The sequence below is a fragment of the Rhinolophus sinicus genome, linkage group LG13 (assembly GCF_036562045.2).
Source record: "Rhinolophus sinicus isolate RSC01 linkage group LG13, ASM3656204v1, whole genome shotgun sequence".
NCBI classification, from domain to species: domain Eukaryota; kingdom Metazoa; phylum Chordata; class Mammalia; order Chiroptera; family Rhinolophidae; genus Rhinolophus; species Rhinolophus sinicus.
The window spans coordinates 38277153-38531572 of record NC_133762.1 but is presented as its reverse complement, the minus strand read 5'-3'; the positions used below and the strand labels follow the sequence as shown (position 1 = coordinate 38531572).

The 254420-nt window shown below is 49.1% G+C and overlaps 2 protein-coding genes and 1 long non-coding RNA gene across 9 annotated transcripts; 2 read left to right on the top strand and 1 right to left on the bottom strand.

Annotated features, from left to right (window-relative positions):
* The first annotated feature begins 17235 nt into the window (after positions 1 to 17235).
* ASXL1 (ASXL transcriptional regulator 1) lies at positions 17236 to 79992 on the top strand. 2 transcript variants are annotated; one of them, XM_074318244.1, is made up of 12 exons: positions 17236 to 17561; positions 24019 to 24101; positions 26511 to 26619; positions 70086 to 70206; positions 70282 to 70379; positions 70962 to 71055; positions 71517 to 71669; positions 72918 to 73081; positions 73178 to 73274; positions 74536 to 74641; positions 74939 to 75572; positions 76080 to 79992. In XM_074318244.1, the coding sequence occupies exons 1-12, from the start codon at positions 17505 to 17507 to the stop codon at positions 78963 to 78965; spliced, it is 4602 nt and encodes a 1533-aa protein (XP_074174345.1). In that variant the 5' UTR covers positions 17236 to 17504; the 3' UTR covers positions 78966 to 79992. The 2 variants fall into 2 exon arrangements, with proteins under 2 accessions (XP_074174345.1, XP_074174344.1); XM_074318243.1 differs by lacking the exon at positions 71517 to 71669 and having other exon boundaries at positions 17257 to 17561.
* A 4191-nt stretch (positions 79993 to 84183) lies between these two features.
* On the bottom strand, positions 84184 to 207634 carry NOL4L (nucleolar protein 4 like). Of its 6 annotated transcripts, none has more exons than XM_019748480.2 (11): positions 207117 to 207634; positions 158904 to 159059; positions 152777 to 152888; positions 143719 to 143828; positions 112708 to 112849; positions 96565 to 96842; positions 94142 to 94327; positions 93873 to 94064; positions 93527 to 93649; positions 92925 to 93033; positions 84184 to 88759 (listed from the first exon to the last, which is right to left on the bottom strand). In XM_019748480.2, the coding sequence occupies exons 1-11, from the start codon at positions 207435 to 207437 to the stop codon at positions 88539 to 88541; spliced, it is 1950 nt and encodes a 649-aa protein (XP_019604039.1). In that variant the 5' UTR covers positions 207438 to 207634; the 3' UTR covers positions 84184 to 88538. The 6 variants fall into 6 exon arrangements, with proteins under 6 accessions (XP_019604039.1, XP_019604038.1, XP_019604042.1 ...); XM_019748479.2 differs by having other exon boundaries at positions 92925 to 93126; positions 207117 to 207615; XM_019748483.2 differs by lacking the exon at positions 207117 to 207634 and adding an exon at positions 166668 to 166687 and having other exon boundaries at positions 92925 to 93126.
* Positions 207635 to 218759: 11125 nt separating this feature from the next.
* Positions 218760 to 220721, top strand: LOC141568221 (uncharacterized). Its single transcript, XR_012491275.1, has 3 exons — positions 218760 to 218923; positions 219280 to 219349; positions 219514 to 220721. It is a non-coding gene; the product is annotated as an uncharacterized LOC141568221 (long non-coding RNA).
* Positions 220722 to 254420: the final 33699 nt, after the last annotated feature.

The following is a 254420-nucleotide window of genomic DNA, read 5'->3' as shown; positions in this document are numbered from 1 at the left end:
GGGAAAACACACTGTTACCCAATATTCCCCAATTTAAAAAAAATGGATCAAATAAGTTTAAAATATATATATATAGAGAGAAAGAGTGATATAGAGATAGATAGCAACAAGGTAAAGGAACATAAAGTGAAGAAAGACAGACAAATAAGTGCTTCTCATGTTTTCCTTTTTTTTTTTTTTAAATGATTGGTAGTAGGGTCTTTTATTATTATTATTTTTAAGAGTTTTTTTATTGGGGAAGGGGAACAGGACTTTACTGGGGAACAATGTGTACTTTCAGGACTTTTTTCCAAGTCAAGTTGTTGTCCTTTCAATCTTAGTTGTGGAGGGTGCAGCTCAGCTCCAGGTCCAGTTGCTGTTTTCTAGTTGCAGGGGGTGCAGCCCACCATCCCTTGCGGGACTCGAGGAGTTGAACCAGCGACCTTATGGTTAAGAGCCCACTGGCCCATGTGGGAATCAAACTCTGGCAGCCTTCGGAGTTAGGAGCACAGAGCTCCAACTGCTGGAGCCACTGGGCCGGCCCCTCTCATGTTTTTCCATGGAGGTTCCTGAGACAGACTTAGGCAACAGGCATGCAATGTCTATTAAATTTTGTGTTTTGTGTTTTAAATTTCTTTAAATTTAGTATATTACACTTTAAAATGTCTTTATTTTTTTTAAACACAAAAATATGTTATTTACCATCAGGGAAAACAAATACCAAAAATGGGCCATATGTTGGTCTTGTGGTTTCTGATATGCTCAAGCCTGCTGAAGTGTACCCCTGGGGTGTGTCCTGGTTGAGAAGTAGGGACTGAGTAGAAAGAGCATTGACCCTGGCCTCTGAGCTGGGTCTGAATTCTGGCTGTGCCTCTGCTTACTAATTGTGTGACTATGAGGAATTTAATTACCTCTCTGAATCTTGGGGTCCTTATCTGTAAAATGGGGTGATAATCCCCACCTTGCAGGGCCATTGTGAGGATTAGCAATGATGTAAAGCAACAAGCACACACTGTGGACTAGAACAGACATTTAAAAATGTGGTTATTGCTATGATGGGGCCCTGTGTTGAGAAGACACCCTGAACAATTTGTATCCCAAGATACTAGAAGCTAGTACCAGGCATACCATGTTTAGAAAATCTTAGGCCTCCGTAGAAAAGCTGCTAACTATTTAACAAATATATGTTGAATACCTACTATATGTTGTGCTGTTCTGGGCACTGGCTATATAGATGTGAGCAACACTGACATATGGTCCCTGCCCTCATGGAGCTTGTACTTTAATGGGGAAGGAGGCAGGGTACCTGTTAACCAAATACACACACGTGTGTAATGACAAATTATGACAAATTCCATGAAGTGATACTATAGGATATTAGAAGAGAATAATAAGGGCCTAATTTGGACTGGGTGGGTAAGTAAGGGAAGGGCTTTTTGAAGAAATGGCATTTACACTGAGATCTAGAGAACAAGGAGTTAGCTGGGCAAGAGAGGAGGGAAAGGAATTTGTGAAAGAGGGAACAGCATTTGTGAAGGAAGGCCTTGTAGAACACAGAAGTAGACTTTCACAAGAAGGTATCTGCAATCCTTTTTTTACCCTCACTAGAGGGAAACATGGAGAACTATGGTAGAAAAGATTATAGAACAGGACTTTGAAAAATAACAAGAAGATATTTAGGGGTGGCTGGATGGCTCAGTTGGTTCGAGCATGAGCTCCGAGCAACAGGGTTGCCGGTTCGATTCCCACATGGGCCAGTGAGCTGCGCCCTCCACAAATAGAATGAAGTCAATGACTTGGAGCTGATGGGCCCTGGAGAAACACACTGTTCCCCAATATTCCCCAATAAAAATTTAGGGAAAAAAAAGATACTTAAAGAGCACAGACGACAGTGGTCTATGTGACTTAGGCAAATGATTCTTAATTATGTTTCTTCATAAGATGCCCTCAAACTATGTGTAATGTCCCTCTACCCCCCTTTTCTTTCAAAAATAGTTTAAAACCATAGCATGGCTTTGCCTAAATAATTAATTATTAGAATAGTTCAAAATTCATTCGCCAGAAGGCAAGAGTTCAAAGTGTGATCTGAAGAATTATGAGTGTTCTTCAAAGTGACAGAATTCTGGGTTGGGCCAGGGGTAAATTCACAGGAGAGGAACAGGGCAGAGCAGCTGGGCAACTTGGAAATTCCTTCTGACTCACCAAGTTGTCTTCTCAGCTTCTGGATTGTTTGAAAAAAATAAAAGTAAATAAAAAAATCAAGAGACTAAAACCTTGTGTGATTCCATAAGAAATAAATATTTTGTTTTCGTTCCTGAAGAGCTTCTACAACCCTTGGAATTTCCTGAGTGATAGGAGTATCTTCTGGTATTCCTAACAAGTCCCTGTCAACCATATCTGAGTTTATGCTAATAAAGTGACTCTAGGTGGGCCCCTAGATAGCTTCAGGATGGAGGCTGCTTGCCAGAGGAAGCTGTCATGTGATCTGAGGGTTGGAACTTTCAGCCCCACCCCCTGACCTCCAAGAAGGGGAGACAGACTGGAGATTGAGTTTATCACCAATAGCCAATGATTTAATCAGTCCTGCCTACAGTAATGGAACCTCCACAAAAGCCCCTAAACAATGGGGGTTCAGAGAGCTTCCAGGTTGGTAAACAGGTTGAGGTGCTGGGAGGATGGCATGGCCAAAGAGGACAGGGAGGTCCCCCACACACCCCCTCAATACCTTCTAATACGCATTTCTTCCATTCGGCTGTTCCTGAGTTGCATCCTTTATAATACGGTAATAGTAACTAAAACCCTTTCTTGAGTACTGTGTGCCATTCTAGCAGTTACTGAATCTGAGGAGAGAGTTGTGGGAATCCCAATTTATAATTGGTCAGAAGCACAAGAGGCAACCTGGGACTTCGAAGTGGCATCTGAAGTGGGGGCAGCCTTGTGGGACTGAGCCCTTAACCTGTGGGTCTGCGCTAACGCCAGGTAGCATCAGAATTGCAGGATATCCAGTTGGTGTCAAGAGAATCAGAGGACTGGGTTGTTGGGTGGAGGGAAGAATCCATACACTGGGTTGTCAGAAGTGTTGTGAATAAAAACAGTTGACCTTGGAAACTGTACTTTGAACTCCACACTGATAGTTTAGTTTGCGGGCACACAATGGTAGTAGGCCCTCTTGTATTAGACTTGCCATCTGATTGAAGTTTACCCTGAGAATGGTCTCCGAGGACCATGTGGTGGTCACATCTGCCAGTGGCATTTGTCAAGGATATAACTGTAGCTCTCACAGCTGCTCCTGTTTCATCCTCTGTTGTTTCCATTAGCAGTCTTGTGGTTAACCGTCCCTCGCTGCTTCAGTTAGGTGAGCCAACTGGGCACTTGCTTTAGGTGTGGGCGAAATGGGCAGAGCGAGAGATCGCTCAGCTGCGTCTCTGGGGACAGTGTAACCCACAGGAACTTGTTGAATGCCTGTTGTGCACCAGGTGTCTTGTCCTGTACTGGGGACAGAGAGGAGTAAAATGTACTCCAGCCCTTCTGAGGAGAGGGGAGACAGAAACACCCACTGATGGTAATGCAGAGTGATGAGGACCCATGAGAGGGCCTGCCTCCTCTCAGCACACCTCTCTCCCTACCTCCTGAGGCTGGAACCACACAGAACTCCTTTGGGTTATGCCAACAGCTTTCACACCTTGGCACCTTCACATATGCTGTGCCCTCGTTCTGGAAACGTCTCACTCTTTATTTGGCTAACTCCTACTCATCCATCAGGTGCCAGTTTAACGTCACCTCTTCCAAGAAGCCTTCCCCAACCATCCATTCTGGTTATCCCCCATCTTCACCTGACTGTATGGTGTCTCTTACCTTAATTTGTTTCCTTCTTAGCCCTTTTCCCAGCTTGCAGTTAGGTATTTCTTTGCTTTGGTCTCCCCCACCAGACCATAACTTCCCTGAGGGCATGTCCTGTTGTCCTCTCCAAGTTTGACACTTACTTGATTTGGATGGTAGGATAGGTGCTGACACCTACAGCTCAGCACAGTGTTTTCTGTGACAAGGAGTGATATGCCAGGAGAGGTGGAGAAAGGCTTTGTGAAGGATGTAGCATTTGAGCTGTGCTCTGTAAGAATGGGTAGGGTTTCACCCCCTTGGGAAGGAGGGAAGAGCAAGCCAGACAAAGGGGACAATGTGAATGAGCACATGGGGACTTCCTGGTGATGGGAGTGGAGAATGAGAACTGGGCTGGGAAGGGTCTGGACTCCAGGGCACATCCTGTAGATAGAGGGAGAGCCCTTGAAGGCTTTTTTTATTTGTGGGAGTGAAGCACGATCCCATTTACACTCAAGCAGTTTCTCCTTGAGCCAGCCTCACATGCTATTATTTCTCTTTGAGATAACAGAAAGCAATTTCACTAAGTGCAGCTTTAAGTTTGCCTGCTGTTCACACAGGTTTTCTGGGCTTAGTTGGCAAATTGTGTTCTGCAAGGAGCTTTCCCCAGGCACTACCTAAAGATTCCACTACCTAAAGAATTCCACGGAGCCCTTGTACTCGACTTCAAGATCCTGGTTCCCTAGGAATGGGGCCAACGGATTCTTCAGGGCAGTGGTCTGCAAGGTGGTCCCATTGCCACGTTGGGTAACAGAGAAATTAAACTGTGATTGGTTTTGAAATTTGTCTTCCTCGTCCAGTCAATAGAAGGTTTGCGTACGCTGTTCAAGACTCTGTGCTAGGTGTTGTGGGCTGCAGCTCAGGACGCTGCCCTTTCAGAGCTCCCAGGCTGGTAGGGAATTACCGCCATCCATAAATAAGTACAATGAAAGGTGATCAGTGGCACAGATATGGCGCTGACAGGGTGCAGGGGGGAGGGTCACAGATTTCAGTAAGGTGTGTGTTGAATTCAGTGATCAGTTTCTTTGCTAGATTTTCCCAGGGGCAGCAAGAGGAGCCAGGGCTTTGGCAACAGATTCATTTATTCTATCTTTTTTTGAGTAGTATCTAGAATGTTCTGGGCATTGTTCTAGTCCTTGGGATTGAATGAAGCCCCTGTGCACATTCTAGTGGTGGAGACAGATGGTAAACAGAGAAGTATGTGCTGTGTCTGAAGGGAAACCAGGCAAGTCGGGTTAGAGAGCGAAGCGCTGGGGAGGTGGTGACTGCATTCGAATGGGAGGGCAGGGAAAGCTCCATAATGATGACATGTTGTTACGTTTGAGCAGGGCCCTGAGTGAAATGAGAAAGCAAACACGTGGGTATCTGGGACGTGGAGGAAGAGGATTCCGGGGCAAAGGACCTACAGTGCAGAGACCTGGAGGTATGTTGGGGGAGGCACGGAGGCCAGTGTGGCTAGTGGGCAATAAGGTTGGAAACGTGGCCAGGGGCCAACTCTGAAGTATCAGTGAATTGTATTTTTAGACTTTTGGAGGCTTTTAAGCAAAAGAGGGAAATCTGACAGGAATGTTTTAAAAGGACCCCTCTGGCAGCTTTGTGTAGAACAGAGCAGAGGGAGCAGGCAAAGACACTGCTTAGAAGGGTTGCGGTAGTTTAGAGAGGTGGTGAGCTGGACCCGGCAGTGGGACAAGAGAGAAGTGGTAACGTGCCTTAGGAAATGTGTATTGCTCATAATTGGATTGTTGGTGAGAGAAAAAGAAGAGACAACGCGCCCCAAGATTTTTGATCTGAAGCCTATGGAAATGTCACCTCTGCTGCTTCCTTTCATGTGCCCTCCCCTTTTTAAAAGAAAAGGTTTTATTAATATATAATTCATCTACCGTATAATTCACCCATTCAAAGTGTATATTTATTGGTTTTTAGTACATTCACAGAGTTGTGCAACCATGACCACCATCAATCTGAAAACATTTTCATCACCCCAAAAAGTACCCATTAACAGCCACTCCCACTTTCCTCCTAACTGCACAGCCCTAGGCAACCACTAATCTTCTTTCTGTGTCTTCTGTGTCTACATTTGGCCCTTTTAGGGTCTCAAAATCCCAGTTGCCTCATCTGTCGCTTCACAAGGTGAAGGTGAGGTTTAAAAGAGAACATGATCACATGAGAGCATGCGTAATGGGCCACGCCGACTGGCCTTGGCCATAGTAAGTGCTCCGGAAATGCCAGCCCTTCCTCCCTGTTACTGAGGCAGCATGGGCAGTGGTGATGAGCGTGGGCACTGAACCCAGGCTGCTGGGTGTGAATTTTGAACTCGCCATTTCCTAGCTTTGTGATTATGGCAAAGTTTCTTAACCTCCATGGGGCTTCATCCTTAACAGTCAAAAAGGGACCATAGCAAGTACTTCTGACGTTGCTGTGACTCCAAGCTAGTGGAGTGCTGGGAACAGTGCCTGGTATGTAGCAAGTGCTCAGTGAGTGGTAATTGTTTCAGGGCCGTTAGAATTATTAGTCAGTTAAGGAGTCCCGTAGGCAGGTGGTGGCTCCCAGCTTCAAGGCCAGGAATGGACGTTTCTGAATCCAGGTGGTTGCAGGGGTAATCGAGAAAGAGACCACACATTTATTTTTACTGTTGTCCTCTTGTTGGATCTATGCCTTTGCAAAAGTCACTTGTTCCCTCTAAGCCTCAAGTTGCTCACCTGTAAAGTGGGAGTAAAAGTCAGCCTTATTTCATGGGGCTCTGTGGCGGACTCGGTGACCTATTGAGCACCTGTTGTCAGGCAGTTTTGAACACAACAGGAAAACAAGCCTTGCCCTCCTAGAGCTTAGGTGGAACTGGTAGAGACACAGAAAGTAAATAATAATCATAAGGATCATAATAAATAAAAAATACATAAATAAGAGAGAATATGTGTAAAGCACTTGGTGTCTAGCATGTGGTGAGCACTCCACAAATGGTAGCTGTGATGATTATTATGTGAAAGCACTTTGTTACGCTGGACAACACAGCACAGAAGTACTGATAGGTGTCTAGGTCACTGATGGTGCAAACATGTTGCCTTCATTTAAGCTTTACCTCATTCCTGCTCAATTACATTTCACTCAGCCTCCAAGGCCCCTTTCGCGTTGCCTGGTGGAAATCTGTGTATCTTACGGTATAGAGCTTTCTTCAGCTGGCATTTACTGAAGGTCACTTTGGGCCAGGCGTTCTGCTGGATACTGCGGCTATTAAGCTAAAAAACCCAGGAGGGGTGTGGTTAGGAGCGTGAATGGAGGGAGCCCTGGGCACTCCGGGAACCTCCAGGCCAGGCCGATGTGAAGGAACCTGGCACGTTGGTTTTATTCTGCCAGGGAAGACCCTGGGGGATTTTGACGTGGGTGATAAAGTTAGCAGGAAAACTTACGACTTCACAACATTCTTGTTTAAATACTGCATGGTTAAAGCAAACATTTGCATTATGGTCAAATGCGTAGTCTATATTTAAGCACTACAATCAAATCAGAGAGCTACAAGATGGAGATGTAAGAACTTGTAGAGGAGCAAAGACTTCAGGGCAAATAATGTCTCAAGGTGAAGACAGTATGCCACTAGATCAGCAGGAAATGTGGTAGAATGGAGGAGGGACTTTTAGTGCTGGATGAACCTAGGTTAGTTTTTATTACCTCCAGCAAGCTGTTAGATTTTGGTGGGAGAGTTAATACTGACCCTGATGCTTTCAGAGTGCGGAAGGGGTTAAAGAAAACACCCATCAAGTGCCTGGCACTTAATAGGCACTCAATAGAAGGTATATGTTAAATATTAATAGCAATATTAATTATTAGTAACAGTGCAGCATTATGGAAAGAGATCTTTGTGTCAGCCAGACCTGTGTTCGAATCCTGATATATCGAGTGCAAGCTGCTTAACCTTTCTGAGCCTTGGATTGCCTCCGTTCCTGTAAAACGAAAGAATGAAAAATACCTTCCTTGTGGGGCTGAGGTTGGGAATAAATGTGATAATAAAGTTTCTAGGCTATATAATACGTGTTCAGTGAAGTACTACTTTTAAATCAAAGGACAGTTAGCTTTACTGAATATTCTGATTATAAAAATTATATAGTGTGATGGTAAAACATTCAAACAATATGGAAACATTGAAAGAAGTAATTAAAACCACTGGAAATTTCATTACCCATAGCTGATGACCAATCTTTTTGATATCTCTTGATGCAAACTTTTTAGTTTGACCTTCATAATATACATGGGTTCATAGTACACATCTGTCCTGTTTTCACTCAACAGTATGTTGTGAGCATAAGTCTAGTTAATAAATATAGACTTATATTATTATTTTTAATGGCTTCCTAGCAATCTTTTGTATGGAATACCAGAATTTAGCATTACGGATGGCCATTGAAGTCATTTCCAGATTTTTACTATTTTATACAATGCAACCTGTACATAGATCATCACTCATTTGTTTCATTTCCTCCCTGGAATAAATCACTGTAAATGAATTACTAAAGGTTTTTTCCACGATAATTTTGTTACATATTACTAAACTGTCTCTCAAAAGTTTTACTCCCACCAACAGTGTGTAGGTTGTACCTGTTTGTCTATATTCCTGTGAACATGGGGTTCTGCCAATCTTTTTAAACTTTGCCAGCCTGATCTATCGACAAACGGCATCTCGGTTTTGCTTTTATCTATAGTTCTAGGATGACCCATGAGGTCAAAAATCTTTTCAAGTATTTATTTCCGTTTGTGTTTTTTCTTTTGCTAATTGCCTGTTCAGGCATATTATTTGTTCATTTTTGTAATGAGGAGTTTCCCATTGACGTTTAAGAACTCTGTTGATTAGGAATCTGAATTCTTCTTTGTATAGGTGACAAATATTTCTGCCACTTCATTGTTTGTTTTTAACCTTGTGCGCCTGTTGTTGCCACATACTAATTGTTTATTTTATGTAGTCAGATCTATTGATTTTACTTGAATGGATTTTTTTTCTTCAACTGCTACAACATGCTTAGAAAGACTTTCCAGTTCTAGGATTATAAGTGTATATATATATATATATTTTTTTTTTTTTAATTTTTTTTTCCCTTCCAATACTTTCTTTTATCAAATGTAAATCTTTGATCTAGGTGGTCTTTAGATTTAAGGAGGGAGGTGGAGCTCCAACTTAATTTTTCTCCTAGTGGTCTAGCTACCCAGTGGTCCCATTCTGTTTACTGACTTCCATCTTTTCTCTACCAATTTGAAATGGTACCTTCACCATGCACTACAATTCCTTATGTGCTTGGCTCTATTTTTGTACTCTGTTCAGTTTAACATGTCTGTTCCTTTGTCAAAATAGCATCATTTTAGTTGGTGTAGCTACCTAATGCATTTTAATATCTATTAGGTTGGTGCAAAAGTAATTGCGGTTTTTGCACTCATTTTTAACCTTTTAAACCGCAATTACTTTTGCACCAACCTAATAGCAGAACGAGTCCCAACTCGTTAATCTTCAAACTTTTCTCTGCAGTCAGGAGGAGTGAATAACTTCACAGAGCTTGGGTTCATTCAGCCAGTTTGAGCTTTAATCCCAGGTCAGCCACTCGCTAGCTGTGTAATCTTGGGCAAGTTATTTTTTTCTCTCTGAATCTCTGCTTCCTTGTTTGCATAATGTTAATAATAACAGTTATCTACCTTATGGTGTTTTTGTGAAGATGGGATGAAATGATGCATAGCAAGGCCTTGGGACAAGGTCTGGCACATGGTAAGTGGTCAGTAAATGTTAAGTTATTTTGTTATAAAAATGATCTGTTTTTCCAGTTGAATTTTAGGATCATTTTGACAATAAAATCTCAACCTCCTTGGATCTTGATTGGGATGACATTTACTTGATAGACTGATTTGGGGATAATTAATATCCACCTGCTACTGGATCTTCCAGTCTAAGACAAGCTATGATATTTATTGGTCTAAGACTTCATGCTTGTTGGTAGAGTTTATAGTTTTCTTAATATAAGATGTGCACGTTTTAACTTTATTTCCAGATAGTATAAATTTGTTGTTGTTGTTGTTGTTATTATTATTCTTGTGAATGGGATCCTTTATCCCCTATTATTTTCAAATGGGATTACTAATAGTACATAAGAAAGTTATTCACTTTTTAAAATATATTTGACATATATTAGTTTCAGGTGTACAACATGATTCGGTATTTGTATATATTGCAAAATGACCAGCACACACAGTAAGTCTAATTAACACCACACAGAATTTTTTTCTTGAGATGAGAACTTTTAAGATCCATTCTCTTAGCAACTTTCAAATATGCAATACAGTATTATTAACTAGACTCACCATGCTGGACATTACATCGCCAGGACTTATTTTATAACTGGAAATTTGTACCTTTTAACCACCTTTACCCATTTTGCCCACCCCTCCATCCCCTGCCTCTGGCAACCACCAATCTATTCTCTATATCTAGTTACTAATTTTTTAATGTTTATTTTACAACCAAAGTGGCTATAATTATTGAGTTGGGAAAGAATTTCTCCCCTCCTTGTGTCGGCTTTGAGACATCCCCTTCTGTCAGCTCCAAGAGCACCCCAGACTTCTGTCATTCGGGCACCTCCCACAATGGCTTACCAGCACTTGAAATCCGTGTGTGTAATGCAGAAACTATCTAATTGGGCTGTTAGTCCCCAGGGCTCAGCACAGGGCTTGCATCCCAGTAGGAGTTTATCAATGCCCATGAAAATAGGTACCTGATGCTGTATTACTGTTTTCTGGGATAGAGAAGGCTCTCCTCAAGGACAGCGGGCAGGATAATAAATAGGCCTGCAGTTCCTGACCTCATCTGGCCGACAGTCTAATTTGGGAGCAGACATTGAAGAAGTAAGTCATCATCACCGCCAAGAGTGAATTATATTTTTCCTCATTACATTTTGAAGGAAGCATTGGGTGCTATGGGAGTGTAAATGACTTAATGAAGATAGGTCGCAGGGGAAAAGCCTTGCTGGGGAAATACTCAAGGAGGCATTGAGGATAACTCTGCATCCCTGGCTGCTTCTCCTCTACTGCAGACTAGTCAGCACATGAAGAGCACATGCTCTGTGTCAGGTCCCATGCTGCTGGGCCTGGGGCTGCAAGGTTGGATAAGAGCCAGTGTCTGAGCTCAAATCAGAGCTCTGTGGAGTCCTGGTTGTTACCGGAGGCAATCAAACCTCCTTAGTACGAGATCTGCCTCCTGTCCCTCCCTCCCTGCCCCCCGCCCCAGCCCCCAGTCCACCTTTCTGACCTTGTCTCTTGTTCCTGCCCCACTGGATGCTGGCCCCTCCCCAACTGAACACACTTGCACTTTCACACACATATGGAGGCTCCCACCCCTCCACCCCCGGTCCCACCTCCTCCCCCCTCATACTCACTGTCACTTCCACCGGGAATTCCCCTTAGCCACTCCTCTTTCCTCTGGGCCTTCAAGGCCCAGCTAAAGTATCACCACTTCTGTAAAGTCTGCCCTCCCCATTTATTACTGTTTCCTTGTCCCAAATCAATCATAGATCTTAATAATGTACAGAACTTGTTTGCATGTCTCTGATCCCATTAGGCCAGAGAGCCATCAGCGTCAGTGACCTTGTCTTTGTCTCTTAGGTGGGACTTAACACACAATTGATCACTTAGGAATTGCAGTTAAAATGGGGTCAGAGAAATGCAACTTATGTTATTAAAGGGGCAGGGTGCAGAAGGAAGATGGAGGAGTGCAGATTTTTAAACTTAGAATGGTGGTTTGGAACCCAGGGCTCCAAGGAGGCAGAACAGCAAGGTTGCAAAGAGTGAGGCATGTGCAAAGTTAGGTTACTGGGTTTGAATCCTGGCTCTGGCATATATTGTCAGTTCTATGAGCTGGGACAAGTGGTTTTATGTCTCTGATCCTCCAAGAAAAAGGGGAATACTACTGTAGTTACTACTCTTCCTACAAATTAGTTTCGGAGGGCCTGGGCACACCCTGAAACATTACAAAGAATTTTGTATAAATAGGTATAAGTAAAGTTTTTCTGGAAAGAGGGTCTCTTGTTTTTTTTAGCAGATCTCACAAAATGCACCATCCAGAAGGGAGGCACTACCTCTTTCTTAGGTATCCATTTGCTGTGTAACAAATTACCTCAAAACTTAGTGACTTAAAACAAAAAACAGCATCTCACACCGTTTCTGTGGGTCAGGCATCCAGGATCACCGTATTTTGGTGATTCTGGTTCCGGGTCTTTCATGAGATTGCAGTCAAGATGTCGGCAGGGGCTGAAGTCATTTGAAAGCTTGTTTGGGGCCACTGCCATGTGGACCTCTCCACGGGACTGCTTGAGTGTCCTCGTGGCATGGTGACTGGCTTCCCCCAGAGCACGTGATCCGCAGAACAAGGCAGAAGCAGCAATATCTTTTATGACTTAGCCCTAGAAGCCACACATGGTCATTTCCACAGTTGAATACTATTTAAAGTGGGAGGGGACTAGGAAGGATGTGAATGACTGAGCCCATTTTGGAGGCTGGCTCCCACAGTGCTGTAGAATTTGGAATGAGTTTTGGGTTTAAATCTTGATGCCAGCTACCACTAATCGTGTGATCTTGGACAAGTTCCTTCGCTTTACGGGTCCTGTCAGTTTTCTCACTCCCCTCACACGGTGGTTGGGATATTCAAAAATGAAGGCCTGTGAAAGCCCTCAACTTCACATTCAGACATTAGCAATCATTAAAAGAAGAGGAGGAAGAAAAGCCAATTTGGGGTGGGGGTGTAAGTTTCTAGTTTCATAAAACATTGAAAATGAAGAAATAACCCATCTACCCATCTCATCACATTAGCACCACCACTTTAAGAATTTTGTTAAAATGCACTTTAGTTTCCTTTCCATCTTCACAGAGAAAGGATGGAGGAAATGGCTTAATCTGAGGCCAGTTAGATTTATGGTAGATATGAGTACACCTCTATTTCTGGCATTGAGAGATTAAACATTGGGATAAGCTCCTTAGTAAGGTTCTGAAATCTCCACCTGGAAACCTTAAAGAATCAGATGGAGACTGTTATTTTCCACAATTTTGGCAAAAACTAGCTCAGGTCATCCTTTGAAACCATTTGTGTGTGTGTGTGTGTGTGTGTGTGTGTGTGTCGGGGTCCCCACAAATCTTTTTAAGTAAAATGAAAAGAAGAATTTATTATTAAAGATGTTGTCACACTGTTGAGCATTAAAATTTTTTCATCATACTCATTCTAGACGATCTGGAAAATAAAGACAAGTGTAAAGAAGTGAAAAACATTACATCTGCCACCTTAATCTAAATGCTGTTTTGTGGGTGAACTGAAAAAGAATTTTTTTGAGGGTAATTTGACCTCTCTGAATCTCAACCTCATTTGAAAATGAGGATGAAGTTATTGAGAGAGAACATTCATCAGAGTAGCAAACTGTTTCAGGGCTTGGTTCACTGAAGTAGAGAAATGAGGCACACTAAATCTTCTTGGAAGCAAAGAGAGCTGGCATTTATTGAGGCAACTGTATGCAAAATGCTTTACAAAGATCCTATTTAGGGCGGATGGGTGACACAGTTGGTTAAAGCGCGAGCTCTGGGCAACAGAGCTGCTGGTTCGATTCCCACATGGGCCAGTGAGCTGCGCCCTCTGTAACTAGAATGAAGTCAGTGAGCTGCCGCTCAGCTCCCGGGTGGCCAGATGGCTCAGTTGGTTGGAGTGCGGGCTCTCAACCGCAAAGTTGCTGATTGGATTCCTCGACTCCCGTAAGGGAAGGTGGGTTGCGCCCCCTGCAACTGACAACTGGCAACTGGACCTGGAGCTGAGCTGCGCCCTCCACAATTAAGAATGAATGGATAAAGACTTGGAAAAAGTCCGGGAAGTACACACTGTTCCCCAATAAAGTCCTGTTTCCCTTCCCCAATAAAATCTTAAAAAAAAAACCCAAACATCCTATTTAACCCCAATTCTACCCTTTGAGTTTGTTATTATGCACCCCGTTGTTGAAATGATGACACTGAGTCAATGAGAGGTTTCATCACGCTGCCAAGGCCACACAGCTGGAGAACAAGTACAAGAAGATTCAAAGCCAGTGGCAATACACTATCTCCTAGTGAGGTTCGGCGACGGTGAGTGTATGTGTCCTTTTGGGAATCCTTGGTGTCTGCTTGTGGTGCCTGTACTAAGCATGTGAATTTTAGAGCAATTCTCTAGTTACTCCTTGGAGGTCAGAGGTGGGTGAAGCTACTCAAGAACATTTATTATTCAGATTCCTGAATGTGTCCCTTGCTCATAACTGTAGTTTGAAAAGTGACTCATCCCCAAATGGGGCAGGGTTGAATATCAGTCCTGTTTGTTTTATACTGCCCTGTGACACCTGTGTTGACTTTAAAGATACTCTGGAATAAAAGCACTGGGATTAAAAACAGAAACACACACACCAAAAAATGTATAGGGCAGGTTTTTGGTGCTTCTCACAAGAGAAGAAACTCATTGACTTTAAAAAAATCCCAGCTACTTAAGGCTTAATGAGTAAAGCCAATTTTCCAACACATACCGTCTACAGTCCTCTGAACACATTTCATTCTTTTTACTCTTAACTATGATGTTATCGTTAGTTTCTGTTTGATTCTACAAGGGTAGAGGCCTTGAAATACTCACATCTGGATTCCCCCATGGCTGGACCCAACTGTGAGAACTAGGCAGTGTTGGCTGCAAGATAAATAAAGGCGTTTTTCACAGTGCCTAGATTAGCTTTTTTGTGCTACTATAAATGTTACCCTGATACAGTGGCTTAAAACAACATCCATTTGTATTTCACACTTTCTGTGGATCAGAAGTTGACCACAGTGTGGCTCAGTTGGTTCTCTGCTTTGAATCTAACAAGGCTAAAATCCAGTTGTTGGCAGGACTGTTTTCTGCAGACTCGAGGGTGGAGGAGAACCTGCTTCCTGTTCATTCATGTTGTCAAAATTCAGTTCCAAGAGGTTGTAGGATTGAGGTCCTGTTACTTGTTGGCAGAGCTTGTTCTCAGCTTCTGAGGCTCCCTACATTCCCTGGCTCATGGCTCCCTTCAAAGTCAGCAACAGTGGGTTGAGTTCCTCTCAAGCCTGGAATCTGATTCTTCTCCAGCTTCATTTATCCAAGGCATCTCTTCTGTATTCTGCTTTTAACGGTCCATATGCTTACCTTGGGCCCACCAGATAATCTCGGATAATCTCCCTATTTTAAGGTCCTTAATTCCATCTGCAAAGTCCCTTTGCCAGGAAATATAACGTATTCACAGGTTCCAAGGATGAGTTCATAGTTTTGGGTAGGTTGGGGTCATTATTCTGCCTCCCACAGTGCCTGTACTAAGCATGTAAATTTTAGAGCAATTCTTCTCTAGTTACTCTTTGGAAGTTGGGGGGTGGGGTGAAGCTACTCAAGAACATCTGAAACAAGCCAAATGAGTTGTCAAAGGTTATTGTGTCAGGTATAAATTAAAAACAAAAAATCAGTTGAAACTAGTTTTTGGTGGTGGTGATAGTGGGTGTTGTTCTTCCTTTCCCCCCTCTTGGGGTGAAGTTGGAAGGGGAGAGATTTAAAAACATGCTTTCACCATTTAGAGTCTATTCACTTAGCAGGAGTTGTTTTAGTGGGCGTGGACGTCTGTGACCAGCATTAAAAGCAGGAGCACTGAACTGGTGTTGGACAGCATAGTATCAGTGTTCTCTCAGCTCCGGCTCGACCTTGTGCTAACACCAAGGAATGGAGGGGATGTTTCCTCACCCAGGGAAACTTTTGAAATGTGGCCAATCACCCAGCCTCCCTAATTTTTAAGAGCTGGCCATTAATCCAGTTTAGGACTGATTCTAGGAATGTTTCTGGATATTGATTCAATAGATATCTGTTGATTCAATAGGCTGCTGAGTGCAGCTTCTGCAAATACAGCTTCTGCAAACACATAGGGCACGAAAGCACAGGAGGAAATGAAGAAATGTCTGGGTCCATCAACTTGTTGACTCAGATATCTGTTGATAGGAACACACAGGAACAGAAAACCTATGTGTTGGGTACTCTGAACCTCATTTCATGCTCTGCAACCAAGGCTCGAAGAGGCTAAGTACTATTGCCCATTATCTCTCTGCTTGCACTAATTATTAAACACTTGCTCCACGCCAGGAGTCAAATTATATGGACCTAATATCAAGGTCCCTCTTCACACGCTCCTCCAATCTGCCAGGTGTTTTATGTTAATTTTAATCCCAACAATGCTGTGAGGTATTAAGACTCATGTTGTAGATTAGAAAATTGAGGCTCAGAGAGGTGAGCCCCTAGTTTTAGGCTGAGAGCCAGGGAGTGATTTAGCCAGGATTCCAGTCTAGGTCTGTTTGACTCCACCGCCAGTGTTCTCCCCGGAATACTGCCTCGAAAAAGGCCTCAGGTGCATTCTATTCAGTATGGCCTCCAAATCCAAGTTCTTTGCACTACCCGTCAACATATCACCAAATTCACCAAGTGGTAAGAACGCTCTAGGCTGCTGAGTGCAGCTTCTGCAAATACTGCTTCTGCAAACACACAGGGCATGAAAGCACAGGAGGAAATGGGGAACTGTCTAGGTCCATCAATTGTGGAATAACCGTTTTACTGGTATGAGTGGTTGTCTCATTATTATGCGGCAGTGAGTCATTCAGGGGAGGACCAAAAGGGAAAGTCCTGCCTCTTGTCACCTAAAAGAAGTGTCGGTGAGAACGGCTTAGGTGGAGAGAGGCACAAAGTGGGCTCTGGGAGTGGAACGATCAATTTTCGATCCCCACCCTCACCCATCAAGCAGCAAAAAGCGCCGAAGAGGTTAAACGTGGCTGGGGAGTGGTGGGGATTAAACGTAGCTCGGAGAGCCCAGCCACCGCCCCTTCCCAGCATCGCCTCCCAGAATGCCTCAGGCCCCCAGCAAGTTCCCGCACCTCGCGAGACTCCGCCCAGTCCCTTCCCCGAACGACTGCCAGTTCCTCTTCCTTACCGAGCTCTGCGTGAGGCTAACGGAGGCAGGGGAGGGCGGAAAAACAGGCCGCGGGGCACCCCGGGAGGTGTGGTCCAAGCGTTTCACGCAGCCATATTCTTCCGGAGCGGGGGAGGCCAGAGAGGCAGGCGGGACTACGATTCCCAGCAGTCCTTTCGGTTTGTTTTTGTTCAAAAAAAAAACCCCACACTCCCCCTCCTCACTCTTCACACACACTCACACACACCCACAGCAGACACTCACACACCCGGGCGCCGAAAGGAAAGCCGCGTCTCGCCTTCCCGCTCCGCCTCCAGTCCTGTCTCGGCCCCTCAGCAGAGCGGGAAAGCAAAGGCCGAAGCCGTGACCTCTGACCCCATGGTTATGCGGAGCCGCCGCATTCCTTAGCGATCGTGGGGCTGCCGCCGCCGCTGCCGCCGTGGGCGACTGACGCAGCGCGGGCGCGTGGAGCCGCCGCTACCCCTCCCCCATCACCGCCCTCGCGCCAGCCGGTCCCCGCGCGCCCGCCCCCACTCCCCGGCCGCACCCGAGTCCTCGCGCGCCGCCGCCGCCACGCGCCCCCCGCCGCCCCGCACCGTCGTCGCCCCAGCCCGCCCCGCCCGGAGGTCCCGCGTGGATTCACCGCTGCCGCCGCCGCCGCCGGGGAGGAGGAGGAGGATGAAGGACAAACAGAAGAGGAAGAAGGAGCGCACGTGGGCGGAGGCCGCGCGCCTGGTGAGGCGGGCCGCCAAAGGGGGGCTCAGTGGGGGCGTGGGGGTGGGATCGCCGCGCATCCCCCACCGGGAGGGGGAGGGGCGAAGCCCTGCCCACCGCTGGAGGGGCGGGGCCACCCTTCCTCCTGGAACGGGACAACCCCCCAAGGCGTTGGGTGGGGAGAGGTCCCCCGCCAGGTTGGATGTGGCGCCCTTTTCTGCACGCCACCCCCACTAAATTCCTGCGGAGGGGCGAGCTGGTAGGCCAGCTCCTCCCACTCCGGGCGGCGGGGCCCCAGCCTCCCCTCCCCCACTATTTGGCAGCGTCTGGGGGTCTGGGGAAGATTGGTTTATGCACTCGGGGGGAGTTAGGTTTCCGGGAAGGGTCGGAAGCTCCTCCCTCGCTTCCTGGTGGGCTGTGGGGTGATGGGTTTGACTCCAGGGGTGGGGAAGCGCCCCCAATTTCAAGGACACGAGTGGCATTTTGAGCTTTCCCAATATAAACCAGGTGTGTGGAGGGAAGCAAGTGCTTCCTCCCAGCTTGACCCCTGAGCAGTGGTTCTCAAACTTTAGTGTTCAGTGGGGACACCTGGGGAGGTTGTTAGGAATGCTGCTTCTGGGGCCCTTCTTAAGAGCTACTGAGCTAGATTCTGGAGTTCCGCCTCAGTATCTCATTTTAACCGGATGCCCAGGTTGATTTTAATGCAGGTGCCATGGACCACACTTTGAGAAACAGTGACTGGAGTGTTTTATTTCATAAGCTAGACTGGAGATAGGCACGCTACAGAGAACTGACCACACTTTGCAAAGAATGTATGTGTGTTCTTTATTCCTTAGTGTCCTGGCCTATGTATATATACATGGAGTGTTGCACAAATACCAAGTGTCTGAAGGTACTGCTCACTAAGGTTTTAGCAAGGGAGAGAGTAATTTGAGTGTTTGAAGCTGCCTGGTCAGGGAGGTTGTGAATTTTGTTTTCAGTGTCAGAGGACTTGTAGGTGAGATACGTTCCTTTTGGATTTGCACCCACAAAACTAAGACACTTTGAGACATGTTCTTATAAAATCTTGCTGATGACAGTAGTAACAGGTTGTGTTTCTCCCAGAGATGTCATTTCCTCAGAACTGTCACACAGCAGGGTTATAGTGCAGAGACCATTACTTGTCTCTTCACTCCCTGTAGTTTATATATAATTGCTATAATTCACTTTTAATGATGAATGGAATTCAACCTTCTAATCTTTTATTTTATTGGGAAATGAGATTCCTGCCTTAAAGGGGTGCAAGAAAAGATGAATATATGTTTAGGGTTGTTACAAATCTATGATACATCTTTTTCTTTTTTGGAGTCTCTAAAACTCAGTTACTGACTTGGAAGAACTATAAAGTTGTTTGGTCTATAGAGTTTTCACTGGTGTTCCAGATTGTCTTACCTGGGCTTTTTTTGCCCAAGGAATAGAAATAACAATTGTGCGCTGAAGTTTTTGTGCTTCAGTTAAATTGTTTTGGTTTGGCATGTGAAATTTGAAGATTTTTGAGATTCCTAAGTATTTTTTCTGATTCAATCAAAATTGGAAGCTTTGGCTAGCTTTCAGGATCTCTTGGAAATTTCAGGATTTCTTCAGTGTGGCTTCACCTAGAAACAAATTTAGCCTTGAAGGAGAGTAAGGGAGAGCCAAAAGGATGTGCACTCTCTTTCCTTGAGGTCGAGTTTTGTGTGTTCATTGAAATTCTCCTCTGAGTTCCTGTTATGCAGGTGTTTATGGCTCTGGGCACCAAAAAGAAATTTGCTTGCCAGAGTTTTACTTGTTAGAGGTAGGTGAAAGTACCTTTAAATCCTGTTATTTATGTCCTGACAGAATTTTAAGTCTTATTTGTCTCAAAGCTCTGTTGGCTCTTACTAGTTGAAAGACTTGAGGAATTTGGGGTCGACTATTCTGTTCAGCCTCTTTAGGTTCTTGAGTTTACTGTGATCTGACCTTCAGTGTCCAGGTTGCTTGTTTCTGTTTTGTCATTAGCCCAACTTCATGCCAGATGATGTGAGTTTTCTCTTTTTCTTCTATGGTTCTTAATTAAAAAATAGTCATACAAATAGAAATTACTTTGTGGTGCACTTAAAAATGTGAAAGACAACTCCTGGGAACATGGTCTGTAGCTTTGCATATCTTTTATTGTTTTTTGTTTTAGAATTTTCTTTGGGTGAGGGGGAGCTTTGAGAATCCTCTCATTTAAAAAAAGTTGCTGTAACTGAGTGCTGGAGAGTTTGTGCGAGTTTACACCGGACAGAGTGGCGTTTGAACATGAAGTTTGTGGAGTATCAGTTTGGCAGTATCAGGTAGAGAGACAGGCAGAGACCAGATTTTGAGGGCCTTGTATGCCAACTGAGCTGACATGGAAGGGCAGTAGATTTAACTGCTCTTTGGGCAGGGGAATTAGAAGTGCTTTACCGTGGCATTCAGATGCACTTGCTTGCGGGCATTTCATATTGCTTCTGACCTTGCTCAAAGTGGTGGCTAGAGTGATACAGGGAACCCTTTCAAGTGTTTTGGTAGGAGAGACAAGACTTCTGGAGAATTTCAGCAGTGTAGTATGCTCTAGGAGATTGATTTTTGCTGATGTTAAATATGTTAAGAAATAGATATTCTCTCAAACATTTTGTACGGTTGTCTTTTCTAGATGTAAGAGGTAGACTTCAGGGGTTTGGATGGGTATAAATACTCCTGGTTGTTAAGAATAATTTATTTGGGAGAAATAGCCAAGGGGATTTCCCTTTAAATTGAATGCCCTTAAATGGATTCTCCCTGGCTTTGAGAAACTCTTCATTGCACAGCTTTATCTTTCACTTTGATTCATGACTGACCATTCTTACATCAAACATTTTTTCCCCTTTGAAGTAGGAGAAGAGATACTTTTCTCCCCCTTTCTTTAAAGTGTGCTCTAGAAGCACAGAGACTAGGAATAGAACACTGCTGAATTGTTCTTATACTAAAAGCTGGAGGCATATACAGGTTTAAGAAAAGTAAATACTTTTATCTTTTAATGTAACTTCCTTTAGAGATTTTGTTTCCTCTGTCTTAGATTCTCAGCCTCTGATTCTCAGTTTTCCTGATTGTTGTTTAAATAATTGGTAACTAATTTTTTCACTCGTGCTTAAAAAAAAGTCCTACAAAAATTCACTAGCTCAGCTCACAATTAGTATCAAAGAAATTATATCTGTAGCAGTGAACATTAGTAGCTTGTCCCAGGGTTTGTTGTGGGTTTGTAGAAGTCGACACTGCCTACTTAGGTTCTTGGAGTACAAAGGTGGATAAGGTTTACCCTTGAGAGACTTACGGTCTTCTGGGGATGGGGAAGGTCCAGACACAGGAATAGAATTTTCCTAGCGGCATGGTAAGTGCCATCATAGATGTATAAATGGTAGAGTGACTTCTTGGTTCCTGTTTATTGTCCTGCTTATTGTAATTATGAACAGTCCCTCTTTTCACTCTCAAGTGTTCTGCTTCGGAAGGTAAATTATATGTGTTGTGGAACTATGGGGACACTGAAAAGACAATTCACTTCTGCCTGGCAGAGATCAGAGGTGGCTTCCTGGAGGAAGGTGCTTTCCGAACTGAATCTTGAGGGGTGAGTAGGAGTTAGGCCCATCACAGAGGATGTAAGCAGGAGCTGGTGACAAGAAATAGCAGAGGGAAGAGAGAAAGAGAAGGAATTTGTAAGGTGGAGATTGGGGGAATTGGGTAGAACTACGCATAGTTATTGGAACATGAAGTTTGTGGAGTATCAGTTTGGCAGTGTCAGGTAGAGACCAGATTGTGAGGGCCTTGTGTGCCAAGCCAGTGAGCACCTACTTTGTTCTGGGCACTGGACACACTTACATTATCTCTAATCTGTAAAACAACTCTGAGAGGAAGACATCAATATCCTTCCTTCACAAGTGAGAGAACCTGGGCTCAGATTGGGTAGGTTACTTGCCCAAGTTTAGAAGGCCAGAATTTGACTCCAAGTCTGTCTGGTTCTAAAACCCGTGTTTTTCTGGTGGGCCAATGGATTGTCTGGAAGTTTCAGCTTTTGCTGTGTGTGGTTAGGTTGCTGTTGAAGGATTGTAAAGCAGGAAAGTGATGAGGGCATGTTTATTTTGTTGGGTTGACCTCAGGCTATAGCAGGTAAGTTCTGCAAGAGCAGAGATTTGTCTTGTTTATTGATGAATTCCTAGAATTGTTCCTGGCACAAAGTATTCGTGTATTTGTTGAATGAAGGATGACAGCAGGGTAAGAATGGACTTGAGGAAAGCAGAGCTTGGTTGCACGGATATTAGTGAAGAGGCTGCTGTGTTGGGTCAGGTAAGAAACTGGTTGTAGGAGGTAGGGCAGGTGAGAGTGGAGGACGACACCTGGGTTTCTGAACTAGGTGATTAGATAGGCTGCCAACCAAAGTAGGGAATACTGGAAGAAGAGGGGAGATGAATTAGGGTGGATGGTCAAGGGGCAGGCCCGGTGCAGAGCTGAATATTTGAGTCTGAAGTTTGGGGAGAAATCAGGGCTAGAGGTAGAGATTTGGGATTTAATCAGAATGTAGGTAGTACTTGAAACTTTGGGACATGCTAATGCTATCCAAGGAGAATGTAAAAACTGCAAAGAGACAAGCTAAGAATGGGTTCATAGTAAATAGGGGTTTTATTTCAGCACCTATTTCTCCAAAACTTGACTTCCTTTTGTGTTGAGGGCTCATGTTCTTCCGTAGTGAGAACCGTCAGCAGCAGTCCTGTCAGACTTCTTGCTTTACATTTTACTTGTGACAGAGCAGTACTTAGTTGTTACCGTTGTTAAGTGACTAAGATGTAGTGGGGGCAGCCCCTGCACAGGTGGAGACAGTAGAAAGGTGCTGACAGCCTGTCTTTTTTCCTCCTTGAGAAGGATAACATTTCTAAAACAACTCAACCTCTTAAAGTCAGAGAGCTGCAGTTGCTCGCAAGAAACTACCGCCATGTCTTAGTTACAGATGATGCCGACATAAATGGGACATTCTGTTTCTCATTGTTTTGCTTGCACCCATCATGTAGAGTCATAGCATCGTGTTGCCAAATGGCAAAATGGGCCGTGGCAATTAACACCAAAATTTTACAACAGTAGCAGAAACCATCATTTAAAAATATGGGTACTGGGGTGGACGGGGTGGCTCAATGGTTAGAGCGTGAGCTCTGGGCAACGGGGCTACCGGTTCGATTCCCACATGGGCCAGCAAGCTGCGCCCTCTGCAACTAGAATGAAGTCAGTGAGCTGCCGCTCAGCTCCTGGGTGGACAGATGGCTCAGTTGGTTGGAGGGCGTCCTCTTAACCACAAAGTTGCCGGTTCCACTCCCACAAGGGATAGTGGGCTGCACCCCCTGCAGCTAACAATGGCAACTGAACCTGGAGCTGAGCTGTGCCCTCCACAGCTAAGATTGAAAGGACAACTTGACTTAGAAAAAGTCCCGAAAGTACACACTGTTCCCCAATAAAGTCCTGTTCCCCTTCCCCAATAAAATCTAAAAAAAAATAAGATAAAAAAATTAAAATATGGATACTAATCAAACTTCCTTGGGAAAGAAAATCTGAATGCATTTCTTATAAATTACTGTGTAGCACTATGTATTTTGTGGTTTAGTCATACAAACAGTATCAAGTGAAACAGTAAACAGGGATGCTAAGGTCCCACATACTGTAATATACGAGGTGGGACTTAAGTTCGTGAACTCATCCTAGAAAAAGTGCTATATACCGCATTGCTGAATATCACTATGGTCACCTTCAAAGTACTCCCCTTGGGAAGCTATGCACCAACGCCAGCGCCTAGTCCACCCTTCAAAGCAATTTTGGAACTCTTTTTCTGGAATGGCCATCAGGGCTGTCGTCGTATTACCCTTGATGTCCTGAAGGTCATCAAAATGTCTTCAATATTTCCTTTATCTTTGGGTAAAGAAAGAAGTCATTGGGGGCCAGATCAGGTGAGTAGGGAGGGTGTTCCAATACAGTTATTTGTTCACTGGCCAAAAACTCCCTCACAGACAGTGCCGTGTGAGCTGGTGCATTGTCGTGATGCAAGAGCCATGAATTGGTGAAAAGTTCAGGTCGTCTGACTTTTTCATGCAGCCTTTTCAGCACTTCCAAATAGTAAACTTGGTTAACTGTCCAGTTGGTACAAATTCATAATGAATAATCTCTCTGATATCAAAAAAGGTTAGCAACATTGTTGCAACAAGTTTGCAAACTTAATTGTCAGACCTATATGCTAGGAAGATGTGTTTTTAGAGTTGAGAATTAGAATATTTTAGCTAATTGCAGTCACAGCAACTATGTGTAACTTGGTTTCTAAAGTAATTTTAACTGTGGAAAAAACTGAATTGTCAGCAGTGATACTGCATAACAGAACTGTAGCCCATTATATGTTGATAGATATAAATGGAAATTGCACACTGAAATCATAACATTTATATTTCTTCAGGTACTAGAAAACTACTCGGATGCTCCAATGACACCGAAACAGATTCTGCAGGTTATAGAAGCGGAAGGACTAAAGGAAATGAGGTTTGTATTGCTTTTGTTGCTTAACATGAGGGTTTCATAGGACGTGTCTTTCTGTGGTTCTGTAGTGATGTAAGTCCACATAAGCATATATATCTGCTCATATGTCTGATAGTGGTGTGGAACTACTGTGTTTCCCCAAAAATAAAACCTACCCTGAAAATAAGCCCCAGTTAAGATCATCAGCCAAATGGACACATTTAGTACGCTATGATGATGTTCCAGAAGAAGGTGACATGACTGTATTTGAATAAATGTAGATTATTGTACGTGAAAAAATAAGACATCCCCGAAAATATGCCCTAATGCGTCTTTTGGAGCAAAAATTAATATAAAACCCAGTCTTATTTTCGGGGAAATACGGTATCTCCCAGATTGTGTCCTCTTGAGTGGAGGGTGGGAGTGGGTGAACATTAATTTGTTTTCATCAGAGGTCCAGTGGCTTTCCCCATCCTTGATCTCCCTTAAATCTTGACTTGTAGCTTGCTTTTGTTTAAGGAGTTGGCACATTTTCTCTTGTACTGTGTTTTGTAAGTTTCAGTGATAGAGTGGGGTGGATTCTGACAGGCTCTATCGAGTCTAAAACTACCCTCTCTCTCTGCTGTATCTCTGAAGTCCTTTGTGTAGAATCAAAGAGGGGTGGTCTCATCATAAAATCCACTGGCTTTTTTTTCTCTTACTGATTCTAGCCATTCATGATATGAATATAGTAAATTTTGGGGTAACCTTGATTTTTGTTGTGCTGTGATGTAGGTTTCCCTGAGAAGCAGCAAGTCAGCAACAAAAAAGGGATTGCAGGTCCCCAAACCAGTGACTGCCCTTAATCCTTTTCTCTCCTCACCTGAACTTTTTTTTTTTTTTCAAATGCAAGAGGAGAGCTCAACACAGTCTTTTCTTGGGACAGAACAAACAGCGTATGTTTTTGCTGGTTAAGCTCTATCTGCTTGGCATTGACCTTTTAGGGTCAAAACATACTTTCCTGTTGTCAGTTCATACATTCTCGAGTTGACATTTTCTGGGGAAGGAAGCTCAGGATTGCCTAGATCACATTCATTTAAATAGTACCTGTGCACTGTGTAGTGTTATAATTGTGCTTTATTTTTGTTTTTACGGGCTATTTCCCATCATGCTGCTGTCTGCACTGCTGTTGGACCACTATGCCTATAGAAGGTAAATTAGTCCCTTTGGGACAGATGGAATTAAGAACTTGAATTTGTTTCTGCTTCTTGCTCTTGTAGGAATTCTGTAGCAGTCATGGTGGCTCGTGATGAGTGAGCAGCTCTGTAATTTGTAGACAGAGGTATAGTGTGTAGGAGCCACACTGTTTGCAGAAGGAGTCTACCAGCATGCTGTTCCCCTTGTAGCAGAGATGTTAGCACACCCACTTGATACTCCAGATTCTGCACAAGATTTCTTTTAGAGATTGGTTCTTCATGAAAGTGTTTTTAGCATCCAGTGTGTTCCAAAGCTGTCTAAGTAATAGGTTTTTTTAATGGCTTTTTTTAAACTCAGAAATTATTTTTAACACTGCATAAATCAGGGCCTCTGGTTCTGAAAAGTGCTAAGAGACTTTCAGATATTCGTATATTTTTTTAACATGCTGGGGAGAGGGAAGAGAAGGTGCACAGGTGAATGCGACCGCCAAGCTCGTGCTAGTGCCAAACTTGGTCCCGGTAACGGCAGGGGTCTGTGTTTTTGACAGCTTTTCTATTTTAAGATTTAGGAACTAGCCTCTCATTCACTGAGTTGTCATTTATTTTGGGAACTAGTGTTGTAGCAGGGACCATGAAATAACTTAACATGCCATCTTTTTTTTGGTTTAACGTTATTGGGTACTAAATCTGTTGTACTTTTTTTTTTATATTCAAATTGAAACGATTGCTCTTGTGTAGATGTAGAATAAAACCTATCCTTCCCCCTTCCCAACAGAGAAAAAGCAAATGGAATACTGTTCTTTTGTGTGCTGATTAGAAAATATTTAACTGGGAACAAAAAAGCTGTGCTTGTTCTTGGGACGGCACCATTGATTTCTGTGGTCTTTGTGTTGATAATGTTATGTGGCGGTTTCCAAGCATTACATGCATGAGTGAACTTGAAAAATAATTGTATAGTTTTTCTAAATTTCTTGAGAATTTGGTTCATATTGTCAAAATGCACTAAAGAAGTGCCAGGTATGGCTCGGGGTTATCAGAAAACATGTCTTGTCCCAGAGTACTGTGGATGTAATTTATGGGAATTTCACATGTTACTCTTTTGCTACTTTCAAAGTGGAATGTTGTCATGGGAGCTTTTCTTCTATAGTTCTTGCTCTGCTTTTTATTGATTTAGGAATGAGTTGGAGAGTATTAGATCTTTGAGTAAGTAGGCATATGGACTTGTATGACCCTCACCCATCCTTGTGTGTTTTTACAGTGGGACATCCCCTCTCGCGTGTCTCAATGCCATGCTGCATTCCAATTCAAGAGGAGGAGAGGGGCTGTTTTATAAACTGCCTGGCCGAATCAGCCTTTTCACACTCAAGGTAAGTAATATAAACTCGGTTTTGGTGCAGTGGTTCTTAAGCTTTTACTGGGCATACGAATCACCTGATAGCTCTGGAATGAGGCCGTGAATTTGCATTTCTAATAAGCAGGCCGGTGAGGTTGATGCTGTTTGGTCCTAAATGGCAGTTGACTGAGATGTTGTAGTGTGAACAGGGTATTAGGAATTATTTAGTCATATCGGCTGTTGTGTCTGTATTTGGCCTTTCCTGACTATAGCTTTGCAGATTGTATGCAGCACAGGGATAAGTATGTGTGGGGGTAATTACAAACGTGCCTTGATTAGGGTTTTGTGTGTGTTAATATTGTGAAGGATAAATTACTGGGCAGCTAAAGTAAGACCTGGTCTGGGAAATACCTGATTGTGAACATTCTAGTGGAAATTCAAAAACTCATTAGCATTTACTAAGTGACACTAATTATAAAGGAAGATAACTTAAGTCAGATAAAGCTTTAGTAGAACGGAAATGAAGAAGCTAATTTTTTCTCTACCATTTGTGATACGTGTGGCTATCATTTAAACCAGCGTTGGCAAACTTATTCTGTAAAGGCCAGACAATATTTTAGGTTTTGTGGAGCATACTATCTGTATCATAACTGTTTAGTTTTGCCATTGTAGTGGGAAAGCAGCCATAGACAATGCGCAAACGAAGGGACCTGTCTGGCTGTGTTCCAATAAAACTTTATTTGCCAGAACAGGCAGTGGGCCAGATTTGACTTAGGGCTCCTGATTTCCTGACTCCTGATTTAGACATAAGATGACCTGTTGATGGTGAGGAAACTGAAATTTTGATGCTGACCCTTATGCTCTTCCAATATGTAATTATAAGTTGCGGTAGTCCACATACAAACATTTCCCTTTTAGTTTTGTTCTCTTGATAGGCTTGTTTTCTGTAATTAATTCAAAATTAAACACTTGAACAAATACAGTCACAAATGCAGTCAGAAAACTTGATGTTATATGTACATATCAAATGTATCATGTTCACGTCTGTGTCATTTTCTATATTATTTTTATTTCTATTATTTTGGACTTTTTTGTTAAGAGAAAGTATAATGTAATGTCAGGAACTGAGCCTTGGGAGAGACAAAGCCCTGAGTTAAACACCCAGCTTTGGAACCTGGGACAGTTTTAACTCCGCTTCATGGTGGCGTATGCATCCCTGGCACAAAGTCAGTTCTTAATAAATGGTAGCTTTTGTGGTATTCCTTTAGGTTCTTCATCCTTAATTGCTTGTTAATGGCATTTTTCTACTGTATATTGTTATATATAATGTAATTATACTATGTAATTATGTATAATTATAATTACGTGTATTGTATGTGTTACAAATATGCTTGTTAATGGCATATTTCTATTTTAAGAGGGAGGTGTTCTATAAACACCTTGAGGGTAGGAACTGAGTTTTATTTGTCTTTGTAATTTGTCTCTGGACAGAATTCTTGGCATAGTCCATGCCTAATATTTGAACTGAATTAAATTTCTTAATTTTAATATATTTGAGTAAACTCTATTGTATGAATCTGCTCTAAGCTTGGGGACATTCTGTTAGTCTGCAGCTCTGTCTGATGATGCATTGATTGAAGATGTATGTGCTCAGTGTGTCTTCTCACCTGCCTTTGGCTTTATGTTGCTTGGGCTGCATAGCATGTTGCTTGTTGGTGTTGTACATCACCGCTCTGATTCTTTGTGCTTTTTGGGGGTTAGTGGCTTGTTTGTCTGGTTCCCTCAGTGAGATTAAACTCCTTGAGGGTAGAGACTAGGTTTATTTATTTCAGTATCCACTAGGGTACTGTGCAGAGTAGCCATCAATAAATGCATGTTTAATGAATGATTAATGCATGATGGCTACATTTTGGTACTTAATTTTTATCCTAATCTTGATGAAACTATTCCTAGATCTGCCTCTGGCATGTAGCTCATATCTCAGCTAAAATAGGTGTTTACTGTTGTGGCTTTAGTAGAAGTATAGTTTGATTAATTATGTGTGTGTCACTTAATTTTAACCTGTTATAAAAGCAATACGTGCAAATACAACAGAAAGCAAAATACAACAGAAAAAGTGAAAGTAACCCATAAATTCTACCTATAACCTACATAAAAAGTTATATTAATTTGAAAAAAATTGGCTCATACGTTTCTTAATGGCTTTGCTGTTTACTTTAGTTAATATATTTGCCATGATACTAGTACGTATAGACATACCTTATTATTTTTAAAGACTGTTGTGGGATTCTAGATTCCAGGTTAGGAATATGTGGTAATTATTAGTCTCTTGTTAAATGTCTCGTTATCACTACACTATCTCCCAGAAATTGTGCAGGCGTTTACTTTATTGTTACTTAGGAATGGATAAGAACAGATACCAAAAATCTGAACCAGCTTGATTACCCTCCTGGTGATCTGAGAACCCACGTCTGTCCAGTAAACACTCAAGTTCAAGGTGGTGTTGACACATATTTTTAATCCATTTTTGTATTTTGAAAAAATTTCAAAACTGCAGAAAAATTGGAGTACAATAGTGAACATCCCCTACCATCTGGCTTTCTTATTAATTGTTACAAGTTTGCCACGCTTGCTTTAGTCCTCTCCACATAGGTATGTTTGTTTGTTTTTTGTTGATGTTTTTTCAGAACCATTTGAAAGTGTTAACTAGTGCTGGTACTTCACACCTAAATATTTTAGAATATATGTCATTTATTTTACATTTTTTTATTTTTCAATTACAGTTGACATACAATATTGTATTAGTTTCAGGTGTACCACATAGTGATGAGACATTTATATATCTTGCGAAGTGATCACCCTGATAAATCTAGTATTCATCTGACACCAAACATAGTTATTACTAGAATATATATCTTAAGAGCAAGGACATTGTCCTAAATAACGGTAATTTCACTATCACATTCAAGAAACTTAATATTGATACAGTAGTATATAACACATTGTCCATATTCAAATTTTCTCTAGTTCCAAAAACATTCTTTGTAGCTTATTTTTTAACTCCCGCATCGTCAAGAATCATACATTACATTTGGTTTTCATATCTCTTTAATCTCCTTTAATGTAGAACAGTCCCCTGGTCTTGTGTCTTTCATAGCATTGATATTTTTGAACAGTCCAGGTCAGTTGTCTTACAGAATTAAATACATTTTTAAAGGACTAATAAAAGTGTGGATATCTTGGTTATTTCCAGACTCCTTTACGATGGTACTGCTAGATAATGTCTACTGTTCCAGGGTGGAGCCCAGAGCCACTCAGCAGTGACAGATCGAAGTGATGGGATGTTTTGTATATTGGTCAGGATCTTGCCTGTAATAAAGGACAGGAAGACACAGATTATTTAAATCACATTTCTCATTTTTCCCTTTAAAGGTGGTGGTGACACCTCTGAAATCCTGTGGCATTTTGTTTTCCTAAGTTTTCTCTCCTGTGTTAAGGAGAAAAGCATGTGCAGAATGGCTTGGTAGTTTTTCTCCCCCTTGCTTGGAAATCTCTTCTAGTGGGCCATCAAGGTCAAAGTTATACTTACCTATTTGGTTTTGTTACTTAGTTGAAAATAGAGGAGTTTTTTCACTTTTGGATACATTGTGTGGCGTTGTCCATGATTACCAAAGCTTTACTGATAAGCTGGAGTCTTTTGGGGCATGCCACAGGGTTTCTTCTCTGATAAAAGTTGTTCCGGGTAATGTGATGGTACATTTGACACTTTATATATAGATGCTTGCATCAGTCCGCAGCTAGTCCTCAGGGATACATGGGATAGATGAAATCTGCCCATGCTTTGAATTCTTGATTTGAATTGCTTTCCTTAAGCTGTTCCTGGAGTCAGCTGCTAGTGTCCATCATTGCCTGGTTAGAGGTAGAATTTATATTATTTTTTACACCGGGGATTTTCCATCCTGTAAAACCACTCTGAGCTGCTTTGTAGTGTTCTACATTTTTAGGACGTTCATGGTGAACTACTCTGCATTTGTGAATCTGATTGTGTCACTGGTGAGTTTAACCTGCATTGATGAGTGGTCATTTCAGCCCTCACTGTCAGGTATCACTGCAGTCATCTGAACATGGCTCAGTGTTACTGTGGAATGATGCTCGAAGTGAGATGTCACTTAGGTCACTTATGGCTATTTGGACTCCTTCAGGGCCTTTAATTCAATTAACATGCCTGGTTGACTCTTTTAAATATATAAAAAGTATAAAAGATGTCTTCTCGTTAAAAGAAATAGATGACTACACTTGAAGTATCCATCCATTAAAATCCACAGTTTGCAAATAAAGGAAAAAGCAATTGGAGAAAGAGAAGGTAATTATTGTAGTCTCACAATGTTACTTATAGAACTGCAATTAAAATATTTATGTGCAACTCCACACTTAGAGCAATTTCAAAACTATATTACCATTAAACAAATGGAATAAGCCTAGACTTACTGCAATAAAATCATAGAGTCTGTCATTTGAAAGGCAGTGTCAGAATCCATTTTGATTTTTGATAGGTACACAGAAAGCAGAGTGAGTGGTCTTTTAAAAATGCGAATCACATCGTATCACTATCCTGCTTGGCCCTTGCCTACCACTCTGATCTGCTCTCCCGGCACTTCCCCTTGGTCATTATGCTTTAGCCACCCTTCGCTGTGTTTCTTAAGTACCCCAAACTTGTGTCTGCTTCAGAGCCCTTTCACTAGCCCCTCTGTGTAGCTTCTCGTCATTTGGTTCTTCGTCCAAAAGTATCTTCTCTGTGAAGCTTTCTCTAACTACTAATCTAATTCCACAACATTATCGGGGTTTTTATCTGTTTCATAGCCCCATCAGTATCGGAAATTACCTTGTTTGTTTGGTTACTGGGTTATCCTTAGCGTCCCCGCACTAGAATGGAAGTGCAGGGACTTTGTTTTCACTGCGTCTCCTGTGTCTGGCATGTAACGATTGGCTGACTGTAACGTAGAAGATGGCATCATCGAAATCTTCAGCCAGCTAGTTCCTGTAATTCACCTTCCTTTTATATCAGTTTTACTATAGAATATGCATATTTTTTCTTCTGCTCAGCAAGTTGACTTCTAAGAATTTTTTTTTTCCTTGCCCTCTTTAGAGCAGTTCTACATAAATCTGTGAAAGAATCTGCTGACAGTAGAAATAAATCTTTCCCAGGCTATGGCTATAAACTGGTTTCTCTTAATTGCTGAAGCCAGAAACTGAGCCATTTAGAAACAATTTAAACATTTTAGGTATGTTTTAGATATCATGTTATTATTCCTTTTAGAGTTTTAAATTTTGATCATCTTGCTTGTTAGATACAGGAATTTTTCTACTCATTGAAAATGATAGTGACATTTTTAGACAATGTCTTATGGTCTGTGTTAGCCTTATCAAATATATGATCTTTTTAATGCTTAGAATCCTAGAATGTTAGTGTGGGAGGGTCTCTCAAATCATCTTAATTTTGCAGATTGAAAACAGAATTTCTAACAGATTAAATGATTTGAAATGATTTGTCTGTGACCATACTTCTGTGTGACAAATGCATGTGGCCGTGTTGGGACTAGAACCCAGGGCCACACCTTTTCAGTTTGATTTCTTTTCTTTTTTCCACCTCCCGCCACCGGTTTAAGCCATTGTTTCTCCGTCTAATTGGCCCAAGCTGGTATTATGAGCCTTGTGCTCCCCCTGCTGAGGCAGTCGGTTGGCCGCTCACAGCAGCTCTTGGCCCTCTTGCCCGCTGCTGGCCGCTCACGATGGCTGCCGGCCACTCACGCCGCACGCCGACCACCGGCTGCACACAGCAGCCCAGCTCCAGGGAGAGCCCTTGTTCACAATCTTAGCTGTAGAGGTCACAGCTAGCTGGCCCATGTGGGAATCGAACCAGTGACTCGGCATTAGGAGCATGGTGCTCCAACCACCTGAGCCACAGGGCCAGCTCTTGATTTCTTTTCATTATGCCATTTTAGAATAAATAATTTTTCTTCAGGTTTTGTGACCTTTGGTCACTCCATCTTTTTGAAGCACCTTATGAGTTTCTTGATAGTTCTCAAAATGTCAGTTTTACTCTCTTTAATGAAAATTTTTATAATTGTTAAGCAAAAGTAGCTTTTCATATCCTTAGATGTGACGTCTTTAGTTATGGTTAATTGGTTTGCATTTCTGCCCTCTGCATTAATTCTGTTGGGGCAGTTCTGATCATAGGCGTTCTTTTCTATGCCAGAATGAGTAACTTCTGGTGGTGGTAAGAGCACTGGACTCGGAGTCAAAGTCTGGGTTCCAGCGGAGCACCTCATGTCTTAATGTCTTCATTTGTACATGTTTTTCCGAACACTGAGGGGTTGAAATAGATTAGTTGTTTAAATACATCATGTGTAAAACCATTTTTTCTCATGAAATTGAGCTTCAGTAATAAGTATATGACTGTGAAACTGCTCTGTTTGAAACAAGCATGAGGGCCCAGCTTCTCCATCTCTGTGGATTTGCCATCCTCACCCCACTCCCTAAGCACCCCAGACGTTTTTCCCAGGCCCTGCAGCTCTGTTGAAAACATCCTGGAGTAAAAATCCAATAAAGATCCTTCCTGTGCTCACATTCTAACATCTAGACTGTTTTGTGTGAAAAGTAAGGCAGCCCTGGATATTTTCCTTTCCTGTTCTTTTGTGAGGCGTTTGCTATTTACTGGAGGCTCTGTTTCATTGCAACCCCTGTTCCACTCTGCTATCAGAGGTCGGCACAGAAGGCCCAGTTAGTAGATCAGTGGTACCATTTGCTTTGGGTAATGATAGCAGTTTAGTTTTGATGAAGGCTTTGACCCTTCAATTGGTAAAAGGTTCCTTATTTGTTTGAATGATTCTCAAGGGATGTCTGAATCTGCCTTTGAAAAAAGGGATATTCCGTTGTCTGACAGGATTTCCAGACAGCTCAGGGAAAAGAGAGAACTTGATTGTTTGGGGAGCCCTGGTGGGACTCTGGTTTTATGCCTAACAGATGAGTTGCCTTTTGTCCTTCTACCTCCTGAAGTTCAAAGACCTGTAAGAATGAAGCGGTAAAGGTCAGGTAACAGGTTTGGAAAGCATTACCACCAGGAGGATTTTGTGGTAGCTCGGGGTGGGGGCAGGGGCAGGATGATAATTTCAGGGTTGTTAAAGTGACATACATTTTTAAAACAGTTATAAACTTTTTTTAAGTAAGTGTGTGTGTGGTTCTTTTTCTTTCTTTTTTTTTGTTTTAGAGCACCACGGTTCTAGGGAAATGAGATTGTGTATGTTCCAGGTTTCCTTGGGACTGTGTTTGAAAAAATATTTAGCGCTTTTCTTTTGGTCAGCCAATGTGAAAACTCTGCATTTGATCTCTTTTCTCAGTCCTTCAGATCAGACTTTTTGGGAGAGTTATTTGAGGAACTTGTTTAGTCTAAGCATAGCTAAATCTGAAAGAAAAGATGGAAACTGGTGTTTGAGTGCTAACTGTATTCTAGCCAGGCATCATGCTTCTCACATTGGTCTTTTTTAAAACATAAATGTGTTTCCTATTCCTTGGCTAATGGGGAAACAGCCTGAGAGAGTTTAATGGTACAAAGTCACATTTTTGGGTATTTGAGAGGTTTGTATTTAACACGTGGGGGACAATTTAGGAGGTTTTAAGTTTTGACTAAATGAGTTGGTTCCCAAAAGTTTGAGAAGCATAGTCAAGGTTCTGAAAGAATACTTTCAAATTCTTTGTGCATCTTGGGGTGGGAGAGGAATAGGGAGCGAAAAAGGTGGCTATTTTTTTCTCTTCTGGAAGATTCTGTCTTTTTCAATTCATTTGTACTAGATGGGCTTTGAAATGTGTCCCTTCAAGGGTCAGCTAATTTTTTTGTTTTAGTCTTTTCTTTGACTCTTTTATGCTAGTTTTCCTTTGGTAAATTAACTCCCGACAATTCCCCTTTTAAAACGTTTTTGGGCTCTCCATTTCCATTACCACCACCTTAGTGGAAGTTATCCTTGTATGTGGGGTACTGAAATGGTTCCTGCTTGGTCTCCTTGCTTTCATATTTGCCTTTTTAGACTGCAGTTTGCTCCTTTATAATTCTCCCAGTGCCAGAGGGATTTTTTAAAAACATAATTTGATCATGACACATTTCTGTTTGATACCTGTCAATGGTTTTCTATGGCATATATAAAAAAAATCCAAACCTTGCTCAGCCACACCACCCTTTCAGTTTTTTGAATTCCTTAAGCTCTTTCCAGTTTTGGGATCTCCCATTTGGAACTCTCTTCCCTCTGCTTTTGCCTGTCTCAAATGTCAGTTCCTCAGAGGAGCCTTATGTGTAAATTGGATATTTTTCTTGTGCCCTGAACTTCTTATCATATAATTTTATATAATTATTTGGGTGATTGTTTGATGCGTCTCTCCCGACTAGGCCTTAGGGGCAGATAATCTATGTTATTTTGTTCTTGGCTATATCCTCAGCATCTGTCATAGTAGGTGCTCAAATGTTTTCTGGACAAATGCAGTGGAAAGGTACATGGAGGGAAATACTTTGATTGGTAGCAGTTCTCTATGCTAAACAGGTGAATTGGTTCAGGATAGTGAATTTTAGTAACAAAATTGAACTAGTAGGGAATGTTCACCAGGATCTCTTTTCCATGGAATGGAGTATTTGGAAACCTTCAAAGTGTAAGCTTTATTTTCTCGAAAGAAGAAACAAATGTCCAGTGTTGGTTTTGAAATCTAGTGTCATATTGATTGCTGATCTTCTGTATGTGCCTCCCCCTTCTTTCTCTTGCCTTTCCCTGAAAGCTTTTAGGATCTTTTCTGTGGTTATATACTTTCGTGTGGGTGTTTTTTCACCCTGTGTACCTTACGCAAATGTCTAATGATCCTTGGTTGAGGGCCTGTTCCTGAGAGTCAGGCTCTTAACGCAAATACTAGTGGGAAATTCAGTGTGTCGTGGTTTTGTGGCTTCACTTGTCTCCTGTAGCAGTGGGTAGTGGTTGTCACTTAGATGCATGGTGCTGGAGTAGGGGTGTCTGTCTCTTGCTAATGCAGACTTGCAACGATCCTCATGTTCTCACCCCCCACCTCATTCTTGTCTGCCGTGGTACCTGGTTTTAAGTTCTGAGCCTGTCTGAAATTTACGGGATAAATCTGCTTGGTTCTTTTTAGTATCTTCTGCTGTAATGCTTAGGTTTCATCTTCCTTTGTTTTGCTAACTTGTCTCTTGCTTCTCGGTTTCTCTGTCACCGACAGCTTTCAAAGTGTATAATACCCACCCTGGGTATTCCTTCTTGAACATCAGACTTGTATATATTCAATTGACTATTCAGTATCGCTATTCGGATACTAATGGCATCTCAAAATTCACGTACAAAACCGATCTGATGATTTTCCCACCCCAAATCCGCTTCACCATTGTCTTGACTATATAATTAGTGGGAATTCCATCCTTTAAGTTGCATAGGGTAGAAACCTTGGCGCTATCTTGGAGCCCTTTCTTTTCCTCTCATGCCACATGTAATCATCCATAAAGCCAGTTGGCTAAACTTGCAGAAGACATGCTCCCCCGACCACCATCCTGGTTTAAGCTACTATCATCTCCTAGATTATTGTAGCTTCCTAACTGGTCTTGCTGCCACGCTTGCCACCCTCCTCACCACTGGAGCCAGGAAGATTTTTTGAAAACGTCAGTCACATCATGTTCTTCTTCTGCTCAAAACCCGCCAGTGTTCACCTCCTTTCACCTTCACTCAGGGTAAAAGCCAAACCCCTGCCCTTACGCGGTCTGCCTTGCACCCTCACTACCATCCCTTTCCTCTTATTCTCTCCTGGGTCACTCTGCTCAGTAAACACAGTGGCCTCCCTGGTGACCCTTAAGCTGCCTGTGTTTCTCCCAGGGCTTCTGCCCTTGCTGTTCCAGCCGTCTGAAATGCTTTCCCCCCAGATAATACCTGCATGCTTGCGTCAGGTCCTTGCTCACAGTGCACCCTGACCGCTCCACACCCCATGGCGTTCCTAATCCCGTTTTCCTGCCTTATGTTTTTCTTCTTGGTATTTACCATTGTCTGATACACTATATTATGTATTTTTTTTTATTGCTGTCTGTCTCCTTTGACTAGAACATAACTCCACTAGGGGAGGGGTTTTTAATTTTAATTTTAGTTACTGTTGTCTCTCCAATTCCTAGGAAAAATGTAGGCACTCAAATATTTGTGTGAGTTAATGAATAATAGTTTATTTCTTTTAATTTGGTAACATAGTGAATTATATTAATAGGTATTTTTCCATTGCTCAAGCACCCTTGTATTCCTAGAATAAATGTCACTTTGACATGGTTTTCTTTTTAAATACACACTGCTGGATTTAGAGTATGAATATTTAGGATTTTTACATCTATATTCATAAGTGACATATCTATCATATTCTGATTTTAAACCTTGTCCTGTGTTAATATCAAAACAAGCTATGCTGACAAATGAACACACAAACTGATAGACACAGACAACAGAGTAGGGTGGTTACCAGAAAGGAAAGGGGTTAGGGGAAGGATAAAGGAGATCAAACATATGGTGATGTAGGGAGACTAGATTTTGGGTAGCAAGCACACAATGCAATATACGGATAATGTACGTATTATAGAATTGTATACTTGAAACTTACATAGTGTTATTAACCAATGGCACGCCAGTAAATTATAACAAAACAAAAAACAAGCTGTGCTGTTTTCCCTCTCTTAATTACCTGCATTAGTCTCTTTAAGACTGAGATGATTCTTTTTAGTAGAACATGTGTATAAAACCTACTGGGCATAGTATGTTTTATTTATTATATGTATATATATTAACTTTTTAAATTGTGAAATATGTAATTTATACAAAATAAAGTATATACAAAGTTTGTGTCGTTCAAAGAACAATAGCTTAAAAATGAATGCACACTCGTGTATCCATCAGCCAGCTCAAGGACAGAACACCCTTTGTATTCTACTCTGTGAAACCTATGAGCATATCCCTTTCTCTCACTGCTGAAGATAACCACTCTTCTGATTTTTGTATCAATCATCCCTTGCTTTTATTTCTAGGCTTACTCCCATGTATATATTGCTGAACGTGCCTTTTAAAATTATCTGGATGTGAATGGAATTATACTGTGTGTATTTTTCTCTGACTTGCTGCTTCTGCTTATCGTTTCCGAGCTTGATCTGTATTGGTGCATTTAATTGAAATACATCGTATTTTCTGCTGTCTTATGTATGAATATACCATGATTTATTTGTCCATTCTGTGCTTGATGTGTTTTTGGGTTGTTTCTGGTTCTCATAATAGACAAGGGTGCATTGAATACCCTTCCTTGTACATGTCTCCTGGGTACACGTGTGCGGTAGCTTCTCTAGGGTGTGTACATTGCTGGGAATGCAACTGACTGATAGGTTTTCCTCTGATCATCGTTACTAGGTGTGGTGCAACTGTTTTTCAAAGTGATCATATGAATTTACACTCCTTCCATAGTATATGAGAATTCTTGTTGCTCACAGCCTGAGTATTGATATGAAATAGTATTTTGTGTTTTTCCCCTGTTTTTAAATTATGGCATAATTTATACACAGTTCCCATTTTGATGTGTTAGTGTACAGTTCTATAAGGTTTCTTAAAAATACATTTGATTTTTTAGTTTACATTCGTTTTGACATTTTATTTGGCATTTCAACAATGCTATTTAAAGGTATATCCTACGTGGCTTGAATTCAGTTCCTTCAATAAATGTTGGTGCTAACAGGCTTCTCCCTCCCCTAAAAATTTAGTTTTACATACAGTAAAATTTACCCTTTTTAGGTTATATATAGTCCTTTGAGTTTTGACAACCATATACAGATGTGTAATTATCACCATAATTAAGATACAGCACAGTTCCAGCACCCCAGGAACTACCCCTATGCCCTTTTGTAATCACCTCCCCACCACAGCTCCTGGCAGTCAGTCATGGATTTGTTTTCCATCTTTGCAGTTCTGCCTTTTGTGGATGTCCTATTAATGGAATCATACATTATGTAGCCCTCTGAGTCTGGCTTCTTTTACTTAGTGTGAGGTATTTGAGATTCAGCCATCTCGTAATATTCGTTCCTTTTTTTGTTGAGTAAGATCTACCACATTTTGCTTATCCATTCCTCAGTTGATGGATATTTGGATTGTTTCCTCCTTTTGACTATTAAAAGTAATGCTGTGACTGTTTGCATACAAGTCTTTGTGTGGACTTACATTTTCATTTCTCTTTTTTTTTTTTTTTTTTTTTTTTAAAGATTTTATTGGGGAAGGGGAACAGGACTTTATTGGGGAACAGTGTGTACTTCCAGGCCTTTTTTCCAAGTCAAGTTGTTGTCCTTTCAATCTTAGTTTTGGAGGGCGCAGCTCAGCTCCAGGTCCCGTTGCTGTTGCTAGTTGCAGGGGGCGCTGCCCACCATCCCTTGCGGGAATCAAGGAATCGAACTGGCAACCTTGTGGTTGAGAGGATGCGCTCCAACCAACTGAGCCATCCGGGAGCTCAGCGGCAGCTCAGCTCAAGGTGCCGTGTTCAATCTTAGTTGCAGGGGGCAGAGCCCACCGTCCCTTGCGGGACTCGAGGAATTGAACTGGCAACCTTGTGGTTGAGAGCCCACTGGCCCATGTGGGAATCGAACCGGCAGCCTTCGGAGTTAGGAGCATGGAGCTCTAACTGCCTGAGCCACTGGGCCGGGCCGGCCCCCATTTTCATTTCTCTTGTGTAGATATACCTAGGGGTGGAATTGCTGAGTTGTATCATAATTTGTTTAACTTTTCTATGAAACAGCCAAGCTATTTTCCAAAGTGGTCATATCATCTTACGAGATGTGATCAGAAAATACGGTGAATGTTTAAATAAAAAATTGATTACAGTAAAAGACACATTACATTAATCCCCCTCAAAATACTCCTCCTCACTTTGAATACACTTATCCCATCGTTCTTGCCACTTTCTGAAGCAGTTTTGAAAGTGCTCTTTCATGTCTTTAGTTGCGTTGTGGCTGCCTCGATGTCCCAAATCATTTTGACTTTGGGGAAGAGCCAGAAGTTGCACGGTGCCAGATTCGGTGAATAAGATGGATGAGAACACACCATAATGTTTTTATTTGACAGAAATTGCTGTACCAGAAATGATATGTGACACGGAGCGTTGTCATGATGGAGGATGATTTACGGCACACTTTAAAACATACTTTCCCTCAACCGTAGCTCACACCCAACTGACTGCACTGAACAAGTTGAAACTTGTCACACACTGTTACTAAGGTTCGCCTTGCTGCTTCCTGTATTGAAGATCCCTGCCTTTCCGTTGGATGGCATTCAGCAGTAGCATTCACCGTATTTTTTGATCACACCTCATATATTCAAGTCTTTTGTTCTTTAGGAAAATTTTTCCTTTTTTCTGGCAATATCTTTTTATTCCTGAAATCTACTTTGATATTAATATAGCTGATCCAGCTGTCTTAGAATTAGTTTTTGCACGGTATGTTTTTTCCCATCCTTTTGTTTTTAATCTATCTGTGTCTTGATATTTAAGGTTATTTATATTTCTAGTTGGGTCTTTAGTTTTTTTAATCTAGTCTAATAATTTCTGCCTTTTAATTGGGATGATTGGACAATATACTTTTAATGTGATTATTGATATGGTTGGATTAAGTCTGCCATCCAGCTCTTTGTTTTCTATTTGTCCTGTTTTCTTTTTCCTTCTTTTGGATTGAATGTTTTTGAGTATTCCCATTTATCACCACTACTAGCTTACTAAACTATATATATGTCTTTAATTTTTTTCCAGAGATTGCTTTATCTTTTATACAATGCACCTTTAACTTGTCACAGACTACCTTTAAATAGTATCATGCCATTTCATCTAAAATGTAAAATCCTTGTACTGTTCTTCCATTTACTCTCTCCTCGCCTTTGTGATATTTTACTTCTACATAGGCTATACACTTCACAAAACATTATTACTACTTTTGCTTTAAACAATTCTTTTAGAGAAATTTAAAAATAGTGGGGGGGTATTTTTACCTACATACTTACTATTTGTGGTATTCTTCATTCTTCTGTGGAGGTCCAAGTTTCCATTTGTTATCATTTCCTTCCTCCTGAAGAACTTCCTTTACCACTTCCTATAGTGCAGGTCTGCTGTGACAAATTCTCCACTTTTCTTTGTATGAAAAAAGTATTTTGCTTTGAAGAATATTTTTGCTAGCTACCGAATTCTAGGTTGAAAGTTCTTTTTTTTCTTTCACCTTTTAAAAGATACCAGTCCTTTGTCTTCTGAGTTGCATAGTTTCTGATGAGAAGTTTGTGTTCTTACATGTGTTCCTCTTTTTTCTAGTGCAGGTTTTAAGATTTTTTTCCCAGCATCATAGATTTTGACAATTAGATTACGATGTGGTGAACTTATATCTGTGGTTCAAATTTGAAATATTTTCAGCCATTATTTGAATTTTTTTTTCTGTTGTCCTGTCTTCTGGGTTGACATGTATGTTTGACCACTGTTTATTGTCCCATAGGTCACTGAGGCTCTATTAACTTTATCCAGTCTTTTCTTTGTGTTGCACTTTGGATGCTTTCTGTTGTTACTGACCTTTTCTTCTGCAGTTTCTGATTTGCTGTTAATCTCATCCAGTGAATTTTTCATTACAGATACTGTATTTTTTTTTTATCATTAGAGAGTCTGTTTTTTTATTTTATATCTTTTATTTTTCTTATGTTCATTCTTGCCTTTAATGCTTGATCGTGTCACATGCACTAATAGTAGCTGTTTTAAATCTTTGCCCATTGATTCCATCTCTTCTCATTTCTGGGTCTGTTGCTGTTAATTGATTGTTCTGCTTATGAGTCACACTTTTCTGCTTCTTGGAGTATCTAATAGTTTTTGTGTGGATGTTGAACAATGTGAATTTTATGTTGTTGGGTGTTACAATTACAAGTGTTGGGCTTTTATTTTGGCAGATCCTTAGGTTACATGTGGATTAGTTTACTGCCTTTGAGTCTTGTTTTTAAGCTTTGTTAGGGCAGGTGTAGAGTAGCCTTTACTCTGAGGATAGTTTAACTCTGCAACTAAGGTATTTCCCTTCTAGGGTCTCCACTAAATGCCTCAGATGTTTAACAATGTCCCCTCCACTCTCGCCGGTTGTAATTCTATGTCTCCTGGTCTTGAGCTCTGGGAATTGGCTCTGTGAATTATTCAGCCATTCATTCATTGCCCAGCCTTGTGGAATTTCACTCTATGCATATGCAGAGACCTCATGCAGAGTTCGGGAGGTCTTTTTCTGCATAGCATCCTCCTCTGTGGAATTCTGCTGTGGAACTTCCAGCCTTCTCAGCCTCCCAAAACTTTGTTCTCTGTCTCCACTCAGGAGAACTGTGCTCTGCTTGGGATCCCTCCCCCCTTTTCTGTAGTTTGGATTGTACCTCCAGGCAGAAAGTGGGGACAATAATAGGACTCAGTTTATTTATTTTTCTTTTCAGGACCACAGTCTTGGGCTGCCTGTTTTCATAACGTTGAAAACAGTTGTTTCATGTAGTTTGTCCAGTTTCTTAACTGTTTATAGTGGGAGGGTAAATTTGGCAACTGTTAGTCTATCATGATCTAACAGAAAAGATAGTGTACATACATACATACCTCTGTATAGAGAGAGTCCCCGACTTAGAATTTTGCGACGTTATGATGTTGCAAAAGACACAGTTTAGAAACCAACAGTTCGAATTTTGATCTTTTCCTGGGCTATTAATATGTGATGCTGGGCAGTGGCAGCAGGATGGTTTTGCCCAACTGTAGGCTAATGTAAGTGTTCTGAGCATGTTTGACATAGGCGAGGCTGAGCTATGGTATTTAGTAGGTTAGATATTAAATGCATTTTTGACTTAAACGATATTTTCACCCTACAGTGGGCTTGTCGGGACATAACCCCATCATAATTTGAGGAGCATCTGTATATATATTTCTGTAAGATAAACTATTTCAGGTGTTCTTACTGATAATCCCAATTCAAATTCAAGGCTAGGTTTTTTTGTTTGAACTTTTTCAACAGCCTCAAAATAAAAATACCAGCACTGCCGCCAACAATGTGATTATTCTCAATGGTGGTGGTGGATGATGTCCTTCGGGTATATCTCAGTAGGGATTTTACACGTTACTGCAATTAATTTAAAGTCACTTGAAATAATTCATTTGTATGTGGTTATGCTATCAATTTTATACAGTTTGGTTCATTAGTTTTACCTTTTTTTTTTAAGGATTGCTTTTATAAATTTTAATTTCGTTTTATAATGATGTGAAATATTTGTTTATGGTTAAATATATAGCAGTGTTTATTTGCTGAAGTCTAGCTCATATCCAATCCCCTCAACTTTTTCCGTCTTTTTCCTGCAGGTAAGCGTTTTATTTTTTATTATTTTCCTTTTTAGAAATACAAACAAATAACATATTTGTATTTGTATCTTCCTCCTTTCTTAGAATGGCATCATTACACACTTTACCTTACTTCACTATCTTTACTTAACATTTTGTATGCGGGCATTTTCCCGCCAAATCGCATCGTAACGCGGGGCTTTTTTGACATTTTCTCGCCAAAATTAGACTTTCCGTAAAATATTCATATCTTTCGATCTATTTGATATTTTTCTATGAAACTTTCAGTGTTTTAGTTTAAAAAGAGGTCTCTATTTATTTACTTTGCAAAATTTTTGCCGGTTCCAACTAGAGGCTATATGATGAGTTTACTCGTTTCCCACAAACAATGTTTAACAGTAAATCCAGATCTTTCCATAGCTGTATATAGAGATAGTCTTCATTCCTCTTTACAGCAGTATAGTCCTGTATTTTGTGGATTTACCATTGTCAGTGTTAATCAAAGTGAGATCCACAGACCAGTGTCAGTTGGTGAACTGTCGTTCCAGTTGATGATGATCTAAGTATAGAAATTGGGAGTGTTTAGAAACTTTCATTGCAGTCTGGCGTTGCCATAGTGTCTAAGCGCGATAGGTGGACTTCTGCCCGCTCTAACACAGCACGTAGCTCAGCTTGGATGTTTGCACAGTGAGTCACATGTGGCACAAACTCTACTAGTCCAATACAGTAGGACCACATATTGGTCTTTGATGAGTTGGGGGCAAAAACCCAAACTGGTCCTTTACCCCAGATAGATTGAGAAGGAAGGAGTGTATTTACCCTGAATACCTTGTTGATGGACATGACCCCACAAGTTTTGACATGCATGCTTTTATATTTCTTAAGTTCTAAATATTTTGAGATTTCCTTTATGGAATCTTATTTAATTCATGAATTAAAGTGTTGGGTTTTATTTATTTATTTAGTTAGTTTTTGAGTACATATTGTGTTCCCTTTCCCCCATTTTACATGTTTTATTAAATCAGTGTCAAAGCTGTATGTGTGTTTTGGATTCTGTTGAGACTTCATTTCTAGCTTAATATGTGGTCAGGTTTTTAAGTACTTAAGGCGTGTTTTAACAGTATTTGTATTTTCTCTTTGTCTTTATCACAGTATTCTGTATATGTATTATCAGTCAAGTTTTTAAATTAAATTTTAAGATCGCTCTTTAATTTTTTAATCAGCTTTATGTATCAACTTGAGCAAGGTCTTTTTATTGTGGATTTGTCAATTTCTCCTTGATGTCAGACAGTTCTTCCTTTATATTTTGAGGCTATATTTATTTATAAGCTCAATTATTTATGTTTTTAGTATGGTGTAGTAAACCACACCAAATGTTAGTATCTTAAAACAATAACCATTTTATCATGTCTCATGAATCTGTGGATTGCCTGGGCTCACTAGGGTGGATCTTCAACTTCACATGATGTCAGGCTGGGGTTACAGACATGTGGTGCTTGTGTTAGACTGAAATGTACAAAGCAGTTCACACATTTGACAACCAGGGATGGCTGGAAGGCAGGGCTTAGTTTGGATGCTGAGGGAGCTTGGCTTTCTTTCTGTGGGGTCTCTTTCTATGATGTTAACGTTTAGCACAACAGTCCTTCCTATGCTGTTTTTCCAGCAGGGGTATTCAACTTTCTTATATGGCAGTTCATGGCTCTCTAAAGTGCAAAAGCACGAGTTGCCAGGCATTCTTAATTAAGGGTCAGGCCCAGAACTGGCACAAGGCCACTTTTACCATATTCTGTTGCATAAAGAAAAGGGCGAGATCAGCCCAGATTCAGTGGGAGGGGGATTGTACAAGGACAGAAATACTAAGCAGCTTCATTAATTGGGGTCATTTTTGGAGACTAGCTACTACTGTGTTTCCCCGAAAATAAGACCTAGCGGGACCATCAGCTCTAATGCGTCTTTTGGAGCAAAAATATAAGACCCTGTCTTATATTATAGTAAAATAAGACCGAGTCTTATATTAATTTTTGCTCCAAAAGACGCATTTGAGCTGATGGTCTGGCTGGGTCTTATTTTCGGGGAAACATGGTACATCGTGCATTCAGGTTTTTGATGACAGCTTTTTGGATTGCTTCTTTTATTGCCAAAAAAAATGTCCCTCTATATTAATGGTTTTTGCTTTAAATTCTTTTGTCTTTTGGGTGGGATGGGGTATGGTTGCCTTATCCTCTTCAAGTCTTTCGACCCTTTAACCTTTCTGTTACTGTTTTTGCTGTTGCTTATGAATAGCTTATAGCTGGTTAAAAATATATTTAGTCTGGATTTTCTCTGTTTTAATAAGTGAATTAAACCATTTGCATTTGTGATTAGTGTATTTTTGTCTTCTGTCCTTTTTAATACTTACTATGTGTTATCTTGTGTTGCTCCTTTTTCTGGCTTTTGTTGGTCTCGTTTCTTAAAATTATTGCCTTTTTTAAACTGTGGTAAAATGTAAATACCATAAAATTTACTGTTTTAACCATATTTAAGTGCACAGTATTGTAGCATTAATATGTACATTCATGTTGTGCAACCATCACCACCCATCCATCTCCAGAACCTTCCCCAATGGAAACTTTGTACCCATTCAATACTAACTCCCTAGTCTCTCCTCTCCCAAACCCTAGTAGTCACCATTCTTACTTTCTGCCGTCTAACTATGACTAAAACGTCTTTTGACTATCTAATGAATTTAACTACTCTAGGTACCTCGTATAAGTGCGATCATATAATATTTGACCTTTTGTGACTTATTTGACTTAGCATAATGTCTATAAGTTTCATCCTTGTAGCACGGACTCATTTTTAAAATTCCCACTTTTTACCCTCTGCTGTCTTGGAAGTTATTTGTATCCTACTGGTTACCTTTTATACTTTTCAGCATTAATATTTACAGTCTGAAGTGAGTATCTCGACATGAATGATACGTGCATTTTAAAATGTTTTAATTCTGAATGTTTTCACTTTTTATCTTACGTGCTCTTGTCTACTACTTTTGAAGTTCCATCTCACTTTTAAATCTCTTAAAGCTAGGCATTAATACAAAATTTTCAAAGTTAATATTTATGTTGAGATATTACAGATTTCTTAGTTTAGCATTGCTGCTGCTGCTTCTTCCCTTTTTTTTTTAATTTTTAAATTTTTTTGGTGGAAAGGAAAGCAGGTTTATTCAAAATGCCGGCATTCTGTGAGGATGTGGACTCCTGTCCAAACGCCAGCCCCTACCATTGCTTCTTGCATCCCACTCTTCCATTCTGTGTTTAATTTGTTTTTGTATTAATATACATCATTTATCAAGTTCTTTCAGTAAGGATCTTAAGCAATAAACTATATTTGTATTATCTTAAGGCCTCTATTTCGCCCGTACTCTTAGATGACATTTTAGCTGCGTAGTGATTTATAGTTGACTTCCCTCCTGGGAAGATGTCATTGCCTATTTGTTTTCTGGCATCTGTTGTTGCATTTGAGAAATCTGGTATTTGTTGCTTTATTGTTGTTCTTCTTGGTTGCTTTTACTGTTTCTTGTTTGTCTTTATTCTGCAGTTTTGCTATAGTGTATATTTGAGTAAATTACTCTGGCAATCTGAAGACTCATGTCTTCAATTTTGGCCAATATATCTTTGAATACCTTTCCTGTCTCCTCTTCTAACTCTTTATCTTTTTGTGCTACTTTCTGTGAGATAATTTCTGATCAATAATATAGTTCACTAATTTTTCAGTTTTGACTAATATTCAGCTTTTTATCACATTTTTATTTCTAGATTTTTCTGTTTGTTTTTGAAATTTGCTTATTCATTTCTCATTCTATCTTATTCTTGTCTTGTGGTTTTTATTTCTTCTTTTATTTCTGTACATTTTAAAGCCTTTTTATTCTATTCTACCTAGATCTTGAGATCTAAATCTGTTTTGTCTGCTGAAAACCCTCCCCTGCTTTGCTGGTTCATTTCTTGATACAGTTTTAAATTTTGACTTAATGCTTATCATCTGTGGGATTTCTTTTTTATGTGAGTCAGGTGGTAGAGGTGTCCTTCTAGGGATGTTTGAGTTTCTGCTGAACTGACAGGTTTCCTTAGTGTCATATCTGTTCTTAGGCTAATATCTTGGGTTGGGGTTCCTGGACCACTTGGATGGTATGATTTTGGAACCCATATCTGTGACATGGAGTTTCAGTTTCTCAGAGGTGACTTTTTCATCTTCGACTTCTGGCAAGTGGTAAACTTCCTTTTCATGGCCTGGAAATTGGAGTTTTATTTGTGGCTTTTGGTATTTTATGCATCTAATTCATTTTCAATTTCTTGTCTCTTAGTCTTTTGCAGGCATTAAAAACCTGCTTTAAGCCCTAAGACCTGTATCTGGTTTCAGTAACCCTGTGAGTAATTTGGCGCTGAGTAGCTTCATTGTTCCCTAGCAACAGGGAATTTTTCTTTCTTGCTTTTGGGCTTGCCTATGTGTATGTGTTACGTTTTGCACAGCTTTTCTATGTATTTAGATTGGGAGATGAGTGCTTTTGTGTCAGGCCTATTGGTCATATTCACTGGAATATCTGTAACAAATTGCTCACTTGTATAATAGTTACATCCTGTAAAACAGGTGTAACTCACTAAAACATACACGTTTCTGAGTTCTGTCAGAACTCGTGCTACTGGTGATGCAGCAGTGGTATTGCTAAGATTGTTTGACCTTGTGCGTAAGCATTGCGTCAGGCTGAGGGGATATGTCAGTTGACATCACTAATGGGCCCTTTGCAACTTGATTCATCAGAGTACCTTTGATCGCCATGCGCCGTAGCACAGTTCCTTCTCATCAGTTTTTGAGAGTCATTGCAGTGGCCCACTGCTGGTTTCTGAGTTTAGATGTATCTTTTTGCCTTAGCCATAACTTTATGTTGTTTTAGTGGTTGCTTTAGTGTTTATTGTATAGATGTTTAACTTACCACAAGTAACATTCAGGTAACATTGTACCACTTGACTGTATTGTAAGAACCGTACAGTAGTACACTTGCTGCTCAGTCTTTGTGTTGTCATACACTCCACCTCCACATATGTAATAAACCCCGCAATACATTGTTAATGTTTTCATTTAAATAGTCAATTGTCTTTTCAAGAGATGTAAGAAATAAGAAAAAGTCTTATTTGTCCCTACATATTTCTCATTTATGGTGCTCTTCATTGCCTCCGTGTAGATCCAGACTCCCATCTGGTATCATTTTCATTCTGCCAGGACTTCCTTTCATGTAGGCTTGTCTGCTGGGGATGGTGTTTTGAAGTGTTTATGTGTCTGAAAAATTATTTCCTTTTCTATTTTAAAAGATATTTTCATTTGATACAGAATTCTAGGTTAAGTTTCTTTCTATACTTTAAAGATATTTTCCACATTATGTCTCTGGCGCATACTATTTCTGATGAGATGCCTGCTGTTGTTTTAATCTTTGTTCCTCAGTGAATAATGTATCTTTTCTTCCTCCTTTGGGTTAATTTTAATATTTTCTTTTTATCACTGCTTTCTAGCAGTTTGACTATAATGTTGGGCGTTGGTGTGGTTTGCTTTATGTTTCTTGTGCCTGGGTTTTGTTAAGCTTCTTGGGTCAAACTTGGTAAATATTCAGCCATTCTTTCTTCAAATATTTTTCTCCTCCACATCCCCTTTCTCTTTGGGGACTGTAATTACATATGTACCATGTTTCCCCGAAAATAAGCCTCAGTTACTATCGTCAGCCAGACGGACGCATTTCGTACGTTATGACGATGTTCCAGAAGAAGATGACATGGCTGTATTTGAATAAATGTAGGTTGTTGTACATGAAAAAAATAAGACATCCCCTGAAAATACGCCCTAATGTGTCTTTTGGAGCAAAAAGTAATATAAGACCTGGTCTTATTTTTGGGGAAATACCGTATAAGACCCGGTCTTATTTTCGGGGAAACACGGTATTTGGCTACTTGAGGCTGTCCTGCAGCTTACTAATGAGTTGTTCATATTTTTTCAGTCTTTTTACTCGTCTCTGTCTTGGGCAGTTTCTTCTTCATGTTTACTAATCTGCAGTGTTAAACCTGCTGTTTAATCCAGACATTTAATTTTTTATTCCTAGAAGTTCTGTTTGGGTGTTTTTAATTTCTTACATGTCTTTGCTTAACATGCTGAATGTTCAACACATAAAATATTGTTATAATAAACACTAATTTGGAAAGCTACATGCACCCCTGTGTTCATTACAGCATTGTTTACAATAGCAAGATATGGAAGCAACCTAAGTGCCCATCAGTAAACAATTAAAGAAGATATGGTACATATGTACAATGGAATATTATTCGGCCATAAAAACAAATAAAATCTTACAATTTGTGAGAAGATGGATTGACCTAGAGGGTATTACACTAAGTGAGATAAGTCAGATAAAGACAAATACCATATGATCTTACTTATATGTGGAATCTAAAAAAACAAAAATGAAAAAAATAAAGAAATGATAACTTCAGTTTTTTTTCATTCCACCACCTGTCATTTTTGAGTCTGTTTAAATTTTTTTGTCATTATGGGTCAAAATTTTCTGGTTCTATGCATTCCTAATAATTTTTTTTAATGAATGCCTTTTTTTTTTCTTAATTTCATTGGGGAATATTGGGGAACAGTGTGTTTCTCCAGGGCCCATCAGCTCCAAGTCGTTGTCCTTCAGTCTAGTCATGGAGGGCGCAGCTTAGCTCCAAGTCCATTTGCTGTTTTCAATCTTTAGTTGCAGGGGGCGCAGCCCACCATCCTATGTGGGAATTGAACTGGCAACCTTGTCGTTGAGAGCTTGTGCTCTAACCAGCTGAGCCATCCGGCCGTCCCTCCTAATAATTTTTGATTGATTGACAAACATTGTGAATTATATTTTGGGTTCTGGATATTACTGTGTTCATGTCAATCTTTTTGAGTTTTGTTCTGGAATGCAGATAAAGTTACTTGGAAATGTATCCTTTGAGTCTTGCTTTTAAGCTGTGTTAGGTGGGGTTTGTCTTTCCTTGTTTATTTTTATAAAGTTATACAGATATACAGAGGGTGCAAAAAATTGTGTACACATTTTAAGAAAGGAAAAAAATGTATTAACATTGTAATACTCAATATATACTGATAAAAAAAGATGAATACAAGTCACGTGTATACATTTTTTTTGGGATCCTCAGTATGTTTTCTTATTTCCTTTTCTTTGCACAAATAGCCTATATATGTTCTTTTCATTCACTTTTACTTAATGCTAATTATATTCTTATTTCTTACATTCTTACTCAGGCAAGATTTACCTTTGGCCTAATTATTGCATTAGTATCTTAATTAGTGCTCTAGTTTTCAGACTCCATCACTAATGCAGTGTTCAAATTGCTGTCAGAATTGATTCTAAAACACAACTCTGATAATGTCACTGCATTGCTTTCCAGTACCTGTGGCAGTGGGATTCACATTTATTATTGCCCAGTGATAATAAAAAAATTTTTAATTCAAATTTTACACACATACACACACGTACACACACACACACACACACACAATTTTATACACATATACATACTACTATATGTAAATTAGCATGTGTTCTTTTATAATGTCCATTGTGAAATATATCCTGAAACAGAAATTTTAAAGTATTTAAAAATTATACTGTATTTTAAAAATAATTAACATTAGAGTGAAATTATTAAATGATAGATGATGTATTTCAACTAGTTTTATCTAATTTTCAGAGCTTTTGGCTAACTCCTTTTCAGGCATGATTTGCTCATTGTTGATTTTTACCTTGTAACATATCTGAAGAAAGTTTATATACCCGGTGTAAAACTCAGCTTTACTGTTGTTTTAGTGTCTCTTGTACTTGCATTATCCATATTATCTCCAAACTGCCTTTCCTATTTAAGCCTGGTTAAAACAAGATAATAAAGTGTTTTAATCCACCTAACTAGGCATAAGAAACATGTTGAATACAAATCAGTGAATTTAAGAAATACTGAATATAATGTAGGACTGACATAGGAATTGCGAAAGGGCAGCAGTGTGAATCCATATACTAGATGGGTGAAGCTTAATTTCTTGTTTTATCTTAAGATTAAAAATACGTGTGTGTGTGTACGTTTCACTTTTGCAATTACTGGCCTTATCGATATAGACACCTGCCTGATCCTAGAGACCCTCCTAATTATTCTGTATGGCTAAGTATGTTATGTGTTTTATATCAGTTAGCTTTTGCAGTGTAACAGACTGTCCCCAAATTTGATGCCTTAAAACAGTTGTGTGTTTAACTCACAATTCTCTGGATTGGATGGGCTGTTTGTCTGGTCTGGCCTGGTTCCGATTGTCTGAGATTATTTGCATTGGGCTCTCGTATAACTGGTCAGCTGGAGGGATAGCTGGAGGCTGGAGAATTCTAAGATGATCCCTAATAACCCATGCCTTTCTGTAATCTCTTTCTCTGGCGTAGGGTGAGACCTGTAATTTGCTTCTTACCACAGGATATGGCAAAAGTAAAGAGAATCTAAGCTGTGTATCAACAGTGTTTCTTCTTATTGTTGAGTAGTATTCTATTTTATGGGCATACCACAGGTTGCTTATCCATTCTTCTATTGAAGAACATTTGGGTTGTTACCGGTTTGGGGCTATTACAAATAAAACTACTGTGAAAATTTGCATGCAGGTTTTAGTGTGAAAATACTTTGATTTCTCTAGGATAGTAGAATTGCTGGGTCATGTGGTACTTATATGTGTTTAACTCTGTAAGAAACTACCATACTGGTTTTCAGAGTGGCGGTATCATTTTTCATTCCTACTAACAATACATGAGTCGTTCTGCTTTCTCATCACTACTTTCTTTCTTTGTTGGTATTTTTCGTTTTATCCATTCTATTAGATGCATAATAGAATCTCATAACGCCTTTGGTTTGCATTTCCCTAATGGTGTTGAATATCTTTTCATGTACTTACATTCCATTTGAATATCTTTTTCGATGTGGTTTTATGTATGTCTTTTGTCCATTTTCTAGTTGGATTGTTTTCTTCTTATTGAATGTAAAGTGTCTTAGATACAAATTGTTTGTTGGGTATGTGATTTGCAAATATTTACTCCCAGTCTGTCTCGCTTATTAGTTCTAGGAGTTTTTTTTCCTCTAAATTTCTTGGGATTTTTAAAATTTAGACCATCATGTCTTCTGTGAATAGGGCTGTTTTTATATATTACTTCTGATGTGTTTGCCTTTTATTTCCTTTTCTTGACTGATTTCACTGGCTAGGACTTCATGTCCTATGTTGAATAAGAATGGTAAGTGCAGCCATCCTTGATTTCATCACTGTCTTAGAGGGAAAACATTGAGTCTTTCACCGTTATGATGTTAGCTATAGATATTTTGTAGATACTCTTGTTTTCAAGTGTAGGAAATTCCCTTCTATTCCTAGTTTGCTAAAAATTTTTATCATGAATTTGTGTTAAATTAAAATTATTTTCTGCGTTAATGGATATCATGTTTTTCTTCCTATCTCATTGTTTTAATGTACATTTCTTGGATAAATAATGATGAATACCTTTTCATGTGCTTATTGGCTATTTGTATCATCTTCCTATGTGAATTATCAGTGTTTTATACGTTTAAAAAATAATTTGTTTTTATAGCGTTGATAAACTTTTAGAAAAGTTTTAGTACAGCACAAAACACTTTTTTCTTAGACTATTTTGGGGTCCAGTACACCTTAATATTTTAGTGTGCATGTGTTATAACCAAGGACATATGCCACATATCCAAAATACATGCATCAACTTCAGAAAATTACATTGAGACATTTTTACCATATAGTCTTCAGATTCTATTAAAGTTTTGCTAATTGTTCCTATAATGTCCTTTATGCTTAAAGGATCTAGTTCAGAGTTACATGTTGCACATAGTTGTCGTAAGTCTTTGGTCTCCAGTCTAGGACAGTTCTTACATTTTTCCCTGACTTTCATGTTTGAAAATTACAGACCAGTAATTTCATAGAAGGTTGTTCAGTTTGGGTTGTCTTAGGTTTTCTCATGATTAGATTCAGGTTATTCATCCTTGTTCAGTACATGAGAGAAGTGATGCTGTGTTCTTAGTGCATCCTGTCAGGTGGCTCGTTATTTCAGTTGGTCCTGTTACTAATGTCCACTTTTATTACTTGGTTAAATAACATCTGCCTGGCTCCATCATTGTAAAAGTCCTCTTTTCTCCCTTTTTCATAACTTTTGTGGGGAGGGGCTTTGAAGCTGTGTGTGAGATCTCATTCCCCTGCTAAATTTTGGTTTATTTATATCTTTATGAAACATGGTTTTTTATTTTCTTCAGTGGCTTATAACGTATTATTATCATTACTTATGTGGATGTTCAGATTGTCCCTGATGTGGCTTGTGAGAATTTTGTCAATCTGGCTTCTGTGTGCCTTTGACATACTCCCCTCCTTCTTGGAGTGTTACCACTTTCTGGTGAAAGCTGATGTGAGCTCACTGTGTACTTTCGCTGCTTAGGCTTTGTTATTAGTCATTTCTCCACAGAGCCTTGGTGCTTTTCAGGTACAGTGCTGCTTAGAGCCAAGATCTAGGTTCTAGATGTGCTTGTTGCTATTAGGGTGTCGCCAATCCGAGTTCCACTTAGTGGGAAGAGGCTAAGGAATATTTGGTGTATTTACATACATATACATTTATACACTGACATCTATATTTAGGTCTAATTTTATCTATATGTTATAAACAATGAGTTTACATCAGTAACACAGATTCTAATGCAAGCCCAGGGTTCATTCCAGTTTTTACCCTTTGCATATTTGGAACCCCCTTCTCCAACAATAAGGAATTTGGCTCTTACTGTTTTTATCTCTATCATATTTACCCTAACTCTAATCCTTCTACCCTCGTATAACTAATTTCCTCTCCCATCATGTTGCTGCCCTTTCCTCACGACACTGTCCTCTTTGTTCTTCTTGAACTCCGGTGCCCTAGGCTGGGCTGGCTCCCCATGGATGGTCCACTGCCTCACCTGCTCAGGTTCTGGGCTGCTGTCTCATATACATGTCATCCTAACCCCGCTTGGGCTTTGATACCCTGTCTCTTGTCTTTCCTTGTTTGGGCATTTCATCCTTCCTGAGCTTTGACCCTCACACCATGCTACCCTTGCGTGGATACCTTCTGGCCCCACTCAGGCTGATACCCTACTCTTGGCCACTTGGGCTCCTATTCTCTCCCCAGTGGAAGGAAAGATTAGTTGGGTAGTTCTTCCCTTTAAGAAATGGTTTGTCTTTTTGGTTTTCATTTGGTCAGTTTTTTTTGTGTTTTTTTTTTAATATACTCTGGATACAAGTCCTTTGTCAAATACATGTATTACAAAGATTTTCTCCCAGTCTCTTAGCTGTCTTTTCATTTTTATTAAGGTGTCTTTGATTAGAAGTGTTCAGTTTTGTGAAAGTCCATTTTATCAAATTGAAAAAATATATAGTCATTGTTTTTAGACATCTTCTAGGAGCTTTATATTTCTGGCTTCTACGTTTAGGTTTCTGGTTTATTTTTAATCTTTGTGTGTAGTTTGAGGCAGTGGTTCAGGTTTGTGTTTTTATGTTTTATCTAGTTGTTCCAGCTTTATTTGTTGAAGTGACTTTCCTTTCCCCATTGAATAGCCCTGACCTTTGTCAAAAATCAGTTGACGGTGGATATGTTTAGGTCATGAAATCAAGTAGTGTTAGTAAGGTCAGTCTTCCAACTTTGTTCTTCCTTTTCAAGATTATTATGACTGTTCAAGTTCCTTTATATTTTCTTACAAAATTTAAAATCACCTTGTCAGTTTCTACCAAAACAATTCCTATTGGGTTTGTGTTGAATCGATAGATCAATTTGGGAAGAATTAGTGTCTTAACAACATTGCTTTTTCTAATCCATGAACATGGTACATTGCTTCATTTATTTAGGTCTTCTTTAATTTTTATTAGCAGTGTTTTATAGTTTCCAGTGAGATCTTGCCTTTCAAAATTTTTTCTTGGGGGCAGCCAGTTGGCTCAGTTGGTTAGAGCACAATGCTCTTAACAACAAGGTTGCCAGTTTGATCCCCACATGGGTCACTGTGAGCTGTGCCCTCCACAACTAGATTTAAACAACTGCTTAACTTGGCTAATGGGTACTGGAAAAACACACTTAAAATAAATAAAAGTTTAAAAAAAAACTTTTTTTCTTATTTAAAAAGTCTGATGCTATTTTAAGTGGAAATGGTTTTTAAATTTTGTTTTCCAATTTTTTGCTTTAACATGTATATGCAATTGATTTTTAAATAAACTTAATTTTTATGTAATTTCTAGTATCACACTTGCTTTATTATTCTCTTTTATACGTTATTTTTGTTCTGAACCAGAGTACAGTTGCATGCGGAATGCCCCCTTACCTCTACTTACTAAAAACAAGGAAATTCTCTTCCATAACCCCATTGCAATTGTCAAAATCAGAGAAATAACATTGTTATAGTACTGCTTGCTGTCTAATCTGCATACTTTATTCAAATTTTACTTATTATTTTACTAATGCTAATTATAAAATTCTGGTTGACGATCCATCCAACCTTGGATCATCTGGTGTGTTTATCAAATCTTCTTTCATTTCCTTTTTATCTGGAAATGTTCCCACAAATTTTGTCTTTTGCGACCTTAATATTTTTGAAGAGTACAGGCCATTTGTTTTTTTAGAAAGTTCCCTGGTTTGAGTTTGAAGTTTTTTTATTATTAGATTCAAGTGGTACATTTTTTACAGGAATACTTCAGAAGTGATGTTCTTCTCAGTGCATTGTATCAGGAGACAAATGATTTCTACTTGTCTGATTTCTGGTAATAACTTCAGTCACTTGGTTAAGATGGTGTCTGTCATGTTTCTTCACTATAAATAATAATTATCTTTGAGAAACAGATACTCTCATCAAACTTTCATCCACTAGTTTTAGCATCTACTGATAAATGATTCTTTCCTGAAACAACAATTATTACTGGGATGGTGGTCAAGTGGTGATTTTTAAAATTCCACCATTCATTTGACATTTATTAATTGGCATTCTCCAGTAAAGAAGAACCTTCCTTACTTCCCCGTTTATTCATTATGGATCTATAGATTCTTTCTTTAACAATTTTATTGGGGAAGGGGAACGGGATTTTATTGGGAACAGTGTATACTTCCAGGACTTTTCCAAGTCAAGTTGTTGTCCTTTCAATCTTAGTTGTGGAGGGTGCAGCTCAGCTCCAGGTCCAGTTGCTGTTATTAGTTGTAGGGGGTGCAGCCCACCATCCCTTGCAGGAGTCAAGCAGTCGAACCGGCAACCTTGTGGTTGAGAGGACACGCTCCAACCAACTGAGCCATCTGGCCACCTGGGAGCTGAGCTGCAGCTCGTTGACTTCATTCTAGTTGCAGAGGGCGCAGCTCGCTGGCCCATGTGGGAATCGAACCGGCAGCCCCTTTGCCCAGAGCTCGCGCTCTAACCAACTGAGCCACCCATCTGCCCCTATTGATTCTTTTCTTATTGTTATCTGTTACTGTAATTTTTAACTTTAATACACAAGTTGTACAGAGTTGATCAGGTGGACTCCCTTCACTTTAGCTTTGTGTCCTAACATGTCACCCTCATTTCTGAACATTTTTTTACTTATCTGCTTCTGGCTCAACAAAATGTCTGGGCTTAACTTGTATTTACCCAGCTCCAGCTCTGGAATCAATCATTTTCCCAGGGAGGTCTGGGTCCTTTTAGTTTAGAATAATGTACATGTACACATTTATATCTATTTCGGCATTTGCCTATCTTTACATACGTTCATACTGATACCTTCAATTCCAGTCTCTTCAGAGTTCATTCTAGCTTTACTCCTTTACATATTTGTAATTTGCTACTCAAACAGTGAGAAACCTGGCTCCCATTATCTACTTTATATTTACTTATTTGCTCAGTTCTAGAATAAACACTTAATAGTGTCAGAATTACCAGCCCATTCCACTGTGAAAAACAAACCTACTAACCACAGCTCAGAATTTTATAGTTGATTTAGTTCGTTAGCCCAGATGTACAGCTCAAATACTGTCTCCAAGGGTTACTTGGGTTAGATCCATCCCTGTCCTGGTTCTGTGTGGTTATGTTAATCATTTAAAATACATACTAGCAAAAAATTTTAAAGTATCACTTTCTCTCTTCAAGGCTGTGGGAAAACAGGCAGTCTAATACACTGCTGTTAGGGACACAAATCCGTACAGCTCTTTTTGAGAGAAAATTACATTTGCATCTGCCATTTGATCCAACATTTCCACTTCAAGAATTTACCCTGAAGACATACACCTTCAGCAATACAGAAGTGCAGATTCACAAGGCAGTAGTGTTTCTATTTGCAAAATATTAAAAGCCATCTAAATGCTGGTACCGGGGGGATTGGTTGCATAAATAAACTTTGGTACATCGGCATCATGGATATGTAGCTGAGAAGAGAATGAGAAGATTATCTATGAAATGATAGAGCGACTTCCAGGATGTATTGTTAAGCGAAAAAAGCGAAGTGTAACATGCTACCTATGGCATGCAATTTTTTTTGTCTAAGGATGGAGGGGAAATAAAATAGGTATTTTATCATTTGTGTGAAAAGAAACACAAGAAGAATAAACCAGAAACTAGATTGGTTACCTAATAGGAGATGGGTAGGAATAAAGTGGAAAGGTTGGGTGTGTGGGGAGGGAAGTGAAGGGGTAAGGGTCTGTATCAATTTGACTTTTATTATAATCGTGTTGTTTCACATGCTTAAAAATAAATAAGTAAGACGAAGAGGAGGGCTAGAAAACAAAATGGATTACAAGCAGAAAAGATGAAGCCTAATGCTGTTAACAACTGTTCAATTTCTGTACAGTCATTTTTTCTGAAGGTTGGTCCTGGAGCCGTCCTCTCTCCTGCACCCAGCCCGGTATGAATAGTTTGTAGGGAGGCCCACTGTCCTGGTTGGCTCAGGACAGATTTCCTGCAGCACAGGATTTCTGTTGCTAAAACCCGAAAAGTTCCAGGCACCGGGGCAAGTTGGTTCCCTTTTTTGACACGGATATAACTTTTCCTGGGAGTTCCTTCATCTTCACCTGGGGAATTCTTTTCATCTTTTCTCCTATGTTATAGCCTCTCTGAGACCTCATGCAGATCTCAGTTTTTGTTTTGTTTTTGTTTTTGGTTTGTTGTTATTTCTGTATGTGACACACGTTCTCCCGTAGCTTTCTGAGAACAGGTGCATAGGAGGTAAATTAGTTGAGACCTTACATGTCTTTATTTAAGTTCCATATTGAATTATTGGTTTGACTCAGAATCCCAGATGTTATTCTATTGCATTGTTCAAAACTGCTCTTGAGAAGAGTAATGCCATTGTGAATCCTTTGTTTGTGATGTGTTCTTTGTGACTGGAAGTTTAGGGTCTTTTTCTTTCCATCCTGTATTCTGAAATTTCATGGTGTGGTTCTGTGAAACGGGTCTTTTTTCATTCATTGTGCTCGGCATTTTGCCTTATTAAACCTTGAAACGCAGGTCTTGTCATTTTGGGAAAACTTCTTGTATTTCTTTTTCTGTTTTCTCTTTCTGGAACTTCTGTTTTTTGGATGTTAGACTTTCTTGATGCAGCCTATTTTTCTTTGAGTCAGTTCTCTGGGAAATAACCTATTGTTGCTACTTTTTATTGTATCTCATTTTTAATTTCTAGCAGATTGCTCATGTTCTCTGATCTTTTCTTTAAAAAAAAATAGCATTCTGTACATGCTTTGGGCCTATCTCTTTGAGAACATTTACTGTGAAATCTTTATTATCTGTTTCCTTTCAGTTCCTCCTTTTGTTTATTTTGGTTGCTACGTTTCATAAAACAGTTGTGTTCAAATATCTGTTGGTCCTTGATAGGTCATTCATGGCGAGAGGACTGTCAAATTCTGTGCTTCTGGGAGCTATTTGTTGCCCACGATAGAGAGTGGGGATCCAGGTGCTTTTTTGGAATCCCCAGTTATTTGTACCTGAAGGTTTTCTTAGGCTGGTCACTTTCTCCAGGAGGAGAAATCCTCTCATCTGTTGCCAGCTAGCTGAGCGTAGACTGGGGTTAGGGTTGATGGGTTACCGGTTTGCAGAGCTTTGGCAGCCAAGCTGGAGGAGGGAGCGAGTAGTGTCACCATTTTGTGCCTTGTCTTTGACTTAACGGCTCCTGTTCAGAGAGAGCGTGGCATCTCACTTCCTCCCCAACTCCTTGAACTATGCTTGGTGTCTTTTATTCCAAAACCTCTGGTTCAGTCCAACCAGAATATAAATCTCCTGTTTTCTTCTGGAGCTGAAGAAGGGTATTGCCTGTTGTTTGGGACAAAGAGTGGAGGGGACCTGAAGATGTCTAACGTCTTGTTCAGACTTCCAGCCAGTTCTCCTGTGTTCATTCTCATGCCTCACCACTGTCCGCAGTTGTTCCTGGCACCTCTGAATCCCTGCCCCCTCAGGGTTTTACTAACTGCCTAACTGGCTTTTTGTGGCTTTTCCTTCTGCAGCTTTAGACTTCAGCTTTCTTTCTCCCGCTGAGTCGGTTACTTCTTGTCTTCCTGCAGTCCATCTTCCAGAATTCTGTTGACATCTCTCATCGGCTGCCTTTTCCTCCCCCTTTCTCTGTGTCTTCATGTGTTTATACTTTTGTTATTCCCTTACAGCCATTCTAATGCTTCAGGAGGATGCAAAGAATTGAGTGTTCATTTTGCCATGTTTAAATGGAAGCTCAAGCCTTTGTTCAGAGAATGGGGGAAATACCCTTGACTTCCATGCTAAACCCAACCCCTATAGCCCACGGCCTCTGGCCCTTGTTCCTTCCCAGTAGCAACCCTGTCGTTAATTTAATGTGCATCCTTCCTACTTTTATGTATCCATGAAAAATGTGTGGTTTGTTTATATAGATGTATTTTTATTCCTTTTAACTACTTTTATTTAGATGTATTTTTATTCCTTTTAACTACTTTTAATAGTATACCATAGCAATGTAGCTCGTTTTCTTTATTCAGTAACCTATGGTGCACATTTAGGTTTTTTACTATTTTTCCAGTTTTTCACTATTACAAATACTGCTGCAATAATCATCCTTTTACTTTTGTAGTCTCTGTATGCAAATGCGTGAGAATTTTTCTAGGGGACTACTTTACCTTTTAATGGGTAGAATAGAGGTGATTTGGCGGCTGTCTGTGGGACTTGATGAAAACATTATATTAAATTTTCTTTACATTTTATACCAATGGTGAGAAAAGCAGAATTATAAAACTTCCAAATCTTTTTAAAAATTTCATGGAGAAACATGCTTTTTTTTTATGGTCCATAATCCCTTATTAACAATTCTGAAATCCAAATATTTTGAGAACCAAATGTTTTTTTCCTAACTGATTTGGCATGAAAACCTGACCTGTGTGAACTCATTTGGTAGCAAAATTCTGACCTAGACTGACAAGGCTAATTTAAAACTATTTATTATACTTGGGATGTACAGTGTGTGTTATTTCAGAAAACGTTCACGGTTTGATTTTGGGTTGCTGGTGATGTGAATTTATGATATATTAAAAATGTATGTATTCTATTACCATTCTAAAATTCAAGAAATCCTGAATTCTAAAATACATCTAGACCTAGGGGTTTCAGAGGCGGGTCGTGGGCCTGCGGTCACCACGACTTTTGTTTGCAGATATGGTGGCAAATCACAGATGAGAATTTGTTTTATTTATGGTTGATGGAAATTTTTTTGGTCATTAATGAGCGCTCAGGCAATTTCTTCTCTTTAAACTGTATTTTAAAGAGTGTGTTCATTTTTAAAATAATTCTTTCTTTGACAACTGTAATATCGAAAGTGCTTGTGATAATGCAAATGGATTTTAAATTCAACAGAACTTTTTTTCACATTAAGTATTTAAAAAAATTATGAAACCTTTTTTCAGGCATACGCTAGGGTTGCTTTAAGACTTTTAACTGTTTAGGATTAATGCACTATTTTAGCCTCCATTATCTAAAGTTGAATTTTAACTTTGGATCTATAAACTTGCTTCATGCATTAATATTTTTGTGTGGTTTTTACAAATTAAAATTCATGATATTCATTCATGTTTTCAGAACTGTCAGTTAAATCGAGTAAGCCATTTTTGATCTAGTTACCCTACAGTTCTCCCATTTGAAGTGGACAGTTCAGTGCCTTTTGGTATATTCATAAAGTTTGCAACCATCACCATTATCTAAAGCCAGAACATTTTCATCATCCCCAAAAGACACCCTGTGTCCTTCAGCAGTGATTCCCTAGTCTCTCCTCCCCCACCCTCTAGCAACTCCTAATCTACTCTCTTAATTGCTAGACTTTATGAAAAAGCAGGTCCTCCCATCTTGTTCTTCAAGAGTGTGTCTTGGCTATTTGTGGCCCTTTGTATTTCCATGTAGAGTCAAGTTCTCCAAAAAAATAAAAGTAAAAATAAAAAAATCCTGTTTTGTTGGAATTGCAGTGAATCTACAAATCAATTTGGAAGAAATGACATCTTTACAGTGTTGAATCTTCTTAATCAAGAACATGTCATAGCTCTCTGTTTATTCAGATTTTAAACCTTTCTCGGTGAAGTTTTGTTTTCTTTATAAGATGAGTCTTTTGTGAAATTTATCCCTGAGTAACTTACGTTCTTTGTTGTTCTCAGTTACATTTTCTAACTGGTGATGTTACTGCTGATGTTAGAATCACTTGAGTTTTTAATATGATCTTGAATCTTACAACCTTGATGTATTTCTTACTAGGTCTGAATCTCTTTAATGTAGATAATTATGCTGTCTGGAAATTATGACACTTTTGTCTATTCTAATCCCCTCTTGTTTTCTTTTTATTATACGTTGTTTAGGATTTCTGGTATACTGTGGAATGGTCAGTATGTTCTTAGCTTTAATAATTTGTATTATTCCTCAGATCAGCTTTCCCTAAGAAAGAGTACTCATTTCTTACTCAGGAAAAGGTATATCAGACCCACAAAGAAAGGAAAGACATACCTGAGATTTTTAAATCATTTTTATTTGAAAATCTTCCTCATTTTGGGCAGTGTAAACTTTATCAGTTTAAATTTTAGTGTTCCATTTTATTCATATTGGGGGCTTATTCACAGTGCCTTTTATTTTTAAAAACATCTGACTTCAGGGGAAATACTTTATCGAAGCTTATTTATTACTGCTGATTGCTTTTTATTCCCCATCACTAACCTTGTTGGCTTGCCAAACTAATATACTTTATGTATTTTAAAAACATTTGTTTGTGTTAATAGGTGAATATGGGTAAAAAGTATATGGCAAGTATTCTCTGTACTACTTTTACTCTTGCAGCTTTTCTGTAAATTTAAAATTATTTCTAAATGAGTGTCTGAAATGTATTTGTTTGTAAATGGAATACATGCCCATGATCAGTATTTAAAAGGATCCAGAATATAGAATTCCTACAAGTATAATAAAAAGAGGTAACTCAAAAAATGAGCAAAAGACTTGAACGGAGACTTCAAAAAGGAAGATATGTGAATAGCCAATAAGCATATTAAAAACTACTCTATCTTTTGTCATCAGGAAAATTAAAATTAAAATCACAATGAGGTACCACTACACCCCCTCTAGAATGGCTACCATAAGACTGGCGATACCAAATGTTGGTGAGGATATGGAACATCTGGAACTCTGATCCAGTGCTGTTGGGAGTGTAAATCTTTGGGAATGTTTGGCAATATTCTTTTATAAAGTTAAACATCTATGCCCAGCAATTCTACTAGATACTTGCCCACGAGAAATGAAAGTATGTCTATAGGAAATTGTATACAAGAATGTTCATAATAGTTTTATTCATAATAGCCAAAATCTGGAAACAACCCAAATGTCCTTTTGCAAACTTTATAGGAGAATAAACAAATGGTTGTATATAAATACCATTCTGTAGTAAAAAAGAATGCATGCAACAACCAGATGAATCTCATAAACAGACTGAGCGACAGCAGCCAGACAAAGGAGTACATACCGTGTGATTCCATATACATGAAGACCAAGAATAGGCAAAGCTAATTTTGTGTGATAGAAATCGGAACCAGCATTGTCTTGGTGAAGGGGCAGTGTAGAGTGGGGGCTGACTAGGAGGGGGCACAGGAAACTGAGGGATGCTGGACACCTTCTAGGTCTTGATACGCATTTGTCAAAACTCATGAGATAGTATACTTCAGGTCTGTATGTTTCACTCTACGTAAATTATACCTTAATTTGTTTTAAGTACGGGAAAGGACACAAGGGGTATACATTGAGCCAACAGCATTCTGTTCTCCTACATACGCAGAATACAGTTATCACACTCAGGAAATTTAACACTAATGCAAACCTACCATCTACTGTGCAGTTCAATTCAAATATACCAATATTGTCTTTTATATCATTATATATATATATATATATATATATATATATATATATATATATATATATATATATATTCAGGTCTTACTGAAGGATCACCCATTATCTGTTAATTATTTTTCAAAAATCTTGATGGAAAATATAAAGATATTTACAAAACATGTGAAATCTTGACTCCTAGGGCATATTTTCTGGTGCCTATAATTTTTAATAGCTCATTTCATTTTTGTCAAACTTCAAGAGATAATGTTTGGAAAGTTAATGGTATCAAACTTCTAGAATTTGTAAGAAAAGATTAACAATCCAATAAAATGCAGAACCAGAACTGCAAATCTTGCTTTTTTGTAAAGATTTGTTCTTCTGTTTGCTTTTTACTGAAAATGTATGACTTTAGAAACAATGGGTAGTTTGAATTGTGAACGAGTGGACAGTATCTCTGTTTAATTAATGAGATTTATAATCACTGCGTTTCCCCTAGACTCTGGGATCTAGAAGAAGGAAATTTGACTTAGCTGTTGGCGAAGCGTTTAGCACCTTAATTTTTCTTTTTAAATGTTATTTTCTTGATCACCAAAAACAGTACACATTAATTGTAGAAAATACCCAAAGTCAAGAGGAAAGTAAAGTACTCACAGCTCCACCACCTGGAGGTGGTTCTTGATGGCTAACACCCTAGGGAATATTTCTCTTTTGCCTGTGCAAACACATTCACACAATTTTTATTTTTAAAAACATGGTGGAATCATGCTGTATGAATTGAACTGCTTAATGCACTTGCTGCTTCATCATTTCTTTTCATTAGCAATTCTACAGCTTTATTTCAAATGGCTATCTGGTAATGTTCTTTTATAGAAACACTTGTTTTATTGTGCTTTACTTTATTGCACTTCACAGATAGTGTGTTTTTACAAATTGAAGGTTTATGGCAAACCTGCATCCGGCAAGTCTACCATAATAGCGCCATTTTTCGAACAGCGTAATTCTTGCAATGTTTCAGACTTTCCCCTTATTATATTTGTCATGGTGATCTGTGACCAGTGATCTGTGATGTTACTATTATAATTGTTTTGACTTGTCATGAACTGCACCCATGTAAGAGTGAACTTAATTGATAAAAGGTCACGTGTGTTCTGACTACCAGTACTGGCTGTTCCCCAGTATCTCTTCCTCTCCTTGGGCCTCCCTGTTCCCTGAGACATAGCAATATTGAAATTGGGCCCATTAATAACCCTACAGTGATCTCTTAAGTGTTCGAGTGAAAGGAATAGTCGCACGTCTCTTACTTTAAATCAAAAGCTAGATCTGATTAAGCTCAGTGAGGAAGGCATGTCAAAAGCCAAGCTAGGCCTCTTGCTCTGGTTAGTGAAGTTGCGAATACAAAGGAAAAGTTCTTGAAGGAAATTAAAAGTGCTATTCCAGTGAACACACAAATGATAAGAAATGGTATCAGCCTTATTGCTGATATGGAGAAAGTTTTAGTAGTCTGGATAGAATATTAAACCAGCTACAACATTCCTTTAAGCCAAAGCCTAATTCAGAGCAAGGCCCTAATTCTTTTCGGTTCTATGAAGACTGAGAGAGGTGAGGAAGCAGCAGAAAAAGAATTTGGTTCATGAGGTTTAAGGAAAGAAGCCATGTCCATAACATAAAAGTGCAAGATAGAGCAAGTGCTGATATAGAAGCGACAGCAAGTTACCCAGAAGATCAAGCTAAGATAATTAATGAAGACGTCGCCACTAAACAAACACGTTCAGTGTAGACGAAACAGCCTCATTTTGGAAGGAGATGCCATCCAGGACTTCCATAGCTGGAGAGTTCTTGAGAAGCCAATGCCTGGCTTCAAAGCTTCAGAGGATAGGCTGACTCTTGTAGGGACTAATGCAGCTGGTGATTTTAGGTTAAAGCCAATGCTGATTTACCATTCCGAAAATCCTAGGGCCCTTAGAATTACGCTAAATCTACTTTGCCTGTGTTCTATAAATGGAAGAACAAAGCCTGGATGACAGCACATCTGTTTACAACATGATTTACTGAATATTTTAAGTCCACTGTTGACACCTATTACTCAGGAAAAAAATTCCTTTTAAAATATTACTGCTCATTGACAATGTACCTGGTTTCCCGAGAGCTCTGATGGAGATGTACTAGATTAATGTTGTTTTCATGCCTGTTAACACAATATCCATTCTGCAGCCCACTAATCAAGGAGTGATTTTGATTTTCAAGTCTTATTAAGAAATACATTTTGTAAGGCTAAAGCTTCCATAGATAGTGAGCCCTCTCCTCTGTTGGACCTGGGCAATGTAAACTGAAGGCCTTCTGGAAAGGATTCGCCATTATAGATGCTATTAAGAACATTCATGATTCATGGGTAGAGGTCACAATATCCACATTAACAGGAGTTTGGAAGAAGTTGATTCCAACCCTCATGGATGACTTTGAGGGAGTCAAGATTTCAGTGGAGGAAGTAACTGCAGCTGTGGTGGAAACAGCAAGAGAACTAGAGTTAGAAGTGGAGCCTGAAGATGTGACTGAATTGCTGCGATCTCATGATAAAATTTTAGCGGATGAGGAGTTGCTTCTTATGTATTAGCAAAGAAAGTGGTTTGAGATGGAAACTACTCCTGGTGAAGATACTGTGAGGATTGTTGAAACGATAGCAGAGGATTTTAGACTGTTACATAAATTTGGTTAATAAAGCAGTGGCAGGGTTTGAGAGGACTGACTCTAATTTTGAAAGTTCTGCTGTCAAACAGCATCACATACTGCAGAGAAGTCATTTGTGACAGGAAGAGTCAGTCAGAGTCCATCAATGCTTCAGACTTCATTGTTTTATTATAAGAAATTGCCACAGCCAGCCCAACTTTCAACCACCGTCTCCCTGGTCAGTCAGCAGCCATCAACATTGTGGCAAGACTCCATCAATAAAATGCTTACAACTGGGGCGGCCAGGTGGCTCAGTTGGTTAGAGCACACGCTCTTAACAATAGGGTTGCGGGTTCGATTCCCACCATAGGCCATTGAGCTGCACCCTCCACAACTAGATCGAAGACAATGAGCTTCCGCTGAGCTTCCGGAGGGGCAGCCGGATGGCTCAGTTGGTTGGAACGTGAGCTCTTAACAACAGGGTTGCCGGTTCAATTCCCACATAGGATGGTGGGCTGCATCCCCTGCAACCAAAGATTGAAAACGGCGACTGGACTTGGAGCTGAGCTGCGCCCTCCACAACTAGATTGAAGGACAATGACTTGGAGCTGATGGGGCCTGGAGAAACACAGTTCTCCAACATTCCCCAATTTAAAAAAAAAAAAAAATGTGCTTACGACTAGCTGAAGGCTCAGATGATGGTTAGCATTTTTTAGCAATAAAGTAATTTTTAATTCAGGTATGTTCGTTTTTTTTAGACACAATGTTATTGCACACTCAATAGACTACAGTATAAGTAGTGTAAACATATATATGCGTTGGGAAAGCAAAAATTTGTGGCTTTTTATTGCTTTATTGCGGTGGACTGGAACTGAACCTGCAGTATCTGAGGTGCGCCTGTATTATAAAGGAAACACCTTTGTGATGGCCACGCAGATCACCACGGCCAACATGGCCCCAGCCAGAGCCGCCCCTCCTCCACCCGAACCCCTTCCCTGTCACAACTCCCTTTGTCCCCTTAAAGATAATTACTATCCTGATTTTGTGGAAGTCATTTTCTTGCTTTATTGTTTCCCACCTGTGTTTGCATTACCAATGCTATAGTTTAGTTTTGCCTGGTTTTGAACTTTTTACAAATGGAATCATTACAGTATGCATTCTTTTGTGCCTGGCTTGTTTCATTCAGTGTATTGTTTTTAAGAATCATCCATATTGTTGTGAGTCATTGTGGTTTGTTCATTTTTTATGATTTGATAATGTCCATTTATTGAGTACCCTAACCATGTATTGACTCTACTGACAATGGGCATTTGGGTTGTTTATAGCCCAAGTCACAAAGGCTGCTGCTGTGAGCTTCTGTGCTTTCTGACGTGCATCACCATGTATTTCTCTAGAGAATCCACAGTTAGGGACTGACATGACTGGGTCTTGGGAGCTTTGTATTTTCAACTGTACCAGATAATGCAAACTATATTTTCACATGGTTGGATCCATTTTCGGGGTACCTGTTCCACATCCTCACTAGCACTACGTGGTATTTTGTTAAACTTTAATTTTAGCCTTTCTTAAGTGTTGCTACCTTGTTGTGGTTTTAATTTGCTTTATTTTGTGTCTTCCTTTTGCTTTATTTGTGTCTTAGGTTAAATGCCTTTTCATGTGAATGTTGGCCATTTGGATGTCCTCTGTAGTGCAGTGCCCGATTCCCATCTTTTGCCTGTTTTTCTTCTTTGTTTCCTTTTCCTTATTGATTTATACGGTCTGGCTACACAAGTTCTTTATTGCTTATATGAGTTGCAGATACCTCCAACTCTGTGGCTAGCTTGCCCTTTTTACTCCATTAATGGTGTCTTGTTGAACAGAGGATCTTAATTTTATTAAGTCTCAGGAATAGAAGTATTTGGTTAAAGGGTACATACATTTTTCAGATTATTGCTTACAGTTTGTTTTCCCAGTGGCAGCCTCTGAATCTTTCGATACCATTTTCACTCTCACCAACAGTATATACATAATGTTCCCACACTCTTGCCAGAGCTGGAGTTTTGGGGTCAGTTTTGCCACTGTAGTAGGCCTTCTCTATTCATAAATGAGTAGTGTATGTTAGTTTGTCCCTGGGGTCAGAGAGTAAATTTGTTGCATCATTCCAAGAACATGGCAGTTAATAAGCATAATTGCAAGCTTAATACTAAAAGTATTCTTTAGCTTTTGAGTCTGAGGAGCATTTACAGCAGGTAGGGAAAAGAGACTAAGATCTAAAAAGCCATTTTCTTTTTTATGAATTGAAGTCAGCTTGATTTGGGCTTAAAGTAAAGAAAATAAATTACTGAAAAACTTAGTAGATTAAGGGACCCATGAAATTGATGAATTAGAATTTTGTGGATTTCCCTTACAAATTTCTGGTATATTTGTAAGAGGTAGAATCATGATTTTTACCTACCCTTCTTTACACATTTTTATTCAAAGAAGAAGACATCCCTGCCCCAAAATATGTGTGCTCCTCCTCTCTAACCCTCAGTATTACTCTTTCTTCAATATTACTCCTGTCTTAGTATTAATTACCTACTCCTTCCTAGTTTCAAGGTGTGAGGTAGTTTCTAAGTTTTTCTTGGGAATGGGTGGAGTTTAATTTTGAAACTACAACAGAGCCTGTTGCATTTAGCAGATGAAACTTGGTGTGGCGCTCTCCTCTATACTCTAGCTTTGTCTCCATTATCTTACTTTAGTTTAGGTCTTCATCATTTTTCTTCTGTCATAGTCTAATTCTTCTTCCTACCTCCAGACTTCCCAGGGTTAACAGAATGAAATTCCTAAAACTCAGATCATTTCCCTAATGTCCTTCAGAAACTCCAAAAGCAATGAAAGTCTTAATCCCTCAGTGCACAGTGTCTTATTTATTTATTTATTTATTTTTAAAGATTTTATTGGGGAAGGGGAACAGGACTCTATTGGGGAACAGTGTGCACTTCCAGGCCTTTTTTCCAAGTCAAGTTGTTGTCCTTTCAGTCTTAGTTGTGGGGGGCGCAGCTCAGCTCAGTGGTCCAGTTGCTGTTGCTAGTTGCAGGGGGCACAGCCCACCATCCCTTGCGGGAGTCGAACCGGCAACCTTGTGGTTGAGAGGACGCATTACAACCAACTGAGCCATCTGGGAGCTCAGCGGCAGCTCAGCTCAAGGTGCCGTTGCACGGGGTGGAGCCCACCATCCCTTGCGGGAGTCAAGGAATCAAACCGGCAACCTTGTGGTTGAGAGACCACTGGCCCATGTGGGAATCGAACCGGCAGCCTTCGGAGTTAGGAGCACGGAGCTCCAACCGCCTGAGCCACCTGGCTGGCCCCCTGCAAGAGTGTGTCTTATTATCTACACTCTTGCTAGCGCGATCTCTAGCCTCCTCTCATATCCAGCTCGCCACATGCCTACTGAAATCTGCAGTGTCCTTGAGTTTGGAATATTCTTCCACATTTGCTCATCCCATTTTCTAGAACCCCCTCTTGTCTTCCCACTGCCAGCCTATTTGCCTACTTGCTAACTTTTAAAACTTAGCTCAGGCAACATGTCTCCTTGGAAGCCTTACGTCCCTTATCCTTGCTTTCTGTACTCCATGCCCTTTCCTCAAACTTAATGGCTTAGACGCCCCCTCTTCTGGGCTGCTGCAGCTCTCTGTATACCTCTTTCACTGTGCTTTGTAATGTAATAGATTTGATTTTCTTCCCTACTCAGTTGAGCTCCTTGAGGGCAGGGCCCTGTTTCACCCTCCTGATATCGCTGCTCTCCCCCTAGGAACTAGCATGGTGTAACTTACGGGAGGCACCCCATAAATGTTTAATGAATGATTGAATGCAAAATCATATCTAACTTTCTTGATGTATGAATGAAATGTATGTATGAAAAGAACTTGCTGAGAAAGGTCCGTTGGCAGGGGAAAGCAGTACACAGTTAGGGATGACTCCAGTGCTTGCAGGATGTGTAGGGTTCTGCTTACCCGAGTTTCCCTTCCTGTCACAGAAGGATGCCCTGCAGTGGTCTCGAAATCCCACTGCCGTGGAGGGAGAGGAGCCAGAGGACACAGCCGATGTGGAGAGCTGTGGATCTAATGAAACCAGCACTGTGAGTGGTGAAAATGACGGTGAGTGTTCTAACAAGCTGGGTGAGGAGCTGCAAGTAATTGTTAGGGACTAACCGTTATCTCCCTCTCTTCCAGTATCTCTTGATGAAACATCTTCAAATGCATCCTGTTCTACAGAATCTCAGAGTCGGCCTCTTTCCAATCCCAGGGACAGCTATAGAGCTTCCTCACAGGTAGGGAGGAGGGTTGGTGACTAGCCGGGGGGATAAGTGAGGCCGGTCACAAGACAGGACTCTCCCTCGTGCAGTTAACTGGGAGCATGTTTGAAGAGTGGAGAAAATCAGTTTGGCCCGTCCGGTAGTACCACTTGAAGGGGGCAGTAGGAACAGTGGGTCCTAGATCTGAGAGCAGAGTAATTTGTTTTTTCTCTTCACCGTGGCTGGATAATTTTGTTTGTTTTTATGACAAACATGGCAACATCCAGGGAAAAGTAAAGCATGGTGTAGAGTGGGGAGAGCGCGAGCCTGAGGGTCAGTGGTTTGAGTTATGGCCCTTCCACTCTAGCTTTGGGACCTGGGGGATAATGACGGCTTCTCTTCAGCTTGGGTGATGCTCGGCACGGGTCCACGCATCCATGTCTCCGGGTGATGGCTCCATGACATCAGTCAGTGCTGCCGTCGGCATTACCTGCCTCAACTAGTTGGATACGAACTCTTGTTTTTATAAGATAGTGAGTGGAGACGCGGCCAGAGGGAGCGCTGCTGCGGCCCTGCAGGTGACTTAGGCTCTTTCTGTTATCCCCGCTGGGAATATAGGCAAACAAGCCAAAGAAAAAGACCGGGGTCATGCTGCCTCGAGTTGTGCTGACTCCTCTGAAGGTAAACGGGGCCCACGTGGAATCTGCATCAGGTATGTATGTGTAAGCTCGTGACCGTGGTGCTCCTTCCTCCGGTCCTGGGAACCTGCCCCTCTCTAGCAGCAGTTTCTGCCGTCGGTAGTGTGAGGCCAGAGGAGTCGGGAGACCCTCTCCTGGAGGCAGCAGCGTGGTGATGAGACCTGCCCGAGGTCCCGGTGCTGGGCTCTGCTGGGCCCTCCCTTTTGCCTCAGGGCAGTCCTGAGGGCCCAGTGAAGGAGTGTGCAAGTGCTTTGTAAAAGCTGTAGTGCTGTGCAAACTAAGGCAGTGGTTTGGCATTCTTACATGATATTTGAAAGCCAGCCCATGAGGTGGTAAGCTCTGCCAGCCCACGGCTGGGCCACGGAAGCACCCAGTAGTGCCGGCAGCATCTCAGGGAGAGCTGGGAGAAGGAAGCTTGTCAGAGCCATGGGTGCGGCGGGTGGTACTTTTGACCAGTGAAATGCTATGCCTTCAGGGTTCTCAGGCCGCCACGCCGATGGCGAGAGTGGCAGCCCATCCAGCAGCAGCAGTGGCTCTCTGGCCCTGGGCAGCGCTGCTATTCGTGGCCAGGCCGAGGTCGCCCGGGACCCTGCCCCGCTCCTGAGAGGCTTCCGGAAGCCGGCCACAGGTGAGTGGCGTGGCACTCATTTCTCTGCCTGGAAAAAGGGCCCCTGCAGGCCTAGTGAGAAGATGAAGTCTGCTCTACTCCTTTTACCAGTTTGTTTTTACTTCTTGGTTGGCCCTTGTTGGTTTTTACCTCGCGTTTTGGTTATTCCATGTATAGCTCTTGTCTGCTAGACTCAGAGAGCTCCTTACGGGCAGAGATGGCACCACATCACCCCTTGTATGTCTGTAAGGGCCCAGCCTGTGCCTGCCTTGATACTGCTTAGTGTGCGAGTGAAAATTGCTTCTGAGCTTCTCACTGAAGAATTCCAACGTCCGTTTTCTTTCTTTGGTAGCATCCTGCCACGTTTGTTCTGAACATCTGTAGTCGCTGTCAGATGTCCCCTCCCCCCCTTTTTATAACCTAGTTAGTATGTTAAATGGAAGCCTAAGTTGAATTTGGAGGATGCAAACCAATTCAGTAGTGTGTACCTCCCGCCCCCAGTGGAGCTGCTTGCAAGGCCAGTTTGCTGTTGCTATTTCTGGGTTTATTTCTCAGAGCCCACATGCTGGTTGTATGTAGATGGGCCACAGGAAACCATTAAGAGGACTAGCCTTGGCTTCTGAAAATTAGAATAAACCATTGCCCAGATGTGAGCTAGGTTGTTTCCCTTGCTGTTTTTCCAGCTTATCAGCAGTGCTTAATCTAAGGTCTCATGGGTCTCTATTCTTAGTGACTTAAAAAAATAAATAAAAGTAACATTTGCTGAGGCTTCCGTGAAAGGTATGAACATTTCAGTAGGCTTTAAACAACCCTTAGTACCTTTCTGCATGGAGGTCATACCTGTCTCGCTCATTCACGAAGGCTTCTGCAGATTGTCCTGTCGAACACTAACGAGATTTGCTTTTAGATAGCTGCCATCATTTCTCCAGTTGGCTTTGTGGAACTTGTTCTCCAGCTTTGGAGGGAAGGTCAGAGCCTGCCCCCTGCCTGATTTTCTGTGAAAAGAGTGTCCTCTTCAGGCTGTGACACAGCTTGCTGCAGAGTTGTCTGAAAGGATGCAAGCCCAAATGTTCGCTTAGGTTTGATGGCAGTGACAGTAACCTGGAAAGAATTACAGGTTAGGGTGGGCTGGGCAATTAAGCAGATTGTGTGCAGATAAATTCTTGGTCGCTTGGGTGCTGCCACCCAAGTTTTTCCCCTTAGTTAGCATTTGCTTTTCTCTTAAGGTGAAAATCTATACCTTGTTTTTTACTGCTTCCAACATCACAGGTCAAATGAAGCGCAACAGAGGGGAAGAGATAGATTTTGAAACACCTGGGTCCATTCTTGTTAACACCAACCTCCGGGCCCTGATAAACTCGCGGACCTTCCATGCCCTGCCACCCCACTTCCAGCAGCAGCTCCTCTTCCTGCTGCCTGAAGTGGACAGACAGGTACGGATGGGTAGCCTCCCCTTTGCTTCTCTCTGGGGGAGCTTCTATTGTCTTTCTGAGGTTCTAATTGATTGAGTTATTTGCTGATCCTTCTAGGTGGGGACCGATGGCCTGTTGCGTCTCAGCAGCAGTGCACTGAATAACGAGTTTTTCACCCATGCGGCTCAGAGCTGGCGGGAACGCCTGGCTGATGGTGAGTACAAATTCTCACCTCAGATGGCTTCAAAGGTACCTGCCATAGGTGGTGTCCCTTGTCTCTTGGTACTTAAAACCCAAACACTCATTTTCACCAATCTTTTTTTCCCAAGGGATTTTTAGTATAAGGCAGGCTTTCCTCACATGACTAATAGATGTGGCAGATGTTAATGTGCTCCAGAGCTCTACAGAAATGACAGCTGTTGGGGCTTTCACTATTTTGTGTGTGTATCCATCTGCATCACCTCTTCATCACCAAAACTGGCAACTCCTATTCTTTCCAGGAAGCATGGTGTTGTCTGGATGGGTGGAGTGAAGAGCACCGTGGCATTGAGCAGATACTCTGCTTTTAGACATTGCCACTTGGAGGTTAGCTTCTCCTAATTTAATTCTGTGCGAAGCTACAAGGGGAATGTGTTGAGAGGTCCCCGAGTCCCCCTCCAGGTTTGATGATTCACTAGGAGGACTCAGCATAGAGTCGTCTTCATGGCTGTAATTTATTACAGTGGAAGAATACAGAGCAAAGTCGGCGAAGGGAAAAGAGGCCTGGGGGAAAGTGCAGGGAAAGCACGTGTAGGCTTCCAAGGTCCTCTCCCAGTGGAATCACACACAGGGTGTGCTCCATTCCCCCAGCAACGACTTGTGACAACACACGTGTGTGGTCTGCCAGGGAAGTTTGCTAAAGACTTGGTACCCAGGGTTTTTACTGGGAGCTGATCATGTAGTATGCGTGTGCCTGGTACATACCCGAATTCCAGATTCCCCAGAGGAGAGGAGGTGCTCCCCATAAACCGTCTTGTTCGCAGCAACAGTTTAGGCACAGTGAGCCGTTCACATTAGGGGAGTGGGAACCCTCCCAAAATACAGGTTCCCAGGTGTCAGCCAAGGGCCAACCTTGTAAGCAGGCCTTTCTAAAGATAAGCAATCAGGCCTGCTAGGTTAACTTTTTTTCTGCACAGCAAGAGTGGTTTTTTGTTTGTTTATTTTGCTTTTCTAAACAATGTGTTGCTTGCTCTTGAATGACTAATCACCCTAGGGAAGAATAAATTTTCCTTATAATAGACATGTTAGTTGTATCCTGCGGAAGCATGATGTGAGAAATCCTCTCAAGGACATAGAGGTTAAAAAAAGATCTCTAAACTCACCAAAGTCACATGTATTTTGAAAACTGATGAGGTAGAATTGCAAGATTTGGCTTTCCATATGACAGACATGACTATCCTGAATGCATGCACTCAAAAAATTTTGTTTCTCTCCAGGCGAATTCACTCATGAGATGCAAGTCAGGATACGACAGGAAATGGAGAAGGAAAAGAAGGTAGAACAGTGGAAAGAAAAGTTCTTTGAAGACTACTATGGACAGAAGTAAGGCACTTGGTTGCTGTGAGTGCTGGTCTGGGCTTTTGGGGGAATAGAGGCAGATGTTCTCACAGCCATGCATGTTTCTATTTGGACGAGAATGTAGAGATCGCAGTGACTGTGCTCATTTAGCTTAATGCCAATCATACGGAAGCTCCCAGAGGTTTTCCTATAATTAGTGTTACACACCATGCAGATTTTTTTGGTTCTGAGCTATCTGACATCTGGGTGTGCGTTGCCCATAGAAATAAAGTGAACATGCCCTCTCTGCTCTATAACTGATGGTGTGAGTTTGCTTTGCAGATTGGGTTTGACCAGAGAAGAGTTGTTGCAGCAGAACGTGGGCAAGGAGGAGGCTGAAATCAAGAGTGACTTGCGTGTCCCAGGAGAATCAGCACGGCCACAACATGGTCCAGCCACTCGGCAGCGAGATGGGCATTTCAAGAAACGCTCTCGGCCAGATCTCCGAACCAGAGCCAGAAGGAATCTGTACAAAAAACAGGAGCCAGAACAAGGAGGGCTTGCTAAAGACACACAATCGGTGGCACCAGACATCCCTCTCTACAAGGATGGAGAGGCTAAGATTGACTCAGCTGGAGTGGGCAGCCCCCACTTGCCCAGCACGTCCTCTGCAGCGCCTGACCCTGAGGGTCCTGAATTCACAGCGGAAACGGGGGCTTCTCGGATCCAGACCAATCTGGATGACCTGGCTCGGGCCTCTGCGTCTCCAGACAGAATTCCCAGCTTGCCTCAGGAGACTGGGGATCAGGACCCCAAGGATCAGAAGAGGAAATCCTTTGAGCAGGCGGCCTCTGCGTCCTTTCCCGAAAAGAAGCCCCGGCTTGAAGATCGTCAGTCCTTTCGTAACACAATTGAAAGTGTTCACACAGAAAAGCCACAGCCCACCAAAGAGGAACCCAAAGTCCCGCCCATCCGGGTAGGAAGCTGTTTGATTCTTGGCTGCCCTGGGGCCACGTTCCCCTTGAGGGCCAGATTTGTGGAGCCCCTTTGGCCCTTGTGTTGATTTTGTGGGCGTGTAGAGCCCTCCACAAGAGAGCCATTCCTGAGACCAACTTGATGATCAAGGGGATGAGGGTCTTTTCTGCCTCACTTGTTTGTTCACTCTGGTGAAGTTATGTCTAGAGATCAGAATCCTGTGGGGTTTTTTTAATCTTTTACTAGGTGGCGTTAGATTCTTTGTGTAGTGATTCGCACAGTCCCACTGGAAATTCAGTGTAGACGAGAGAAGGCCCTTGAGCAGAGCCTTCTCAGATTGGTGTGGTATTGTGGGCAGCCATTTTACCATGACTATTTCATTTTGAAGGAAAATGATATGATTCTTTAGTCCGTGACCCATAAGCTACTAGAATTTCAGTTTAGCTTTACAGTGCCTAGGTCCAAACACCCAGTCACTGAAAACTGTTCTCTCATTCTTCTCTTGCAGATTCAACTTTCACGTATCAAACCACCCTGGGTGGTTAAAGGTCAGCCCACTTACCAGATATGTCCCCGCATCGTCCCCATCCCGGAGTCCTCCTGCCGCGGCTGGACTAGCGCCAGGACCCTTGCAGACATTAAAGCCCGTGCTCTGCAGGTCCGAGGGGCGAGAGGCCACCACTGCCATCGAGAGGCGGCCACCACTGCCATCGGAGGGGGGGGTGGCCCGGGTGGAGGTTGCAGCAGGGCCACCGATGAGGGAGGTGGCAGAGGCCGCAGCAGTGGTGATGGTGGTGAGGCCTGTGGCCACCCTGAGCCCAGGGGAGCCCCGAGCACCCCTCGAGAGTGTGCGTCAGATCTACAGCGAACACAACTACTGCCGCTTCATCCTCTAAACGGGGAGCACGCCCAGGCTGAAACTGCCGCACCCAGAGCCAGGAGAGAGGACCTGGCTCCTCTCAGAGAGGAGGAGAGCTGCCCACTACAAGGGGTGCCCGTCCTCACAAGCGGCCTGGAAGATGTCTCCCAACTCCCAATTGCTCCCACTGGGGACCAGCCGTGCCAGGCTTTGCCTCCGCTGTCCTCCAAAACCCCAGCACCTGAGAGATTAGTCGAGCAGCCTGTATTGCATCTGGATATTAGAACTGAGGGTGAGTCTTGTGCCACTTCTTGGGAAAAGGCTAATGAGGAGCAAGGACTGACTCGTCCCACAGAGAATGGTCCTGTTCAGTCTCTGGTGGGGGGTGTTGTAGTAGGAGCAGAAACCGGCCAGGCTCTGGACGGTGACAGTAATCCAGCCATGAAGGATCCTGTGAACGTGACCCCCACTTCTGCCCCCGAATTGTCATCGGTTGGTTGCCTACAGGACAGTCAATTTGATGACAAATTAGGACTTGGTGACTTGTGCCCACCCATGAGGGAAAGTGCTTCTAGACAAGAAGACTTGAAAACCAAGGCTCTCATCTTGGATGGTGCTGTTCCTTGGATACCTGGCCTGTCAAATGACAAGGCAGTGGGACAGCCCGAATCAGACTCGGACAGTGTCCCATCTGTTGAGGCCCAGGTCAGAGGAGAGTGGGAGAAGGCTGCTCCCCTTATTCCCGCATTGCCGGAGGGTTTGACAGCTGAAGAGGGTCTAGAGCTCCCCGACAATTGTTCCTCACTCTGGACAGTGCCGTCTCGGGGGTGCATCGACAGTGCTGGCCGCGACTGCAAACAGGTAGACGTTGAAAAGCTGAAAATCAATGGTGACTCTGAAGCACTGAGTCCTCACAGCGAGTCCACAGACACAGCCTCTGACTTTGAAGGCCACCTCTCCGAGGATAGCAGTGAGGCTGACCCCAGAGAAGCCACAGTGACGAAGAGAGCCTCGGCCGTGGACAAGGAGGAGAAACGTGACAGGAAGGACTCTGCCTCGCTCTCCAAGATGAATGGTGACCTGAGTCTGGTTACAAGGACAGACAGGATGCTGGCTCCTCAGAGCTGGGTGTCTCGCGTATGTGCAGTACCCCAAAAGATACCAGACTCCCTGCTGCTGGCCAGTACTGAGTACCAGCCAAAGCCCACGTCCCTGGGCAGACCTGGGTCCTCAGTAGAGGCCACTAACCCACTTGTGATGCAGTTGCTGCAGGGCAACTTGCCCCTAGAGAAGGTTCTCCCTCCAGCCCTCAGTGGCAGCAAACCCGAACCCCCACGATTCCCAGTTACGAAAGAGCAGGGGTTGGGATCTTTGCAAGATCCTGGGGAAAACAGTTGCGTGGTTGGCAGGAGCAGCCCCAGTTCTTTAAGAGCTTTGAAGGAACCTCTTCTACCCGACAGTCTTGAAGCAAGTACTGGTCTTGTGAGGCTGGAGGCCACCCAGGCTCCTGGTGCGCCCCAAAAGATTTCCAAGACAGTCCCAAGTTTAGACTCCCTATACCCAGTGACAAATCCGACAGCTGCCTCTGGGAAAGTAGAAGTGGATTCCAAAGAGCAGTTCTCCCCCTTTAGTTTTGAAGAACAGAAGGAAGCCCGCGACTTGTCCCAGTGCAGTAATTCAAATGCTGCCCCAGGCAGAAGTCCAGAAAATCTCACTACCTCGCGAGTCCCTTGTTTCTCATCTCCCAGTGTGATCTCCTTGGGTCCCAATCAGACAGGTCAGGCCCTGGGTGAGCAGAACAGTGCTGGGGGCCAAGGGAAGAAGCTCTTTGGCTCTATGAATGCGCCTGCAGCCCTTCAGTGCCCCAGGCCTGTGGAGCCAGCGCCAGTACCCGCGGATGCCCCTCCTGCTTTTCCCAGTAGAAAGTTGGGTAAAAACTCTGTGTCTGGTGGGGTACAGACTGCGCGAGAAGACAGGGCTCCAAAGCCACCGCCTGCCTCCGTTGGCAGCATCAAGAGTGAGAAGACGTTTGTGGGGGGGCCTGGCCAGGCGAAGGCGGGGAACACACACACAGCCGGGCCGGGCCCTCGGGAGCTGGGGGGCCGCCTGCAAGCCATGCCCTTTGTCCTTGACTTGCCCTTCTGGAAATTGCCCCGAGAGCCTGGGAAAGGGCTCAGCCAGCCTCTGGAGCCTTCTGTCCCCTCCCAACTCAACATCAAACAGGCATTTTATGGGAAGCTTGCCAGACTCCAGCTAAGTTCCACCAGCTTTAATTACTCCTCCAGCGCCCCTGCCTTTCCCAAAGGCCTTGCTGGGAGCGTGGTGCAGCTGAGCCACAAAGCAAACTTTGGTGCGAGCCACAGCGCGTCGCTCTCCTTGCAGATGTTCACCGACAGCAGCACAGTGGAGAGCATCTCGCTCCAGTGTGCGTGCAGCCTGAAAGCCATGATCATGTGCCAGGGCTGCGGCGCGTTCTGTCACGATGACTGTATCGGGCCCTCCAAGCTCTGTGTATTGTGCCTTGTGGTGAGATAATAAATTATGGCCATGGGAAAGGTGTATATTTAGTGTGTATTTTGATAATGAGCTTAAGTCTGCATACAGAATATCATTGATATAATAGACTCTGTCTCTAGGCAGGAGCGCTCTTGCCTCGCCCTGAAATTGATAGTGCTAGGAGGCTCGCTCACTTACCAGCCTTCTGGTCTTGCTGGAAGGTTTCTCGAAGGGCGACTCATTGGGCTGCCACCCCAGCTCTCCCGCAGACAGAGCCTGGTATGTGGTGTGGGGAGCCTGTTTGACACCCAGAGGGACTTGAAACTGAAGAAAGAAGGTTGTGTTCTCCACTAAGGGAACTAACCTACCCGAACTGAGTAGAAATGTCAGTCTTCCACTGCCCCCTCCCTGCTGCCATCTTTCCTTCTACTGGGGAGCTGATGATTGGGGAAGGACCAGCACAGGGTTAAGTAACTCCCAGCAGTGCCCACCAGGGGGCTCGAGCACCTGCTGACCTCAGGGGCCCAGCCAGTTGGTGGAGCCAGTTTGACCTTTGGTTTTGTTGCTGAAGCAGAGTTGGGACTTTGCTGTCTCGGTACAAGCCACTGGCCACAGGAGCTTTTGGAACCTTGAATAGACCTGCTTGGACAGTGGGGTCGGGCAGAGGGTTGTCTTTCTTCTTAAAATGCCATCTCTAGACCTTGTCAGTCAGATGTCCAGATGTTTGGCAGGTGGATGCGTCTGCCTGACACCCTCCCTGTCACGTTGGACTCTGGGAGCGGGCATCTCCACACACCTGTGTATGTGAAACTCATTTTACATTTCAAAGCAGTGTGTGTTTCTTATTTTTATATTTTTAACTCTACCCTTGGATGTATAAAGTGAATTTTTTGGCTTCTGTAAGTATGCTCTATGCACCTCTGATGTTTTATCATGTATTTATATGTTGTACACAGTACTGGCCGATTCTGTAAATGGATGTATTGTACAGAGAACATGATCGTCTCTCCCTTACTTTACGTCTTGGGCGTCATTGCATTAAAGTGGTGTAATTGACTTCTCTCCACCTGTGTCGGAGCCACTGCATGCTGTGCTGCCTGACCTGAGGGTAGAGGGAGTGACCTGTCACCTGCTAGGTTGGCCCGGTGACCTGTGACAGGGCTCTGCTGCAGCCTGCCTGCTCGCTCACTCCTCACATCTCTTCTCCAACCTTCACTGGCTGCTTGCTGCCAGTGACAAACCACACCTCCCGTGTTAAGTGCTTCTGGATTCAAGGGTGAGTGCCCTGGGCAGCCCCCAGGTGGAGCTTCCAGACCTGGCTCCAGGGCCAGCCCACCTGTCAGCAATACCTGGGACCGAGCTCTCCGGGGGCCACAGGGCTCCTTTTGGCATACTTTTGACAACAGGTTGGGGAAGAAACAGCCAGGCCTGTTGCCTGCCTCTTCCAACACATTTCTAACAAATAGATGTCTCCATAGTTGTCTTCCCTCACCCTGCTTCCTGCCTTATTTCTCGTCCCTCAACTTGTTGCATAGTTGAGAGTCCTTGTTTAACTTCAGTCTCCCTGTGCGAGTGCTTCTGTGTGAAGTATAAAACTAGTATGACTTAAGCAGGTCTCAGTTCATCTGAAAGGTCCTCCCCCTCTTCCCCCCAACCCCCCATTCCATCCAATGTGGCATTTTTGTCCTCTGAAGCATGAGTGAGAAGTTGGCAATGATGTGGTGATTTCAATGCAGTATTGGCCAAGTCCAAGTTGTCAACTTCAAGCGTCTGTTTACCAAAGATAGGGAGCAGAGGCCCAAGCCTGCTTGATCCTCCTCTTCCTTCTGCTGTGACCTTGGGGCCACTCTAGGGTACAGTGAAACTGATCTGGTCCATGGGGCTGCCCAGGGAAAGCACTGCTCTTGTATGTCTCGTGGTATTGGAAAAATAAACCTGTACAACCTGCACTGTGGTCTCAGTCATCTTCTGTGGCTGCCCTGCTGGGGTGGGAAGGCCAGGCTGGAGTGCAGAAGCTGGATTGAAGGAGCAAGCGCCGGCTCTGGAGCTGGCTCTGGAGCTTCTGTTGTGTAAGGAGCTCTTGTGAGGTGCATCCGAAAGGCACGGCTTGTCAGTTTCACAGGTGCAGACTGCCTGACGTGACGTACGTACCTTCCCACCACGTGCACCCGAGGCAGAAATCTAATGAAACTGATCAGGGTGCTCATCCCAACTGCCTCACTGAGACGGAGGCTGTTGCCCAAGAGCTTCCTAATGGCTGATCTGTGGGGAGGGTGAACAGTTCCCAACCTTGAAAAGCCGTCAACTGAGCACCTCTGCTCAGCGGCAGGCAGCGGTGAGGGAGGGGCTGGCACAAGGTGGGGTCTGATGCTAGTTGATCGAGATGGTGGATGGCAGCCTGCAGGGGTTGACTTCTCAGTTCCAGCCCTCAGACTTACCTGGGGTACTTAAACATGCTTTTGTGCTTGTCAGAAACTAGCTTAGTATATAAATACGGAAGAAGTGAAAAAATAGAATGTAAAAGTGAACTAAAATATGTATCCATTAATTTGTGTCCTGTGACTTGGAGAAAATAGACTTAATGTGCGTTGGGACACATTTTGGGGCCGTCCAAGCTGCAGTTTTGTGGTGTTGCTGTTTGGTACAGGTGCGGTTGGAGAACTTAATGCTTAAGGGACTCTGTGCTGTCTAGGCAGCCACCTGGTGGTGAGAATGTGTACTTGTGCCTTCGTGTCACAGAATCTCTGTCCACTTAAGTCTGCGGGAGCTTAGGTGGCATTAGGATCCGGAGTTGCATCTCATCAGGGAGGTGGCATCGCGTGGCCGTGGGTTGAGTATAGGCCCTGCTACCGGCCAGCGCCGTGCTTGGAGCAGTTAGCCTCTCTGCCAGCTTTTCCATCCCTAAATGGGGTAGTAGTTCCCACTTTGTAAAGGTATTGGTACCCCGGACCGTTAGTTTGTACCAGGCCAGACAGTGGCTACATGAACTTGGAGTAGAAATGTGTCCGGCTTCTGCCACTTGCTGATCCTCACCCGGGGGAGCTGAGGAGACGGCGGCCTGGTGTGCTGTGCCGAGGGGCGTGTGGCCTCAGTGCACATCTGGCTTGTGGCCTCACACTATTGTTGACTACACAGCCCTGAGCTGAGAGACTGTCTGGTAGGGGAGACATTTCACTCAAGGTCCAAAGGATGATGAAACCTAATGTTTCAGAATGTGCAAGAATGTCTTACTGGCCTGGTGAAGTATTCACTTGTTTTATGTCCAACCTTCATTTGAGGACGTCAGACCCTGCTTGAGATGGGGCTGTCATAGGCTGTGTTGCCCTCATGTGGGTATCATTTAAAGTGATAAAGGGGGGTTTTAGTGACCTTGAGATGAATAGTTGAAACCAGACATAAGTGCCCTGCTTCCTCTCATGTCTGTGCATCAGTTTGAAAGCCTGGAATGAACATCTCCACCAAAAGATGTAGACAGAAGCTCTATGTGGAAAGGAAGAGGAACGAAACGACAGCTGCCGGGGCAGTGGCTCAGCCTTTCTGAAAACACGGGCTCCTCCGAGAACCCGATGGCAGGTCTGGAGCCTGTTCCCTCAGGAATGCAGTTGTGGATACTGTTTCCGAGGGCACACAAGCTCCTTAGGCAGCTGGGGTCCCTCATGTAAGAGCCCCTGATTGATAACAAACCTAACAAAATCTGATTTTATACCAAAGACCAAGGAGGGGAGAGATGATTTTGCAAAGGATTCTTAGGTTTCCTGTAACTACTAAGCATCTGTAGTGCACTTTAAATTACTTTAAAAATGCAGTGCTGTTCAGGTTCTCCATGTCTCGAGTGAAGTGAGGGTCGCCGGTGTAGTCACTGAGTAAATTTGAGTTCCCTGTTCTAACGGAGCGTTCCCATTTGACGTCCTGTACACTGTGAGCAGTGGTTGGGAGCGCCATTGACAGAAGCCAGACGGGATCAGCAACGCCTCTCTGCCCTGCAGTGATTTCTCCCCGATCTCTGCTTCTGCAGAGCTGCCATACTTCATCCACAGGTAAGTGCTTCCCTGGTCGGCCCACGTGGTCTGTGTGTGCTGTCTGGGTTCTGGATATGTTGTTCCAGGTCATGGGGATTTATGGTCCCTCAGTGATTCTCAGCAGCGGTAATTTCGGTAGGACAGATGTGTTCATGGTATTACTGAGGATTTGCTGCCCGTGACCCCCACGTGCGTGTGAAAAGATGGGGTGCTGAGGTGCCATCTGCTTTGACTGTACTTGCTACTGTCTTTATGAATCACAGCCCCAGAGTCTACTCCCTGGGTACAGCGGCCTCAAACAGTTGGCTTCTCCTTTTATCTATTTTATATACTCGGCAGCTGCACAGAATTGCTATTTTTAAGATTCTTTGGCCTTTACCAAAAAATCAATGTTTTGAAAACAGCTGCCACATAGTGTGTGTGTATCTGTACACACAAGACACATACACAATTTTTAACAGTAAAACTTAGGTTTGTGCTTTTAACTCACATGGCACATGGTCAGAATTGCTTTTAAACTCATGACAATGAGGTTTGTCCCTACCCATATTTCCGCAAGTTTTCTTTTAAAGTTTAACCTAAATGATACATGTAGGATGAGAAAGTCTGTGCACAAGTAAACACCTTTGGAAAAAGCGGCCCTTTTGTTTCCTTCAAGGTGGGATCTGGGGTTTTGGGTCGAGTGGTACGTCAGGTAGTGAAGGTTCAAGAATGGTGTCTCGTCAGTTTTTCAAGCCAGCGCTGGCTCGCTCGCTCGCTCAGGGATTGTTACAGGAGTTTGGTTTCAGTCAGTGAAGAGCTGAGCCCTGGGGTGAGGGGAGTGGGAAGGGCACGGTGTGCAGGCAGACGGCTGCATTTAAGACCTTGCTTGGTCACTGGCTGAATTTAGGCGAGGCGTGTCCCCATAGCGCCCCTGCTAACTCATCCATAGGTGGGGCAAGGGCACCTCCCTGGGAAGGTGACCATGAGATTTTCACATGGGGCCCGCCTGTGTTTGGCACCTGGTGAGCACCAGTGAAGGCTCGTTTCTTTCCCTTTCTAAGGGGCTGGGTGCTAAAGGGAAGGACAAGTTCATCTGTTCCAGAAAATTGACGGAGGACCTTCCGTGTGCTAGCTTTTTGGCTAGGAAAAGGTAGAATCTAGTAGTAGAAAGGTGTGTCAGTGCCAAACTGGATTTAGAAGGAAGAAGTCTAGCTGGTAGTGCTGCTGTAGAGAGGACACAGTGGAAATAAAGCATGTGATTTGTTATTCAGTGTTTATTAAGTAGATTCAGTCTTATATATGATATACAGATTCAAAAGAAAAAGGATTCCACATACTTATGAAATCAGTGCATTTAGCAAGTAATACCATGGAGATAACAGCTCGATTAACAGCTCATTGGTCTTTTGTTAAGTGAGGGGAGAGGGAGTTGGCCTGTGCTAGTCATTCCACAAACAAAACAGAATTTAGTTGCATCACATAGAGAAGACACAGTCTAAGAATTAAAATATTAAGCCACATTTACTGGAAAAACTCACTATATAGAACACAAAGAATTTTTATAGAGCATTGAGGAGGAAGTCCCCACCTGCTTAGAAGAGCCACGTTAAGTTGCATAGGTGCATATCTGTAAAAATATAATTTAGAGGTGAAGCCATTGATTAAGTAATAAAGAGTCACCTTTAAAAGTTGGTGCCATCCACTCTTTGCCTCAAGTGCCATATGCTTATCGTCTGCAGCCCCTCTGCCCGTCTCCAGAGGTGATGCCTCGTGCACAGGCTGCCTCCAGGGGGGAACCTGCAGAAATGCTTGTGCCATCTGCACTGGAGTCTTACAATCTCATCTCATGCGGAACATGCGCTCTTCCAAAACGTGTCTGAATTAGGACTGAGGACCCCTGGAGTTGTCCTGAAATCCTGAGAGGCTTGACCCTGAAGGTCACATGAGTCACCGTGACTTTCCTATTCTCAGGCTGCCAGGAGAACATACCCATCCCCCGCTCCGCAGCCAAGTTCTCCTTTCCCTTTTCATCTGTCCGCAGCACATCACCCACCAGCGGCCACAGCAAGTCTGTTCTGACCCCTGCTTCTCAGCGGCCCACGTGATAGACGCATATGGGCCCTCTGCCATGCGGAGATTTTTCTGAGCTTAGAAAAGTGTTTTTCAGCAAATCTGAGTTCTGTGTGGTATAGGTTTTCTGTTTTTGTTTTTAGGTGGAAACGTAGGTAAAAAGTGAGAGGTTTTTGTTTTGTGGCTTTGCTAAGCAGGTGGGCGTAGTGAGGTTCCCCTTCCTCCTCAGGATCGAGTCTTGCAGAACACACAGGGACGGGGGCATCTGTACATGTAAACAGTACACTTTCACTGAGTCCAAAATTAGGAGCAAAAATACAAAGGTTCACATTGGTCTTAGGTAGATACAGGCGAAAAAGGATTGAGCTGTTTAGCTCAGAAACAACAAAAACAAAGTTTCTAAAGCACCACTAAATTATATAAAAATCAGACCATGGACGGATTGAAACTGGTATTCTGGTGAAATACTTTACTATCTTGTAAAAAGTTTTACAAAAATTACAAATTAAAAGTATCAACCCTCTGAGTTCAAAGCAGCATTTTGAAAATGAACTGGTAGTTAATCCTATAACCACCCCTGGAGTCCTAAGTGGCCCTTGGGAATAGGGATGGTGGGGTTCCACCTGTTTGAAATCCTCTAAAACCGTACTAGCCCCTGCCTATCCCCCCCCCCCCCCATGCTGTCCTTGGGTGTACACTGTCCGCTTGTACGAGTGGTGAGGGTAAATGAATTTCAGATGCGTTACAGTAGTTCTGCTCTAGGTGATCTGCCAACTAAGACCAATCCCCGTTCTCCTGATTGCATCCTTCTCTCGGGATTAGCCCCCTGCGAAGACTCTGGAATTGGTGTGTTCTACTCTCCCATTACCTTTTTAACTCTGGATCCCAAGTGACTGATTTGTGCCCTGAGGCCCTCCCTCCATAAGAATTTTAAATGGCTGTGGGGCAGGGCTTTGGGAGCAGGCAGTCCCTGGGGTGAGGGTGGGAGGGCTGGGGCGGGGTTCAGCGGAACCAGCTCGGATGCTCCCCATGTCAGGAGGAGAGGGACTGGGTTGAAGCTGCATCTTTTAAAAGAAAAGCAAAACAGAACAAGTTCCCTGACTGAGCTAGCTAATGGAATCCTGTTTCCACACAGTAACTTGCTCCTGATTCTGCCATGTCCAGGACTTCAGGTGAAGCTTCGCTGCGAAGGAGCCCACCCGAAAGGTGGGGTCGACACGACAGTCCCATCCTGGGGGGCTGCTGGAAGCCCCAGTGGACTAGTACCAGTGGCATTCCTTTCCTTTCTCTTTAAAACACATTGAAACTCTGCTCTTACCGCAGTACTAGGTCGGCTGAAGGTGGTCAGGGCAGCCTGAACTCAGAAAAACACGACTTCAAACTGTAGCTTATACTGATCTTTCGATCTAATCCCTTGTGTGGTGGTGGCGGGAGCCCCTTCCCCAGTCTTTCTCACTCCGTTCTGTTAAGAGCAAACCATTCGTGCCTGGCTTGGGTACTGCCTCTGGGAGGAGAAATGACATGTTAAGCAATTGGTATCAAGAATTCTAAGGTGGCGATTGTCTCTGCCAGTTTTTAACATTAAGATTTTCACAAATTGCCTGGGGTAACATTTTGCAAAAGATCTACTGATTACTTTGTAATATTGTTCACACACAAAAATAAATATTTACACAAATTCAAACGTCAGGGAGTGTACTGAGCAGGGGGTGCTAGCTGTGTGGATGGCTGGGATGTGGGAGGCCTTGGGCACTGGAATTTGTGCTGTGCTAAGGGGAGTCTCGGGTGTCCTGGCCCTGACCGGAGGAGGCCTGGGGGTGGGTCCGATGGAAGGCAGAGGTGGTGTGGGGGGTGCAGTGTTGGAGGCCACTTGAGAGAGAAAAGACCACCCCCAACCTCTAGGGACTGGAAGTAAGCATGGGGTGGGGCAGCCTACCTTTCAGTGTTTAGGGATCTGAGGCAGGTGGGGCATTCACACTGGAGCCCCACCCCTGCCCCTCCTGAGGGTGGTTTGCCACAGTGCCAGGAGGCAGTTGGCTGCAGAGAAGCTGGTTTGGGAAGGGGTGCCTGCTCTGGGGTCAAGTGGTTCTCTGTGGCTGTCCCAGGGTCCACTCGGCCCTGGCTCCCCTGGGGCCTCTGCTCTCGGGGAGGAAAGGCAACAGAGGGCTTCTGCCAGCTCTGGGCAGGGGCGGGCAGCAGAGAGCTGCTGTCATGGCTACGGAGTGTTGCATGGGGAGGCCCCGTGGGCCTTCTGAGGTCTGGATGAATCCCTGGTTTTAGCAGCACTGGTAGGTATTGCACTGAGCAAGAGGAAGTGCCTATCGGGAGGAAGGAAACCAGGCCAGCCATTTCTTCTGCCTTTTTTCACACTCCAGGGATTATGGGTTTCTTCTAGGACAGATTCCTCCAGAAGAAGGGCTGGTCCTAGGAAAACCCAAGTGGCTTTTCCACTTCTGTTGATGGTCCCATTTCCACCATGGGAGCAGGGGCTGGGCGCTGCAGTCCGCCTAGGAGCTTCTCATTTGGTGGCTGGCTGCCTGACAGCCAAGGGCTCATCACCCTGAAGAAACGGCGCCTTCCCAGTAGGTATCTGAGGGCCCCAGGGTCTGTGGAGAAGTGTTCAACCTGGCTCCCGGGGGAGGGCCCTGCTGACTGGCTGCCATCCCCCAGCACTCAGTCCTGTCTAGCAGCTGGGAGGGCCGGGGCCAGGGCCCTCTCTGGGCTCCAGCTCCTGCCACCCATCTGGACTTACCTCCCAGGCAGACACACTGTGTGGGGGAATTGGGAGACAGCCATTCAGAACAGGCTCAGAGCACATCCTGGAAAAAGCCCCCGCTGGAGTGTGAGGTAGAATACAGGTGGCCGTGGCTGGGGCTTCTGTGGAATGTGGGGGTGGGAGATGGGGGGAGCCATATGTGTTTGCTTTGCAATGGGTATGGGTGAGGTCCTCCTGCTTGGCGGTGCTGGGCACTCAGAGATAGCCAGCCTGGCGCCCGCCCCCCCGCAGCCCCCGCCCGTGCCAGTGTAGTGATATGGAATGTTAGGTCACAGGGAGACATCCTTCTGATCAGACAGACACAGACTGGCAATCTGTACAAACACAAAAGAATCCATTTTCAGAAAAATAAATTACTAAGGGGAGAGGAAGAAAAGGGTCCACTTTGTTTTTCTTAATAAATATGCAATTCTGCTCACCTAAGACTTGAAAGGTAATTATCTGGGGGTGGGATTCTAACATCAGGGTCCACAAAGATGATTCTAAATAGAGCTGCGGCCCCAGCGCCTTGTCAGGGGATCCCCAGCCCTTCCAAAGCTGCCCCATTGGCCTCTTCCAAGCAGGTCAGAGCACCCGTGTGGTGAGATTCCAAAAAAAAGTGTCCTTGTGCCCAAAGTCTCAGGTGCTTGGAGTGTGGCTAGAAACAACTTTTTTGGATCCCACCTCTTTCAAAAAACAAAATGTACCAACTGGTGAGGCAGGAAGCCGGGTCCAGGGCGGTGTCCGCCTCCTTTCCTAGGATAGTGCACTCCAGGTGCCGCGGGGTCAGTTCTGCTGTAAAATGAGGTTTTCCAGTTCATCTGCTGAACGCAGCAGGAAGGCGGCAGACTCTCGGTAGCCGGCGATGAGCTGCCGTACAGCGCTGATCTCCGTGGGGCTGAGCTGGGCGGCGGGCATGGCCCTGCTGGTGCTGTTGCTGGCGGGCGTGGGCGTGGGCGTGGTGGAGGTGGTGCAGGCCCCACCTTTCATGCTGAGGTCCGTGGGTCCTGCAGAGAGAGAGGGAGTGAGGGGGGCGCGGACACCTCGCATGGCACCTGGGAGGTGCCCTCATCCTTTACGTCGTCTGGAGGCCTGCTGTGGGTCAGGCACTTGGGCCTGAGGCCAGTCTGCCTGGTTGGTTGGACCCCTAGTGCTTAGAATGGGGCCTGGTACCAGCGGATGAGACGTGGGGTTCTCCATTAACCCTTAGGGAGATCCCGCAAGGAAGGTCTTGAGACCTGTTGTCACTGGGTGACAGGTGGAAGAAGCCGAGGCCTGGCGGGTGAGGTCTGCCCAAGGTCACACGGCGAAGGTGTGCACGTGGCTCTATTCAGCGCAGGGTGGCATGCGACAGGGTGCGTGTGTTGGCGTCAGACAGGGAACAGGGCTCCCTGGCACCGACCACACCTCTGCTGCTGTCTGAGGACCGTCAGGTAGATGGTACTCCCCCAATAGGCACGCAGCCCGGTTCTGGTCACCAGGTAAGGAAGCCTTGTGGCAGAGGAACGTCCCTGACTCTCCCCGACGTGGTGAGCAGAGCTTTGGGAACTGATGGTATCGAGAAGACAGGCTGTCAGCGTGTCTGGTGGGAGTGCACATGTGATGGGCAGGGGCCTGATGTGTGAGAGGGACAAGTGTGCAGAGTCCCCCGAGTCGAGAGTCGAGCCACAGAAGACCAGAAGAACTACACGCACGTGTGTGCTCAGACAGGGAAGGGGCTTCCAGCCAGCTCCCTGCTTGGCTGTGGGAAAGAAGCGGGGCCAGAGCAGCCAGGCTGGGACGGAAGCGCAGCAGATGTTCAGCCTATCTCAGGAGCCGTGGCACCTGGGACAGGAGTGCGAGGTGGGTCAGGACGGTGAGGGCAGGCCCCAGGTACCGTCCTGAGACATCCGCTCCCCTTTGCCCTTGGACAGTGGCAGTAAGAGGGAGCCTAACTAACGTCTTCTTCACCACCCCAGGCCCTGTCTCCCCGCCTTTCCCAAGCAGCTCTGTGGGCTTGGCTGCTGGCTTTGGAACCAGGCGAGCCTGGCCTGCAGGCCCACTCTGCCACTCTACAGGCCATTTGCTAACCTTCCTGAGCCTGGTCTCTCGTCTGCAACACGAAGCGGCTGTTGTGGGGCTGAGCCATGCCTGTGAAACCCTCCGAACGGCCAGCGTTTCTCAGCCGCTAGAGGCCCACCGGGGAAGGGCTTCCAGACAGGTGTCAGCCTTTCTGAATGGGCTCCCAGGAGACTTGGATGCTCCTGGAATTTGAAAAGCATTCTTTTGAGGTGTTCAGCAGGAAAACAGCCAAGAAGTGAGGACCTAGGGCGGGGGGAGCTGGAGTTTCCATAGGGAGGCCTTCTCTGACCCCGCCAGGCCCGTCCCCGGTCCCTCCACGTACTGCCCGCATGCAGACTTTATTGTACATGGTGTGTAAAGCTGCGCTCAGTTATCAGCCATCTCTCCACTACCCCGTAGCTCCTGGTGGTGGTTTCACTCAGTGCCTCTGCAGGGCTAGTTTTGATACTGCTATAAAGAGCGATGAACAAGCTCTTGTCACTGGAGACATCTAGACGGGACGTAACATCCTAAGAGAAATTATGGAAACTCGACTGCTGTTAAAAGGAAGCTGGTGCAGCTCCCAAATGGGGAAGGAAGTTGGAGTCTAAGATGGGACAGTGTGTCACGGGGTTATTTCCTCTCTAACTAGAGAACATGGGTGTCAGGAAGGAGGTCCTAGGAGCTGCCTTGCTGAGGAACATCCTTGGAATTGAGTCAAGAGAACAGTTAAGTCCGTTAAAATGAAACACAGGATGAAGGAGAGGGGCTGTGACTTGCTGAAAACAGCAGCCAAGTAGGCAGCTGATTCTCATGTTGGTCAAATGAGAGGCTGGGAGCAGGGGCACCTGTGCTGGCTCCCAGTCCCGTCCAGACAATGCTTGGGGACGGCAGAGGAAGGCCGGAGCTACCTGCCACAGGTGTTGTGCTGGCCCTGGGCTTCCTCTCTCCCACCTCCGTCCCCAAGTCTTGTCCTTGTCACCCCTGTGCTCAGAGCTGTCCTTAGTCTCTCCTGGGCTGTAGCTACAGCACAGAAAGGAGAATGTCCCTGTTTCCTTCAGCCAATCTGATCTGGAGCCACCCTCCCTCCAGCTCCAGTTACAGGAGGACGCTCAGGTTGCCAGGTGGTTGCTGGCGGGGCCGGAGCAGCAGGAGTTGCCCAGCACCCCAGGCAAGGCAGGCAGAGCCCGATTCTATCTAAGCTGATTTGCATCTCCAGATGACAACCTAATGAGCAAAGTGAGGTGCTCTGAGCCACTAGTACAGCTGCCCAACCCAGGTAGCAAACCGACTGAACGATCATTTAGAGGCTGCTGCTGGGGAGGGCAGGCGACCTGGGAGCCCTGCAGCCACGCAGCTGCTTGTTGCTTTCCTCCAACTGCTGGACTCAAACCCAGTGCCCACAGGACATGCTGCCCAAGGCAAGGAGGTAAAGGAGATCTCTGCCTTAGTGACCTCAGTATCCACCTCTAAGGAACCGGGGCACTCACAGAGACTGAGGCTCAAGGAGGTGCAGAGCCAGTAGCCTCCCTGGCAGGTGTGAACAGGGCATGCAGCAGGCCCAGGGCCCTCAAGAGGCTGCAGCAGTCCCGACAGCTGCAGCCCTGAGACAGGCCATGTTGCGTGGCGCCAGGTGGAGGCTTATCACCATCACTTGTGGCCTGCAAAGGACTGGGCCCCAGACGCCCCAGGAATAAGGGCTTCTAACCTCCCTGTCCTGGGACCTGTCTTCAGATACACATTTACAGGGTCCCCACTCAGGACTGTCAGATGGCTCTTCTTTCTGGAAGGAAAGCGGCCCGCCTGGTAGAGCCATTCCACCCCTCGCTGCAGCCAGCCACCCTGGCCTCAGTTTCAGGGATTAGGGCCAACAGCCTCTTATTTTAGGTTACGAGGCATTAGGGAGAGATGAGCAGTTAAGCCCAGGCAGGAATCTTCCAGGGACTTGCACATACTTCCTGGGGGTGGGCAGTTGAGTGGAAGGTGCCTGGGCTTTCTGCCATGAGCAGGGACCAGTACCCCCCTCGCTGCCCAGGGACACCCAGGGGTCTCCTGCAGTCAAGGGCTTGAGAAGAATTCTCAGCCATGTTCAGCCAAGACCTAGAACCAGGGTTCCCCGGCCCGTGGGTGGCACCCTTCTCCAACCTAGTCCTCAAGCAGCAGCGTGGTGTCACCCTCAGCTCTTCCCCTCCCCCTAGCCTTTGAGTGACCCCAAAAGTACACTGCTTCTGCCTCTTGCCCTCTGCGTTCAAATCTCACAAGGGCAGACTGCACAATTCACAGCTTCCATTGCTTAAAACCTATCAGTGCACCGAGAACAAAAGCCTGGCCGAAGAGGCCCTGAGATCACTCCCGCCATCCTTGCCATCCTGAAGCCACTAGGCTGCTTCCACCAGTGGGATCGGCTCTTCCCCTGCCACACCCACACCCACCCCAGCCCCCGTGTGAATGGGCCTGAGGTCCCCGCTCAGGGTATCACCTGACCCCACGGGGAGGTTTCTATCTTTCTAGGGACTGTTTCTCCAATACTGGTCTATGTCCTGTTGGCATCAGAGTTGCCTCGGAAGAGTTACAGGGAGCATCTGAGGAATCACGGCCCCAGGTGACCTCGAAGGGGCCAGGGCTGAGGCCCAACACCCAAATGAAAGAACTGTCATCTCACAAGTGAGGTCCTGAGCTGAGGCCTGGAGAGGGAGGTGACCTACCTGGAGCCACTTGGCAGGCCAGCCAGGCTGCAGCAGAACTGGGCCAGGCTTGGGCCAAACCTTGGCTCCACCGCTGTGTCACTGGGCCTTGGTCAGCGTGGGTAAACGGGAGCGTGGTGGGTGTGAAGAGGACACAGCTCGGGTAAAGAGCAGGGCCTGGCTGCACTCAGGGCTCACAGGGGCCTTGACGGGGAGGGTAGCCAGAGAGAAGCCCGGCAGTGCAACAAACGAAGACGCCTCCTTGGAGACGAGACAGGAGAGAGTAGGCTTTTTGTTTTAATCACTTGAAGTCTTGTTTTCCAGTTTAAGGAGTGGTTAAGATTATGAGATGGAAAGGGTCCCTGTACCATGAAGGAGTCACTTTACCCCCTTCCCAAGGCTGCAGGGTAGACCAGCCGGGTGCCAAACTGGGAGCCAGCGCACTCACCATTACTGTGATTTCCTGTTTGCAGGGAGGCAGGGGGCTGCAGGTTGCTGCCCAAGGCCCCGTAACCACGGTAACTGTAGTTGAGGCCGCCGTTGACATACACAGGGTCCTGGGAGTAGGAGGAGGCTGGCAGTGAGTAGGTGGAGTGGGTGATGGCTGCAGTGTCACGAGAGTGCTGCTTGTCCAGGGCTATGGGCTCGTCCTGCAGTGGGGAGGGAGGTGCTAGGGAACCAAAGGGGCAGCAAGGCCCAACCCCTGTCCCTGGACGAAGGCTGCAGGACTCTGCTCCCCCTCCCTGCTCACCTCACCCAGGGCCCAGCTCTGCTCATCTCTCTGCTGGGCAGATTTGATCTGTTCCTGCCCCACTAAAAACCCTTCCAGAGTCCTTGGGCTGAAGCCTAGATGCTCTTCCTGGGTCTGCAGGGCCTTGGCGACCGAGCCCCTGCGCCTCCCACCCCAGCACCCTTGCCCCCTCGGTAGCTCCACCACCCTCAGGACGGCTCTCCCTGCTCCCTCTGCACTTAGGGCCCCAGTGTCTGTGGAATGACTGATGTCCACCTGCCCGGGAGTGACCCTCGCAGCGGCCGGCAGGGAGCAGGTACCTGCGAGGACTGGTAGATCTCTAGGCGCATCCTTTTGGCTGCTTTTCTTGTCTCGCTCTCACAGGCGGCTGCCAGGATGTTTTCTGCCATGGCCGAGGTCAGGTGGGGAGGCGTGGGTCTGGTCTGCAAGTGAATGGGGACAGAGCAGTGTTGGGCTTACAGAGAGCCTGCCCTAGTGGTGGATGGTGCAGAGCTGGGCTTTGGGCTCTGGCACGTCATCTGTGGAGCTGGGACATCTTTCTGGGCCTCAGTTCCCGCCTTGGTGCCAGCTTCCGGGGCTTGGGGAGCATGATGGGTAAAGTGTCCAGCTAGAGGTCAGTGGCAGTGCTGCAGGGCAAGGGCTCACCATCTCCATGCCGTTCTTCTTCATGCGCCGGCAGGACTTGAGGTATGTGCGAATGCGCTTGCGGGCCCGCTCCTGGAACTCGGGGAACTGCCGGCTGCAGGACTCGATGATGGCCTGGATCTTCTCCTTGGGCTGCTTGGAGATGGGCACCATGCGGTCCAGGTTCTCGTCCACAAAGAGACGCACGAACATCTGCGGGAGACACAGGCTGTGGGAAGGGCTGGGCCTGGCTGCCGCCCCCGCCCGACCCAGCGCCCGCGGGCACTCACGTTGAACGCCTTCAGGCGCTCGGGGTCCACGCCCTCCGAGTCGTTCATCTTGTCATTATCCTCGTGATCGTCATGCTCGTCGTCGTCGTCATCTGCTGGGGGAGCCCGGCCCACAGTCAGGTCCTCAGGGCAGCCGCTGACCTCGGTCTTGATGGAGTCGTAGCTCCCCGAACTATAGGGGGGGGACTGAGAGAAGGCAGGGGTCAGACCAGGTCCACTCATCGTCTCTGACAGGCCCTGTGAGCTGGGGAACTAGGATGAGCCACAGCTGCAAGGCCCCACGCAGGTCCCCTTCTCTCCCCACTCCCTTCACCTGTGAAACGGGAACAGCAGTGCTGCTGTCCCCTCCCCGGGCAGCTGCAGTAAGGACTGCCCATGACAGCACACGCACAAGTCTGGTGCCCTGGGAGGCGCTGAGTGGAGGGTGCTCATGGTTTACTCAGCAGCAAGCCCACACCACGCGAGGCACAGGCAGACACAGAAGGCGTGCCCATCACCAGCCAGCCTCTCCTGGTTGTGCCCAGATCTCTTCTGGCTTCAGGGGTCTCCTCCCTGATACCCAAGGGACTACAACCCTGAGTTGATGACCGAGCTGTCACAAAAACAGCAAGTGTGGTGTCTGTTGGGGAGGAGGAACAGATGGCTGGGAGAGGGAACCAGCCAAGGTGACAGGTCCATTAGGCAAAGTGCATTCCCAAAGCTCCCGATCTGGGGTTCTCCTGTCTGCCACTGTCCGCAGGGAGACATCATGAGCCCCAGTGTAGAGTGTGTGTCGAAAGGGGAACAGGGAACCAGGTGCAAGTCACCAGGCATTCATCCCATCTTACAGCAGAGAAGGGACCCAGCCCTTTACTCCCACCCACACCACCCCCATCTAGAATACACTCCCCATTCTTCTCCCCCCCGTTTTCTCCATCTTTTTCACCCTCCACAGCTCCTACCCCCTGACCCCGGCCCCCGGCTCCTGCCCTGAACAGGCTCCGTGAGGCCCACTGTCATTTGTCTTTTAGAAAGTTTGCATCTTTGGTAAGTCCTGACTTCACTCACTGGGATCCTCACTAGCAGTGTCCTGGAAACGTGGTCCCTGCCCTCAAGGAGGTGGGCATCTAGCAGGTGGTCGAGTCCAGGAAACAAACAGCTACAGGGTGAAACCCTGCAATGTGGTCACGTGGTGGCCCGGAAAGGGATCACAGCTCTTGCTGATGAATCAATGGAAAAAGATAGACACTGAATGGCGCCCTGACCCAAAGCAGCTGCCACCACCAGGCTTCCCTGTGACATGTCCGTAGGGATCAGCCTCCCCAGGGCCTCTTGCTGCCTTATGCGGGCTTGGAACAGAGAGTCAAAAGACCACCTGTGCAAGTCATATTCGCAAGCTGCTCCTTAGCCAATCCTCTGCCAGCATCAGAGGAAACAGAGAAACTGTAAGATGCCAGCTGTTGGTGGCATTCGTGCTCCCATCTCACTTGCTCGGCCCACACATGTGGCCATGGTGGCAAACTCTCCCTTTCCAGCTCTTTGCTCACTATGGACAGCAGCTATGCCTGTTCCTTGAACACAGTCAAAGAGGGAACGGCTTTGCTTTGGCCAGTGCCCACTCCATGGCCTGAGCTCAGACACAGACAACTAAACACCGAGCCATTTGTACAGAACTTTCCCATGAGATGCCATCAGAGGCAAGCAGCAGCCCCCCACCCCATCCCCCTGCACAAGAGAAAACAGGGTGAGGGAGAGGAAGGAACCTGCGTAGGGGCACATGGCTGGAGTCCAGGCATGGAGGGCTCTAGGAAGGCACCTCTGGCCCCCCGCCCTGGCAGGAGAAAATACTCCCAGGAGCGCTCATGTGCTCAGTGCTGCACTGCAGGAAACCTCAGTGGCCCGGAGGCAGCTTGCAGAAGTATGAGGGGAGGCCTCAGATAGCAGGGGGAGTGCCAAATGGTGGGGACACCTGCCCTGCCCACCTTCTCTCACCCCCCATCGGCCTGGCCTATTTACATCCCTTGGGCCATAAACAAAGGCCTTACCCCTTTTCTGCATCATCTGTAAAATGCAGAGTAGCCACAAAACGTGAGGCCTTGGGCCTGTGTGTTGGATGTGGCCACTTGCTGTTATTCACAGCAGACTGTCCTGGGTGTGGAGAGGGACAGACCACACCTCACCCACCCCCTCTTCCAAAGCATCGGCCATCAACCCCACTTCACAGATGGGCACGCAGGCTCAGAGAAGCGAGGGCCTTGCTGAGGTCGCACAGAGTGGTCTCCCGTTCCAGAGCCTCCCCAGGAAAATGATGGCAGAGCAGCCACGGCCACCCCCTGACTTGGCGTCAACCCTGGGCACATCGAGTTTCATTTCAGCCTTGCACACCCTTACATGTCCAGGAAGAAACAGGCTCAGGTGGGCCCGTGGCCCGCAGCCCCACACACCTCAGGGGTGGTCTTCACCCCGTACTTGACACGGCTCCGCAATCCATCGGCGCTGCAGCCGTCTGAGGGGTAGGAGGGCGTGCCGAGCACCGCGCCTGGCGGCAGCTTATCACACAGGTTGATGGGCTGATCCTCAGCGGTGGCCGTGAAGTCCATGGGGGCCACAGCGCCGTTGCCATTCATCTCGGGGAAGGCGGGGTCACCCTGCGTGCTGCTCGATGTGGATGGGTTCAGGGTGGAGGAGCCATTGCCGCTGCCACTCTCAGAGGAGGAGTCGTCTGAAACAAGAGGCTTGGGTGTGAGACCCCACCCCAGCACGTACTGTCCCCTAAGACTCCCTGGAGTATCGTGGCCACAGGGAGGACGTGTCCCGTGTTATCCTCACAAACATCCCTGGCTGGAGGTGAGCCTAGCTGCCCCTCTTGGAGGCTCCAAGAGGCCAGCCCTGCTCAAACCCGAGGTGAAGGTAGGGTCCCTCTGCCACAAACTGAGGCCACTGGGTCCAGAGTGGCCACAGAGTGTGCAAAGGGTGCGGTGGTCTCCTGTACTCCACACCCACAAATGCTACATCCAGGCTCACGGGAGGCCCAGCTTCAAGGGCCTGGAAGTGAGTGGATTCGACCTCAAGTCTGACCAGCCTGCTGCCTGCCAGAGGTCGTTGGACACCCCCAGAAGCTGCTTGGGGCCTGGCCAGTGCCCCCTTCTTCCTCCAGCTCACTGCAACCTTGCCCCTTCACACCCTCTTCCCACAGGAACCCCTCCCCACAGCAGGCCCTGGAATTTCTCCTTTCTCTGCCTGAGGAAGGGATGGCTCCATTATAACCCTGCCAGTTACCCACTCCCTCACTGCAAGCAGGCCCAGCCCAATCCCGGCAACCTAATGGCATCCCCCAGATCTGCGGTCTGTGCATAATCCAGTAACCTTGGATACCCGGAGACAGGGCTGCTGGGTCTGGGGTATGCATCCCCTACACCTCAATGGGCCATCCCTGCTTTCATGAGGTGACAGCTCAACAAAGCTCTGCCAAGGGCGCCCCCTGCTGCAGAGAGCATAGCATTGCCTAGGAGATGCAGGGGAACAAACTTTAACTGGTAGGCCAGACATTTTCAGATAAATTCCAGGCCCTTCTGCCCCACCCAGCCTCCTGCTTGAGCACCTGAGACGGCAGAGACCGAGGCTACACTTGAGCTCCCGGGTCACTGTCAGGTGAGTACCATGTGGTTCCTGTGCGGGCTCTGCACCTGCACCCAGAGCGGGTAGGGGAAGGTTGGGCACAGTGAGCCGTCCTTCCCCCCCCTCCCCCAGTCGCGGCCAGGGTCGGGCAGGACCCCACCCCCACCCTCTCAGCGGCAGATTATGAAGATTTAGTCCCTGGTGCTGGGCACTGGGCACGCGCGCCTCCAGAGCGTCCCCATGGCGACCGAGCGGCTCTACAGCCCCAACCAATCGCTGGCTGGCTGGGGGCGGGGCCGGGCTGCCCATCAAGCAGCCGGGGCCCTGGTCAGAGGGGGATGGGAAAGGCCTAGGCACAGTGGCACCCCTCCCCCTTGGCTACCGCAGGTCCCCTGGGCTAGGGTGTACCCCCCTCCTCTGGGCAGCCACCGATCTTCCATCCTTCTGCAGGGCAGCTCAAGTCTCTGCTCAAAGCCTCCCCCACCACTCCCCCCTCACTTAGCTATACCCCAGAGTCTCCAGGCCTGCGGTCTTGCTACTTCTGGGACCACACTGCCCCTCCCCTCCTCCTTCATCACAGATGGGTCTGGTTTTCTTCTTTCAGTATCTCCAGCACCAATCTAGACGTCTGTGGAATTCACAAATTACCCAGCAGTATTTACTGAGCACCTACTGTGTGTTGGCCCTGTCTGTCTCAGCTAGGAAACACAGTGACTACAACGTATAAAGTAAATGGGCCACCAACTACCCTCCAACTTGCAGACCACACCCATGCCCTCCACCCACCCAGTCCAGCCTCCTTGGCTGTCCTCCCTCTTCAGCACCCCAGCTCCCCTCCATAGCGCACGTTTCCACCTCACTCTTTTCCAGCACTGGCCTAATCATCCCTGCTCTGATTCCATAACCTTCCTGTTCCCCCCAGCCTGCTGAATGGAGTAGACTCCTTCCCAGTGTGTTCCTGGTCCAATGCAGCCTCCCCCCAGCCCAGGTCCCACTATACTGGCCACCTCAGACCTCACATCTCCAGACCTTGCTTGGGCTCTGCTGTCTGCCTGCCATGTTGCTTCCAGCTCAGTAAATTGTCAGTCAACCTTCCAGGCCTGACTCGGAGCTGCCTCCTCAGAGCAGCCTCCTTCCTCTTCTGTCCCCAGAAAGGAGGGACTCAGCCCTGCCTGGTGCCTTTTCCACCAAGGGATCCTTTGTGCTTCCTTCTCCTGGCCCAGGGGTGGTCCTGAGAGCTGCCCACCTCCCATCAGGGCAGGGCCTATTGCCCAAAAGGCCCCACACCCGAGGATCAGGAGCCTCTGCCGGGCCAGGGAGTTGGTGGGCAAGGATGGATACCTATACTGGCCACCGTCTGAGCTCCTCTGAGCTCTGGCAGGTGCCCACCTGTTTGACCTTGGAAGGCCATGTCTTCCTCCTCTGGAAGGAAGGCTTGCTAGGAGGGTCAACGGGCACACAGAGAGCCGTCCCTGCTGCATGGCCATGAGGCCCACGGCCCCCTGCGGTGCCACACCCTGCACACCCAGAGGCAGCACCCCAACCACCGGCCTCCCCATCCAGGTTTTCTTCCAGGAGTATGGACCCCTTGCCCTGTGTTTCCTCAGTTGTGAGCATGGAGGAGACTCAGGTATTACGAGGAAACACAGGCAGGCGCTCCTAGCTCCGGAGCCTGGGGTGGCGGCTCAGACTCTCGAGCTGCCAACGCCCTTGCCCCAAGGCTGTGGACTTGGGCTGCCCAGCCAGGGAGCCTCAAGTGCTGGCTCCAGCTGGTACCCCCCTCCCACTACTCAGATGCCACCCCAGTCTGGTAAGGGAAGGGCTGCCCAGACCTCATGTGGCCACCCATTCCAAGTTTTTAGAAGAAACTGGAAATCCGCAACATAAATATCTACACTTTAAAATACTGGTGACTGACTGACATTGTTTACATTTTGAAAAACTGCCACATAAATGGGTAAACAAAATTTTGTCTGTCCATGCAACAGAACGTTATTCAGCCATAAAAAGGAATGAAATTCTGACACATGTTACAACATAGGTAAACTCTGAAAACATTATGCTAAGTGAAATAAGCCAGATACAACAGGACAAACACTGAGTGAGTCCATTTATATGCAGTATCTACACAGGCACATTCATAGACACAGAAAATATATCAGGGGTTACTGGGGCTGGAGGGAGGGGGGATGGGAGTGATTACTAACAGATACGGAGATTTCATTCAGAGTGATTCAAACTCTACAGTAAGTCCTCACTTAAAGTCATGGTAAGTTCTTGGAAACTGCTACTTTAAGTGAAATGACGTATAAGGAAACCAACTTTACCAGAGACTGATTGATATAAATAAGAGAGTTAAGTTCCTCTGGCATATTTTTGGTCACAAAAACATCACCAAACTTCTAAATAAAGACCCAAAACACTTCTAATATTAAACACTGAAATCAGTGTGAACTACATGTACACTTAAGAAAGATTAATAAAAACACGAGAATTATTTTCCAACATGCTTATTCTAGTTCAGGTCATGGGTGGCTGGAGCAAACCCATGGAAACCCATGCAAACTCCACACAGACAGTGGCCCCGACTGGGAATCGATTTTTTTCTCATCAATATTATAACGAAATGACATTGAATAAAATGGAGAACATTATTCGAAGACCTGAAGTATTCTGGAAATAACGGTGCTGGTTGCACACTGTCAGTGTACTTAATACACGCTTTAAAATGGTACAAACTGCAAATTTTGTTTTACATATTTTACCACACACACAAAAAAAATCCCCCCAAAACAAACCAAAAAATACCTTGAGCTGGCCAGTGGGCTCCAGTTCACAAGCTCTAATTCCTCCCATCTCATTTACCCATAGGTCAGGCCTCTCCCACCTCCACACCACACCACACCCAGCAGCAGGAAGAGCCAGCCACACACACAGCCCATGTCCGAGGGGCGAGAGAGCAGAGCCTGTGCTCCCGTCATGCTGCTCGGGCCCCTCAAGCCAGCAAGCCAACCACCCGCCTGCACGGCCTGCCCAGTGCCACCTGCTCATGGCTGCTCCCAACACAAGTTCTCTTTCTGCCAACTCGGTTTTAGGCAGAACGCAGAGGGGCTGTGGAGTGGGATAGACATGGGCTATGTCTCCTTGAAGATGCCACTTCACCTCCTGGAGCCTCAGTTTCCTTTCAAAATGGGTGTCATATCAGTAAAATAGGATTTATAAGGTGTAGACGATACCTGCTATAGAGAGCAGACACTAAAAAAAAGTCGGTTCCCTTCACCTCACACTCTCTCACTTCGCAACGCACCTACTTCCATACACGTCATGGAACGTGGGCTTCTAGGGGCCCCTCAGAGCAGGCACCAAATCTGAGGTGGGCACAGTGAGGGCAGGAGGGAGAGAACTGCACCTGGAAGGAGCTGTTTCCACCTTTGTCCCTTCCTTTCTTGAACACCTACTGGGTGTCAGGCCCACATAGGGCACTGGGGACACTGGTGAAAAGATGAGGGTGGCCACTGTCCTGGGGGCTCATGCTCTAGCAAGCAAGAAACCAAACACAGGAGTTCTAGAGGAGACTGAGCTCTGAAAAGAGCATTCATCCCTCCATCCCCAACTCCAGCTGCGATCCTGGGCCTTTGCACTCGCTGTTCCCTCTTCTGACACCCTGGCCCTAGCTCTCTCAGGCACATTCCCTCCCCTCCAGGTCTTTGCTTATAGGTCACCTTCTCGGTAAGCCCTCCCTTGCCCAGCCTCCTACCCCCACTCTAACAATATAGACTCCTTTACCTAATTTTTCCAGAGCATTTATCACCTTCTTACATATTGTGTCTACAATCAGACCCAAGGTTAGCAGGGCTGTACTGGGTAGGCCCAGGTTGGTCCTACCTCTGCAGAAACCATGTCCCTCCATCTGGTAAGGGATCTTCCAGGTGAGTACGTGCCCAGGCCTGGCTACGCGGTGCAGCCCACCACAGCGATCAGTGACAGGTCAATCTGGATGCAGAAAAGTCAGTCCTGGGGCTTCTGCTGAAGTGACTGGAAAGAAGTGTCCCCCTCGGGGCTGAGCTCACTTGGCAGGGAGCCCCATGCCTGGAAGGCAGGGCTAACAGGTTGGCATGGATGAATCCCCTAAAGCCAACCCATCTGTGCCTAAAGCCAAAGAAGGCCCTAGACTGTTCTGTTATGGGAGCCAATAATTCCCTTACTGCTGAAGCTAGTCAAGGGTGGGTTTGCATCACATGTGTCTGGTGTGGCCCTCCCCCTTACCCCTTCAGGGGCCGAGGGACTAGAGCTCAAGCTGGCTGTCTCCTTACTTCAGCCCTCGACAACCTCAGGCTGAGTCCAAAGGTGGCTGGTACCTCCAGGAGGGGCTGGCTGCAAGGCCCTCCCCTAGCGACTAGCACAGAACCCAGCCTAGAGAGCTCACCTGTCACTGTTTGGGGACGGAAGGAACAGAAAAAAGTGTCAGCATCCCAGGCTGAGCCAGCTGGGTTCCGATCCATTCCTAATTTGTTCCTCCTCCCAACTCCCTCCAAAAAAATGTGATTTAAGAGACACACACACACACACACATACCCAAACCTATGCCCCGATGAGATGAGGCAGCCCAGGCAGGGGGCAGGTGTGGGGCCTTGCTGCCTCTCGACCTTGGGCACAGCCGCCTCCTTGGCAACTCTTATCTGCAGTCCAGGGAGTTGCCGCTGACGCCCTGCTGGGTTCTGACACTTTATGACCCTGTGAAAGAACCCAGCTGGCCCCACAGGTACCGAGGTCCTGGAATACGGGGCGGAGGAGCTGGGCCTTCAGGGGTGCAGGCCTCCAGCTTCAGGGCTCTTTGGGCAGGCGCGTGTTCTGGTGAAACCTGCCCCAGACCTGGAGCTCAAGGTGACCCTCTTGTCCCCAGCTGTACTGCTGTGCCAGGAGGCCCCTCCAGGACAGGCACCCCACCCAAGGCCAGCCTGCTGGAGCCCAGAACACTGCCAGCAGGACAAGACTGCCCCCAACCTGTGACAATGTGAGCCAGAGAGAGAAGGGTGCACTGAGGGGCCGCAGGGAAGCAGCTGGGGAATGCACCCCTTCTGAACATTTCCATAAAAGCAGGCCTCCCCAGCTCTGATCTGGGCAGGACGCAGAGCCCACCACCTGTGCCCGGAATGCCTACGGGCAGGGAAGGACTGCCATGCCCATCCATTTAACGTGGGGCAATGTGCTGCTATTCAAATGGGGGAATTAGTGATGAATGGGGGAAATTGTTCCTCTCTCTGTCCCGTCTCCAGAAGGAGACAAAAACCCCTTTTACCTCGGCAAACAATGCCCTTATGTGGGCGCCAGTGCCCCGCAGCCCGCACAAGCCTGGCTCTGTGCAAGCTGCCAATCGCCACACCGGGCTCTGCAGCCACAACCAGTGGCACCCTCTCCCAGTGGGCGACCCACGCTGACTCCCAAGGCAGGCTAGGGAAAGGCTGGGACGGTCTGCCATCGCTGCGACCATGCATGGGCCAGGCATATGGCCGCACCAGCCCAGCAGGCCCAGTGCAGACTGCCTTCTGTGGGCAGAGGTTCGGCTGCTGGAGGCAATGCCTCCCTCCTTCGTGATCTGTCACCACAGCAGCCAGGCAGGGGAGAAAGGAGGAGCCAGGCAGGGGAGAGCAGGGGGCATCAATAATTCACACACAAAAGAGAAGAGTGGGGGGGAGTGTAGAGTGCTGGAGCCAGCAGCCCCACCGTGGGCTGGGGAGGTGTGGACACCAGCAGCGGCTGGATGTCTGAAGAACCAGCCTCTTCCTCTTCCCTCAGCCACTGTGGCTTTGGGCACTGACTGCTCTGAATTTGGGGTGTGCACCTCACAGGGCTGCGCCCCCCCCCGTGCCCCCCCTCCCCCCGTCTGCTTTGACAAAGGCCAGTGGCCTGGGCCGTGTTTACATGATACAGAGTTCCTGGGAGCACTAGGCTCCTGGATGGCTATCCTGCTCTTCCTCCCAGAGGGAAAGGGGAGGGCCCGGGGTCAAATGGGGGCCACTGAGAAGCTGGGTGACGCAGTGCCACTGGGATCCCACCATCCTGGGTGAGGCGATCACACTGGGCGCTTGCCCCACCATCTGGCTGCCCCTCCTGCGCACCCCGCTCCAACCCTGGGGTTCCAAGGGCTCCACTAGCCTAATGCCACCAGCCCAGGGATGCCGTCAGCACCTCTGCTCCACAGCACCCACCTTCCTGCCTTTTTGTGACTCATTTCTTAAACAGGTGCCCGCACCTGGGGCTCTGAGTCTCGAGCAGCACCGTCCAATAGGAACCGAGTGAGAGCCACCGAGGGAATTTTCAATTGCCTAGTAGCCACATTTAAAAAAGGGAAAAACATGTGGAATGAATTTTAATAACCTATTTTATTTAACCCAATATATCCAAAATATCATTTCAACAAGTCATCAATACTGTGTTAAAACAGATATTTTACATTCTCTTTTCATACTAAGTCTGAAACTCTGTGCATTTTACACATACTGTAGCATGTCTCAGTTTGCATGAGCCCTTTTCAATAGCCATCTGTGGCTACCATATTAGCCAGAACAGACTTAGATTTCCATGACTTTTCCCTAAAACTGAAATCATTTCTCTCAGTGTAGGGACCCTGATGCTGGCCCCTAAAGAGGTGCCCAAGCTGAAGAGGGAGAAGAGTTCAGGTCTTGGGGCAGGTGGCCAGAGCAGGGTTGGCAGCGGGGCACTGGGATGGGTGCCTAATTCGGTGGGGTGCACATCCAGTCTGTGTAGGCACCCAGCATACTCCTCACGCCTGATCTGCACAACCACCCCTGCAGCAGGCAGCAGGGAGGAAACTATGACTCCCAGAGGGAAGTCACTGGCCCTCGCACAGAGTGAACAGCAGAGCCCAGATGAGCCCCAGTGCTGCCTGACTCACCCCTGGTGCTCTGTCTTCTCTAGGCCTCAGTTTACCCATCTGTACTGTGGGACAGGTCCCCGTCACTGCCCCCCTTCTTGCAGCCCCTCCCCCAACACACACTGGCCAAAAATGCCCAGGGGGAAACACTCCTAGTACTAAGCCTGGGTCTGTGTCTTCCCAGGTCCGACATTCTCCCTGGCCCCACCCTCCAGGCCAAGCATAGGCAGCGAGAAATCAATGCTAATTCAATGTACAAAGCTTTAGCTGAGATGCCCACTGCACCCTCCCACCCCGAAACAAATCATGTGCTCTGAGAGCAAACAAAGCCACTTCAGGCAGCCATGTGTGAATGATTCATGGGGCATGGCCCTACCCCAGAGCCTGTGTGTGAGCGTGTGGCGTCGGAGGGCCCCTGGCAGGCCCTCTCCCAGCCCTCCCGGAAGCAGCCTGGGTTCGGTGCATCCCAGTCCTTAGGTCAGCGTGATGACGCCAACGTGGCCCCAGTCACTTCCTGGTTCCTGGGAAAGTTGCCCTTGGACAGGCTCAGGGTGGCAATGCCTCTCCTGCACACCCCTCCCCCAGCCTCCTTCCCAGCAGAGCAGGGCCTCCTCCACAAAGGATCAGTTAGCAGTTGGGGTCTACATGTGTCCTGGGCTGAGGGGCCCAAGGAGGGGCTGGGCTCTGACATCCCCGATGGTCCAGGCAATCTTCCAGGTGTGTGTGGGGGAGCCCCCTCTCCCTCACCTCTCAGGCCCTGGAGCGTGTCCTGCACTAATGCCCTCACCAGGCATCTGAGGGCCTCAAGGGGCTGACGACCCTGGCAGCCTGCACAAGGCCAGGCTGTGTGGGCCAGGCCTGCTCCTGGGATAAAGGGCTCTCTCGGTGCTGTCTCCCAGCCTCTCTTACTCTTCGGCGGCAGAACGCCAGGACAGCCTAGCATTGTCTGTACTGCCTGCAGCCCAGCTGATGATGGACACTTTCCTGTGACCCGGGACGGCCAGGGTGGCCCATGGCCAATCCCCGGAAGGGCCTGGGCCCCAGTTCTCTGCTCCTGGGGGGAGGGGAGGGCAGGAGGCCACCGCCTCTCCATCCGGTGTGGATGTTTAGAGCCTTGAATAGGAGCAACAGCTCTTGCTCGAGAATGGAGGTGTGTGTGACCTCTAGCCAGTAAAGGAGGCCGGGATCTTCAGATGTAGGTGAGAGAAAGCTCAGGTTCAAAGCCTACTGCAGGAAAGTCCCTCAAAAGCCATCCCAGGGAAGCCGTGATGAAGGGGCCACTATCCAACCCCCATGTGACAGTGACCAGGGCGGATACCCAACCACAAATGTTGAGTCCGTGGGGACTCGCCATGGAATGCTATAGCCCCTGGTAAGGAGAGAGCTGCTCTAACCACAGAAGTGAGCCCGTGGGAGGGTGGACACCATCCGCAGAAAACAAGTCGAGGAGGCTCATGGGTAATGCGGGTGACCATCTCTGAGCCCCAGTGCCTGGCCCCAACTCCCACCCGCCCCTTCCCCACTAGCAGCATGGCCCCTGCTCATTCCCGTGCATGAGCAGCTTCCACCCCTAGCTGACGACACTCCTGTGGCTCCTTGGTGCCAGCACAGCGACTGTCCAGATGCCTTCGCTTTGGCTGCCTGCTGAGCTGCCCGCCAGCAGCAGAGCTTAGGATGGCTGTGAGCTTTGCACATCAAGGGACAGGGTCTTGGGGGGTTCGGGGTCCCATGACAGGCCCAGGCAAGTGTGGGTTGGGAGTGGGATGGGAACTCAGGAGAAACTAGGACAAGCTGTGCATATCCAGGCCCACCTAGCTCTACGACCTTTCCAAAGAAGTAAGGCTCTGGAGGGCTCAGAGCAGGGACACAGGGCACAGGTGTGAGTCTTGTGAAGAAAACTGTGGTCAGAATCCCGCAGGGCTCAGTGGACAGAGGGAACCAAGAGAGATCTGAACGGACGCGGAGGCAGGAGTGTACCAAGGGGGAGCAAGTAAGGGTCCCGAGAATCTGGGAGAGGGGAGGAGGACCCTCGGTCTTTCAAGGGAGGAGCCTGACCCACCTACAGCGCCATAGCCTACGAATACCCGCCCCCCCCCCGGTGGCCATGAGCCCGGCCGCTGGCCCTTCAGCACAGCCCCTGGTACCAGCCTGCCCACCTCAGAGGAAATGATTTGCTGAGGCTTCCCCTGCACCAGGTGTGTGCTGAGCCCTGTCCACACATCGTCCAGCCCTCACCCACCTTCCAGTGAGGGGAAGAGATTTGCCCCAGGCCACACAGTGAGAAGGAAGGGGAGGCAGGATCTGAGCCTGTGTGGGGGCAGCATGGCTGGGGCCTGCACACTTGTACTGGAGACCTACCCTCTGGAGACAGGGGCAAGGCCTGGGAGAGAGGAGAGGACCCACCAGTGAAGAAAGGAGAGGCAGCACCATTGTAAATACTTAGCCCTGGACAAGCAAGTCACACACCTGCCTACTCCCCAGGTAACTTCCCTGCCCCCCAGTTTGCATTTCTGGGTAGTGGAGGGCCACACCCAAGGGCAGCAAGAGCCATGAGGCAGGAAGCCTGGTCTTTCCACAAAGACTCCTGAGAACACATCAGGATTAACGATCGCAGTCACCCGGGCCCTGCTACAGGCAGAAGCCGGGCATCAGAGGGTGAACGACTTGCTTAAGACCGCACTGAAGGAACAGGGTAGGCCAGGGCCTGCTGGGAGGTCCATGGCAGAGAGCCAGGGGCCGCCTGCAGGGAGCCATGTCCAGTGGAGATCCCAGGCCCACAGAGGTGGCCTCACCTCTCTATCTTCCCGCAGACCTTCCTTACCAGATGGCCTGGCTGTGGCCTCCCTGCCCCATCTCTCCTGGTTGAATCTGGGGGTCCTAGGGAGCTTCTGGAGACATGCGATGTAGGAAACCCCCAACCTTGGCAGTCAGCACCTTCCTCCCATCCCAGCCTCCCCCTGACATGCTGCCCGAGCTTCCCGGCTGTGCCTCAGGCCTGCCCCATCTGTCTCCTCCATGAGGCTTTCACTGGGCCCCATCTCTGCCCCTGGTTACTCTACAGCAATCTGCTGAGCACCTACTCTGTGGTAGGGGCTGGGGATTCCAGCCGGCGCACGGCCTTGCCCTGGAGGATGCTCCCTGGGGCACTGTAATGACACAAAAGGGGGACCTGAACGTCCTCCTCCACGAGTGGCCCAAATGCTGGCTCTAGAGTCAGAGACCCTTGTGGTCTGGGCAAGTTCCTTCCTCCTCGGTAGGAAAGCCATCGTCATAGCTCTGAGCTCAGTGTCACCAACCTGTCACCAGCTTGGGGCGGAGCACGCAGTGGGCTTAGGAACGGGGCCTCCAGTGACTAGACTGACCGAAAACTTTTTAAAATGCTATTTCAGTGAAGGGGGAGGGGCAAGCGATCTTACGTGGGGAAAAAGGTGGCTGCAACATTATATGATCCCATCCCTTTTTTTTAAGAAAACAAGACTATGATTATATGCACAGAGAAGACTGAGAAAAATATGTCCCAAATATTGGTATATTTGATTTTCTTTTTTTTTTCTCCTCTATTTTTTCTAAATTTTCTACAATGAATGTAACCTTTGTGAAATAAGGGGCAAAATAAGACACATATCTACAGATACCCCTTCTGCCCTCAAAAAGCTTACAGCCCAGCAGGGATACCATGTGCTGTGTGCCTGTCCCTCTCCAAACTGCACGCTCCTTGAAGGCAGAGACCGGCTTACCAACTTTGCATGCCATGACGGGCTCACTAGTCACAGCACAAGACTGACGAAGAGCCCTGAGAGAACCTAAGGCTTAAGCCAGGACCCTCAATGCCTTTGTCCAGCCTCATGACATGGTGATGGGCACTGGAGGGGCAGCAGGCAGGAAGTGCTGGTACCGTGTCCCTAAAAGGGGGGGGGGGGGAAGCTCCAAGGCCCAACGGGTCCCTGAGGCCGGAGGCTGGAGGAGTGGTCTCATCTGAGAGGGGTAAACAAGAGGTCCTGAAATGCCCCAGGACACCACAGAGCTCCTGCCCAGCAACTCCTGATGACCCTGCAGGAAGACAGAAGCAGGACCCTCAGCTCTTCCCTGGCGCTGGCTTCCTGTCTGCCCGGGAGGTGAGTAATGTCCGCTCTCCACCCCCATGCATCCCTTCTGGAGGCCAGGCCTCACATTTTCCGTTCAGGAAGGGGCCGAGCAAGAGGCCTGGTGAAGCACATCAAGGGGAAATGGAAGGAATGGGCCCTCGCCTTGCCCCGCCTGCACGACCTGGACCCTGGCCTATCCGTGCATCTGACAGCAGGAGGCCTGCTGGCTCACCTGCCTGTGTGCCTGTCCTCGTTCACTTTTTCATTCACTCATTCACTCAAGAGACACTTCCCCGCCCCCCCCCCCGCCCCCCTGCCGCCTGCTCTGGGCCAGGCCCTGTGCTGGGGTCCTGGCTCTCAGGGTGCTCATGGTATCTGGGGAAGAGATGGGCATCAGATAATCTGCTGATGGGCATAATTACAGACTAACAGGCTGTTCAGTCCCAAGGCAGCACCAGACTACAGTATCTCTGGACAAAGTCTCAACAGTTGGCTTCTTCCAGGTGTACTCTCTCCACTCCAAAAAGGCAGCCCTTTTGGGCCAGAGTGTTTTTCCAGGCAAGTGTGATGAGACCAGCGTGCTATCTGGATTCAAAAGAAAGGCCAAAGCCTCAGCCACCTTAGTGGTGGGTCTGCAGGGGACTGGGCTGTATGTGAGCAGGAGGCAGTGTGGGGACGGATCACTGGGCCCCTGAGAAGCGGGTGCTCTGAATGTGTGGGGGAAGCCTCCTCTAGCCCCCAGGATCCCGTCTACCTTCTGGGGAAGAGGAACAGCTATTTATTGAGACCTGGTTCCTAGAACCTCACACACGGCCTCGACATCTGCCAAAGAGGAAAAGGGCAGCCTCAGCACCCATCCGGACTCTGGCCAGATCACCCAAATTCGCTCCTCAGTTTCCTCCTGCAACATGGAACAAGACGGAAGTGTGACCCACAGCAGTTACAGCCTGCAGCAAGGAAGTGCCTTGCAAGTGATGCTCCCTGCCTAACCGACAGCTATGATTTAGGGAACCGATCAGCAAAGAGATCTGTGAAGGGAAGCCTCCGCAGGCAGTGGCAGGCGTGGGGGAGAAGCACAAGCTCGTTTCAGGGCAAGCACACTCCCACTGCTGGTTAACCTCGGAGACAAGTTAGGGTGAGGCGGTGGGGATGCTCGTTCCTGGTCTCAGCCCTGGGACCTGCCCTGCCAAGGCCCTGACTTCACTGACTTTGTTAAAACTTGAAAGAAGAGGAGGAGGAAGAGGAGGAGGAGGAAGGCAGCCCCAACACTTCCACCAACAGGTGTGAATCTGTGCAAACTGCCTGGCTTCCTGAAACGCTTCTGGGCTATATCGCTGAGCAGCAGCACAGCCTTGGGAGCACCCACACTTTCTGGCGAAAAGACCCAGGTGCTCAAATTGGGGGTGTCCCCAACAAGGGGGAAACCTATACCACCTCCGGAAGGTGTACTCAGGGGGCAGGTCTCAATAAGTAGTTGTTCCTCTACTCAGAGTAGAAAGCAAGATCGGCGTGGTCCACGTCTCTCGCAGAGCTCACAGTGGGGCCTTAGCCGTCATCTTTCCAGTTTGTCCCTTTCATGGAGGAATGAGCGTCAGACACCACACACTAAGCCACCCTGGGGGAAGCTTCTGGATGAAGACACATGAGCAGGGGGTGGAAACCATGGAGGGCTGTGGCTGGGTGCAGAGTGCAGGGCCACCTAGAGCCCCAGCTTGACCTGCCCACACCTAATCCTTCGTTACCAACAGGGTACATGAGAACACCCGACAGCCCCTGATGGTCTCCCACTGACTCACTGATGGGAACGGGATCTTAGCCGTGCCTGCACTGTAAGCACCTTCAGAGAAGGGAGCTGGCTGCACGCCACTGTGGGGGCTGGAGGGCTGGACGAGGACGCCAGGCTGGGTCTGTGCCCAGCCAAAAACCTTTGGGAATCCACCGCTCTGGTCAGACGTGGCAGTCACCAACAGAGCTGGGACCAGAAGGGGCAGCAGAGACCAGGCCAGCCAGCTGGGTGTTCTCAAGGCCTGCGACCCCCAGCATTGGGTCTAGGTTGGCCTCTGGCCAGCACATCAGCCCACAGCCTCCAGACACAGCCTCTGATTAAATAATTAAGTTGATGGTATCATGGCCGACACCATCCTCCCTGTCTCCAGCTCCGGCCGCCCGCCCTGATAAACACCCTTGTCCTGTCAGCAGGCCAGCCGGCCTCAGTGCCAGCACCCAGGGCCAGGAGGGGCCTGGGCAGCAGGGGGTGGGGGGATGCATGCCTCCACCCAGGCTGGCTCCCCACCGGGACCGGCTCCTGTGGGAGCAGCTGTAGGACACGCTGGCCCCACAGCCTCTGTGCTTTTCTCAGCATCATCTTCATGATCAGCAGGCCCCTGGGCAGCGGGGCACAGACGCTGCAGGAGCCCCATGACCCCCATGGAAACACCCCCTTGGGTACCAGATCCCGGAATCACCAAATGTGCCCGGGAAGTGTCTCTGGCAGAGGTCATACCCCCAAATGGTGATTGTGAGCAACAATAACACAAGACTTTTTTGAGAATGAGTTAGAGGAATATGGCCCCCATTGAGTCCTACTCCTCTGGGTTTTTCTAAAAAACTGTTCTGGATCCTTCGTGGGAAGGTGTAATCAACACCCTCGGCTGGGCTTGCTGGCCTAGCCCTTGGTGTAGCCTTTGGGTGTGGCCCTCAGTTGGCTCAGATGAGGGGGGTCAGCTGCTGGGCACTTCCCAGCCACAGAGCCCCCAGCACCATGTGGCCACCGCAGCCCCAGGTCCCCACCCCGTGGGAACACTGGAAGGCAGTATTGGTCTGGGAAGCTCGCAGCACAAGGGGGTCCGGCCTCACAAGGCAGCAAGGCACAAAAGCCTTTTCTTTCCCAGCAGCCTCACACCCCACTCCTTGAAGAACCACCCCCTGGGCTCCCCAGCCCCTGGCCCAGCCACCCCAGCTGCCTCTAAGCTTGGTCTCCTCCCAGACAAAGCCAGATTCAGGCCTGCAAGGGCAGTGGCTCGAGGGTTCTGCCATGGAGATGAACTTTGACCCAAACTGCAAGACTCCTACCCCTTATTTACTCTTTAAGGCTAACCCATTTCACAGAGTTAACATTACACCCCTTTTTAACCCTCACCTCCCTCCCACATTCCAGGCCCTAACCTTTGACCCCTTCTAATTGCCAGCTCTACACCCCAGTTCTCTTGACGCCGGGCTTGGCCCATCCTCTACTCCCAGTCACCTCCTCCCCAGAAAACAGAGCCTTGCCAGGACCTCTGACCATAGGTGCCACCCCAGGCCCATAACTGCACCTAACTGAGGCAGACACTGCAGCCCCAAGCCCAGTACTCCGGGCCTCCACATGGGGGCTCTGGAGGAGACCTCTGGGATCTGACTTCTGACCCCAACTCTCCCACCCCAAAAAGGAAGTCTCTGTCCCCAGGAAGGCCAGAGGATGTTGCCTGGCAGGCCCTGGGGGGCGGTGGGGCCAGTGTAGGGAGAGTCCAGACAGTTCCTCAGCCAGGGCCATATAGCATCCCGGGGGCTGGGGGCAGACACATGCACAAGCACACTGCCTACTCACTCACCAGGTGACAGGCAGGGACCCTGTCCCATAGCCTCACATCTGTGCTGCAGAAGCCCAGCTGTTGTTTTCACTGCTGGGCAGCTGAACTGTTCCAGGTCAGGCACACTGTTAACCTTCCCAGACCCGAATCGTGGTGACTTTGAATCCGTATCACCAGCCCATGAGCCTCAGGGCACATTAACCAGCATGACGCCTGTCAGGCTGCCATTGCCTGAGCGCTCCATCCACCTTAGCTTTGGGAGGAATGACTTGGCTTCCCCAAAACCAGGAGCCAGGCCGTGGAGCCCATGGAGATACTGGGGGGCAGCTGTAAGCCTGGCCCAGATTCCACCACCTTGGATTCCTAGGCCCCTGGTGTCTGGTGCAGCCCCTCCCCCACCAGCCACCCAAGGATACTCACCATCCTCTTGGCTGTGGAGATTCTGCGGGCTCCGCATCCTCTCGTCCTGGCTGGGACTCAGGCTGGAGGCCAGGTGTGGGTCAGCTGACATCCATGTGGAGTCATTCATATCAAAATCTTCACTGCTCACAGAAGTTTCATCCTGATCAGGGACAAAGAAGGTGGGCTTTCAACAGGGAGAGGCTCTTGGCAGCCCCCAGGCAGCCTTGTGAGTGAACCCCAGGGCCCATGGGCATTTGGAAGTGCCCCAAAGGCCACAGGGAGCCCCCAAACCTTGCAGAGGGGGATGGGTTGCTGCCTTGCCCCCTGTGGAAGTGGCTCAGGCTCTGGTTCCTGTCGGAAGCCAGGGCTGAGGGCCGGCGCTCTGTAATTGAAGACAATTACGAGGTCTCACATCCTGCAGGGGCGGATGGCAGGGCCTGGCTCTTACCCTTGTGAGCCAAGGTTGAAACAAGCGCTGTAAACAAGGGCCACAGCTCCCAGCTCCCTGCCCACAGCCCAAGGAAGAGGGCTCACTGCACACAGGGCCAGGAGGCCAGAGTGGGGAGCAGGACATGTCCAGCACCTCCGGGGCCAAGCCGATCGCCCCACCAGGCCTGCGGCCCTGACTCCCGTGGAGCATGCATGGAATTCCTTTCTCCCACTCCCCCAGCCCAGAGGACATTTCTGTCTTCCTCCTTCCTAACCTTTGCTGTGCTTCAAAGATATGCTCTTGGGCAGCTTCCAGAGCTGAAAAGGCCAGCCCCAGAAGTGTAGAGAAGGAAGGGGGTGGGGCAGAAGAGGGTTCAGATCAGACCGCAAAGGGGGTTCGGCTCAAGGGCCTGGGGGGCCACCAGGGCCTTCCAAACAGCCGGAGGGCCTGCTGGAGAGGACCACGCCTGCCTCCTCTCCCCATGCTGGCTTCAGTCAGCAAGCCCTTGGCCAGTCATCCGGGAACCCCCGGGGCGGGGCCCCTTCAATCCAGCCCTCCAGCGGGAAGGGACCCCACCTCCTTCTGGCCCAGCCTCTTTCAGGAGCAGCAAGCAACTGTTTGGGAGCTGTCTGTAAAATGCAAGAAAGATGACCCAGCAGCTCCCACACCCTGGATCTCTGACTTTGCCCCCTCCCCTGTCCCCTCCAGCAAGAAACAATGGCCTCTGTGGGCCCCCAGTAAGGACCTCTGGCAGAGCACCCCCACCACCAAAGCCCCCACTCCAGGGCCCCCTTACAGACGTCTCTTTTATAGTGAGCAAACACACTTCAGTTTGAACTTTATTCTGCTGCTGTCCCTGAGGCAGACACATCTGCTCTCCAAGTGCTGGGGAACCAGCCGTGGCTTAGCCTCCACTCCCTCCCCCACCATGCAGGGCTGGCAAGGAGTTTCCTGGAATTTACAGCTTCTGTGCAGCACAAGTGTGTACCCTCTGCGGCAGAATCCGAGGACTTGAGTTGGGCCAGGATGCCAGCTTTGCCCAGCTCAAGGGTCCCCACAAGGCACACTCAGAGCCTCAGGGGACGGAGACCACGTGTCTTCTTTATGCCCTCTCCCCACAAATGTACACACGTACTCACTCTGCCTCCCTCCCACAGGCCACCCTGCTCCTTACTCACAAGCAGAGCCACCCACACTCTTCCTTGGGTGAAAACACGCTCACTCACATTCACTCAGTGTTCTCACACCCAGAGGGACACACATTCAAAAGGCTCTCTGCACAAAAGATCCAAAGGGACAACAAAAATCTCTCCCCTACGCCAACTGCATAGACCCCCAGAGTGAGAAGGGAGGCTGGCAGGTGGGGCAGCAGGACCCTTGGAGGAACAGAGACCATGTCGGCTCTGGAAGCCAGGACCAGGGGCATCCTTGCTTAGGCCCCTTGCTCCTTCCTGGCTGCCCAAGGGACACTGGTCAGGGTATAACCCGAAGTCATGGCTGAAGTAGGAAGGCCCTTTCCTGGCTCTTGGGTATCGTTGAAACTCATGACTGAAAAGACTGAGCATTCTATTAACAGGTGGAAGCACCACCTACTGAAAATACTCAATCCATTCATTCAATAAGTATTTACTGAGTATCTACTATGAGCCAAGCACCTTTCCAGGTGCTGGAAAATTCAGGTGTGGACCAGGCAGAGTCCTGGCCTTAGTGCCCACTGCCCAGTGGGAAAGATGGACAATCAGCAGGAAAAACGCATAATGTCGGTGGTGATGATGGATACAAAGCGAAACAAAGCCTAACAAGAGGGGAGAACGCTCCCCTGAAGGGCTGTTTGCCCAGGTGGCTAAGGAGGGCCTCACTGGTCAGGGAACATGGGGCAGAAGCCCGCAGGAAGTGAGGAAGGTAGCTGTGTGGGGGTCCCCATGGGGAGGTTCCAGGCACAAGCACATGCGGTGGGTTTGAGCAGCGAGGCTGCTGTGGTTGGGGTGGGGGAGCTAAGGGACATGGAGCCACCAGGAGTGTCTCCTCCCAAGGTGCACATAACCTGGGGCAGGGATGTCTCTGGTTCAGAGAAAGCTCGTGGATTGTTCCACTAAACACACAGGGCTCTCACTGAGGAGCAGGAAAAAGTCAGAGCTGCTAGGTGTGGCACTGAAGACTCCTACACTATAGCCTCAGCCGGCCAAGTTTAAAACAGTAAGAGAAGCCAAAGTTTATCAGACACCAAGTGCTGCCTTGGATCATCTCTTCTCACCCTTACCACAAGCCCACCAGGTAGCTACAGTTATCAGCCCCACTCTACAGATGAGGAAACTGAGGCTCCAAGGGGTTAAGGCACTCGCCCAAGATCATGAGCTAACAAGTGCAGAGCCAGATGTGTACAGTCCTAAGGGCCCAGACACACCCTGCTCATCTTTCCCCCTCACCTGGAATGTCCATACTATGGCGGTGCTCCATGACCCACATTCCAAATACACATAGCCCCTTCTCCACCAACTCCAGCTCCGTCTCCACCGTTCCTCTTATACAATCTGCCTGTACCATTAACCCTGGCAGTTTTCAGGCACACAACCCTCAGTTGTAGCATGTCAACACGCTATGGGTCTCTTCCCTGTCTTTTTCCCAGAAAACCTTAAGTCCTTCCAAGAGTGGGGACCAGGCTGTACGTTCCCCGGACCCCTGACAAGGCCAGGGAGACTCACTGAATTGCCTGGCATGACACTGGTGTTTAATGACGATGTGGCATTAGTTTGACAATTAAGGACTCAGTCCCATTATGGAGACCATATGAAACCTGGACCCTGGCTGGCAGGCAGGCCAGCAGCAGTGAGCTGCCTAGCAAGGTCTCCCTCCGATAGCTTCCAGCCATCCCACGTAAAGCCTCGAGTTTCTTTGGCTCAGATCACTTAACTGTCCACCGAAATGACCCCCCGCCACCCTTCCCTGCTCTGACAGGTCCAACTGTAAGAGGTGGGCTAAATTTTACACTGACATCGCAATCACCTGACAACGAAGAGCATCCAGTGCCCACACACAAGGGGCTTTGGGGCAAGGGTCTTAGGAGATTTCCTTGCAACAGCCCCCACCCACCCCTCCGCAAAGCAGGCACCCATGTCAGACCTATCTCCAGATCTGGTACCTGCCCAGCTGCCCACAGGCACCTTAGCGAGTGGCAGAGCTGGGATCCAAACCCAGGCAGTCTGCCCAGAGCCCGGAGTGCCACCACACCAAAAGGCTGCCTCACCATACTTCCTCCCTTCAATCAAAAGAACCAGAGTCCTTAACAACAAAGTGCCTCAATAAGAGACCCAAAGGGAACTCATGGGAGATGAAGCTATTTACACCCACACACCCACATGCTCACAAGTTCTCTTCAATGTGTCGATACACATTTATTGAGCATATACTATGTGCTGGCATTGCACTAGGGACATAGATGACTAAGGCAGGGCTCCTTTCCTCCAGGACCTTGTTATTTAGAAAAAGAGACCAGAGAAAATCCTGACCCACTGTAAGCGTGGAGAGAGAAGGGGCGGTCGAACCCCCTCCCCAGTTATCTCCTGACGCTCTCCCTCTCCCCAGCGAGTTTTCCCATGGCCCCCAGGGTTTTGCCACGAGTCCCTGTTTTGTGAGCGGTGATTCTAAGATTTTGACACTATTGCTACAGCAGTTTTTTCAAGTGAGCCATCAAGTCCATTAAACCTAACTGGAAAAAAACACAAATTTCTAATCAAACTTAGTTTCCACACCTTCACTTCTAGGGTTGATATGGGAGTGAAGCCTTCTTAAGAGCCCTTTGCAACTCACCTGCTGCAGTAGAGCCCCCAGCTGCAGAGGGTAGACTGTAACTGCACCCACTCACACCAAGGCAAGGCTCCAGGAGCAGGCTAATTACACAGCAATTACCAGCGCACACAGTTCAGAGCCATCAACAACTGCAGAGGGGGAAACACACCCAAGTCCGGAGAGACCGCAGGAGGCAGCCGGTGCAGGTCTGCAAGTGGCAGGGCCTCAGGCCTACGCATCCACCTAGGATACGCCCCCTACTCACACAGAGATCCTGTCATAAGTCAGATACTTCTTGCTTTTCCCTCCTGGAATCTCAAGAGAATTTGGCCTACTAATTTCTTTCTGTAAACAAACTTCAATGAAACTTTCATCAGAAAATAAAAGTGTGTACAATCCATTACTTCTGGGCCCCCTCCCTCCAGATCCCACGTGACTGTCCAGCCAGCTACCCCTGGCTCCTCTTACCTCTGCCCTCGGATACCTTGAAGCCTGCAGCCCACGTGTCCGTAAAGTCTATCATTTTATTCGGCACCAACCGGCCTGAGCCATTGTGGTTCACAGGTGATACCGAGTATCCCCGAAAATAAGACCTAGCCGGACCATCAGCTCTAATGCGTCTTTTGGAGCAAAAATTAATACAAGACCGGGTCTTACATAAAATCGGGTCTTGTATTAATTTTTGCTCCAAAAGACGCATTAGAGCTGGTGGTCCGGCTAGGTCTTATTTTCGGGGAAACATGGTAGATAGAGCAAACTGTCCTTCTGAAAAGGGAACTCAAGAGTGGGAGGGGGCAGGCAGGTAGCACCCAACCAGCCCTGGGACACACCCCAACCTGGGCAGAAAGAGAGGAGCCTAAACCCTCCCTGCTCTTATCTGCAGTCCAAAATTCATGGGCAGGTTCAGTTTCTTTCCACTCAGGTTCTGAGGCCCTTCCTACTCTGCAGGCAAACACCAACCACTGCCCAGCCCAGGAGGAGGAAAAAATGGGAGACCAGCGGGGAAACAGTGGAAACACACCTGTATCCATGGTGTGTTAACTACGGGCAGGTGCTATCAGTAACCTGATTATTTTACAACTAGGGTCAATTTCTCGGGAACTGGGTTCCTGGTGCCTCTGAAGTTGAGCCATTTGCATCCTCCAGGACAGGGAACCTGGGGCGTGCCTCACACAACATTTTCCAGGCCTTTCCCCAGAGCTGTAACTCTATCTCTACCACTTGCTTTGAGGAAGAAAAGGGGGAGGATTTGCTGAGAATTTAGTGCAATTGTAAGCCATAAGCCCTGACCAGGAGCCTTGGGTATGTGTTGGGGGGGGGGGATGTGCAGGGGTGGGGGATGTATTCTGGGACGGGCAGGAAACAGACCCCTCTCTGTTCAGCGCTTGTGCATCTATTTGATGAGAGGCTGAAGCTCCTGCTAGAAAGATCACCAGGCTAGAAAGTCGCCCCAGCACCAGCTCTACCTCAAGTAGGCAGGCACCAAGATGCAGAAAGGGAGCACCTCCTTCTGGAACACCTGCAAGCCCTTCCAGGCCCTGGAAATTCTTCAGTACAAGGCAATTCCTCCCCTTGTCTCCATGTGAGCGAGCATTATACACACAGCCTTCTGAGCATGCCAAGAAGGTACTGAACCGCATGTGACCCCAACTTAACCACTTCAGTTCATCAGATGGCTTATTAACAGAAGACGAAAACCCCCCAAGATCTAAAGCAAGCAGGGTTCAAATCCCTGTTGTGAAGGGACTGCACAAATGAAATCTTCGGGTGGTCTGAGACTCGGCTCCTGGGAGTTGTGGGGTCCCCAGGCTGCTGCTTCATGCTACACCCCAAGCCCATCTGGCCACCAGGGGAGGAGGCTGCCTCCCAGGGACACACCCTGCACAATTCCACTCCTTCCTGCTAACATACCTCCTCTGCTTACTAGTCAGTCATACAAGCACAAGCTCTTCTGGGAAATGTGAAGTGGGGAGGGCTGACACATAGCCAATCACCTACCACATTTTAGGTATTCTCTCTCACACACACACTGGGTCTGTCAGAAACATATTCACATACACATGAGGATGCCCTGTTGTCCTTGCTGTCATGGAGGCCTGGATGCTGGGAGTATTTTCAACACCTTCTTACTAGTGCATGGAGTGCAAAATGGGCTTTTGTTTCCTAAGCAAAGGCAACTGGCTGTTTTCCCAGCACTCCTCACCAAGAGGGCCACATTGATACCCCACAGGCCCTGCCATTAACAGGGGTCTCTTGAAAAGGAGGCTAGAGAGATGGGCGTTAGCAGACAGGGTCCTCCCAGCCAAAAGGAGGGCTAGAGAGGAACCACTCTGACCTAATGCCCTGCAGGGGTTTCCTTCCAAGAAAAGGACCCAGACAAGACAAAAAAGTTCTTGAGCAACACAGGGGCAGTCCAGCTCCACATGGCCCCAGGGTGACCCGGTCAGATAAGTTCCCCAAAGTCAGTCTTCTCAGCTGACGGAAAGGTCTTGGGGTGCTCTGCTCCCAACTTCAGCATGAAGGTGCTGAATGGGGCTATCACCCAGCCTTGGTGCAGTGGGTATGGGAGGAGATGCTGTCTTAAAACCCTACTCTGTAAAACAAGCCCAGCTTGAGCTGGGATTAGACAGGAGCTTGATATTATTCAAGGACACATTTAGGCCCTAATGGTTTTCCAATGAAGGGGTAATTTACTACCTGGGGGATTAAACTACCATCAGGCCTGGGCCATAAACAGGCCTTTCCCCCACAGCAACCCACAGCCCAGGAACAGGAGGGAACATGGGGCCCCTGCTCCCATCACACAGATGGCTCTCCCAGAGTAGTGAGAGCCCCCTCCACACTTCTCCCCGTCACAAGCCCCACCTGGTGGGGGTGGAGGGGACCCAGGCTGGGGTTTCCAGCTGATTCTGGGATAAGTAGGGCTTTATCTCAAGGGAGAATCTATTTCAAGCCACGATCCTTCTCAGAAAGAGGAGGAAATCACAGAGTCCAAACACCATTTCAGGTGAAATCAGGAGGTTATTAATCTCCCCTCAGAGCAGACAGAAAGAAAAATCAATGTTTTAGAGGGGGGGAAAGGTTCCATTTGAATTAATGGGTTTGTGGCTTCTCCATTGATCTGCGCCTCTTCACACTTTCTTTTTGTGCTTTTGTGCTCTTGGGGAGGGGGGAGGGAGAAAGGAATGGGGAGGAGGGGGGTGGGCCTCCCGAGAAGGAAAAGGACGGTCTAACCTTAACCTTTCTCCAGGAATAATGCTAATTAGCGAGGCTTAATGAGAACTTCTCCTAGGAAGCGCCGCCCGGTAAGAGGCAACCGGACTCAGGCATTCACAGCTCCAGGTGGGAGTAGAGGGGCTCATTTCTGAACCCGAGTGGCTGGAATAAAAATGCGGATGGCACTCCCCCACCCCGCCTCCCGGACAAAGTGTGGGGCCCTGGAGGACTAGGTGGAGAGCCGCGAGAAGCGGCGTAAATCCAACTTAACCCAGGCGTGCGCCCTCCCTCCGGACAGCTTCCCCCGCCCCCTGTGTCCCCTTCTTTAAGGAATTGCCCCTTCCCCCAAGGGCCGCCGACGCTCCCGGCTTCCGCTCCCACGGTACACCTGAGAGGGGCACCGGGTCTACTCGCGCCGAGCAGGGACAGGGGCCTGCCGAAGTGGGCTCAACTCTGCAAACCTCGTCTCAACTCCCCGCGCCCAGGCTGGGAGCCCCTCCCTGCCACTCAACGCTTCCCGTCCTCACATCCCCAAATACATTCCACTTCCCTTCTCGCGGCGGCCGCGGTGGCGGCAACGCGAGCCCGGCCCCCACTCGGGCGCCTGAGAACGTCTTCCTCCCCGGGACACGGTGCCCAGCTCGCTGCAAACGGTGTGGCCGCGGCACAATACCGCGGCGCGGCGCACACAATCACCGCCCCCCGAAGACCAGCGGCGCGCGCGGCCCGGGAGTGGGGTGCGCCCGGTGGACCCGGCACTTCGAGCTAGGCACACCTCTTGGGCACCTCGAGGCCCCCACAGTACAGCCTTCACACACACCCCCATTCGGTAACACTCACCCGCCCCCCCGCCCCAACCCACTCCGCCCAGGGCGCAGCCGCTTCCCTGCGTCCCCCTTCCCAACCCTGGCGCAGGAAGCTCCCCCGCGTCCCCCTCCCCGGAACCCCCCAGTCCCCCGCCCCCCTAACCGCAGCTCAACGGCCGGCGGCAGCGGCGGGAGAAGGGGGGCAGCGACCCGGGGCCCGGAAACGGCCGGATCTTGGGGATCCGGGCTGGACTCCGTACCTGGGCAGGAGGCGAGGCGGAGACTGGCGGTCGGGCTAGGCGAGTGAACGGGATGAGCGGTTGTGACAGCCCCACCGCTCCAGCTGCTGCCGCTGCTGCCGCTGCTGCCGCCGCCGCGGCCGCCGGGGGAGAGGGGCTGGCACCGCCGCGGCGCGTCACTGCCCGGCTCGGGGGCGGGGGTGGCCAGGGGGAGGGCCAAGGCGAGTCGCGGCGGTAGCGGCGGCGCCGCGGCCGGGAGGGAAGAAGGGGGAGGGGGGACACCGGGCACGGGGAGGCGGGGGAGGGGGGCGGGACCGGGCACGGGGCGGGACCCGGGGGAGGGGGGCGCAGGGAGAGCGCACGCTGGGGGGAGTAGGAGGAGCAGCAGGAGGAGGAGGTGGAGGGGCGGACGAGAGGGAGGAGTGGGCACGGGGGGAGGGGGAAGAGAGGAAAAGGAGGCACCCTGAGAGAGGAGAAAGGAGGGAGAGGCTGGCGGGGGGAAAGGAGGAGGAAGGAGGGGGTGCTGGGCCAGGTAGGGGGGAGGGATGAGGGCGCACTGGACGCGCCGCCTTGCGCTTCGGGGGGAGAGTGCTCTTAAGGGGGAAGCGCTTCAAGGAAGATCCTAGCCGGGGGCTGAGCCCGGGAAAGAAGGCAGTGGGGTCTGTGCCCGCCCCTCGCTCCCGGAGGCCTCAGCCTTCGGGTACGGGGGTGGAAGTGGGGACTGGAGGGCACACAACCGGCTCTCCGCGTTTAGGTAGGAGAGGAGAGACTTGGCCCAAAGAAAGTGACTCAGGCACCTTTAGGAACTCTCGGCGCCCCGGGGCCTTCGGGAGGCCCTCGACCCCCGCGCGTCTCCAGGTTCCGCGGGGACACGGTCCTCGCTGGGCGGGGCTGCTGGCCACCCTCGCGGTCGGAGCGAGACTCGAGTCTGGGAAAGCCAGGCACGTGGCCGACTTTCTGCTAGCCCCCTACCACAACCTCAGGGCCCCCCCTTTTCTTGATCAAGTTCAAGCTCGGGCTCCTCCGCGCGCTGCCCACCCGCTGCCCCATCCCCTCCCTTCCCCTCCCCCTCCTTCTATTCCGCACCACCTCGCCTCTTCACTCTTCCTTTGTCTCTTTCCCACCACTTAGTTTACACCCACCTCCGTACCCCTCCTTCCCCCAGGCGGGCGCCTAACAGTCCAGGCTGGGCTCACCTGACCGACCCAAACATTTCAGCTATACCGAGCGCCTGCCGCCCGCTCGCTCCCGGCTCCCTTCGGTGGGTCATTGTGCCCCTCTGGACCACGCCGTGCGGGCTCCTTAAGGCGCGCGAGCTACAGTTGTAAAGTAATAGGATAATATCAATACAGCTCTATCCCAGCCAGACCTGGGCGCGCACTGTCTGCGGAGACACAGCATCGCCGGAGGGGTAAGACCCACTCGGATCAGAGACGCCGTTCTCGGCGCAGACAGACTTCGTCGTCCTGGGGTGCTGGAGAAGGCAGCCTGGGGCGTCGCGGGGTGAGGGTGTGGCCCCTGGACCTACCGGCAACCTCACATTCAGCCTGAAACAACACGCTCGTCCCCAAACAGCAGAATTAGAGCCCGACAGATAAGATGGGTCAGGGGGCAGATGCCGCCCTCCCCAAACTCACACCCTCTGTTCTAACAGATCAGCCTTCAGAAAAAGCTTGTGCTGTGACAGGAATGGGGGAGCTCCTCTCGTGAGGAAATGGCCAAAAAACAAAACAAAACCTAACAACGATTCCACCTCCAGTTTCCCCTGCTCGCATCGGAAGAGACAAGGCAATTTCTACTGACTTGACGCTACAACTCATTCACAGTGGAACCAGCAAAGAAAGAGAAAACGAGACAGCCACCGCGATTGTTAGCAATTTTGAAACAGACTGCCTTTAACCCTCCAACTTTTTTTCTGTAAAAAGCCTTTTTCTTTCTTCCACTGAAAGCTTTGCATTGTGAACAACCCGAGATAAACAAGGCTCCCTCTACAGGTGCGAGTTGGAAGTACAACACCACAGATTCAGAGCGAAGTATATTCACCCATTAGAAAAATGAAAAGATGACAACACATCAAATTAATGGCACACAGACTTTTTCGGCACATGCTGAAGATTTTACTGTCAATATACAACTCACACTTTCTTTTTACAAGAGGCTCTAAGCATGTTATTCATTAGCACCTTTTGTCCCTGAAATCAAATGTGTTTTCAAACCAATTTACTCTTCCCAGTTTTCCCTGTGAGGTCTTTACTTTGCATCCTCTGGGGTGGGGGACAGTTTGGAGGCTTCATTATCTAAAAGTCGACACATGTTGCCTAATAATGACTTTTAGAATTAGTGTCCACAACTCCTCAGTTCATCCAGGGAGATGTGGACGTTTCCAACACGGGAACTGTCCTTCCTCACGCTGAAAGGAGATAATTCTGGCCTAGGATTTCCCATCTCTTCCCACCACATTTCTAGAGACCTTTGACTTCTCCTGGCCGGAGTCACTATTTCACAGCGGTACTGGACATCTGGGCTTGAAATATAAAGCCAAATCCAACTGAAGTTCAAAGGTGGAATTGAACCCAGATAACCCACTTCTTTTCTGACTAATAAAAGAGATAGTACCGCCCAAGAGGTCAGAGCAGTGATTTTCTCTAAGCATGAAATGTGAACTCATTTACCATCCCTGAGATAAAACACTCCCAGCCCCGCTCCACCCACAGAAAGCAGTTGGGAGCCCTGGAGAACCTGGCTGTTGAGCAGCACCGGGAATTAGGCAAGTTTTATGTGTGCTGAAGCCTGCAGAAATCTCCTGCAGGAGCTGCCACTCCTTGAGTAACCTTGTGTAGGTTGCTTTCAGTGTCTTTTTGCCTGTGGACAACTCCCTTGATCCTTAAAGTGGCCACAGCACAGGTCCTAACAAGGAATGGCATAACCTAGTTTTTTTTACCACAAATTCTCCCAATGATGTGTCCCTGTCTGGTGGGAGATCATGGCAGAGAAAGCAGCGCCCATCTGCTTAAGGGGGCAGTTCTACCTTCATGTCCCTTCCAGGCTCTGCAAACCGTGGGTGCTTTTGTAAGTGAACAATTGGCCGGGCATTTGCTCAGTGGTGTTTCTTAAGCAGCAACCCCTCCAGGCAGCTTCCTGTATGAAATGAGACTCCTTCACATGTGGGGACCTAGCCATGGGAACCAGGGAGTTATTATTAGGAATAACAGGATCTTAGTGTGACCAGAGCAGATGCTGTTCAAGCATTTCAAAGCATTTAAAAACCCATTTATCCCTACAAATTACTTATTAATGATAGAAGGGAACATGTACCTGCACAATGGAGAGATCTGGTAGACATGCCCCTAACCAAGTGATCAAATGCAGCAAAGTGGGGCCACCTGACACAATGTGCTCACTTCCTGAAGGGATGCAACAAGAGGACCCGGCATCACCTATGTCGTGTTCTCCCCCCAAATGCTTAACCTGGCTCTGGTCATAACCTGGCTCTGTCCTGAACTCTTCAAAAGAGCCACTGTCATTAATTTGACTGTTGTAAATCATGAGACTATAGAGAAATAACTAAATGCAAAGTTTGAATCTTGGTTGGATCCTGGGTGAAGAGGCAGGGGATGGGGTAGTGGGGTGGAGGGGAGACAGGGGTTAAGGGTGGAGACAAGTGTGGGCCCTGAGCTGATTGGTCAGGGAAGGCCCCTCCCAAGAGTAAATCAACCTGTGCCCTGACCCTGGAATGGCACAAGTTAACAGCTGGCTGAAGAGGGGTGGGCTGAGGGTGGGGGGCACAGTGCCAGGCAGAGGGAACAGTTGGTGAAAGGCCCTCAGGTAGGAAGAGGCATGGCATATTTGACGAATAGAAAGGTGACCAATGTGGCTAGAGCTCAATGGGCCATGGGGAGAGAGAGGAGATGAGGATGACAGGGCATGTAGGGCTAAGCATGCAGAGCCTTGTACACCAATGTGAGGTGTGTGGATTTTATTTTAAGAGTGAGGAAATAATGCAGTCTGAATTACGTTTTTAGATGACAGGAGATGAGATTATAAGAACGCAACAGTGGCAACAGGGAGGGAGACCAGTAAGGAGGTCCAGCCAAGAGTCTAGAAACAGTCTAGCCAAATGGGACTGGTTCAAATTCTGGCTCTGACACTAGAAAAGTGACCTTGGTGGTAAACCTCTCTAAGCCTCAGTTTCCTCATCTACAAAGTGGAAAATAAGATAGTGTGTTTAATGGAGTATTTGACACCAAAATGTCCCCTTTGAAATTAGAAACTGTGGTAGCCAGCCTCCAAGAGGACCCGCGATGATCCTCATCTGGCGTCACACTCTAGTCCCTTGTCATCATGAACAGCACTGTGGAAGCAATGGAATATTGTGGAAATGAAGGTGTATGACTTCTGACATTCGTTCATAAAATACAGCTTGACATTTTCCCCGGAGGGAGTACTTGGTAAATGGTCGTTTTTATCATCATCACCAGGATTCTAAATTTTCACAGTGATGGTCATATCCCTCTCCACAAATGTTGTACCAGTTTCCTCAGCCACCAGCAATAGCTGGTAGTTTTCATTTCACTACACACTTGTCAGCACTTAGTATGAGCTGTCTCTTTTATCTTTGCCAATCTGAAAGGTGAAAAATGGCATCTCTTATTTTCTTTTGTCCCTCTTCATTTGGGAATGTGAGCATATACGTATTTATGTGTATCATATGTTTATTGGTCACTTGTATTTCTTATTTTTTAGAACAACCCGTTCATATTCTTTGTCCATTTCTCTATTTAGCTTGGTGGGGAATTTTATTGCTTGTTTGTTTTTTGTAAGAAGTCTTTGGAAATGAAGGAAATTAATCTTTTCTCACATATTTTACAAATTATGGCTTCCTTTTGTTGTCTTTTTATTTTGTTTATGATGGGATTTTTTTTTTGCCATATGGAAATTTTATATCATTCCATTAATTTTTTTACCTCTGGGACTTTAGGGTTTTATTTAGGTCAAAACAAAAGTTTTTTTCCACTCTAAGATTATAAAAAAAATTCACTCACATTTTCTTCTAGAACATTTATAGCTTCATTACAATTAAATCTTTATTCCATCTGTAATTTATCTCCATGTAAGTAGTAAGGTGAAGACCTAGTCTTTTTTGTTTGGGTTTTTTTTAATGGCTATCCAAGTTGTCCTAGTACCATCTTTTAAATACCTCATGTTTATCCACTGATTGGAAATGCCATCTAATTTGTACACTAAGTTCCCATTATTTTTGGAATTGTATATTCTATTGATCTGTCTATTCCTATCCCAATATTACAGTTCTAGATATATTTTAATATCCGGTAGGGCGAGCACACAGCTCTACCGCCAGGAACTGCCCCTGCCCGCAGCATAATAAAGACAATGAAACCCATGCCACAGCGAAGAGGTGCCCTACGCGTAGCACAGTTACGGAGAAAGGAGAGATGTTTCTGTCTGAGGAGCTGGGGAAGGAGAAGGGTCCCTGGAAGAGGAGACATCTACTCTGAACCAAAGAAAGCAGGAGGAATGTGACAGGTGGCAGGGCAGCCCAGCAGGAAGAGGACAGAGGCACCAAGGGCTTCCCAGTTGCCTAAATTCAAAATATTATAGTTGATCTGCGGGTTGGGTCATAGCTCAGCTTATCCATTTGTTATTCACATTCGCCAACGTTTGTACAGGTGGCTACAACCTCATAGTCAATTTGATACCTTTGCTGAAATCTAGGAGACGCTGTCCAATACTGTTTCTTCATTCCTTCTCTATTTTGATAATTTTCCATGATGAATATAACTAAAGAGCCTGACTTGTTGAAATATACTTACCTAACAGCCACAACAAAGGTCAAAATTACAGTTTCATCAATCTTTTCAGAAATGTGTTGCTTTAAAATGTTATCGATTAATCTCTGTTCATGTCACACTCCTACTCCAAAACCTTCAATGGCTCCTCGTTGCTGGCAGAATCAAATTATAGCTCTCTGGTTTCGAGGCCTTCCATAGCCCTGCTGGCTGTATATCTTTCTGTTCCAAACTGTGAACTCTGGTTCAGACAGACTCACCATCTTCTGCACCGCCCCCCCCCACCATCGCCCATGTGTGACCCCTTCCATGCCCTCATCATGCATGCTTTCAGGCACATGTTCTTTTGTTCTTTCCACAAATACATACAGACCTGCTATCACACACTAGGTACCATAAGTATGGGTGACACAGCAATGGACAATACAGACAGATCTGCCCACTTGGAGCCGGCAGGTCAGCAGAAAAGAGAGATGAAACAAATGACCACAGAGTTTCTGGTCATAGAATGTATGTTCAGTTTGTACTTGACATCTACTCTGCTAGAAAGGAAGTACCCAGCATTTGAGAAGAACATAGTGGATCCTGGAGGGATCCACTGAGGAGGTGACATTTAACTTTGGCATTGAAGGATGTATGGGCATCCACTAGGTGGAAAGATGCTTTCGGTAGTCGGCAAAGACACCCTCCACCCCTGGCAAATCTAGGCCCCCTGAACTCAGAGTGCCAATCTCACAGACCACCCAGCTGGCTCTGGTGGCAGGTCTCTGTTAGTCTTCTGTCACCTAATATACTTGAGGTACTTCCCGTTTCCTGCGTTATACCTCATCTTCCCCAAAAGGAAGTGAGCTCACAGGGGCTGGGACAGGCTCTCAGATGACACTCCCAGCAACATCCTGCACATAGTAGGGACTCATCACTGCACCACTCAGGACCCCGTCCTGCCCACTGCCCAGCACAGCCCTGAGGTCTGTGACAGAGCTCTGAATTAAGCACGCTGTCCTCAACATTGGCCACACTTTGTAATTGCCACAGAGTGTGCACCTACGTGTTCTCTCTTCCTTCCTAGCACATTCGGAGAGGCTCAGCCAAAAAAGCCAAGGCTGGCCACAACCCAGCACTTCCACTCCTAGGTGTGCACACAACAAAAATGAGTACCCATGGTCCATAAAGAACACATCAAGAATGGTCATAGCAGCACTATTCACAGTAGCCCCAAGTGTCCATCAACAGAGAATGGATAATTGTGGCACATCTACACTGTGGAACAGTCCTCGGCAATAGAAAGGCACCAACACTACTACATGGTGACTCTCACAAACTTATGTGTGTAAGCAGAAGAGCCCATGCTGTATGATTCTCTTTATATCGACTTTGAGAACAGGCAAAACTAATCTATGCTATTAGAGGTCAGGATAGGGGTCACCTTGGCTGGAGGGTAGTGAACTGGAAGGAGCGCAAAGGGTTTTTAGGGTACTGATAATGTTCTGTGTGGGGTTTTTTTTTAGATTTTATTTTATTTTACTTATTTTTTAATTAAAATTTATTGGGGTGAAAATGTTCTGTTTCTTGCTCTGAGAACTGGATTCAGTTTGTAAAAATTTACTGAGCTGTCCACTTAACTATACGTGTTTTTTTCTGTATACATGTCATACTTCAATAAAAGTTTGAAGAAAAGGGAAAAAAGTCGAGGCCAGTTACAAAGGCTGAGCAGCTTAGAAATTGGTGTATTCAATTATTGCGACCCACTCTAGACTGGGAATCTGCAGTGGGTGGTAGTACGTTACCTTATTTAATCAGCCAAATAACAAGGTTGATAGTAACTGCCATTTTAAACATGAAGAGTAGGAGCTCATTGAGGGAGATTAAAGGACTCATCCAGTCACCCAATGGTGAGGAAACAGGTGCTCAGAGACCAGGGGACATGCCCACAGTCAAGCCCTAGAAACTAGTGGCCGGGCTGGGTTTCAACCAGGGTGTGTTGGTCTCCATGGCGTGTGGTGGGCCCTGCTAAGGTGGGACCACTGAGTGGGACAACGTGGAGCTGTGCCTTACCAACCTCCAGCGGAGCAGAAGTAGGAAGCCATCAGCGTGAGTTCGCACCCATGGTGCAGCCAGAGGTTCCCATGGGGCTGAGAACTGGAAGTGGGCTGGGGCTGCTCTGCTCAAGCCATTCAGCCTCTGGCGGGACCCCAAGGCTTCTCCATGCAACGCCTGAGGGAGACGGTTCTCCGAAGGACCCTGGGCCAAAACTCTAGCTGGCTGCTCAGCAAGTGATGAGGTGACAGGTGAGGGCCCCCCTGTAGGCTGTAAGATGCTAACTTACCCTGCTTCAAGGACGACACACTGGGAAATGGGAGCTGGCTACCAAGAGAAAGGGGTAGGCAGCACCTCCCATTTCAGCCCGAAATCCCACAATGACAGAGCCCGCAGGTGGGCTATGTGTGGGTAACGGCCAAGGGTTCTGGCGCCAGGGCTACTGCACAAAGACCTTTCTAGAGTCATGTGTTTGGTGGTCAGCATCTAGGGTAGGGGGCAGAGCAGAGGAGCACGTGACTGGGGATGTGCTTTGTTTGCATTCAGGCCTTTCCTCAGTGTGACCTCAGGCAGGTGACTTAACCTCTCCAAGCCTTGGTTTTCTCATCTCTAAAATGGGGGAACAACAACAGGGCTTTGTTTCTGAAGGCTGCCATGAGGCTTAAATGCAGTGATGCCTGCAGGGGGCTGAACTGGTGCCCGGCGCAGAGCAGCTGCCCAAACCTTCGTTATGCCTGATGATGGTGGTGTGAAAAATAAGTAATTAATATTCAGGCATCAGTTAACAAACATTTATTGAGCCCCAACTATGTACTGGGGCCCGACCCAGATGCAGGGACTGTGGTGGTAGGATAAGCAGACCCGGGCCTGCCGCCATGAGGCTGATGGTGCTGGTGTGTGTGGCTGGGCCTTGGCCTGTCCCTACCCTCACAAGCACACACCCCCTTTTTCTTCTCCTTCCCCTTCTCTTGGGAAATAACAGTATTAATTTTAGAGGGAATAGGACTCTTCTTCTCACTAACTCTATGGCTTTGGACAAGTTAGTTAAGTTCTCTGACACGGAGCCTCAGTTTCCCCCAGTTCTCTGTGAGGGACCTGTCATACAGAAGGCCTTCAACAACTGTTCCTGCTCTTCTCTTTGCCTTCCTCTCCTCTCTTCTTTCTTCTGGCTTCCCCTCTCTTTCCTTCCCTTACTATTCTTTTCCCCTGCCCAAACCTTGGTATCGTAACACCCAAAAGCATTGTCAAGCTCAGCTGATAGCACCCAGGCCACGGCAGATGCTATGAACTAACTTACCCAATACCTAAACTCAACATTTTCTCCCTTTCCTTTCTCAACGACAGAGGGTGGGGAAATGCAATTCTTTCTTTCTCAGCCTCCCTTGCAGCTGGAGTGGCCATGTGACCTAGTTCTGGCCAATGAAATGTCAACAAAAGTCTATTGGCAACTTTCTGGGAAAGCTTTTGCTTTGCTGGACTAAGATTACACCACCCCTTCCCATCTTCCTCTCACTTGAATGTGGACAAGATGGTTGGAGAAAGCACCCTGCCCAAAATATCCCACTTGCTCTAGATGAAAGACACATTCTGAAAAACAACAACAAAAATCCAACAGGACTTCACCAGGAGACACCAAGGTCCCTCCGGGTCTCAGGCTGGGCTCAGAGTTGGAGGGGGGCGGGGCACGAGGTCAGCGACCATCTGGATGTTTGGAGACACCCCTTCCTGGCTCAGTCTGGGAGAGACAGAGAGACGCTCCCTTTCCTGTTGGATCTCTCTTATCCTTAGAGACAGAGCAGGGTGTCAACTACCCAAGGTGAGTCGCAGGGGCGTCTACAGTGAGAGATCTGAGAAGACTGTGCTATTGCCTCCCATTTATGGAGGCCCAGGTAGCAGCTCCTGACCTTGCTCCCGGCTTTTCCCTTGACACAGATAAAGTATCCCCAGGCCAGCCCTGCATGCAGGATTCTGCTCATGGCACCAGGCAGCTCTCCTGCACCAGTAAATTATGGGCACTGTGCGTATCCCCCCCCTGCCCCCCCATAATGAATTTGAAAGGCCACATCAGCATCCTTGCATGTAGGGGGGGTGGATGTCCGCAGCCTGAAAGGGGACTGAGCCTTTAGGAGCTGATGGGGACAATGAGCTGTTTAGATTTGGAGTATCTACTAACTCTATCAGGCAACTGGCTTTTGAGACAGGATGTAGGTTGTTTTCTGCTGCTTTCCCACACAGCTTCAGGGAAACAGGAGGAAAGAAGAGACGCAGACCTCTCTGAACCCAGGCTGCCCTGGCGAAACAGCCATAATGCTCATTTTCTTGGAGTGTTTGGAAGCTGCAGCAAGTTTCCAGAAAGCACCCGAGGACTCTCAATAATATAAATTGATCACTAAAACAGTGCTCCATAACAAAGATGTTTGACAATGGGTTTTATGTCTCCAGTGTCTTCTCACAATAGAGGTTTCCAAGAAAACGTTCCCTCTCAAGTTAAGAAATGCCCTATCTTGCTTGACACCATCTTTAGGAGGATAGGAGTGCTGGCCTGTAAATGTTTATTGCCCCCCGATTCCAACACTGAGATCGTGATGCCCCTGGATCACAGTGCACCCCTGTTTCTTGCATGAACAGAAAAGCCTACAGTAGGGCCAGCCTGGTGGCTCAGGCGGTTGGAGCTCCGTGCTCCTAACTCCAAAGGCTGCCGGTTCGATTCCCACATGGGCCAGTGGGCTCTCAACCACAAGGTCGCCAGTTCAACTCCTCGAGTCCCACAAGGGATGGTGGGCAGCGCCCTCTGCAACTAAGATTGAACAGGCACCTTGAGCTGAGCTGCCTCCCGGATGGCTCAGTTGGTTGGAGCGTGTCCTCTCAACCACAAGTTCGACTCCCACAAGGGATGGTGGGCCCTGCAACTAGCAATGGCAACTGGACCTGGAGCTGAGCTGCACCCTCCACAACAACTAAGATTGAAAAGACAACAACTTGACTTGGAAAAACATCCTGGAAGTACACCCTGTTCCCTAATAAAAGTCCTGTTCCCCTTCCCCAATAAAATCTTGAAGAAAAAAAAAAGAAAGAAAAGCCTGCAGTAGAAGTGTCTTAGCTTAGTGTTTACGTGGTCAGATCAGTGGTGCCTCTGTCGTATTTTTCCCCCACCAAAAAGAGGATGCAAAAATTTTTAGGCATTGAACAATTTTTTTCCAAATAACTATTTTTTCAAGCCAGGAAAACTTTCAAAAAAGAAGGACAACAAAGGGGAAACCATTCCTACTAAATATCAAAACATATTAGTCTTAATACTTAAAACAGTGTGGAGCTGGTACCTGAATAGACAAAAACACCAATATACTCAACAGAAATAGATTCTGTTTCAGACGGAAATTTAGTAAATTATAAAGGTGGCATCTCAAATCAGTGGGAAGAAAATAGATTCTTTAATAAACGATGCTGACACAAGAGGGTAAAGCAGGATCTGTATCTCAGAATACACCAGGATAAGCTCCAAATGGATCAAAGATTGACTATGAAAACATATATTTTGTGCTCTGTCAGCTGAGAGGGTCTAAAAGAAAGGACTGCCCAGTAGCAATAAGCACACCTAGCACCCAGATCTTGGTTTTTAATATGACTCCAATTTAAGGAATCAGATCTCCTTGGAGATACAGCTGATTCCAAGATTGGGGCAAGGAATACATAAGATGAGCCTGGAGCATCTTGTAGTGCCAGAAAGTAAAGAAACACTAAAACAAAATGAAATGAAATCCTACAAAAAAAACGAACATCGATGGGGTATTGTCAAAATAGCACAGGATCCAAGTGAAAGAACTCCCAATGGCCAAAGCGGAAACACTTTCAGCAAAAAAATGAATAAAGCAGTACTGAATTATAACCCCAAATAAAAAGCCATATAAATAAATGATTGAATAAATTTATAAATGAGGAAGGAAAGACAAATCTCTAAATAATGTACGTGGCTACCTCTCCCTCAAAGAGAGAAAGCATAAACCCCACTCCTTAGGAGTGGGCTACCTACAGTGACTTCCTTCCAAAGTGTACATTATGGGGGGTGGGGGCGGGAGAGTAACTTGATCGTGATGAAACGTGACAAACATTATCTCAGTCAGGTATGGCCAAGGCCAACACCAACAGTTATGAATCATGTTGACAGTATGTACCCTTGACATGAGGTGGTACAAACAGCACTCTGTCTGTGGCCTTCCTCCTAATAACCCATGACCCCAGTTTTATATATTGATAATAACATCAGACAAATCCCAAAATTCTACAAAATATCTGACCAGTACTCTTCAAAACTGTCAAGGTCATCAAAAACAAGGAAAGACTGGGAAATGGTCACAGCCAAGAGGAGCCTAAGGAGACATGACAACTAAATTGCCCAAGTTTAGTTGGAACCCAGATAGAATTGCTGAACAGGAAACTGACATTAGGTGAAAACTAAGAAAATCTAAATAACCTATGGACTTTAGTTAACAATAATGTATCAATATTGGTTCATTATTTGTAACACATGTATCATACTGATGTAAGATGCTAACGGGGAAAACTGCAGGGTGGGTGCATAATGTGGGAATTCTGTACTATCCTCTCAATTTTTCTGTAAACCTAAAACTGTTCTAAAAAGTCTATTAAGGGCCGGCCCGGTGGCTCAGGCAGTTAGAGCTCCATGCTCCTAACTCCGAAGGCTGCTGGTTCGATTCCTACATGGGCCAGTGGGTTCTCAACCACAAGGTTGCCGGTTCAACTCCTCAAGTCCTGCAAGGGATGGTGGGCTCCGCCCCCTGCACCTCAGATTGAACACTGGCACCTTGAGCTGAGCTGCGGCTGAGCTCCCGGATGGCTCAGTTGGTTGGAGCCCGTCCTCTCAACCACAAGGTTGCCGGTTCCACTCCCACAAGGGATGGTGGGCAGCGCCCCCTGCAACTGACAACAGCAACTAGACTTGGAGTTGAGCTGTGCCCTCCACAACTAAGACTGAAAGGACAACTTGAAGCTGAACGGCACCCTCCACAACTAAGATTTAAAGGACAACAACCTGACTTGGAAAAAAGGCCTGGAAGTACACACTGTTCCCCAATAAAGTCCTGTTCCCCTTCCCCAATAAAATCTTGAAAAAGAAAAAAGTCTATTAAGAAAATGAGGGCAGCCGGATGGCTCTCAGTTGGTTAGAGTGCGAGCCCTGAACAACAGGGCTGCCGGTTCAATTCCCACATGGGCCAGTGAACTGCACCCTCCACAACTAGATTGAAGACAATGAGCTGCCATTGAGCTTCCAGAGGACAGGTGGATGGCTCAGGTGCTTAGAGCACAAGCTCTCAATAACAAGGTTGCTGGTTCAATTCCCACATGGGATGGTGGGCTGTACCCCCTGCAACTAAAGTTGAAAACGGCGACTGGACTTGGAGCTGAGCTGTGCCCTCCACAACTAGATTAAAGGACAACTACTCAGACCTGATGGACCCTGGAGAAACACACTGTCCCCCAATATTCCCCAATAAAATTTATATATATATAAAAAAAAAGAAAATGAAAACATGAAAGTCCTAAAAGAAAGCATGCAGGTAAAGTGGAGATAGTCTTTTTAAGATTCAAATACAGAAGCCATTAAAGAAAAAAAATTGATAAATTTGAGTATATAAAAATAAAAATGACAAAACACACATACCATAAAGCAGGATCAAAAGATAGATTGCTAAGGTTGGGAGTGGGGGTGTGGGGAGAGGCAATGGCCAACTCCAGGAATCCAAAGAAAGGAAATGTAATCACAGTATGCTAATTGGCTCAGGTATGAATAATATATACACAGTCACAATAATATAAATAATGATAGTGATTTATCTACATAGAGAGGTATAGATATACTGAAGGCTGGAGGAAGGAGAAATAATACGCATGTTTATGAGAAGGTATAAGAGGGTAAATACTGACCTACTATAGCAAGAAATTAAACAACAATAAACAAAACTGAAAAATCAAGAACTAGCAGTATGAGCATGTTATTTAGAAACAGGAGGAAAAATACCAGAAGAGACAGCTGAAAGATAAGAAAAAGAGGCTGTCTCTGGAGAGTAGAAATTGAAGAGGGGAGTTGGGTCAGAGTCTTATGTTTTTCTATATGATTTTAAAAATATGTATTCTATTGACAAAAATAAATACAAATAAACAAAAAAGATAAAGGGACACCTGGGAAGCTGTTTCTGAGGGCAAGCCACCCTGGGGTTATGGGGGAGGGTCTGAGGGGTACAGGGCAGAACCTGAGAGCAGCTACCATATCTGCACATCTTCTCACAGTAGAAATGCTCCAAGGATCATTCTTTGCCTGGAGAAATCCAAACAGCAGCCTTGGTCAAGGTCAGTGTTTCCGTTGCCTTTTGTTTTTCTTGCCGCAGCACAAACCTTCCACAGTGCCAGCGATTTACTAAGCTAGGAAAAGGTTTGGGCAATAGCTTCTCAGATCTTAAATGGGGCCAGTGACATTTCAGGCCTTTCTTGGGCTCTCATGAAGGCAAGCTGGGCCCCTGCGATTCAGCTACTTAACAAGTAGCAGGTGGGCTGATCCCAGAGGCCTGCTGAGGGTGTCTGAAAAGAGGGAGGTGAGAGATGGAGCCAGAGAAGGCAGCCAGCAGAGAAGCAGGAAGGCCAGAAGTTGGGAAGAAGGGGAGGAGGCTGTGAACTGGGAGAGTGGCCCCGTAAGGAGAGGACAGGAGGGACTCGGCAGCTAAGGCAGCAGACCCCACATTCTCACAAATTCCACAGGGTCCATCCCAGGCACGTTTCTAGAGAGCAAACACAGATGCTCAAAGTTGGAAGACACTGGTCTAGAGAAGTGACTACAGGAAGACAGTAGCAAAAACTGCAAATGATGAAGAAACTGAAGATGGGTCAGATGCCGAGGGCTGCGAAAGAAAGATGCGGCCTCACAGGGTGACGACAGCGGTGCTCTTTGTGTTCAACAGGACCAACCAACCTCCTCAGCCTCCTCCCGGCGCAGAACTCCAAGGTTAAGAGGCTCTGAAATCTTCCTGGGAGACTGTACCTTTCACAACATAAAATATCTCTCTGTGCCTTACTTAATGCTTTTTTCTTTGCCTTAAAATTGTACTTATTTGACATTAATAGCACGGCCCTCTCTTTTATTTTCATCTTCTTTTTTTGTCATTAAAAAAATAATGTCTTTCATAAACACCAAATAGATTTTGCCATTAAAAAAAACCCCATCTGAGTGTTTTTGACTCTTTGTAGTGAAATTTAACCCATTTATATTTATTGTGATTTATTGGTATTTGGTCTTGTTCCTGTTAGCTGACTTATATAGCTCTCTTTTGGTTGTTTCTTCTTTTATTTCCCCCATTTAATTACTCTTGCTGGGCTGATAAAGCTTTCTTTATTTCTTTTGTTTTTTTTAGTGGTGTAGAAGTTCTACATTCTATTTCTATTCCATGGAGATTACTCATTAATTGTAAAGAAACACATTAGAACCTCTAATCCTTAAGAGACCATCAAAGGTTTATACACACTGAGCCAGAGCAGGGAACATGCAAAGTTTCCATTGTGCTATTTCTCCCCTGAGCTCACACCTCGCCTGGACTACAGGGTGGCCTGAGGAAGGGGAAGGAGGAAACCATCATTACTATCAAGCTCTGAAATCCAGGTGTCAGAGTTAGCACTCTGATAAGGTGGCTCTCCATAGGTAAGAGTCCTATGAGTCAGGCATTGTTTACGTTCGTGACAGGCTCTCACCGTAAAACCCATTTGCTGTGTTTCTTCTTTGGGTCTGCCCATTTTCTTGGGGTCCTTCTGAGCAGAAGGGCGGCTAAGAGTATTCATGAGAAAAGAAAGCCACAAAGAGGGGTAAGGACTCAGAGGGAGAAGGAACAGAACCTTGCTTTAATCCCTCCCTGCCCCACAACCTGGTCCAAAAGATACTGAGGAAAAAAAGTCAATGTCGTTAGCCAAAAAATGGAAACAACCCAAATGTCTGTCAATGGACAAATGGATAAACACAATGTAGTCTATTGTACAATGGAATATTATTCAGCCATGAAAAGGAATGCAGTTCTGTCACATGCTACATCACAGATGAATCTTGGAAACATTAAGTGAAATAAGTCAGACAGAGAAGGACAAATATTATATGATTCCACTTATATGAGGTACCTAGATACCAGGGGCTGGGAAAGCGGGGAATGGTATTATTGCTTAATGGTTGCAGTTTCTGTTTGGGGTGATGAAAAACTTTTGGAAACAGATGGTGGCAATGGTTGTGCAACATTGTGAATGTACTTAATGCCACTGAATTGTATATTTAAAATGGTTAAAATGTCTAATTTGATGTTACATATATTTTACTACAAATGAAAATAAAGTGAATGTGTAGAGCTTTTCAGAGCAGGCTTGTTTCCTTCTCCACGTAGGGAGATGGGAGCCTGAGTTCCTGCCCTCAACCGTGCTCATTTCCTGTCCAAATCCTTGCCTACCTCCCCAAGGCTAACCGAGGAAAGGGCTGCCTCATGGCCTCACTTCCAAGAAAGGCCCATGAGCTATCTCCTCCTCCTCCTCTTTCTTCTTCCTCCTCCTCTTTTCTTCCTCTCCTTCCCCAAATTTCCCCTGGCCTTTCCTCAGCCCAGGTCCTCCTAGAGCTGTTACATCTCAGCTTCCCTCACTTGGGCCCTCTTTGCTTTCTCGAATCTCATTTAAAAATCAGTGTGTATCCCCTGAACCACGTGGCAGGTTCCCGGCCCCTTCTTGTTTCTGTTTTCTGCCCTGGGTTATAATTCATGACTGCTTGTCCCTTCTACCAAGAAACGCCCCTTGAGAGCAACCACACTTCGTCCTCTTTCTGGCCCTGGTCTCTTGTACAAGGTCATTCCCTGTGTCTATTAAACAAAAGTTGCATAATAATATTACTGTCAATAGCAGCAGAGATCATTGAAACTTTCTCCATGTTTGTAATGTGCCTGGCACTGTGCTCAGCACTGAGCTTGCTTTGTGTCTTTTTAACTCTTGCAATTATTCCATCAGGTAGGTGTATTATTATTACTCTCAAGTAACTGTTGACAAAAAAGAAGCAGACAGGGGAAGCAATTTGCCCGAAGTCACACAGCTGGTGGTAGTGGAATTGGTCATGTCAGCCTGACTCCAGGGTCTTGGACTTAGGTGGGTGGGCTGGCATCCTGGCTGGGAACAGCGCTGCTCCACACTGGGCTGCAGAAAAGTCGGAGGGCCAATATTTTGGAGACTCTGGGGCCCATGGACAGGGTCTACTGACCCTGCAGGCCCTACCTGTGTGTCAGGGGGAAGGGAAGTCCTGCCCCTCCTCCCCCACCCTCCAGGACCTAAGGAAACACTGGTCTAGGAGCACAGGCAAAGGAGAGGGAGGCAGAGGTTAATGGAAGCAAGTAAGAGCCTCCATCACACGGGCTTAAACAATGGAGCCTCGCACCACTTCACACGCTGCTGGGAGAACCATTAAAACCATTAGTGGGACATTAGCACTGCTCCAAGAACTGGAGAGAGGGGAGGCGGAGGGAGGTGCTGACAGCCCTCCTGCCCCAGGATGGAGTTGTTGGTGGGGGCAGGGGGGTGGGTGGGAACCAAAAGAGCCGAGCCAGAAAGTCGCTGAGCCTCCCAGGGTCTCAGCCTCCGCCTCTATAACATGAAAGTATGTGTCAGGAAAGGAACACAGATGATTTGTCTCTCTCCTTCAGGATCTGGATCTGATTTCCACCATGGGGTCTTGGTTCAAACCCTGGATCTCAGGAACCATCAGGAGATCAGGATAACGTCACCCATAATGTGGGTATCAAATTACACATGTGCCGCTGCAGATAACAGGGCCTTCACAGAGTAGGGGCAAGCTCCCCAACCCAACCCCAGTCCCCTGCCAAACACTTCTGCCAGTATTTCCTCAGGCATCCCATATTTAAGGCAGTACCAGTTCCCAGGCCAAACAAAGCAGCTCTGCCAGCATCTCCGCCAAGGACGGTTTCCCTCCACTAGCGCCGTGGGTGATACCACAGGCGGCACACCCGCTCCAGGTCCTAAAGAGCACACATCCTCATCCAGCACACGTGCAGAGAAGCAGGGCTTGGGGCCCCGGCAGGTGCACAGGTTCCGGGTGGAAGAGATCGGGGCGTCAGTTCACATTAGTGGTCCCTGTGACCTTGAGCAAACACTGACTCTTTTTGAGCCTCAGCTATGGCATCTATCAAATGAGGATAACAATGTGACCCTGCAGAGTTGTGAGGACAGGGGGTAAAGTGTATAAGGAGCTGGACACAGAACAGGTGCCCCCAAAATGACCCACCTGCCTGAAACAGCACCCACCCTGCGTGCTCCCTGTCCTTCCTCTGTCCCTCCTCTCAGCTCTTCCTACAGACCCCAGTGTTGATTTCAGTTTTCCTTGTCTCTTTCACTGAACTATGAGAGCTCGAAGAGCAGAGACTTGGCTCTGTTCACCACTGTCTCCTTGGCACCTGGCTCAGGTGCACAATGAAAGGATGGAAGGATGGATGGATGGATGGATGGATGGATGGATGAATGGATGGATGGATGGATGGCTGGATATAGGCGAAGGAATAAGTGAATGACAGGAAAATCATATAACCAGCTTATTTGGTAGGTGGAAACATCAAGGCTCCATGGCAAAGAGACTCCAAATTATATGGAAAATAGCATGAGGAAAACAAAGGTATTCAACGGTCTGCAAAGGTGGACACCAAAATATTCAGCGATCTGAGTGGTGGAATGATGGTGATTTTTATCACCGTGCTTTTGCTTTTTGGCTACTGATTTTTCTACTGAGGGCATATGCTACTGGTGTAATTAAATTTTTAAAAGTATGAAAGAAAACTAAGAGACAAAAAACAAAACCAGTGGCCGCATGAGAAAGAGACCCAGCACTCTTCTTGCTGCATCCTACACTCAGCCCTGAAAGGGGTTTTGAAAAATAAGCAGCTAGGTTGGCACTGACTGGCAGCCTCTGGTCCTTAAGCGAGGGGCTGCCCCCCTCCCTGGGACCTCATCTTATGAGAGCATGCTCCACGTCAGTCCTTCCTACCCTGCCCCTACAAGAAAATGTATTCATCATCTGAATGGGATTTCAGTTTTATATCTTTATGAGAGTTTTCCCAAGAAGAAAAAAAGATTTTATCAGGCTATGTGTATTTTCAGCTCAGTGTGGCCACTACCATGCGAGTTCCTGGGATCTGTGTCTTAGCATGGAGGTCCTGGGAGGGTGAAGTCTGAACCCCAAATGTCTTACACATTGAGGACACCATAAATATTTGCCACATTGAATAAGACATCAAGAAGAATCTTTTTTCTTTGTGTTAATATTGCTATTGAATTTTCATATTACCTAATACTCTCATGGAGAAGGACCCATCTCCCAGCATATTAACCTGACATGACTGGACAACAAGCAACGTGATTCTGTCCATTTCACAAGTAAACCCCGTCACCTGTTCATTATCTGCTCAAAGCAAAGTGAGGGGAAACATTTTACTTGCCATACTGTTTGTCTCTGGGATATCTATTGCTGGGGGAAAAAATGAACTATTAGGATTTTTCTCACCCACATTTTTTTTTTTCAGCTCCAAGTCAAGTAGTTGTTTCAATTTAGTTGTGGAGGGTGTGGCTCACAGTGGCCCATGTGGGGACTGAACCGGCAAACTTGTTGTTAAGAGCACTGCACTCTAACCAACTGAGCTAACCGGCCACCTCTCACCCAGAGTTTTTAAATGTAAAACTTTGTTCAGCATTAATAAAATATCATTAATCCTGGTTCCTGGTGACTGTAGATTAGGTCTATTTTCCATGTAGCCTGTGTGAGTGATTTGCAAACACTACAGGTGTCCTCTACATCCCGTGGTCAGAGTGATGAGCAAGGAATGAACCCACTTTTGGAGGCTGGTCATGGGACGTGGGGTTGGACAGCAGCAGAGCCAGGCCCATGGCTGCCTTTGGATAGGGGGCCAACCGCCCACCCCAAAGGGAGCCCTGCTCTGACTCTGCTACAGGAAAGAAGCTACTAATTTAAGTCTACGTATTTTTAGTTCCAACTCAAGCTGAAGAATGAAAGACTTCTGGGTCCTTGGCCCTTCCTTGCTGCTGCAGATAAATAATCTGGTGAGATATGTGATTTTCTGTTTCGCCACGTGCCCAGCTGTAATAGGAGTAACGGTGCTGCCTGCGAGGCTGAGGCCTTGAGAACTCATTGCTGTGTGTGGAGTGCTGGAGACTGACAGATGAAAGGCCCTGGGCACAGGGTAGGATGCTGCTTCTCCTGCCACGTGTGCAAGGAGCATCTGCATCTTTGATCTCCTGCAGCACACAGGAGAAAGTCGGCTGCTTTCAGAGGGCCCCCATCTGGGAAACTACCAGTGACAGCAAGGGAGACACAGTCAACTCCACTGTAAGCAGAGGCCACCCCAGTGTCAGCCCCAGCTGGACTCTCAGAGCACCCTCAGGACAAAAGCCTTCCCACAATCCTCCCTTCCGTTGGGAGTAGCCTGAACTTCACTGGGGCAATTTATCCATCTCGCTTCATGAACTTCATTTTATTCACAGATTATCAATCAAGGGCCTAACACTGTCCTTTCCCCTTTGTCTTCAGCAGTAGAACTCTGCACAGGTTCTGCACCAGCCACACCAGCATCTCAAATTCCCACAGGCACTATCTTCCCTTGAGCCACAGGGCCCTTGCACAAGCTGTTCCCTCAGCCTGGAGTTCTGTTCCCTTCAGACCTTGATCTCAGCTCAAGCATCCCTTTTTGAGGCAAACCTTCCCTACCCTCTGCCTCCATTCATCCCACCCTCATCTAAGGACTCACAGCACCACGTGTCCCACTGCATGGCACTTGTCACAGCTGTATTGTAATGGCTAATTAATCTTTCCCTCAATTGTTTGTGGCTACTTGCTAGGAGCTGGGCATTTGTGTGTGATTTTTTTTGTCAGTGTCTGTCTCCCCCTAGACCCTGAGAAGAACCAGGAATGGTGCTGTCACTGCTCGGCCCCAGCTCACAGAGTAGGGCTCCATAAATACTTGCTGAATGGTCGAATCCTGCTAATGCATCTAGCCAACAGTCTTAATCTCCCCCAGACAGTAAGAATTTGTATAACCAAATGAAATGTAACAGGATCCACTAATGAGGGCTCACACGTGGGCTACACTGACCACTACTGGTTCTGGTGGTGGTCTGGGCCCTGCGCCATTTTGTAGGAAATAAAGAGCCATGGGGCTTTACTCCCGGCTGTCCAAGTGGCTCTGTGCTTCACGCCTCATGGTGGCAGGATAAAAATGGTGATAAGAATGCGTGAGAAGCCGGTGCCTGTGACAGTGTGGATGGTTATAGTAAAAGAAAGGCCACGGGTCCTCTCCAGCGGTAGTCAGAGGAATTCTCATGCTGAATCTGCCCCATGGTGTGTATGACTTAATCTCTATCACCAACCTTACTGCTGACATTCCTACACAGAAACAACTTGGCCACGCTGAGAACGAAACTCCAACACCATTTTCCCCATTGACATTATCTCTGATTATGTGAAGTTTCTTAGGGACACAACCATCACAGAACAGATACTCTCAGGTGAGATGCGGGAGACAAAGAGACGAAAACAGCTCTACTACTCAGAGCAGCGTTTATTTCACTCAGCCTTTAGGGCTGCGCATGGTGGGTATGCCATTCCCCCTCCGTAGGGGAGTGCCAACTCGGTATGTTCAAGCCAACCAGCTCAAATCCTCAAACTGGGTGCCACAGCCCCAGATGCTACCTGAACACATCCTGCTGCATCACCTTGGAGCTGGCCATGGAGCCATCCACCCTCCCTACCCCCATGACAACACAAGCGCAGGTTGTCAAGGAGACCAGCAATGAGAGAAACAGCATGCATTCAGGGCTAGAAATCAGACTTTCAATGAAAGAACCCATTCCCCTGGTCAGGCCACAAAGATATGGTGAGTTCAGATGTCACACCAGATGAGGACACTTGAAGCTGGAGGTGCGAGATTATTACCGTGGTTTTAGGCAGTGGCGGAGGAAGGGAGTGAAACTCATTTGTCCTCCTTTGAAAGACAGTCAGGCTACTTGCTTTGCAAAGGCCTAGAAGGTGGACTGTGGGGAGGCAGGCAAGAGTGGTTTTCTTTTAATAGCCCGTTTCCACGGTGCCTGACAACGCTTGGCAATCCACTCTGGGGAGTCTTGGACAGCCAGGGGCCTTATCTTACTCGGGCCACCCGCCAAAGCCCATCCTCCTGGCCTGTCTGGGCCCCCAGAGTGACAGAGGCCACAGGCTGGAGGCCAGGACCCCCCTCTTTCATCTCCCTGGGGAAAGGAGGTGAGTGACGTAGCAGACAAAGGGCAGAACAGAGAGAGAACCACCCAGGAGCCAAGGTCTGCAGCTCTTACTGTCCCCCTCCCATCCTTGCCCTTGGGGAAAGTTTTGTGAAGCTTGAGCTCCCTGGGTTTCACTGAAGACCCGGCAAGTCTGTCTGCCCAGCAGACCCTCTAACTAGGAACACATTCTTTCCCTCCCCTCTCAGCTTGGACTGCACAACCCAGATAACGAGATAAGGGCCTCTTTGATTTCCAGTGTGTTTACACAGGCTGTGGCCCCACATCTTGGAAAGGATCAACCACAAGCAGGCAGGTTAGGACGCCTCCAGGTGGGGTGAAGGGGCCAGACGTCTTACCTGCTCCTGGGAATTCATCACCCGCAACTTCATCTGCTTCAGGTACGTGGAGGTGAGGGGCATGTTGTAATCGATAATCCCGGAGACCAGAGGAGAGGCAGGCTCGTTTTCTGGCAGAAAGAACCAAAGGAACCTTTTAGTCTGTGCTGTGGGCCACCAGCGCTGCAGCACACCCTGTCACCCACACGGAGAACTCAACACAGAGCCAAAGGTCGCAAACTGGGGGTTCGCCCACCATACCTGGCCCGTAGGTGTGGACCGCATGGAGCTGCAAATACTTTTCATTTAGGTGCCAGTGTTTTGTGTGTGTTTTTCATTAAAAAAATGTTCAATTACAGTTGACATTCGATACTATATTAGTTTCAGGTGTACAGCATAGTGGTTAGACAGTTATATAATTTATGAAGTGATCCTCCGATAAGTCTAGTACCCACCCAGGTGCTAGAGTTTAATAAGAGAGTTCACATTTAAAAAAATGAGGGGTATTTGGCTAGACAAATGGAAGGTCTGGCCACACAGGGGCTGTATTCCCACATGACAAACCACCACTGCCTTTCAAGACAGGTTGCGAGCTCTCCATTTTGCCACAGGCCCCACCATTCCCTATGGTATTTTACACTTTCACTCAGTTCTGATACTTGCTAGGCCCTTAAAGGCATTTATGTTCCCAACCCTGAGCTAAGCCTGCTCTCTTCCTGGTGCACACATGCCACCACCACCCCACCTCTCACCCCCATGTCATCCCCCCAAAAGCACCATCACTACCATATGGTTCACAGCTCTGGGCCAGGCCTCCATTACCACCCTCCCCCTCCAAATTCTGGTTCCTCCTTAATCACACAGAACATTGTTCCTCCCATTTATTGCTTTGTTGTCCTGAAGATCAAAGTAACTTATGTTCTTTTTGTAGAGAATGTGCAAAGTGTGGAAAGATGTAAAGAAAATTTTAAAAAACCCATAATTGCACTAAGCAGCTTGGCATATGCTTCTGTTTATTTTTTCCCTGTGATTTCTCTTCTTTATGTCCTTGATATCATAATGAACACAGAAAATTATAGTCTGCTTTACAAATTTTTTTTTGCTTAACGTTTTGTCATAGGCATTTCCCCCACCATCAAAAATCTTGTTTTCCTTTACAAATATGATTTTTATAGCTGTGTCCTATTTTAGCAGTTTACTTAAGTCATTCCCTTATGATTGGCTATCTATGTTGTTTCCTATTGGAGGCTGTTATAAACAACACTGTAAGGAACATCTCTGAGCATGGATATTGGCTCAAATTTGTGATCATTTCCTTTTTAGAACAGATTCCAAGAAATGGAATTCGTGAGTCAAAGGGTAGGGATATTTGGTAACTCTTGAAATCCCTAGTAAAGCTGCCTTCTACAAAAGCTGCTGCCATGGACACTGCCCAGCCATCGGTTCTGCATCTTAGGGGCCACTGTAGGTGGCACACAGGACAGACGAAAATGGTACAGGAATAAGGAAGACGGGGAGCATGATTAAAAGGGAGACTGTCACCTCTCTCCCCAGTCCAATTTCCCCTTCAGATGTCTCCTGTTATGACCAAGCTTGAAACCCTGAAGTCACCTGTTGGGACCTGTCACACTGAGTGATGGCTCATTTTAATCTCCTGACCCTGCTTCTCCCTCTGCCTGGGGAAATAGTCTTGGTTACTTGTTCTCGGACTTCCTCCTCCTTCTCCCTCCAAGGCTCCAGGCCTTTGATTCAAAGTTCCCCCTAGTGCCTGGTTCTGTTCATGGGCTGGGACTTGAGTATGTAAGCAGGACTAGCTGAAGCCTGCCCTCCACCGTCACCACCGTACCCAAAAGATAGGCTGAAGGCGAAGTGAGCGACAGGGCCAAGGTAGAGGAATGCAGAGGATATGCAAGGTGATTTGCTAAACCTGCTGCTTCAGAGCTGGAGCCCAAGCCAGAAAGGCCCCTGCAACCTTGAAAACACTATTCTGAGTGAAAAGATGCCAGACACAAAAGGATAAATACTGTGTGATTCCACTTATATGGAATATCTAGAAGAGACATATTCATAGAAACTGAAAGAATAGAATAGATGAGGGACAAGGGTGGGGGGATGGGAAGTTACTGCTTCATGGGGACACACTTTCAGTTTGGGGTGATGAAAAGGTTTTGGAAATAGTGGTGATGGTTGCTCAACAGAGTGAATATAACTAACGCCACTGAATTGTACACATAAGAATTAATAACATAGCAAGTTTTACATCATAAATATTTTACCATAACAAGGAAAAAAGAACTCTGCAAACAAAGGGGAAAAAACTACCCAAAGGGGAGAAGGGACGTGCCTACTTGGCAAGGATAGAAATAGCCCTGCAGGAAACAGGGTCCACGTAGACTGGGCCTGGGAACTAGGGGTGCTGTTTGGAGGTGATATACATGTCTGGTGACTGCACGGCTTAATTAACATTTCTTACATTGTATACAAATTCAGAACTTTGTTTAGCTTTCTAAAGCTATGTTGTCAAACAGAAATTTTGTGTTCTTTGAGGAACATTCTTGTTCTTTGAGGAAGAAGTAAATGTCACTACTACAATGTCTCAGAAACTGGCTTAAAATGGACCAAACTTTTTCTTTTTTTTTTTCCAGACAATTCCTCTTGGTTCGATGGCAGAGGGGTTCTCTGAGACAAATGAACACTGGCCCCTGTGGCACAGACGCCTGGTGCTGAGGGGAAACTAAACTGTGTTTTTGGGTCCTCGTGACCTCTTCTCCTTGCTGTCCCATCATCAACCCAGACTTGACCTCCTTAAACCCAGGGGCATGTTGGGACCTGCCCCCCCACCAAAAAAATCCATGGTTGGATGCCGTATATGACAACACTGAGATGGTGTCTCTCAAAAGAGCCACAGTTTCTGTTTTCGGATCATGGGTCTTCAGGTGGAAAATTCTGCTGTTTCCATTTAATTTCCTCGAAGATGGGGTTGTCTGGTGACAAACTGTTAGACAACATGGTACGTGAGAAGCCCCCCTCCCCACCTAAGGGACCCCGGTCAGAGCCACAAATGACAACTTCACCAGGTATCATGGTGACTCTTGGTGTTCGGTCATCCATGGAGGCTGAGCGCTATGTTCTTTTATTGATGGTCACCCATGTCCCTCCTGAAATGCCATGGCTGCATATGAGAAGGTCTTTTTAATAAAGCCCGGTACAGCTTGGTTTAGAAAAAAAACAAAACAACAACAACAAACAGTGGCTGGGACGGTGCTCTTGGAAGGTGGGAGAAGGGCTCTTCCTTGCCCTGTTCCCTCCCCAGCAAACCCACAGACCAGAAACTGCTTTTGGTGCCCAGAGGTGACCCAGGACGGCTCGAGAAGAGGAGGCAGGATGCCCTTGTCTGGGGAAGCTGGGACATCCTGAACCACGTGCTCACATCCATCAGAGGTCGGTGTGCAGTGAAATGTTCCCATCTGCAGTTCCAGAAGTGAGAGTTCTGTGGGGGAGACAGGACCTTGGCGGGCAGGGAACATTCCAGGTGAGGGAATGCTCCAGGGAGCTGACTGTGGGAGGTCAGAGCTTGGCCACAGCACAGTCAAGTGGAAGGCAAGCCGGGTTTTCTTCAGTGGGGAGTCCCCACGGCTCTGGAGGCAATAAATGCCACACAGAGAGCATCAGCTTAGTAGGAAAGAGGCAAGGAGCAGGCAGGCCTGCAGGCGCTCACAGGTGAGACAAATGCCAGGATGGGGGCTGAGCTGAAATGGACACATGAACGAGGAAAAGTGGCTTCTGTGGACTCTGCTGAGACAGGCCAGGCTCCTGCTGTGGTCAACACATGCAGTGGCTGTGGAGACAGAGTCCCAGAGAGCAGTTTCCAGGCTCTCGGCCTCACGTGGAAAGGTGCTGGCTCCGGTAGTAGATGGCCGTCAGCTGTGGCTGGTTGGCCGTCAGCTGTAACCCTTGAGCCATTGGCCGCTAATATAACTGCCGCGGTTGTGCTGGGGAGTCGAGTCAAGGAGAGTGGTTGGTCGGTTGGCAGAAAAGCAGACAGCAGGTCGCACATCATGTGAATCCAGCCTCCAGTGAGACCGTGGTGGTATGACTCCCCTACCTACGGCTCCGTGGGTGTTCCTTTTTGGCCTCACCATATCCTGCGTTCTTATGTGGGGAGCAGAAGCAGAGACCCCGCAGGCCGCCCTGCACGACAGTGGCCATGCTTGAGCCACCACAAATAACCTGATACCATTGGTGAGTTAGGAGCTAGCAAGGGTCATGGAGTTGAAATAATCCAGCAGGTCGCTGGTGACAAAAGCAGAGGAATTACCCAAAGAAATGTTTCAACACCTCTTTGCCAAGGAAAACTGAAACCAGCCCAAACACAAGACCTAGTTTTACAGGCCTTGAAGATAATCAGCAATGCAGAGTCTTTACCCAGGCCACACCTCGCAGGCAGGCGAGCCCAGCGCTGACCCCCACAGCTGGGCTCCAATGGCATTCATTAATCAAGGTAAATCTCAACTGAGGCGGTGGCCTTCGCTCCTCCAGGTGGAACACAAGGCGGTGGTTCTCATGATCTTTCACCTACAGAATGGAAGGACCCCTTGGTTCTGGGCACCTGTGGCAAGGACTGGGTGTTGAAGAATGCAGGGTCTCAGCTCCCGCTCCCCGCACAAGAACGCAGGACATGGTGAGGCCAAAAAGCAACACCCACAGAGCCATAGATAGGGGAGTCATACCACTATATTCTCGCTGGTGGCTGGTCGAGACACAAAAGCAAACATCCGCCAGTACCCCAACAGGGGGTCTTCCTGCACCCCCGTTTCACTGGCGGCCCGGGCAAGACACAGGAAGTAGGATCCACGTGATCCGCAATCAGCCACCAAAGCTTGCTAACCGCACTGGCTAGCCGCAATCCGCTGTCCGCTTCTCTGCCAATCAACCAACCCCTTCACGTAGCCACGCAGTTATATTAGTGGCTAATGGCTAACCGGTAACAGCTGATGGCCACCCAGCCACAGCGGATGGCCATCTGATTACAGCTGATGGCCATCTACTACCCGAGCCAGCACCTTTCCACGTGAGGCCGAGAGCCTGGAAACTGCTCTCTGGGGCTCTGTCCCCACAAAGGATGTGTGCATGATGAAGGCCTGCTACAGAGGAGCCCCGAGACCAGCTCCTCATGGGTCTCGGATTTGAAAACAAAATTGAGGGCTGGGGCAAGCCAGAGGTGATTTAAAAAACAACCACCAAAACCCTCTGTAGGAGAGAAATAAATCAGTGGCTCAGCAAGTGTTCAAGGAGCACCGATGTGTGTGCTTTCGGGGTGGGGCAGGTGGGGCAGCCCAGTAGGTACAGTCCCTGCGCTCAGCAGGGTGGGACTGACGGCAAGTCCATTAGAGCTCAGAGGAGGAAGAGTTCAAGGCAGCTTTGTGAAGAAAGGATCTGAACCGGACTTATGTTCAATCACTCAGCTGACAGCTACTTAGCACTTGCCAGGACCTCCTCGCAGACACTCCTGCTTGATGCTCCCACAAACTCCACAAAGTGTGTGCTGGTATCAATACTTCCTTTTATAGAGGAGGCAACAGTGCATGGAGAGGCTATGCAATCTCCCCACGTCACCCAGCAAGTGAGGGGGAGAGCTGGGAGAGGACAGGCCAGCAAGCGGGCCAGCAAATATTTTGTCACATCAGAGAAAACAGAATGTGCCCCCTGAGGCTCCTCTCCTCAGAAGCCAGGGCTGGTCTGACGGCCCACTGGTTCTCATTCTCTGTCTGCTTTCCACCTGGCTCAGGGGCTGGTGGAAGAGGAGCGTGGAGCCTGGAGGCCCTGGAATTTCCCATCCTTGGACTTCCTGATCCTCAGCAGCCTCCTTTGTTTGTGCTCCTGGCGCTGGGGGAGGGTCTGGGACTGTCCAGGCCCCCACACTCTGACGGGACAAACCGCTAAGCAGGGGAGGCTGCTTTGCTTCCTCTCTTTCTTTTTAACACGAGGCCAGGAAGCGAAGCATTCTCCCAACAGCCCCTCGAGAAGTCTCCATCCTGTTCCCTGTCCCCCTCCTGCCCCACCTTCCTGGGACAGGAACCCGGGGGCCTGACTCTGGGGCCAGGGGCAGGTTCTGATTTCCCTGCAGGCAGGCGGGAGGAGGAGGAGAGAGGGTTGGCATGGCAGGAGTGCCTGTGAAAAAGGGGTCGGTGTAGCTGACCGCATCATCCAGAGAGACTAGCATGGTAGGCGGCAATAAAATCCCCAGGCTCTCAGGTGGGGCAGAAGGGAGAATGCCAGCTGGCGAGTGTGGTCCAGGCAGCTAATGCCTCTGCCCATGGAGCAGACAGGGGAGCCTTTCAGACGCTAAGGCTCTCTCTCCACTGGCAGCTTCCAAAAACCAAACCCTTCCCCTTTGCCCAGCATTCAGCTTATGGACCCAGGGTGTTCACCTGGGGTGACAAACCATGTGTCTCCCCACAGGGCCACCTGGACACTGGCAGTCTTGAGTCTGGGCTCCTTGTGTAACAACATGGGAGACAGGCTGATGTTGCCCAGGCACCCACTGCACCAGGCACCCAATAGAATGCGGCCGTTTAATTCAGCGGCATCCTCATGACCGCCTGGAGAGAGGTTTACTCCCATTTTGCTGATGAGAAGATAAATCCGCCTGCCTTCTGGGGACGTTGGACCAATCGTTTCTCGACAACACCTTTCTGTGCCTCATTTCCTCGGCTGTAAACCGGGATGGATACCTCATAGGCTCGCAAGAGCTGTTATGAGCAGATGAGGTTCAGAGAGGTCCCCTAACCTGCTGAGGGACACACAGCACGGAAGAGGGTGGCACACCCAGGCCTGCCTGACCCCAAGCCCATGCCCTTCCATGGGCCATGCTGCCTCCTGCTCTCCTGGTATCTCTTCCCCTCTCTGCATGAGAAGCTCTGCTCTTGGGGACAGAGAAGTGGCATTCCACCCAAGGATAGGCAAAGCACAACCTCTCTCCACCTGCCCTTTGTCCTGCCTGGAGCAAGCCCCTGGAAAGAGAGGCTCCACACCAGAGCTCACAGAGCTGGTTTATATTCTAGGCCACTCCTTCCTGGCTGTGTGCTCTTTCCCTCTCCACCTCCCTCCCTTCCACCTCCCTCCCTTCCACCTCTTCCCTCCTTCTACCCTGGGGTGGGGGCACCATGGTGGCAGCATGAAAAAGAAACAGGCTGCTGCTGTGCTGGCATCACCCTTCCAACCATGCGGAAGCCCACAGATGAGGAGGAGTGGGGCTACACCCCTGGAGACCTCACAGCCTTCTCTCTAAGGAGTGGGGGAGGTGAGAATGCCCTCCACACCAGCAGGAAGGAAGGAAGCAGCAGAGATGGAGCCTGCAGACACCCCAGAGTAGCCCACAAATGCGGGGCCCTCTTGGCCTCGCCTCTGCTCCCCCAGGCAAATGGTTTCTGTATCTGACTATGCCAGTTGCTATGGAAATGATTAGGACAGAACAGGACGGGATAGGCTGATGGATGGACAGAGAGACCAGGAAGCTGCCACCAAGGCATGCACCCTTGGGGCCCAGACCTGGGCAGGGTGGGGAATGCAGCAGGGAGAGCCTTCGTGGCCCAACTGTAGGTACTAAATGGCCCAGGGGTTGCAGCTGGTGAGCTAGGGCCAGGCCGTGTGGGGCAGGGGCCTCACTCCGGCATCCAACATGATCACAGTAACTGCAACAGCCGCAGCTCACTCCTGCATGGTAGCCATGTGCCAGGTACAGGGATTAACCCTCAAATCTCAGCCCCTGAGATGGGTACCATAATTAACCCCATTTCGCAGAGGAGGAAACTAAAGCTCAGAGAGATGAAGTCACTGGTTCAGGACACACAGCTATTGAGCAGCAGAGCTGGAATTTGAACCCATTCAGTGTGGCCCTGGAGCCCCGATCTTAAACCCGGAACCCAGCACTTATTAGGGATTAACTAGATTTGTTTCTGTGCCTCGAGCTTTAGAAGCTATCTGATGTACCCGATGAAGCAGCCGTGGCCTAGCGGCCCCCATGGACAGGAAAGCCTCTGGAGCTGATGAGTTGGCTGGTGTCAGAAGTTGCTCGCGTGAATCAGGGATAACCAACATGAGAGGGAAACCCCAGGTGATGCCTGTGCTCCAGTTCCTCTGTGGTCACCTACCTACGCAGGCTTCACTGTAGATTTTCTCTTTCCCAGATTTGGAGGATCCCACCCAAGTAAACAGGTCGCCCTTCATTCCAAGTCTATTCCCATCCTCAGGCAAAACACCCATGGACTTCAGCAGGCTTGAGGCCCAGGAGCAGCCCAGAAGCCCTAATAAATCGCCCACCTGGGCACCATTTCTCAGGGCAGAGTTATATCACACCAGCCAAATGTACTGGCCCATCTTACTGTGCCAAAGCCATGTGGGAATAGATGGGCCTGAGGGTTACTGGACGGCTCTGGGGACATTTAGGTTAGGGGTGTGGGGATACTGAAGCGAGGGTCCTTGCTGCATCTCCCTGGGTAGGGAAGAGCTGGGGAGCATGGATATTAGGCCAAGGAAACAACTTTGGCTGGTCACAAGTGCTCTGGGCATTTTATATTCTAACCCATTCCCTAGATTTCCTGGCTGTGTTCAGGGAGGACCTACTAGTAGCAGGTATGTGGCTACAGGGTAGGAGGGTACACACAGCGAGGGCTGTGCTCCTGTCCTCTGGAAGCTTACAGTTGGGTGAGACCAAACCCATGTGGACACCGCCGAGGTGAGACCTGGATGGCAAGAATTACAGAGCTTAGGGAATGGGGTGAGGTGGCTATTTCCATCCGGAACCGTGATGGGAGAAGAGCATGTGACCTAGGCCTTGAAATGCAATAGGAATGTACTATTGGTTTTTGAATGAAACTGTACATTTGAAAAATAAAACCCAAAACGAGGCTCTCTGGGCAGCGCCGTGAACCCACACTGGCCTCTGGGAATTGTGACAATGACTGGGTGTGCACTTCCCTATCTGTGCCTGCAAAGGGCAGGCCCTTCTGGTGGGAGAGCCTCTCCTGGCACCGCCTCCCCCTCTGTGAGCTTCCAACACGTCTGCCTCCTCCCCTACCTTTGGGCTCCAGGCCGTTGGAATTAAAGTGCATTCTCTTCTGACACTCCGTGCAGCTCATCAGGAACCGGGTCACAGCCTCTCGTGGAAGGAAGGCGTAGGTCTCCGCGATCTGGGGGAGAGAGGAGGTTGCGTGTTACATGGATCTGTGGGGAAGCACTTAGTCACCGGGTCACAAAGGGCTGTGATTTGGTGGCAGGCCCTTGCCAAGGAAGGGCAGGGATTTGAGGAGCAAGGGGTAGGTGTCCTCGATTCTCAGCCATGGAAATGAGTCAGGACTTTTGCAGAAAACGATTTGTTTTAAAAATTAGAATAGAAGAGCTTAAAAATTTAAAAAGCAAAGCATTTAAACATCATCTAGTCTTTCACTTATATTCTAGTAAGTAATATTCCTCTCAGAACATTTTATTGCTGCTACTGAAAAATGAGCTTATAAACATTGCTCTAGGGTAAGATGAAACAATTCCCCTCTTAGGGATGAATAAACTGAGACCTGCTTAATAAATCCACAGGCTCTGGGCCTAAAAACAGAATCCAAAGTTCTATCTGCAAGCTATTTCCTGCCATAACTCACAGATCTAGAACCTTTTTAGGGAGATCTCTGACAGGCTGATGCCAAGGGATCGTATTTTTCAAACTAGACAGGCTCTTAGGGACCCCGTTGTTCCAGGTGAGGTCATGAGGCACAGAGAGGTGAACCCATTTGCCCAAGGTCACACAGCTCTTTCGAGGCAGTGCCAGACTAAAGCCCATCCTCCAGGTCACACCACCCCATATCTGCCTCCAGAAGGAATACAAGAAAGAGGTTGGGTAGGGGAGTAGGGAAAAAGGGGGTGTGGGCCCAGAAGCCCAGCCCTCTCCTCTAGCTCTGGGTTTTGGGAAACCCACTGGCCCTGGTATGGCTGCCTGAGGGGCCCAGAGGTTCCCTGGGCTGAGGCCAGTAGCTCCCCAGTTGCTGGATTTTGCACATTTCCCGGAGCCCAGGCCCTTCCGCTCCTCTCCACTAAGGGGCAGCATCACCTCAGTATTCCACTCTCCTCGCCGCAGCCCAGCTGGGAAAGTTGGCTGAGGACGCTGGTCAGCCCACAGGCCGCGGGGGCTGCTCTTCAGGACAAACCCGGTCTGCACCTTCGGGATGCATAAGTGCCCTGCTTCATCTCTTTGGTGGCCAGGAGGTGCGGTAGGGTAGGTGGAATGGGTGGGGTGGGGTGGGGTGGGGTGGGTTGGGGGATATAAGAGGCCCAGGGAATCTCCAGGCTGTGGGCAGGCCTCAGAGGACCAGCTCAGGCTGTACTCCCAACTCAGTGGGCCTTTGAGCTCCAGGGGCCACTCCTGTCTGGCAGCCAGCTGCAAACGCTGAGTAATTTTGGTGACACAATTGTTATTTCTCAGCTGATTTGATGCTCTGCGGAGCAGGCAAGCTCCTTGATGAGTTATCTCCCTTCCAAATGCCCTATCTGATTGCCTTCCACTGGAGGTCAGGGACAAGGGCAAAACCCTGGTCTCTGATTGGAGCCGGTAGGTGGGAGGGTGCTCGTGTGCCTGTCCTTGGATATTAGGGTTGAGGGATGGGGGCGTTCTTGCCACCCACATGGACATCTTCATCCCAGCCCAGAACTGCCTGGAACTCTTAGGGAAGGCATGTACCTCTTAGGCCTGTGGGGTTGGGAGGGATGGGCCCTGCTGAAGGGCTGATGGCTGCAGGAGTAAACGGGCAAGAGGACAGGGTGCCTGCTGGGCAAAGCAGAAGGATGTGGCTGACCTGGGCCAACAGAAGACCTCACAGGTGCCCTGAGGTCCAGCATTCCAGGCCAGGCCTCAGAGGAACTGAGCAGAGGACTTGGGGAGGATGGTCGAAGTCTGCTGGGTAAAGGAGGGAAGGTTCATAGCATAGGCACAGCTCTACTTCACTAGATGGAGCTCACCTGCCACTGGACAGAGGAACCATTTTTACAGGGCTCAGGGAGGGCCTTCCTGCTGCCCACAGCATGGGCAGAAGCCTTTCTTGCCACCTGGCCTGCTGAGGGTACAGGAATGTTTCCCATAGAGGGCTCTGACCAGGGGCTGGAATGGTGGCCACAGCTCCCCTGGCCTTGCAGGGACGCAGCAGTATGCAAAGGCCAGCTAGAGTGCCACATGCAGGGGGAGTGCTGGGTGTACCTCCTTTGCGCCTTGAGTCTCACCAGGGGACAGGCAAGGTGGACCAAAGGCAGGTAGGTGAGAAGTTCTTGGAGCTGTCTGATGGCCAGAGAAGGAAGCCCTGCCCTGCATGGCTGGAATGTCTGCAGCCTCGCTAAGAGCTCCCTGGGAAATCAGTAGAGTGGAGTCCAGCCCAGCTCTGTGCTGTTGTAGGGACCTGCATGGAAGAGGATACCTCCCCCGACCGGGGCCTACAACCTTCTGCGGGCATCTTTTGGTTCAGCCTCCTGGCTTGTCCACACGAGAAACAGAACCTCCATTCTGTTTGACTGCATGGATGCCCAGGGCCACCGGACCGCAGGATGAGTTGAAATGAGGAGGACTATCCCAAAGGATGCTTTAGTCACTAGCATGGTGGTTTTCAGATCGTTTTAGGGCTCTAGGCACTACTCTGGAAATAGACTCATGCTGAAGCCCAAAACATGAAACAGATAAAGATAGAGCTGCTGTGTTTAAGGAGGGGAAGCTCCAGGACCCGTCTGCACCCAGCATCCCTCAGTTGTTCTGGGCAGCCTGCTGCCTTGCTCTCCTCAGGGCCTCCTGCCTGGGCCCTGAGACCCATATGTGAATTTGCCTTTTACATTTTTCCTATTAGTAAAAACTGAGATAGATTTAGCTGGGAGGGACAGCAAAAGCTATTTGCAGAGTCGTTGACTTGTAAGGCCCCATTTCGCTCCCCAACTCAAAGGCCGACAGAGACAGATGAGGCCAATTGGGGGGATTTGCACCACTTCACAAGATCCTCCTTCTGCCCTGCGGGTGGATTAGCACATGGTGGGCCTGGAGCAGCTGCTGACCACATCTGGCCCCAATTCCAAAGTGGTCTGGGCAGCCAGATCCGGACTCGAACCCCATCTAGCCTACCAGCACCCTAGGAGAGAGGGAGGAAGCAAAGGGACTTACTCTAACCCAGATGAGTGCAGACACCAGAAAAGCCCATTGAAAAAAGACCAGTCTTCTGTTGGGGTTCAGCGAACTTTGTAGAATGGCTTGGAACCCTCCCCAGCCCCAGCATTGGCAGGATGCTCTGGGATCCTCTGCCCCTCAGGTCACATTGCATCTGAGGCAAAGTAAGGTAGGGGCTTTATGCACAAAGTGGGAATCCTCCTGCATTAGCCACTGTCAATGGCCATCTACCCCTGGCTCATATACTTCCCGCTTCAGAAAGATCATTTACCTAATCCTGACCCGTTGCTGAACAGTGGTAGGTGCTAGAAAGTTCTTTTTTCCACTGAAGAATGGGCCTCCTTTAATGCCCTAAACAAGTCTGCCCATCTTCTTTCCAGTCCCCTGCCTCCCACACACACCCTGGGCTTGTAAGGATCCGAAAGTCTCGGGTGTCCTAGAAACCACAAGTCCCAGGATTCAGGTTTGGCAAAATACACACAGACAGGTCCCCAAACCCCTCAGCCAAGGGCCTGATACAAACCCTTTGGTGTCAGGCTGTGCCCCTCTGCAGCCTTTGGCTCCTTTTCTACAGGCACGGAGGGGTGGGGGCCTCATGTCCCCTGGGCAAGGCTGAAGAGCTAGGCTTGGGTTGAGGAAATGAGAGCAGATGAAAAGAGGGGGACAAAAACATCCAGACACCACCTCCACCCCCAGAAAGGAAAAGGGTGGCATGAGAAGGGTGACAGATGGGGAAGGGGGGAAGGGAGAGGAGGTGCACAGGGGAGAAGGGAGGTTCGGAGGCCTCCTTGGCCTCACACCCACTGCAGGAGGGCCCTGGCCTGCTCCACTAAGCCTTGGCCCTGCTGCTGAAATTCCAGCTCTGTGCGCAGCCCAGCTGGCTCACCGCCAGTCATGTGCCAGCTCCAGGCTGGGCATCAGGAAGTGGGGCACGCGGCAGGCATATGGACAAGAAGCCAGAAGTGCAGAGCAAAGGGCTGGACGTCTGCTTGGCCCAGGGACACAAACGCTGCCAGGACCAGCCCAGGCCTGCCCTCTCGACAGCACGGAGGCCACAGCCCCTGGCCTTCATAAATATCCAGGGAGTGCCTGCAGGTGAGGCTTGGTGCTGGGTACCGAGTGGCCCAGGAATCACATGGTCTGGCTGGCCCAAGCCCATCTACCTGGAAAACAACAAGTTATTGGCCCAGCTGAGCGCGGGGGTTTGTAGAAAGGCAATATGTGTAGTGGTCAGGGTGCAGGCCCTGGGGCCAGTTGCCTGGCTCTGCATGTCAGCTGGGTGACCTCAGAGAGGTTGTACATCTCTCTGAGCCTCGTTTTCCTCATCTGTAAAATGGGGATAACATTAGCACCTGCTTCATACGTACAACCTTCATACGTGTGAAAGCTCAGAGAATTGCTGCATGGTAGGTGCTGAGCACAGGGCCTGGCACATGCTACTTGCCCAGCACTGGCAAATTTAATGCTGAGAAAATACGCTGGGTCTCACTGACACCAAGGGGCCCCATTGGCCCCAGCCTGGGTGTCCCTCCCTCTGCCCATGACTCTCTAGTGGAAATACCCTCAGAACTCCCTTCCCACAAGTTGTTTCCCACATGTACTGAGAAGCAGGAGGGGTGGGCCAGATGATATAATCATCTCTTGCATCCCTCAGCCCAACCCCCCATCTCTCAGAGGCCTCTGGCACAAGCGTTCATCCTTAAGACTCATTTAAGGCAAAGGCCATCTTCTGAGGTCAAGGACAAACCAGATTGTTGGATTTTTTAAAAATCAGGCCATATGGACACAAATTATAGACTTATAGACTTATACAGCCAACTCCACTGCAGTCCAAGGCTCTTTATACAGAAAACTTAACTTGGTGTGTGTGTGTGTGGGGGGGGGGTCACATTCTGCCTTGGGTGGAGAAGCACAGTCACAGAGGGGCAGGTTTCTTGGAAGCCACAGAGAAAGTCAACACATGAGGGCATGAGGGCACTGGCTGACTGCTACTCAGGTGCTGGGTGACCTTAGGCAGCTCAACTCTCTGGGTCTCCCTTTCCTTAACTGTGAAATGGGACCACAGTGCTTCCATGACAGGACTGGTATGGAACTTGAGTGAACATAAAGTGCTTGGCTTTACAGGTTTAGTGGTGGGTGCTGGACAAATGGGTCAGAGCTGTGCATAAGCCATAATGATGGGGGTCAAGAGGGGATGGGACCTGAACACAGGCAGGGCCCTCCCGCTTGGGCTACCATTCCCTCTACCTCCCCATGTTTGATGTTTCCCACCCCTAGCAATCTAGCTGTCTCTGCTCCCTTCTGCCTACCCAAAGCTTAGAATGCTGACTTACATGTCACCTTCTCCATGAAGCCCTCGGCTTAGCACAGTTTCTGGAGGTACCTTTGCTGAATGCCCAGGTACCGGGTTCTTGTTGCCTCAAAGAGAGTCTTGGAGACATTTCTGTTTCTCACGTCTTGGTTTTGCTCTCAGCCTCCCCACCCCAAATAGATTTGTGACGTCCTGGGGGGGTGGGGACCAAGTCCTCAGACTTCCCCTGGAGAACTCCCAGTACTGACTCCACAGAGTGGTAGGGGATAGAAAGAACTCACACATAGGAAGCACTCAGGACAAGCCTGGCACACAGTAAATGCCATGGAAGCACTTGCCCTTACGAATATTATTATTATCTAGCCACCCCAGCCCCCCATGGCCCCAGAACAGGCTGCCAGGGGCTGGGGGTGAGTGGAATGAGTGAGGCAGAGACCAGAGAGAAGAGGGCTTCCCTCCTGCCCTCATCCCTCTCCTCCCCCACAACCCCCTTCAACCTGCTTCTCCTTTGTGCTCAGACCGCAGAACCCGCCCCCTCGCCCAGTGAGCCATCTCTAGCTGCCATGCCCTTGCCCTGTGCCCCCTAGTCCCCAAAGGCCATTTCATCACGCCTCAGCTCTCTGCCCCACCCCCTGCCCAACATGTGCGGAGCTCATGGCCTCCTGCCAAGGCCTGGGGCTGCCAGCAGAGGCAAAGGGACAGGAATCTCACCGCTCGGTAGGTTTTCTTCTGCCCAGCGTGCTTGGGGGCTTTGCCTGGCTCCGCTGAGCTCTCCACATGCATCGAGTAGATGATGTCAAAGAAATCTTCCACCACAGCGACCCGCTTCAGAGAGATGCCCTCCGGCTCCGACAGGCCATCTGCCCCCTGTGAAAGGGTGGACAAGCTGTGTTACTGTCAGGGACGATGACGGCGGGGTGCGAGCTGGGCCCTCAGGCCGGGTGGTGGGTCGGGGGTGGGACAGTGCTGTTCCCTGGCCCCAAAAGGCCTCTGGTAGATCTGGGAGGCTGGGGGTAGAAGGAGACCGCTGAGAGGACCCCAGGGAAGGGGTAACAGAGTCAGGGTGGCTGCTGCTACTAAATCTACCAGAAACAATGGGCAGAGAATGACAACAACGAAAATACAAATTAAAAAACCAAGAGGCTCCATGTTCACAATTTCAGACAGATTGTGCCAGACTCAGGCGGGGAGCGCTTGAATCACACTGCTGTGCCAAGACCATCCTGGAAGTCTCTGGGGAGGGGGGAGTGCTAAATAGATGCGCCCATCAGGAGCTCGCCAATTAGCGGTAACCTTTCACTGTGGTCCTGGGCTGGGGTCCCAGGGGAACGGCTTGGATCACCTGGGTGACTCTTGCCTCCGCCCTGGCCTTTCAGAAAAGCTTTTCACCATTGCCTGCCCTGCCCACTCCAGCAGCTGAGCGCCAGCAACAGCACCAGGGCTCTTTGTGTGTGGAGATGTAGAGAATAACAGACATGAGGCCACATGGAGGTGGCAGGGCTATGTGAGCAGGGTGGCTGTGGGCCTCTTGCCCCGGCCTCTTATCAGGCTGACATGAGTGCTGTCAGCTGGCCCAAGAAAGGTGTGCCAGGATTGAGATGGGGTCCTGCACTAGCAAACTGCTGCTGCACAGACACCTGCCTTCTCCCACTAGTAGAGCTAGGAGGGTGGGGGTGGAAAACTGCAGGGTGTGAGGTGGGGGATGCAAGGATGGGGCAGGGTCCTTAAGGGAGCAGACTGCTGAGTGCCTTATTCGTAGGGTAAGGGTTACACACAGACTCAGCTATACCCAGCTCTCAGCCTTCATCTCCCTAAGGGGAAGACTGAAGGGCTCTGGGGGCTTCAAAGAGGAAGCTAAGGGGGGAGGCTTTGGGGAAAAGGAGGTAGGCTTTTCTCTAAAAATGCGTGAAACACAAATCTCCAAGACAATTCTTCCCCAAAGGATCCTGCTCAGGAACTGTCAGCTCTGTGAGGGTGTGGGCTTCACGGGTTGGCTCACAGCTGCCTCCCCAGCACCTAGAACAATGCCTGACACATAACAGGCTGAATAAGTAAGCACCAAATGACTGGTTATGAGTGGCAGCCAGGCAGTGTAGTGTAGACACACTCTTGCCCAGTTTGAATAAGTCCCCATCATTTAAGTGGCTGTGTGGCTCTGAGCAGTTATTTTGCTTCTCTGAGCCTCAGGTCCTTTATCTGGAAAATGGGGATAACAGAAGCACCTTCCCCACGAGCTACGAAGAGGAATGAATGAGATATATGTACAGCACTCAGCACCGAGCCCAGCCCAGAGGAGCTGCTGGATAAATATTGTCATTGAGAAGTGCTTTGCCATTTGCCGAGTTCCCCCCAGCGACGACAGGCTGGACATCGCAAGGAGCCTGGGAGGTCGTGAGGACCAGGGCCTGCCTGTGCTGTGGCGGCTGGGAAGCGGCAGAGCTGGCTCAGGACCTCAGGCTTTGTAGTTGGCGGAGAAGAGAGGCCGTGCTGAATGGGATCCTGGCCCACAACACATTCTGGCCACAGGCAGGGTTTGATTTTAACCAGCGACTTTCCCAATGTGCCACGATGGGCAAACAGGGTTGTCTCTTTGCCACCGATCTACTTGAGAGCAGCCGGGGATGACGGGACAGCTGGGATATAGGGTACTAAATCCTAGACAGCCAGCGGGCAGCATTCATGAGTGGTGACCGTGGTGGTGACCTCACCTGGCTCTGAACAGGCCCTCTTGCCAATGGCTTCCTTCCTGGTCAGGATCCATTTCAAGGGGGACTTCTCAGATAGCTTGCATCTTGGGGTGGGGTGGGGCAGGATGGTGTGTGTGTGTGTGTGTGTGCATGTGTGTAACTGCCTGCTCGTCCTGCTTCCTTGTGGTGCGACTGTGAGCAACCTCTTCAACCTCCCTGGGCTTCACTTATGAGATGAGCTATAAAATTCCATGACTCTTCTGCGTTTAAACTCTTCTCAGGAGTTACTGTTACCTCTTTCTCGGGGGTATCTGAAGTTCTGGGTAATTTGTAAATAGGGCTTCTCAGTGACTAACTCATTCACTAGCTGACTTGTAACTCCCCAGCATTTTGGGGACCTTCAAATATTGCCGTGAGAGAGTTGAATGGGACACATATTACAACAGGTCATAAGATACTTCTAACCAGAGGTTCATGTTGACAAAAACAAACAAAAGAACCTTAAGAATGAAAATATAACTGGGTTTCTATTTCTTGATCTGGGTGGTGGTTATACAGGGTGTTCAGTTTACAAAAATCCATTAATCCAAACACTTACAATATGTGTACTTTTCTATATGTCTGTTAAAACATAATTTTTAAAATGTATACTTAAAAAAGTGTAATGGGTGGGTAGTTCCACAACATTTTGATAATCTGAATCCAGAGGTATAATGATGGACTTAGCTGCTTAAAAGTGAATAGACCTCTTTGCTCATAATATTGTTTTAGGCCACATATACTTCTGGAAAAGGGAGATAAAATTTTGTGGGAAGGAATGGAGAAAGCAATCTGATAAAAGACAATATTTCAGATAGGTGAGATGAAAAGCGCCCCTCATCAGCTTGGTGACCTTGGAAAGGTCACTTCTTGACCTCTTGACTCAGTTTCCTCACCTGTGAAATGAACCTAAAAAGTCCTAGTTGGATGTTCCAAGGATTATGTAAGAATGTACGTCAGTCACCTGCCACATACAGGCTTGTAAATGTTCATCTCTTCCCTTTAGACCCACCGAGTTTGAACATTTTATGTTTAGAAATCTGCTCTTATCTCTAGTCCCCCTGATCATGGGTCCCCCGAGGTGATATCTATCACATGAAGACATGCACAGTCTTATGTAATTCCTAAATAACACGCTAAGGCTGTCACAGAAACTTGGAATAGGCTTTCCTAAAGTCAAGGTGTAACTAACAGACCATTTTTTTACACGGCGAAACACTGCTCCGTCCCAGCCTCCTACCTCCATGTTAGGCAGACACAGCTAACCAACAGCTTTGTACCTGGCCCAGTGTGACCATAAAATTATCCCAGAGAGACTCTGCAGGGGAGCATTTTTAGTAGCTCCTCATTTAAAAATTGATGGCCATCTCCCTCGATGTTCAAACCCAGGTCCTGTGATCAGTCTGTCTCAACTGCAGAGATGTACACAGGAAAGGAGAGGGCCGTAGCAACCAGAATTCACCCCGCACAAGGTCTGCAGAGCCACACCTTCAACTGTCCTCTGCTGAGCTGTGGCCACCTGGACACCATGTGTGCTACACCCTAAGGGAAGAACACCAGGATATCTGTGTGGCCTTCAAGGAGAACTCTGGCAGGAGAACAAAGAAATCCCATGGTAGTCACGTGCCACAGACATCTCTGCCATGCCCTGTATCCAAAGAGGTAATAACCTTCATGCTAAGTGCTGTGGGAGAGGCATGCCTTCCCTAGCTGAAAATCCAGACACAGCTCTATGAGGCAAGAGCTGCTAGTCAAGGGAGCAGAAAGCACCTTCCCCGTAGCCTTGGGATGCCCCTGCCAACCACTTCTGCTTTGTACCCAAGTAAGCTTAATCCGATTCATTGCCCTAAACACACTGGGCCCTGGATTGACAAAAGAGGCTCACTTCTTTTACAGGCTGGATAAAGAGGGGGCCTGGAGCCGCCTAACTATGCCCAGTTTCCTTGGAACACCAAGCAAGAGTGATGGCATGGAACCCTTCAGCATCCCCATGGGAAAAGCCATGAAAAAAACACATGGTCAGTTGCACAGGACCGACCTCTGGAGCCTTCCTGCATGGGGAAGAATATTGCCATGGTAACACACTCCATCCTTTAGAAACAGCCAACTCTAAAACAGCCGGCCACACTCAAGCCAACAAAACCCTGACATGGCAATTGTTTCTAAAAATTCATGGAGTTACTAACTTTCTTGGACAATACCATCTTCCTTAAACCCAGCCCATTTGGGTTCTAAACTAAAGGCCAGGTTGCAAGTCATCAAGGAAATCAGCAAATGTCTACTTAAATACTGATGTTATTTCAGAATCTTTAGAACAATTGTCCTCAAAGTGTGGTCCCTAGGTCACCAGCATCAGCATCATATGGGAACTTGTTAGAAATGCAAACTCTCAGGCCCCACTTACCAAATCTGGGGGTTTTGAAAGGCATCAAATAATGTTGATGTGCGGCAGATTTTGAGAACTGATGAGTGGAATGTCTCCATGATTGAGACAAGAAAGTAACTAGTAGGGAAACTGGCACTGGCTCATTAAATAGAGACATGCTCTGTGCTTCTAGGCCTAATAATATATTAATATTTTCTTCTCTGGTGAAGGCCAATTTTCCTAATGTTAGGAACAAAAGAATCTTATTGGGTAACATTAGTATAAATTCAGAATACCTTCCCAGAGACTTAATGTGGATTATGAATAGAAAGGGCAAGAGCGCCCAGCATCCTGGCATCAGATTTTTAAGTCCTCCCTGGCAAAGTGAATTAATACTTAAGCAGGTCATCCCTTGACACTCTCTTCTGGCTTCCTCACTTTCCTCAAATGATCTGAATGCTCAACACAAGGAAAGCTGCTACATGCAGGGCTGCAGACCTATGAGGGAGACAGCATGTCTTACCAGGCCATTAGCCAGGTTCATGCCAGGGTGGCCTCATGAGCTATCGTCAGGAGTTATCCCTCAGGTGGGGTCCTGAATCTGACTGCATCTTGTCTGTCTCCCCACTAAGCCAATTAAATGACCCCTGCCCTTGATAGCAGGTGAGGTCCAATTGCTAATGGATTGCAATTCTGTCATCTCCATTGGAACTTTGAAGTCACTTGCTGGTAATAAGTTATATACTTATCAAGGTGGGCTCACCATTTCAGACCACTAGGGTGCCGTTTAGTGCACCACCATCACTATATCAGCGGTGTATGCCTTCCAGCAATAAAGAGGCCATGGTTGAGATGATGTGGCTAAATAGCACGGACATTTCTCAACTGGTCTCCTACAATAGAGGAAGAAACCACAGAGAAAGTCCTTAGGATGTGCCTTTTTGGTGCATTTCAGATCCAGCTCTCGACAAGGCGTAAGGATCAATAAAATTGCCATCAGAGGAGAAGGTCAGTCAGCAGAACCTACCCCCTGGGAAACACACCTCTGGCTACCACTTGTGTGGGAGCCCAGGGCTTCAGGGGGTTGATTGCACAGGCAAATGCTAGGATGTTGCTCCATCCCATTTGGGCCAGCTGCCTAAGTGGCTGAGATGACAGGCAAAGGCTACTGCGAATATTAGCTGCATGTTCCTCCTAACTTCTGAACCATGGCTGTTCCTCCTGTCCCCCAAACCATACTTTCACACAATCAGGCAGGACCAGGGTTTTGGAAATTGGGGTAGCAGATTCTGGGAGTTCCTACAAAGTCCCATTCCAATTCCTGGCAGGACGGAAAGAAGACTCAAGAGAAGGAGTCAGCCTTAGAGGGAGAGGCTGGTCATAATTTAAAAACCACAATAAATGGAGAAAACGAAAAGAATACAAAAACAGAATAAAGACCCTCACCCAAATATCCAGAAATGCTCTGCTCAGAATCCCCAAGAAAAGCTGGTCATAATTTGTAACGGACAACCAGGTGATTGAGGGGAGGGTGTTGCTTAAATAAGGGACAAAAACAGTATTTGCATTTCTCTCAATTATGAATACTATCTACTGTGGATGAGAAACCAAAAAACCCTCCAAAATAAAGATTCACACCAGAATTGTAGGACCCATAGTTGCATTGAGCTCTGTGGGTCTAGATGGGGCAGAGGGATGGGACCCCTCCCCATAAATAAATACAAAAACAAGGTGCTGAGGACTCAGTGTAGCACCTGCCTCTCCTCCACCCTGTGCACAATCTCCAACTGTTAGTGCCGAGCCACCACCAAGTCGCACCTGCCATCTGGAACAGGCCTCACATATTCCAAGTCCTCCTTTCTGCTTCGCTGAATCTCCATCTTCTTTCAAATCACGCTGGGGACCAACATGCATACCCGGGGCCACAGAGAAAGGTGTCTGGGATCAGCCTCCAAACAACAGTGCTACCTTTTGAGGGATGGCATGTCCTCCAAGCAGCTCTGAATATTTTTCCTTTTTAGGTATTTTTAAATTCTGGGATGTCTGAAAAGGGTGAGGAAGAAAGGGGGTGGAAGAGAAAGGGGTGCAATGGGCCAAAGTGTCCCCCTCTTGATAGGAGAGGAATAAAGACCCCAGTTTAAGAGATGGAGGGAGGGAGCAGCTAATGGCACTCTCAGGTGGGATAAGGTTGGGCCTGGCTACTGGATTCCGGGCTGGGGGTACCAGGAGAGAGTGGGTGCTCTAGTGGTGAAGTCATAGTCCTGAAGTCACAGGACAATCCAGCCCTGACCCTGGGCAAGGGGCTGGCCTGCCTGGGCCTCAGTTTCCTCCTGTGTTGAGGTGACACAATATGCACAGTGGCTTTTGCCATCTCACAGGATGGCTGTGGGAACCCAAACGATACATAAATAGCCGCCGCCCTAGGCGAGACAGCCATAAATGACTGCTGTCACCACTACTCTGGAGGGACGAGCTCCGGGACTGTGGGGACCCGCCTCCCTTGGGCGCCACGGCTAAGGACAGGGAACCGGGTCGCTGAGGGGGGTACTAGGCGGAAGGGGGCGGCCCTGAGCCAAGCAGGCCCGGCGGACGGGTCCCTCCGGGATCGCGGCAGGCGGCCCGGGCGCGCTAACGAGAGGGGGCCCCAGGTGCGGGCCCCACCCAGGCCGGGGGTGGGGGAGAAATGGGGCTTGAGGGGGAGGGGAGCGGCCCGCGCGCTAATGACTGTTGACAGCGCGCGCTGGGGCTGGCCTGGACGCGCGCGCCACTGACAGCTGCTCGGGCGCGGGGTGGGGGCGCGGGGCGGGGGTGAGGCTGCTCACACTTCCCCCACGGCGCACGCGCGTGCGCCTTGGTGGGGTGGGGCGGGGAGGCGCGCGCGCGCGCCGGGCTCGGGTTCCGAGGGCCTGCTGGAGCGGCTCGCGCGGGCTCCTCGCGGGCAGGCAGGTAATGAGAGTAACCATGGCAACCCACCAGAGGAAGTGTATTCTGCAGGAGACGTTAATCCCCTCTCCCCAGAGCTGGGACAGCCTGACTTTCCATTCTCACACAGTAATTAGATACCAGCTGTCAGTGCAGGGGGGAAGGCTCCGAGGCTGCAGACCGGCTTGGGGGGACACACAAAGGGGGTGGGGGGCGCGGGGAGGGCGTTAAAGACACAGGGACTCTTTCCTGCGGTGGGTCGGGCGACGCGCCTCCCCCAGTTTCCATCCTCCGGGGGCGCGCCCGCTCACCTGGAGACCCCGCCCGCGCGGGGCCCCGCCCACTCCACACGCACCTGCTGCGCGCGCGCGTGCCCGCCCGCCCGCCCTCGCGCTAGCCCCGCCTCCCCATTCCCGGAGCACCTGCCCTGCTCCCGCCCTACCCTCCCGGGACGCTGCCCACCTGTCCTTTGTGCGGGGCGGTACCATTCGATCTGGCCGGCTCTCCTTCAGGGAGCGCCCGCTATGTGCCAGGCGCTGTGCCAAGCCTCATCTGTGTAATTCTCACAGACCCTCTGCGGTAGGCGCTTCTGCTGTTCCCCGCCCAAGGCGCAGTGGGGTGTGGCCATTTGCCCAGGTCACGCAGAATTGAACCCCCATCCTGATGCCCATTTAACCATCAAGCTACAGCGCCTCCCCATCGCGTCCGCATCCGTTATAGTTCCGGGGAGCCTCCCAATTGCTCAGGGAGACAAAACAATCACACTGGTGGCTGGCATTGTGGTGCACTTCATGTGTGCCAACATTTACTGCTGCATTTCACTTTCCCTGCAGCTCTGGGAGGTTCATTACCCCATGTTACAGGTGAGGAAACTGAGGCACAGAAAGCTGGAGCGATTTGCCCACAGTCCGGAAGAACAGAGTGGCAGGACTGGAATTCAAACCCAGGCAGTCAGACCCCAGGATCCATGCTGCCAGCTACTAGGCACTATTAACTCCACCCTTGAGTTCCTGGTGGCTGGAATCCAGCCCAGGTCTCCTCCTTTCACTGTTCAGCCCACCCACATCCTGTCCCAGCATTAGTGAGGAGCTGCCTCTCTTTGCCATACCTGAGAAATCTAAGAAGTTCCTAGGCCTTAAGCCACTGTCACCTCCCTCCCTAATTTTTGCAAGGCCTCCCAGAAACCTTTGCTCTCAGCGTGGGTAGCCACTTAGAAATCATTCTAGGCCAGTCTCTCCATTTCCCAGGTAGGGAAACCAAGACCACCAAGACCAAAGGCTAGCCCAAGGAGGAGATGGCCTAGTGGAATCTTTGGAAGGGGGTGGGGAGTTCAGTCCCCACAAGCCCAGCTGTGCCTCCTGCCCCCCACTCCACAATCAGGCCTAGGGGTGGGGCATGCCAAGGAGGGGCAGGAAGTGCTGAGAAGCAGAGCAGCTCCTGTCCCCAGTGGCAGCGGTGTCTGGGGCAGGAGGAGGCTATCTGATCCCTTCCCCACTGCCCCGTCCATGACCTCCTCCCTCCCTCCATCTCTCCCTCCTCCCTCATGGCCAGGGTAGCCAGCACCCTGAGCTGCAGCTGAGAACCCAGCATTCTCCAACCCAGGCTGCATTCCTGTGGGAGGAGGGGGTGGGGAGAGGCTGGGCCAAAGGCTTTAGGGACAGGGGCACCCTTGGGGATGCCCCACCCTGCAAGGGCCAAGGCCCAGGAGCCTCACCGTTTCCTGCCTCTGCTCTCCCATCTCTCAGTAGCAGAGCTGCCTAAATTTGGCTCCAGGAGGGAAGGGGGTGGGGGGATGGCTGCAGGCAGGCGCTGTCGGAGGCCAGGGCGCAGCTCCCTGTCTAGCCGGCTGGTGTTTTTGCTGTCTGGAGGAGGGCAGGGGGGCCCAGATGCCCTCTCCAGGAAAGGGAGATGCTGGTACCTTCTGACATGCGCTAAGTAATGTGCAAACGACATGCAAACTGAGCTTCAAACTGGCATCTCAGCCAGGGAACAGCTTGGGTGCTGCTTTTGGGATGAGAACAGAAGGACCAAGCCCACTCCCCAGGGGTTTGGTGGGGGGTACAGGGTGTCCAGCGCTGGGAGTTGGGAGACTCAGTTTCTTGCAAGGTATATATAGCTTTGGGGCTTTAGATCAGCAGCTGGACCCTCTGGGTCCCAGCCTGAGGTCAGAGCCATGGCTTTCTCTGCCTGCTCTGGCATAGTGCTTGGCACACTCTGAAACAGGGTTAAGCACATGAGTTCTGTAGCCACCCTGCCCAGGTTTAAAACCTGGCTCTCCATGGGCCAACTGGGAGAATTTCTCAACAGTGTACCTAGGCAAATGGCTAGTGGGATTGAGTATCTGTTTTAGTACAGCTACTGCCCTAGAAGTTGGGCCCAAGGCCACGGCTTGAAAGAACATGGGCTTTGGAATCAGACCTGAAGTCCAGGCCTGGCTCAACTGTCAAGGCTCTGTGGGTCTCACACTCCTCATCTGGGAAATGGGTTCAGGATCTCCAGGCCACATAAAGGCCTGGCACGCAGTGGTCACCCCAAAAGTCTTCCCACTGGTATAGTCTCATTGCTCTCTGAATGCATTGAACTACTTTCTCTGTCCTGTTCCCATCTTCCCTCTCCTGTTTGATCTTTGTCCTGTTTTTTCTCTTGTCTCTGGATAGTTGTAAATCTTCTGCGGTCTCCTCCCTTTCTCTCCACTTGTCTTGCTGACCTCGGGCAAGTCACTGTCTCTCAGAGAATCAGTCTGTACATCTGCTAAATGGAGGTAATGGGAGGTGGATGATGAGCTCTATCTGGGGTTTGGGGCCCAGTAGCCACTTGATGGGTGGCAGCTCTTCTTTACGAGGCCTCCCCCCCTTCCCACCTATCATCCCAAATGACCAGGAGGGGTGGGCTGTACCCTCAGATCTTCGGGTATGGGGTGTGGGGGCCCCGCTTCTCGGTTACTCTGTTTAACCCCAGATAACTGCTCTCCTGCCCCTCGGCCGGGGCTGATATGAGCTGAATCCAACTTCCTGCCACCCAAAAGCCACTTCCTGCCAAACTCGAGCTGATACCAGAAGAACTTGTTTTCTGTGCACAGAGCAGTCCCTGGTGTGGCAGCCACCTGCCTGCCCCGGGTGTGAACATTTTTTCCATTTGCCTGTCTGCCTGGTGATGCTGGGTGGGGGAGGATGGCGACTGCCCTCCTCACCTCTAAACCAGCCCGGTTCTGCCCCGAAGTCGCCTCCAGGCCTGCCAGCCATCCCAGGAAGGGTGCCAAGTGTCCCTTTGGGCCCAGACAGACATGTGTAGGCAGTGATACACAGTCTGACACAGCCACACTGTCAGTCTGACAGAGTTCCCACAGCCACCAGGCATCTGGGCTCCAGGAGACAAGTATGTGACACTGTTGTGCACAGTCACTCACACTCAGAGTCACATACAACCATACAGTCATCAGTCACACAGAGTCACGGTCAGAATCCCGCACAGACAGTTACACCCAGTCTCAGAGTCACACACATACGTACACACAGATACACATCTGCAACCGACTAGAATAGGAACAGGTAATTAGCTGACCAGTGCTGTTCCCTCAGTTTCCCTATCTGTGAAAGGGGGATAACAGCCCTACCCCACAGGGCTGTTGGGAGAGTTAATAAGCAACTGCATGCAGAGCCCCTGTCCCTGTCTGGTCCATGGAGAGTGCCCTCTAAGTGACGCTATCTTAGCTAGCCAGAAGCATCCTGTGCCCAGCTCCCACTGAGCTCTTACGTACATTATCACCAGGGAAAGGCATCTCTCCAGGAGGCAAATGTCATCACTCCCATTCTTACAGATGAAGAAACTGAGGTTCAGAGAAGAGACCCACAGAGGCCTCAGAGTGTCCCCACAGACCTCGTCTCCTGCCACACTCTCACTCTGCTGCTCCAGCCTACCTCACTACCTGCCCGCACTGTTGCCTCTGCCTGGAATGTCCTTGCCATTTGCTCTTGGTTTGACCGGCTCCTGAGCTGCCTCCTTACACAATTCCTCCCAAAAGCCTGTGCCAGCCCCTGTTCACTTCCTTCACAACACTTACATTTGCAAAACAGTGTGGACCCCCACTGGACTTTAAGGGCTAAGAGTCGGGACCATTTTGTCCTGTTCTCTGGCACATAGTAGGTGCTCAACAACTTCAGAACTAAATGAATAAATGAAGTAGCCTCTTCACAGCTACTGAGGACAGAGTCTGGAACCAAACCCACACTTGGAAGCCAGAGCTTACTTCTATGCTATCATGCTTCTCATGCCACGGCAAGGCACTTAATAACTTGTGAATGAATGAATGAATGAATGAAACCAAGATCTTGAGATCCCAGTCCAGTGCCTGAGCTAAACCTCTTTCGTTTCCTGGCAGCGTGGACAGGAGCCAAGCTCCAGCCGCCTCGGATGGTGGCAGGGCTGATGGGCCGCCTGAAGCCGGCTGTCAGAAGCTCGTCTGGCCACAGCCGCCAGCAGGGGAGACCAGCTGGCGGTGCAGGGTCCATGGGCCCAGGCCTGGAATCTGAGCCGCCCTGAGAGGCCCAGCTTCTCTCCGGGCCCCCACAAACTGGCCTTTGTTCCCCAGGCCGGCCAAGACCCAGCAGCTTGGGCTTTCTCTCTGCCTGCGGCACTCGCGCTGAGCTGTAGAGGTAAATGGGCCAGCCTCCCCTCTATCCATGCCCAGGACGACGCTTCAGGACTAAATGGAGATGTAATTTTCTATACAAATCCATGACAATTTAGATGGAGTGATTGTAATTGGCTTTTCAATGGGGGTTTTGTCCAGTGCTGGTGGCTAGAACTGGGTGGCCTGTTTGAGGCAGACTCTATTTAAATGACAATAAAGTAATAATATTGAGGACTTGTACAGTGCCCAGAGCCCCTCCTGGGCCCAAGAGGAGCCTCATGTTTATGGATCTGGTCCTTCCCTTGGGGCTGTCTGGACAACTGGGTGGGGGGTGGGGGGTTCGTGAACCTTGGAGAGGGGCTACCACATTTTTGGGCTTCCAGACACAGGGTTCTGGGATGGTTGGGTAGAGAGAGTCCCATGACACCCGCTTACCTGCTCCCTCAATCATTACACACACTAACTAGTGCTGCCTGAGGGGGCTGGCTGCTATTCTAGGCTTTGGGGTGCTGAGATACAGAGAACCCTCCCGGGCAGGTCAGAGGAAAGGGGGTACAATGGCCAACACAGCATGAGGTTTGAGAGCATGACCCAGAGCCAGATAGCACGGGTTCAAATCCTACTCCACTCCTTACTAGCTTCATACTTAACCTCTCCGTGCCTCTGTTTCCCCAGCCATAAAATGGAATTGCAATGAAAATTATTATGAGCAGGAAACACCGGAATAGGGCTCAGCAGAGTGACTGGCAGGTGGAAGGTGCCGTAAGGTATTGCCACTGTTCATTAAAAGCTCCACCTCCGGAGTCAGACCATGGGCACGTGGCTTAACCGCTTTAAACTTCCAGTGGCTTCTCTTTAAGTTGGGGCTTTTAGGAGAGCCAACCCCATAGGGTTGTGAGGATTTCAGGAGAGGATACAGGAAAGTGCTTAGCACAGAGCGGGCACAAGCTCCGTAAACATTAGTTCTCGTTACTGTGCCGTTCCTTGGCCTTGAGGAGCTCACCATCCAGTGATAATTATAGTGTTGAGTGTGGGAGGCAGAAAGGGAAGAAAGCTCATAGGAAGCCACCACGGAGCTGTCTCTACTGTCAAGGGATGCCCAGGAGAGAGAGATCCGGAAGGGCCTGGCGGGGGGGAAAGGGCGGGCATGGAGCTGTGTAAAGGAAGGAAGGCTTCACAGAGAAGGTGATATATTGGGCTGGGCCTTGAAGGATGAGTGGCATTTTTGCCAACATGGGGTGGATACCAATGCGGGACACTGTGGCTACAGAGTCACAGGCAGACCCTGTGGCCGCACCTCCTGAATAGTGATTCACGGGCAAGTGGTCAGGGAGGCCCTCCTGAAGAAGTAGATTGAAAGCATCTAAGAAGGGAAACAGCCTGGGCAAAGGTCCTCAGGTGGGCAGATCAGGCAGTGGCATCTTAGGCAGTGGAGAGTGGATAGTGGGGAAATTGCAGAATGTGGATGAAGAGATGGGGTAGGGATTGTGGCCTTACAGTGAAAAAGGCAGCCATGGAGGGATTTTAAGCAGGTGGGTGTCAACATCCAAATTAATTTCCTAAGGACCCCTCTGGCTGCTTGTGAAAAATGGGCTGCAAAGAGTAAGGGGTGAGATGGGATACAGGGAGACCATGGACAAGCAGTAAGGTCACCACGGTGAGGGAAGTGGCTGGATCTGAGAAACAGCAGCCCCTCATTAAGTGTTGGATGATGGGCGGGCAAAGGAACATGGGGCACTCATGGCCTGATGAGGGGCAGTGTGCAGCTGGTACATAAACAAGGCTGGTGGAAAGAGATGACAGAAAAGAGGTGAGGGCTGCCTCCCACCTCTCCACGCCAGGCAGAAGCTCCTGGGCGTTTTCCTGAAGGCAGCATGAAGCCAACACCATTTTTTTCAAGGCAGGGAAAGACCATGCTGAGATTTATGCTTTTGAAAAATCATTCCGGCTGCAGGGTGGAGGGGTTGCAGGTGGCGTGTGGGTGAGGCCAGAGGGAAGGAGGCAGGGAGGGAGAGTGATTGTGGGGCCTCAGAGAGGGTAACAGGCACCCCGGCCATCACTCTGAGAGCAACAAACTTCTCCCTTGGAGACATCTAAAAACTAGTCCTAGGTCACGGAGCTTGTCAAGGCAGAGATGGGATCCCACCCCAGGGCAAACTCAAAGCCCAGTGTTCTTTCCCCTTTGGCACCATCATGAGTAGTGTTTATTATAAATAGTATTTATATAATAAAAGCCGTCCAGCTATAAAACCCTTAGGATGAGCCCAGGAGGTGGATACTATTATCATTCCCATTTTATGGATAAGGAAACCAAGCCTCCAAGACACCGGTCACTTGCCTAAGGGCACCCAGCTGGGAATAGAGGCTCAGACCCAGGCCGTCTGACTCCAGATCCACACACCAGAGGTCCTAACCAGGCTACAGGCCAAACGGGCCTATGGACACATGGGGGGGGGGGGGGGCATGCGGAAGTTTATTATAATTTTGAATTTATTGCTAATATTTAAAAGTTGGGAAATTTCATGGAAGAAGAAAACTTGAACTTTGGATAAAACCTCCTAACATTGGCAGCCCCAGGACCCAGTCCTTGAATCTTGTCCATCTCGTGGCCCCCAGGGTCACGCCTCTAGCCTGGGACCTTCCTTTGCCTCTATTTCGCCGACTGGACATGTCTGAAAACAAGTGTGTTGGGAGGCCGGGGAAACGCATCTATCCATTCATCCAACAAGCATGTAGATCACCCCCTCCACCACCTGGCCGTCACCACCAAATCTGCTCAACCAGAAGCTTTCTCCATCTCCACTTCCTCAAGCCAAACACCTGGGAGTCATCCTTGATCCCTCCCTCTTTCTCTCACATCCCTCCATGCCCATCCCATCCATCAGTAAATCCTATTGGCTCCGACTTTAAACTGTATCCAGCGACTGCATTCTACCACTTCTGCTCCGAACTCCTGTCCCAGGGCCTGTGGGCCCCAGCGAGAGGCATGTGCTGGCAGTTGAGAGCCTTGGGGCCAAGCTCCTGCCCTTCTTCTCTGGTCTCAGTTTCTTCATCTGTAGGATAAGTGGGACAAAGAGGGTCATTTTAACTCCTAGTATCCTTTTGTCCAGATTTGGGAGCTGGGAAGAGCCTGGTTCACAAGACATTTTATGTTAAAATTCTAATTGTCTTCTGGCCTGGGCAGGACACAGGAAGAGAGAGGGTGTCTGAGGCAATGACTGTTTCGACTTTTAACACCCTGGGTGTGACTCAGGAGCTCCTTGGGCTGGATGCTGTCTTGTTCACCCCTGACTAGATTCCCAATATCTACTGGAGCCTAGAAAGAGTAGTTCTCAGGAAGCCATTATTGAATGAATGAATGAATGAATGAATGAATGAATGCATGAATGAATGAATGAAACGTCTGGCCCTCCAAAGGGACTCTGGGCATTCATTCACTTTCAGAAGGCCTTGATTTTTTCCCAAATGAGAAATGAGTTAACCTAATGCCTTGCCTTCCTTCTCTGTAACAAGTGACATTTATAGAGCACTTACTATGTGCCAGGGACTGGTGTAAGCGCTTTACATATATTATTAACTCATTAAGTCCTTAGTGTAACCTCAGGAAATAGGAACAACTTCCTTTTATGGTTGAGGAAACCAAGACCCAGAGAAGTTAAGTGACATGACCAAGGACACACAGCTCACAAGTGGCTGAGCCCAACCCAGGCAGCCTGGCCCCAGAACTCTCATTCTTAAACACTGCTCCAGGCAGCCCTTCAAAAAGAAATGAGATTTGGGGAAGCCTGCCCCAAGGAGGCAGATGGGGATATGCCAGGCAGGGCTGCCAGCTCAACAATCCTTCCATGGCTCCCTCCTGCCAGTCAAATAATACCCAGATATCCACCTCTGGACGCAAGGCCCCTGGAAATGTCTCCAGCTGCATCTTCTCCTCCCTAAGGCCCCAGTACAAACCTGACACTCTAACTGCCCTAGTTACTTCTCTGCCCCATTAGCCCAGGGGCTGTCTTGCCTCTATGCCTACACACAAGCTGTTCCCTCTGCCTAGAATGCCATCACCTGACTCCTGAGCCATCCCCCCTCTAAGTTTCACTCAAATGTCCTTCTCTCTGCTGCCCACCCACCCCACCCCACCCCACCCCACCCCACACCCTCTCCCCACAACAAGACCTCCTTAATCCCCAGCCATATCTCTTGCCTTCAATTTCCTATAGCACTATGTCAACAAGGATAATATCGTTAATGTCTTAATAATATCGTTAGTATGCCAGTAGGTACTATTACTATTAACAATGCCATTTTACAGATGAGAAAATTGAGGCACCGAGAGGGAAAGTGAGTGGCCCAAAGTGACATGGGATGGAATCAGGATTGAACCTACATTTGCCTGACTCACAGCTAGACCTCCAAGCCCTAGAGTCAGCCCACATCTCCAGAAGTCTGTCTCGAGTCTCAGCTGCCTCACTAGGCCGATGTAGCCTGAGGGCAGAGTCCATCTCTCACTCCTATCAAAGTGCCAAGCATACAATAGGTGTTCATTCAAGATTCCCTAGTGACTGAATAGCCTTTGCCCTCTGACTCAATGTGGTCTTAGAGATTTTCCAGGCACCACATACGGAATTTGCATTATTTCTTTAGTTATTTCAGAAGGGCTGTGAGGTACTTGGAAGGCATGGGGGCTGGACAGGATGCAGGGTCAGGAGTCAGACAGGTCTTAGGACTTGATATCACTGTAAAGCGGGGATTTTAACTCTGACCTACAGGGTCATTGTGCAGGGATGAATAGTGCCACGGTAATTAATTAATAGTTCACAGTCTAGACATTGCTGCCAGGAGTGGAGGGCACGCTGGCATCATCTATTAACGACCAAAAGCATATTTCCTCAGACCCAGAAATTCAACTCCTCAGTATAAATTTACATACATATGAAATGGCCACCTATGCTACAGAATGTTCACTGAAGTCTTGTGATGAGAGCAAAATATTGGCAACAACCTAAATGTCCATCACCAGAGGACGAGGTAAATAAATTATGGTGCATCCATAAAACTGCATACTATGCAGCTGTAAAAAAGAATGAGAAAGTTCTTTATGTTCTGACAGACTTATGTACTGACATCACATAAATTTACTGTTTAATAGAAAAAACAACCTGAAGGATATAAGAGCTAAAGCTATAATACTCTTAGAAGAAAACATAGGGGAAAATCTTTGTGACCTTGGATTAAGCAATAGTTTCTCAGATATGACACCAAAAGTACAAGCAACAAAACAAAATTAGACAAATTGGACTTCATCAAAACCAAAAACGTTTGTGCTCCAATGGACACCATCAAGAAAATGAAAAGACAACAGACAGACTGGCAGAAAATATTTGCAAATCACATATCTGATAAGGTACTTGTATCTAGAATATATAAAGAGCCCTTATAATTCAATGATAAAACAACAAATAACGCAATTAAGGAACCGACAAAGGATCTGAATAGACGTTTCTCCAAAAAAGATATGCTAATGGCCAATAAGCACATGAAAAGATGCTCAATAGCATTAGTCGTTAGGGAAATGCAAATCAAAACTACAGTGAGATACCACTTCACACCCGCTAGGATGGCTCTAATCAAAAAGATATATAATAATAAGTGTTGATAAAGATCTGGGGAAATCAGAAGCCTCATACTGCTGGTAAATTATAAATGGTGCAACCATTTAGGAAAACAATCTGGCAATTCCACAAAAGGTTGAACATAGAGTTATCATATGACCCAGCAATTCCACTCCTAGGTAGGAGAGAACTGAAAACATACATTCACACAAAAACTAGTACATGAGTGTTCATAGCAGCATTATTCATAATAGCCAAAATGTGGACACAAACCAAATGCCCTCACCTGTTGAATAAATAAATAGAATATAGTATATCCATATAATGGAATAGTATTTGGTAATAAAAAGGAATGAAGTACATGCTACAACACGGACAAACTTTGAAAAAACTATACTAAGTGAAAGAAGTCAGGCACAAAGACCATGTACTGTATGATTTCATTTATAGGAAATGTCCAGAGAATGCAAATCTACAGAGAAAGAAGCAGATTAGTGCTTGCCTAGGTCAGGTTGGGGGAGGGTTAGGGGTACATGGAGAAAGACTCCTAATGGGTATGGAGTTTCTTTTTGGGGTGACGAAAATGGTTTAAAATTGATTGTGGTGAGGCTTGCACAATTCTGAATATACTCAAAACTATTGAATTGTATTTTAAATGGGTGAGTTGTGTAGTATGTGAATTATATCTCAATAAAGCCATTATAAGAAAAAAAATCAACCTACAACAGTGTACAACACATTTTGTGTAAAAATAGAAACAAACCCCCAAAAATGTGCGTATGTGCTTATATATGTATAAAATACCTCTGGAAGGTTACCAAAGAAATAATAATGGTTTTCCCTGGGGAGTGGAAATGGGTGTCTGACAGGCAGGGCTGGAAGGGAGACTTTTTTTGCACATTGGTACCTGCTGAATTGTTTTTTTTAAATAATGAGATTCTATTACCTTTTCAAAATGTTACACTTAAAAAAACAAACCAGTGGTTTATGACTGGCCCTCAGCCAGAGGATGTGTTGGGCTAGGCAGCTCTAAAACACAGGAGATCAAGGGAGAAACCCAACTTTGCAGTTTTCCAAAGACTTGCTAACACCCATCCTCTTTTTTATTCCTCATACAAGCCCTGTCAGAAGGTTTCAGTGCCAGGCCTGTTTCTACCAGCAAATCCTGTGGCTCCTCCTTTGAAACAGGCCTAGAATCTGCTCACTTCTCACCCTCCATGGGCACCATTCTGGCCCATGCCACCATCCCCTTTCACCTGGCTCACCTGGATCATGGCATCAGTCTACTCCCAACTTCCATCCTCCAGTCTATATGCCACACAGATCGGCCCTTGCCTCCCACCACTCACCCAGTGCCACACCCTGGGCTCCAACCCACTGGGCTCCTGGCCATTCCTCAGACTTACCAGGCACTCCCTGCCTCAGGGCCTTTGTACTTGCTCTGCTCTCTGCCTAGAATATTCTCCCACCGGATATCCACATGGAGGTTCCCTCCCCTCCAACAGGTCTCTGTTCCAATGTCTCATAAGAAGGCCTTCTCAGACTCCCTATCTCCAATAGCAGCCCCCAGCCCTAGCTCCTTTCCTTGCTTTATTTTTCTATATAGCATCTGACATATTTAATATTTCTATTTGCTTATTTGTGGTCTGTCTTCCCACCCCAAAATGTAAGCTCCATCGAAAGCAGGATTCTGTTTCTTTCCCCAGCACCAAGAATAATGCACATTGTAGGTGCTCAAAAAATGTTTGTCGAAATACATTTTGTCCTAAAAAACTGCCACAGACCAGAGGAGGTTAAGGTGACATGATGACTAAATGTAATGTGATATCTTGACTGGAATCCTGAGACAGAAAATGAACATTAGGGAAAAACTAGTGAAATCTGAAAAAAGGGTGAGTTTAGCTAACAGTGATATACCCTTGCTGGTTCCTTAGTTGTGACAAACACATCATAACAATGTCAAATGTTAACAGGGAAAACTGGGTATGGGGTATACAGAAACTCTCTGGACCATCTTGGCAACTTTCTGTAAATCTAAAATTGTTCTACAATAAACCACTTATTTAAATTTTTAAAATGTGTTGAGTGAAAGCACAGGCTACACAGCCAATGACAAGCAGTGGCTCATGGGCAGAGAGACCTGGCAAACATCCCCAAGAGAAGGAGGCTCCTATCACTGGTGAGCCATTTATTTTTGCAATAAAGGGCAATGTTATATTGAGGGAGGGTGGAGCTCTTCTTTCCAAATATCACAGGAGGCTCAGAGACATTTGATTGAGAATCCATGCCTAGTTCTGTAGAGCTCAGAAGTCAGGCACATGCTCCCGTGCAACTCCCCAGAAAATTCGTCCTTTTCTCCTTGGATCCCAAGAAGCCCAAATGGCCTATCCAGGCCATGATACTGTTTGCCAAGGGTACTTGGCCCTGGTACTCGGGACCTCAAGCAGGGTCATACAAATCAAGGTATGGGACAGGGAGGGGACTAAGGAAGACCAAAGGTGGTCCAGGAATGGGAGAGTAAAGGGACAACTCATCTTGAATACCTATAAAGAGCTGGAACAGGGCAAGATGTTTTAGATCCATGTGACCTCATTCCAGGCTCCCAGCCCCACAAGGCTGGTTTGGTTACTCCCGTTTCACTGGTGAGGAAACCAATGATTGAAAAAGGATTGTAGTTATGGGCAATGAAGCAGCCGCACTGGGATGCAATCTCCTGGGCCTCATCTTGAATCCCTCTCCACACCTTCCCTGCACTCCAGCCACACCGGCTTCTCTCAGAACCACATCTATACCATGTGCTCCCTCCTGCCACTTGGCCTTTGCCCGTGCTGTACCCTCTGCCTAAAACACCCTTTCTTCCCTACTAGTAGGTTAACATCTACTTGACCTTCAGGCCTCAGCTCAAGTGTTAACTGCCTATTATGGGCTGAATTGTGTCCCCCCCCACCACTGTAATTTCCTATGTTGAAGTCCCAAGCTTCCTACCTCAGAATGTCTATTTGGAGATAGGGTCTTTAAAGAGGTAATTAAGGTTAAATGAGATCATATAGGTGAGCCCTAATCCAATATGACTGATGTCATTATAAGAAGAAGAGGTTAGGACCCTGAGAAACAAAAAGGCAGACCACGTGAAGACACAGGAGAAGGCAACCATCTACAAGCCAAGGAGGCCTCACAAGACACCAACCCTGCTGATACCTTAATCTCTGACTTGTAGCCTCCAGAATTGTGAGAAGATAAATTTCGGTTGTTGAAGCCCCCCGGTCTGTGGTACTTTGTCATGGCAGCCCTAGCAAACGAATAGATTGTCTCAGAGAATAGATTGTCTCAGAGAAGCCCTCCTCGACCCCTATGCACAGTCAGGTGTTTGTGAGCACCATTTCCTTTCCAGTGCCTCCCACGATGGCAACACTGTGTATCTGTGTAACTCTTTGGTCACCGGCTATCTCCTCTGGTTGACGGAGAGCACCGCGAGGCCTCTGCCACGTTCTCCACCAGGGCCTAGCACGGTGCCTGTGCACAGTAGGTGCTTAACGAACAAAGTGATGGAGTAAAGGACAAACAAAGCCCTATGGCCTTGGGTTACTCCTTGCCTCCCTTTGTGCTTCTGTCTTCCTGGCTATAAAACAGCAAATCCAAGGCTCCTGGGACTTTTAAACTTCATTCCTCTTCTGAAGCAAATATTTCTTTTTGAGGGGCTTCAGCTCTGTCAGGTTCAGTTTTGTCCAGCAACTTTAAATCAAATCCTTGCTGAAAAACATAAAATTCATTCCCAGAGTCAGCAAAAGAAAAGGTGCCTCACCCTCCACTGCTACCTGTCCCTGGGCCTCTTCAATCCTGTTGTTCCTGCTCCCCAGTTCCAGCCCTGCCCAAATTCCGCCAACTCACTGGGGCTACATCCAAACACCTCCCTCTCTAAAAAGCTCATCCCTGGGAACCTGGAGATGTGACGTGCAGGATAAGAAAGGGAAAGAGAGTAGCCCAAAGCCACACAGCCAAACAGAGGCTGGCGCATCTGCGAATCGCGGCTCTGAGCCTGGTCCCATTCCTTGGTACTAGCTGTGGGATCTGCCCACATAAGTGTCATCAGCTCTGGGGAAACTGCCCTACGCCTCCATTAACCCCAACCAGCAGGTCTGCTCTGGACTGAGAACGGACTGGCAGGAGCTGACCTCAGGGACAGCAAAGGTCCCAGAGAGAACATGACCTGCCCAAGGCCACATAGCCAGTAAATAGTGGAGTCAGAGCTGGAAGCCCCAGAGCCCGAGCTGCTGACCACAGCGCCACCCTGCCCTTCTCTGTCAGCTGCACGACTATGTAGGAGCTGGGTTATGTCCCACTGATCAAACTCCGCAGCAGGGCAGATGGGGAATCTTAGCAATCAGGCAGACCTAGGTCAAATCCAGCCATGTGACTCAGGCAAGAGTTCCATCTCTCTGAGGGTGCTTCCTCAATTGTAACATGGGATTAATGGTGTCTACCAGGTGGGGATGTGGTGAGGGTTAAATAAAACAGTGTCAACATTCATTCAATGTCAATGTTAAGGGTGAAGCCACTAACACAGAGCCTATTTGCCACATAAAGTGGGGTCTGCCAGCTCAGCCCATTCCATAAATTGGAATCCAACCGTTTCTCCCTCCTCCCACCTGCCCTCACGGATGGGCCCCCTGCTGCTGAGCTGCCCTATGGTCTCATCTGCTGAGTCACGGCAGGCACCAGCTCTCTTCACCACCTGCTTTGTGGATGGTGCTGAAGGTGGATGGGGTAGCTACTTAGAATGTTCTCAACATCTCCTTGGCCTCTACTTCCTACTTCCACAGAGACACACTCTGAAAGTAGGATCCTCGGCCTCTCTGCAGGGAAGCCAGCAGCAACCCCACAGCTTCCGAAATCTCCCCATTTGGGCCCAAATGCCCTGGCAGGGGAAGTATGGAGGGGGCTCTACCCTCTACCACGCTCAGCTAAGCTCTGGTAAGCCCTTAATGGTGGATGGGGGCAAACTCGGTCACTGACCAGTTCTTTCTAGCTCTAAAAACAGGTTTTGTACATTAGCGTTTGCCTACATGTACATCAGACGTCTCTGGAAAGACAGACAGAAGCTGGTCACAGTGTTGCCTTCTGAGAGGGGAACTGAAAATCTAGGGGAAAGAAAAGGGATGGGAAGGGGATTTTTACCATAGATTTTAGATTTTCAAATTCCAAATCACATGAACGCATTATGTATTTAAAACAAAATTAAAATAACCTAGGATACTGTGTGGATAAAGTTTGCGTGACTATTCTGTCATCGCGGCAGATAAATGACAACTGGCCAGAGGGCCTGGGCTAATGCAGAATGAGCTCGGTCAGGGTCATTTCACCTCATGGGTCTCAGTGTCTCCTCGGAATCAAGAGAGATATTGAAGTCTACGGCATCATCAAACCCTGATTTGCTAGTCTCATCTATGGATCAGACTCGGGAAAGGCATGAAACAAGCCATCACGGGAGCCACAGAGTGAGGGGTGCGGGGTGAGTTCGTGAAAGCCGAAGTGGCCCAACACTCTGAATGAGACTATTGAGGGTATCACACAGGAAGCCCTCTTGCTTTACTGAGGGGGAAACTGAGGCATGGAGCTGGAAAGGGACTATGTGACAAGATGACACCGCCAGGCCAGGCACATCACCACCTCATCACCCTGTAACACTTGTCTGCTGACAACCACAATCAGGGGTCCCCGTCTGTACTAAATTCACCCCTGCATCCTCAACAGGCTGCATGGGCAGGTGGAGGATCTGGCCTGGACTTGGCCTTGTCTGCAGCCCGGGGAGGTTGGAGGGTCAGCTGTGCCGGCCCTGGTTGGGCCTTGCAGACTGTGTGCGGTATGGAGTCTGGTCTTTGTCCTAAGAGCCCCTGGGGAGCCACTGAAGGGTTTTAGGCTAGGAACTGATGTTGTCTGATTTATGTTTTAGAAGATTGCTCTGGCTGCTGGGTGGGGAATGAACTGGAGGGGCGAGAGAGAGAGCAGGAGACTGAAGCAGAAGCTGCAGCAACCTAGACCAGAGTGGGAGCAGTGGGAGAGCTATGAATAGGTCCAAAGGAAGGGCGGCTGATTGCAAATGGAAAAAGTATATTCCTCCTTGTGTAGTAAGTCCCCTGTCCCTGGACATGTTTAAACTAAGCCCAGACCACAACAAGACAGAGTTATTACAGTGAGGACTTGATAAGTTAGACCACAATGCCAAGATTCCAGGTCACCTCCTCCAGGAAGCCTTCCCTGACTTCCAAGGCTGGGTGGCAGCCCCCTGTGCAGCTCCCATCACAGCATTGATTGTCCTGGGTCATAATTATCGGTTTCCAGATTTCCGCACCCTTCCGTACCACGAGGGCAGGCGCCACTTTTCTCCTCTCTGAATTCCCAGTGCTCAGCAAAGAGCCTGGCACACAGCAGGACCTCATACATCACTTCCTCCCCCTTCCTTTTCCTTCTCTTTCCAACACCACTTCTCCCACGTTTTTCATCTTGGTATCCCCAATGGCATACAGTAGGTGCTCAGTACATGTTTAGTAAAACAGATCTTCTCTCCAGAATATCTAACAAACAGTAGGAATTCAACAAATATTTGGCCTTTTGCTCTTAAGGGCAATAACAATAGTAGTAACACTTACTGGGTTCTTTCTTTGTTCTAGAACTTCTCCAAGCATTTGAGGTAGGACTATTGTTATATTTTTCAGACCAGCTAATGGAGGCCAAGAAAGTTGTGGGAGTTTGCTTAGGCCACACAGTTGTAAAATATTGGAGCAGGGATTTGAACTCAGGCTGTCAGGCTTCAGGACTGGAGTACGTAGCCTTGTTCTGACGGTCCAACTGCTACCACTGGTCCTAACACATAGTGGGTGCTGAGACCTATCTGAAGTGGGCCCTAGAAAGACCCAGTCACCCCCAACCTGGCTGCCATAGAGAGCCCCAGTGTGATCCCACTCACCTCCTAGGCTTGGGTCTCCCTCCTGCCTGAGTGGGCCAGGCCATGCCTGGGGGCTGCTGCCAGCCTAGGCCTGCCCAGGCCCTGCTGCCTACGCAGCCTTCCCTGAGCTGCCAGCAGGTCGACAATGTGGCCTACCCCAGGGAACTGAGCCTTGGCCACTGGGTGACCCAGACAAAAGCCGGCAGTGTGCCCATCCCTCTGGCACTCAGGCTGCCTCCTTCTCCTCCTCTCCCTCCAGGGCCTGTGTTGGGGGCACTGGCAGAGGTTGTTTTCAAAAAGGAGGTGGATAGAAGAATGAGGGGCAGGGCCAGGCAGCCCCAAGGATAGAGGCTAGAGCAATTAGAATGACAGGCAGGGAGCAGGGCAGTCCTGCAGGGCCGAGCAGACCAGAAATCAGGTGGGTGGGAGGCTGGCGAGTGCTGCCTCCACAGTGGAACCCAGTAGGTGCCAGTTGAGGTCTACTGAATAATGACCACTTTGGGAACTGAGTGCTGTCAGGGTGGGGCTCTGAGCACATGGCAGTACAGATACTCCCGACGAAAAATGGGGCTTTGGACTTACGCTGAAGGGAGCAATATTGAGGCAGCTAAGGGGAAACTGAGGTTCGGAGAGGCCAAGTGACTTGCCCAAGGTTGGACAGTTGAAAGTGGGGCAAACACAAACCCCACCCAGGTCTGATTGTAACAGATTGAATGCTTCCGACTGTCCTGTTTCTTTATAAATAATTAATTAATAATAAAAACAGAAGCAACAACTAACATTTATTGAGCATTTAATATGTACTAGGCACTGTGCCTACAGCATTGCCTATATTAAGTCAATTAATCTTCAAAACAACCCTATGATCTAAGAACTATTATTATGCCCATTTTACAGAGAAAGAAACTGAGGCCTGGCAAGGCAGAATAACTTGATAAGATCAAACAGTGGTGGAGTGAGGTTTTGACCCAGCTATCAGAGTGGACACATTAAACCACCATTCTATCCTAGGTGGACAGACGGGTGGGTGGATGGATGGATGGACAGACTGACTAATGAATGAGAGCTCTACCCTGTGTGCACCAGGCCTAAGGCTGGGCACCCAGTAGGTGCTTGGCAGGCAGTAGCCATGACAACACTGTGCTTTCTCCTGCAGCTCTTGCTGGAGAGGCTTCATGTCCCCAGCAGGGCTGGAGCTTGGGGGCCCTGGGCCGTGTGCCCGGGCTGCTGGGGCGGCCCGAGCTCCCTCACTGAGCCAAGCAGCGGCATGACGGATGTGCCCGCCGCCACGGGGAGCCCAGGGTAGAGCAGTTGCCTGGAAACAGGCTGTTCTGGCGGCCCACACTCAGACCTTTGTCACCATCTCAAGGACCTTTTTTCCTCCTCCTCCTCCTTTCTCGCTGGAGGCAGACCCTGCACACAGGTGAGAAGCTGCAGCCTACACTACCAGCAGCCCCCATCACAGGGGACCCACAGTGGGGGCCCATGGCCCCAGGCTGGGGAGAGGGAGGCAGATCAGGGTGAGACAGGCAGCCTGTGGCAGGGGAGACAGGACTCCATGGGCAGTCCAGCCAAGGCTTAGAAAAATCCTCATGCAGGGATGCTTCTCTCACTGCCTTTATTTCTCCCAGCTTCTCTGACACAAAAATGAGCCTTAGTCTTTTTCCTTAATGGTGCAATACTAACAGCAGCAGCTTCTAGAACTGAGGGTGGCACTGAAGAGATCTGGGCAGGGCGGGGTCTCTGGGGGGCCCAGAGCAGGGGGACAGGTGTAGTGCCCCTCGAACAGCAGGCACTAATTGGCTCTTGAGATGGTGGGCCCTGAGAGGGGATTAACTGGGCCCTTGGGAACTGGCTGGGGAGAGGGCCACACCCCAGCAAGGGCCCCGCTTAGGGACAGAAGTATGGAGAAGCTAACAGCAAGGACTCTGGGGCAAGGCCAGCCTGGGCTCAAATCCCAGCTCTGCCCCTTGAGCAAGTCATGTCCCTTCTCTGTGCCTTGGTTTCCTCCCCAACCAATGAGGAGAACCTGCCTACAGGGGCAGGTGTGTGAATGAAATGATATAATCCACGTAAAATACCTAGCCTACAGTGAGTGCTCGGTGGAAGATCACGGGTGACTTTTTCACTGAGATGCCTCAGGGTGCCCAGCCCCAAGCATGTCATAAGGATGATTTCATCTGCGCCCCAAGCACTCAGGGAGGCAGGAGGTCTACAGCTCACTTGCTGGACACACGCAGAAGCTGAGGCTGCGTGGGGGATGAGGTTTGCCCCGGTCTGACACTAGAAAGGGTAAGATGCCAGGCTGATTTCCACCCTCTATCAGGTTTCCAGTTTACACAATGACTACCTCAGCCTCCCTGACTAATGGAGCGGCTCCTTGACTGAAAATCCAATCTTAATGCTGCCTGTCTCGAACCTTCCTTGGCTCCCCATTGCCTGGATAAAATCCAGGCTCATCTGTGGGCATTAGAGACCTCTGTGATTTGGCCCTGCTTACCCCAGCTCTGAAACGTGCTTTGGGCCTCTGCAAGGCTGTCTCCTCTGCCTGGACACACACCCTCTGCTTAGCTCCTGGCAGAGTCTTAGCCCTAAGGTTCACTCTTCCAGAAAGACTTCTCAGCCCAGCAGTTCCCAGGGCAAGCCAGGGACCCCTTCTCCTGTGCTCCAGGAGCTCTGTTCACCAGCCCCCAACTCCCCACTCCCTATCCCAGCCCTGGCAGATCTCCTCCCTGGGGTCCCAGACCAAGGGGAGAATGCACCTGGCCTGGCATCCGAAGCTGCCCCACCTTAACCTGCCACAGCTGCCAAGTTGCAGCCTTTGTCCTGGGCTACTAGCCTATGTCATAGCCTCATGGCCCCTGAGCAGACTAACCATTTGTGCTCCACTCCTCTGCTCACACAGTACCCCCACCACACTGACCTCCCCAGACTGCTAGACAGCACACACACACACACACACACACACACACACACACACACACACACACACCCCGATGAGTCCAGTTCAGACCCTTTCTCCTCTGGAGTCTTTTCCTGACCTCCCCAAGCCACAGGCAGTCCTTCAAAACTCTTTTTCTGCAGGAATTGCTGCTACCTCCCTCTTGTGTGTTCCTGGGGGGGGGGGGGGGGGCAGGAGGGAGGGAGGAGGAAGGATGGAGCCGGTGAAGGGGAGAGCAGGAGTTCTACCTTTATTAGCACTTACTCCAAGTCAGGCCCTATTCTAGGCACATGACTACACAGTATCTTGATTATTCCATTCCTTAGAGGAGCAAAAGGAAGCTTGGGCTCAACGAGATTAAGCCTTTCTCTTGCCTAAGAGCCTGAGGCCTAGCTGGGCTTCTGCTGCCTGTGATGCTAAGGTGGCACTACAGGGTCCCCAAGGGTTGTCACTGGGCTTGCATTCCTTGTATTCTCCCACCTGAGCCAGTACAAACAGTGGCAGTGGTAACAATATAGTGGTAGGAATACTACCCATTGACAATGGACACTGTTAGGTGCCGGGCTCCAAACCCACACAATCTTGAAGATAAAGATGAGGAAACTGTTGCCCAGAGAGACAAAGCGACTTACCCAAAGTCCTACAGCTAAAGAGCCACAGAGCCAGGGTCTGAACCCCATGATAGAAGTGCCATGATGTCTCAGAGCCCGGGACATTGCCTAGTCTCCCAGCTGAGCTGGCACCAGCGGCAGGCAGCTATAACCCCAATTCTGGCCACCAGGCTCTGAGCCTGTCCCGGGTGGCCACCTGCTAATTAGCCAGGCGGCTCTGCTTGCTCAGTGGCTGCTTTGGAGCAATTCTCCCAGGAAAGGCCGAGCTTGCAGGAGCAGGAAAGGTAATTGCTAATTTGCACAAGAGGAAACAAAGGGGACAAAGGCACCCTTGGCTGCCCAGTACAGCTTGAGTCAGCCTCCTGTCCACGTCATAAAACTACCCACCGCTTGCCACCCACCACAACAGGCTCCCTAGGCATCGGTCTGTCCACAAGACACATCCACACACGGTCCTCATTCAGACTGGGGCACCAGGCCACACCTCAGGAAGAGCAAAAGAGCGTATGAACATGGCACCTGCCATCCTCTCTAGCATTGCAGGGGGCAGTGGACAGGGACCTCAACGATTTCAAAACTAATGACACTGTAAGTGTTCCATCATTTTCTGCTCACTGAACCTCACAGCAGCTCGAGGGCTAACATTGCTCTCAGCCTCATTTACAGGTGAGAAAACTGAGACATGGGGAAAGGAAGTGACTAACCAAGGCCACCGCTAGCAAGTGAAGAAGCCAGGATTTGAATTCAGCTGTCTCACTTATCTTGATTTCCCTCCACAGCATTTACCAGCATCTGACCAGCTGGGTGCTTTCCCTGGTTGTTATGTAGTGTCAGCCCTCACTAGATTGTCAGCTCTTCGAGGGTAGAGATTTTCATTTGTGTCTCCACAGAGCAGGCACTCTGTAAATATTTAAACAACTAAATAAAACTGAGGCCCGTGGGCCGCAGAGCACACCGGGAGCCCAGAGACAGCATTTATGTCTAGTCCTTCTGTTCCTTCATTTTCCACTGTGCTCTAAATTGAGATTGCCCAGTTCTATTCTCCCATATTACAACTAAAGAAAGTGAGGGCAGGAGGCTACTTTATAGAAAAAGCATAGGCTTTGTTTAAGTCCAGCTCTGCTCTCATGTCCTGCATGCTTCAGGATATAATCTTTCCTCTCTGTGCCTCAGTTTTTTCATCTAGAAAATGGTCCTAGAAACCCCTGAGTTGTGTGGGCACTGGAGACAGGCTGTCTGGGGTCTTAAGGGCCTGAGTAAGGCTGGGCTCCCTGACTTCTTCACAGTGGTCAGATGGTCAGCGCAATGCCCACAACGTGCTGATGCAGGGCGGGGCCAGAACCTGTGGCCCCGAGCCCCATGAGAGGAGGGCTAAGACTGCAGCAACAAAGGAGCAGAGACTGGTGGACAGGGCATTCCATCAAGAGCTAGAAGGTCATGCTATATGGCCAGGAAGGTGGGCCAAGGGAGGAAGGGGTACTCCTGCCCAAAGCCCACCTGCCAGCACCTGGCTAAACTATGATCAGCTCCCCAGGAGGAATGGCCAGCACTGGGGCTCGGTCAGGCAGACCCAGGTCCAAATCCTGGCTCCCCCAACGCCAGCTGGGCATGGCCCTCTCTGAAGCTCCACTTCCCCATTTGTCGTGCCCATCACCCCCAGCACTGTCCCAAGGCTCTGAGGCTGATTGGGACAGTCATGTGAATGACAAGGCACTGGGGGCTGAGCTGCTGCGAGACCAGTCTGTAGACACAGCCTGACTTGCCCAGCAAGGCCTGACACCAGATGGACAAACAGGCCAAGTGGACAAGCACATGAGCCCAGACCTCTTCCTCTTCTCACGGACCTGCCCCAGACTCTGCTTGCCTGTGGCCTCAGCTTCCCTACCCTCTGGGCCTTTCAACATCCTTACAACAGACCTCCTGACCCACCAAGCCATGCCTTACAAAACCTGCTCAGGGACCACAAATCTGAAAGTCGTTCTTATTGCGTGGCAATGTGTGTGCACATGTACACACACACTCATGAGGGAGGGCAGGCTCTGGACAATCTCCACTCCCCTGAGCCAGGAGACGCACGTCTTAGCCCTCCGCTGGCCCTGCCTCAGTGTGACCTTGGTTGAGTCACTCACCCTCTCTAGACCTCTGGTTACCCCTTTGTAAATCAGGCTATTATTTCCTGACCCCTCTTCCTCCTGGAGTTCTTAGAAGGCTCAAGTGATGTGATAATTCCCAATAGCTGTGAAAACAATTCAAAGCCATACAAATATTACGTTCTGGCTTTAAACGTTTACTGAGCACCTCCTACGGGCAGGCCCACGGCTGGGCACTTACACATGCTTCCTGGTGTGTTTCCTACAAGTCCCATCACAACCTGATAAACAGGCATCGTATCCCCATTCTGTAAATGAAGGCACTGAGGCTCAGAGAATGACTTGTATAAGGTCATATAGCCAGAAAGTGGCAGACCCAGGATTCGCACCCAGAGTTCTGTGAGAGTCGGCCACTTGGAGTGAGGAGTCAGAATGATGGTGTTCTCTTTTCCAAGCCTCAGTGGCTCTTAAAATCACCCTATGGGTTGGAAAAACAGGTAGTAAGGCCCCTGCCCCAGCCCCATCCAGGAAGCTGGCATCACCAGCTCTTACTAGGGTGGGCTATGAGGGCTCAGAAAGAATTTTGTTCTGGGGCCTAAGGTTCGGAGGGGTAAAATGCAGTCTTTTGATTTCCAAATACAGGAGACGGGGACACTTGCCTCCTTGCTGTTCCTCAAACCCACCAGATACACTCCTGTGTCGGGTCCTTTGCACTTACCGTTCCCTCTACCTGGAATGCTTTTCCACCAAATACCTGCATAACTTAGTCTCACACCTCCTTCAGGGCTTTGTTTAAAATGTCACCTTCTCAGTGAGGCTCTCTCTGACACCCTGTTTAAAATTCCAACACCTCCCATCCCAACACCTCCAATTCCCCTCACTTTGCTTGATTTTTCTCCACAGCACTTTCCAGCATCTGACCAGCTGGGTGCTTTCCCTGGTCGTTACCGTGTTTCTCCGAAAATAAGACCGGGTCTTATATTAATTTTTATTCCAAAAGATGCATTAGGGCTTATGTTCAGGGGATGTCATCCTGAAAAATCATGCTAGGGCTTATTTTCCGATTAGGTCTCATTTTCAGGGAAACACGGTATGTAGTGTCAGCCCCCAATAGATTGTCAGCTCTTCAAGGGTAGAGATTTTCATTTGTGTCTCCACAGAGCAGGCACTCTGTAAATATTTGAACAACCGAATAAAACTGAGTCCTGGAGAGGAAAAGTTGTGGGCCCCAGGGCACACAGGCAGCCCCAAGACAGCATTTATGTCCAGTCCTTCTGCTCCTGATCCCTACCTTCTGTTCCCTCCCTTCACTGGCACAGGGTCGGTTTGGGTTTGCTAGAACTGGGGGTGCAGGTGCCTGGTTCCTGCTTCCCTCCTCCCCCCAGAGGCATAGGAGTCAGCAGTGAGTGGAAGAAGAACAGCCCCCTCCCAGGGGCCTGTGTAGGGGAAGCCGCAAGGGGGGTTTGTACAGTGCGTCCATCCAGGAGACCCTGGCTTTCTGCCTGCACCCTCCCCCTCCCAGATCCCAGAGGCAGGGCTCAGAATAGAACCTTCTTTTCTTTCTTGCCTCCTGATTTAGAAAATGGGATCTCCCCCTGGAAACATCAACCGCCACAGTGTGGGTGATGGTTCCTTGCCTTTCTGGTGGCCTCCCTGGAGGACAGTTCTTCCCTTTCACAGATGAAGTGCTGAGGGCAGAAGAGCGAGGGTACCATTTGCTCAAGCTTGCTGGGGCAACGCCAAACCTCAAGCCCTGTTCAGGCAAATCAGACTCATGCACTTGCCCCTGTGCTGGGTCCAGAAGGCGAGGAAGGAACCTGCCTGTGCCCGAGGGAGGGAGCTGCAGCTGGAAGTGGCAGGTGGCCATAGCTGCGAGCAGCTGCTGGTCAGCCAGCCTGCCTGGGCTCACATCCGGGTGCCGCCCTTTGCTCACAGGGGGCCTCGGGCAAGTTGCGTAAGATCTCAGTGGCTCACAGGATTGTTGCAGGAGCCCAGTGTACAAACACACAGGAAGCACTTAGAGCAGGCTGGCACCTAGTGAGTACTCAATTAATGTGAACTGACACACCACCATGACCACCATGACCCCCACCATCACCACCACCACCACCATCATCACCACTACCATCACCATGTCCTGTAGCATCTGTCCCCCACAACGCATCCTGAGCTCTGCCCTACATGACGGAAAAGGCCCGGCACTCCCCACATCTGTGAGGCTCACCAGCGCAGCCCAGGAGGCTTTCTCCAAGTTGCTGAATGAATAAATGAGTGAATGGATGAATGAATGAGGAGGACGCTTTTATGGAGAACAAAGCAGCTGACATGAGGACGAGGAGACTGTTTGATTCATTCCTTCAGCCCCCTTGCCCTCTCCACCTCATTTCTCTAGCTCCTGCTCCCATTTGAGCCATTGTCCCCTAGAACCCAGAGTCTCCCTGGGCCTCAGACCCCAATCTCTGCTCTGCACACAATGGACCACACTCGGGTCCCTAAATGCCTCCCTTCCTATGTTTCCCTGCTCTGCAGTATTCAATAGTTCTCCCTGCCTGAGATGTGGCTTTCTGGGGCCCTGTTAAAGGATTTCCCCAGCCCCAAGGCTCCCTCAAGCCAGCTTCTGTTGCCCTCTTCCTACAGTTGTGTCCCTGCCCTGCCTGCGCTTCCCAACATGGCCAGGAGTGAGTCCAAATGCTTCTTCATTAGGCTTGGGGCCCTCGTGACCACCTGCTGACTTGCCAGCCCCCACTGGCTCTCTCAGCCCTTGGACTGGAGAGGCCTGATTGTTGGCCAGGTCAGACAGCCATTGACGGGACCCCAGCCATCATCACGCCAGCCTTCATGTTGGCCCCATACCAGCCCTGATCCTCCATTTTGCAGAGGAGAAAACTGAGGCACAAAGAGGAGAATGAAAAGGCTTAAGGCATTCATTGAATAAATACTTACTGCAAGCCTACTATGGAACACAGCCGTGAGCAAGATGGTAAATATTCCTGTCCTCACAGAGCCCGAGGCACACACACAAAAATCACAGTGTTTGTCAGAGGTTGATAAGGTCTCCGAAGTTGGAGTAAGGGGCTTGAGAGTGATGAGAGACAAAGGGCGTTCTGAAAAGGCAATCAGGGAAAGCTTCACTGAGGAGGTGACAATTCACCAGGGCCCAGTATGGGCTGGGGGAGACAGCCTGGAAGCTGGTGTGAGGGCAGTGAGCAGGAGCTCAGAGGGTGGAGACAGGGGCCAAGCTTGGCCTCATGGCCACGGTGGCTTTGGCTCGGAGGGTGACGGGGACCCACGAGAAGGTTTTGAGCAGAGAAGGAACATGGTAAGGTTTACATTTTAACAAAACACTTTGGCAGCGATGTGAAGAAGGGAGGAAGTAGGAGGAAGGACAATGAGCGCTACTGCTGAGGAGGAGGTGACAAGAACTGGGGTGGGAGGAGAGTGATGGAAAAGGCCCTGCACTCCCCACACACCCAGAGTTCTAAATCCCTGGGACTCAGAGCTGGACACGGGGGCAGAAGAGCTAGCTTGGGGATGCTGGGCAGCAGTGGCCCCCTTGAGTTCAGCAAGCCTGTCACAACTGGATAGGTGCCCGCTGCCTAAGCCAACCAGCTGGATGGCACACCAGGCCCTAGGATGCCCCGATCACCAGCCAGTGGGCGTACATGGGACTTCCAGCTCTGGGAGGGCAGAGATCAAGTCTGTCCTCTTCACCACTCCTCCTGGAACACAGTAGGAGCTCAACAAATCTTTGTGGCATGAATGAACAGGACCTGGTACATAGCCGGTGTCAAAGTTCGCTGAATGAATCAGTGAATGAATGGATGGCCTGCAGCCCTGTATTGTTTGCTGGTGGTTTCTCATTTTAGTCTGAGTGCCTTAAAATAATTACAATTGCTGCCAATCACAGAGCCTTACCGTGAGCCAGGCCTCCGGCTCAGTCTCAACAACCCCACATGGCAGGTTCTATTACTATGCCCAATTTATAGAGGAGGAAACTAAGGCCCAGAGAGGTTAATTAATTTCCCCAAGGTTTCTAAGCAGCACAGCCAAGATTTGAACCCAGGGCTGGTTTTTGTCGGCTACACTTTAATACCTCCCAAACTGGAATCTTACCAATGACACCATCAACTCAATTGTGAATCCCCTGAGGGCAGGAACCTGCAGGTGGGGGTCCCTGCTGAACAACTCCAGTGCTGCATTACCTCTGAGGCACCGCCTTGGCTCCTCACTGCAGCCTGGTACCACCTTCCTGATAAGGAAGTCAAGGCCAGGAGCTGGGAATTTTTTCAAGAACAGTAGGGCTGAGAAGTGGCAGAGGAGGGCCTTGAAACCCCATCTTCTGGGACCTGGCCAACAGCTCTCTCCACAGCCCCCTCATTCCTCCTGTCCCCACCACCACCCCATGTCCCAACACAGGGGCAGAGGATTGAGTCCTCACATCACGAGCTCTGGACAAGGCAGTGGCTAATTCCTGGGGCCCAGCCAATGACAGAAAACCCCTCCATGCCAGAGGCCTGTCTCAAGAGCCAGAGACACTAGGCTGACCTCCAGCTTGACCTCTCACCTCTGCCTCTGGCCTAAAGGGACAGAAGCTCCAAAAATTGAGCTTCAGGACCTGCAAAGGAAGCTGGGCACATGTGTAGCTACCCATGCACAATGGTATTCACAATAATAATAGCAACAGCAACAACTGATAAGAACGGCCAGTGCTCACAGAGCATTCAAACACAGGCCCTGCCCTCTGCTAGACTTCAGGAACCTTGATTGTCACCACAGTCCAGAGAAGCAGGTCTTATCATTACTGCCATTTTCGAAATGCAGAAGCTGAGGCACAGAGAGGTTGAGTAAGTTGCCCGAGTGACACAGCAAGTCTATGGAGGATTCAGGATTCAAACTCCAGCAGTCCAGCTCCAGGGCCATGTAGCTCAGGGAGGGACTGACACATAAAGGACTGAACCTCTCTGGCAGAGGAACTAGACGAAGGGGGATGGGGTGGGCTGGGCACTTCTCACCCCCTTGGGGGCTGCCATTTTGTGGTGGTTGTGACTTTAAGTCATAGGCGTGTGTTACCTGGAAAACAAACCTCTCTTGTGCTCTTTTGTCCACAGCGCCCCTTGCCCCCTCCTGGGAGGCCTTATCCCTTCTTCTCCCATTTCATGGCTCACCTCCTCATAAGAGCTCTCCCTACTTCCTCCCCGGCTTCCTTGGCATTCTCTCCCTGCTCTGATCCCATCAGTCCCACCCAGGGCGGGCACGGGCCACCCATGTCCTTTTGGGATTGTTGGCAGCTGGCTGCAGCCTGGATGTAATAAGGCTGAGCCTTGTCATGCAGGTGGGCACAGGGCTCCTCCTGTGACAGGTGAGTGGGTCACGTTGGCTGACTGGCTGGCAGGCTGGCTGTAAGGCTCTACGCCACTCCCTGGTCCTCTCTGAACCACAGACTCCCTCAGTGACCCCCAAGGCTCAACGCCACCAGGAGACTGATTCTGTTTGTGCCTCAGCAGTGTGCCCCAGTGTTGGTGCGCTCTGCCAGACAGACCATCCTGGGAAGAACCATTGTCCAAGCCCAGGTAATACCACAGAGCACCTCAGGATCTGAGCCTTGTTGTCAAGAGGCTGGGTAATTTAGGGGGCTGACTCCCTGCACAGGCTCCGGTCCCTACTCTGGCTCTTAGGGGCTGTGTGACCTCAGGCATGTTACTGAACCTCTTTGAGCTTTAACACCCTCATCAGCAAGATGAGGATAATAATGGTAACCATGTCTGGATATCACATGGAGTCATGGGCTTAAACTACTTAGCAGAGCACTTATCACTCCATAAGCATTCAACAAATGCAAGCTGTGTCACGACTGTCATTGTTTTGACTTGGTAGTAGGCATTGCCTGAGCACTTTATGTATCTCAAGTTATCCCCACCACAACCCTAAAAGGTAGTTAATATGACTATCCCTATGTTACAGATGTGGAAATGGAGGCTCAGAGAGGTAGAGATGTGTCCAAGGTTGCACAGCTGGTTGGTGAGGCAGGATTTGAACTCAGGGCTCCCGACTCCAGGCAGCATGCCCATTCTTAGTCCCATAATGAGCAGCCTGGACTCTGTGAAGCCCAGTTCCCCTCTCGCCCTCCTTCCCTGACAGCCAACTTCTGATTGCACCAGCAGGACGTCTGGCCTCTCCTTCTCCACCCGCTTTGGCCCAGTGCCTTCCCTCTGCCCTCTGGCTTCCATCAAGGCCTTCTCTCATCCAGATCTGGGGGGTGGCGATCTGGTAATCATTTGGAGCAGACCCAGCTGACCACCTCTCCTTCTGGAAGCCCTCCCCTTCAGTTTTCCTGCACATACCCCTCCTTCATTCTCTTCTACCTCTGTCCACTGCCCCTTCTATGATTCTCTGCTCTGGTGTCCCCTGGCACTGCCCAGACTCCGCATCCCTAGGTCTACACTGGCCACAGCACAGGCACAAGTAGAGAACACTCCTGTTTCCTGTGCTGAGTGCTTGACCTGGAGTCTCTCTTCACAAAGCAACCCTGTGAAGGGAAGTATTACTGGGCCCACTTTACAGAGAAAGAAACTGAAGCTCAGGGAGGGGCAGAGACATGTTTCAAGGTCATCCAGCTAATGAGTCGTGGAGCTCCGTTCAAACCTGGGGCCAGTCTGAACTCTAAAGCCCAGCTCAGCAGCACTGTTCCATGTGGCCTCATCACAGATTCTAGGGTTATTGATTCAATCCCAATCATAATCCTAATTATAGCTTCTTTTTATTGAAGACTTGACTATGCCCACACCCTGGCACAGATGCTTCTATACTATAGATTATAGGAATATAGAGAGAGAATATAGAGTAGAAGGTAGATATAAGTGAAGCCACAGCTATTATAACCCCATTTTACAGATGAGGAAATGAAGGCTCAGAGAGAAAAGATGTGCCTAAGATTGTACATCAGTAAGTGGCAGAGTCTGGACCCAGCCCCTGCCTCCACACTCCCCACTGCTCTGCTGACCTGCAGGGGCCTCACATTTAACATAAAACATTTTGCCCTCAGCTGGCTCCTGTCCCAGCCTCCAGCTCTCCCAGAGAGGCCCCATCCCCACAGAGCTTCCCAGCCTGAACTCTTGAACTGCCTCCCCTCCACTCCCCACCTTGGTCAAGGTTTTCCTATCACCCCACAAAGGGCCTCCTAACCACCCTTGGGAGACTAACAGCTGTCTGGTTTGGGGATCTTTGCAGTGAAGGGGGGGTCCTCTAAGGGACCCTGAAATGGAGCAACAGCTCCTATTCTGTGGCCTGCCTGATCGACTTGGTTTTATGCCATCTTCCCAACCACCCCACAGGGTATGGGTTATCACCCACTTAGATACAAGAGGCCAGGGGATCAGAACAGGCAAGTCATTTGCCCAGAACCTGAAACTGGTGGCAAAGCTAGAATCCGGATGCAGGTCTATTGTTGGCCATGTTACCGTCAGGCCTTCCCTACAGTTGCACTCCTGGCAGAGTCAGTCTCACCTAGGCAGACCCCTCTCCACATTCCCATGAAAATGACAATCCCACTGTTTAAGCATTTCACACGATTCTCTCCTTTGGTTTCTCAACAACCCTGTAGGGGACGGACAATCATCAGACCCATTTTTCAGATGAAGAAACTGAAGCACCAAGTGGTTCCTTAGCTGGGTGCCAGCAGAGGCTGTACCTTGGTTTGCTAACCTGTAGAATGGGGTCATAACATCCTCCCAGGGTGGTCAAGGACTATGCAAGGTTGTGGAAGCCAGGGGCTCTTGGAGACCCGCCCTTGAGATGCTCTCAGACAAGGCCCGAGGCCCAAGTGCGTTTTCCTCACCTCGCCAACATCCAGTCAGGGACTGGCCTGCCAAAGGAAGGCCCTTGAACATTTTCTCAGCCCAGGGATGCCGAGAAAACGATGAGTCATCCACCCAGGCAGAGGCCTCCCTGAAGCCTACATCGAATCCCGGGCGGGGAAGGTTCCAAGCTGGGAAGGGAGCTCCCGTGAAGATGATGACTCCCTAGCTGGTCCCACTGAGGCCTGAGACACCAAGTCTCCTCATGCCCTCCCGTGCCACACACTACCAGCCTAGAGGACGGCTCTTAGATTCTGCCCACTGGACCCTGCCCCTGTGCCTTCGGCCCAGATCTGTGCATCTGCCTACATTTCTGGTCTCCTAAACTCCCCTCCTTCCATCCAAGAATATGGCACCAACAGTGCCCCTTGAGCCTACCTACTAACCCCCCGCCCATGTTACCCAGTTTTCAACCTCTTGTCCTTCAAGGAAATCAGCCCCTCCTCTCTATCCCAGGCCGGAGAATCATGTGAAACTCTTAAACAGTGGGATTGTCATTTTCGTGGGGATGTGGAAAGGAGTCTGCCCCAGTGACAGGGCTCCCCTGGGCAGAGCAACAGTAGGAAAGTCCAGAGGGTAAGTACTACAGCCAACAACAGACCTGCATTGGAATCCCAGCTCTGCCACCAGCACCTGGTTCTTGCCTTCTCTCTCTGCACCCATTTTGCAGCCTACTATTTCTCCTTCTCCGGAACACACCTTCTTGCCACAGCATTTCAAGGCTTCCTTCTAAAACCCAAATCTAACCTTATCTCCCCTCCTACTAAAAGCCCTCCTGCGGACTCCTTGCTGTCCTTGATGGTGACGCACTAGCTCCTCTGAGTGGCTTTCCAGATTTTTTCTCCTCCATCTGGCCCCAACCAATTACACCAGCTCATCCCCTCCGTACCCCACAGCAGTTCTCAAGCTGATTTAACCAGTTACCCACCCCCACCCCATTTGAAATATTCTGCAGAACAGGCTTCTCCAGGAAAGTGGCCTCATCACCATCACATACTAGGCCCTGACCCCGCCTAAACCTGTCCCACCTCTCAGCCCGTGTTCATATATTCCCACTCCCTGCAACGAGCTTCCCCCTGTTCTGCTCTTGCTGAAACTTTTGTTTTGCCCCTCAAGGTCCAGCTCAAATGTCACCTTCCTGAGGACTCCTTGGACACCCTTGGGCAGGAGGACGGGTCTGGGCCCTGGGGCTCCTGAGGCCCTTGGAGGGCAGAACTGGATGGGTGGTTCTCAGATTCCTGCTCTGAGACAGATGCTGTCATTGTTTCCTCCCCCACTCCACCTGCCCGCCCCGCACCACCCCCTCATCCCACAGTGGGGAACCCCATAGGGGCAGGGGCTATTCTGGGCCCTGGGAATACAGCAGCGAACAACACAGACACATCTGCCCTGGTGGAGCTCATAGCCTTGCAGAGAGACAGATACGAAACATATAAACTAGTAAAAATAAATAAGGAAGTTAATTAATTAATATACACAGAGAATGTTCAAAAAAATGTTTATACATTTTAAGAAAGGAAAACTGTATTAAAATTGTAACACTCAATATATACCGGTAACAAAAGATGAATACAAGTCACGTTTGACTTCTGCAATTACGAGATGTGCTCATAGTGGTTCCCATCAGCGTCCAGACACTGATTACAGTGAACTACTGCTTGAGCAACACTGACCAAAGTGTCCACTTGTATACAGTTTTTTGGCACCCCCGGTGTGTGTGTGTGTGTGTGTGTGTGTGTGTGTGTGTGTGTAGGGAGAGGGAGAGGGAGAGAGAAAGAGAAAGAGAGAGAGAGAGAGAGAGAGAGAGAGAGAGAGAGAGAGAAAGAGAGAAAATGTCAGGGGGTGATAAGGGCTATAGAGAAAAATTAAGTAGAAAGGGGTGGGGGGATAGGGTCCAAGGGTCCTAAAGCTGTCCTGACTGGGTCATCAGGGAGGAGGTGACATTTGGGCAAAACCCCGAAAGAGGAGAGGGAGCCAGCCATGTAGACACCTGGGGGAAGAGTGTTCTGAGCTGGGAGAACAGCCAGTACAAGGGCCCTGGGGCTGGACTGTGTTTGGTGGTTTCTGGGATCGCAAGGAGGGGATAGCAAGGAGGCTAGTGTGGCTGAGCCTGAATGAATAAACGAAGAGTGGAGGGAGCTGAGGGCAGCAAGGCAGCTGGGACCAGATCATGCAAGGCCTTGTAGGCTTTGGGAAAGGCTTTGGTTTGGGGCTTTGAATGAGATCGGAGCCTTGGAGGGTTCTGAGAAGAGGGAGAGAATCTGATTTGCTTTTTGCAAAGTTTCCTCTGGCTGTATGAGTCAGAGGGGATTACAGGGTCCAGAGTGAACACAGGGAACCTAGTAGGTAGGTGGATGCATCTCTCGGCTTGGACAAGCCTAGTGGCAGTGGAGGTGGTGAGAAGATAAAATTTGAGATGTATTTTGAAGGTAGAACCAATAGGATTTGCAAATGGGTTGCATGGGGAGGGAGGGTGGTAAGAAAAAGGAATAAAAAATGACTCCAGGTGTGGCCCGAGCAAGGGAAGGATGGAGCTGCTGAGATGGGGAGGCCGGTGAGAGGAGCAAATGAGTGAGCAAGTGAAAGAATGAATGACCCTCCAGGCTTTGGAACCAGATGGGCTCACACCCAGTGCTGAGGCTCGGTGGGACCTTGAGCGAGTTCCTTCCACTCTCGACCTTAGTTTCCCCATCTGCAGCTGAGAAGCCCCATGTCCCAGGGTGGCCAAGAGGATTGGATGCTGAGGGGAGTCAATGACCTTGTGGGGAGAGGACAGGCCAGCCTCCCAACTCCTCCCTCTCCCCAATCCTCACAGCCTGCCCAGGCCTGGTCAGGCCTATAGCTGTAGTTGAGATGAGAAGGCAAGGGGTGTGGGGGAGGAGTGGCATCTGTCTCCCACCAGGCTGGGTCTGGGCCAGTGGGAGGGCTGTCTGCAGCTCTGAGAAGCTTTTGTGGAGTGCCCTCAGATGAAAGGACACCATGAGCCTGAGGTGGGGACGTGGGAGGGCTACAACACCTGCAGACCCCTGCCTCCACACCCAGAGGCTTAGAGGGTCAGACAGCCATGGAACCCACGCCCTGCCACTTGCTCACTGTGAGACTCAGGGAGGGTCCCTGGCCTCTCTGATGTCAGGTTCTCAGCTACCTCACAGAATCCAGGGTAGATTAAATGAAATAAAGTGTCTGGCAAATGGCAGGGGCTTGAAAACATGGGAGATGTGCTCAGACCCTTGCCAGAGGGAGGCAGTCATTACAGCAGCCTCACTGTGTTCTCTGTAAGAACCCAGAACTCAGGGTTTTGACCAGCGACTAGGGCAAGGGTGGGGCGGGGGTGTGTGAGAGGCCTCTGGGAGGCTAAGCCTTCTATTATACCTTCCTACCTGGTAAGTACCTTGGTAAAGCCGCAACCCTCTTCCCTCTTGTACACTGACCTCTGGGATCTGGTACCCCCAGCACCAGGAAGGGATTCAGAAGCAGAAGGGACCACAGGAGACTTCCCTGTGTGATAACTAGGGAAACTGAGGCTTAGGGCAGGAACCAGTGATGGCAAACAGAGACCTTAAGTCTTCATGTTCCCAGCCCTGGGGGCTCATGTCACACCTGTTTTTCACCAGGACTTTTCTGGTGTTCTGTACTATTCAATACAACATGAACCAGGCTCCCAATGGCACTGGAGATAGAGAAAAGACACAGACACAATCTCTAGGGAACTAATAGTTGCTGCCCACCTACTATGTGCCGGGAACTTGGCTGGGTACTTTATTTCCATTGTCCCATTTAATACCCATGTCATCTTTCATCACCACCCCCATTTTCCAGGTGAGAAAACTGAGGCTCAGTGAGATCACATAGCAGCGATCATTTCCTAGGACTTGCTACATTCTTCAGGCTCTACATGCATTAATACAGTCATCTCACACCTGTCCTACGAACAAGATAGGATTATGAGCTCAATTTTACAGATAAAAAACTAAGGCCAAATTGGTAAAAAGGCAGAGCTGGGATTTGAAGGCAGAGTCCCTTGGCTTGAAACCCCAAGCCCGTCACTTCCCCTCTATGTCAGGCTAGGCCAGGGGCAGAAAGCAGACTCAGGAGTCCTTATTCTAATAAGCTGCCCACCTCGGTTCTGCTCCCTCTCCTGCTTTGGGGTCCAAGGGCCAGGCTTGCTCTGACACAAGTAAGCAGAATGTCCTTTCAAATGATAGCAGAGGCTCTTCCTGTTTGCCAAGCCTCCTGGAAGTGGGGCTTTAGGGCCTGTTTCCCAGATGAGGAAACTGAGACTCGGCCAGGTCAAGCAGGCTACTTACCTGGGTCACATGCAAGGAAGTGGTTTGAGTTGGTTAGCATCCCATAGGTCCTGGCCCTGTCACTTCAAGTCCAGAGCCTTCTCTCCCGAGAGGACTCATCCTGACCCCCATGATGTCTGGCTTTGGGCTTACTAAGTGCCACCATGGCTGAGGTCACAAGCTTTATCCTGCTGCCCCTGTAGGGCAAGGAGTAGGCAGGAGAAAAAGGCTGGAAATAGGGAGATGCCTTGGCCACTGCGGGGAGAGGGACACGGCGCTACCTCTTATGTCCACTCCCTCCCTCATAGTGAACACAGGGAACCTAGTAGGTAGGTTCTGAGTAGGCAGCTGCTGAGACCCCAGGGGCAGCAAAGGCCAGAGCAGCAGCTCAGGCTGGCTTGGCTATGATGGAGGACACCGCTGTCAACACCGCACTGCCAGGCTGACAGGGTTTTTTCAGTAGGATCCGGAACATGTGTGCACGCACACAGGCACACTCGTGGTCTGCCAATGCCCACACCCCAGGTGCTTGCACATCTGTCAACACAGACGCTCAATCACACACATTCACATGCATGCAGTCTCCCCTCCACCTCTACACACACACACACACACACACACACACACACACACTGCTCCCGGCACACAGAATCATCAGCCACACATGGACAGGCACAGGCACACTCACACCCACATAGTCACGCTTCTGCCTGCACACACACATGCACACCGCCCCACGTGCACACACATGCTCTACTCATGAGCTCACGCACATGTGCACAATCCTCAATCCCACCACCTCCAAGGTAAGAGCTGGCTTGGAAAAGCCCAGGTTAGCCTGAGGCTGGGTCACGTGGTCGCTGAGGAGCCCCAGCCACAGGCTCCCTAGTCCCCAGTCCTCCCAACAGGACTTCCTGACTCCTAGACGTTCAGGTCTGACCCAAAGGAGAAGGGGACATGCTGTCCACCCCCCCCACCCCCCCAGCAAACAGTGACCCAGGTCCCAGAAAGGCAGAGCCTGATCCCTCAACATCACCCAGGCTCCCAAATGCAGTCCCCCAGGGTCCCCAAGACCACATTCACCTGAATCACTGAGGCGTACTTAATAAAATAGCCCACTCTGCCATGAAAAATTTAAATGGGGCCCATGCCAGCCCTCATTGTCAACCTCCTCCCAAAGGACCCCTGGACCCAGGAGAACAGAGGCCTCCTCCCTTCTTACTCCATTTCTGTCCTAGTGAGCCCCGAGAAAGCTCCCAGGGAGCCAATCCTGCCTCAAGCACCAGCCTGTGATTACAGACATGTTGACCAGAGGGATTCTTCTAAACTAATTCAGATTAAGGTGTAATCAACTGAAAGCTTGTCATGAAGGACCTAGGCTTTCAAATTGGATCAGGCTGCAAGACACCTCTGACAGGGTCAGAATGGACATGTGCGCAGGCAGTACCCAAGTTCAGGGCCTGCCCCCAGCAGTGATGGCCTTAGGGAAATTCTGAGCCTCCTTAAGCCTCAATTTACTCCTCTGAAGGATGCCAGTAACAGTAACAGCACTGACCTGGGCTGCTGTGAGAATTCGAAAAGTCACTGGGACCAGCGTCTCAGCACAGTGACATGTACAGCGTCCCAGCACAGTGATGTGCTCACAATAGTAACTCGGAAAGGGTCACTGTGGTGATAATTTGGAGAAAAGCGGGAAATATTGAGGTATTCAACCGAAGGTCACAACATATATTACACTGTGCTAAGTCAGAGGCCATTTCCCGCCTAGACCAGTGGCCGCAGGTGCCAAAGGTTTACACAAAAGCTCTGGGGAGAAAGACTGAAGACTGTGAAAATGCTCTCCACTAAATGAACGTTGTCTGCAAACTGGGAAAAGACCACCATTAGTCAATTTGGCCAGCGGAACACCTGGGGTCTGGCTCAGAAAAAGCCTGGTGTTGAGAGTGGAGTTGGGCGATCCAGCATTTCCCCTCGGGGAATGGTGCTCTAATGGGGGATCCTGGCATGTGATGGGCCATGGAGAAGCCACAGTGAAGCACAGAGATCTGCATTCCAGTCCTGACTCCCTACCAACAGAAACTTCTCTCAAAGCCTCAGTTTTTCCATCTAGAAGATGGCAGAGTTGGGCTGAGAACATCTATCTCCAAGAAGCCTTGGGGCTTTCTCATCCTGGGAGTTGACAGATGGTCCAGGGCCCCGCCCCAGACATAACCTGAGGCCCCCGCAGGCCCTGAGGACAGCACAGCTCTGAGAGACCAGAGGAAAAGGAAAGGGGTTGGTTCACTTTGTGGCTGAAGCTGGAACGGAATCAGAGGGTCTTGCCTCCAAGGAGTTTGCTTCCCCTGCTTGGCAGCCCACGGAGGCCGGAGCAGGCCAAACTCAAGAAATAATAAATCCTACCCAGGCTTTGCTCAGCCAGGAGGCCTGGCTGGCTCTTGTCATAAAAAGATCTTATCCCCAAGAGCGCCCCGTGCCCAGTGTGGAGGACTCCGCCCTCCTCCCCTCAGTCCTCCGCCTCCACTTCTATTTCCTGTGACAACCTGCAAACTGAAGACCAACTTGCCTCTCCCCCCACACCCAGGCTTCTGCTGCTCGACCCCCGCCCTGCCCCGCCCCCCACCCGGGCCCCAGCTGCAGGAGGCCCCTGCAGAGTGTAATTCCCCTTGCCCTCCTCTCCGCCCTGGGCCGTCCGGACAGATTAAGCCTTTGTCACACACACCCAGAAAAGCTCAGGGCCAGATGGGACAGGACAAGTGGTGTCAGATCATCGACCTGCTGCTGGCCAGGACTCGGAAAGGGCCCCAACCACAGCACCGCATATGGCTGTGGGAGGAGGAAAGGGGGCCCAAGGAGGGGGCAGCAACATGGAAGAGAGACGACACACCATGGCCACCCTTAGGACCAAGCCCACGCAGGGGGCCCATGTTCAGCTGCTGGATGACCCAACTCCCACGCCCCCACTTTCCTGAAATTGTTCTGCCTGGCTTCTTGATCATATCCACAGCTGTACCCACTTCCCCCACTAGCTGGGTTCTCCAGGAGCAGGCACAGAGTCTAACCCACCCCAATGCCCCAGTGCCCCCCACGAGGCCTGTGGGTGCTAAACAAATGCCTGAGACAAAGGTTTAAGGCCCAATGACCTTCACAAAACCCACCCAAGACAAAACTACAGGACCTCCCCCAACTGCCACCAGAGGCAATGATAACTTTAATTGGGTGTGTGAGGGTGTGTGGGGGGTGAGTGAAAATGGGGGATGTCCTTTGCACCTTTCAAAGAAGGTCCCATTCAGCCCCTCCCCGGAACAGGCTATGGCTGCCCCTGAATTCCCAGCAGGATTCACTCCTCTTAGATCAGTGAAAAGGAAAATGGAAATGTAAAAATAATAACTGAGCCCCAGGAAGGTGCTTGGATATGGGGGTGGCAAGACTAGGGGCATCTCCTGTGGCTGGCTCCGGTTGGCTGGGCAAGTGGCAGGTAACTAACAGGCTCTCTGGGGACCAGCAGGCCAGGCAGGCGGGTGTGGAGAGCTCAATGGGCGGGCTGTCACAGGAGGGCACGTCTGTTGTGTTTGTTATCCTCCTGGCAGCCTGGGCAGGGAGGCCTGGGGCCCCTTTCTCTGCCTCCCAGGCAGGTGGTCCCTTGGGGAGGGCTTATTATTGGTCTGGGAGCCAGGGTGGAGGCTTATGAGGCCCCTGCTGCCAGGGCAGGTCAGTATGGGCCTCATGAAGGGTCTGAAGAGACTGCTGGGCTGGCAGGATGTGAGACCCAGGCCTAGCACCCAATTACTGCATGTGGCCTGGATGGACACGTGTGCCCTTGCTCTGCTGTGACTGTGGCAAATGGGTTAGGGGGACTGCCCCATGATGCCCATTCCCTAGAGGAGAGGTCCACCCACACAGAAAACCAGTGAGCCAGCTACCACCTGCCCCCCAACTCCAGGAGTGGGTGTATTGGGAGCTCCTGCCTCAGACTAAGAAAGAGATTGGGCCAAGACTCCCAACTCACTAGGGAGGGATAACCTGGATGGGATGGATGGGGGCCACTAACTGACCTGGGAAGCCTGGAGGTCTCAGGGCAATGACTCAAGGTAGGGGGCACAGACCCAGCCAACCATCTGATGGGTCACTGACCTCACCAAGGCTGGGGACACTAGCCCAAGATGGGGGAGAACTGAGGGAGGGAGGAAATAGCAGGGTTGGGAGGGCTGACCTAGGCTGGGAAGAGGCAATGACCCATATTCCCCTTGTGGGAAAGTGGGCACTGATTTGGGCTGGGGAAGGGGTCTCTGGCTTCATCAGGGGAGGGGGAAATGATCCAGATTCTCCAGGTTTGGGGGAGAGCACTGATTTAGGTTGGGAGGGGTCCCTGACTTGAGCGGGGTGGGACACTGCCCCAGCCTTCCTCTTGGGGAATCCGGCCCTGGCGCGCCCATCGGCCTGGCCCTCTGCTCAGGGTCCGGCCGGAGGCGGCAGCGGCGCAGATGGGCTGCTGGCGACCGCAGAGGCAGCGGCGCGGTTATCAGCGCTCCTCGCAGATGGGCCGCCCGCCCTCCACGCTCACGGCTCCCCACTCCCCGCGGCCTGCAGCCCCGTCCCCAGGGCGCGGGGGGAGGCGCCTCCAGATCCGCTCCCTGGCTCGCGCCTCTCTCCTTCTCGGCCCCTTCACCCCGCGGGCCCGGCCCGGGCGGCTGCCGGAGGGGGAGGGGGAGGGGACAAGTGCACTTTTCGTAACGACCGAATCAATTGTGTGTGAAGAGCCCGCTCCGGCCGGGGACGGGGCTGAGCGCGGGGCGGGCGGGCCGGACGGGGGAGGAGCACGGAGGGGGGAGCGGGGGAGCGAGGGAGGGAGGGAGGCCGGCGCGGGGCGGCCCCGCTCGCTTGCTCGGGCCGGGCGAGGCCGGGGAGGGAGTGAGGGGGGCAGGGAGGGAGGCCAGCCCGGCCCGGGAGGGCCGGGGGCTGAACGCACTAATGGAGGGTCTCTGCGACGGAAAGTTCAAAGCTCAGCAGCGCCCGGGGAGCAGCCGCCCCCCCAGCCCCCACCCGCTGCAGAACAATGAGGTCCCGCGGGGGAGCCGCGGGGCCCGCGCCGCACGCCCTCTCCAGGGCGCCCCGGGCCGGAGGGGACGCCCCCGCCCGGCCACCCGCCTCCTCCCTCCCGGCGGCTGCGGTTCCCCGCCCCCTCCCCCACGCCACCCCGCCCGGACCGGGCCAGCCCCGGGGACGGGGGAGGGGAAAGGATGGATAGGTCAGGCCGCCCCCGTCCCAGGGAGGGGGAGGCTAGGGGCCCGGGGGGCGGAGGGGGCGCCCCACCCACCCGCGGGAGGCTGCTCCTGCGCCAGGCTGCGGCTCGGGCTGCCCCTCCCCGGGACAGCCCCGGGTGGGGTCGGGGAGACAGTGCCCGGGCGGGCCCCCTCCCCAGGCGCTGAGAAGGCGAGTGGACTCCCCGTCCCGTGGCTGCCCCTGCCCCCCTTCCCGCGGCACCACCCTCCACACACACACACACACACACACACACACACACACACCACAGACACACAGACACACACACCGCCCAGCCGGCCCGGGGGCGGGAGCGCGAGGCGCCCGGGACAGGCAGCCCCGGGGCGGGCGGGGGGGTGGGGGGAGGCTCAGGCTTCGGAGCAGCCGCCTGCTGGCGGGGGGAGGGGACGGGAGGACGGAACATGCAGGGGTGAGCAGCCCGGGACAGCCTGCCCGGCACGGCCACAGCCCGGGCAGCGGCGCAGAGGGGGGCAGGGACACCCCGAACCGGGAGCGCTGCCGTGGCGGGTCGGGGTGGGCGGGTGAGCAGGGACGCGTGCGCCTCGGGCGAGCCAGACCCACGGACAACCTCAGGGACACACGTTCGGACACACATCCACACCCCCAACCCGCCCCCGCCCACCCCGAGCCCCGCGGCGGGACCGGCCCGCGGCCACCGCGCGCGCACTCACCGAGCCTGTCTTGACCGGCACATACACCACTTGGCCCATCTTGGGTTCCCGGCCGCTGCCCAGGCGGAAGCCCTTGGAGCGCACCCAGAACTGGAACTTGCCTTTCTCTCCGGCCGCGGGGCCGCTGCCTGCGCCGGTCCCGCCGCCGCCCTGCAGGACCTCGGCGATCCGCTGGTATTTGCTGCGTGTCACCGTCTTGGTTTTGGCCGAGTCGCCGTAGGTGCGCAGGCACCAGTCCCGGAACTGGCGGCCCAGCTCAGAGTCTCCGGGGCTGCGCTCGCGCTCCCAGCCCCCGCGCAGCAGCAGCGTCGGCTTCGGCATCCTCCCGCCGCGCCCGGCGCCCTCGGGGGCGGGCCGGTAGCCGGGCCGCCGGGTGCCGGGACTAGGCTGGGTTGGGCCGGGCCGGGGCGCGCCGCGGCCCGGGCTGTCCCGCAGTGTGGCTCCCGCGCAGCTGCTTGATGGGCACGGGCGGCGGCCGGACGCGCGGGGCTGCAGCGCGCTCTGTCCTGCTCGGGCGGCGGCGGCGGCGGCGGCGGCGTTGGCGGCGGCGGCTCCGGCTCGCCTCCTGCTCCGCCTCCTCCTCCCCCCGGCCGGGATGCAGGAGCGATGGAGGCAGCTCCGGGCCCGGAGGTGCAGAGGGGGCGGGCCGCCCCGCGGGCGGCCAGGGGAGGCGGGAGGCGGGGAGCGGCCCCGGGCGCCGGGAGCGAGACCGAGCCTGAGCGCGGGCGGCGGCGGCGGCTGTCAGCTCGCGCGGCTCATCCTGCTCCTGCTCAAGCTCCCGCTGCCGCTGCTCTTCCTCCTCCTCCTCCTCCTCCCGCGCCCGCCTCCACCACGCCGCGGGATCCCACCTGTTAGAGCGTCGCAGCCTTAGCCGCCGTCCCCCCTCCCGTGCTCGCCCGTGGGGCCCAGCCCCCGCTCGGCCGGGCCCCTGGGGGCGCGGGGGCTGCCGCGCCCGCAGCCGCGGGGAGGGCAGGAGCTGCAGGCGCGCAGTGCTCAGCGCAGGGACCGAGTTTCCTCTGGCCGGGCCTGGCCCGCGCCTCGCAGGCCGCGCTTGGTACGGACCTGCCAGTCTCGCAGGGAGTAGGGCACAGACCCCGCCCGACCACCAGCGTCCCTGCCTCGCCGGGGCGGCCCCACCCGATTTTAGCCCGGCGCTGGCGGTACCAGGGCCCCTTCCCTCCGGACAACTGGCCTGACCACTCTGGTACGAGCCGGGAGCCAGAAGAGCAGTGTTCCACTGGGGAACCCCAAACCGCCTCTCTTAGGGGCCCCCAACTTCCTCCCCTCAGCCTCACCCCAAATTCCCCGAAGTTTGGTCTGCCTTGCTTCTGCCAGCCCCACTGCTCTGAGACAACCCCAGGGAAGTCGTCAACCTTGGCCCATGGCCTCACTCAGGACAACCCCACCAAGGCTTCAGGCAACACTCAACACACTCACAAACTCAGCCTGAGATACCCTGTCTTCTTGGGTGTACCTTGGCCTAGAATCTCTTGCTGAGTTAAACTCAGGTGGCCCACCAGCCCCCTACTCCCTGGGCAGAGCTGAGCTTGGGTAGAGCCAGCCCCCTCCCCCTTAATGAAATTACTAACATAAATAAAGGCACAGAGCAATTCCCCAGAATTTCTGCCCTCCTTTCTAAACAGGTTGTGAGGAATTGCTGTGCTTCTCTCCCTGCTGTTCCCTGGGGTCCAGCCCACATATCCCCAGGCCTCTCCTGTAGGCAAGTCACCACTCAAGCCTGAGGCCCAGATTTTAGCCAGTGCAAGACCATTTTCTGCCTAAGAAATACTGGCTACCCCCATCCCAATGTCCCCCACCTTGATACCTATATTGTGCCATGTCCTGGCAACTCTGAGAGGCAGAGGGGACTGGCCCTTTTTATAGATGAAGGCCTGGGGCTTGGAGAGGTGACCTGACCTGCTCAAGGTCATGCAGGGAGGAGGGGAAGGTTTCAGCTAGGGTTATCTGGCTCTTGCTACCACATCATACAAGAAGTCTCCCCCTGCCATCCTGCTGGGAGGGATCCCCACACTGTATGTGCTCAGCTCCCTACCACCAGTGACAGGGGGCTCAGGGCCCATGTCTGACTCATCCCTATACCCCAGACCCTAGCACAGCACCTGGTACACAGTAGGTGCCAATAAATGCTTAAAGAACCCAAGAAGTCGTTTAAGTCCCAACCACTCTCTGCATTTCACATAAACTTATTTTTAGATAATTTACATTTCCATGTTACTTTATATACACCAACAACTCCACAGTCATTTTTCCTCTTTATCTTCCTAAGAGCTCTTTTTGGTTCCATGCTAGCATGCCCATTTTTCAGAGGTGACCTCTGGGGCTCAGAGAAGGGAAGGTACTACCCAAAGGGCACCTAGGTCCAGAGGTACAGGGGCTCCTGCCTGACTGCGAAGACCATGGCCTGACTTTTCCAATATATCCCTTAACACCCCCACAGCTGACTCCCTTCCTGAGAACAAAGTTGCTCTAGCCCAGCAATGCTAATGGTCACTTTCCACAAGGGTTCCCTGGTGCCTAGGTGGTGGGGCCCTCATTTGATCCCAGGTCTCTCTGTCTCATTCCAAGACCCACTTCAATACCCGCTAAGCCAGACCACCTCTCCATGCAATCAGGGTCTTAGCCAGCCTTTCAGAATCTAAAAACCTGGTTGTCCATCTTGGGCTGAGTTCTAGTGTGGCAGAAAGTATGGTGTAGTGAAAAGAACATAGGCTTCAGGTAGAGTCAAACAGATTTGGGATTAAATCCTAACTATTTGCCATAGCATTCTTCATGCCCACTGGCTGCCTCTGAACTGAATGAACCCATCAGTCCACCTTCGCTGGGTGACCTCAGGCGGGTCACTGAACCCCAACTTTATCATCTGTACAATGGACAGAATGTTATGGATGTAAAGGCTCAGCAGAATAAAATATAGGAGAGAACCTGGCATAGTAACATGTGTCCAATAAATGCCACTTTCTCCTTCATAGAGGCTGCAAAGTATTCAAGGAGGAAGATGAGCATTGTTGATACTTTTCATGTTTCATTCATTCAACACACTTCTTGAGCAGTCATTATGTACCAGGTGCTGGGGATCTCTAAGGGCCTTACCTTCTAGGAGCTCACTGATGGGTGGGGAAGACAGCCGCTGAATAAACTAACTATCAATAATACAACTTGGGGAAAGGGCCCTGATGGAAATAGGGAGCTGTGAAAACAAATAGTGGGCAGGAGGGACTGCTTTTCTTAGGGGGATCAGGAAAGACGCCTCTGAGGAGGCAGATTTGAGAGTTACTTAAATGAAAAGGAGCCAGCTGTGTTCCGAGGGAAGAGCATTCCAGGCAGAATGTACAAAGACCCTGAGGTGGGAAAGAGATTGGCATTTTCCAAAAGCTGGAAGGAGGCCAGTATGACTAGAGTAAGGTGAGTGAAGAGGAGCTGGAAGGCAGGAGACCATGGGAAAAACTTTGAATTGCGTTCTAGATGTGATGGGAAGCCATTGGTGAGTTTTAAACGGGAGAGATTGAGGAGTAGAGGGCAACTGCAGTAGCCCAGGGGTCTGTGATCAAAAGGCTTAGAGGTCGGAGGCCTTAGTTTCTCCTCTCATGTGTCAGCTCACTCTATACCAGGCATATCTCAGCCTCTTGCCCCAGGTAGAGGTGACTGAGCCAAGACCTGAGAATGGCCTGCTGCAGCCCATTCCCACTTCTGTGGAAACAGATTCCCAGACCGCTGGCCTGTTCATGTCAGTGACATCCTTGAACAGGGATCCTGCCCCAGAATATGCTGGGTGGGAAGTAAGTTTCTCACAATACCCAGCTTGGGAGTGGGGTAGGCAGTCGTGATCATAGAGGGCAACTGTTCCTTCTTTCTTTCCATTCCAGATACCTACCGAAAGGACATAGTAGGCTGCCACTTAATCATAGTCAGTGGAGCCCCTGGATATCCAAGGGAGGCTGGGATTGAGCACAGGGAGTCCAGAACACCAGGGCTCATATCTACTTCCAATACTAACAGTAATATACTGGGTCACAAGAGGTAAGCGATGAAGGGTCTGCAGAGAGTATACAGTCTAAACTGCCTGTTACAGGTGGGTAAACTGAGTCCCAGAGAAGGGAAGAGGCTCAGGGCCACAGGCAGAGTGTGCACCTGGCCTTCGTCTGGTTCTGCCCAAATCACCTGCTTTTTACTGAGCTCTGACTCTGGGCCCAGATGAGTAGCAATGCCTACAATTGAGAGGTGGGGTGGCCCCATCCTGGCCTGGGGTGGGGCAGAGTTCCAGGCCTGGGGTAGGGCAAAGTGACTCAGGCCCCACAGTCTAACAAAGGCTGGGAGGAGGCCCTGAAGTCTTGGGGAGGAGTGATTTCCACTGCCAGACGCTGGTGCCACCTCCAAGGGCTTGTGCCATTGCCAACCCCCATTTCAAAGCTTCTCCTCCTGCAGTCTGCCTGGCCATGCCAATCAGCTGCTCCAGGTCCACCTCACCCAGAAAGGCTTCCTGACCCTTCAGTTTGGTTCAGGGGCTTCCATGGTTGCTCACAGACCCCTGGGCCTTTCCCATCCCAGCTCTGACCACACCATATCATGATTGCCTGGTTGGTTGTATCTACCAGTGCCCAGCACAGGGGCTGAGGTTTAATAATTATTGAATAAATGAGCGAATGAATGAATGAATGAGCTCGTTCTCAAAATGCATGTCTCATACTAGAGTCAACAGCGTTTTCCACCACACTACTCTGCCTCCCTACAATCAATCAGTCTATCAGCATTTAGTGTGCTCTTCCCAACAGGCTCTGCCACTGAGTGACCTTAGATGAGAGCCTTGATTTCTCTAAGCCTCAGTTTTCAATGCCGGTAAAATGGGCATAATAATTTTTCCTAACTCACTGAGCTGTTATGAGAATAAGCACTCAATAAACGTTAACTTATATTACCACTATGTCCATCTGCCATTCATTCTGACATTTGTTTGAGTATCCTCTGTATGTCAGATGCCATGCCTGGTGTTGGGAATACAACCATAAACAAGATGGACCTGGCCCAGCCCTTGTGAAGCTCAGGGAGGAGCTGACTTTAAAAAAATCGTGACAAATGGGTTGAGAATTAGAAAACAAAAAGGTGCTGTGAGAACATATGATGGGGGCTTAGATAAGCATCTCAGAGAAGCCCTACCCTAAGGGTTCCTTGGATGGAAGCACTCAGGGCAAACAAGGAAAAAGAGAAAAATGTCTCTGCACCTACAATGGCCCATGCCATGGTGCCTGTGGAACCACAGCCAAGTGGGGAAACATTCTGCCCACCTTGCAGTTTGAGAATCCCTTGAGTCCAAGATCTCCCTTTTCCAGAAACTAAAGCATAAAGAGATAAGGATTTCATTCAAATGTCACCTCCCCAGAGGAGCCCTCCTTGACTGCCCTTTCAAAAATAGTCCCCCAGTGACTATCCCCTGCCCTGCTTTATTCACCTTCACAGACTCAGCACCACCTTTCATTGTAACATGTATTTGTTTCCTTGTTTCTGTTCCTCTCATGCACTGGAATGTATGTTCCAAAAGGGCAGGGATTCTGTCTCCTTGACTACAGTATCTCCAACATCCAGAACAACCTGGCACATAGTAGGTATTCAATACATAGTTGTTGAATAAATGAATGAATTTATTGGGGATATAGCCTAAGTATGTATGTATGTATGTGTGTGTGTGTGGGTGTGTGTATGTGCTCACATTATAATTAAAAATTGCGATAAGATCCAGGAAGATTTATATCAAATTAAAAAGGAAGGAGGCTTTTCATTCTGTTAATTTTGTCTTTTGCAAGTCACTTCACTTCATTAAGCCTCAGTTTCCTCATCTGTAAAGTGGAGCTAGTACTGACTTTGCAGAATCATTGTGAGATGTCAATCAAATGTAGTACAAAGTGCCCAGATAGGGCCTGTCACACAGTAGGTGCCCTGTGATCAACTCTGTTATTCTGATGAAGCCCTTGGTTGGGGAGGCTTATGAAGGGGGATCCCCAGGGCCTGAGTGTTCCTGCAGGACACAGAGGAAGCTGATATTGGATCTGTCCCGTCACCTGAACTCGCCAGTAATTTATTGATGCTGGATGCCGGCACCTAGCAGCTTGCCGGGTCAGCCTCAGGGAGCAGGTGTGGGCCATCAGGGCCTACCCCCAGTCTCACGCATGCGGGGCAGGGTGGGGAGAGTGGGTCTGCATGGCCTAGGAAAACTGATAGGTCAGCCTTTACAAATCCCCTACTATGTGCCAAGCACTAGGGGACTAGGGGGGAAAAACAGGCGCATTCCCTTCCTGGCCTGAGCTCCTAGAGGGTGAGATGGATATGATTTGTAATTTGAACAACCACAAAAATAGTGAGAGCTGCAGGAGGGCCTACTGTGTGCCAGGAAATTTGTACATATAACCACATTTAAGCCTCAATGAGGTCTGATTCATATTTTATACGTCAGAAAATGTCATCAAGGAAAGGCCAAATGATGTGCCCAATGTCCCACAGCTAGTGGCTGAGGGAGAATTTGAACCCAGATCTGACTGGTTCCAAAGCCCAGGCACATGTTACTGCCACCCTGCCTGCATCAGGCTGGCTGGGCTAAGGGGTGTGTTTTAAAACACCCTAAGTAAAAAGCTCTGGGAATTTAAAAGTGAGAGGAGGTCCATTCCACTGAAGGCTTCCTGGAGCCAAAGCCTTTAACTTGTCTTCAGAGGATGGATGAAAAGAGCCAAGAGGGGGGTGTGGTGTTTCAGGGCATGGAAACGAAGACTTGAAGGCAGAAAAGGAAATGGTGTTTGAGTGTAGTGGACATGCCCACCTGAGAGAGCAGAGGGGCTCTGCAATGGGCCAGGGCTTGCTGGGGTCTTGAATGCCTGGCCACACTTTGGGCCTCACTGGGTGGGCCATGGGAGCCATGGAAGGTCGTTGAGCAATGAAGCCACTGTTTCCCCCTGACCTATATGTTCTAAGAGGCCAGCCAGTGAGGCCAGAGGGGCCTGGCATACAAAGACCTCTAAGGAGGTACATCCTCACCTCCCTCTACTCTCCTTCACCAGCTCTCTGGGCCTGGCAGGCTGACCGGCTCTGGAACACAGCTTCTCTCTCTCACCTCTGTATCTCTGTTCTCAGAAATCCCTCACCCTGAACGCCCACTTCATCTACCCAGATCCTACCCACTGCTCAGGTCTCACTTCCAGGCCCACTTCCTCCATGAAGCCAGCCCCAACCGCACCAGCCTCAGTGACAAGCCTCAGCCTCAGAGGCCTGGGCAAGGGCCCATCCTCCACTAAGAGCCGCAGCCCTCACCATCCACAGGGGTCTGCTATTGCTTTCACCTGCCTAGCAACATTCTTCTCCTGGTAAACTGAAATTCCTTGTAGAAACTGCCCCTTCTCCATATTCAGAGCATGTGGCTGGAGCAGGACTGACCTGAACTCTGGCCATTAAAAACATCCCATCCCCTTGACCACTGTGATGGTGCCCAGAATTCTGAAAACACCATTTTGAACCCCTGGATTAATCTGTGCCTGAAGACCCTTTTTATTTTCACTTAGGTCTCTTTGTGCTAGATTCTTGCAACCCAAAGATCCTTGTCATATGTACTGTCTGTTCGGTGAGGTTTGGGCCCTCTCCGGTCTGGCCCAGACAGCTGTACCAACCTCCTCACTGGACTTCTGGCCTGTAGGTTTTCCTCTTCACACCAACCCAACGGGTCCCTTCTCTCAATTATGATCTGTTATTCCACAGAATAACGTCCTAGCAGTCAAAGCCTTTCACTGTCCTGTTCTGGACTACTCCTCTCTGTGCCAGACACACTGAACTCTCCATTTCTTTGAACAACAAACTCTTTACATGACTATAATTTATAAATGCTGTTCCCCACTGGGACTGTCATTTTCCTCCAATTTTCTTCCTGGAGTCTCCTACTCATCCTTCAAAACCCCATTTGACTGTTACCCTGTCTGCCATACTTCCCTTGACCCCCAAGTCGGGTGAGCTGTCTCTTCCCAGCTTATCTCCCTCAGAGCAATGACCACACAATGTGGCTATTATCTTCTGCTTGGCTACCTTCTCCCCAGATGAGGAGCTCCTCAAAGATAGGGTCATGTCTTATTCACTTCTTATCTCCCAAAGGGCCCAACGGACTAACATGCTGATGGTGGCTCAACTCAAGGTCATACTGCCTTGAGGCCTTGTGAGCCATTGGGTAACTATTTTTGCTGGTCACTGCTTCAAGCTGAGCACTCATTGGGTTTTTCTTTTCTTTTTTTACCTCAGGACTTCTCAGAGCCTTTAATTTGCTAATGGGCACTGTGAACCTATGCATAAGCTTGCAATCATCTTACCCAATTTGTCCATTTCAGGAATGGAGAAATTGAGACCCAGAGAAGGATTCACCCACGCTGTTGACAGCAGAACTGGGCCTGGTGTCCAACCTCCTGCCCCTTCACCCAGTTTTCTGTTCTCTGTACCTCTATGCTTCTCCCTTCTACTCCTCAGGCCCCCTGTAGGTACAAGTCACCTCTGTAGCAAAATGTTAGGAGTGAGAGCTCTGGAGACAGACTGCCTGCAATTTGAGTCTTGTGCCCCCCTCATCAGCTGTGTGACCTTGACCAAATGACTTAACTGCTCTGAGTTTCAGTTTCCTCGTCTGTAAGGTCTTAATACTAGCTCCTACCTCATGGAGTTGCTGCGAGGGTTCAAGTGAAGTCGTTCATGTAGAAGCACTTAGCACAGCGCCCAGCACATAGTAGGTCCTCAATAAATGGCCACCAGCATCTCTACGACCTCAGCTTTCTCAGGAAATATTGGGCACACTGAACCCTGACATCTTTGTGGAGCTAGAGTTCTCTCTGGAGAAAGAAGCCAACTAAGTGTTAGGTCCAGGCTGGAATTACCTCCAGAGGGTTTGAATCTGGGTCTCTGCACAGGGCCTGCTCGTCTGGATGCCTAGCTGTCGAGCTTTCCTCCTCCCTGATTTAAAAAGAGACATTTTTTGTTTAGAGGAATTTTCCTCCATTTCTTATTGGCTCTATAAATTGGATTTTGTTGAGTGGTTTCTGACAAGCAAGTTGAACAGGCATGTGTGTGGAGGAAATGCAAGGCCGCCTCTGGCCACGGGGGTGGATCTGAGGCCTTGGGTTCTGCCAGTTGCTGGCTGAGGGCTCAGCCCCTGGGCAGCTGCATCCTGGGGACGGTATGTGTCCTTGGGGTAATTTATAAGTGCTTCTTCCCCAGGGAATTCTTTCCAGAGGTTTCCCAGAACCTTCCCTTAAAGGAAAGGTCCTAATGGCAAAAGGCCTCACCTCACCAAGCAAACCCGCACCCTGGATTCAGATTCATGGTGGAGGGAAGGTGTCCCTGAGCCTCCTACCCTCAGCACAGTCTCCTCCAAGATGATAGTTACGGGCCATGAAGAGGATCACAGGGCTTCTCCACATCTTCAGCCACCCAAACAAGGGGAAGTTGACATAGTAAAGCAGGAGAGATTTCAATTAGACAGCAGAAAGGACTTTCTCCCTACCAGATGGCTCACACCTGGCCTATTCATGACCCTGGAAAGAGCACTAAACTAGGAGTCAAGACAGCTTTGGCTGATGATTACTGTGGGACCAAGTCAGTGCCTTACTTCCTCCTTCCTTTGGTTTGCTCATCTATACCATGGAGGTTATAAATGCTATTCTCCATAGAAGATTTCAAATGAGACAGTGGGATGAGGCCTTGAGGCCAGTGGCAGAGGGCTGGATCAAATGACCTCTCTGGGTTCCTTTTCCTCTCCCTTTTGGAAGGAATTCCCAGGGCCACAGGCCTGGCATTGGGCCCAGGGACCCAGTAGTGAAGTAAGTATGTGTATGTATGCATGTGTGTGCATATACACAGGTGCATAGGACTCTGGGGCAGTCAGTAAGTACTAAATTAATGTTTGGTTTTCTCCCTCTTCTCTTGAGCCACTGCAGTGCAGAAAGAGCTTTGAGCAGATGTTAAGAAGCGTGGGGTCTAACTCTGGGTCTGCCCCCAGTTTGCTTTAACCTTGGCCCTGTCCCTTACCCAACTAAGCCTTGGTTTCCCCATCTACACCATAAGGAGTTCAGATGGTTTCCAAGACCCCTTCTCTCCTGAAACTGTGAAACCCATGACTGACCCAGTGTGGTCTCACCCCCTGCTCCCCACCCCCACCCCCCACCAGCCATCGGTTTCAAATACACTGACCTTTCTTTGCTTCTTTGAGAATGGTCTCATGCCCCTGTCACAAGTCATGTGACCCTGGACATGTCACTTCCTCCCACCCCAGAGCCTTAGCTCAAACCCTCCCCTCTCGCCACAAGTTCACCTAATTAACTCTAACTCATCCAATAGGTCTCAGCTCAGTCATCACTTCCTTAAAACCCTTCCCCATGATCATCCCCTTCCATGATTCACTCTCATGGAGGGTACTCTCCTGGGGTACTCCCCCGTACCCCTTCTTTGTAATACCTAACCACCTGTGCATTTCACATTTATGTGGTTTCCTTATTGATATCTGTCCTCCCCCAGACTGTGAATTCTATAAAGACAGGGATGGATCTATCTTGGTCCCAGCTGTGTTCCCAATGCCCAGCACAGGGGCTGGCACAGAGTAGATGCTCAACAAATAGCTATTGAATGAATGAATGGATGACCTCCCCATTCTCTGTCAGGAGCTGAGCTGCTGACAGGCCCTGTCTTCAAAAGATGGGCTGGGGCTGTGTTGGAGCCCGTGACGGTGCAGGCTGTTTGCAGCTCACACCCACAACCAGGCTCTTGTAGGGCTCTCCCAGCCATCCTGAGAGCTCAAGAAAGGCGGTTACCATCGGCTCCATGTTGCAGATGAGGGAAGCAGCCCCAAGAGGCATGCTGGTTGGAGGAAGGTCACACAACAAATATATGACTGGGCTGTGACAGGACTCCAGGGTTCACAAAGCTGGAAGGGTTTTCTATTCTCTATTTGACAAAGGTGGAAATTGAGGCATGGAGGGGGAAGGAATTGGCCCAATATTTTCTGGACTGGTCAGCAGCAAGGTGGTTCTTGAACTCCTAACCCTTCTTCTGCTGGGCTGAGGGAGAGGATCCTTGGGTTTGACCCTGGGATGACCTTGTGGCTTTAGATGATGAATAACACCACAGGGTGACCGCTGGGAGTGACTGATACTGGCAAGAAGCACCGTAAGGGTCTGGGTATTAGCACTGCACCAGGCTGCCTGGGTTTGAACCCAGCTCTGTCACTCACAGCTGTGTGACCTTGGCTGGATCACTTTACCTCTCTGTTCCTCAGTTTCCTCATCTGTAAGACAGAGGAAATCTGGGTTAATGCATAAATAGAACAAAGCACTGAGAACAGGAGTAGTCTGGGACAATTTTTAGTACATGTGAACTGTAGAGCTGACCTGGCCAGAGCAGGAGGAAGTGATTCATTTTTCTCTACATACCAAGGGACTGTGGCTAAGTATCAGCTCCTGCTTCTCGCCCTCCGGTTCAATGGAGAAAATGTATGAGAAAGGCTTCAATAATCTTACTGAGCATTTTTTTTTTTTTTTTTAGTCTCCGGTATTTTATAACTCACTGAATCCTCATAACCACCCTAGGAAGCAGACCCTAACTATCCCATTTTACAGATGTGAAAACCAAGGCCTAGCCAAATGACTTGTCCAAGTCCCACAGCTTGTGACCTACAGAAGGCGAGGCTCCTGCCCAGAGCCTGCTCTGATGATGGCTTCCCTTTGAAGGACCTGGGGCCAAAGGATGAAGAGAGATCTGTGGGCCTGGGGAATAGACTCCTGGAGGAGGTACTGGATGGGCCTTGCAGGCTGAGGAGAACTGGGCAGTGGGTGCTGGTGGGAGGTGCACCAGATCTCCTCTGTGGTGGGATCCTGGGTGTGTCCTGCTGGGTATCACGCCATTTGCCTAGTGCCTGCTGGGAAAGCTCTATGAAGGCAGGGCTGAGTCTTTCATCCCCTCAGTTGGGGTACCCAGTCCAGGCCCTGGGCTGGCAGTAAGTGAGTGCCAGGCACCCTGCTCTATGGTTGCTAGACCTCTTAACAATCACAAGCTCTGTTCTACAGGTAAGGAAACTGAGGCTCAGAGCAGGGAAGGAACTTGCCCTAGGCCACACAAGTCTGTCTGAATCTTTACTCTCCTCCAGGAACATAAGTCCTTGGACCATGCTTCCCCGCCTCCAGCAGTTAGCACCTGCAACAGACCTCAGAAGGCAGGTAAGACCAAAGGGGGTGGGGAACATAAACCATCTTGCCCAAGGTCTCACCAGGCATAAACAGAACAAAGAAGGGCAGCTTCTCCACAGCTCCCAAAGACCCCCAATGTGAAAACGTAGGGCCCATTTGTAGGGTTCAAGGAGTCCAAGATCCTTCTTTTACAGGTGAAGAAACTGGAGCCCAAAAAAAGGATGAACCACGTCCAGGGCCACCAAGCAGGTTAGGGACAAACCGGAACCTAGCCGAGCAAGTACAAAGGCACTGAGGCTGGCACCAAGTATGAACGAAGGCCAGCAGGCTGAAGGGAGAAGAGGCTGGAGAGATGGGCTGGGGCCTGGCCAGGCAAGGAGTTCGGACGCTAAGCCAGAGCACTGGGAAATCGCTGGACTGGAAAGGTCTATCTGCCACCTGGCTTTGGTTCTTAAGAGACCCATCTGGCAGCCAGGGACTGACTGGCCTACAGGAGGGTGGGATGGAACTAGGGGGACCCGGGAGAGGGTGTTGACACTGTGCCCAGCCTGCTCCTCGCCCTGACCTCCAGGCCTGCTTCCCCTCCTGCTGACTCAACCTCACCACGCAGAGTGCTGAGGGCACCTCAGCAGAAGGTAGCCAAGCCTGAGCTCCTGCTTTCTACCCCCAAGTCTGCCCCTCCCACTGCCTTCCCATCTCAGTAAACACAAACTCTATTCTTCCTATTTCAGGCCAAAAACCTGGAAGTCATCCTTGCCCCCCTTCTCTCACCCACTACACCTGATCCTTCAGCAAATCCCTTTGGCTCCACATTCACAATATAACCAGAATCTGACCCCTTCTCAACACCCTGCTTCTGCCCCTGGTCACCAGCAGGATGGTTGCACCAGACTTTCCCTTCCCCCAACCCGGCCCCCCACAGTATACCTTCAGGCAGCCAGAGGGAAACCACTGAAACATGTCAGATCCTGACCCTCCCCTGCTTTGAAACCTCTCCTGGCTCCCCACCTCCCTCAGAGTAAAGTCCTGACCTCAGCCATGGAAGCCCTCGTGCTCTGGCCCTCTGGCCCTGGTCTCTCACCCTCACTCCACTGTGGCCACACACTCTCCTCCTTACCTCAAGGCATTTGCACCTGCTGTTCCCTCTGCCTGGAATGCGCTTCCCCAGATGTCTGCAGGGCTGGCTCCATCACCTCTTTCAAGTCATCAGATGTCACCTTCTCAGGAAGTTTTCTGTGACTCCCCTATTTAAAATGGCAAACCCTTCCTCCCATCAAGCATGCATCCCTTTCTCACCTTCATTTTTCTCTATAATTTGCATCTAATATACTATTTAATTGACCTATTCATATTGTTTATTCTCAGCTCCCTCGCCACCCCCAACCCGCACCCCACATTAGGATTTCAGCTTCCTAAGGGCAAGGATCTTTGAATCGCCAGCGCCCAGAAAAGTTTCTGGTGCAAAGCTGTTAAACTCATTTATTCTTGTGTGGTTCTAACACCTCTGGGTGGGCGGCTGCCTTAGTCTCCTGTCACAGAGAAGGGCACTGAGGCTCAAGGAGGGAAATGACTTGCTTGAGGTCACAAGGCTATGGACTTGGACCCTGGCTCATGCCTGTCATCCTGACCAGTTCAGGCTGAGCATGGGCTGGGAGCAGGACCTCGGAGCTGGCTTGGGGCGGGGAGCAGCTTCTGCCAGCCTGCCTATTGTCAGTGCCCTCCCCAAGGGGCCAGGGCAGGCTGGGCAGAGAGAACGCTCCAGGGTGGTGATGTAAGAGGAGCATTGGGAAAGGCCCAGGGGCACCAGGTCCATTCTACAGTTGCCCAGTCCTCAGAGCCTGAACGGCCATGGGTGAGAAAGGAAGTCAGCAGGATCCAAAATAGGCCTATGTTTTGGGAAGTGAAACTGGGTGCTGGGGACACTTGGCAGAAGAAGACCTGGGCCTCCTGGGCTGAGGTTCTCGGGGTGGGGGTGTCTTCCCCTGCCTCCTCAGCCTGGGGAGAGTGAGTCTTGGGAATAGGCTTGGGCCTCTCTCACAAACCATGTGACCTTGGACATGTCACTCCATTTCTCTGACCCTCAGTCTTCTCATCTGTAAAATAGGACTAAGGGTTGTACCTACCTCACTGGGAACTGGGAAAGTGTGATAAGACCACACCTTGAAGCCCAAGGCTATTGCTCAAAAGACAGTAACAGTTACTGTTCATGTTCCAGATCCATCTTGGGTTCCTCCTTCTCTAGGAAGCCTCCCCTGATTGATCCTTAAGTCAGAATGAATCTCTCCTTCCTGGTGTCTCAGCCCTTCTCAATTTTTTGTTTCTGTTCACCCGTGTCTTTTCCGCTAGAGGAGGCCAGGACCCCATTTGAGTACTCAGCGTCCCCAGTATGCAGGACAGGGCCTGACAGGTGGGAAATTGCACACATTGGAGCTGAATAAAGGAACCAAGGGCAGAGGCTGATGTATGCACTGGAGGGTCTGAGGTCTGCACCCTGAGAGCCAGCTCCTCACGGTGGCCTAGAGTTGTGACAAGAGGAGGGTTCTGAAGGTAGATAAGTTACATTTCCTCTGAGCCTCAGTTTATGCATCTGTAAAATGAGGACACTTAGAAAATGGGACCCACCGCTTCTCTGTTCTGGATCAATGAAACACAGGCTACCCAAGATGCATCCCAGACACCCCAGAGTGTAGCTGGTGCAGGGATGCCCCAAGATGGGACCCTTCAGACCCAGGTGGGTCTTCATTCTACTTGCTCCAGCTCCTATCCTGCCCTGATGACAAGCAGACCTCCAAAACTTTAAAACTTCTCAGGTATAGCTGGGGGCTTGTCACCTCATAAAATCAGAAAATTTTAAATAATGATAAAGTTATCAGTCTGCAGGGGCCTTTACATCATCCTGGTTTTACAAACAAAGCCCAGAGAGGTTAGGTTATTTGTTCAAGTTCACACAGCAAATTTGGGCAGAGCAGGTAGGGTGCCCAGCGCTCTTGACTGTCAGTCCCAGGGCTCACTCAGCACATCTTACAGTCATCAGGTCTCCAAAAAGTGAGAATTAGGACACCCATCCTATAGATGAAGCCCTCAGGCTTCTAGAAGAGAAGCATCTATCCCAGGACCTTTCCCATCCTCCAGAGAGGTGTCACCCTTGGAGCTTCTTAAGGGCCTCTCGGGTCCCTTGAAGGCTGGGCCTTCAAACCCAGGGACTAGACTCAGAGCTAAGGCTCCTCCAGGACAGACGCGAAGGGTCCATGTCCATCAGCCCTCTTGTCCTGCCTGGTTCAGCCATGAACCCACTGCTGGTGCGCATTTGGAAGTCCCACTGTGCATCCAACTAGGCTGAGAAAAGAGTAATGAGAACAGAGAAAAGACTGCATGGTATTTAGTGCATACTGGGCCCTGCTCTGAGGGCTTTACCTACGTTGACTCATTTGAGTCACAATAACTTGGTGAGGTCAACTCTGTGACTAGTCCCATTTGTACATATACAAAAACTCATGCACATCCCAGGCTGAGCTCAACATCTTCTAAAAACCTGCTCCTCTCCCAGTTTCCAGCCCAGGCAGTGGCACCTGAAGCCCTCCGGCCACTGCGCTGAGAATAGGAGTTATTTCTGACACACACACTCACTCACATACACACACACACACACACACACACATGCACACACACACAGGCTCTTGGTCCCAACATCCTGTCAAATCATCCTCCTCTCCTGGCTACTAACCTGCTCTGTGAACTGAGACTAGTAACTGAACCTCCCTGGGCTTTACCTGTCAAACACGATAACAGCCCAGGTCCGTGTAGGATACAGCACAGTTGCGATGATTCACTATCAGTGCCCAGCTGTGTTACCTGGGGCAGGAGAACCAACCTCTCTGGGCTGCAGTTTCCACATCTATAACGTGGAAATAACAACATCACTCAAAAAAATAATAATAATAACATCACTCACCTCCTAGCGTTGTGAGGGTGATTCAGTGACCTCCTCCCCTCTATCTTCCCTAAAATATTGCTCTAGAAACTCTCCCCAACTTTTAGAGCCCATCAGGGTTTTCCTGTCTCCCCAATCAACCCTAACAACATACAAACTGCGGATTTTTCTCTCCTCTTAAAAGAACGCTTCTCTGAGCCCACACCCACCCCCCACCCCCGCTGTCCAGTTTCTCTCCCGTCCTGCACAGGAGCTCCTTGAAGGTGTGTTTACCCTCGTGTCCACACTCCTCCCTGAACCCCAGTTTCACTCCCCCTCCCTGGAAACCAAGGATGTCCATATTTCTAAACCCAAAGCCATCTCTTAGCCCTCGTCAGTAGGATTCGACAATGTGACTTCTCCCTGTTCCTTCATCGCCTCCCTCGCTGGTTGGCAGAACTTTCTGATTTTCCTCCTCCTTCTCTGGCTGCCCCTTCTCAGCCCCTTTTCTGCTTCTTTCGCCATCTTGCCCCCTCCCTCTCAGGGTTGGGGGCTCCACGGCTCAGTCCCTGATCCCATTTCTATCTACCCTCCTCCCTGGCTGAGTTTAAAGATGGTTTCTCTGCAGGCAACCCCCACACTGATATCTCCTCTGAGCTCCAAAGCCTTGTGTCCACCATCCTCCTCCACAGCCCTCGCAGCCTCTCCAGTTTACTTTATTCTGGTCTGATCTCCTGATATTTGCACAATGACCTGTTCCACCCTCAACCTTCCTCATCCCAGTGAATGGCACTCCATTCTTCCCACAGCCCAACACTCTGCCATCCTGAACTCCTCCCTCTCTGTGATTCTGTCTGTCTCTGTCTCTCTCTCTTCTATCCCACGTGGGAAGCATCAGCAAATCCTGCCGACTCTAACTTCTAAATCCATCTCAGTTTCCAGCATACCTCACCCTCTCCTCAGCCTCCCCCTGGACCAAACTCCATCATCTCTCCCCTGGAGCTTTATCCCAGTTGCCTCCCTGTTCCCCGGGCTTCTGTCCCTGCTGCCTGCAGTCTATTCTCCACACGGCAGCCAGAGGGACCCTATTCCAAGAAGAGTCAGACATAGCCTCGTGTGCTCACTACCCTGCAGTGGCCCCCAGTCACTCAGAGAAGCCCCAGGCCTTATAAAGACCTTCAAAGCCCTGCATGCTCCCCTCCTTCCTCCCTCCCCTCCCCAGGTTCACTGCACTCCAACTCCTGCCTCAGGGTGTTTGCTTCCTGGAATGTCCTTCCCCTAGCAGCACACACACATGCAGAAATCTCCTTCTGAGGAGGCTTTCCCTGGTGCCTTATCCACAATTTCAACCTACCACCTGACACTTCCTGTCTCCTTCCCCGTTTTACTTCTTTCCCTTTAGCACATAACATATATTTTACTTACTTACCATGTTTATAGTTGGTCCCTCCCTGGAGGGCGGGGATTTCTGTCCTGGGTTCATATGGTCCTGCTGCCTCCCCTGGGCGTAGAACAGGGCCTGGCCTGCCGTCAGTGGCTTAGATGCACTTGGTGGATGAGTGAGTGGGAAGAGTACTGTCTGGAGGCTGGATGTAGGCGCCTGAGCTCTGCTTATAATAAATGCAGCCCGATTCTATCCTAGGCCTACTGGAGGCCTTCTTGCACTCCCAGGCCTTTTCTGGCTTCTCACTGTCTCCTTGCCTCCCATCATCTGTCCCCTGGTCCCACTCAGAGCCATTCTACTCTCCTCAGTGGACACCAGAAGTGTCTTTAAAAGCCTGCATCTAATTATGTCATCCACTCCCCCAAACTCTTCAACAGCTGTTTGTGGCCCCCAGTATAATGTCCTGATTCCCTACATGGCATGGCAGACCCCTGAAGACCAGCCCCAGGCACCACCCCTTCCTCTTCCTCCCTTGCCAGCCCTCACTGCCTCCCTGTGCCCACTGGAGGCTCCTCCTGTGGAGGGCTCTTCAGCCAGCTCCCTCGTACCCTAGCCATAGACGCCCGCAATGGTGGCGGTGCTTCCTGAGGGCCTCAGTGTGCAGGCCCCACGCGAGAGGTTCTGTGGTGGTCCATAGTTCCTCCAACCACCCACTGTGACAACAATGCCAGACTTTATTAAGCACCTACTATGTGTTGGATGCCATGAATGGAGCAATAATGAAGACAACTCCTCGTCCTTGCCCAAAGAAGGCATATTCCAGTGCCTCTGTCTTGTTTTCCCACAGATCCCTAAACTCTGCCTCTCTGCTTCTTCAGCTCCTTGCCTCAATGTCACTTCTCCGTGAGGCCCACCCCCCACCAAATGCCCCACCCTTCTCCCTCATTACTTTGTCTTCATCTGTCTCACCCACTAGAATGTACCCTTTGGGAAGGACAGGCAAAGGGTGTCTATTTTAATCCCTGCTCTCTCCCCAGCACCTAGGAGAGTGCCAGGCACTGAGGAAACGTGTGTTGACTAAAGGGATGCAATCTCGCTGTACTTGGAATACAAAAAGCATGGTGAAGAGATACAGTGTGAGGGGGTGGCTCTATTTTGACTGGTGTGGTCCAGGAGACCTCTCTGAGGAGGTGGCACTGAGCACAGACTCAAGCAAATGAAGACTGAGTCTGAAGAAGAATGTTCCAGGTGGAGGAAGCGGTGAATTACAAAAGCCCTGAGACAGGGCTGACTTGGGGTGCTACAAAACAGTGCGTGAGGCAGAGTTGACTGAACCAGAGGCAAGGAGGGGTAGGGCGAGGGAGAAGTGTGCCTAAGCCCTTTTCCAGGAGGGTCAACTGAGGCTCAGGGAAGTTAAGTAACGTGTCGAAGGCCACAGAACAAGGAAGTGACAGAGGTGGGACTGGACTCAGGCCTGCTGGGATGTGAGCCCGGAGACAGACTCAGGGCTTCCCTCCCTAGGTGGGGCCCTCCCTGCCACTTTCTGGGGCTCACCCATGCTCTGATCATTAATAGCTAACCCAGGCGGGGCCCCGCTGGGTCAGGAGCCTCCAGGTATTGGCTCACTCCAGTGGCCTCCAGGGCAAAGCCCAGTCAGTGAGTGAGTGAGTAAGGGGCCAAGGGGCTGACTGGGGAGCAGCTGGAGCCATTATCTCCTGCCCCCTTGAATTGATCCATCGCTACTCAGGGAGGCCCAATCACAGCCAAGGGCTTAGAGACTATGCAAAAGTCGGACCAGGTGGCTCCTGCTTAGAACCTTCCTGAGACAGGTGGGCCCATGAGGCACTGTGGGACCATCTGTGGTTGAAACTCCAGCTTTCCCCCTCCCTTGGCCCCTGTGGTCAAGCCCTGCTAGCTTCCTTGCTGCTCCCGGACAAGGCGGGCCATGCTCATTCGTTCCCTCCACAGGGCTTTCCCCCTTGCTGGTCCCACTGCCAGGGACCCTCCTCCCCTAGTGCTGCATGGCTGGTTCCTGCTCAGCCGCAAGCCTTAGCTCAAATGTCACCTTCCTCAGAGGCTTTCCCTGACCACCTGTCTAAAGCAGGTCAGCCCCCCACCCCCACCGCCATCTCTCACTCCCCATCAGAGGACATTTTTAGGGCTCTCATGACACTTAACAAAAACGACATCCTATGTGTTGTTCACTGGTCTATTGTCAGTGTCCCTACTCCTACATTGGGGTGTGAGCTCCCCATTGAGCTGGCTCCCTGGAGTCTCTTCAGGGCATGCCATAGAGTCTGGTACACAGTAGATAATCAATAAATATTTGTGGGAAGCGGACATGAGACTCTACCTTATTATTGTACATAAGCAGCAATTGAGGTTCAGAGAGGATGAGTCACTTGCCCAAGGTCACACAGCAAACCAGAGGCAGAACCAAGGCAGCAGCCTAGCTTAGCTTACTTGACTCTGTGTCCAGTGGTCTTCAGCCTGCACCATAACTAGCACTCAGGGCTCAGCCAGCCTTTCAGATAGGACCTCTACCCCTCACTCTATTTTTCAGCTCTGGGGAGAAGGAAGAAGTAGGTAGAAAGGATAGAAGGGGACAAACAGGAGAGTGAGTGTCAAAGATGAATGAGTCCTCAGAAGTCACATAGCCCCACCTGACAGGGTCCAGTGAGGTTGGACATCTGGTCTAGGATCTCTGGGCCTCTGGGCCCATAGTCCAGGTTTGCCCTTGCCTGCCTGAGCTAGAAGGGGTTAAATTTCGTGCTTGGCTCCTGGCTCACTGTGGACTGTGACTGGGACAGAACATCTGTCTGTTGCTATGGTTGCCGTACACTTGAAGGGGATGGCTGGATAATTATGGCAAATGCTGCTGAGCGAGTGTGCCCAGAAGTGGCTCAGGACCCTTGCCCGCCCGGTGGAGTGACAGGCTGCAGGCCCCTCGCCTGGCCATTTCACTGTGGGCCTTGTCCCCAGGCTTCAGCTCCTGGAGGAGAGTCAGCTGGAGCCACCTTGGCCTTTGCACAATGAATGGTCCTGGCCACGGGGCTCCCGGAAACCCTAGAGCAGGGAAGATACTGGCAGCCTTGGGCACCGGAGCCTGAGGGCAGTGGGCCAGCTGGCATGGATGGTGGGCTCTGATAATGCCCCAGTGCCTCTGTGTCTTCCACTGGGGAGAAGCCCTGTCATCCGTCCCTGCCGCCATGGGTCCTATGAGGCCTCTGAGGCAGCAGGCGGAGACTGCTCTGAGTCCCGGCCTCTCAGCTCTATCCATTCACTGGGCAACGCAGGTGGCCTACTGGCCCCTGAGCTGCAGTCCTCGTCTGCCTGTGCAGTATAAGAACGCCTCCTGGCAGACCTGAAGGAGCTCTGTGTGGGACAGGGTCAGGGCAGAGGTTGTTCTGGGGCAGGAAATGGTTGCCCCACCCTGGCTCATCAGGGAGCTGGTGAACCTTATGCTGCTGTGGACTCATAACCTGCAAAATATTGTCCCGTGGAAGGGCTGGAGGCTGCTCAGCACAGTGGCCAATCACGTGATTTGTCCTTGGATTCAACCCCTGCCAGCGAGCTGTGGGCAGGGCAGAGGGGCTTGTGACAGGGAGGGCTTCTCCCCTTCCCTCCCCCCCCCCTTTTCCATTTCCCCAAGGCTGAGAGCCCAGCTTCTGAAGGCTCTGTGCAAACTCACAGACCAGCAGACCCCAGGGGCCGGAGAGCTGCTGCTTCCAACTCCCTCTGCAATGGCCGGGAGACAGAGGCCAGGCGTCTTCTCCAAGGTCACCCTTTCAGGTTCCTGGCTGTCCCCATGCCACTGCCCTCTCCTCCTGGCAACTTCTCTCCTCTCCTCCCATCTGCTTCCCTCACGTATCAATCGCAATAAGAATAACTAACGTTGTGCAGGTGCTGAGTTCTCTGTGCATTAGCTTATTTACTTTTTTCAAAGATCTCTGAGGAAGGTGCCATTGTGATGCTGTTTTCAGATGGGGAATATTGAGGCACAGCTCTTCCCAAGTTTCCCCAGCTGGTAAGTAGTGTAACCCAGAAGCTCAAAATGGAGCCATTCTAGGCACCAATGCCTCTTCTGCCTTCCTTCTCCATGAGGATGACTGTTTTGATGTCAGAGATGGATCTGGTGGTTCTCCTGTTTCTCTAGCTGTGTGCACAGAGGAGGCACAGACACATGTTTAACTTTCCATTCATTCATTGGTTGCATTCATTCATTCAGTATTCACTGAACACCTCTTATGTGCCAGGGCCTGTGTAGGCCAAGGCTCGGTGTCCTTGGATCCCTTTCCCCACGGTGGCAAACCCACAGGTCCTGGGGACATCTAACCCCTGTGCAGGTGAAGGATCAAAGTCACTCTGGCAGCCTGGATCCTCCCACTGTCTGAGGGGGGCAGGGCAGTGGCTATGCCCTCATGATGTCACTAAGGAAATGAAGTTCACAGAGATTAGGGGCCCTGCCCAAGGTCATACCTCTATGTCCCAAGTGGGGCAGTCCCTGGAACGCAGGGATTTTGCACCCAACAGAGCTGTCAGCATGGGGATGGCTTTGGCCTTGATGGAGTTCTCACAAGCAAGTCACTAACTGATTTGTCCCCCTCAGACCCAGGCAAATTAGATAGTTGGTCACCCTCGCTCAGGTGCCACAGACCCAGGCTTTGGAGTCTGGATGCCTGGTCTGAGATCCAGCTCCCTCCCTTCCTGGGTATGTGAGCCTGAGAAAGGGAAGACCCCTCTGAGCCCTGGGTCCTCCCTGCCACGCCCCAGGCTGCCTTAACAGGTTGGAGTCAATAGTTCTCTGCCAGGGGAGATACCAGGCCTGCCCAGTTCCTGTTCCTCAGGGAACTCTGGCTGGGTAGGGAGGCCCAAACCCTCTTTAAAGAGACAGGCACGCAGGCCACAGCCCAGCTCCGCATATTTAATAGGCAGCTCCTGTGAGCCATGAATCAGCATCCCAGGGGACCTCTTGGTGGCACAGAAGCTTTTTCCCAACCAGGCCCATCCTGCAGCTGTTGGGTAGGTGGGGGATGGGACAAGGAGGTCTGCAAGGAGGGGTGTGGGCCCCAGAAGGCTGCTCCCCTCCCAGCTGCAGGGGCTCCTTGGGGATTGGCAGGGCTTCCAGGAAACTTGCAAAAGGGGCTGTAGTAGGAGACATGGGGGCCCTCTGGTTCCAAGCCTGATCCTCTTCCTTCCTGGCCATGGAAACTTGGATGGGGACTTGAGCCTCTCCTGGGCCTCAGTGTCCTTGGAGCAATGGCATCTGGTCTCTGTGACCTCTCTGGCTCCTTCCAGCCTTGCTAAGATCCTCTAACAGAAACTGGACTTCCAGATACCCAGTGACAGCTGGCGGAATCCTGGACCTTCTGGTCCCTGGGTCTCAACACTCAGGTATCAACATGATAGGTGCTGGGGAACACAGAACAGAAAGATGGATGGATGGATGGATGGATGGATGGATGGATGGATGGATGGATGGACGGACAGATGGACGGACCCCTGGGCCAGTGGACTCCTCATTGCTCAGAAAGGGACCTGCCTGGCTCCACTTGAGAAATTTAGGGGATCCTTGGCTTGCTCTTAGCCTCACAACCACTCCATCTTCATGGCCATCTATTTTACCTCTAACTTTCTCTCTGTCTCCCCTGCTACCTTCTGGCTAAGGCCACTACGCTCTAGCCTGGACAACCAAAGCAGTCTGCTCACTGGGCTCCCTACTGCCTCCCTCACCCCACGTCAGATCATTCTCCTAGGAGAAGTTAGGACATCAGTTAGCCCCCACTTTCCCATCCCTCAAATCTCGCCCCCTGACCCTGTTACCTCTGGCCCTCATCTCCTGCCCCCACCCAGCTCCCAATCTCTCTGTGCTCCTCCACAGCACACTGGTCTCCTTGCAGGGCTTCCCCACCTCACACTAGTGACATCTAGGGCTGTGTGACGCTCTGTTGCTGGGCTGTCCTGTGCGCTGACAGGATGTCAGCATCAGTAGCCCTGGGCTCTGCCTGCCCACTAGATGCCAGCAGCACCCCACCACCAGTTGTGATAACCAAAACTCTCCAGATGCGGCCAAATGTCTGTCTCTTGGGTGCAGGGAAGCAAAATCTTTCCTGCTGGGGGTGACAGAGTAGAAACCACTGCACTGCCCTACCAGGTTTGCACTGTCCCCACAAACCAACTCTGTCCTAGACCTCCTACTGAAAACAGCCCATACCTTAATACTTCCCATTCCCACCCCCAGCTTTATTTTCTCCAGAGCTCTTTGCAGCATCCAACATTTCTTTAGTTCACTTGTGTGTTTAGCTAGTCTGACTCCCCACCTGGATTGAGCTCATGAAAGTGGGCACTGACTTGGATCTCCCATACCCAGCATAGGGAGTTCTCTATATATTTGATGAGTGGTTGTTTAAAAATACTGTTAATGGCCAGGAACCTTCTCATTACATTAGAATTCAGACCATCACTCCCTGTTTTATGGATGAGAAAACTGGATAAAAAAAAAAAAAAAAAACTGGATCAGAGAGGTTTAGTGACTTATCCAAGGTCACTCAGCTAAGTCTGTGAAACCACCAAGACTAAAACTAGAACCTGGGGCTTCTGCCTCCAAATCCGGGTTCATTTAACTCTATCTACGCCCTTGACAGCCAAGGCCTGGGACAGGGTGGGCAATGTAGAGGGAGACAGAGTAGCTGGATCCCAGGAAACAAGATTCCAGTGGGGTTCAAACCCGTGACCATGTGGATAGGAAGCATATATGTGATTTCCCCACCAACCATCACAGTGTGAGGCTGAGGAAAAAGGGGCATTGCTGGGGGATGTGAGCAAAAATCTTCCGATGATTAATTCATCCTAATTGACAGGGTTTTATTGAATTCCTAAAAAGCCCCAGGCTGGGCATTTTGGAAAACACGGTTGCGGTGTCTCCCTGGGAAATATCCTCCAACATCAGGCAAGCAAGCAGACACCCTTTAAGATAAAAGTTTGTTGAGTTTACCCAGTAAACATTCCAGCTGGGGTAGGGAGAGGCGGTGCTCAGGAGAAGGGGGTGTGATTTCCTGAAGAAGAGAACACACTTTTCATAAATTACCAGAAGCAAAATTGTGTGTGTCAGAATAAACTCTGTCAAGAAATATAGCTGGGCTGCTGGATAGTTAATAATTCAGAGCTGCTCCCCAGCATGATGCAGGATTTGAAAAATATTTCCTTGGGATTGTTGTTTAAAAATACTGTTAGTGGCCAGGAACCTTCTCATCACATTTGATGACCATAATGGGCCAACCTGGTGGGGCTTCTCATGGAAGGCCAAGGACAGTGACACAATGACCTATGTGGCATGTGAGTAAAGTTGTGCTCCCCAGGAAAGCGCCATGGACACCCATCTCATTATTCTCACAGTCTCTGGGATGGGAGGTGAGCACTGTGCAACTCAGAGAGGGCAAGAGCACAGCCCCAGACCACACAGCGAGAAAATGGAAGAGGGGCTTGGATGAGTGGGGTGGTTGAATTGCACGACCCCACCCTGACTTTGGCAGGGGATTTCCCTCCTCTGTGCCTCAGTTTCCTCATCTGTAAAGTGGAGATCTGTCTATTCGCTCAGACAACCCATATTTACGGAGTGCTTGTTAAAATCCAGGTGTTGGGATTCAGTGTGACCAAGACAGGACCAGTCTCACTTCCATGGAGCTCAGTCTCGTAGAAGAGTCAGACAATGAACAAATAAATAGATCCCATCAGATATGGTAATAAATACTATCAAGAAAAATGAAGGAGAATTGGGTGATGAACACACAATGGGATTTATAGATGATGTAATACAGAATTGTACACCTGAAATCTATGTAATTTCACTAACAATTGTCACCCCAATAAATTTAATTTAAAAAAAAAAATGAAGGAGAATAAAGAGACGGTGGAAGGGTGGATACTTTAGTTAGGAGAATCTCTGGGCAGGTGATAGTTGACTAGAGACCTAAGAAAAGAGAGGGAGCTGAGAGGATTTCTGGAGGAAGAAGGCAGAGAAAACAGCAAGTGCAAAGGCCCTGAGGTGGGGCTATGCCTGCTGTATTGGAGGACCAATGAGGAGGCCATCATGACTGGAGTAGAGTGAGCTGGCACGAGAGATGGGAGGTGACGTCAGAGATGCCAGCAGTGGCCAGATCACAAAGGACCCTGTAGAACTTTGGATTTTATTCTAAGAATGCTGGGCTAGTTTGCAGAAGAAGGACCAGTTATAAGGTATATTTTTAAAAGACCCCCTGAAAATTCTCCAGATGAGATTATCAAGTGAAAAGAGCATGGGGCAGAACCATGCGCATGGTATGCTACTGTCTGCTTAAAAAAGAGGGGGGGAATAAAGGTATGCATTGACTTGTATACACATAAAATTGTCTCTGGCATGATAGATAAAAATAGGAGGAAACAGTGCTTGCCTCTGGGGAGGAATTCTGGCTGGCTGGGACTGGGTAGGAGGGCTACTTTCTTCTTCCTACATTTCTTCTAGCACCTTTTGAATTCCGAGCAGTGCAAATTTGTTACCTATTCAAAAAATAAATAAGTACTTTTTTGGAAGCAAAAGAAAAAAGTAGAAAGAAAAGAAAAAGGCCCCTCTGGCTGCCGTGTGGATAATGGATTATAGATGCACCCGGGTGGCAGTCAGGAGGGAGATGGGGAGGGGGCTGGGCCCTCTTGGTCGGTATTTTTAGCTCCAGTTTACGAATGAGGACTGTGGGGCTCAGAGAGGGAAAGTGCTGAGCCCCAAACCACACAGCTAGGAAATGGAGGATGGGCTCAGATGAGAATCCAGGCCTGTTGGGTTCCTCACTGCCTCCCTCTCTGTGTCCTTGGATTATCTGCCCAGACGAATTCTCCTCACGGCACGGGTGTGGGGGATTTGGTTCCCGGGGCCCTGTACCAACAGCAAGATCTTGCCCACAGTAGGTGCTCCTAAATGTTTGCTGAGTGATACATGCATTCACTCATTCATTTGCTCATTCATTCATTCATGTATTCAACGACTGTATCGGGTTCTTTCTCTGTGCCAAGCATTGTGCTAGACCCCAGGATTTAGCCACGAACAAGACAAAGCCACCACCTTTGTGGAGCTCACATTCTCGGGGGGCAGGGCATGGGGAGGCAGATGATTATATGTGAATTGAAATATGTATAAGTGCTAGGAAGAAAACTAAAGCAGAGCAGAGAGGTAACAAGTGAGAGGGGAGGTGCCTTTATATGGTCAGCGAGGGGTCCCTCTGAGGAGGAAGCATTAGAGCAGAGGCTTCAAGGAAGTGCAGGAGTTTGCCTGGTGGGATCTGGGGGAAGAGCGTTGCAGGCAGAAGGAAGAGTAAGTGCAAAAGCATGAGTCAGGATCCTTCTTGGGGTGTTTGAGGGACAGCAAAGGGTGGAGCAGAGTACTCCAGAGGGAGAGGCAGCCAGACAGGGCCAGGCAGGGCTGTCAGGCACTGGATTACTGCAGAGATGATACAGCCCCTTTGGAGGGCTCTGAGCAGGGGCTCAACACGCTCCAAATGAGATTTAAAGTGAATGAAGCTGCCCCCTCTGTACTGTTTGTGGGATGGGGATGGTCGTGGCCTAAGCTGCATAGGCTGCCTTGCGAAAGATTCTGAGAGGAGCAAATCCCAGAGTGGTGAGGCCAGAAGGGTCTGTTCCATCCTTCGAGGATCCTGGAGTATGCCGGAGAGGGCCTGGCCACAGTGACATAAGCTGGTGTGCGTTCCTAGGGCCTCAGCTCTCTGCCTTGTCACAGGGGGACAAGGTCACGAATGGAGAAGGGCTCCTGAAGGCTGGTGACACTTAGCACTAAGATGAGCAGTGCAACTGCCACTGGTAGAGACTGACCAGGACAGCTAAAGCCCACCAGGAAGAAGAGAGGGCCCCCAGCCACCTCCATCGCCAGTCCCATCCCAATCCTGGCTCTGGCTCCAGAGACCTGGCTGTGGCCTCCTGTGCTTTTGCCATCTGTGCACTGAAGCAGGCCAGGCATGCCCTTCTCTGGGGTGCCCATCTGGATGCCAAGCTGACAGCACATCCGGCTCAAGCAGGGCATCTTACAAGCAATCGTTCACGGATTCATCAGGCTTCAAGTGATTGTGTTTTGTTTTGTCTTCTGGCCCATCTCCTCTCCTAGTTGCCCTGACAGGGAAAGGGAGAGGAGACAGGAGCTCACTCTTCCTGTCTACTCTGCAAGAACTGGACTGGCCTTGACAGTCGTCATCTTGTTCTGTCCTATATCAACCCCCCCTTTACAGGTTCAGAAACTGAGTCTCCAAGAAAATGGTGGCTTGTCCAAAGCCACCTAAGTGTTAAAAAGAAAAACCAGGATTGAAACCGAGGACTGGTGGATTCCAGATAAGCATTTCCCACCAAATCCCAATTCCTGATGACACCAGATGCCTAGAAGGGGGATGGGGAGGGGATGGGGGTTGACAAAGCAATGTCTTCATCACAGGTTCTGGACCAAGGAAGGCCCTGGGCCATGGTTCCTCCATGGCATTGGGGAAGCGCGACAGCTGCCAGGCTGTGTGGGGACATGGCTCCCTCCTCCACATGGAGCGGCCACGACTGGGGCTCAGGTGACACAGCATCTGCAGCTCAAGCCACCCACTGCCTGCCTGGCTTGCAGGCTACAATATTCCCAAAGCAGAGGGCAGGCAAGCCAGGGGCCTCAGCTAACTGGCTCAGCCTCAGGAAGCCCAAAGAGGGGGTCGGGAATGATGCTGTCAGGCTTCCAGAAGCTTCTCCAATTCCTGCAACCCCGGCAAATTCTGGAATGGACCCACGGCAGCCTGACCTCTGCCCAGACCCCCTCACCAATGCCAGCTCCCACATACAATACACATATACTACCACCAACAGTGATACCTTCTGCCCTTGGCTTGTCAGAGGCTGGGAGGCTCTGGGGAAAACCCACCATGGTGTCACTGTGCCTGAAATGCCACCATCATTTTGGATTAAGAATTGGCTTGTCCCAACTACTTTTTTTTTTTTTTTAATACGCCTATAATCTCATGAGGGAGAAAATGCCAAGTCTTTAGCATATTAGTGAAATAATAACCAGCTGAAGGGTAGGAAAGAGCATCAACTTCCTGTTATATTCATCAGACCTGAACTCTAATCATGATCCATGCCTCCATGCCAGTCACCCCTCTCTGCTCCCTCTGGCCTCACATCTGCCTTTCAGCCCCCCTCAAAGGCATCCTTTCCTCTCTTTCCCCAGCCACCCCCTTAGAGTCAAGCCCTCATCATCCCTCACCCGGACTTTTGCAGTGGCCTCCCAGCTGGTCTCAGCCACTCCATCTACCCTCTACAGAGGCCACAGAGTCTTCTCTCTGAAACATACTTTGGCCCTCTCCCTCCCTCACTCAAAACTTTACCATGGCCCTCTAGCAACCCCAGGATTAGGCCCTGACACCTTAACTTGGACTTCAGGGTCTTACATGGCCCAACTTGGACTGTCTGTCCAACCCCACCCCAGGTGTTTGAGAACATGGGCTGTATGATTGCTGTGTGACCTTGGTCAAGTTACTTAACTTATCTGAGCTTCAATCCCTCATTCACAAAAATGAAATAGGCCTCTGCTGCAAAGGGAGCCAGGTTTACATTGTGTGATTCCAAGGAGATCATGCCTGTAGCACTGGGCTGGGTGTACAGTCAGTGCTCAATAAAGGTAGCTATCCTTATTATCACTAGCTGTATGGAACAACTTAAAAAAAAAAAGTCCCGCACCATGCTGTGCTGTGTCCTATGTCTGAACCTGTGCAGATGCTGTGTCCTCTGCCTTGGAAGCCTAGTGAACTCCTATTGATCCTTCAATACCCCTCTCAGGCAGTGCCAGTGTCAGCTCTCCTTCCTCAGAACAGTTCTCCACATTGGCCAAACAGCTGATCTGGAATTTTTCCATTTACTTGTTGATCCTTTACCATATGACTGTGGGCTCCCAGAGCAGCAGCTGACAAATGACTGAACTGAACCAGACAGTGAGGGCTGGGATGGTGGGAGAGGGGGAGAGGTGGAGGGAGAGGGCCTCTGTGGTTGGCCAATGCAGAATAAAACTTCCATTCATTTCATCACTCACTCATTCATTCGTTTGTTCATTTATTCAATAAACATATATTGACCTCCTTCTCTACCTAAAGCCACTTGCTAACTTCCCACAGCTTTTAGAACTACATCCAAAACCTCTCCTCCATGGCCCATGAAGCCCTGGAGATCCAATCCTAAGCGACCTTTCCCACCTCAGTCTCCTTGCCCCTCTCTGTTTCCCTCTGTGCTCTAGAACTCTGGCCTCCCTTTGGTTCCTTAAGCAACGCCATGTTCTAGAATGTCCTTGTCCTGACCTTTTCAGGCAGGCTCCCCTTCAGGCTGGCTCTATCTCAGCCCCGTGTTCGTCTCCTCCCCCACTCTCACAGCCGAAGCTTCAGACACACCTGTGGGATTAGGTGATTAATACCTGCCTCTTCACCAGGCTGCGAACTCTCCACTTCCCATCCTGACTAGTGCCCTGCCAGAGAGGTTTGCCTTCAGAAAGCTGCCTGGGGAGCCCAGGGAGGCCATAGTCAAAAGGGGCTTGGGTGACCATGTAGGTCCACTTCCTTGTGCTGTAACAATAATACAAATAATCAAAATTCCAACAATAACAACAGCTAACACTTCCCACAAACCAGGTGCTGCACTTTCCATGCACTGTTTTCTTTAATCCTCACAACAACACCGTAAGGGGAGGTTCGATTATATCCCCATTTTACAGAGGAAAACAAAAACTGAGGCCGGGAGGGGTCAACTCACTCCACGCCAGGCCACAGAGCCTGCACTCTCAGCTAACCACTGGGCTACATGGCCAGATGACAGAGGGATGGGAATAGCCACATCGAACACCACATTAATGGCAGGGCAGTGACAAAATTGAACTGGGTTGAGGCTTCACATTTTTAGCTGCGTGACCTTAGGTTACATGACCTCTCTGACCTTAGTTTCCCCGTCTATAAAATGGAGATAAACACAGTTCCCTTCATCACATTGAATTTTGCAGGGCGGTGGCCGACAGGGCCTCTACTATAGAATTGGGGGGGAGGTAACATGAGGGCAGGATTCTGGAGATCCCCAAACACTGGACCCAGGGCCTCCCCAATGGGCAAATCCCCTAGCCAAAGTTAGCCCTACCCAAGGCTACTCTGTGCCTGGCTCCGAGAGGATCCCAGGAGGGCAGGGTGAGTAGAATCATAAACACCCTTCTGAGAGAGCACCCAGAGACCACACGCACCTCTCCTGGGGTGTGAGGCGGGCAGCTAGGTAGGGGCACCAGCATGCCCCAAGTTGAGTCCTGAGCCACAGGGACTCTGGGTGTCCCCAGCCCTCCTGACACCTGCTCCCCCTTACCCCATGGGCCCTGGCAAGGGGAATGGGGTGTGTGTTGGAGCCTCCCCTGGGCTGTGCCAACATCCCTGTGCCCAGGCAAAACCCCCACTCCCTGGCCTCTGGGGAGGGGGTGGGTGGGTGAGAGAGCTGACAAAGAGAGTGCATGGGGCTTTGCCTGGGGCTCGTGACACCCCCTCCCAGACCTGCCCAGAGCGCCCACACCCCCTCCTGCCACTTGGCCGCTCTGCTGGGGCACCCGGCACCGTTGCTATGGCGGCAGCTCTGGGGAAGCTGCAGCTGGGTAATTATTGCGAACATCCATCCTGCCTCCTGCCCGCCCCGGAGAGCAGGGGAGCGAGCAGCCAGGACCAGGGCAGCCCCTCCTCACCCGCCGGGTGGCCACACCCTGGCCTGGCACAGTGCCCACCAAGATATGGAGGGGAGGAAAGAGTGCAGGCGGCAGGAGCAGACGGGCAGGCCGGCTCCAGCAGGGGACAGCACGTGGCTGGCTAAAAGGCCCCCACTTTTGCCTCTGCCTCCCACCTCGGGCTCACTCTTGGAGCTGACCAACCAGCCCAGAACTCAATTTTTCTAGCTATAAACACACCCACCACACACAAAACCAACCAGAGAGCCTCCTTTGTTCCAATGGAATCTTTCCTTGGCTCTCTCTTGGGCAGTGGGAGCCAACAGTGACTGGTCTGGGCTATGGCCTCTTATACAGGACTGGCCCCCTAGATGAGGAGGTCCCCCTGGGGCCCCACTGTGGGCCCTGCCACCTCCTCAGCCCCAGAAACTTGCCCTGGCCCTGGTGTTTAAATATAGCTCAGCCTGGCTGAGTTTGAGGTCACACTCACTCCCAACTGCCGGGGTGGCCATGCAGAAGACAGCGAGCAACATCCATTTGTTGGGGCGTCTGGCAGACATTTCGGGAGTCTCTGTTGGTGCCACTGTTGGTGCCTCTGTTGGGGACACAGCCATGACCCCTTAGAGAAGCTCACTCCATGGAGGGCACATAAGAAAGGGTCATCTCAAGCAGACAAGGGGCACCCTGGGGAAAGGGGCCTGAATGAGGCCTGATGTGGGTGAGGAGATGCCACGGTGAAGCTGGGGGAGGGGCTGTCCAGGCAGAGGGGGGAGGGAGCAGGCACCACCTGGGCCTGGGGCAGCCTTGTGTGGGTAGGAGTGGGGGTGCACCTCAGGCAGGACACAGGGTTCGAGAGCAGTGGGAGGCCACTCGAGCAAGCCACAGAGCACAGAGATACCCAATTCCCCTCCTTTGGCCCCCGCTACCTTTGGGGCTCCGTGCAGGCTGACTCTTGGCAGAGGGCATCTGGAGGGTAATTAGCAGGAGAGATCTGCCAGATACTTGATTTCCAAAGGTCCCTCTTAGTCAGGGTAGGAATGGAGGGAGCATGAGGGGGGTGGGAAGCTGGCTACGGGGGAGGCGAGGGCCCTCTGGGGCAGTGGGTTAGAGGGGGAAAGGAAGGAGAATAGACAGGACTGGGGGGTGAGACAGGGAGGGCTTGGCCTGCCTGGGGTTCAGGCTGCCTGGGCCCCTCCCCAGACCTCAGTCAACTCGGTGCTGACCAGAGCCCTGCATGGGGACAGACATACTAAGATAAGACGGGAAGTGTTTGTTGAAAGAGAGCCCAGCCCCGGGGAGCCCCCAGATGTGAGGATTTCTGGGAGAAGGCTGTCGGGTCCTGACCACTGATGGAGGAAGAGCAGCCCTGGGCTTCTGGGTAGGGGCCAGATGGCCCTCATGGCCTTTGGACTTCACATTTACAGACATGGCAATACATTTTCCCAATGGGCCAAGTTTTTCTATCTGCAAAGGTCTTTGCCATCCAGCATCTGCCGTTAGCTTCAAACAGCCCTAGTGCTCGGGAGCCATTAGGCAAGGAGGAGACTGAGGCTCAGAGAAATGTGTTGATTTGCCCAGGTAGGGACAGGGGGAGAGCAGTCACAGTGTCAATTACTCACCAAGTGGCGATAACCTTGCACGCCTCACTTAGGCTGCAGCTAGAACATGTCAGGAGCAGAACTTGAACTTGCAGTTGACCCCCTAATCCAGGGCTGCCCTGTCCTCCTGAGACAAAAGTCCACCACTCCCTTTAACAACATGTTCCTGAGACTAGGAGCGAGAGGGGCAGGTGGCCCAAGACAAACAGAAATGCCCTTAGGAATTTATCTAGTCTGACTGTGACCACTTCTATCTTACAGATGGGGAAACTGAGGTGCTGGGCAGGCCCAGACCAAGAAGCCTGCTGTTTCCCAGATCCTGGAGTAGCCAGGACTGGGTGGGTAAGCCCCACTGATTCCCAGAGCTCTGTTGGGTCCAGCTGTTCAGCAGATCGTGGGGGTTTTAGAATGTGGGAGAAATAACTCTGGATACAAATTCAGGAGAGAGCTCTGCAGCTAATATCAGCCTTGGGGACGCAAAAGTCACTGGGTTAAAGCAATTTGGATCACGAGAGATGAGGAGGGGCATGCTGCAACCAGCACCAGCCATCTGCAGAAATCTCAGTTGTGCACGTGGCAATGATGGTGCACGTCGGGCACCATAAATGAGAAAATGGAAGTGAGGCCCGCTAAAGCGTGCCCGGCGTAGGAGGAGGCTGCAAGACACACTCGTCAGGATTTGTATTATTCTCCTTGTCCCTCTGCACCAGGTTTCTGTTCCGGGTGTTCTTCACTTCATCCTCAAATGACTCTGTGAGGGAGGCTCTAGTGTTATTTCCATTTTAAAGACTAAGAAATGGAGGCTCAGAGGTGGCCGGATGGCTCAGTTGGTTAGAGCATGAGCTCCCAACAACAAGGTTGCCGGTTCAATTCCCGCAGGGGACGGTGGGCTGTGCCCCCTGCAACTAAAGATTGAAAACAGTGACTGGACTTGGAGCTGAGCTGCGCCCTCCACAACTGGATTGAAGGACAACGACTTGGAGCTGACGGGCCCTGAAGAAACACACTGTTCCCCCCCAATAAAAAAAAAAATAACTTGGGGAAAAAAAGAAATGGAGGCTCAGAGACATCCATCCATCCATCATCCATCTTCTTTCCTTCTTTCTCCCCTTCTTTCTTTCCTTCCTTCCTTCCTTCCTTCCTTCCTTCCTTCCTTCCTTCCTTCCTTCCTTTCTTCTTTCCTTCCTTCTATTCCTCCTATAGGGCAGCCCTAGTGCTAGATATAGGACACACAGAGGTGAGTCAGCAGCCCTGATCCTGCCCCCGTGGAATTCCCAGCTTAGTCAGTTTCCAAATCTGTGAAATGGACATCATGGAGTCCATCTCCTGGAGTTGTTGGAAGAATAAGCTCACATGTGTGGGAGGCCAGAGCGACTGCAGCTGTATTAGCAATGGAGACATCGTTGACTATAGATAATAATGAGGGTGGTGATTAGTTGTGAGGCAATCCCCTGCCTTGCATTCACAGCCCACAGTGCAGGCCTGGTCCCCACAGCTTCCAGCTCTGCATATAGCACCATGACCCAGACCAGGCTTTTCTGCCATCAACATGCCAGATTCACTCCCACCCCAGATTTTTGTTCAGGCTGTTCCACCCACCTGGAAGGCCCTTCCATTCCTCCCCAAATCCCACCCATCTCTCCAGGTCCCTGCTGCCCACCACACACACACACACACACACACACACACACCTCCAGCTTTCGTTTATCTCAGGCTCTCCAGGGAGTCAACACAACCTTCTAGCATGAGTCTTAGCTCCTTGTATTTACGGGGCCTGGATCTGGGGCTATATAGGCCTGAGTCCAAATCTTGACTTCCCCTCTATCCAAGCCTGTACTTCTCACTTGCAGGATGGGGTGCAGGGTATGTGCCTCAGGCTTGGTGTGGTGCTGGGCGCATGGGAGGCACTGTGTAAGGAATAGGCCGTTTTATGGTTCTACTTTTTTTGGTCTCCCTATGCTTTCCACCTTCCAAGCCCGCCCTTCTTTGCCCCCCACTGCCTGTGTGGTGGAGAGCCTTAGGCAAAAGGGCTCCCAAAGGAGACAGGGCCTCCACCAAACTACCCACCTCATGGAGGAATTTCAGAAGGGGTGACCTTTAGATGGGGGAGAAATTTGAGGACTGGGAGGCTTAGCCCCTTCTCCCTGAAATCATCCCAGGCAGGAGGCCACTCACCAGCAGGACAAGCCAAGATGGCTGGAACATTCGCTGTGGCCCGGGTTTCAAAGCCAACCTATTGGAGTGATTCGAGGCTTGGGGAGTAAGGATTATGCTGGGAAGAGATGGCCTGATGCAAAAAATATGACACACTAGACAGCTCAGTGTTGGCAATCAATAGGCGTGGAAACAGGCCATGCCCTAGTGGAGAGTTAGGCTTAGCTCAGGATTTCTGGAGTGAAATTTGTTAGTACCCATCACAAATTCGGTACCCATCCCCTTCAGTAGTGCCAGTGGGTTAGCCCGGTACCTATCCTGGAGAACTCGCGGGAGTGCATGATGAGGCCTGCCCAGGGCTGTTTGTGAAAGCGAAACAATGGAAACAATTCAAATGTTCATCATTAGGGGACCGGACCAAGAAATGATGGGCCAGCACATTATGGAAAGAGGTGGTTGTATATGTACTGACACATGTCCATGACACAATCAGTGAAAAATAAGGCACCTTGCAGAACAAAACATTCAGAATGTTACCATTTATATGAGAAACACAAACACTACACACATCAAATGCTTATAGGTATAGATGATATGGATATAGAAAAAGGTATAGGTATAGATACAGATATAGATAAAGGAAAAGACATGTGACAATAAAATGTTCAAAAAGATACCCTCCAACTGATAATGTTTGAGGGGAATGGGGCTCAGGAAGTGCAGGGGAATTACTTGGGCTTTTCTTCATTATAGTCTGTCAATGTTTGAGATTTTACAACGAGAATATTTTCCCAAAATATGTGTGTGATGCTAAAAATTTAAAAAGACAAGAGGCTGGCACCAGGGTCTATGGGGTACAGCCTGCTGGCAGCCTCACGCTGCTCCTGGAGCCTCTTCCTAAACCAGCTGTGGTGCCTTTTCCCCAAGGTCAGAGGCGGAGTACTGGCTTTGGCAGCAGCAGTAGGTAACCTGGTCTGCAGGTATGTGAAACCTGGGCCATTTACTCTGTGAGGTGGCCCACCTCCACCCCAAGAGGCAGGGCAGGCCCTCGGAACCTGGCAGAGGGCAACCTGGACGTGCGGGCAGAGAAGTGTGTGAGGGATCCCAGGAGCTGCGAGGCCTGCAAGAGAATGACGTGTGGAGCCTGCAGGTGTCTTCCCAGACTGCACTTGCACCTGAGCCTGACACGCATCGCATTCGCAGACACAGCAGTCCATCTGTGCCCCCTGTACTCCCAGCCCAGTGGTTAGCAAGGTTGTGGGTGGGGGACTGGAGCACTTCCTGGGTGCTGGACCATGAGCTAAGTATGTTTCTTACTCTGTCACTTTGGCCTTTTAATTTTGTTGGGGCGGGGAGGGGGGGATGAGCGTTGACACACAAAAGTTGGAGACGTTTTTCGGCCAGATAATAAAAACAGAGGGTTAAAATAATCCCAACACTACAAAAGGATATAAAGTGCAAAGCAAGCCTTGTTCCCACCTTTTGTCCCAGCCACCCACTTTCCTCCCCAGAGAATCCATGCACACATGAGCAGGCGCATGTCCACTCACCCACACCCCTCCTCTGATACTAGCAGAAGCACACCACGCTAAGTATTCCGTGCCTCGCTTTTTCACTAAAATGTGTATCTCAGAGCTTCTTCCATAGCAGTACATGCAAACTGGCTTATTCTGTTTCATGCCTGGATTTCCGTAGCATACAGCATTCTTTAGTATTCGTGGACCCAGATCTAGAATTCTGGTCCCATGGTCTCCTGCCTTTCCCTCCTGCTTACTTCTCCTCTGCACAACAAGGCCTGGGAGGCAGGCGGTCCCCCATGTTACAAGTGAGGAAACTAGGGTGACCACCCAGCCCCGTTTACCTGGGACTGTCTGGTTTTAGCACGGACAGTGCCATATTCCGGGAAAATTCTCATTTCCAGGCAAACCAAGAGGGCTGGTCACCCTACAGGAAACTGAAGCTCAGAGGGGTAGGGACATTTTCTGCAACTTTGGGGTTGGTCAGCACAGGCCTGAAACTACCACTGGAGTCCATCTGATGAGAATGACACCATAGGAGGACAATAACAGCAGCTACTGCTTAGTCTGTGTTTCCTGTGTACCAGCAGCTCATCTCGTCCTCACCACTGCCCCAAGACGTGGCCTGCAGAGCGTCATGGATAGAACCTGTGACCACCAAACCTAGGTTCCATCTCAGCTGCAGGGCTCGCTGCGTGTGTGACTGTGGTGGTGAGCTCCTCTCTGGTCCTGAGCCCAGAACAGACACGCAGAAAGTGTTTGTTGAGTAAAAAATAATAGTAATAAATGAATGAATGAATGAAGTACTAAATTAATTAGCCTCATTTTATAGATAGAAAAACTGAGGCACAGAGAAGCTAAGTCATCAGTCAGGGCCACACAGTTCATAATAAGCAGGGTTAGAATTTGAAGCCAGACAGGGTCATTAGAGGCCATGAAACTTTTCCCTCTTCTGGAATGTTCTTGTCCACCTTACCCATTTGTTGCCCACTCCCTCTGAGTCCTCAGTTCACCCCCAGCTAGCCCCTCTTTCACTGCACTCCCCTGGGGTCCTGGGTCCCAGCCTGCCTTCACAGAAGCCTTGCTTTCCCTTCTCCCCACTCCTGACTCTGGGGGCCCTGCTCTACACCCCACTGTGTCCCCCTGGACTGGATGCTTATCTGGAGCCCAATGTCTGAGCTTCAGCCTTCCCTCGTGGACTTTGTTTCATTGTTCATCCATTTGTCCAACTCTTCCTTTGCTCAACATTTACTGAAACCAAAATGAGCCAACTCAGTCCGTGGTGCTGGAAATTCAAAGGTGAATCCAGCCTGGCCCTTGTCCTCAGGGCACAAAGAAAACCAGACAAAGAAACGGCACTCATAACCCAGCAAGGTAGCAGCTCTGATGGAGGTGGCCCAGGCACAGCTGCCGGGGTGGGGGGCAGGCAGGGGGACCCAGCCTGGGGGCTCTGGAAAAGCTCCCTGGAGAAGGTTGTGCTGGAGTCTGGAAAGATGAGGGAGAATTAGAGGGAAGAGAGAGTTGGAGGTGGAGGTTGTAACACTGGACAAACTGGCCTGGAGGTAGGAGAGAGAGTGAGGCATTCAGAAAGTGCAAGTTGTTCCTTACAGCTGGGCCCCAGGCTGTCCTCAGGTGGGGACATGTGGTCCTGGGGAACCCACCCCCTCTCCTGCTTACCCAGCCAGCTCTGCGCCTAGCAGGGCTTCCAAGAATCTCATGTCCAGGAATTAATCACAAAGAAACATGGGATTACGTATGTATAAGGATGTGTATCAGGGTGTCTTTGTTATAGCAAACAAGGGGAAACAGCCTCAGTGGCCAGTCATGAGAACGGCCACTCTAGCCAAGAGTCCGCCACTGGCTGGGGTCATCCGAAGGGTTTAAAAGTCAGGTTTTCAGAGACTATTTAATGGCACTGGAAAATGGGTCTGATGTAATTTTAAGTACAAAAGAGCAAGATGCACCCTATTTTATTATTCTAAGTTAGGAGACATATGTAGATATGTATATATACACATATATATGTATGAAGATATTAGGAAGAACTGTATCAAATGCTACACAGTGGTTATCTCTGGTGATGGGCTAACCTGGGGTTATATTTCCTTTTTGAAAATAATTTCCTGTGTTTCTCTCATTTTGCAACAGTAGGCCAGTCTCACTTTTATTTTCAGAGAACAATTCCAGGAGACAAATTCTGTGAGGCCACCACTTTCCTTTCCAGCCTCCTCGGAGCCGTACCTCCCAGCCCACCAAGAACCCTCCACGGAGCCACACAGAATAATCTGTTGTCCCAACATCCCTTGTACCTCCAGCCTCCGTGCTTTTGCCTTTACTGTTCTTCTGTCTGAATGCTCTTCCCTTTCCCTCTCCATCTGCCGAAACCCCCCAGCCTCCCAGGCCTCCCTCAGGGACCTTTCTCTGAGGACCTCATGTTCACGGAGCACCCGTGCCATTGATGGATGGGTTTACACCCCCAGTTTCCTCACAGGACCCTGAGCTGCTGGAGGGAAGACCCTGCCTTATCTCCACCCTCACCAGATGCTTCACACGAGGCCCAGAATTTATTTTTATTTATTCCCCCCAATATTTTATTTTGAAAATGTCTAAACCTACAGAAAATAGTGCAACGAACACCCGTAGGCCCTTCACTTAGATTCTCCACTATTTGCTGTCTCTCCCTCACTCTGTCTTGCTGACCAAGTGCAGATATGTCAGCCAGGGTTGGGGACTTGGTAGGTGCTCAATGCCTGCTGGAATGAAGAAAAAAAAGAAAGAGGACATGGTATTGCACCCCCCTCCATCTTCTGCTCTGGAGAAGAACCTTGCATAGCAAAGCATTGCTCTTTCTAAAATGCAGACGCAATCAGGTCGCCCACCTGCTTGGAGACTGACTGCCCACAGTCGATGCAGCCCCTGCACGGATTCCCAAGTCTGTCATCCCTTCCCACCTCATTGACCCCAGAAGACAGCCTTATCCCCACACTGGCCTGCGCCCCTCAGATGCTCTTGTACTTGAGCGTTGGAGCCTCTGCCCTGCTCGCTCACCTGGCAAGGGCACATGGTCTCCCCCTTCCACACACCTTGTAACTGTCACATCCTCAGAGAAGCGAAAGTCTTTGCTGACCATTTCTCAGCCCCTTGGCACTGAGGGCAGCCTCTGTAAGTGTGACCACTTGTCCTGGTTTGCCCAGAACTTTCTGGTTTAGCAATAAAAGTCCTATGTCTCAGGAACTAGGCAAAGCAAGATGGTTGGCACCCTAGCTTCTGTTGATTCTTCCAGGGTGAGTGAAATATGTTTTTGCCCCACTGCTGGAAGACGCCCACCTGTGAGCCACTCTGGGTAAGTCCACCTCTCCACACTCTGCGAAGGCCACAGAACAGGTCCAAGGAAATGTTTGCTGATGCTGACTGATGGCCTGGGAGAATGAATGAATGAATGAATGAATGAATGAATGAATGAACGAACAATAACCTCATCTTTAAATCTTTGCTCAAATGTCACTTGCTCCATGGGGTCTTCCCTGGCCACCCTGTCTCAATAACAACCATTCCCTGTACCCTGCTGTAGGTGTTTCCCAAGCATCTATCATTACCTGACATTCTCTATATTTCACTATTCATTGCCTTTGGGGTCTGTCTCTCTCACTAGTGTCAGCTCTACCGGGACCAAGATTTTGTCTGTTTTGCTCACCACAGTATACCTAGTGCCTAGAACAGTAAGTGCTCAGCAGGTATTAGTTGAGTAAGTGAATGGGTGAATGAATGAACACTGCATTTTCCTACAAAAGGTGGAGCCTCTCATGCTTTTGGTCCTTTGTTTGATTGTTCACTAGACATCAGCACCCACTGTACCAACGGGTAGGGAGGGGAGTGTGCAAAGAGTGCCCAGTCTGATGGCCTGATGGAGGGAGGGACAGATGCCAGGATAAGGACCCAAAGAGCCATCATGCCTAGCTGTGGGTGAGACCAAGGACCTGGCATGTGGGGCTGGGACCTCTGGGACGAGACCCTGTGCACTGCGACAGCCCTAAAGGACAGGATCATAGTAACCACGGCCAACACACAGTGAACACTTGCTAGGTGCCCAGCACTGTTCTGAGTACTTTACTTGTATTTTCTCAGTTAATTCTCAAATCTCTGAGGTGTGATTGACCCCATTTTGCAGATGAGGTGACTGAGGCAGGGGAGGCTGAATAACTTTCTCAGGGAGCTACAACGAGCTAGTAGAGTGTTAAAATCAGACTTTGGAACCACAGTTGCAGAGAAGGAATGAGGGCTCCAAGAGGTGGAGTCACTTGCCCGAGGTAGCAGCACTGGCCAGAGGCTGGGCTGGGATTTACACCAAGGTCCACAGGACTCTAAAGGCAGCCTAGGTCCCATTAGGTGGCCAGCCTGGAGGTAGTACTGAGGGTGACCAAAATGAAGGGGACAGGAGGCAGGAGAGGGGCAGAGACCCAGAGCCACGTGGGTTGGGGTCTGTGTTCAAGGTGTGCGACGCGGCTGCCTGGGATGGGGGACAGGAAGGACCTGGCCTAGCTGGCGACATGGGGCCAGACTTCTCCGTGGAGGTGTCCCCCCTCCCTCTTCTCTCCTAAGAAATGGGTGTGAATACCATGGTTGACTCGTCTCCTGCCCTTCATGTGGGCTGGCTGCCCATCCACTGAGCCTGGAGAGAAGTTTGTAAAAAGTCAGGGTGAGCAGCGGCCCCTCTCCTGGGCCACTCCCCCTGGGCTCCCTGCATCTACCCACCCGATTCACCCTGGTGATAGGAAAGCTTATCCCATGTCAGGAGTTGTGCTGAGCCACTCGGAGGACTCTAACTTATTTAATTCTCACACCACCCATTACAGACAGCTCACACAATGAGGTAACTGCCCACGTCGCCAACACAGGGGGGATCCCAACTGTCTGACTTCAGAGCCTGTAACCCTTCCTGAGGACGAGGACATGGTGGGTGCCTCGGCTCAGCCTGGCCCGCACCCCACCAACCTGCCCAGCCCAAGATGCAGACACCCCATTCAAGCCCCTGCTGTGTCCCCACAGCCCAGCGGAGGGCTCAGCCCACAGGAGGCAGCAAAAACACATCCTTGTGGTTTGAAACCTAGGAGCAATGACTGTCCCTTTGGATGCCCCCTCTAGGTCTGGGGAATAACAACACAGTCCCTCACTTGGACACAACTCAAGGCTTTTCAAAGCTGCCCCTTCCTTGGAGCACAGAAAAGTGGCAAGAACACTGGCTTTCAACGAGGCAAATCTGGAAATGAACCTCAGCTCCACCCTCAGCTGTTTACAAAGGGTAAGTGATGTACCACCCTGAGCCTCGCTTTCCCCCTCTGTCACACAGGGTCGCTAATGGTCATTGTGAGAAGACAACATACAGTAGATGCTCAGCAAGGGTGGTTTCTTTCCATTGAAGGTCAAAACGACCTCCAGGACTCTCCCAGGGTCTGTCCCTCACACTGCCCCCCACGCCACACTTTTTAACTATGAGATCGTGGTATGTTTGAAATACACAGAACAGTAATGAGCTGACCCTGGTTGGAATGCTCAGCGATGGCACAAAGGTCTTCATAACAGAGCTTCCTCTTTCGGAGTGTTTTCCTCGGGCCAGGGTCTGTACCAGGTGTGACAGATGTGCAACCTCCTTCCTTTCGTCTTCACGACTTCTTCTGGAGGTGGGTCCTTCGGTTACCGCCACCTCTTACGAATGGACAGACCAAGAGGTGAGGTGGCTTACCTAAGGTCCACAGCCAAAGAGTGGTAGAAGTAGGATTTGGTTTTCATGTAGAGGTATATTTATTGACATGGAAAGATGTTTACAATATATTATTAAATGAAAATTTAATAGGGCAACAGAGAGTAATTTGGGAGAGTATCAATAAATACAACAGTAGTCTCTAGGTAATAGGATTATGGACATCACAATTTTTTCCTTTTTCTTCCTGCCTATCTGTATTCCCTCATTTTTTTTTTTTTTTTAAGATTTTATTGGAGAAGGGGAACAGGACTTTATTGGGGGAACAGTGTGTACTTTCAGGACTTTTTTCCAAGTCAAGTTGTTGTCCTTTCAATCTTAGTTGTGGAGGGTGCCATTCAGCTTCAAGTTGTTGTCCTTTCAATCTTAGTTGTGGAGGACGCCGCCCAGCTCCAGGTCCAGTTGCCGTTGCTAGTTGCAGGGGGCGCAGCCCACCATCCCTTGTGGGAGTCGAACCAGCAACCTTGTGGTTGAGAGGACTTGCTCCAACCAACTGAGCCATCTGGGAGCTCAGCGGCAGCTCAGCTCAAGGTGCTGTGTTCAATCTTAGTTGCAGGGGGCGGAGCCCACCATCCCTTGTGGGAGTTGAACCAGCAACCTTGTAGTTGAGAGCCCACTGGCCCATGTGGGAATCGAACCGGCAGCCTTCGGAGTTAGGAGCATGGAGCTCTAACCGCCTGAGCCACCAGGCCGGCCCTCCCTCATTTTTTTATAGCAGCTTTATGGAGATATAATTCACATATCATACAATTTGCTCATTTAGTATCTATTCCAATGTTTTTTAACATATTTATAGAGTCGTGCAATTATCAACACTATTTTCTAATATTGTCATCACCCCACCGCCCTCAAATAAACTCCTAACAGTCACTCACCATTTCCCCAAATCCCCCTCCAGCTCTAAGCAATCACTTTCTGTTTCTATAGATTTCCTTGTTCTGGACACTTCATACAAATGGATTCATACACTATATGTGGTCTTTGTATCTGGTTTCTTTCACTTAACATGTCTTCACGTTTCATCCATGTTGTAGAATGCATCAAGATTTCATTCCTCAAATATATGGTGATGGAAGGAGAACTGACTCTGGGTGGTGAACACGCAATGGGATTTATAGATGATGTAATACAGAATTATACACCTGAAATCTATGTAATTTTACTAATAATTGTCACCCCAATAAATTTTTTTAAAAAAAGATTTCATTCCTTTTTATGGCCAAATAATATTCCATGTGATATTTATCAATTCATCAGTTGAAAGACATTTGGGCTATTTCTACTTTTTGGCTATTATGAATAATGCTGCTTTAACATTTGTGTAATTTTTGTGTGGACATGTGTTTTCAACTCTTTTGGGTATATATCTAGGATTGGAATTGCTGGGTCATATGGTAATTCTATGTTTAACCTTTTAAGGAACTGCCAAACTGTTTTCCAAAACGATTGCACCATTTTCCATTCCCATCAGCAATGCATAAAGGTTCCGATTTCTCCACATTCTCACCAACACTTATTATTATCTATCTTTTTAATTAGAGCCATCCTAGTAGGTGCGAAGTGGTATCTCATGTGGATTTGATTCACATGTCCCTGACGGCTAATGATGTGAAGCATCTTTTTGTGTGCGTATTGGCCATCTGTATATCTTCTCTGGAGAAATGTCTATTCAGATCCTTTGCCCATTTTAAAAATTGGGTTGGGGGCAGCCAGATGGCTCAATTGGTTAGAACGCGTGCTCTTAACAAGGTTGCTGGTTCGATTCCCACATGGGCCAGTGAGAACTGCGCCCTCCACAACTAGATTGAAGGCGGGGGAGGGCCAGCATAGCCACTGTAGAAATGAACCCAGTGTGGTGCCCAGTTACAGCCTACAGACAGCAAACAACTCTATCTAGGAATTGGTGAACCAAAGGGGAAGAAAAAGACACCAAGAAAAAAAGTCAGCACCCCAGAAGGAGGAAACAACTGAGGCTCTGCTCCAGGAGGTAGAGATAAAACGCTGAGTAGCTGAGAGGACACCGTGACAATTGCTTCTTGCATCCTCAGTGGTGGTAACCTATCTGCCTGTTACTGACTGTTTTTATGTTACTGACTGTTGGCCTGAGTGAGGCTGGGAAGGGGAGGCCTGGGAGATTAGCAGGGAACCCAAGAGCATATCTGTTGGGAGGGGTGACTATAGTGGGTCTGTAGGGGTGGTGGCTAGTCAGAGGACAGCAGGAGCCCAGAGGGGTGTGGCCCTACAGCTGTCCCGCTGTCCTGGTGCCAGAAACCCACAGCTTCATCACCAAGGGCACCTGTATCTTGAACACCCAGATCTGGAGTCCAACTGCCTAGGTTCAAATCCCAGCCTCACCATCTCCTCACTGTGTGACGGTGGGCAAGTTATTTCCCCTCTCTGAGCCTTGGTTCCCTTTTGAGCCTCTCCTATGGAATGGGAATAACCAGCGTAAGGATGAACTAAGACCATAACACAGCCTCTTAGAGGGACCAGGCTGCTGGCAGGGAGGCTGTGGACAGCAGGACTCACCCAAGGGGGGTCCTAGACTCAGAGTTGGACGACTGTCACCCTGTGGAATGGAAGCCACAGACTCTCCTGAGAACACCTGAGACCAGTCACTTGCACGAAGCTTCACCCTCAGACAGGCACTTATGTATGTGGCTGCCGAGTAGGTAGCTTTGCACACCTCCATGGTGAAGGCAGGCTGTGCAGTGGTTAGAGTACAGCTCCTCCCTCAGGCAGCCTGGGTTCAAATCCCAGTGCTACCACTTACCAGCTGTGAACCTTGGGCAAGAACTAGCTCTCCGTACTCTCAGTTTACACTTTGGAAAATGAAGAGGACAACAGTGCTGACTTTATAGGGTGGTTGTGAAGATTACATGTGTTAATGCAGGTAAAATATGGGTTAAAGTCTTAGCTTTAAAATAAAAGTATCTTCTGCATCCTATACACTTATTTAAACCCCAGGTTACCTCAGAGTCCCCAAGATTCCTCCAGCTGTGGTACGTGGAGGAGAGGGAAGTTTTTGACTATTTTGGCATTTCCAAAAGTGGGTTCCATAGCCCTCTAAACTCACAAGGTGCTGCAGGACAATTGAAAAGGCTGCTGGCATTGATAGAACCACTGCCTCTTAGAACTTCACAAATGCACAAGAAAGGCTGGGAGAAACCCTGCAGAGAAGAACCCCCATTAGATGTTTAAGTTGGTGTTTTCCACATTTATTTGACCACGAATACCCTTTACTGCCCGATAGCAATGTAACCTCCTCCTGGAAAAACACTGATGGCCAAGGTCATTTCTAGCTCATAGTCTCTGCCTCACAGAAAAGACAGAAGGTTTTCTAAAAGTCATCATCTCCGCCTTTGAAAAGCCCCTTCCAGTTTTTCAAGCACTTTCACACGCGCCCACAGGAAAGCGTCAGCCCATGTGCTGTGCTCTCGGCCCTGCTCTTGGGGTCAGAGAAGCTCGCAGTGGGGAAGGGACACCCAGTAAGGACTGGCCCAGCTCCCTTCCACCCCCTGCAGCCACCTCCAGCTCCCACAGACCAGATGGAATGCCCAGAACATTGTCAAGACAGAAGGCAACCTCTTCCAGGAACCTTCTAGAAAAAGGAGTTGCCAAAAAGAAACTTGTGGGTTGAGCCAGCCCAGCCTCAGGTGAAGGAGGTGTATGAGGGTCAGGAGTCTCCTGGCACCTGCGGACGCTCTGTGACCGCCTGTTCCCCTTAGGAGGGCCAGTGCCACTTGCAAATAGTCTTTCCTCTCTTCCTGTACATGTTTCAGCAATTCTAACATTTGGCAACCAAAGTTCATCTCCCAGACGGCCGCATGAACACAGGACAAGTGCCAGAGTTTGTCTCTAGGCCCTGTGAGATTGGAAACCGAGATTAATCAGCTAGTCAACGGAGAGTGACATTTATTGAGCACCTACTACATATGGTGCATTGTGTCAGAAGCTCTATCTTTATGATGAGATCTCAACCCTGATAATAACCCTATTTTTCAGATGGAGAAACTGAGGCTCACAGTGGTGAGTTAACATGCCCAGGGATGCAGCAGAGCTAGGAATCAAACCCAAGCCTGATTTTGCCTCCCCAGTTCCAGCACTCCCCACTCCACTGCGCCATTCTGCTACAGCCTGGCTGAGATACCAACAAATGCTCCTAGACCCGCTCCATATCGACCCTACACCCCCTTCTCATCACTATTCCAGGTTCTCAGGGCCTGGGATACAAAGAAGGGGATGGGATGGGAGGCTAATGTAGTGTGGCCCCTGATGGTCGGGCCCACATGTAGATGAAAAAAACTGGCATTGGGATTTGAGATTCTGGCTGTTTCAGCCCCCAATAATCTGATCATCCTTGGGAGCATGGCGGCAGGGGTAGGTAGATAAATCCGTTTTCTGAGCCGCTGAGCTAAAAGCCAGCCCACCAGCCTGGGCGACCCTGCCAATGTGAAGACCTTCCCTGGAACCCAGACTGAGCCGGCACTTGAGCTGGGCCGCTTATCTCTGTGTCATTTCTGCCTGCTCCTGGCTGCAGCCTCCTTCCCTGCGTCCTGTCCCACCAGCCCCCCTGCCTTGCTGGGTCCTGGCCCTCCGCCTAGGGGTGGGTGTGAGGAATTGGACCTATCACCTTTAGAAATAACCTTTGGAAACCCCTTTTCCCTCTCCTGACTCCTCAGAATTCCTGGGTCCGCAGTGTGGCTGTGAGCTGGGTAGCAGATTGAGGCAGGAGAGGGGGCTCCACTCACCCCTCTCCCACAAGGCCCCTCACCTGCTCTGTCTGCACAGCTGCAGGGAAGGAAGGCCCCATCTTGAGCTCCCGGCCCCCTGAAACATCCACCTGGCAGCACCCTTCCTCCTGCCCATCACAGGAAGTAGCCATTGCAGAGGGCAGGTCCCAGCACCACTCGGCCCCGGAGGCCTCTCCCACTGCTGGAGCTCATTCTCAAGTCCTGTGAGAGGCAGGCTTCCTCTTCTCCACCTTGGCTGGGCAGCTGGATCACAGGGAAGACAGTGACTTGCCCAAGGCCATGCAGCTA

What these genes read in the sequence shown, in the direction of transcription:
- ASXL1 (XM_074318244.1), top strand. Translation starts at nt 17,505, where the DNA reads ATGAAGGACAAACAGAAGAGGAAGAAGGAGCGCACGTGGGCGGAGGCC. An exon ending in GAAGGACTAAAGGAAATGAG is followed by an intron (nt 24,102 to 26,510) that starts GTTTGTATTGCT and finishes GTGTTTTTACAG; the next exon opens with TGGGACATCCCCTCTCGCGT. An exon ending in TGTGAGTGGTGAAAATGACG is followed by an intron (nt 70,207 to 70,281) that starts GTGAGTGTTCTA and finishes CCTCTCTTCCAG; the next exon opens with TATCTCTTGATGAAACATCT.
- NOL4L (XM_019748479.2), bottom strand. Translation starts at nt 207,437, where the DNA reads ATGCCGAAGCCGACGCTGCTGCTGCGCGGGGGCTGGGAGCGCGAGCGC. An exon ending in GGGTGAAGACCACCCCTGAG is followed by an intron (nt 94,328 to 96,564) that starts GTGTGTGGGGCT and finishes GCCTTCTCTCAG; the next exon opens with TCCCCCCCCTATAGTTCGGG. An exon ending in AGCGCCTGAAGGCGTTCAAC is followed by an intron (nt 94,065 to 94,141) that starts GTGAGTGCCCGC and finishes TGTCTCCCGCAG; the next exon opens with ATGTTCGTGCGTCTCTTTGT.